General features: G+C 37.9%; 1 long non-coding RNA gene across 1 annotated transcript; it reads right to left on the bottom strand.

The window, feature by feature from the left end:
- Positions 1–112,593: 112,593 nt before the first annotated feature.
- Positions 112,594–287,864, bottom strand: LOC139828223 (uncharacterized). Its single transcript, XR_011739598.1, has 5 exons — positions 287,739–287,864; positions 278,478–278,569; positions 278,101–278,214; positions 177,683–177,798; positions 112,594–112,682 (listed from the first exon to the last, which is right to left on the bottom strand). It is a non-coding gene; the product is annotated as an uncharacterized lncRNA (long non-coding RNA).
- Between the last annotated feature and the right edge of the window lie 494 nt (positions 287,865–288,358).

Genomic DNA, 288,358 nt, shown 5'->3' with positions numbered 1-288,358 from the left:
CAACTTTCATAGGCAACAGGAAATATTCCAGTGAGTTTCATGTATCTAATGAATGCTGATACGTTATTTTTCTGCCCTACTGGATACCTGGAACTAAGCATCAATCTGAGAGCAAAATAACGGACCAAAGTTCATTATATTCAAAGATGTTAGCATTGAAATTCTAGTCCGCAGTTAGAGAGAACTGTACTGTAAGAGTTATTTAAAATTTATATTATTTCTGTTGCAGATATAAGTTTTTCCTTCGAGAATTTCTATGAAGACAGACAAGGCAGAAAAGGTTTCCAAAGCCATGGGTCAATAAACCAAACTCTACTGAAGTTAATTCAAAGCTCCCATTGTTTTACTTGAGCAAGAGAACTTTTTTGAGCCATCAGCACAGTAATGCACACCACCAGTACTTGTGGGGAGGAGCAGAGAGAGTCATTATCTTTCTGACTTCCATTACCTTCGGCTAAAATAATTTCTTTCTTCACACTAGCTGCAAACAGCTGTGGAAGTGAGTTCTGCAGCTGGCAGCGGAGCAGTCCACGGTTCTGCCAGTAGAGCTCCTGCTGGCCACCAGCACCACCAAAGGGGTAACCTAAGTCCATGGGTTGCAGATATCACTGGCATGGTTTTACTTAGGAAAATACAGACATATATGTGCATATGTTCAATTTTAATGTGGATGAGAACTATAAAGGAAGGATATCTAAGAGCTTACTACTTTGCATATCCTTTCACCCACTTTCTGTGGCGGTAGCAAATTCGACGAATCCAGACGCCGGCATAAGCTCTTTGATCGAACGGGCGGGCCGGGCGAGAGTAAGGAGTCTAATTCAATGTGAATTTACCATCCGTACTCTTTAATGAACTCTTAAACAACACTGAATATCAATGTCCCCGAGACCACGTTTTTCCAAGCCTTATATACTCTATACCAAAAGGCCATGCGGCAAGCGCAGGCTACAATTGGTTACACTCACAGTCACTCATCCCCCCCACTATGGTGATTGGCTGCAGGGCACTGTTCACAGACTGTTCATGCGCAGCGGCAACGCCCCTCCTGCAGCCCGGGTCGAGAGCAGAGCGGCTCCTGTTTACTTTCCTTTTGTCTCTGGTGTCTCAGGGAAATCCTTCCGTGTAGCACAGCCGCATCAAGCCCTGGCTTGTTCACAGCACACAGCCAGTAACTCTCCACAATTCCTCCTTTTTTTTTCTTTTTGGACAAGCCAGGATTGATTAGCTGTGTGTTCTAATCCTTTTTTGATATGTGATAAAAAACAACTTATACATAACATATAAATAACAACAACAATCAACGTAAACAGTGCACTTTGCAATAAACCTGAGGTATTCCATTGCCGTTTAAATATCGCAATGGATTGATTAAACAAATTCCAAGAACTTTGGTTTAAAGATACTCAACTTATAACAAACGATGTGCTGGGTGTTGATAAACTTACTCAAGAGGTAGTGGTGTTTAAAGATCTACTTATATAACTATAGTACACATACATGTCACAGCTAAATCAATGCAAAGGTTACACCTCACTCTGTGACCTCCGAAGGTTCTGCTGCAGGGAGTTGACTTGGTTGAGTTTGTTTCAACTCCGGCTTTACTGCTCGGCTTGGAACCCACAATGGACCTTGATCTGTGGAGAGACACATATACCCTCTACCATTAAAAATAACAGGTACTGGTCCCTTCCACAATCCAGTGGTGGGATCACGATATCTCACCATGAATTCCGGTAAAGTGTTTTTCCTTCCTAGTCTGATCTGATAATGATGAATGATCACAGGAGGCTCCTCACGATCTCCAGTTAGACATAAATAATTCAAGGTAAACAACACCTTTGCTAAACGCTGTTGACAATCTAACTCTTCCTGCTTCTGTTTGCTCAAATACCCTTTAATCATTTGATGTGCTCTCTCGATGATTCCTTGGCCTGTTGGGGAATGAGGTATACCTGTAACGTGTTTCACTCCCCATTTCATTAGAAAAGTTCTAACTTTCTGGCTAACATAGGCAGGGCCATTGTCTGTCTTAATCTTTTCTGGGACACCCATTACAGCAAAACAAGCTGTAAGATGTTTACATACATGTAGTGCTTTTTCTCCTGGTAAAGCAGTAGCCCATATCATTTTTGAAAAAGTATCAATTGTGACATGCACATATTTAAGTCTTCCAAATTCTGGCACATGTGTCACATCCATTTGCCATACTTCTAAGGCTTTTAAACCTCGAGGATTGACACCGATTCCTATACCTAACATCTGGCTTCCACACTGAGGACATGCCTGTACAATACTTCTTGCTTCATTTAAAGTTAAATCGAATTGTCTTTGGAGACCTCTGGCATTCTGATGAAAGCTCTCATGACTTTGTCTCGCTTGTTGGAATTTATCTGTTGGAGGCATGTGCTGTACTGAACTTACTAAACTATCTGCAATTTGATTTCCTTCACCTAGACCAAGATTCCATTGATGACTGCGGATGTGAATCACACAGCAGGGTTCTTTTCTTTGATTTAAAATAGCTCTCAATTGTACAAACAATTTTCCTAATCGAGGATTATTCAATTGTCTTAACAGAGCATTTTCCATTCTGGGTATTACACCTGCTACATACAAAGAATCTGTGACAACATTTAAAGCAGATTTCAGCCAATTATTTAAGGCCCATATTACTGCTGTGAGCTCTAAAGTCTGCAATGAATCCTCTTTTGAACCTTCAGTTAAATGCTGTTTCCATTGACTATTCTCTTGCCAGACACATGCTGCCTGGTGTCTTCATTTTCCTGCATCTGTATATACTGTAAGGCCTTCAACAGGTTTTGCTTTTACTTTGCTTCTCTCTAACCACTGATTTGTTCTAAGGAATTGCCATAGTTTACCTTTTGGTTGTCGTGAATGTACCTTGCCTATAAATCCTAATAATGCATTCTGTATAGGCATCGAATGTCTCAGCCACCATTCTAAATCGGCTCCATTTATCGGAATACTGATGTCATCTGGTTCCTGACCGCTAATTTCTAATATTCGAGATCTTCCTTTTCGAATCAATTCTCCAATTGCTTCTGGTCTCGTTTGAATACTGAATTTTGGTTGGACACTGAGAAAAATCCACTCTAATAATCGCAAATCATTTTCTGTTTTCAATCTGACAGTGGCACAAAAGGAAGAATCTGTAGCAACATCTATGGGGAATTCCCCGTTTTTGTTTTGCCACTGGCAGATGATTGCACACGGATGTTCTAGATTGCTAATAAGGAGGGAAATTGGTCAATCAGAAAGTCTTCGGCTAGACCAATTTGTCTGTAATTTTTGTATAATATCAGAAAGACATTTGAGATGCACGGACTCTAAGCTTATTTTCTTAGCTGGATCACCTCCTTTTAGAAGTGAAGTAAGAGGTGCTATATCATTGTTAGTAATGCCTACGCAATTTCTAATCCATTGTATGTCCCCTAACAATTTTTGGACATCATTTAATGTTTGTAAATCAGTATGTAATTCAATTTTTTGTGGACGAATCTGTGCATCACAAATGGACCAACCAAGGTATTTCCAAGGTGCAGACTTTTGAACTTTCTCTGGAGCTATAACCAACCCCTTTTCTTTGAGTTTGATCGTAATTTGGACTATGGAACTTTCTGTGAACTCAGCTTGTTGACAGAACAGAATATCATCCATATAATGATAAATAATTGTTTGTTTCCATGATGCACGAATAGGTTGAAGTGCCCATGCAACATACATTTGGCACAGTGTAGGAGAATTTTTCATACCTTGCGGTAGCACTACCCACTCATACCTTTTAGCTGGTTCCGCTTTGTTTACTGAAGGCAGTGTAAATGCAAAACGCTGTGTATCTTGCTCATGTAAAGGAATGGTAAAGAAACAATCCTTTAAATCTATAATTAGAATATGCCAATTTTCTGGTAACATTACAGGTGATGGTAATCCAGGCTGTAAAGCACCCATGGCTTGCATTTGATCATTTACCTTTCGCAAGTCATGTAATAATCGCCACTTTCCACTCTTTTTTGGTATTACAAAAATTGGGGTATTCCATGGACTAGTAGAAGGCTTGATATGGCCTGCAACTAATTGCTCTTCTACTAATTCACGTGCCTTTTGCAGTCGCTCTTCTGTTAATGGCCACTGGTCAACCCAAACTGGGCTATCTGTCAACCAGGTCAATGGAGGGTTGGGCAACTGCTTTCCAGTGACCACTAAGGAAAAGGTGAAGTAGTTAACACGGCACCAAGTTGCCCCAAGACATCACGGCCAATAAGCGCCTCAAGGCTGCTTGGCAATTCCATTACACACACCCTAAGGGTAACACATTGACCTTCAGGGAAACTAATTGAAATGGGATCAACACTTATATTTGGAGTAGTTTGACCCCCTACTCCAGCTACAGTGGAAGAGATTGATTTTTGAAGTTTCCAATTTCGTGGCCATTTGAATTGACTAATGATGGAGACATCAGCTCCAGTATCAAGCATTGCATTTACCTCTACAACAACAGTAGAATCAGACTGAAATAGTTGCACACGTAACATGGGACGCTGAGTCACTGATGAGGTGAAGCAAACTGCAGGACCTGTCGATCCAAATCCTTTATCACGCCTTTCTGTTGAGGATGATGGAGGAACTCCTGGAAGCATTGGTAGGCAGTTTTCCAGTGCTACTACCTGAGCTATTCTACTCCCAGAAGGAATAAAAATTGGCGGATGCAGAGTGTAGGCCAGAATTTGAACAGTTCCTGTGAAATCTGCATCAATTATACCTGGTATTACTATAAGTCCTTTGATACTAGCAGAAGAACGGCCAATCAATAGGCCTCCAATGAGACTATCTTGTCGAAATAAAGGTCCTTTAGCATTAGTTGGTATTCTATGAATTGCAGTATTGGTCAATGTTATATCTACTGCTGTCTCCACATCAACTCCGAGGCTTCCTGCGGTGCTTGGCTTGTTGAGGTGAAAGAAGCCTGGTTCACAGTTGGTCGCTGATTGGGATACAGGTTCGGAGATGTTCTTTGTGTCCGGTAGCTTCTGAACGTATACCATAGTTCGTGATTGTTTGTTTTGCTTGCTGCAAAATTTTCCAATCGTGTGGTTCCCATACCGTTGTCTGAGTGTTCATATTTTGAATTACCGGTAGGGCTAATTTTGCTGGAGACCAATCACCTTCTAGAATGGCATCTTTGATGACCCCTGACCATCTGCTACGTCGGGGCTGCGGCTGGTCAGTAGAGTCTATAGGCACCTTTGATTGCATTGTTTGTGAAGGGCAAGCTGGTTTTTGAAACTCAATTTGTTCCTTATTTTTCTCTACATTTGACACTCTTAAGTTAAGTTGTTCAAGCTTGTTGGTAATGACTTGCAGTAACTGCTCTACTGCTTGGGGTGAGCCCAATGATGTAGGAGGAGGCTCACAAAAAACTTCCGCGGGTGCTTGCGGAGGCAAAGTTTGAGGCGGCCCCGGCCCTCGCGGCGGCGCCGGCCCGGCCCCCACGCTTTTCTCGGAGGCAGGGGGGGCGTCCGGCTCGGGGCAGGGCAGAGGCGGAGCGGTAGGAGGAGGGCGGCACTCAGGGCCTCCCACATCCGGACAGTCGACTAGTTGCACTTCCGCCTTCTTGGCGCATTGCCCCAGAGACTCGGAGGGGGAAACTTCCGGTTCTTTGTTTACGAGCCGCGCAGTTTCTAATCCGCGTTGCAGATCGGATTGTGAAAGTATTGGCTGAGCCGGGACCCCGCGACCACCCCGAACGGCAGGCAGACCCCACAGAGTAGCCCACAGGCCCCTCTTTTCTTTTGGACGAGTTTTATCAGTCCAGGTTTGTTCTGGGACAAGCGCCTCCGCGGCTCTTAGGGCGGCACGTTGTTCCGATTTCATAACTTCTAATGATTCTAATACGGTTTTCCACAATTCTCTCACAGCTTTAATTTCTTTCTCTTCTTCCCCTCCGATAGTTTTGTCCCACATAGTGTCCCCCACTGATCTCCATTCTGTTGGGGAAAACAAAAGTGGAACTTCTCCAAAGTGTCCCCACTTCTGAGCTAAAAAAATCAATGTGATTAGCTTTTCCTGTGACGATTCAATACCTCTCTTAGAGAGAATAGTCGTCAGCAGTGCCGCGGCTGTTTCAATATCCATTATCTTATCAGCGCGGTCTTAACGTAGGATGCGAGTGGCCAGCTCGACTGGTGCCCGTCTTTTGATACCGGACTAAGCACACTATCCCACACCCCGGCTTGGCTCCGTTTTTATGAACGCTGCTTACCGCAGTAATTTCGATCCGGAGCGATTATGCTTTGCTAACGATCCATCTTTCTGCTACCATATGTAGATCCGAAGCGTTATGCTCTGCTAACGAACCATCCTCTGCTACCAAATGTAGCGGTAGCAAATTCGACGAATCCAGACGCCGGCATAAGCTCTTTGATCGAACGGGCGGGCCGGGCGAGAGTAAGGAGTCTAATTCAATGTGAATTTACCATCCGTACTCTTTAATGAACTCTTAAACAACACTGAATATCAATGTCCCCGAGACCACGTTTTTCCAAGCCTTATATACTCTATACCAAAAGGCCATGCGGCAAGCGCAGGCTACAATTGGTTACACTCACAGTCACTCATCCCCCCCACTATGGTGATTGGCTGCAGGGCACTGTTCACAGACTGTTCATGCGCAGCGGCAACGCCCCTCCTGCAGCCCGGGTCGAGAGCAGAGCGGCTCCTGTTTACTTTCCTTTTGTCTCTGGTGTCTCAGGGAAATCCTTCCGTGTAGCACAGCCGCATCAAGCCCTGGCTTGTTCACAGCACACAGCCAGTAACTCTCCACAACTTTCATTTAACTGAACAATAGAATACAATTTGTTCTCTGCTTTTCAAGTTAGAAATAAATGCTCGATTTAACAAAAGTTATCTGAAAATTTCAGCTAATGTGTTGCAGACTAGCAAACAACCTGTACCTATTTCTGAATACAGGATTTAAACAGTAGTTAAAACAAATCTCCCCATTGTTCAACCAGGTTGTCAAGCATGCATATGAAGAGAAAAAAACCCAAATGTGAACACAGACATTGAATGCAATATAGTGATGGGGTTTTAGTGACAGAGTACAGAATTCTGAGGAGATGAGGTACATTTTCATTTATGTCTACTTCCATTTGTGCAATATATTTCTGCATAAATATTGATTCAAAAGTAAGGTTAGTGAGGCTTTATTCTCATAGAGGATTAACATAACTTCTGGTGAAAATTTGTAATAAGTAAGCCACTCCTCTAGATGACGCGAGTCAGAACAGCACAACTGAAATTAGTGCAGCTATAATGATCACACAAGAAGATGACTCAGATTAAATCCCTTAAGAGAACTGTTGAAGAAAAACTAGTAAAACCTGTATTCTTTTCCTTTTTCTCTCAGAAATTCCAAGGTCAATTGTTATTACCATAAAGTGGAAAAGCTCTGTTGCCAAATTACTAGAAGACAGTATCAGCAAGACAAAGTCTTGCATTAATATAATCTTGATAAAAGATGCCAAACACAATTAAAATAAGCTGTTTGCTACACAACATGTGTCACAACCAGAGCCCAGACTGGAAAAATGTTTCTTCTACAAGGAAGCTATACGCAAGGAGAAAAAATTAATATGAAGAACATGTTGGAAACTACACATTGTACAATACTCCTACGTCCATATCATTTTAATAGCTCTTGGGGTTTATCCTGTTACAATAGCTGAACACTTTCACAAAAAAATCCCAAAACACAGCACTACAGCAAAATTCTCAGAGCTGCTGACATTTTCTCCTTCTCCGAGGAAATGGGTTCTTACCAGCATGTTTTTATCATGAGGGGAATGGACATAAGAGTAGAAGAAAATGTTCCCATAACAAGAACCACCTGAGGCACTACAACTTAAAAAAAAAAGGAAATATTTCTATTACACATAACAGAAAATGCTGCTTTCTTGATGTTTTGGAACAGCACACAAACACAGAGTTGCTGCTCTCTCAAAAACTGAACAAGAGAGAAGAACTAGCTCAAATACATAGTGCACATCAAGAAGAATAAAATATGCAGGATCCCTTAAGTCCACTGTGCCACTTCCTGTTCAAGTCTAAATAATAACAGATGACGCCTATTGACCGTTTCTGATCTGATACACACCCTGGTCAGATGGTGTATTTTCTGCTCCTCAGTAAAGTATTGATGTGATGAATGGCCCAGAAAGACAAAGTCTACTTACCATCATACAACCCCCCTGCTTACCACTGTATACCGAAATACCACTGTATACCAAAATACCACTGTAAGGTCTGCCATTCCTCAATAACACTTCTATTTGAATATTCGAAGATACTTGGCTGATGATATGAACTGCAACTAGCAAGCAGCTACACAAAATTCCAAACAACATTCACAAAATCTTGGTTTTACTTTCTAAAGAGCAGTAAATGAACCCTTATTTATACTGTCTTCTTCAGTTTTTCCTTTTTTTTTAAAAAAAAAAAAGTTTTTGTTAGTATTGTTGCTGGTGTAATTACAATTTCTGTGAGCATAACTGCAGCTGAAGTTGGAGCAGCTGAACAGATAAGTGACAGACTAAATTACATCAATGGGATTTTAGATGCTGTGGACACATATTCCCTTTTTATAGTCATAGAGAATGCACAGGATTGCAAAGTTTATTTGATTGAATAGTCTGGGATATTTTCAATGCAGAAGAATCTAAATCTGAATTCCACTCAGTTCATCTTAGCTATTTTGTCTCCAAGCCACACACATCCGAATCAAAACATTCTGGTTTATGACCCTATAGTACCTCACGGAGATACATATAGCTAGAAAGTCAATATTTTTTAATAAAATTTTTGGTCCTCATGAAAACAAACAAGATGAGCAGAGATCAAAATAGATCTGTGTATCACTTAGATATCCATATTTTTGTTTCAATATGCCACACTTAGCATTTTATTGCCTGTCACTTTTCTTAGTCCTATACAGTTGTCATTCAAAAAGCATATAGATCACTGAAGAACTCCTCTGTACCTTCAGCTTACTTAGGACACCTATCATCAATCATAATTAATGAGTCACTACGAGCAGTACTGTGCCTGCTGACTAGTCTTTTCAGTGCCATAGGCACAGAGTAAGTCTGGATATCGAAAGCCAAGAGCAGAATTTAAGAACAGCAGAATGCAGTGAGAAATAGGAAGAAACAAGGGAAAAAATCTGTTAATTTCAGTGATGTCGAGACATCCAGCCTCAATTAATATTAGGAAATATTACTCTAGTTTTATCCCCTTGAGACTATACAGTGTAAAGATACAAACTTTTTTCAGCCTTATAAACTTCAAGAACATCTGTGAGCTACTTTAGCTGTCTAGCACTACTGATTATAATCTATGGAATTAAAAGGATGATTTGCCAATATTGTAACAAATAATGCTACAGATCACTGTTATTTATTCTTCACCTGTATTTGCCTACTCATTTAGATTTCTATAAGTTATCTAAACATTAGTATAATTTAGGGTGTTAAAAAGTCTAGGAGTGTAAAGATAAAGTATATTTTAATTTCCATAATAAGAAGAAGTCTCAGTTACCTATGAAGGGAACTACGACATAACATAGATGACAAGTCAAGTACCAAAATTAGCAAAAGTGAACAGATTTCACATAATACACAGACTAACACTCCTTCTTTGTAGCACCCTATGGTACTGGAATGAGCTGAAGAAATGCAAACCTGGTAAAAAAAAAAAAAAAGGTGAATTGTTCTACTTGTTTTTCTTTGAAACATGTATATGTATTTTTTGAAACATGATGGCTGTATTCCAAAAGCTAGAATCAGCCTTATACTGCAAGTAAAGTTGGGCAAAAGAGATTTTTCCCTTTGAAAAAATCTAATAGACAAGATAACAATATATATTTTTGAAAGCACCGTGTTTTTCTTGAAAATAGTGCCAAGTATTTGATTCCAGCAATCTGAAGCCAAGTTTCCTGCTCTGATCCCTCCTATTGTCTTATGACCTCACCTTATAAAACCATCACAAATGCAACAGCATTTAGCAAAAAAAAAGAGAAGCTTCTGAATCTGATGTTGAATGTGGGGCCCATTCTTTATCTATGAAGAGATGTGTCCCCAGACACCAGTGACGTGGTTTTGGATGGCAGCAGGAGGCTCAGCCCAGATTCTGGCTTTGTCTGTCTTGCCCCTCCTGTGAGGAAGAGGAAGGGAAAGGACAGCCCTGAAACCCAGGCGAGGGAGAGCAGGTACATGGGGGTGAGTGGAAGGCAGGGATGGTGTAAGAAGAAAGTAGCAGAGATGTTTTTGTATAGAATTATTTGTTTTGACCTCTGATGTTCTATTATAAACTGAGAATCAAAACTCTTTCCTCAGAAAATAAAGCTAACAATGCACCAATGCACCTTTAGCTTCTATCCCAAACAGTGCCAGAACCAATCCAAAAACTGTGCTTTTCAAAAACAGATCTAGAACAATATTTGAGTCTATTTTCAATTTATAGTTATTCACATTGTAAAAATAACTCAGAAAGGAAACTGTAAAGAACCACCACTTCTACTGATCTGAATTTCTTCTCAATCTGTCTCACCTTCTTCATTTCTCCATGAAGAATTTCAATTCCAAATGGAAAAAGATTTAAGGTCATGCAGGAAAGCTCCAGGCTATGCTTAAGAGTTCAGAGTAGAGGTCAGAAAAATAAGACTCCTCTGCATCTTCTGTATACACAGTATATTTATCAGTCAGTGGAATATTTTCACAGTCCTGTGGTCTTGAAACAATACATGAAAGTCAGCTTTTTTTGAAGTGAACTTCAGCTTTGTTCTAGGAGGAACAATTGTCATACATGAGCACATATTCACTAAAGGTATATTGTAGTCACAATTCAATATTGAAATTGATTTATCTTAAATTACTGGAAAGCAAAATAATTAAAAAAAAAAAAAACCCGAAACAAAACAACAAAAAACCACTACAAAACAACAACAGCACCCTCCCAAAACAAAACAAAAACCAAACAAGCAAAAAAAAAACCCGCACACCAAAAGAACAATGATCATCCATAGTGTAGAAAGGGAGGCTCAAAAGTTCAGCCTCTGAAATGCTCCGTTGGAGCCCAGTTCACAATCAGGAGAAAAATAAAGCAAACACAAAACAGACCAAAGGTCCTCAGAGCTGCATCCTCAGTTCTGGTAAATAGACTCTGCTAAATTATTCCGTTCACTGAGCTAGTCTATATTTTGTCATGTTGATATCTGTTACTAAAGCACTACACTGAACTTCAATGAGACATAATGGAGAGTAGGCAACAAAACAAGGAAATAATTTAAGAGCAATTACGAAAAATCTTCTAGAAGGTAGTTCTTCTCTCACTTTTAAAACCAGGTCACCCATCCTTAGCAAGAGTCTCTCCAATGACAAGAAACATGGGCAAAATCTTTCCAGGCACTAAGTAGCAATGTCTTTGATGGTACTGCTTACAAATCTGTAATAGCATTTCTTCCATCTTCTCTGCAGTTTCCATCTAAACATTCAGTTTACAAAATGAAATAAACTGCTTACAAATTTGTTCCAAAGACCTCTTCCAAAGAGGTCTGAGGTCTTCCAGCATATTGACTATTATGGACTCTACTCTAAAAATTGGATAAAAAAATAAAGCGAAGGGCAGAGTTTGTGTGGTGAAAAAAACAGAGAAATAAAAAGACTCTTGAGAAGAACTGATAGGGTTCTCAAGGGAAAATTTTAAAGAAACTCATATCAATTACAACTCAGCCATTGACAATCTCTGCAACACAATGTACAACTACTTAACACAGCTGTTTTGTTTAAAACGTCAATGTAATAAACTAATCAGTTTTCAGAAGAAGAGTTAAGTGGAATTCCACACATTATCTCTGACAATTCTATGGTAAAATAATCAGTGGTTTCTGAAATTAGAGAAAAAAAGATCCCTGTTACTCTAAGAAGGCCACTGCAAAGCAATTGTGAAGCTGATTTCAAGAGGCCCAGATCTTCCATTCCAGCAGCTCAGAATTCTCTCTCTGTTCCATGCGGGTAATGAGTCTTGTCTTGCTCAACGTTCCCCAGATGTGAGCAACTGTTGAAATGATAGCCACAACTAAGACTTTTCATATATAAAGCCTAAATTATACATGAATTGTTTATATTACATCATAACAATTGATTATCATAGAATTATAACTCTCTTTTTCTGATGTAAAAAGGAAATGAGATAACAAGTTTCTTCAGAAAGCAGCTGATGTTGGTGCTGAAACAAATGGCTTTTCTCAAAATGAATGACTTCTCATGTTTGCACACTGGATCACTACTTACGTGTTTCCCTGTTCAATTAACCAAGCATTCACAATGGAACCAGATTAAAATTATTTTTATGGTAAGTAGCTCACTAAAACTCTTTTTAATGCTGTGTATGTGCTTCGTATTTGTTTGAAACATACATAAAGAAGCCACAGATGAGATTTCATTTCTGTTATAAGAAACTACTACCTTTGCTATTACTGTTATTATTGCTCAAGCGTGGCACTTGCTGCCACAGTTATATCTAAAATACCAGTAGCTTTATTATGCACCACTACTATTACTACTAAGAAAGGGCTTAACTCCTCGAAGAGCTCAGTAACTGAGCAAATACTCCAGGCATTGCTGGAATTGAATAACATGGCACTTATGAAGACGGCTCATGTTTTTAGTCCATTTACAAGATGCAGTGAGTCAGAAGAGTAGCACCCAAGTGTGATTGAAAAGAAATGCTTTCTCACAGCCTACTCTGCAGTGAGTAGTGCATATTGAGTCACCATCACCACCCTGGCACTGCATCACTTCTACTTGATATTTGCCATTCCAAAATTAGAACAAACTACATACTTGGGACACGGGAAAAGGTTTTTAGTTAACTTTCTGCTTAAACCCTTTTACAAGGTCTTTACTCTTCCTGCCTCAAAAGGTGAGGTACACATCCATGAACCACACTGCTTCCATTTTAGAGACAGTTCTATTATTATAAAAGCAAATGCCATCCAGCAACTAACATTGGAGACTGATTAACTCTGCAATTGCTGCTTAGTGAAGAGGGTAAGAATCACACTGCTTGTTCCAGCAGCTATCCTAGAAAATGAAGAGCACTCAACATTCAATAATACTTTGTGTTCTTTTGTCTTTTTTTTTTAGATTTTTAATTACAGCTTGGTTTGCTTGTAATTATTATTTAAGTACTCTTTATTGTAAAAGTGTAAAAGGTCTCTGTGGTACCTCTGGTCATGAATCCTTTTGCTAAAAAAATGCTTTTGAAATTCTTTTATTTCATCCTCCAATTCTATTTTTAAAGCTTTGTCTTGTAAAAGCAAGTTCTTGTGTGCAGATCAGCTAGTGAGCTTGGATTTCAATAACTGTACTGAAAACTGACAGCTATATAGATTCATTAACCATATGGTAATGGAAGCAAATCTTTACATCCCAATTATTTAGGCCCAATTTATTAAAAAAAAAAAAAAAAGTTCAGTTTAACTTGCACTTCATGCTCTATACATCTATTTAAATGCAAACATTTTCAGTGTGAGAAAAAAATTTAAAAAGGTGTTAAATAAATATGCAAGCCTTCCAACAAAATAAGACCAAAAAAAAAAAACAATGGCCAAGGCTCACAACACTGAAATATGCATACCTGGAGTGGAAAATATTAGTTACAACAGCATCAATACGAATTTTGCAGTTCAGTTAATTGGCATCAAGATTAATAGCATAAACAAGATGCAAAAAATATCTAATCTGGTGGTAAATGAGCAATGTTTTATGAAACTTCTCACTTTATATGTGTTTCTTTCTGTCTCCAGCAAATACTGGGCAAATTAGCTTCTCTTGATTCTGGTGATCAACCAGCATCAGGGACACCATGAATACAAATATTTTAGATGCTTGGTTCTATGAACACTTTTAAAGACAAGTTTTTTTAGTTGTCTTCCTGACCATTTTTTTTTTTTCATGTCTAATATTGAGAGCTTTTGAAAAACAGGACTGAGGAATGAGTTTCATACAGGACAGAGTTGCTCACAAACAGACCGCAGTCATTGCTGGCTTTGGTGATCCAGTGAAACAGTCTCCTGTTACTGACTGATCTGGTGGCTCGCTGTAAAGAAATTTTTTTTTTTGCTGTTGCTAGGGTTTTTTTTGTTGTTTTGTGCCAGTGATTTTAAGGTATACTATATTACTGTTTTAATAGGACTTGCACGATAGAGAAGAATTGCTAAAATTAGTATCTGCTGCTACTTTTACAGCCTCTAGCTGTAAGGAGCAAGTGGAAACAAAGAAGGGTGTAGAGGATAACGGGGGCAGCCCAACAGCTGGTATTTACCACCAGCATTGCCCTAGCACAACCATCCTGCCAGCAAAACGCAGGAGCTACAAAGCGGCTCACAGTCACTGTTGCCCAACAGAGTCCTGCAAGAAGCACAAAGTGGCTAGTTAGAAATGGTACTCGTTTGCACCTCACACACTTGGTATTATTTAATAAACCACACCAGAGAGATGAACCCACCACGCAAACCTTTGATACAAAAATCAAATTGGAATCATATATTTATTTCCCTTTGTGATATATTGTGTTGGTAACTGATACATTATTTTAGGTAGATTACAGGTTCAAGTTTGACATCCTTCCATGAATTATGTAAATCAGCATATACACACACAAATGGCAACATTAAGCATAGCAGTATGAAAACATTTGCATATGAAATTTTTTTTAAATGCTGTTCCATAAGATATTAAAAAAGGAAAGGTATACCTTACTATAGTAGTAAAGTGTCATTATAGTCATCATCTATTGAAAATTATTTTTTAATGTTCAGAAATATTCAAAAAAATTCAAATTATAGAAATTCCTGATTTAGAGTTGTTCAGGACCAGAATTTTGCTGCATCCTGGAAAATATACTACAGACTCTCTTTAGTGTTGAAATTGGCTGTGAATTAATCCTGTTCAGCCAGTTATTAGCTAGATGAGAAAGAAATGCTTTTTTTTTTCTGGCAGGATACAATTGAAAAATTGTAAGAGTCAAAATGCTTATTTAACTTACAATTAGAATAACTAGATTTTTTCTGTCAGCTTTAACTTTTAGTAAGTAATATAGATCCTTGAGCTAAGTGACAGATTCTATTCCTTCTATATATGGTTTTCCAGGGGCATATTAGGAATACTTGTTAATATACAGGGGGAAGTGTTAGTGTTATCTTATAGGATCAGACCCAGTAAGGAAAAGTAGCTTATTTAATATTTCACTGAAGCATATAAGGAATACTTTACTTATATAGGCACTCAGTGTTCTAGACATCTTTAGGAATTGTTTAGGCTATAAATAAAATTAAGACTGCAATATCTTTGGGGCAGTAATTTCATTACATATTTATGCAGTACCAAATACAACAAAGACTTCATCTAGATTAATATCTGTGGGTACTACAAAATATGTGAATACATGAAAACAAAAAAAAATTAGAAACAAGCTATTATATAAAGAAATTAACTTAAAATAATTTGTTTACTTAGTATAAACTGTGAGTTGTTTTTTTTTTTTCCCATGGAATATCTGTAACATCTATTAATGTAAATCTTATTTATAAGTAAGAAACTCACTTGCTTTCAAGTTTCCCCCCCTACAAACTCTGGTCCCATTTTCTTTTCATCGAACATATGTAAGTCCTATTAATACTAATGGGAGTTCTGCCTGTACATCAAGGCAAGACAAAACCCTTTTATGTTGAACATTTAATTAAAGTTCTTAAAAGAGTTTCATGTGTGTTGTAATGTGCTAATTATTTTTATACCTAACAACTTAAAAATGTGGCTGTGACTAATAGAAATCGTCATTCTGACTAGTAAATAAAAACACTTAGAGTGTGCATGTAAGTTCACAAATAGCCTAGATTCATCTAGCTACAGAATCAGGACACAGTGGGCAATACAATCCTAATTAATTTCTAGAAAGCCTTTTGCATTTAATCAGTGCTACACTCATTGTAGGTTCTCCAGATCGTCAGTTATGTCTCATTTCCGTCTAACAGACAAGCTGTGTTTGGGATTCTATGTTTTCAGCCTATGTCAATGACTTTCAAACACTATATTTTGTGATGGACATCTTTAATTTTTTCTGGTAGAATATTGTATCCTGATGCATGTCACAAACCGGTGTTCTTACCAACAGTGTGTGCATGCTCATTGAGTGTTGTAGCAACCAATGATAAAAATAAAATGACAGTGGAAATAAGTATGTAGGACTGAACGACATCCAGAGGGTAATTGAGAAGGGACAGCCTCGTGATTCAGCAGCAGCTGAGCTGTGCATTGTGTGTTGTTTTTGTGAAGCTAGAATGGCTACCACTAAGGATGCTGAAATCAGCCTGAGAAACAACTCACCTGACTTACATCCCACCTTTTCCTACTGCCTGATTTTTGGGCTGCAAGAGGGTTATAAGACATTTGAGGTTTTCTGGAATCCATGATCATCTTCTTGCTACTTTCTTCCAAAGGACATTAAAGGATCTTCCCAAGCATCTACTCAGATGTCCAGTTGCCACATGATTATGTTCAGGTGTCCCCAGCCATGTTAGAAAAGATGTTGTAGAGTATGTGTTGGTAGACTGGCTGTGCGGTCCTCTATGTAGAGGCAACACCTGGATGGTCTTTAGCAGTACATTACAAATTACAGTGCACTTCACATAATTCATGGGAGGCACTGCTATTTGGATAGTATTAAATCTGGCCGGACAGTTTCTAGGCTAGGAATAAAGCCAACCTGCTAACAAAAGCTCTGATACCTGCATCCACTCAATGATAACATGAGCTAGACTGAAGCATTTTGAAAACTGCGATGTGTGTGAGGAAATGCAAAGTGAGGACTAATTCACTTTGCAGATATGCACTTTATCATGCAGACACGACAAAGCCTCTTACTGGCTGAAACTAATTCATTCTAGGTAACTCCTAGAAGTCTTTCAGGAGTAGCTGATGGAGGTGGGAGAGCAGAGAAGAAAAGATGGCCATGTCCTAACAGCACTGAAGTACAACAGAACGCTGCAGGAAACAATACGAGAATTAGGACTGCCCTATGACTACATGCAAGATCTGATCGCATTAAGTTGTAGCATTGCTCATTGTTGTAGATGATAATATAGCAGATTCTGAAGTTACGGATTATGAAATCACACAGTAAGTAACTGTGTCACTCTATTTTCACTTGGAAATGCCATGATAAGCTGGAATAATTGTTTACTCTTACCATGGGGGTTCCACTACCCGTCTTGCTTACAATGCAAGGGATAAGCTGACAAAAGGATCTCTTCAGTCAGCAGGCTCAACTGATGAGCAGCTCACAGCACTATCTAATCAAATATTTGAGGGTCACAGTCTTAAAATTTGCATAGACTGTGAAGGGCATTCAATATGTTTGTTAAATTGTTTGTATCTACAGCTAGCAATTTTTAGCTCTGGATTTACTCTAGAGAACTTGTCCCTAAAAGTAAAGCCACAGGAAATTTGGATGTTGACATTGGCAGGAACAATACTGGTTCAAAAGCAGGAATCATAAGGATTACACATATTATGGTTATTTGACTCAGTGTTGTGAGACTGAATTCCCATGGGTCTGTTCCAATGGGAAACCTTTTTCCCTCACTTGCAGTGCATTCCCTGTTCCCCAGCTAAGGCTCCAATTATCTATTTTCAGCCCTTTTTGAATCTGTAGCTAATCTAAAAACAAATATATCCTTTAATTTTGTTTCTGTGTGAGAGCAAATCTGGGAAGCTAAATGTTGACCAAATTTCTAACTGCGATAACTAATAACATTTTGAAACATCAACATAATGGAAAGGAATAAGAAACCATCAGGATATATCCCTTAACTACACCGTAAAGTACAGAGGAGAAAGATGAAGTACTTGAGTTCCAGATAACTGATACAAACTCATCTCTTCATGCAGGAAGGGTAAATAAAAGGCATATGTGAATATAGCAAGATCTATGATAGCATGGAAGAAGTTGTTAAAGGGATGCTCAAGCTAATTAGAATTACTAAAATATCTTCAGATCTAAACAGTTAATGATATTTACACCATCACCTTCATAACTACTGTATCCACCACTTGCAAAACAATGCCTTATTGTCTACAGATTAAATGCAGCCCAGAGCTATTTCTTGATAAAGTCGCTAGTCAGTCTGAATTCTGCTACAAAGTCTGCCCAGCCTCCACCATCTGACAATCCTGCAGTTCCTAGACCTCCAGTTTCTATATGGGACTACTGCTATCTCAATCCTCTGGAAGACAGGTATAAAGCAAAATACTCTTCTTTCCCCATCATGCATACGATTTCCACTAACAAGGACAGGGTCTTCTTTTGAAGTTTGATTTACAGGTGCTATAGAGGCATTGTGCTGACTGCATGTTAGTCTCCAAGGAAACTAGTAGCATATATATTCTAGAAGCATTGCTAGATGAAAAGAAGTGTTATTAAAACTATTCTCAGCATAACCTCTGCTATGAGTAGAAGCAGAGTTCAAGGTCTTCTCTTGAATGGCTGAAGGATGCTGTGTTCAAATAAAAGGCTTCTAAGGTAATAACAGCAGATCAAACTGAGAATCTGGCTGTTGTACAGTCTCCAGTTCTGAAAGAGTCAGAAATGGAAAAATAATCTATTTAAAGCTTTAGAAACACTTGATATTCTTCAGCCTAGTTTTAGATTGGCATTTCCTCTATATGTTTAAGTATCAGCAGTTTCTGTAATACATGGTGTCACAGAGGCACCCCGAGGCTAATTTAAGGGACAACAGGGTCCAAAACAACTTTAATTAAACCGGTGAGAAACAGGGTTTTAGCACTCCAAAAGTGACTTAAATATAGGTTCGGCTATCAGTTGAGGAAAATTATTAAGGGGCAGCAACTGGTACAACAGGCGGTCCACAGAGTGCATGCACGTGGCTTCACCATGCCGGAACCACCCCCGAGTCCCAGAGGAGTACACACTTGCCTGAACACGGTGCGGGATTATTCTTAAAGAGATACAGGTAAAGCATACGCTCGCGATTCCGCGAGGGTAAATTTATAATACACTCGCAATTCTGCGAGGGTTAATTTACTTACACGTGCGAATATGCACGGAATACTACATATGCTTATGTGGAAGCACAGGAGGAAAATACACTCGCGATTGTGCGAGGAAATAAAGTTACACTCGCGATTGCGCGAGGAAATAATTTCAAGTACGCGTGCAAATGTGCACGGAATATAAATACGCTCGCGATTGTGCGAGGAAATAAAGTTGTACGTGCTTGTATTAAGCACAGGAAGTTACACGTGCATATGTGCATGGAAAGGATAAATATATTCGCAATCTTGCGAGAAGTTTTACTCACACCCGTGGCGGCAAGGCAAGCAGAGTCTCCATCCCGGGGAGGGAGGGCTCTCGGCGGCAGCATCTTCAGCTCGCCGCTCCAAGAGACCGGAGACAATGGGCCCAGTCTCGACGAAAGAGTCCCATTTTTATACTGGCTGATCAGACCTGACTGTAGGCAAGCTTCTCTGCACCCACACACCGTGTGTGGGGTGCCCCTGAAGCCTCCAAACATCCCCCACACTGGTCACAGGTGCCCAGCGGCTCACTGGCGCCTTGGCAATCCCTTCTCCTAATGGTCCTGGCCAGGGTGCTCTGGGTCAAACAAAAGAAGCTGTTAGCCTCACACAGAGAGGGGGATGTGCCTACTCCTTCCATGATGAAGGAGGGAAGGGGAGAAAGGGGGGTTTGCATTCTGCCACACATGGCCTTTTTGCTATTATTATGCTTCTCAGCCCAATTCGTGTCAGCTTCCACATCTGTATTTTAAAGTCGATGCTCAACGTCTATCTAGATTTTTATATCATTCATTTATAAGACTGAAGAGAAGTACAAGATATTGTATCTCAACCAGTAGGACTGCAGCCATCTCTGCTCCCAGGAGCGAAGTGCTGGGTGCCCACTGCTGGGAGAGGCGAACAGTGCAGGAGAAAGGCTCTGTTCTTGGAAAAGGCATCCCATGAAAGTGTGCACTTCTGTGATCACGAAAAATTGTCTGTGGCATTTTCAGAATATGTGCAGTAAGAGCAATGTCATACTTGAATTTTACATGAGGAATTAAATTCCCCTTCTACCCTAAATTCCCCTATCAATTCCCATGTAAAATATGTTTCCTTTTTTTGTCTTCAACAAGTGAAGTTATTATTTCTTCAATTTTAGCGGAAGCTTTATTCAGGAAGAGCTGAACTAATCCCAAACTAAAGTTTAAGTTACTAAAACACTTTGGGAACATGTGAAATCAAAGCTATTACGTAATATATGAGATCCTCATTATTGCTGCTGTAGTAGTGACTGTTAGAAACATAGCTGTTCAATATTGAAGCTAATTTTCTCTTACAGTGGCACAGTTCAGTATAACCAGACGCAAATAAATGGAACAAAAGACTAAATCAAACAAAACAAATAAAAACAGCAGAAAAGCACTGTCAATAATGTATAGTTTTGTTCCCAGCTTGGATCCAAGTAGGTCATGATAATTCCAAGCATTTTCACAAAGTAGTTTAAATTCACTTATGAAGGCATTTCAGTTTCATAACCCTCTCTGCCTAAGTGTGTATCTGAACCGACACACACAGCTACAAGAAAACATTTGAAGACTGAAAAAGGAAAACTTAGACACTAGCAAAGTTCAAATCTGATACTCAGGAAATTAATGAAACTGTCTTGAAAAAGAAAAGGGTTAAAACAATTTTACAGAGGAACAACAATTAAAGTAAATAAAGATACAGCTTACTTTTTTACAAAATTATTTTTCTACTTTTAAAATCAGAAAAATAGCATGTAATGGAGTTAGTGCTCATTTGCCCCTGTTGTACCGCTTATCTTCACCTTTCATATCTGTGCATCCCTAGGATGCATGTAAACAACAACTTCAGTCATTCTAATGGTTAGAGAAAATGAAGTATGTTGTTGTAATATGGCAACATTGTTAATCTGTAATTTTATACAGCAGTTCTATCAAATCCACAAATGAAACAACTGTAAGATGTAATAGAAGAAGAGTTATAGCAGAAGAAGATTTTTTTTATCAAATAACCATGCATACATCTTAACCTGCCTTATATTTTCTTCTCAGAACTGACAGTAGGACAAAACAGTTTGGACAATACAGTCTTGCCAATACTTGGTCCCAAATGTACTACCCTATGGAACATCATCTGCAGTTATCATTGCATTATTCTCTCATTACAAAATATGATTTAACATGACATTGTGTGACATTAGAATGTTTTCAAGTCCTTACACTATCCTCTCGCAGTTCTCATTGAATTTATCCGGCATTTGCCATACCAATAGACCTTTGTTATTTGATGTTAAAACATTTTATGTAAACACAGATATATTTTCCTATTGATTTCCACATCCCACATGAAATCTAGATTAAATTTACAAGACTCTACCAAATGTTAACACTTCAATATGACTGTACATGCCTAAAAGCATGCATCTGAAACAGGCAGACAGCAAAGACACTCTGTCAGAGACATAATAGCAGAAAAAAAATCAAAAACTGTTTCATCATGCTTTGCAGTGAATTTTCTACTTTCTCTGAAAAATGTTTTGCAACAGAAGAGACAGCAGATGAGAGTTCAATATTCATATACGTAATAGCATCAATGTGTAGTATTTTCCTTGATAGAAAACACAACTCTATCTTAGCACTAGAAAACACAAACAGGGAATCTGACGTGCTTGCTTAGAATCATGTACAAGTGGGGAAAGCATAGAAGATCTGATGTTCATAAAGGCCCATCTGGTAGAATAGCAAATACATTCATAGAATATGCATTTTCCTCCTCTGTCCAAAAGGTGATCAACCCATCAAATATCAAAGAAATAAAAAAGCAATATGCAAATTTACCAAACTCAAATTCTAAGATGTCTGGTGAGGGAGACAAGCAGGGAGCAGAAAGTAATTTTCAGCAGCTGGTAAGGATGCAGATTTAGGTCAATAGAAAAACTACTTTTAACAGTATGAAAAAATAAAGTAGTATTATTAGTAGTATGCTTGTTATAAGGCACTTACCAAAGTGAACAATAAAAGTGATCTACAGATCCCAACAATAGTTAACTTGCAAAGAAATCACAAAAAAGGTATATCAAATTATCCCTCTTAAAACCTTTTAACATTTTAAAATGCTTGATGATTTCATGCAGAGAAGCACAAGAGATGAGCTTATCAAATTGTAGTGATGAAAAAATGAGAACATATTCCCTTTTATGCTATTGTGTTGGAAAACAGCCTGTGCAATACAATACTAGAGGGATAATGACTCTTCCTTCATGCACCTGACCATGTCATATCTACCAGCCAGCCTTTATTTCAAGTGCAAGAGAAAATCCTGTTTGTATTCAAATCTGAAAGATCTGAGAAGAACCCAAATCACTTTTAGGTGAGTTAACTTCTGCTTAAGCCATTTGGTTAATAATTTCAGCCCTTTCCATACACTTGGCAGTTAAAGGAAAAGAAATTTTTGTTACAGTTCTGTTGTTAGTTCAAATAACAAAGCCTTCATGCTTGATCAGGTATTGGGACAGCATTGATGCTGAAAACCTAACAGCAGGGACATTCTCAGCAGATAACTTAATCAAAAGCTTAAAAACACTTTAAAAGCTGCCAATTAAACAAGATATTACAACAAAATAGATTGACTGATGTATCTTGATTAATTATAGATTTATTTTTTTTTAGCTGAAATGAAGGAAGAGACGAGACTTCACAGCTACAACAGTAATTGTGCACAGCAGTAATAAAACATGGATTATAAGGTCATGGATAATTTAAGAAAAATGTGAAATTACTTCAGGAGTTATGCTAGGTTTGATTTTTCTGTTTTAGATCAGGCTATTTAGAGAAGCTTCACACAAGATCCTGACAATGGAGACATGCATATCACTCATATAAAATTCATTCTCTACTTAATAGAATAAAAGACAATGTTCGTGTGTTACCTGAATATTGAGTATTTGTCTTCCTTTTTATCTTAATTGTACAACATATCAAACAATATGTTTAATATTTAAACAGAAGGGAAATAAAAAGATAAATGCTAGGAAAATTGGTGTGGTTGGTGTGAACATCTGCTGGGTTCTATATAGATGCTTAGTTTTACTGACACTTCCTACTATAGTTACTCAAAAACTGACACATTAATTATTTAGGTTAATATTATCATCCTTTTAAATAAATTTATTTTCCTCTTTTCCTGTCTATTTACATAGATTAGACATCCTGACCAAAACAATTTGCTAAGCAAGTAATAGTCATGGCTCCCAGAAAATAGATGTTAATGTGCTGAGTATCTTTCTAGGTTTTAAAAGGTTGAAAGGATTATCATAGGAATTAGCTTTTTATGTTCAAAGTAATCACAATGAAAATCATACCACTGCCTGCTACAAGCACTAATACAATGAGTTCCTCCTCTCTGACTTTGTAAAAGCACCTAATCTGCCAGCTGGGAAGCCCCTACAACTCTCACATCTCATTCATTCAAGTAGGATCAGAGGCACTCTTCCATTGGGAAATACACTCTTGGAAAATGTTACTCCTTTTGGACCCATCAAGCCCATGTAGGAAATAGCCTTTCCATTTGAGCACAAAATGATTCAATCTGAACACAACAACCTCTGAGAACCAACCAAACAGATAACAAAAATGAAGATCAAACCAAATCTGCTGCTACGTTTCCTTTTGTTTCCAACCATTAACCTTCCCTCTTTCCGATTCAGTCTAAAGCATCATCTATGGTGAGAGGAAGATGTCTGATCCTGTCAGTTTCACTACTCCAATTCAGTTGAAGATGACCACATTTCCATTTTTTTCACCCATGAACAAATGTTTTACTGATCAGCAAAGTTAACAAACACTAGACTGTAAGCAGAGGCACAATGTTCCATAGAGTTCAGAAAATACACCTCAGCCCACACTTGTGTTGTAATCCCTTGCCCATATCAGCGGGTATAACAAATTGGATTTCTACAGATGAATGAAGAACAGAAAGGTTGATATCATCAGCATATAATTTCCACTTGTCACCTCTTTGCAATAGGAAACCAGTGTACTAACCATTCAATAAACTGAGTTACCATTCATGAACACTTGAAAAGTAGGTTTCCCATAGTTTATTTTCACTCTCTACTGTCTTCATTTTAATAACTTGAAACAGGCTCCTAATACATGTATATTTTACCTCTGTTCCAGTCTTTTTAAAGTGAACGATTAAAAATATTTCATTCATCAGTTTAAATCTATTTCCTGACAGAAATCATCATATGACATAATACAACTTCTATGTGAAAAGACATAGTAGTTAAATTTACAGTGTTATTATATCTTTGATGTAATATTAAAGCACAATGTTAAGATCTTTCAGATTAACTGTGTTGAAGTTTAGATCTACCCTTAGGCTTTTGAAGAAATTTTAATAGGAGAAACCTGAGCTTGTATAATGCTTTAGTATTCAAAAAGGTTGCTGCTTCTAGGTCACCACTTGTAAGTGATCTAGGGTAGACATATCCCAATTTTTAATTGAAATTCTACTTTGGTATTTTTATAAAATTATTTCTGCTTCGTATTTGCTATTTATTCGGCTTAATTCTTATTGCTTAAATATTTTTCACTGCTCCCTTGATACTACAAGACAGAATAAAAGCTGCCACTATAAAAGCTTCAGTGACCTCTCAATTTACAAACATTCACATCCTCAATTTTACACTTCATTAATGTTCCAGGAGGTGTTAATAGGCATTTCTGACGGGTGCCCAGGTACTGCATGCTTTACTTTATTCCCTGACCTACACGTTTGCAACTGTGACCCAAGAAACATCTAACACAGATTAGGCACAAAAGAGCTTTTGTTCTCAGATCATAAGCACCAGTCATGAAAAAAGGAGTGCTCTAGTCCCGTCCAAGGAATCAGAGCTTTATGTTATTTTTTGTAAGGCTCTGCAGTATCTTCCCTACTTGTGCAGAAAATGGAGATTTTACTTTTCTTTCCTTAGAACAAAAAAAAAAAAAAAAAAGTGATGGTGGCTGTGACAGCTGCGTGACACCTGGGGAGTAGAACAGTTCCAAGAATACCAGTGACTAGTGGGCAGGGTGCTCAGCAAGGACTCCAGGGAATGACACAAGTCACAGAGCATGGGTCTCACCTATGCCCAGTAAGTACCTCAACTGCTCCCTAGCTATGGCTCTGTTCTCTCTGTTGATTTCATTATGGTGCTAGACATTTAAGAGTTAAGTGATGTAATAAATCTTCATGCCAACAGTGTGCTTCGCTTGTTACAAAAAAGCTTCAAAAATCTATTCAGAAATCAAATAAGTTTAGCTAGAAATATGTTAAACTTTTGATGGCATGATTTATCCGTTTTATCAGTATCAAAGCCCAAATACTGTAATTCATTTAATTGCAAGTTATTTAAGTTTGGTTTGTACTTGCACTCTGTTATTATGTCTAACTGGATAATTAAGTATATTTTTTGCAAATAAAGAAACTGAGGCAGAAGTTTTACCTATACAAGATACACATTAGAACTGTGAAAGTCAACACAATTCTTACATACCAACATGTTGTCATTCCTACAGATTTTCAACTCACAAAGTATACTCTTGTATAAGAAATGTATTTGAGATACCATATGACTACATCCTCTCTTGCAACAAATATAACATAGCCTTTCTGCATCATGCATGAAGTACACCTGTCATTTTATTCAAATTAGCACATCATCATCCAAATTGGATCAATCCATCTGTCACTAAAATTTAAGGCTATATTATCAACATCATGTATAAGGAGTCACGCATGCAAATTCCTGCAGATCAAAATGATTCAATACCCATAAGAATATTAAAAGATTAAGAATCACAGTCAATGTGGCACTCTCATGTACCTATGGTTCCACAGACTTCCAGACCTTTTGCTTGAAGTTTGAGAAGTAGGAAAGAAGATACATTTCAGAGAGCAGCCAAACAAATGGAAAAAAATCACAGTTTTTTTTCAGCATGAAACTGTAACTGCCCTCCCATACCCACAACTTCCTAAATTGGGTAATTAATACAAAGGATAATAATTTTTATAAAGGCAGGTACAAAAACATTTGTTTTAAGAGATCAAGTTCTTGCTCTAGACTGTTCTCTTAAAACACTTAAAACTTTTATTTGGCAAGTGCCAATGCACAAGAAAAACACCCTACACTTTCACATATAAAAAAGTGTGTACTCATAGTTATTTTTACACCTGTATGTATCAGAACATGCATAAAGACATTTTAGTCATTCAACATATTTCATTCTAATAAAGCAGCAAACATTTTTAGTGGGTACTGCATAGAGACCACATCTTTTTAACAGCTGTGTGCTTTATTTGAACCAATGCGGTAGAAAAAAGCAAGTAAAAAAACCCACTCCATATTTACTAGTATACATTCAAAGATGTTTTTCTTCTACTTAGAGAAATGTATCTTCCCATAATGGTATTGATATACAGATGGAGAAGTCTGGTTTGAATAAATGAAGGAATGCACCAGGGGAGAATGATATTTTCCAAATGCATATAAATAGCTAGATAGAAGATTTTTTTTATTTATTTATCTTTTGTAAGAAAGAAGTAAATATGAGTTCATTGGTAAATATTTTGGACCTGACCTCTTGCTCGCAGAAGATAATAGGATTAAACCCAGTCATAACAGGTGATGTAAACTAAGTAGTACTGTTCAAAACATAGTTTTCTTTTTCTATTTTTGATGGTATTATCTGATTGTCAGAGACAACAGTGTCCTGGCTACCAAAACACAAGCATCTAGCATCATTTTGGGTGCTGTAGATTAGATCTCCTGCCTTCTGCTCCCTCCCCAGAGGTGCACAGCACCGTCTGTGTCCTGCGTTGCGCTTGCCAGCCCTCTGCAGGTAACATGGATGCTGAAGCCATCTAATGAGGTAGCAGCCCTGAAGTTAAAGCCAATGACTCCTATCTTGGCTGGGTGACTTGTGGAAAGCCACCCATGCTGTCAGGATCCAGAGCCGGCAGAGCCGAGGGTGCAGCCTGGGCCCAAACTCCAGCTGCCCAGGGAGTGCAGCTCTGTGGAAGGGCTGCCCTTCCTGCCCCTTTGTTCCGCCAGAGCTGGTTTAGTAATTGGTCACATGAAATAATACATTTGTTTTAAAGCTTTGTTTTTAAAAAGACTAAATAAGTCTTTTCATTTCAAATTATTGAAAATAACAGCCTAGGAAACTTGCTTAAATTGAGTAGGCAAAGGTGTCTGACATAATGTCCAAGAAATAACTTTCTAAAGGCTGTAATCCTCATTTGGATTAAAATTGGCATTAACCTCTCCACCTTTCTGTCTGGTTGTTCAGTGTTCTGAAATTTGGATGTTACAAAATTCAGTAAAATATGAGTTGGTGAATAAATGCAGGACTTCTTGTTTCTTCCTCAGCATGTCTTAGTCACTGACTGCTGAGAATTGGGTTTTAAACTTCAGCACATTAAGCATCAGTATGACATGGCTTCTGGTTCCCCGCTGAAGTATATTCCCTGCTTCCCAGAAAATCATTAGATGCCATTGTAGCTCACTCTATTATTGTAGGATTTTGCTGTCAACTGTGTAGAAGAAAAAGGAAATGAAAAAGCTCAGAGCCACCTATTGTTTTTCTAATTTCCATCAGTTGATCCCTGATACCAAGTACTTCTGACTGAATGAATCAGACATCTGTAGATCCGGTACATTTTCCAAATTTAGGCCAAGGTTTTAATACTTGTAATGAAATGCGTAACTTCTGCTCTGTTGCAATGAACACTTAATGGACAGTTACTTTCTAAGGCTCCTGTTGTTAGGGATGATTACAACATAGGGATTAAATTATAAATGGTATGGATGGGTAGGCTAGGGACGAGTTTTTTAAAAAGCTCTAAGAGTCTCTCAGCAGGTCCGTATCTTACAATGAAGGACAAATTCAGATTAAAAAAAGGTGTTAAAGACATAGCAGCATGGCTTTTTATGCCAACTGTCTATAACCTGCTGCCCTTTATGCCACACACTGCAAAACCAAACCAAGCCACTGCTTTGATCAGCAGCTCCAGCACGTTTGTGACACAGCCTTCAGCTCATTCATTGCAACTGTACTCTGTTTGCTGCCTGGATGGATCCTTACACGGAGAGTAAGGCATGAGAACACATTGGCCTACCTTATGCTAGACTGCATTTTGCTCTAAAAGTAACCCCAGTGAAATCAGAGCAATATACATGAGATTAAGAGTGTCAACTATGATAGATAGAAACAAGACAAGAGAAGGCATCGGCACTAGAGCAGAGATGTCCACAGCATGCTAGTCCAAATGGCAGAATCTAGTTCACTTAGAGCTGCTTTATAAAGTTTTGAAAGATGCTAGTATTCAACAAGTCATTATAAGGTTTTGCTAGCTCTTTTAAAAATGTAATGAGCAGATAAAATAAAATTACACAATGAGCAATAAAAACAAACCTTGGGGATATATAGGAAAAAAATGCAAAGACAAAGGTTAAAAACAGGAGTTCAGTCACTACTTATACTAAGACTAGAATTAAAATGAAATAATTTAAAGTTAAAATTGTAAAACTATTTATGAATACACAGATAAAGATGTCTGACGTGTGGATTTTAGGAGACTGAGAATTATATTTTTGGCATGCAAAGAAAGCAGAGGAGAGAATTTTGGAAAAGGGATGAAAGGTAGCCATGCACATGAAAGACTATGACCTGTGATTAAAAGAAGCTTTAAAGCTGGCAGACAAATGTGACTGGTTAGAGTAATCACAGATCAAACTTTTCTTACACCTGCACTTTTATAAAGACTTTCTACAGCACAGCAATGTCATCTTGAAACCTCATGTTTCATGTCCTGAGCTTTCTGCTGTAAAGATGGGCTTTAATGACAAGCAGTCTTTCAAAAGAAAGGATGAAATACATATTTGACTCCATAATGTTATTATGCTGTATTTTTTCTTACTAAAAACTGGAAAATTTAAGTATCAACCAAAAAATACCAGAAGTCAGATGAAAGGCTCCTGGTCAGACAGGAAACCAAAGAGCATATCAATATTAGACATTCTTAAAAAAATAAGAATTTGATATTTATATTACATTATAAATGACACACATTGTAGCAAATATAATCTCTCGCCTGTTTCTTTGTCGTCTTCTCTCTCCTGACAGTGTTTTTTCCAGACTATTCAGTTTTGCGAAACAAGGAATTATCTGCATTATACACGTGTATACAATGTGTACCTTCTCTTTTTTCAGTAACACAGACAGAGGCTCCGGCCCACAGCTTGTATCACCCACACTTAGCTATGAAGCCATAGACTTCATGGGATCACTCCATGGTTATACATGAGCAGGTATGTCAGACTGATGGACTGTGTCCATACTACTATTTCTATAGCACAAGACTATAGTGACTTCTTCCCATGATGAGAATTTATTCTGTTATTTTGCCATTTTGTTTTTAACAGAGCTCTCTGAATACTCACTGGATGGGGTTTTTTCTCAAAAAACTTTCAACTGCACATTTTCTAATCAAACCCCGAGAGCTGGCATTGTTTTGTGTATGACACATTTTTTGTATGCACAACTGATCATCTCGAGCTTATAACTGATTTTGTAACACCAGTGTGCAACAGAGGCAATGGCTAATGATGTCATTAGTGAATTGAAGAAAATGGTCATTGCAAACTGCAAAGCATAAAGCCTAAGTAAGGTCTTAAGCAGTGTAAGGTATTTGAAGGGTCCTTTTATTTTCCTCTGTGCATGAAATTTATCTGGTTCTATACACAGAATCTAAATCTGGAAGAAACTGAATGCACAGCTGAAGGATCAGAAAAGACCAGTTACAAGCAGATACACTGCTGTATAGATTGACAGAGCTCCCTGGAAGTCGAGAGAGTTTAGCCCTTATATTATATATTTCCAATATTTAGCCAAATTATTTTCTCAGCACACTGTCAAAGCATTTGTGCACAACACTATCACTTCTGCAGTGCCTGTGGTTTGATCCTCTTTGGCTCATCGGCCTGCCAGAATGCCAGGTAGAGATTTTGAAGACCTCAGAAGTATTTCCTCCTACTTTGCACAGCAGCAAATACCTGCTATTTGCAGCCAGAATTCACTCATTTCCATTTTGTGCTACACCATTATTCATAAATCACTTTCCACAAACAGTATATAGTATTGTATATGGTGTTTGTATATAGCATTGTATACAGGTTTTTTTATTATATAGTGTTTTTCCATTCTTTCAATCCCATTGTAGCAGTGACTTGTGATAAAAATTATAGGAAAAGTGAGGAATAAGATGGCTCTGAGGTTCTCATAGTACTTTAAGACAAAAATTAAAAATATAGTTCTAAAGATTACAAATGGTAGACATCTGGATGAAGATATTTTACTAAGGGAGGTAAAACTTGAAAAGCTCCTCTCACTTCATGCCCTTGGGTAAAGTCAGTACTTGGAAATGACATGTTTAAAGATTATTTTTTTAATAATTTCCTTTCAATGTGTGATAGTATTATCTTTAACAAGTACTCCCACTAGAGTTTTGCTGCTTTTTTTTCCTTTTGATTATGGCATTATTTTTCTTTTTTTTCCCAGAAGTCTTCTTTTTTTTTTTTTTTTCTTCAGACAGTATTTTCTCTGTATCAATTGCATTTTCATCCAATGAGAATGTTAAAAATCAAGTTTAGATTTGAGGCCCTTGACAGCAAGAAAAAATTTCCATCATAACAAACCTGGCAATGTGGAAGATAATAAAACTTGATTCATCCATTCTTATTCTCCCCAATCTATAAGTTAGGCTAAAGCATGACATGAATTCAAGTGCAAAAATTCAATCCTCCTATTTAAATCCCCAAAGAACAGACACCAGATCTGTTGCAGTAACATCTGCAGATTGATAGTACAATAATATTTCCTACCAAAAAACTCCCATCTCTTAGTATTGCAAGGAACACCCGTTTGCCAGCTCACTAGACCCAGACCTATAATGCCATTTCACTACTGGCTGATGTTCAGCCATTTAGCAGAGGCAGTTGAACAGACCTACTGCAGTCTCAAACCCATCATACATCTCGTGTCTCTTCAGCTATAGAATTTTATCCATCAGCTCAAATTTAAAATCTGCAGACTACTTTCACTACAATACTTAAGAAACTAAAGACAAAATATAAAAAGCATCATATAATGCCACTACTGTTTTACAAGATCTAGTAGGGCTAAAACTCTACTTAATAGTGATCTGCCACTTTTGAAAATACTTTGTTTAGAGCTGGTGCAGAATAGCAGCAGAACTAGCAACGGTACTACAAAGCTGTACTATTACCCCTGCTTAGCTACACTTCAAAGCGTCCACCGAAGCCAAAAGAAACAGCACTCCAGTTGACCTCATGATCCCCTCTGTGCACACTTTGCATGGTTTTGAAAAACACATTAATTTTTCTAAATCATCACATTTTAGAGTCTTACCAATTTGTCTAAACATTATGCAAACACTGTAGACTTACTGTATCATAAGTTGATAGGAGGCTAATCTCTACTGAGAAGTACATATTTAGCTGTATACACAAATACACAATTACAGAATATGTAATTCAAGCACTAAATTATGTTGCATACTGAATAGGGAGATTAATTGTTCCTGTACATTTGTTTCATATAGTAAGAATTTTTCATTCTGTGCTAGAGAAAAACATAATGGGGGAAAAAATGAAGTCACAACTGATAATTTACTGAAGATATTCAGTGAAAAAAAAAATTCAAAAAATTGATTGCAATGTTTCAGGTGTACTGAAAATTAGGTCTAGCAGAAGCCAAAACTCAAAATTCAATCTCAAGACCTTTTTGGTATCTTTGCTACTTTATGACAAACAAACAAAGAAAAATAAAAAGGTTAAACCTGTAGAAATTGTATGTCTTGGTTATACATATCCTGTCATCCTTTCAGTGTAGCTCTCCATAGATACCCTAGGTGACACATATCACTTCCCAGAGAGCTGGCTGCCATCTCGCTCTCACCTGCTTTTGTCAGAGTGGAGCAAAGAGCTGGAGTAGGGAAGAGGAGGCACATGAACAGGCTGCCCTGCGGCTCCGGAGCACAGTGATTTATCCCCTGCCCGCCCTCCGGCAACCACAGGTGCCGAACGCTAGTCCCTCTGCTCACTTTTTGTCTGCTGTAGGAGAGAGGATGTATTTTAATCCCCATCAGAATTCTCATCTATCCTCTTCTGTAAATGAAATTTGCTTTCATGGACAACTGCATCAGTAAAGACAGGAGATGTGAGACAGTAAGCAGAATATGGGCAGATGAAAATTTGGTGCTAGGAACACTGTGGGATTTATTACTTATTGGCAAATTTACCTTGCAGCTAATGTATATTTTTGGTCTATATTGAGGGAAATTAAAAAAAAAAAAAGAAAAACACACACCAAAAAACCCCCCAACAATATAAAACAAACAAACAAACCAAAACAAACAAAAAAGCGCCACACTTGATATCTTGAATACTAAATATCATCTACAGGTAGAAAGATGCATTCCAGCTAAAAAATTAGTCACTAGGCTACTTAACAGATGGCTAGTGATTGCTCTCAGCCTGAGTACATACAGAAAGAGAGGCAGGCAGGTGCCAAAAACTCCTTGTCCTCCATCCCCACTTCTTTTTCATATTTTTTCACAGGTTTTTCCTTTTCTCTGTAATCATGCTTCTTCTGTCATGGACCCTTTTAAGTGGAAGGTAACCTAAGTGGTGTTTGAATTAGATGTTTGAATCCACTTTGTTAAACTTACTTGGAAATGAGGCAAAACAAGTTTGACCCACTTCAGTCACTGCTGTTGAACTATTATTTCAGAGTGGACAAGCATAAGAGCAAAGAATATTTACTTGAAATGAAGTAATCACTTTACAGTTTTCTTCTTCTGGCAATAAGGGTTGTGTATAGCTGGGTAGGCAAACGACTATTTAATGGAAAAAAAAAACATAAAAATTACTTCTGAGAAATGGTATCTAGCAAGCTGCCACTGAGAATAGCTGTCCACCAAGATATGCCCACCTCCTTTCCGGCACAAGGATGAATTCCTTCTGCTTTCAGCTGAAGCCGGCTTTCGTTCCAGCCACAAGTCCAGCTTCAGCTCAGGTCTGTTCTCCCCAAGGAAAATGCTCATGCAATTGATGTGGTTTTTCCCTTGTTGCTGGCACCCAGGTGCCCTGCACAGACACATGAATCCCTTTGCCAGTCTGCGACATTCAGCAAAGAAAAGCCACTCAGGTGAGAATCTTTGCACTCGACACATGACATATGCAGGAAGAATTCAGTTACCAACACATTGTAGGATGCCCAAAAATGTTAATCATGAAGAAGCATGCAAATGACAGTAAGCAGACAGAGGAAGCAAAGTGTGCGGCCTTGGCTGAACCCCCAAATGGCAGCAGGGAGGGGATTTAGGGCTCCTCCTTCAGCTTCCAAACCAATCCCTGGCCCTACTGATGCTGAACTCAGAGTCCTGTGCAGGCACCATGTACAGACACCTGCATCAGGCTGCTGTTCTCTGTCAGAGACAACATAATGAAACCACAGGTTAATAACTGTGGTACATGGAATATACCAGTACAACTTTTGAAGTAGCACGCTCCCTGCTCTGCCAGCTCCCAGGTTGAAAGCCCAAAAAGATTACGCTCCGTTACTTTAGGTCCTTGTTATCCAGCAAATGAAAAGGGTGGAAATTAAAGCTACACTCCAATCAGATCTAACAGTAATTCAGATTTATTAAATTATTGCAGACCACACAGTTCTTGTGAAACTACTTCTGAAGAGCGTGTCTTACTAAATCTCTTAAAATATATTGACTTTGCCAGCTTTAGCCCACATGGCAGCTCTTCCATTCAGTAACCAAACTGTTTCATGTAGAGATTAACCCAGTGATCCCACACTTGAAAGAGAATGCTGCAGGACTTCATTCATATTCTAGCACCAGCATTCTGTTGGGAAAGGCTAATTAGTCCACAGTAAGAGCAAAGTGACGAAACCTGAAGCCTCAAGGAAAAGCTGAAAATGACTCTGATAAGGTGCTTCAGCCAAAATAGTAAATTTTATGTATGTGCTATAAATAAATATTACGTTGTCCTACAGAATCAACAAAATTATGGAAAATAGATGGCTAAATCACTAGATGGATATTATATGCATAAGTGGCTGCTAAATGTGCAGCTTTTTTCATGGTGTTTGTGATACAACATTGATCTCTGTGTAAGATGCAACAGTCAGAAACAGCTAGAAAGGATTTTTTATGGTATGTGAAATGGATGAAGACTTTTTTTTTTCTTTATCCTTGAAAGTCAAAAGATTATTTAAAAAAAATTCTAAATTGCAAGAGCCATTTCAAGAGAATGCAGTCCTCATATGAGCTTCTATTTTTGGTTTACAACTCTACAAAGAAGTATGCAAGTTCTGACTGAGCGTAATTGTAAATTTGCTCTTTGAAGTTGTGTAGCAGTAAATAACTGTTGGAACTATTCATTATACTCTGGTTTATGGAATACAGTTTAAAATACACGCACATAGACTTAAAATGGCTATCACAGATCCGGGTGACTAACTTAGAGAGAATTACAAAGGTACCTGATTTTGAAGAAATGAGTAATCTCAGCAAATGAAAATTTCCACTTCAAAAGTTAATTATTCTTAATTTGAGGACCTACAGCAACACAAAATATCTACCTTGTTAATCTTAATATTTTAGAAAATTTATTCTGGCTTTTATTTGCCATTTCTTGCCCTTGATAGTAACTTTAAGACTTAAATAATCTTTGGTAACATTATGTCAAGGCTTGAATGACTCTCAGTGTTGAAATAAGAGCTTTTTGTTTTCTGCCCTGTCAACCAGAATGGACTGCAGTTCAGATTTTCCCTATACCACATTTCTGCCTTGCTAGCATATCGCAGAGAATTAGACCCGAGAGTCATATTCAGACCATCTGCTTTAGACAACCAGTTTACGTGCAGTTCAGAGCACTGTCAGGGAGCCTGATTTCCCAAAATAGTACTGGAAAGAGAGATTTCTCCAGGATACAGTTTGGAGTGCCAAGGGCCACATACCCAAGTAACTTGGGAACTCACTAGCACAGATCTTCTTAAACGGCATTTCTCAAAGTCACTCTTCTATCTGCTTATAAAAAGCAGAAAATTTTAGGAGGCTACAGCCCACACATAGGCACTCAGAAGACATCTGTCCTGAATAGAATCTCCATTCTAGGCTTATGGACAGGTAGGAAAACAACTTTCAAATGCTTTTCTGCATTAAATAAGACCATCTGCAATTTTATTCTGCAGTGGTTAATCCAATATTTGAATAAAATTCATTAGAACTGAGAATTACCACGTTTCTCTGAAATTGTCCACAGGAGAACCAGGACAAACATGATTACACCCCTCACTTCTAGTCAAGAGCTGCTGCAAATAACTGTGTCAGAACTTGTGCCACAAGGCCAGCTTGCAGGAGAAACCTTTGTAGGAAACTGAGTTTTTTAAATTGTGTAAATTACATGTAACTTTCCCATGAGTTACAGTATTTGTCAGAGAAATAGGCTACCTAAAACTCACCTCACCCCTCTTCCCTCTGTCTCACATTTGCTTCCCTGTTCAGGAGAGATTTAGTTTAAGATCTTCGAGTTCAGTCTGAAATGAAATTCTGTGTAAAACTCAGAAAATGAGAATAAATGTGACTGAAGCCAGAGAGACAGTTTACCAAATCAGTGGTTTTCACACAGCTCTGAACAAGCACATACAGCTTGTCCAGTGGCACATACTGTTGTCTTTACTTGAGTGGAAATCATTTGACTGTCTGAAGTAACAGAACAAACCAGATGAAAGAGCTTTCTGTAAATAATTTCAATTTAGACATTCTTCCTTTCACCAGGTCAGACTGCAGAGATTGTTCCAACTCACTCTTGCATTTGAGAAACTAGTGTGAATGATTAGAGGCAGCAGTTAAGTTATCGGATTGGAAGAACTGTACAGGGCCCAAAAATACAAAAGGAGAATGAAGTGAAGAGCAGCAATGTGAAATGGGAATTGATATTCCAAGAACCAAAGAAAACAGCACTTGGAAAACGACACTGTGTACATGCTATAAGCCTGACAAGATTTGAATTTGCACTGGAAAATAATTAAGATTATTTCATTCTTTTAGTTGATTAAAGAAAAGCTAGGAAGCTCAAGCTGCTGACAAGGTTGTAGAAAAAGAGTTTATCAAAATCTTGTCATCTGTAAAATGCTCCAGATCAGCCTGGCCAAGTTCACAGAATTAGGGAACAATAAATAAAAGCCTCAATAAATAGATAATCACCTCACTCCTGTTCTGAGACAGTGCACGTAGCCCTCAGCTACATGTCTTTAAAACAACATTTAAATAATCCTTCAGAACCCCTGAAAATAAACAAATACTATTTATCTCTTCTCCAAAGCAGGAAATTGAACTAATGAGATTAAAATATTTTTCCAAAGCTACTGCTCAAGCCATTTGCAAATAGGATTAGATCTCAAGATCCTGGACCAGCCTTCTGCCCAGTAGAGTATATGAACTCTTGTTAAGCTTTGGGGAATATTTTCTTAAAATAAGAATAAAGAATATTACTTCACTTTTACTAAATCTGCCTGTTACAATGTAAATATAGTAGTAAGAACCATCAATACAGCTTACTGATTAGGAAAGAATTATACATTCTTAAAAAAATCTGATTAGATCGATGCAGGAACTGTGGACCAAACAAATGTTTCATGAAAATGAGAGTGCAGGCACTGGTGCACAGATCATTCTGCATAGCATCAAATGCAGCATTTGGCTATGATTCTGTGGGCAACCTTAAAACAGTACAAAGACGTTTTTTCCTTTCCAGTTCTCCTTGATTTGTAGTTCTGATTCACTGTAATCCAGAAATTAATATTAAATACAGAGAGAAAATGAGAGGAAGAGAGAGATGCTTATCAGGGTGTTCTGAGGCTTAATTAATATTTGCAAAGCTCTTTGTGCTTGTCTGATGAAAGAAGCCATAGAGGGCAAACCGGTATTTTTTTATTATTATTATTAATTAGTTTTCTATTGAATTAATTGTGTCAATATATGAATCGTTGAACCCACATGCTTCATCAATTGTTGTACTGTGCTCTTTACAAGTGCTCTTTGCAAGCTGCATTGTGGTGACTGAGAATACAGAAGGGAATAAAACAGAGGATAAATAAGTCTACTTACAAGTTATAGACACAAGTTTGAAACCAGCATTCTATCCACTGATCTGGAAAAAATTGTTGCCATAGCAATGATTACATCCTATTGTACTGAATACTTCCTTAGATACTGATACATCTGTTCCCTTTAGCACTGAGCTTTTGTATACTTGACCATAATTTACAAAAAAAAAAAAAAAAAATTCTTTTGGAGGTTTACTTATGTATTACAGTTTTTACTCTCTAGCCTCACCATGAAACACCCTAATGGTCAAGCATGCTTAGGTGCTGCATATGGGGTGGTCCAGGAGCACAAGTTCAAGCTCTGGCCAGAGGAACACCCAAAGCAGCATTGCAGGTGGCCTGGCCCAGCATCCCTCTGCACGTCACCACCACTTCTCCCTGCCTGCTTTCATAAGGGGATCTGTGGAGGCAATACAAATTTACTACTAATCACCACCCAAATACCCATGAATCAAACGAATTTGTGAGAAAAAGATCCATAGCTAGAATTCATGTGCAATTCAGTCAGCTTTGACTCCATATTTAAATGTTAGGGTTACTTGTTTGGGTGCCCGAAGACTTCATTTTTAACACTTCTGACACTCTCCCTCTTTTTGTTAAAGACAGAAACATTAATTAAAAATATTCATTCAAAAAATTCTTCCACATTTTTTCTCTTTTTCATTCAAAATATAAAACAGCCTCACCACATCTAAGTTCATTTGGAAGCGTATGGGAAAGAAATACTTTTAGCTCACTGTTATTTTAGGTACTTGCTTTAACTTCAGATAGGAAATTTGAAATTACTATGATTCTTTGTAATTGCAGAGGAACTTCCAACTGTTTTTGCCACATCTGTTGTCTAATGCTGCGGAACTTAGAGTATTGATTGTCAGCTCATGTAGATTAACATAGTTCCAGCACAAGTTCATCTTCCACCAATCAAAAGTCAGGTTTGCAGATTTTTCAACTGTGCATGATTCCCTAGCAAGAGAAAGCTTGTATCTACCATGTATAAGGGCTATTCAAATGCTGAGTTCCCATTTAAAAAAAACGTGGTTATACATTTTAAGAAATGTGCATTGATTTATTTTCTCAGTCAATGGTACTGAAGAGCATGGACTCTAAGGAAGAAAACGGTGCTTTTTCAAGGATCACCACAGCAGCCTCTCTTCTGCCAATCATTCACTACTCCTGCAGTCATTCCTTTATACAAGACAGTTAGCCTCTTAGACATTAAGCTTGCCTCCATCGCACAGATTTGGTTTTAGCTCACACTTTCCCCCCGCTATTTATCCCAGAAACAAACTGCATTGTTCTTCTCTCTGTAAGGACATCATCTAGTTTTCATTCAGCCTTTAACAAGGTTATACTCCCATTAAGAATAAGTGTGTTTTGCCACCAACAGATTTGACCACTGGCACATATTCATTTTTTAATTTAATGCTGTTTTAAAAAAAGGAAGGAAGAGCTAAAATCATCATTATGAAAATTAGACTTGCATTTGGAAGGAAAAGACAAGCTCTTTCACAGCAAACAAAGAGATCTCTAACAACATATCCCAATAGTCAGCCAAGTGCTTTGATTTTTTTTAAGCAGTCATTTTCTTTTATTTATAAATTTTGGATTATAATGAAAGATGGCAACTGGCGACATTACATTTTTTAAAAGAGCTGGCAAGAGGAATGGCAGTGAGAGCAGTGCAAGCTACTATGTAAAATGAATGAACACTGTGGAGAACATCGAGCATCTTTTATGCTTTGGAATTTTGTATAAAACTTGGAAACCAAGGGAATATCTGTCATTGCAGGCTGGGGAGGTGTGTGATGATCTCCAGGCTAGTCCTTCCACAGAGTTCAAGTGGAGAGTCCTATAGAGATCCTGGCTGATGTCCTGCAGTTGACTGCTTGCTTCAGCAAAATGGAGCACCTGACCAAATGGCATGTGTGTCAGTGGGCTGGTCAGCTGCCACGCAGCCATGTGCAGGTACACAGCTCACACCTTCAAGAGCTTTCTTGGCCAATTTTACCTCAGAAATGCTTGCAAGTATCTGCATTGCATTATAGACATGTTAAGAGGCTTAAGGCTGTTACGTGCCCTGTTGACACTGATTTCCTAACTTACTTTGGCTTCCTTGATTATCAAGGCAAATCCATCAGGACCAATCTCATTTGTTTCTTTCCACTGACTACCAAAGGTGCTAAATCATTCTATAAAATACTTCTCAGTTTTATTACGTAGCACGTTTTATGACTGTAATAATTGTGAGAATTAGTTCTTTAATCTTCAACACATCATCTTAATGAATTCACTTCATTAGATATATTGAGGGACTAAACTGCTTTCGTATCAAAAAACCCTGAAAGGTATCTGAATAGACCTGAAATATCAAATGTCATTACATAATTATAGGTAACAATATAACAGCTACATGATTCAAGAGATACAACACATTGGAATGTTTTCATTTGCTAAATGAAGGATGAGAGCAAATGTATATCTTAATTAACCATTTGATCATGTCTTTATAGATCTTATTGCTTTGAAGCCCAACACCAATGTTTCTAACTATTGGAAGCCTGGGCAAATGAGATTCTTGAGACTGCTGATGCTTTTAACCCTTGAAAGCTGGATGGTGCAATCCTGAAATGAAAATAGTGCACTTAGAACTTAAAGAAAATTTTTCACTGAAGTGTAGACTTTCGGCTCCCATACAAGTAATATTCCTTCTCTTCAGCCTACTTCTGTAGCTGTTCTTGGCAACACTAATGATGTCATCTGACTTTTCCCTCTATTCTCACTCTCTGAGGGTATGTTCATATTTGGAATTGAATATACTATTGAACTGGATCTGATATTTAATTCCAAAACAACAGTCTTAAACAAATCTGCACTGACTGGCCTAAAATGCATGACCATGTGTCACTGAAGTGACTTATGTATGAATAAGTACCAAAATCTGTTGAAAACACACAGCCAGGAGGTCAATTACTCTAACTCAAATAATATAATCTTGTACTTCCTGTTCTTTCTTTGTCAGACACATTAAATGCATGTTTAGCTTAATGTACATGAATAATATTTAGGGTGATGGAATTTCTTAGTCCTTAATTGCTTTGCTGAAATAGTTGCAAGCTTAGAGCTTGACATTTCCAGTAATGAAAGAAGCTGACATAAGGGTGAACCCTAGGATTAGGGCAGTTGCTTGCATAGTCTGTCCTGTCCTGGAAGGTGGTCAATAAATCATGTCAGAAGAAAATTTTAAGACCAGAGGAAACCTAGAGGTCACTTTCCTGGGTGTGTCTCCCCAGTTTCAAAATTTGCATCTCAGAGGCTGCCTCAGGCAGAAGTGATATCCCTACATGTAAGAACTAGCTGACGTACTATATCTACTATAGCACATATATTTTGTGTTTTATGTTGTTTGCTGTATTACTATTCAAATTGCTGTAAGGTTTTCTTTCATAGATACTGCTGCTTTTGCAATTACTCACAAAATACTCAGATGGCATAAAAGTAAACATTTCACTCTCCCCCACTGATTCCTGCGTTTTTAAATACTTTGAAACAAGTCTGAGTTCAGTAATAAAAACAAGCACAAAAGAAAATGAAATAACAACTTCATTGTGCAAACTTAAAGCCCTCTATTTTTCTTTTGTTTCTTTCAAATAAGTATTTATACCACTTCCATATTTAGACACTCAAAAACCCCAACTTACTTTCATTGCTCTGCGAGTTTTGTCAGTTATTTGTATCACACCAATCTCAGCTGGCTGGGCCAAATGGAATTTTTTTCACCGCATTTGTTTAACTTGTGTAATTAAAATGCATTTTTTGCTCTCCCCACCCCCCTCTTTCATCTCTCTAATGGGCTGAATAACAGCTTTCTATATACTCTCTAGTAAAAATAACTTCATGGAAATCACATTCCCTAAAGTAGGTCTTATGTTGACAGATTTACTCTTATTTCATTTGGTCTCTAAACACATCATTCCTTTAAAGATGCTCAGCGTATCGTTTCATAGGCCATTTACCTTTATAGTTATGGACATTTTAGGACTACTGAAGTACTAAAAATACTAGATCTTCAGCTTTATGCCTTGTAAGTCTAAAGATAAATAACCTGAATGAATGTGTGCATATACATCTACCTCTCTGCATACTATATAAGGTATGTACTGCAGCATAAGGTGGTATAAAGATTTTACCAGTGCAAATTTAGAACAACCTCTGTCTGTCACACTATGAAGATCTACACAATACCAGTAAACGGTATTATAGGAAAGTTTTGCAGAATTGGCTAAATTCAGAAAATACCGATTTCTTAATAAACCTTTGCACTTGAGGCTGATGCCTTAGAAGTCACAAAAATAACAATGAATTTCATACGTCCCACCTAGATGTGCAGATTTCTGACTACATTGCAAAGTCTGACTTCTTTATTTTTTTAATAACATTTTTATGAATGAGTAAAATTCTAATTTTCTAACAGCAACAATTTACTAAAAAACAGATAAGTATATTCTATGTCTAGGTCACCAAAATTTGGCAGTACTGTTGCAAAGCAGATTTATGAACTATATATTCTGCCTATATATTGTGCACCAAGGAAAACCCAAAAGACAGATCAACCTTACAGTCACTTCTGTGTTTATGACTTACCAGATATATCAGAGCTGCTAGTTGAGATGACACTAGCAACATAGCTGTGGCAGCACAGAAGATGGTCACATCACATAGTGACTTTCATTAAATGTTCTTGTGACAACATAACTTGCTCTAGATGAGTGATTTTAAATCCAGCTTCGAAATACCTACAGAAGTGCAGGGCATCATTTCAGATTTCTTGTCATTCCTGATTGTCCAGAAGGTAACAACTTCATAACCATCTAAAAGTAGAACCATTTCTCTACCACATGATTTCTCACAACCACTCCATGGACAGTGATCTACATTTCTGTTTTCACCATGACAAAACAGATAGGAAATTCTACTTCCACAGAAGCTACAGGAGACCTAGCTGCAAGCCTTTCTAGTAAAAATCACAGCATACCTGTAGTCCAGTTTCTACACAGGGGAGTTAAGAAGGAAAAAAAAAAAAAAGGAAAGAAAAAAATCTAACTGTAAGTTTATAGTAAGGTCAGCCTTCAAACCAGCATGGGTCAAACTATCTCACCGTTCACTTTGGCATCCATTACATTTTCTGGAAGTGGTTATCATCTAAAGTACTACAGTGAGCATTCCCCCAAGAGGCATCCTCAGGAGCAGAGGGCAGGCCACTCTGCATCAGAGCCCATAGCTAGGAAATATACTGCTCTTGCAGAGCACAATGAGCCAAAGCCTTCACTGAAGTCCCAGGGTAAAATAAATCTTTTTAAACAGAAATTTGTCCATTAAATCACAAGCCTGATAGCCCAGCAATGTTTGCTTATAGAAACAAATTACATTAATCCTATTTGAAGGAGCACTGTAAGATTAGTGGAAAAAAAAAAAAAAAGAGAGAGAATGAAATTTCCGTTTTTACTTATGTCATTTTCAATAAAGGCAGAGCTGACAGCAATATCCATAGTTAATATTACAAAGCACTTCTCAATGTAACTATCTTGCCGTTCCTCTCATTATATTACACTTTAAATATTTGAGATTAAATTCTCCCTCCAAATGTCATTTAAAAATAGTTATAGAAAAAGAATTCATCCATTTATTGGGAAAGGGGTATTTTTTGGGAAAGGGGCATTTTTCAAATGTAAAAAATAAATAGGTAATGAGAAGGTTTAACAACTTCATGATTTGCAACAGGATTTTGCAAAGTTCAGTAGCAAATTGATTTTTTGGATACTGTGTTGGAGTAGGATATGTTTTCTAACAAGCAGACCTGACTGGACTGCAAGGTTCTGAATTACTATCTATGCATGCTCTTAAAAAGGGACATAAAATTCCCCTAAAAATTTAATCTGTACTGAGCAACCTCTTTCTTTTAATAAACATGCCTAACTATAATTTCTGCATCTTTTTGTTTAGTATTAAAAGAATTATGATCCCGGTAAGCAGCCACTATATAATAATGTAGGAGAAATAAGGCTTTTAAATCTCTTGTAGCAAGAGAACCTTATATGAATACAAAATGTAACTTATTTAGATTACATTTGTAGTCTAGCTTGTTAAAAACAGATCAGAGATTTTCTCTGATTCAGAGCAAACCAGGTAATAAAAATAGATACTGACACTTTTCACTTACCTAGCAATACAATTTACCTCACCAAATCCTTCAAGCTATTTTCATTATTAACAAACTACCTCAATGTTACTGCAGATGTACAGGTGCTGTATGATTATTTTTTTTTCTTTTACATTCAGCTTCAGATGCAGAGCTTATTTTAAAAATAGAACCAGAATACTAAAACTGAAGATGAATCTGAATTTCTCTCTATTCCCAGGTTTTATGCCTACTGTTTTGATTTAAGTCAGCTACTAGTTTGTTGTGGAAAAAAAAAAATCCCACTGTAACCATAAAATTAAATCTCTATTAATTATATCACGTTTCTTCTTTATTTTGTAGCTGAGAGAAACTCCATCCAGCAGCACAAACCACAGCTCTACTGCCCATGGCAAGATGGATTTTTAAGGGCACTTCTGAGAGATATGAGTATTTGTGTGGATTCTAAGTCTGAGTCACCTGTCCTGGAGAAGGATTTGTGTGGTGGACAGGGCCACCACGGAGCATACCCCCAGTCACCCTTTCCCTCAAAGGAAAGCGAGAGAGTCCAGATCTATTGCAGTTCCTGGGTTGCTCAGGCACAGTGGGGCAAGAGGGGATTCTCCTCCCCATAAACATTTTATTTATTGGCTTGGGAAAAAGGTTTTCCTGTTAGAAATTGATTTAAAAGTGTATCAGGAGATTTTAAAGAGAAGGAGCTGCAAAGAACTCACCGCTGTTGCTAGCTTTATTGTGAGCTATATTGTAGCTCTACAATTCAATAATAGTTTGAGATACTATGCTGGTTTGAGGCATAAATTTCCTGTAGTGGTCTCCTATTCAGTGCTTAGGTCAGGATCATGAAGTCAGACATTCAATAAACAGTTATAAAAGTATTAGCCTTCCTCGGTCCTCCAAAAAAAGAGAAAAGCAAGTCTAAACCATAAGTTATTTTCCCAGCTTAGTAAATCAAAGAGCTGTAGCTCACCAAGATATTCCACATTTAATCTACTCCAATCCTGTCATAACTTGTCCTTTTGTCACTACTTCTATAGAAGTTGCAATAGACACATTTGCTAGCACAGGCATATACAAAGCAATGCCATTTATCTTTAAACACAATAGCATTGATTTACCCCATCAAGAGCAGGCAGCGTAGACTGTAACAGAAGGAAGTACAGTCTCACTTTGGGGAAAGTTTGATGATGTTTTTCCCACTGTTACCTTCAAAACACCACCAAAAAGAACTTCCTTGTACAAGTCAGATCTACATTGGAGGTCGTCCTTTGGTGACCCACTGGGTTGAGGTACTGGGCGTCCCACTGCCTGGTAGATGGGCAGATCAGTCTCTGCCCTGGGGATACGTGCACAGAGACTGAGCCAGCCCCACTGACGTGCTCGCTGGTTCCTGCTGCAGCTGCTGGGCTGGAGCAGGGGCACCTCCTGAGACCCTTCTATAAGGGACAGATGTCTGGAGACAATGAAAGGTTTGTGCCTTCCTGCACCATTTGGGAAGCCAGATGCAGAGTCATGGGAAAGCTGGAAGCCAGGTAACCCTGTCATTGTCATTCTGCCTCCAAGTGAATCCACACACTCTGCCTGAGTGGCTGCTCAGCGCTTCCAGTTTGTACCATGGCTGTCTGGGTCTGCATGTGAGGTGCTAGATGGGGACGGAGAAGCAACAGGTACTTTTCTGGTTCAGCTGACTTGCTCCATGACCTTGGCAGGAGACTTCACTTCCTTTTGCATCTATTTTTCCCCTACATTTTTGTCCATTCGGCCTCTTTAGACTATTAACTCTTTCAGCAGTGGGTATTCCAGAAACCTAATTGTTATTAACATGTGGTACTATGTATAGAAGTCTTCCTTGTGGATTGCTGAATCAATAGATAACCAAGGAACTGATAGCATTAGATCATAATTACTGAAATATGGTAAGGAAATGTCCACAGCTCTTGAATGGCACCTTTTACTATTTCTGAACACTGAGAATGGTTGTTCTGTCCTTGAATGCACTTAAAATCTACACAGAAGGGTAAATATTTCGTCCAGTGCATGGGGATTTAGCTGTGTGATTTCCATTTGCATTAATAAATACAAATATTTACATTATATTTCTCCCAGAACGTTTATGCTGAGATTCGGTGGAATAAGAGAGTCATGGGGAATAAAGTACCAAAATAGCATTCTTCCATCAAGAATATCATCCAATATCTAACACAAATAAATGTCCCACATGAAAGATCTTAGCCTAAGAATACCCAACAGTGCTTTACCACAAAAGCATTTCTCAGTATTAAACCAGTAACATGAGAGCTAATGCAAGGAGGAAAGTAGGACTTTTTGCTGCTTTGGAATCAACACTTTTGTATCATACAACATCCTTATTCTATTCACTTTCAGACCAGACCAAAAATTTGCAGAAACTGCAGTATGACTGATAACTGAGCTCCTGCCCCCTGTGTTGTGGTGTTGGGTTTGGTGCCAGCACATTTATGTCTAGCACTGAGCCAAACAGGACTCAAATTTATGTGGAGTCCTGGTGAGGATGGACCCTCAGTCTCCAAGATAAGAATTGCTCCTGGTTATATTAGTCAGGTGAACTTGCTTAGTTAGCACCACACTGTACATACCAGCAGCACAAGAAGTGTTATTTTGCTTCTTGAGAACCCACCCTTTGAAAAGGTTCCCACCATAGTCTCCCATCAGTACTCAACAAAGTCACCTTCATAGTTGCCCAGATCTGCTTTAACCTTAAATACATTTTCCTTTTAAAGACTTCCCACGACAAAGACCCTTGGGGAATATTTTTTTCCTCCTCCTCAGTGAAATTCATCTATTCAAATATTAAAGGTGGTGAGAGTATTTTCACTCGAAGTCTGAACTAAAATGTTAACAAAACTAAGAATGTTTATGGCAGAATATCAATTCAGTGCTAGAAAAATTAACAGTAAATTAAGAAATTCCCCAAACAACCCCCATTCCTTCCATCAGCTGTAGTTTCACAGTGTCTGCTGTATGTTACCTCTTCTGCATGCTGTCCTGACATCAGATGCACCCAGTGGCCATTTGAACTGCATTTAAAATAAAATGCTCACTTTGCCAGCTGTGAACAAAACTCGCTGTCCAGCATCTCTCCTAATCCACCTCTCTCAACTCTCAATTCTCCACTAGGATCAAGGATCGTATAAAGCCAGCTGTACAGATAACAAAGTTGTAGCCAGCATGAATTCCCACAAGTCTTAAAGCTAAATTTCCATTTAACAGTTTAACAGCAAAAGTCGAGGATTACAAGGATAGAGCTAATAAGCAGCTCCAAAGCACTGTCTGGAAAAGGACCAATACTAGATTAAAACTGAGCCCAGTGATTAAATAGAAATACATATAATAAAATGAACACAGTCAAGCTATTGAACCTGCAGCAGATAGGCAGAACAGCTTTTCTCTGAACAGAGCAGACCTTTTTTCATTGGTCGTCTATGTTCTGTTTCCCCTAAGGAGAAAATTAAAACCAAAAGCTACAACCTTAAACCAACAGATAATTCCCATCTAGATGGTGTTTCAAAATCAAACCCTTCAGGTGTCTGTTCTACTGGGAAATGACATACATGGGCAGACTGCAAATGGCTTAACAGTTTTTGTTTGCATCACTGTAAGAATAAAAACAACACTACTTATACAGATGTCCTTGATTTTGTTTGTTTATCAGCAATCTAGTGTCTCTGACTTCAAAAGAGCCATCACTTCATACAAGAAAAAAGAAATTCCTCCAAAAATAATGAAATAATTTTTCTAGCATCCTTTTTCCTTCAATTTGAGCATAAAATGCACGATTCTCACATTTGCTCACCATCTCCAGTTTTTTTCAGTGTATGAAATTAAATGTGTCTGCAATAAACATAAATAGACCCTCCATAGTACTGTACCCTGGAAGCCAACAATCTCACAGCACACCAGATTTCCTATCATCACAAAACACTTAGGAAAGTGTGATGTTTACAGTTGCTTCTGTACATCAAACCTAGACTTTTTGCACCTCCAACGCATAACACAGTTTTTGTGATTTTTCACATGCTCAGCACCTGGCATACAGCACTGGACATAACAAATCATGGGACTGCCACGTGGGTTAATTAACCCAGAATGACAGTAACCAAGCCAATGAAACGGAAGAGGCTTCAGTTTTGTTTTCTGATAGAATTCTACAAGACAAAAAATAATTTTATTTTCTTTCCAGAGTGTCAAGGAGTCTTGGTGCTAGTACTAAAACCTGCAAACTGCCTACCTTGAGCTTTAGTGCCAGAAATGTTTGTCAACTGGGTCAGTTTGTCAACTGATTATTCTCCTCAATAGTGTTTACTGAGTATTTAGAACCTGAGTCCACGCTAATCTATATATTGTTAGCAATGAAGACTTCCTGTATTTATATGAACTGCCTCCCCAAAGTCTGCAACAATTTACACAGAGAAAAAAGAAAATACATGTATCATGCAGTGTACAAGGACAGATAAAAATCCTGAAGTGAGATAGACCCTTCCATGTCTGACAGTGAGGCTGAGAGTGTCACACAGTGATTCTCTATGAACGTTTCTAATGATGAATGGTCCAAATTCTGTGCATTGATTGCATATGTGCCAGAATTGTACTTTTGATACAAAGAATATACTCAGAATTCAGCTCTAAATGTTTGTAATTATTTTTGTGTGTGTTTTGCTGATAACCTATTACTCTAAACCAAGAGCAGATTGCTGTCAAGTGACATCCCTGAAAATCAGCAAGCATTTTGCATTTGGCAGTGAAGGCCAGGGAGGCAGATTGATGAGTAGTGTACAACACTGTAATAAAAGAGTTTGATTCATATCAGGAAGCATGTATTTGATGGAAAGTGTTGTGTTTCTGTTACACTAACAAGTATGCAGATTGAGTAGATAGCATTAGCAACTTCATCATTTAGTCTTATCCACTCCTATAAACAATGCCATTCTGTGTTCTACCAGACTCTAAAATTACAGTATCTCAAATGAGTATATAAATGTTTATACATATAGCCACAATGCTTTCCTTTGTAAAAGGAAATTAGGTTCAATTCCATTATTTATATGCTTTGAACTTGCCCAAGGTCACTAAAAACGCCTTTGGGAAATCCTGGAAAAGAGCCCAGGTCTATTGCACTTAAATCACCAAAACATTTAACCATCAAAAACTGCTGAGTAGAGCAATATAAAATACAAATAACTTTAAAAGATTTTCCCAATACAAGTGGATAAACAACAGGCTGGCTTTGTCTTAGATTTGGCCTTTTTCAGTATTATATTTGAAACCGCTAAATTTTTCCTTCTAATAAATAGTAAATATGAGTTGAGTGTTTCCTACAGTACTTGGGCAATATACTTTACCTATAACTAGATAAAAGATACACCCCAAATGAGATCAGAATTAGAAAAGAAGACCAAGTGACTTAGGAACTTGATTTCTTTGGATGTGCAAGAGTAGTCTGTTGCCTGTCTGTGTTAGGCCCTACTGAGAATAACTCAGACAAAACACTAAAACAGCTTTCCTCTCCGGTTATGTGTCTACCTTAAAACAAAGGTAGCAGTTCTGCTGTACTTCTCTGCAGTTCCAGACAGGTTGTATCTAGCAGATCTGAAAGTAGCCCTCTATTTGCATAATTTTTTGAACTTCTTTTCACCTTAATCCTAGTGAAAAATAAAACTATTGATGTCTATAAATAGTGGAAATTAATGTAAATAGATCATTTGTGTCAAAAGTAAAAATGCAGAGGTCAGCACTGTTAAGGTTTGAATTTTCCTTTTACAAAGTTTGGGAACCTTCTGTCCAGACCTTCATTTGAAGAGTCAATGACTGTAAGTTGAAGATAAACAGTAAGATTCCACTGTGAATAAATCAGCTAAAAATAAGGTGATCTTGCTATAGTTAAAATGCTCCTAGTTGTTAATTAGGAATAAAAATACCCAAAAGATAAACTGAAGAGAGTGGGGAATCAGACACCAGAGAGACTGGGAGTCAGAAGATATCTTAATAATGGAAGGGTTAAATAGAAGTTTCAAAAGGGTTAATATAAATCACTTTTAAAGAAACTAAAAGACATGCTGCTGGCATCAGCAGAAGTCAACTCTCCAGTAGGATTAATACCTCCCTGCAGGAGATTTTTTTCTGTCTCTGTTTTATGGTGCAAAGTCAGAAATGTTAGCTGAGATCTCCTGTGGAGTGGGACAGAGAGGGGCTCACAGAGGCTTAAAGCTGATGCTTTGTCAACAAAGCCAGTAGTCCTGTGCCAAAGAGATTCCCTTAAATCACGTAAGATTTGGGTAACTGGTTAGATTGGAACAGGATATGAAAGACGGTCTGCAGAGGTGACACTGGCTTTGGTGGCATCTGTGAACCAAGAGGTGTCTCCATCCCCTGCTACACCCCAAGTTCAAACACTTCGTTTTTGGAAAGGTGACATGTCGTGAAATTTGCCTGGCCAAAGCCCAAACCTCAGTCTCACCTTAGGTATTTAGAGAAGAGAGTCTAATCTGGACCGTCTCCTAAGTCACACCCCTACTGCAAATGATTATTTTGTTGATAATTTTGGATGAACAAGGAAATAATATATCAAGTTTTGCATGTAAATAATGGTTCTTACTGCACAAAATTCCTTTTGACACTCTTGGTCTTTATTCGCTACCTAAACTGTAACGATTGTACTTGAGTCTCAGTTGCTGTCATTTGTAGGACTGCATTTAGCCATCAGACTGGGGGCTTTGTTAATTGTTTGTCTGCTCTGGAGTCTACCAGTTGGCAGACCTAGAGGTAGCACATTGTACAGCTCATATTTGAAATTGTCCTATAAAATAAAGCTATGGACATTCATAGCTCCAAGCAAAGTAATGTGTTGCACTTAGAATAAAAAGAAAACATCAACAGCTCCAGAGAAACTAAAATGTATCTCAATGACTTTTGCAAAAGGGAAACTAAATATACATATCAGCCCCACACAGCCAGTTTCTAGTTCATGATGAAAAGAATGACATACAAAATACCTATGAACTACCAAAATATTTATAGATTCCTCAAAGGATCTACAAGGGCAGTAATTTTGAAAATAAGTTAATTATATGCTGACTCCTCCTAATTGCAGTTGGTGATGGCAAATGTTCATTATACAAATTATTTTAAGTATACTTCCTCCAAAGGCACACTGGCTGACTGCCCTGTGGCACCCAAAGCTAAATATTCTAGACTGTTAACAGATAGTGTCTCAGGAAATGAACCAAGAGGAAGACACAAGGGAGCCATTCTCCATTCCACCTTTGTTTGCTGTTTAATTACAGAGAGTTTTCCCCCTATTATATTTTTCATGTTGCTAAAACAAAGCAGGAATTTCTTTTCATCGATGTAAGTACTGGTTAATTTTTAAAACTAAATGTTTCTTTAATAAAAATAGTAGCAAAAAAAAAAATAGAAGAGAGGCAGTTTGTAGGAAAAATGAACAGTGCAATGCAGAAAATGAGGATTGGCAGCAACATATTGAAACTCTGAGCCAATTTTTTTTCACATATAAGATTAAGGAGAACAAATAAATCAATTTTCCTAAACGTATAAAGTGTTAAACTTACCCTGTTTCAAGCAGTTTGTGGCAGCCTCAGAAATCAGGAGAGAAAACCTCAGAAGATCTGCAAAGGGTTGTAGGAGAGTAATACATATCAAAACCAACATCATTGTAAAATATTTCATGATAGGAAGAGGCATTACGATATTATAGCTGTATGATACTATAACTGTGTATGTGACAGCTTCAAAGACTAATGGAATATTGCCCATTTAGAATTGTCCTAGAGGACATACTGAGAGAATGAATGCTCTGTTAATAATGAAAGATTTCAAAGATGATTCCTGGCAAAAGCAAATTTAACATGGCCCAAAGCAGTAGAATTAACAAGAGCAATGGAAACAGCAGAGAAAAAAATACCAGATTTGCTCTTAGAATACAAATAGTGAAACTCAAACAAAATTAGAAGCTGGGTGGAAAGGGTCTAAAAAGTTCATTTTCTTTGACTTTATACATTAAAAATCGTCACATTATATAAATATTTCAAGATCAGATGCTTAGAAGAAAAAATGCAAATATTAAAACCAGTCACTAGCCTTGAAAAAGCAGAATCTCCAAAAGGAGAGGAAAGGAGAGAAATTGCCTTGTAGTCAAAGAATAAAACCAAATATATTGCATCAAAAATGGAAGAAAATGAGACTTTACAACAGTAAGCAATAAGAAGACACACTACTATTTTGGTGTTAGTTTCTCTTATCAATTAATGTATATACCAGCCAGACAAACCCAAAATCATAATATTCAAAACCTTTTCTTCCCTACATCTAGTAATTCAGGAAGCAAAAAAAAAAAAATATTTGCTATGAGAACAAGTGCTTATGTTGGATGAATTGAGCTGTAGCTAATATGAATTAGTTATGATCCTAGCTATATTTCTCAATTAAGATGTAGCAATTGGCAATCATTCTGGAATACCCATCACTCTTATTTAAAGAAAGCTTGGAAATGTTAGAGGAGATAACATCTAGTATTTATAACTGAGGCCAGAAGCAGAAGTCAAATGACATATATGAGTTCTTATGCCCCAAGAGATAAGGCACAATAAGTGTAGTCAAGTAATAGAAGGTGGACATGGTTCCACTATTTTTGGAACACCGCATACTAATGTTAAGGATATCTGCAGGAATTGTAAACCATGGTGAAGCAAGGATTCCTCAGTACAGGTGCGACAAGATGAGCTGAAAGCATAGTAACCAACAATTCCATTTATTCCAGGGTCTCTGTTACCATAGACTCCAGAAAGTGGGGGACTGGTCTTTCATTCATATGAAATAGTATTTTCTGAACCACTGACTCTAGAAAGCCCAGGTCATAAAGGGATGAAAATATAATGAGAATTTTTTTAAACTGTACTCTAATCTCTATGGCTTAGGTTTTAGAAATGAATGAAAGCTTATTACAGTGCAGCTACATACAGGCACATCTGGGCAGCTATCCAGATGTACAGATTGAAGTTTGATTCTGAAACATAAATCTTAAATGCTTAAATGTAGGTAAATGTTTGTTGGTTTTTGCTTTTTTTTTCTTTAAGTTAGTTTCTTATGACTTACAGAATTCTTTAGCTATATTGTTTATACATTATGTATTTGCATTAAGTTAATGAAATATTTTGTAACTGCTGTCCTTACACTGACTCATTAAAAAACAATATATAAAGTAAGAATACACTTGTCAAATATGATGACCTTGCTCCATGCACTCAGAAAAGCACCATATACCCCATGCAGCAGCCAGCAGTTGTCTTCCCTAAAGTCCCCACTATTGATCTTAAATCTGTGGAAATAAGCTCTTTATCAATTCTATCCCACAGTTCCTAATGCATTCCCAAAGAGACTGACGTTTTCTGAGTGTTCAGGTCTGGACATATTGCAATAAAATGAATCAACATTTCAGAAGCAGCCAAAATACTATTGTGATAACATTGTTTGGCTTAAATATATTTCAGTTATTCTTTTATGATTTCTATCATGCACAGCCATGTGTGATAACCAATTACAAAAGATCCTTTATGAAACTGCTTCATGCTGTCTTATGCTTTGTGTTATACGTAACCCAAGGCATTTATCTCCAAAAAGTCAAATCAATTAAAATATGTGATGGTTGGAGGATAATAAGACCTAGTCATACAGCTAACTATTCAATGCTGAAAATGTTAGGCCTAATTTTCAAGGTAAAATGACATGTAATAGATTTTTTTTTTCTTTTGTTTTCTTTTTTTTTTTTTAAGTCAAAGCCCTAGAAAATGAATTGTTAAAAATTTGACAGCGGTGTTAATTACATTCACCTAAATGTAGTCTAGAAGTGGCTAACTCACACACCAGTTATGCAGCAATTCTATGAGGTTTCCTTGAAAAGTGCCCCAATTTAATACATTTGATAGGTTTCTTTTTCATCATATTAACCATTGCTGCTAGCACCACGTATCATGCTGAATTTTGTAACCTGACAGTGTGAAGCCAAAGCAGGGAGAGGAGAGGTCAGAAAGAATCCACTTAAAATTGACATTTCCATTCCTGAGATTAAAGTGCCCCTAAAAATCTCAGCATTTTACCTGAAAAACGCACAAGTTTTCACATTATCCCAGACATTCAAAAACTATAAATTCTAAGTAATGTTTACAGTTCCTCAATTAAAACAAGATAAACATCAAGTGGCTCTAAAGAATATTTGAATACTTCAGGTTATTTTCACGTCTGCTAGAACTGATACATTTCTATGACACCTTCCTGCCTTAGTAAGACAGAAATCAGGAGCTGTCCCATTTGCTTATAGTTTGTGTGGACGACATACCGCCTCCTCAATAAAAGTTTTCCAGGAACAGGCAACAAACCCATGAGAACATTAATTCACAAGTATTTAAGGTCCAGCCCACTTATTCCCACAGGGCTCACAAATATTACTCACAGCATTCTCCCTAACCAAACCTCTGCTGCCATTCAGCTTGAGAGCCCTGTCTTGTAAATAGTGTCTCAAGACTCTCAGCAGTCCTCTACCTCCCAAACTTTTTGTGCAATTCTCTTTTATATACTTAAAACCACAAGATGTTCTTTCACCATCCTCCCATGTAGACAAAGTAACTTCATAATTTGCTCAACATCAATGCTGAACTGCCACTGTTTCCGAGTGGGAAATAATGAATATTGTGTTATAGTTTTCAAAAGCTGTGCACATAATCTGTATAATTATGGAATTATATGTGACATAGAACATGTCAATTTGACATGTTATAGTTTAACATATGAACCTAGCAAGTAGTTATATGGCTAATTAAGAGAAAGTAAATATCTGACATGTCATGATCAACTAAGGTACAACTACTAAAATAATTTCAGTAACCTTAGATTTCTAAGGGCATGAAATACAACTTCAAAGAGAACCAGGTGGCCTTCCAGACTGAGCCTTCCAGAAAATCCATTAAAGGTTCATAGGTTTAATCAAAAAGCTAGTTTTCATTAACCAAGGAAAAAATGTTCTCTTTACAGAAACACAGGAGCAGCACAAGCAGTAATGTAAACTGCTTGCAAATATTTTTCTACTCCAGACCCGAAACAGGCCAATGCAAACAATTCCAAAAGGCACATCCTCCCAACAACTGAATGCATGTACCACAGCCCTGCTGAAGGCCTCTTTTCAAAGGACTAATCATTTAGCACTTTGAAGGGGTTGGTCTCTTTTACTTCAAAATATCCCTTAGAAACCTGTCAGCAATTTGCTGTGGAGATGGGAAAGGAGGAGTGAATCACTAGTATCAGAATATTGCTTGTTGGACACACTGCAAGATGAAGTGTTGAGTGGGCACAGTGTCAGGCAGACCAGCAGCCACTTTCCACCATATGGCTGCATAGGATGCGGGTCCATAAGGGAGCTGTCAGCTCAGCCTGCAGCTGGGACAGCCAAACATGTAACATCCAGTCTCCCAATGGAAAGGTTCATTGGATCAGAACAGGCTGAAAAGTCAGGGAAGAGCTACATGGCAGCTCAGTAACCTGGCTCTGTAACAGCTGAAGAGGCTGGCTAGAAACTATGCAATCTGGCCAGGTTTCCTGCCAGACCTGGTTTCCACCAAATGTTTTGATTTAATCACTGTAATCTTGAGAAATGTTTTGGTATCACAGACTCTTCATTTTCAAGGGAAAGGCCACACAATGGAAGTGAAAGCTACAAGTCCAGAAATGTGGAACAAGAGAAAAATTTAAATCCACTTTACACTGATTAGAATTCCCTGAACACAAAAATCAACACAAGAAATGGACAGAAGTATCACTGTGGACAGCTCAGTGAAAATTTCTCTCCAATGTATAAAAAAGTTATAAACCAAAAAAGCCTTAGGATGACCAAAGAGTAGGACTGAATATTATATCAAAATTTAAGCATGTATTTTAAGGCATTGGTGATTTTGGCAGTGCCTTGAACACTGTTCTGGACACTTTATCTAAGAAAGATGAATACAAAATAGAATGGGCTCACAGAACAATCAAAGGTTTGAAAAGACGTTCACCTAGTCAGACATTCAGTATTGGAAATTATTTCCTATATAAAGCAAAGGAAGCAGAAAAAGCAATAGTCAATGCGTATAAAACACTGAGTTTCATAGAGAATACAGGTAACTTCTGCCTTCCAGGTCTTACCAAAACCATTAATGAAATGAAATTAAACAGTGGTAAATTCTGGTAAAAGCTGATAGGTGGCAGATAAGGGAAAAGCAACCTAAGCAAATACCAGCAGAAGTTCTCTTTGTACTTCCACCCTCTTCAGACTGAAAGTTCTGAGGCTGCTATGAGAGGAATTATTTGAATCTGGAACTCAAATCTAAAATTAGATCTAATCTTAAACAATAAAACAAATAAGCAAGCAAAAATCACCACCAATAGCCATCACATAGAGGCATTTGGGAGTTAAAATTAGGTTTTTCAAAACCTCTAACACTGCTTCTTATTTGATTTATGCCATCCTTTCTTCTTTACATGAGCTGCTGTTTCCAAAAACCTGATTCAATGAAAAATCCGTAACAACTGGACAGGTAACAAAACCTGCATGGTTTCTTGAATGCAATGGAAAATGGAAAAATTCACATGTAATCTTAAACACTCATCCAAATCCAATAAGTTATAAAAATAGAAAAGCTGATAAGAAACTAAACTGGCATTGGCCAGCTAGAAGAACCCCAGATTGAATACTGACATTCACTGCTACTGAAAATGATAGTAAAAGCAGTCTTTTCAAACTTTCAGTCTGGAAGTTTCCTGTTTCACAGCCTATGGATTATAGACAATGCTTCAAAGACCATTGAAACCATATTTTCAGAAGTATTAAGTAGTAAGATTTGTAAAATAACTCCGTGGCAGGGGACAAAGCCCATCTTGAAATATGACCTTCCATTTACATACTGGAATTATGTGTCATTGCTTATGAAAACTTGTTTCTATTAATTTTGCTGAGCAGTTAAAACTTTGAATTCGAGATAGTTTTCCCTTCCTCAATTTTTTACTTTCATTATCTTCAGTGCCAGATCTTTTAACATGACTGCAGTCTGTACATCCAGTATTCTATTTCACTTAAAAAATTAAAAACATACCACAGCCTCTCTTCCTTTTTCTACACCTACATGTCTTTGGAAGCTGATGGTGCTTCAAAGAGGCTAACAGGTCAGAAACAGAGAACTGTAATACCTTAAACACCTGGGTAGCAACAGCCAACACCTAGCTGATGTTCAATTAGTGCTGTGGGAGGTGACCAGGCTGCTGTTCATGTCCTGGCCTGAGGTCACCTAACTGCAAAAATCATGCGAAAAGCACCTGTGTCAGTAATACTGTATGAGATTATCTAGGAAATGGTATTAGAAGCACCGAACTTGGGTATAGATGTAGCAAACTGGGACTAATGGGGAAGAAGTAGTTAAGGGCAGGTTGTTTATATGGGAGGAGATCAGGGCAGATAAAGGGAGGGACAAGGGTGGTGAAAAAAACTGTCAAGAAATAGGAAAAAGCATAACAAGGTACATCAATGATATAAACAGCACAGCCCAGCTGTGCCTGTTGAACCAGGGTTATAACCCCAACCTGGTTTTATGTCTTTAACTCATGGCCAAACCTGTTTCTGTGGCCAGGACAATCAGCAAGAGAGGCATTTTTCTCTTGTGGGCAGGGTTATATCTGGAATGGACAGTTTGAGCACCCAGGTATCAATGTGGTGGCATCCATTCCAGCTCTGGCAGCATCAGGGTCTTCCCAGTCACATCCCAGCATGCTCAGTTTGCTGGAGTTTCTTGTAGAAGACCAATGGTTTTCACCGAAAAGATGAAAAGCCTGTAAAGTGAGAAATACTGAGTTATACCCAAAATATTCTGATGCAGGAAACAAAAATCTGCTGTTGAACCTTGTAGTCTGTGTGATTCCTGTTTTCCTTAGACAACAATTTTCCTCTGAGGAGCAGTAACTGTGTCACATGGAGGAAAACACCTCATAGGAAATATTCCTAAGCTAGTGAACTGAATCTACAGGTGAAAACAGAGACATAAAGCCTGGATTGTCCGATAGAATACAGCATGTTTTCAGGGAAACAGTGATGTTTCCCTGACTTTTTTCTTTATTTTTCCTAATGGATGATGTGAGGGAGGGGAGTGACAAAGAGTAGAAAAATATCCCGTACCCAACACTGTAAATAAATCCCATTTATATGATGACCACTGAAACAGGTAGAAGTGTCAAGCAATAAAGCAGTTGCCAGTGTTATTTGGTTCCTCCTTATGCTTGCACACAGATCTTGGTAGAGGACTTGAGAAAACGAACTGTCTAATAGCAGTGCTGGTATAATTTGAGGGAGCTACAACATGCGGTGTGGTGGGTTGACCTTTGCCGGCTGCCAGATGAATACTCAGTTGCTCTCTCACTCCCCCTCCTCAATGGGACAGAGAGAAAATAAGATGAAAAAGCTCATGGGTCAAGAGAAAGACAGGGAGATTGCTTGCCAGTTACTGTCATGGGCAAAACAGACGCAACTTGGGGAAAATCAATTTGACTTATTGGCAAATAAAATAGATTTGAATGGTGAGAATCAAAGACCAAAATTAAAATGGCATCTCTCTGCCCTGTTTCTCCGTCTCAGCCTTCCTTGTCAATTCCTCTACCACTCAAGGTAGGGTGGATGGGTGTTCATTGTAAGTTCATCACCCTTCCTCTCTTCTTCCCCCTCACACTTCTCCCCTGCTCCAGTGTGGGTCCTCTATGGGCCACAGTTTCTGTCAGGAGAACCTGCTCCCGCGTGGGGTCTCCATGGGCCAACACATGCCTCATGTCTCACCTTCCCCATTCTTTGATCTTGGACTTCACAGAGCTCTTTTCTCATGTGTTCTTCCTCACTCCTCAGTGCCTATGTGGCATTTTGCCCTTCCTTAAATATGTTCTCACAAAGGCACTGCTGTTTTTCATTCTTGGGCTCAGCTATGCCCTGTTGTGGGGCTGTTGTGGAATGATCTGGACTCAGCTCTGCCCTGCATGGAGCAGCCTCTGGTCTCCTCTCACAGAGGCCAGCCCAGCAGCCCTCCTGCTGACACCTGCACCCAATACCTATGGTTATTTTCCTTTAAAATGACTGTGTCATGAATATAACAATTTATACAGGAAGGATAAAAGGGCTGGTTTTAAGGAATGTGGGAGAGACCACTGGACATGTGATGGTAGGGTTGATAGTGGTCCATTTGCTCCAATGCACATGACCACAGAAAGATCAAGAGTGAAACATTGTCACAGGTTTAAGTGAAGCTCTATTAGCCTAAAAACTCCTTACCTCATAAACAGTAACACATTAAACTATTTGCTCCTGAACTGCTCTGTAGTTACTGCTTTTAAGAAGAATTTCCGATTTTGTTTCTAGGTAATGAAGTACCGACTGCTACCACCATCCTGTCAGTCTCTTTACATGACTGGGACTGCCCTCCTTGACACCATTCAATTAACCCATCATCAAAGTATGCAATCAGAGGAGACACATAGCAGTACACTATAAATGGCTCTTATGTATGCTCACTCAACTGTTGTAGAAGTAACAGGCAGACCTCACGTACTAAGGGCTCACATAAGGACTTCATTTTTTATTCTTTTCTCTGTGCTTAAACCCTCTCTGTAATAACATTCATTATGCCCTCTCAGCTCTGGCAATTCCTCTTCAATCAAAACAAGTGACCACAAGAAAGCATATTAGAGTTTTTCACAATAGACAGCAGACACATTTGTTGCTATTGCTTTGAGGAAAACCCTGAAAATGATCCTTCAGTTAAGCTGAATACAAATTATTTATGTGTCCTTTTCTTACTATAAAAAGAATGTTTGCTCCCCATTTTCTTCATATAGCATCATGCAGTTTACACACGGATTTCTAAATATTAAGGGAATTGGATTTACCCACTGTGAGGGTACAATTTACAGTAATAAAACATTGGAACTTAACGATGATCTTGGCATTCATTATCTAAGTTGTAACTATGAAAGGAAAAACTTTATTCAGGTTGGATTTTAGGTCTACCAAGTATCAACATGATTTTCCAGATACAGACAGTTCGAAGAACTGGGGACACAGTTGGCTTCAGGAGTGTTTGTGGGTCAATCTTCTTTGCTCCCCAAGAGTGATATTAGAAACAACTCCATTTAGGCACAATCCCTATGGGTATCTGGAACTAACAAAGCCATTGATTAAGAAGGCATTAATAATCTAATTGCAGAAAACCTCTATACCCTGAATTTGGAGAAACACGCATCTGTTTATCCTACTGAAAGGACCATACCTTTTCTTTCTCCCAAAGGCAACACCCACCTCTTTGTGACAGCAGATATACTATTTAGAAAGTGTCACAGATACCCAGGTAACACAGAAAATAGTGAATTATAGTTAATTAAATTTCTTGGACAGATTATGAAGATTTTCCCATGTAACAGACTAAGATAACTGTCCCTGCCACAAGCCTCCTAATTTTTCTATACCACCCACTCAAAAATACTAAGTTCATCATTCCTTCCATTTAGAAAGTATTTAGACAGAACAACAGAGAAGATAAAACTAAAGATAATGAACTCTAGATTCACTAGTCTTAAATGCCACCACGATTTCCTATTTTGATTATGCTGATCTTTGACTCTGCAATGCTAGATTCACTACTTTCTTCTAAAGATATTATCTACATTCAAATTTCTTAAATATCAGGATATAACAATTGCTTGTCCTTTAGTAGAACATCATACATCTTTCATTTAAGGAGTTACAGTAAGTTTTTCTTACTGATCTTCTATGAAACAACTGGCTGTTCCTAGTTGGATTTTACAGAAAGGGAAGTAAGGCAGAGAGGAAGAGAGAAGAGGTTTAGAAAACGGGATTGCATGGTTAATGGGAACCCCACCTAGCAACTAATATTTCAGAAGACATGACAGTCAGAGCAAGTTTGTACAACTGGCCTGCAAGTCGATGCTTTGTGATTGGGGTCCAAATCCTCCTAAAAGGTTTACAGAAGACTTTATGGTCACAAAACAAAGTTCTGAAAGTCACTGCCTCTCCTCTTTATTTCTCAATGCTAAACAAAAAGAATGTTGAAAACTCTCTTCCCAAAGGGCATGATCAGTTTCGTAGAAGCTGTAGGTTGTTAAAATGATTTAGCCAAAACACCCTTACCAGAACATTCCCCAAAAGTCTTTTCCCAAAGGAGTTACACTCAACAAGCAAGTATGGCCTCCTATGCACTCAGCTGAGACCACTGATTAATGCTAGACTTCCCGTAGCCCGTAGGAGCCACTGCAAACACACAGGAATGTGCGGGGGGTTTCAGTCACACACCCCATCAAAGCCTTAACATGTATCCCACGTCCAGACTTAGAAGCAAAGTTAGCATAGACAGAAAGTAATCACCTACATTAGAACCTGTCCCCTGCCCCTCCACTAGTTTAGGAGATTAAATTAATATAGCACAACAATACTTCAAGATTCCTCTTTTCCCCTCCTTCTAATTTAATGGGTATTACATCACTTATAATTAGGCTAATTTCTAATACAACCAGTTTCATACACATATAGCTCAGTAAAACTGGTGCAGTAGCCATATAAATTTTATATCTACCTATTATATTCAAAAAGTAAGAATGGATGAATTAACAGAATAAATCATAACTTTGTATTAAATAAGTTAGACTCTATTTTAAAAAATGCATTAAAATTCCAGGATTTTAAAGAGTTTATAATTTCTAGTATTCATAATGTACTGTTATGTGGAGCCCACCATCATTTCAGCCAGTAACATCTGCAGACTATAATGGGTGATGCATTGCTGTTTCTTTACTCTGATAGTCAACAGATAATTGTTTCTAGGTTGTAACGGTAGAGCTTAAATGTAAGACTTTATTGTAGTAGTTCATTATTTTCAGTTCTGAGTTTGGGCAAGGTGGTTTCTCTCAGATGATTACATTTAAAATTCATAGATAGGAGAAAAAAATATGTTAAATCTCAAGAATTTTCAGGAATATAGAGCACCTAAATGAGGCAAAAGAGTTCATTCATTAGTGAATGGGAAAAAAAAACCCACACCTTGGATATTTTTTTTCCAATCACCATATCAAAAAAATCACCAGCTACAAAAACAAAGACACTCGAGGACAAAGAGAAGTTTCAGACTAACAGAGCCTGACATACCAACAGAGCACATTCCTATAAAGATTTTTATAATTACCAAGAGAGAGCTATGAGTGTTACTTTGTTCTGGGGCTATCAAGAGATATGGTTTTAATATAAATAATCACAAACATATAATGATCAAAACTAATTTGATACTCCGATTTTTTCTAAAAAAGTAGAACTCTGGTGAAATTTTGTCTAATTTGTAGCACATTTTCTACAAATTAAACATTTTCCTTTGAAATATCTTAATTCTGTCTAGTCAGCACTTTCTGGGAGAGAACAGTCCCATCTATCAGAAATTCCACACGCCATGACATTCCTCCTGAATGCAATACATCACAACTTATCCCATTTGATGCAAAGAGACCAGGAACAAAAATCACCTGCTGAGTTTTTAAAAATGTTTCACATCTGTTATTATTGATGATCACTAAAATATTTCAGCTTAGCAGATTCATAGTTTTGACACAGATCGGCTCACACAATATTACGAAGCTGACATCGTTCAATATGGCCTAAAATATGAGGCCCTATAAAAATCTGGTTTTGAATAACAAAAGGTTATGCAAATGCCTAAATGCATGTGGAAAACACACTATGCTTACTGAAGAATTTTCAAGAAAGTCAGGATGTTAGGAACATTATTAATGTGGTAAGATGGATTCAGAAGTAAAATGTTGATGTCTCTATGATGAAAAGGACATCCTGAGTGAGCCTGCATGCAAAAATGAACAGGATTACCAAGATGACCTGATACTATAGTCACTTTTTTTTTTTTAACAAACAGTTTATTTGCTAAAAATGGACAATTGTGAAAACATTAAAATTATTCACCTAATTCGGCAAACACTTAAATTCACCAAGTTTTATTAGAAAAAGGAAAAATTTGAAAAAAGTCTAGTTTCAAAACATAACATTCTAAAAAGTTACTTTAGATCAAAATTCTAGCAATTTTATGTTTTCAAATATGAAAAAGAGAAAACTCTAGTGCAGAAATTAAACTATTTTATTTCATGGCTAACCCATGAAATCAAACCAAAAATTATTCATAGAGGAATTATTCTATTATTTTACAGGAGAAAGAAAAAACTACGTCAAGAAAAGAGTCCTGAATTCCATGCAAAAGAACCAGAGATAACCCCCTAAAGTAATTCCAGACCTTTAATCTATCATTTAAGGGCCACTGAAAACAGTAAGTCTTGTATCATAGATTGCAATTGAAACAAACTTTGCATCTGATCCATAACTTGTCGAAATTGAATTAGGATCAGAAAAACACTTGATGAAATGGATAGCAGCACCATTTCAGATGCAGGATATTGTAAACTTGTCATTTTTCCTCTAAAATCTGTGAAAACTCCACTTGTTCTGTGCAGCAAGCAACTAACATGAGGGAACAGGGCAGAGAAATTAATGCAAATTAACACCATCTATAGTACAGAATGATCATTCATTAATCTCAGCTGAGGTTAGCCAGAAATTCACATGTTCACCGAAAGTGGAACAAGTCCCCAGGCACAGCAGGGAACCTACTGGCACTGCTGAAACTTTTAACTTCAAGCATTTCAATTAGAAAGTGGTGCCTCTACCATGAATATATAGAAACATTGCACCAGAAATTATTTCCTGCTTAAAAATAAGTACATATTAGTTTTTAGCCTACATTCTTGAAATTTAAATGCCTTCTTTTGACTTTCTGTTCTATAATCCAAGCACTTTTTGTTCTGCATCCAAATTCTCAAATATATAGGGAAAGGTAAAGTTAACTGCAGCTGAAGTTATAATTTTAAATCCAATTTCATGTTGTTTCAAAGAATAATCTTCCCACAGTTTGCATTTGAACTGCATTCGGTTCCTCAGCCTCATGTACTACAACTGCATTAACTAAAGAGCAGCATAGAATTTGTTCCTTTGTCTTTTCCATAGCATGAATAGAGGTAGATGTAATAAAATACCACCAAATCATTGTAAAAAGAGATAAATTTATTTTTTACAGCTTCAATGTACAAATGCAGTTATAGCCCATTACAGCACTAAAGATGAAAAAACCAAACCAAAACAACAACAAAAAAAACCAACAACAAAACACAAAACCCACAGCAGAAAACAGACAAAAAACAACCCAAAACCATGTATATATGAATCAGAAGCACAAGTGCAAATTAAATCCATAAAACACATTTTTACCTTTGCCTGATATTTTATTTTCTAGTCTTTAAGTATTTTCACTGTGGCTGAAGATCATTGGAAAAAATGAACATCAATTCACAACCTCCAGGCTCCAAATGAAAGCAGGTCTCCTGCTATTTGCCTGGATGATTAACAAATTGTCCTATAGGTCTGACAAGGTTTAGGAAGAAACATTAAAATGTGTAGTGTTACAAGTTCATAGATATATAAAATGTATCCATTACAGCTGGGATGTGGGATTGGTCTTCTCTGAAATTTAGGAAAAAGACATTCTTCCTCTATAAAAATTACTACAGGCTAATGGTTGTCAGAAAGTTTTAGACCAACAAACCTGAGCCATCAAAAAAGGTTTAAGACAAGGACTTAGACGGTAAATGGTAACGTGTAAAAAGATGGAGCCGATAGGCACCGCTAAAGGTTTTATGAAGCATCACTAGAACAGCGCAGCCAACAGATGGTTTCCAGTAAGCCGTAACTTCGGATTTCATCAGTCCTGTAGTTTTAATGCATAATATCAGCTGTGATTATGACCCACTTAAGGCATAATCCTCTTTTGCACATACACACACTAGAATACCTGGCATGTGCATTTAATCTTCTGATAAATAAAAATAAAAGCATCTGAGATCACAGTTGTTTCCATATTAGAGCAACAATTTGATGAAAAAATGGATGCATGTTATTTTCTGAAATATGTTCTAAAGTGATGACCTTGTAAGTGGGATACTAGCAGTACCATAAGAGACATGAAGGTTAGGAGATACAGACATGCCATTCCCTCTCTTTTTCTAGCCTCCTAAGTTTTAGGTGGATAGATGGAGGATTATTCTCTTAACTTTCATGTGATGCAATGTCTCCTTATTACATTTCATCTTCCTAGAAAAGACTTCTTGAAGAGCATTGTCTGATCCCATCTTCATAGCAATTTTAAAATGTTAAGATTGGGATTACCCTAATTACTGTCTTTTGAAATAGGTTTCCGCTATGGGATATTTTAGCCCAAAGCAACTACAAGATCTAAAATGCCTAAAAATATTTAACAAGATGATGCTTAAGACTGAATTAAAACTGAATCCATCTGGAAACTGCCAAGTTCTAATGCCTGAAATATGCCAGTGTATTAAACAGTTTGCAGGAAAAAAAAAAAAAAAACAAACCAAAACAAAACAAAAAAACACAACACAAACTATATTTTTATTAAATATCTACTCTTATAAATGACATACTTCCATTTCATTAGAAAAGAAAAAAAGCCTAATAAAAGATTTTTAAAGTTTTTCTAAACGAAGTACTCTACAAAATGTTTAATAAATACAGAATTTATAATAGGGCAGAGAGTGTAACATAGATGTAAATAACCAGCCCAAATACAATCATCATTTAACATAGAGAAAAGGAAAAATATATGGGAGTGCTCCCTCTACTAACAGCACTTGGGTCCCAAGGAACTATTTCTTGTCCTCCTCCTCGTGACTGCGAGACTGAGTATATGAGGCAGCAGATCGTGCTCTTTGCTTTTCTTGCCCAAGGATCTGAGTGCATGTCCACATATAACATGACCATCAGAAACATGCTCCATTTTACTCTAAGCAATATCTGTATTGATTGAATATGTATTGATGCTGCATCCCTACATCATCACAGGGACTGGGAGCATTTGTGTGTGAACCTTCCCCTCCTGCAGAGAGCAAAGCGGATTGGCCTGCCACGTTAAAAGGGGCAAGTCAAAGGCAGATCAAAAAACAAAAGAATGAGAGAGGCTGTGAGTTCCCTCTCCACTGTTTTCAGGACCACAAGGAGCATTTTGAAAAGAGCGTGTAGATTGAGGCTGTGAGATCTTTTGTGTAGTGGTGCAACAGACACAACAGCTGCAGCCACCACTAAGTGATTTCTTTTGTACAACCTCAACAGCAGGATTATTAGCATCAGACTGGCTAACAGATACTTCAGTTAAAAATACCTGTTTTGTGTGGCCCTGGTGTAATTATTTTTGGCTCTTTTCCCCAGTTTTGCTGCAGTTTCTGGGTCTGAGGTAGAGATTTTTTTTTCTTTCCCTTCACACCTCTAAATATGATTTATAATTTGAGATTGTTTTTCGTTCAATGCCACCTGCACATATCTTTCTGTCTCTTACATGTAACATGATCACGCAGTCACTAGTGAGCTAGAGCTGTTTTCAAGACTCACAAACTAATGCCATGGCATATCAGCATGACTCAAAAGAGTGACTGAGGATAAAAAGCTTTAGTGAGAGTATAATGAACATTATGCACAACATAAAATTAACTCTTCATAAGCACAGAATCTCAGAAATATTAAGGGACAGGTTTTATGTCAGAATATCAGTCTTTTGTGCTATGCAGGTTACAACATGAGTTTACCTAAGTTACCTGTATAAAAATTCTTTATGATATAATACACCTTCTTCCTACAGTAGTGTTCTGGGTGAACCACAGCCCTTGTCCTTAAAATCACAGAATCATTTTGGTTGGAAGAGATCCTTAAGGTCATCAAATCAAACTATAACTTAACTCTAGCAACTCTACCCATCCAACAGGATGGACACATATTGCATTTGGGGGAATATCAAGGTCATGGTGATGCAGAGCAGATATACCTGTGTGAGATCAGCTACACTATGGGCACAAATAATAAACTTCGGCAAGGCTGGAGACCGACACGACAAGCAGGGAACCAAAACCAGCTCCATAACAACTCTCATCCTGCAACAGAGAAGAGCAAAAATTTTGGTATTTTATTGAGGAAGAGAATTGATAAACAATTTAAGAAGTCACATATGAAGTTTTCAACCTTATCATTCTGGCATGATGCAGAAGGAATGCAATACAGTAGGAGGAGCATACAGTGTACTAATTTAAAACCTCCCACAGGCTGCTGCTAATCATGCCAGACCACTGCTCATAACTTAAATTATTCATTGGGGAAGAATAAAAGTTTAATCAATAAAACCAGGGTCAAGTCACCCATACTAGAGGTTCAGAAAAAGAATATGCTTTGAAATTCAGCTGTAAAATATTATGTGTTTTGAATGAAATCTTAATATCTTCTCTTGTTCCTATATTCATTAATAATAATAAACCACAACCTCACCTGACCTTTGCCTTCACAGATTTGAAAGACAGTTTATGAAAAACCTTAGCATTACTGGAGTTCTTTACCACTCCTTCAGTACTTAAGGTACCTTCAAGAATATTAATGTTGCAAAGACAGCTCCTGATGTTCCTGCAGAGCTATTTGTAAAACAGCAGCTATAGGAGAAAAGCTTCAGAAGAGAGTAAGGTATGCATAAAGCTGGCCACCATTGTTTACTTTTCTTCTTCTGTATTGATACTTAAATGGTACAGCACCAGACTGCACTATGTATTGATGCACTCCTTCATAATTGACAGGGCCGTAGGCAAGTGTTAAGTTATTCTACTTTTTGTAATTATAGTGCAGACCGATCACTCTCCAAGTCTGCGGGAAAGGCTGGCAGTTAAAGTCACTGCACACAGCAATCATAACAGCACTGACAGGCTGCTGTCACAAAGGCAGGGACATTCTGGAGATAGATAGCAGAAATGCCAAATCTAAGACAAATGCTCCTCGAATATGTAATAAATCATATTAGCTGTCTGATGCTTCTCCTTGGTGTATTGATAGTGATTAAAATAAACTGATCAGAATCGTAATCATGATGCAACAAAACAGGAAACAAAGATGTGAGCTATGCAACATGATCATAAAATGTTTCTTAGCAGTCAAGTCAGACCAAGTCCTGACTTCTCCACCTATTAACCAGTTACAGGAATCAGTATGCGCTGCATCAGGTTACGGAGTTGTCAAACAAAAGCAGGGATATACAGCGCTCATCTGAGGGACTGTACCTAGATGCTATATTAAGATCTACATTTGGGTTGCAGTTCCAGGGAGCTACAGCAGCCATGTTGAGGTGAAGAACACAGATTCTCCCTGCAGCCCTGTTGCGGCACAGGCAGGAGACGTGTACACAGTCCTGGCCTCCCTGAGTCCCACTGGCCAGGAACCAGAGATAGGGATGACCTGTAATCAGCAACCCGCACAGGGAGGCACGGGGCAGTCCTCTGCAGCAGAGGGAATCTACAGGAAGTTATCACCTTGCAAAAGAGGTTTTGCTTCTGTGACTTGAGCAGATATATACCTATACCTCTCTTAATCAACCATACCAAGCTAACCAGGATAAAAAAGCACTGATTATGCAGTTGGATATGCAGGAGCTTGTACTTTCTCACCTTAAAAATCTATTTATTTGTATCTTACTATATTGAGATGCATTTGACAGTTTTGTGACTTCCTGTATCTCTTCACTAAGACCTGAAAGTCTTAACACTTTCCCACGCCATGCCACGCGGGGGACAGTAGAGTGCAGGCATGTTAAATCTCCATGTGTAGTTGGCTAACTAAATACACATATGAGGAATACCATAATAAGTTTAGACAGCCTTTCAGAACTCTTGATATAACTCCTAAGAACAACCAACTCTTTCGAATTTCTAGCACTCAAAGATTTTTCAGTCCCCTGACATGAATATTCAAGATATACAAAACACAAAAATGTCCCAATGGTTGGTTTGAACAGAACCAGAGGAATAACTGGCATCTGGAAGCAGGTACCATGCAACCACTCACAAGAATTTTTGCATTTCACGGGGTTTGTATTTTGCTCTGAACCAGTGGCTCAGTATTACATCTTCATCTTTTTATGTCAGTTTTACACTGACTTAACTCTATTAACATACCCCTTACCCTTAAATGGCTTATTTCAGATGCACATTACATTAGATGAGACAGAAATCAGTCCTTCCTGGGCTTGCTTCCTAAAACATTGTGGTCATGCTGTCACCAACAGCTTAGAATAAATATTCTATTTTTTTTATTTAATCTGACACTTCATTTTATCTACTAAAAGTAGAATATGAAAAACATCAAGATTAACACATGGATTTGTGAAAACTTTCTAGAAGATTCATAATAAATTAAATCTGTGCTAAATGTACATGCAGTGGAATCGTAGTATCAATGTCAATCCATTCACACAGCTTTAGTTATGCAATTCTACAAGAATTTAATGTATGCTAATTTTCCAGCAACTGTAATTGCCCATTTTTAAAAGATTATAGAATTTCATCTCCTGTCTCAACTTAGATCATTGCACCACCAATTAAGACAACATGACTCTGAGATTTTATATGCTTGGCCAAAAAGCTCTAACTCATCTGCCTTCAGGAAGGAAGTTTCTGTCTGCCATCCATATTCAGACACACTGAAAAGATGCTGATTAGTTAAGTGAATAATGTTAATAGTAACTTCTCCAGGTAGCTAAATTGGATCTAAGTGACTAAGGGAAAACATTTGTATTTGAACTGATTTGGCCCAAATCTAACTACAAAGTAATTGAGAACAGACTAGAAGACAGAGGCAACTAAAGAACTGGTATGTGGCAAAATTAAGATGGTGGTGGCATTTCAAATAACTTCTCTTCACATTATGTACACATAAAATTGAACCTTAAGGGTTCGATTACGGATCCCAAGTCTGCATAAGGCCAGGCAGAAGTACAAATAATCCTACTTGATTGGAAGCACAGAAAGAGCCTGACAATACTGAAGAAAGGATGTCTGTCACTATCCTTTCTGTCCACCACTGATCATAGCCTTCCCGGAACACAGCCTGGCAGCCTCACAGCTGCATCCTCACCCGTGTCTCTCTTCACAAGTTCTTGTGGTGCAGCACGTTTATGCTCCCCATGCTAAAAGGTGAGATGCCTTCAAGTGCCAGGGGGAGAATAAAGGAGTTTCCTATGTAAATATAATTTAGCCCTAAGAATAATGACACCAATGCTAATCTTCATGTTTGTTGTGGTTAGTGATCGTTCAACTAACATTAAGCAAATGTGTGGCAAGGGTAATGAGGTCGATTAACTCTGTGGAAAATGAGTCTATATGAGATAAACATGGTTTTATCTATATTGTAGTTCTGCATGTCATAGGAAGCAGCAGCCTAGAAATACTCTCCATGATTTCATAACAGCATAACTAGACATATAACACAAAAATCAGTTCAGTATGGATAACTATTAAGACCATGTAATTAATTTAATTAAGATAAAGACTGACACTTAGACTTTCATCATTTGTACAGTAAATAAAAGAAACCAGGGAGAAAAGAAGAAGAAAATGAAATTAATTGTATATCTGCTTATTTAGAATTTAAAAGTCATATCTTTTACTGGCATGCTTACTTTTTGCAACTGCAAACTTCATATTTGGTAACAGATTTGTAGGTGGCAGAGTTGAGGTCAGAGAAGTTATGCTGGTTTTTACCTATGAGATTTGTCAAGATGGTCACAAGGGCAGAACTATACAAACAGTTAAAATGGAACTTCAACCTTGAACGTTCAAGGTTTGGGATTTTGGTTTGTTTATTTGTTTCCCCTCCTGCCCTACTGAACATATGAAAGACCAATATTCAACTAATTTCAATGAACAGATCAAGTTTCTGGAATACAACAGAAAAATGTTCACAAGTCCAAAAATCTTCCAATCTATTTTGGAAATAGAAGGACTGAAATACAGAAGATTTTTCCTTTAATATAATGAACATCAATTTGGGTTTTCTTCAAGTCACACTTTTTCATAGAAATACAAAGCTGAGAATTTTGCCATCTTCTTTCCTTCCCTTTCTGCTTCATATGGACACAACCTTTTCTGGTAGTAAAGGGAATGCCAAGATCATGTGTTTCTAAAAAAAGAAAGATCCTTTTTCAGATTGTACACCAGCTGCTGAGCAATTCTATTAATACAAACTTTCATTTGAGAATGAATGTTCTTTCTTGAACATGTTCTATAGCTTTTTCTTTGCATAAGAGTCCTTTTAACACGATGAAACGGCAGTTTCAAAGAGTCATCAGGAAGATCTCTACAAACTCTGCTAAGGCTTCCCCAATTACATACTGAAGTAGACTAGAACAGCTCTTGTGGTGAGGAGGACAACATTGCTTTGGAAAAACTCCCATCACTGAAGCTCAGAGATTCTGTATGAAGACTGAAACATTGGCCACTAGAAGAAGCAGAAATATTATGTCAAAATACCCCAAAATGTGTTCTTAAGGATGGTTTACAAGTGCTACAGAAGTTAACTGGCTTTAAAAAAAGGTCTTGGTTGATAGTTTGTTTGTGAGTGCAAAAGCAAACATGTCAGGTGTCAGAAATCAACTGCAAGTTGATTCATATGTACAGCGAAAATATTATTTTAATTTCTCACTTATGTGTGACCTCAATTTCCATTTGTTGAATCGTAAACCTAGTGTCTAATTTTTTGTTTTGTTTTTTTGGAGTGTGTTAAGCACTGATATTATAAGGCAGAGGGTGAATGGATTTCCTTTCAACTCAATCAATATTTCTATCTTGCTCTTTTTTTCCTCTTTTAATCCTTCCCTTCACCTCACACTCTAAAATGGCTTCAACTCCAAAATCACCATGAACTGTATCAGCTGGCTACAGGGACACTCTGCTTCAAAGACTGGAGGTAGGGGAGGAAGAGCAAGCATTTTAAAAAGTAATGATACAAACAGCAGCAAGGTAATACAAAATGTTCATTTCATCTCAAAGATCCTGATAGATTATGTTTCAAAGTATTGGAACATGTGCACAAGCTCTCAGATCACATGTTCCAACTGCATGTGCAGCCCCTAAATCAGATTTATTTAGACATCAGCATTTCCAATTGAAGAAAATATACAGCCATTGTGAGAAGACTAACTAATTACTACTGAATTACTATATAGTGACAATTTAACAAAAGAAATCTGGGTTGCACATGAAGGCTCCCCGCTCCCCTCTCCCTCAGCAGGTATGGGAGTTTTTGGCAGACTAACTGGATCAGTGATCAGATAGTGAATGGGCAAAAACGTAGCCCTACCCTGACTCAGCTTATTGTCTCACTACAAAAAATACGTGCAGTGGGAAAATCTCAGATGTGTGCAACTGCAACCACTGTATTTGGAGGCTTTTTGTCTAGAGTTTTTTTTTTTTCTTGTTCTTTAGTGCACAGGCTAGTGATTATTGCTAATTTATTTTCCAATAGAAAACTGAAGAATTACAAGAATATTTGTTAACAGAATCTATCAGGATCCAGAAAAATGCTCATGAAAATAAAATCTATATGGGAAAACACCCATTTTTGCCCATTAGTGGGCTAATTGTAGAGTCAAGGTAGTAAGTTGTACAGGGCTGTTTCCAATAAAATATTAATGCATTTTCATGAAAGTCCATTCACACCTGAAATAAAACTGCAGCACAGAAGGGAGCTGACAAATGCCCTGCACATATACAATATTTCTCTTTCATCAATGTAGATTTTTACCCAATTTTTCTTTTAAAGCGTTTTAATAACTTTTCAAATAGATAAATTATGGGACAGAACATAGTTTGCATGTAGAGGATGGTTGAGAAGTGGGTCTTGTTCTCTGGCCACTCCCTGACAAAGCCTTGTAGTAATGATAGTTTGCAAGTATAGATAATTACTGATGTAAATTTGCACCAGCAATAATACCTAAATGCCATAAATCATGTATGTGTATCATACACTTTATGTGTGACATAAATTGTGGTCAAAATAGGTACAGATGAAAAATGATGAAAATGACAAGCATAAAAGGGAATGTCTATTGATTTTTAAGCTCATGTTTGTGATGACATGGCATTTGATGGCAGGAATACCTCATTTGAAAAAACTTGCTCTGTCTAACATGGAAATTAGACAACATGGATAAATATTTGGTCTCAAGTAAACTTAATCAACTAAAGTGACTAAATATTTATATCCAAATATTGAATATGGTGCACATAGGAGATCAGCCTCAAAGCATTTCAAAATGACCTAGATTTGCAGATTCCTACACTGTTCCCTTTGACTTAGTAGCATTCTTCTGCATGCAGTTATATTAACATCTATATTAACGTTATTGAAGACAATATTTGCATAAAAAGGAACTAGAGAACCTAGTTTGGCCCCTGGGTGGGATTTTCAAAGGCAAGTGACCAAGTCTCATTGATATTCCTTAGCAGTATTGTCCTGGTTTCAGCTGGAATAAAGTTAATTTTCTTCCTAGTAGCTGGTGTAGTGCTGTGGCTTGGATTTAGAATGAGAATAATGTTGGTAACACACTGATGTTTTTAGCTGTTGCTAAGCAATCAAGGCCTTTTCGGCTCCTCACACCACCACACCAGTGAGCAGGCTGGGGGTGCACAGGAAGCTGGAAGGGGACACAGCTGGGACAGCTGACCCCACATGACCAAAGGGATGTTCCAGACTATATGACACTGTATTCAGCATATAAAGCTGAGGAAAGAAGAACGGAGAGGACATTCAGAGTGATAGTGTTTTCGCTTCCCAAGCAACCATTACACATGATGGAGCCCTGCTACCCTGGAGATGGCTGGACACCTGCCTGCCCATAGGAAGTGGTGAATGAATCCCTTGGTTTGCTTTGCTTGTGTGTGTGGCTTTTGCTTTACCTGTTAAACTGTCTTTATCTCAACCCACAAGTTTTCTGGCTTTTACTCTTCTGATTCTCTCCCCCATCCTAGCAGCAGGGTGAACAAGCAGCTGCATGGGGCTTAGTTACCTGGTAGGGTTAAACCGTGATAAGTATCCAGTTACTCTTTGTGCCTCAAAATGTGAGCAGAAAGTTACTTTTACCAAGAACATATGTATTTATTTTAATAAATACCTGACTGAAAATAATCCTTGAAGATTAAAATGAGCCTGTGAATTATAAATACAGGCTAACAAATTAGTCTGCCTTTTGCAGTCTAATTTACATGTTCACAGCAAAGTAATACTATTTAAAAAGCTTATATGAAAAACTATGATAGAACCAGTCATCTGATGCTTTTGTACATTTCGTACAGTTCTTTCTATCAATGGATCTGGGATCTACTACTTGCTGTGGCTGCAGTGTAACCCCCCTGCCCCTCACCCTCTAAAAGATGGCAAAGCAACAAAAAAAGAAATTAGTAGCACTATTTTACAGTGTTACACTGATTATCTGAATATAATAAAAATAAACTATGATTTTTTTTTCTAGTGATCTCAAAAATACATCATTCTGCAAATTTTGAGAGTGCTGAGAAATGTTAGCTTGCTGCAAATGAAAAGATCTGGCATTTTCACTATGCCATGGAAATGTCATGTGAACAACCAGATAACATACGTTCTGGAAAAAACAAGGCATTATAAATACTTTCTATGTTGCAATATGTCCATAAATAATATACCATGAGTTACTATGGTAACTATTCAGATTTCAGATCATGCAGATTTTTTTTTTGCTAGATAAAAAATATTCACATAAAATATATATTTTTTTTGCATTATCAGGTAAGCCTAATTCCAACCTGACTACTATTTATGTCAGATTCTCACAAATGACATTGGGATAAAACACTTTTGACTCAGCAGCCTTCTCTTAGGACACTTGCTCCACAGTGTAAAAATAAACAGGTGCCATTTAGGGGAAAAAAAAAAAAAAAAAAAAAAAAAAAAACAACAACAAAAAAAGCTGAACTTAGGAATCACTAAAGTACATCCTTCACCTGGAAAATGTTCATGTTGGGCAAGTTTTGTTGAATAAAACCTTCACTCAGGAACAGATCTTGCTTCCATCCACAGTATATTCTGTAAAATTCTGTAAAAACATAACATATTTGGGAGGATGAAATACAAGATGCTTCCTAATGTACCTGTTGAAGAGGCCATAACAATGGTGTTGCAACATCAGTTTGTAAGTGTGCAAAATGTAAACAACATCACGTAACCTATTGCCTTAGTTAAGGACAAAAAGCAAATAAATTGCTAATTTATTTTTGAGCATAAGGAAAGAAAAAGCCATGGCAAAATATTAAAATAAATATTTTCTCAATATAGAATGATGGGTTTGTATGGTCCATAGAATTGAAATTTATTTTTAAAGATCAGCCATAGCAAGGAAAGGAATCTTTAATAATGATTTTTAATAATTATTATTATTCAAAAATTGTATTTTCAAGATAATAGTCAACTGTATTTGAAAAGCTCTCTTAGAACAGTACCTCAGTGAGGCTGTTTCAGTTACACAGTGTCACAAGTGCTGAACATTTCTGAAACTACTTGGGAAGGGCAGAAATAATATGGATGTGAGGAAATAATATTCTAAGGAAACCAATAAAGAAATTGGTCAAAGTTAACAAACAGTACCTGCTCTACACTTGAATGCATTTGCATATGGCAGGTACACACATATGTGTGTACACATAAAATAAAATGAGATGGAAGACAGCGAAACAACCCATGTCACTTAGCAAATATTTTCTCACCTTACTCTTAGACAATTTAATTAAAAACACTGTGTTCAAACATGGGGAAAAAAGCACCCAAATCTAACATTAAAATTAATGTCTTTCTCTATTCTCTGATGAATATACCGTGTTTCACCTGCATCCTTTTAAGTTGACTAAACAAAAACATAAGTCACAGAACAAAAAAAAAAAAATTATTAAAACAGTGTGGTAGATTGAGGGTTCCCATGTGGTTTTAGTCCTTGTAGTCCACACTTTTTTAAAAATAAAGAATATAGTTAAACAGGGACTGGTCTTGTACAAAGCTTACTGGTAATTTTCGTAGTATATTTTTTCTAGCCATGTTTCTCACTCCTCTACAGCAGCCCAGGAACACACAGGCCCAGAAGCCGCAATCATTTGGTGCATAACAGACATACTTTTCAAGGTAAAATTGACCAGGGCTGATGTACGTGAAAATAATAACTCGCAAGTCCACAATTCACAGCGTCGATGATTTAGGATGTAAGTGGTATGTCAAACCACCCATCAGCACAAAGCAGAAATTTGTCCACACAAGATTTAACATATTTTTGCACTAGATACTTCGAGCGGTGGAGTGAACACGCAGGTCGACTCAATATGAGTGATAAAGCATAGTTCGATTTATTAGCCCGAACAGCATATACTTATACAGTTCATGATAATTATGCATACCTGTCACCTACTAATTGGCTTAAGCTCTAATAGTCACATTTGCATGGTCCTCCTACTTGCAGTTGCTAGCTATGCTTATTCTACATTCTTGTGCTCTTGCTTCTCCAAAGCTGTTTATGAGACTCTGCCAAGGTCACAGCGTCCTTGCTGATTTTGCTGAAACGGTCAGCAGTTCCCACTGCGGCCTAGTCTTGCTACTTATGCTAAGGTCTTCAGAACAGGTTCTGCTCGTACAACTGCTCTGCAGACCCACGTCCCTTATTTTTAAGCCATTCTCCAACAAGATACTGTTCAGTGAAACAGCGTGCATTCTGTCTTGTGCAGAATATACAAGATTTTTTTAACTTTTAATTGATCACTGATATGCACAATAGAGAGCAGTTATTTCCAAGATTTTTTTAGAACTACCAGAGGATGCAATGCCTCATTTACTGGATAATAAATGTCCCACAATGGTAATAAATGCAGGCAAGGATAAGTTTCTAAAACATTTTTCTAGCTGGAGAAATGGATTAGAGAGATTACCATTTCATCAAAGTGGCAGAACAGTTGAGAGGAAATATGGAAGGAAATTTTTGTCTAATTTCTGTAGAGGTGTTATTTGTCAAACCTCACTGCTATTAACCATACAATATCTTTTCTTCTGATACAATCACATAAAAAATTGTGAAGTTTATCTTTAATATGCATGTGTTAGAGTCAAAGAAGAGACATAACATGGAAAAAGTAGATGTTTCTTTGAATTGTACTATCGTCTAGATAAAAAAGATGCAGACGATACTATAGTTTTAATTTCAGTTTATAAGCAAGTAGTGTGCGTGTCTTTGCCAACATTAAAATGATTTCTTTACCTTTATTAAATCTTCTACAGCACACTTCTAAGCTGACAGCGTACCATAATTTCCAGAGAGGTGCCTGATCATGTATAGAAATAAGGAACACATTGATTCTTAGACATGAAATTCACATTTAAAAAACTTGAGTAGTCTGACATTCTTGAAAAATAATGGTGATTAACATGCCTGAACTGCATTCGGTCAAGAACCCTGTTAATGGATTTTGGAGAAGACATTCCTATCGACTCATGCAACCCTGTAGTGAAGTCATTAAAGAACAAGATATCCAATAAAAGGATTTGCTGCATGTAAAAAAAAATAGTTACTGAATTAGAACAGGGAAGCATAGAAGCCAGATCATGAGGTTTTTTGATAAGTGTCTTTCCCTATGTTTTATTATATTCTGTTTCTCCTTATCTCCCCTCCCCACAAGTTTCAAACAGAACACTTCATTTTCTTTAGAAATTCACATTCAAAAAATATAGCTACTTGTGGGATGATTTCCATATGTTGTTCAAATGAGATTTGAGAGGCATCCAGAAGCTTAAACTAGTGGAAATGTTGCCTACTCCCAGCGGTGCCGTGCCTATTAGAACATGTAATGTTTGCACTTAGGATATAGGTACGTATAGTGGAGAAGATTAGTATACCAGAGGTGAAAACTGAAAAGAAAGAAAAAATACATTTAAAAATCAAATAGCTTATCACTAAAAGTTTGAAAATCAATATATGTAACATCTTACCTGAATAATCACAGCTCTCATGTGCATTTCGGATTGGCTGTGCAGAAATTTATATTCAGGCTTCTGAAAACTAGACATCAGAGAACAAAGACTGCAGTTCCTTTGAAATTTTCCTGATAGTAAAACGAATTAAAAAAATCATAGCATAAAGGCAAAATCACATCTAAGTAGTGTTTGCCAGAATTTTCTATGAGGTGTCATATGTCTTTAACTCATTGTTAAAATGCTACAGCATGTTTGTGTTTTATTTAGTTATTTGCATAATTAAAAAATATTACCTAGCAATTAACGTATGTAGATTATTTTGTAGTGACACTTCTCTGCAGTGAATTCTGTGTTTCCCTGCAGATATGTTTGTTATTGTGTCTATAATTAGGCAGTTATTCTTCCCCCTGCAAAGTATCTAGGTGTCTCTGTAGACATTGTTTAGACCTATATTCTCTCCTTACAGAGGATGTTTCATATTCTGCACCTGCAGTTTTCCAATTGTCTCTATGACTTGAAACATAGACCTGGAAGAATACAACCCAAACTGACTCTACTACATGTTTAAGATTAAAGATTATGTCCAATACGTGAACAGCATACATTCTCATCCTTAAATCATGCACCCATGCACCACTTTCAATGCCAGACCTGCAGCAGTGATAAAATAGGGCTGGTCTGGAATGCAATATGGTTTTGCCTGCTGATAAAGTCAATCAGATGTTTAATTTGGTTAAATTGATATTTAACCAAAGTATAGATGGTTTACAGCAAAATTCATATCATTGTACCTGATCTCCCCCCCGCCAGCATTACCCAAGGATGCCAGGGATTAACCCCACAAACTTTATGAAGGTTTCTGTATGTCATAAATACATGCTTTCTCATGAAATATTCACTTTGGAAGGACATTAATTCTTTCTTCCTCATACAGGAGACTAGTGTCTTCAGTTATGTCACCATAGTAATTTGATAGTGTGGTTGGCTGTACTATAAAATATACCTGTATTTTTCACTATTTCACTTCCCCTTAAAAAATACCCCAAAATGGGAAATTACATTGTGTTACATTCTTGGAATAGTTTTACAATACTACACCTGACAACTCAAAAACTTTGCATGGGTATGTGCTTGTTTGGTCCCTTTGACCTATGAGACAGGAACGGGAAAGATGAAGCCTTTACCCATGTGTGGAAAATTCAGCCCCAGTTCCTTGGTCAGACTGCTGTTTGGTGTGCAGCAGTCTCAGCTCAGATGACCGAGACCTGGCTATTGAAATAATTGCTGCTTTTGGACTTTCAATGCAGACTTTGAGGTGAAATCAGTTGTAATGTATCAGTGTTTTACATTCTTTTTCTATGCCAGGAACAATGTACCTTGATGGTTCCAGTTTCATTGTCTACATTCTTTTTTTCAAGTTATCTTAAGTTTTTAAACTGCAAAACTCATAAACCATAGTCTGAAATCAGGGAAAAAAAAGATCAGTTGAATACAATGTATCATTCAATATTTTCATGTTCCATGGAACAATTTTTGTAATCTCCTTTTTACACAGCTGTAGTAAGAGCTACCAGGTTTTCAGATCTCTTTAAAAGGGAAATGAGCTCTAAGAAAATTAAGAAAGAGTTATTAGAAAAAGGTAGGTCAGAAATCAAGCTTTTTAGATAGTTTTGAAACTATAATTCTTCATAGCTTTTTAAAAGCATATTTCATTATTTAATTTTCATAACTTGACAATGTTATGTATTTACTATCTTCTCTTCAATTATTCTGATGCCATAGAATTACACAAAAATGCCTACAAAAATTGGCAGGTTTTTTTTCTTAATTGACCAATGCTGGTTTCCATTGGCGTTAATGTTTAGTTGGAAAAGCATATTTCTGTCTCCTTTAACCAGTTATTTGTTCTAATAAAATAAGTTTCACTGTGCTGGGCATGTGTAGAAAGCATTTCTGCACACGTGTAGCTTTTGGCAAGATATCTTTTCTGTTTTGTTGTTGTGTTGGAGTTTGTTTGGTTGTTTTTTGTTTGTTTTGATTGGTTTTTTTTTGATTGGGTGGTGGTGGTGTTTGTTTTGTTTGTTTGTTTTCTCCCTTGTGCTTTGTCTCCTACAACATTATCCAGAAAGCTCAAACTGATTTCAGCTTGCATTCATTTGAAGAACTTCAGGTTCCTGTGCTGAATATGCAGCACCTCTAGACCCCCAGCTGTTTAAAAGTGCAAGAAAGTTATACAGCACAATTGCAATATCATTTTAGCAGCTCACCTGAAGACGAGCTGTCAACAGGTTGGAGTGAGAAGAGTAGAGCACACACCAGGCACTCTTAGCACATCCAAGTCCCTGTCAATCAAATACCTCCACAATCAGTTATGGCTCAAGATATTTCTCCAGGCAATAGAAAAACTCCATTGGAAGAACAGTCATGCAAAAACTGCCAGGCCTTGCCATGAATTCAAGCACTGGTCTTATATTCTAGTATGGTACCTATGCAGTGCAGAAAAAGACATTTACTGTTGCTGTAAATCATTAGTCTATCACTGATCCACTGAGGCATGCAAACACTTTTGAATTCTTTGCCAAGACAACAAAATTGCAATAAATATAACACTTCCAACAGCCCACATGCTAGAAAGAAAAAAAAAAAAAAAAAAGAAAAGAAAAAGAGTAGAGCTTGAAATATTACATTGCATTCCTTGGGAAAAAAGACTCTATTTAGAGAGACCAACAGCACATGTCCTGGAGGTTGCAGCTGTCTGTCAGGAGAGATCTCACCAGCTCCACTTGCTCGCTCTGTGCAGAAAATAAGGCTGAGTTGGGGCCTGGTTTGCCTGCCAGGGAGACAGAGTTTCTAGTTTCTTAATGCAAAGTCACTGTTTGCCATGGAAAATGTTTCACCTTTTTGTGGGTGAAATTTCTGCTCTTTGGTAGGATATTTGCAGGCAGGATGTCATTTAGCAGAGTTGTTCACTCCTTGTACTACGTTTTAGCATCTAATCCTACTTACAGAACCCATTTAGACAATGGCAGCCTCAAAAACACAAATCTTGGTGAATGAAAATATATTGCAAAAAACTTTGCTTCTCAAAATTCAACTCTCTCAGAAGATAATTTTAGTAGATGTTTGCCAAAAGAATGTCACAACCCCTGAGGCCACAACTACTCTGTCAGCGACAGACATTCTGTAAGATGTTAGTACGATCAAATCTTTATTCCTCTCCTCCACCATCAGTGGTGTTAATTGAACTATGCTCATAGCAAAACTTCAAAGGTATGAAATTATACAGTTAAAAGCAATCAAAGCAAAGACAACTTTGTTCATATTAAAGTTATTTTTAAGGCCAGATAACTTTAAGGTTTAGATTGCAGAGTAGCTGAGAAGATTTTATGTTTTCTAAGAAGCTGGGGACTTCTACCTAAATTGGAACTACTGGCAGTGAAGTAGCAATGTGACCTCTTCTAAAATCCTTCAGTTTTGATATTTTGCTTTCTGTCTGTGAAGAGATTTCCAAGCCCTCATTAAAGTTCAACACTACCCTCCTTTAACTGGAGACATAAGCTTGTGGTTTATGGGACCAGTCACAACAAAGCCATATAGAATAACTTGTTGAGTTCATATTTATTGACAGAAAAAGTAAAATTTGATGTGAAAAGTCCTTTGATTATTGCCTCTGTAATTTAGCTTAAAATTCACCATATTTTTAGGGCTAGCAACCACTCAAGAAGGACTGAACACCAGCCAAGATAATAAAAAGAAAGCAAATTTGCCCAAAGAGATTATCAGGACCTCACCCTGTAACAGAAACTATGAATAGGATTAAAGGATTAGTTAAGCAAACTAACAATGGTGGCAACATGGTTGAACCAGCTTTTAAGCAGCACCATAAGGAAAGGTGGGATATATTGGCCAGAAACATCACAGTTCTAAGCCAAGGGCTGAAACTCAGAGCACAGCTGTCTGCCAGAAGAGAGCCCTGAGGAGGTTGTCTAGGGAAGGACAGCTAAAATGTTCCAGTCTTGGTTTTATGCACAAATAAAATGCTTGAATGATCAGTTGAGACTGTTTTAATAATGTGGCAACTGATTGTAATTTCCTGCTGCATACACATACAGATCTAATAAACGGTTAACTACTTGGCTTCTCTCTTCTAAAGCATATCAGGTCATGGATATAACAATGTAAAAGTATCTGTGAAGAACACCTCGACCTCAGTACACGATCAAACACATGGACTTTTCAAAAGAAATCATAACGCACAGTTTTTCCACAGTACAGCCAGGGAGGCACATGCATTGTTGTGAACCTGAGTATTCCCTGGAGTGTCTAGAGACCCAGGAAAATGTAAAAGAGCTTGGTATTATGGCAACTGGAAAAGAAGTCCACAAAAAACACTATCAGAAAACAGAACCTCTCCTTCACAAAAATATTAAAGCACAAACACTACACTGATTTTTAACATATTATTTTATTCTTTTCCTCAATGTTTAATCACTGAGGAAGACACCACCAATTCTGTAATTTTTCTGGTAGGCTTTCCTTTAAGCATTAAAAGCTGAACAATGTTGCCTGTAGTTTCACCCATCTGGATAGTTGCACACCATAATGTGACCCTAAAAAACAGTAATAAAAAGAGCAACCCTAACATACAATACTAGAAGCAGCATTCTAGCAGAAAGCAAGACTTAAAAACAAAACAAAACAAACCCACCTAAAAATATTGTAAATAATACCACCGTTAATGCATCACATGAATTAATGCACTAAACTAGTAATGTGGCTAGTTATACCAAAGGTGTCCTTGTTGTGTCAGCTAATCACACTGTGACCCCGATGCCCTTTGATCCTGTCAGTGGCAGTTCAAAGCCTGTCAGTATATTTTCCATCTGGCTGATAATGGTAGAATTAAATCATGCCCAACATGCTAAAAACAGACACTCTTATGATTTCACCTTCTGGGACCCCAAATGGTACCTTTCTTATCTTCAGATCACAGTCACCCATTGTGTTCCTTTCCTGTTCCTTCTCTTCCTGCCCCAGTTTAATGACAAGGATGCTTCATGATAGCAAGGTTGCAGGACTTCTGTAGAAGCAAAACACAGGCTCTTGAAGGTAACAATGCATTCAGCCAGATTTCCTGACTTTCATTCTGCAACAAAGTTGGAGAGCCACAAATTTTATGGCAATATCATCAAACAAAACAGCTACAAAGCTCCTGTTCAATTTTGCAAAGTACCAAAGCTGAGAAGATTTAAATGAAATATTTTTTTGTTTCCCCGGACATACTATCCACATCTTACAGCATAAGATCTGATCATCTTGCATAATATCTCAAACTACTAGAATAGTGATGAATGACCCTTGAAGTAATCTTACTCTTTTTAAAACAGATATCATGCTGATCTAATTTTCATTTCCCAAAATATTAATAAAAGGAGAATTACAATGCAAATGTATACAGTATGCTCTAACAGTACCTCCAGACCAGCTCACTTCCAGAGGGTTTATGCTCCTGCTCATCTCTGTAATATTTTAACACTTGCCATATATACATGACAAGTATGTGAAACCTAAACTAGGCTGCATGAATGAACTTCCTTTTACAAAAATCTATGAACTCTAATCGCAAAACAAAGAGTGTAATAGGAAAACTTTTTGCTAGGCTGTAACATTGATTTTTCTTAGAGTCAGTTGAATGTCTCCAAAAGTCAAATAAAGCACAGATACAAAGCACATGGCTCCAAAACCTACAGGCCAATGAAAAAAAAAAAAATGAAGCATCTTTATTTAATGCTAATGAGCAGTGGCTCAATATCTCCTTTATAAATAACTAAAATTTCTAAAAGCTGTCTAGAACACTTGACAGACTCCAAACCCACGTATAGGGGATTGTTGTCAGATCCAACTAGTATGAGACTCACTGTCCTGACCTCTGCCCTCTTCTAATACCTTCCAATTTCAGAATTTATTTTCTAAGCAGAGACTAGAAAATTACACTTTTAAAAGAAAAGCTTATGAATTAATATAATTATTTTAGACAATTGGAAGTTATGCTCTGCCTTGATTGGATTATTTGATATTTTCCCATAATTGCATATCCTTAACTTCAAATTTGAATGACAAAAGATTCTGTATGAGAAGAATTCATCTCTCCAAAACTGTTTCAAGATATCTACTTATTACAGGTTGGTCCCTCATTTCTTTAACTTCAGAAAGATTGGAAGCTCACCACTGAAACAAAATAACTTGTGAACTAGAAATACCTCTTTTCCACAGTCATTTGTGCAGCACCTGAGACTTCATATGTCTTTATACTTTCCTGTTTGTGCATAATCACAAAGCAAACCTTTGTCCATTGTACTCTTAGGAATTTGTCATGTTGAATGAAAGATGTAAAAAAAATGATCTGAGGATTTGGGATTTATCAAGTAATGTCTACCTTTGTGGTGCAGCCATAAAGCCACAAGAAAGCACGAACAGAAGATACTTGGATTTACCGTGCACTACTCTTCTGTCAAATGCTGGGGATTTATTGCTCCCATTAGGCTTCAATGGGAGCTCTCCTCGGTTTAATGGAGTTAGCCTACAAAACGGTTTTCAGATGCTGTTCACCTGAACAGCTGTTTCTGTCAGTATTTCAGTCTTCTCTGGAATAGGATGATTAATCCCATTCTGAGAATGTCTAAGGCTGTTACCTTCTCCTCTAAGGCATTTCCTCTCCTCTGATTCACTCAATCCAGGAGTTGCAGCTCTCCTAGGTTTCAAAACAATTTTTGTAATTGTTGGCCAAAGACACTAAAACTAAGTTCACATATTCAAGTTTGTGTGTTGGGGTTCTTTGTTTGGGTTTGGTTTTGGTGCTTGTTTGTTTTTTTCTCTCATTAGCTGTGTGAGTAGAAGACCCTTTCTGACGGTTGCCTTCCTAATTTTGCCATGTTCCCCGTGAAGTCATCTAGTTAGAGATTTCTGAAAGACAAGCCAAGTCTGAGGGACATAGAAGGGCACACAAGCACTTTCTGAAAGGAAGACAGATGGGGACAAATGCACCCCAGTAACAGGAATGGCTCTAATTCCACCTCTTTCCTCAGCCTCTTTCAAAGTGCTTCATGAAAACAAATCAAGTAACATTGGCTGCAATACTGAAGAGTTAAGAAAAACCTCCAATTACGGTCAGTGATATTTAAAGGGAATGTACTTAAATGCACAGAATACAGTCCTAAAGTACTAATATTAATTTCATCATATTGCAGCATAAATAAACTTACCCTCTTTTAGTTTTGTTCAATTTAATACCTGAGTTTTCTCAGTCAAAAAAAAAAAAAAAAAAAAAATTCATTGGTTACTTAGATAATAAACAGGAAAACCACTCTATTATATCCTCCCATGACATAAAATCAAATAAAGATTCTGAAAGGATTTTACAAGTTCTGTTACATGCAAAGTAAGGCCTTAGATCCTAGAAATACTTGTATTGACTATTAAACTTGCAAATGTTCCCACTGATGTTGGAAGGAGAAAGCTAAAGTTCATTTTTGCCTCTACTAAAGCCAGTGCCAGAATTTGAAGTTTTCTACAATGAAAGTAAGATCTGAAAGTAAATAAGTGAAAGTTTTTTGTTTGTTTTTAAATCAAGTATAATAAAAGTTTCTGAGTAGCATGAAAAGAGAAGTGGCTCTGATGGAAAATTTTGAAGCAGTGGAAAAAAAGTATTTAATCTGTCAAATGGTTTGGCTGGAAACACTACTTAAGTCTTTTACAGTGCACTCCCTTTTTCAGTGTTCACCTCTACCCACTAAACATTCATTGTATGGTATTTTCTTCTAGTATCATTTGTCACTGTGGAATTTAAAAAGCATTTGTTACAAAAGTAAGATGAAAAAAGTGCTAGACACTTTTCTTATTGTTTTGATTGGTTCACTAACCAGTGTATTTGTTTTGACATTTTTACTTCTACAGCGCAAGCAGGGATTAGATCCTAAAAAGAATTGCAAAACTTTTGCTGTAAATCTGCCATTGGATTTCAACAATGTTGGATATATTTTGGCCTTTTCTTGCATACCCTGCCATAACCTCCGACTCCATGTACTGATTGCTGAAGTTCGTCTTTATTACAAATGATCTTCCTCCATCCGGTGCAATGTCTCAGCAGAATCCATACCTTGAGAACCTTTCCTGCATTGTAGATCCTCACCAAACCCCTCAGCGCACTGTGTATGTAAACATGTACCATAAAATATACCCTGACTGTCTGAATGAAATTTCTGTTTGCCATCCCCAAACCCAATACAGCAATAAAATTTGCCAAACAGGATGCAGGTATTACTGAAAGTCACACATGCTTCTGCCAGACTGATTTGCACATAGGTGAATTCCACCTGCTTCCTCCCCCCCCACCCCCCGCCTCGCTCTTCATCCTTGATCTTAGCTATAGCCTGTCTAGCCTGCTTATATCTCAGCTTGTACTCAACCAGCCTATTCAAAAAGCCAATGCTAAAATTATCCCTTTCATGCTGCTCAGACCCTGTCAGACATTCATATTCAAATCAAACCCTTCATCCTCTGCTTCAAGTTCACAGCTCTTCTCTTAAATCCAAGGTCCAGAAAAACACAGCACATACCTACAGCTTTGCTGTCAATTTGTTCTGTTCATTTTAAAACTTTCCTTTTCCACATTATGCTCTTCAGACTTTAATGTCTATTTTATTTTCTGTACTGTCTCTGAAGTTTTTGTAGTCTCTCTCACTGTCTGGATATAAAAGTCATCAGTTCCAAATTTAGGTCCTTCCATAAAACACACTTATTTGAAGGGGTGGAAGCAGGCTGGGGAGAAGGGGACTTTAACCATGACGTCTGTTTGACCCTACAACAAAAATCTAGAGAATTAGACACAATTATGCTGTCCCAGACTTCATTACACTTATGAACATTTTAACTTTATAAAAGAGAATTTCACCTTCAATCAGGGTAACAGCCACTCAAATTGCAAGTCAGCTTACTTAAAACAAAAAAAAAGAGAAAAGCCAAGCAACCTCAGTCTAAGACGGTTCTCAAACTATTATTGGGGGGTTGGTCCCTTCCAACCCAAACTATTCTATGATTCTGTGATTTTTCTAAAACACTGCAAATATTTTACAAGGTTTTTTTGTTGTAAAAGCATAACAGGAGAGTGGCCTTTGTCTTGCAGTGTGCGTTCTTTGTTTTATTTTAATTTCTGACTGAAAGAGCTCCTGACTCTGGCAACCCAAAGAAAGTGCTGATAAAAAGTAAAATAAAAGTCCCCATCTTAGGCCTAATTTTATACTGCTCCAATTTCATCTCTTATATCACTGAATTCAATTAGCTTACATCTATTTTTCATTTAATCTATTTAATTTCCCAGCACTCAGCTGAGACTGGCAGAAGGCACTGTTGCCATTACCCTGCAGCTGCCACTTGCTCACCCACGCTTTTTATCACTGAGGGAGTACATCCTTTCCATTTTGTACCCAACGACGGCCCAGGCGCCAAGACAGAGACAGAAAAAAGAGAAAGGTCAATTAGAAAAATCAGTTTCATGCAACTCCCTACTTGCTAATGTTTGTTCTCAGGCACAGACTTGTGTGTCACTCAGGCTCTCACTGTGGCTTCCCAGGGTTACCACGACAGTGCTTAAAGTCCAAAGGTGTTACCCATCATGATTTTCACGCTCAAAGCTGGAAGGATATCTTTTCCTTGACTATGTTTATCAGGTCTCAATTAACACCCTGCCACTATTTTCTGTTTGCTCTGCTTTGCTTCATTTCCAGCAAACTGATTTAAAAAAAAAAAAAAAAAAAAAAACAAAGAGAGAGAGAGAATAAGACTTTGACTTTCAGAACCCTAGTTTATGCAATAATATGATTTTGTATGTGAAAGGGCATTTTCATCTTTTAATTCTTTTCCTGATTAGTTTCTGTGCCCTGCATTCAGCATTTCCCATAATTTGCCTATCAATGACATAAAAAAATTATCTTTTTCATGTTGTTAGCAGAGTCAGACCCCTCAGAGTTAAATCCAATCTCTGAAATTATGCTAAACCTCCATCTCATTGCCCCCACCCTTATTTCTTCCTTTTACTCCCTGATTCCAATTTTTTCTGTGTTACATTGTTGTTATTGAATGCCTAGGCTGAACAGTTAGTTCCAGATATTGAAAGAAGTTTAATACTTAAGTAAAATTATGACATATTATTAGGTTTTTACTGTAGAAAAAGAAAAAAATCCTTATAGATCTTATGTTGAAATCTTTAAAGTATTAACAAATGTTTCATCTAAGGATCAAACATCTTTTGAAGAATGATAGGTAAAGCACAGCAAAAGCTCTGCTGGTTTCAGCTTGTGGAATTTCTCTTAATGTGTCATTTTTTTTCCTCTGTGTAGACTGGCAGCTTACAAACTCTCAAAACCACAGGCACTGGGGCAATTTAATTCACTAAGTTTCTACAGTAGGATTTAGTTTTCGGAATTCTAAAAATCCCTGGGGATTGTTCTGCAATTCTTAGCTTTATAGATCATAGGCAAGACACAACAGTTTGAAGAAGGCTGTTACACAGCAAAAAGTCCACGTTAAAACAAAACAAAATAAAAACAACAGCCCAAATCCAACCAAAATAACCCGCCCAGAGATACACCTCTGTGCATGTACAGTAGATTAAATTAATATTATATATACATGAAAAAATGCTTATTTAATATTAATATAGTCTATCTCTACACAAGAACAGATCCGACATCTAAAATTAGCATGATGCACCTGCTGATTCCCAGTATAGCAAGCCCTATTTCCCAACAAGGCAGGGATTACACCAACGTACAGACAAGGGCACCCTGGTTCACTTCACATCTGTGTGGTCCGTGTCCTGGGAATGGTCTAAAATTTGGTGTAGAATTACTCACCCTAAATACCAAAGCATACAACACTACTTCAAGCAGACAGGAATAGTGCCATCAGGGTAAGAAACAGATATAAGAAGCAAGATGATGCAAGGGGAGCAGGACTGGTTTAGAAGCTTTTTTGGTGTTTGCATGGGTTGGTTTGTTTGTGGGTTTTTTTGTTTTGTTTGGGAGGCAGAGCTGTTTGGGTTTGTTTTGAGTTTTTGTTTGTTTGTTTTAAAGGCTCTGTTTGTAGCACTGAAACAGAAAAGATCTCGTTCAGCTTTCCTTTTTTAGGTCAGTAATTCCTCTCCCGTCACATTTAAAGACCTTATTGGATGTAAATAATCAGCTCAATAACCAAAAACATGGGTGGAAATTTGCACCAATAAAATATACACCTGCCTTGAATATTCTTTCAGAGTTTAATCATCTATACTTATTTAACCATACTTGTAAGATCGAGTTTAATAGCCCTTAGTCTTTCAGCTATGTTAGTGCTAAGCCTGACTGACCAAGGCACAAAGCCAGCAGTTCCCAGCTTTCCACAGGCCAGGGCACTGCTGAGACAGCAGCCTTTGGGCTCAAATGCCCACTCCAGGTTTCTCCCAGTACCCATATCCCTGCTGAAATCCCTTCCTCACCTGTTACACCCCCCAGTTCCCAAAGCTGCTTGCGTAGTGGCATGTCTGCCAGCTCCTCCTGCCCAAGTGTCCTGTCCTTGTTTCCCAGACCTCACAGACCCCAGCCACCCCACAAGGGACATTGCAGGAAGCCCCTCAGGGACCAACTGCACCAGGAGAGGGACTGCATCCCAGGCCTCGTAAAAGCAAAACCTGCATTTTTAAGTCATTCTGGTTTTAAAATCTCAAACTATGGCTACAGTCTGTTCTATGTGGGGGTTCAGACTAAAACCAGTTTGACAGCCCATTATCTGTGCAGCAGAGACATCCCCTGTGACACAAGGTTCCTTGTGTGCATCATTTCTTCGTCTCATCCTTCCTATTCACTCAGAGGTGATTTTTTACACAATTAACATTTTTTAATGTGTTTTTATATACAATTTCATTTGCACAGTATCTTGTGAGAATTCTTGCCATTTAAAGAAAAGGAACTAATCGTGTTTCTTTTGACAAGTCAGATTTTTATGATAATGAATAAAGTGAATAATTACTATACTGTTCCCTTTAGAAATAGCTAAGGGCAAGTTAGATGGCCAGAAGGGACACCAACACTTGTTTTAAGTGTGTGATTCATTCATAGAAGGAGGTGGCAGGAGGGCATCATTTGCAGCTCTAAACTTCATAGAAATTATGGTGAAAGGACCATTAGCATAACAATACTTTTTGTGTTCACTGGCTTCTAGAAATGGGACACTGTCTTACAGGATTAGGGTGACACAACAGAAAGGGTAGCAAGTAATTGCAAAGGTCAGATGAGGACATAGTTTTTTCCATTTCCTCCCTGGGTGAACAGTACACCAAGGTATGACATGGAATTACGGTCATTATTTACAGAAGTGCATCTCAATCAAAACTAATTAAAACCAACTATTGTTTTGAAAAGTATGTTTCACATTGAATCTACACCCCTTAAGAATACATTACACAAGTTATTCAGTTGTTTGGAAAAGCCAGCTATTTTCAGATTTTTAAAAAAGTGAAAATTTCTATAATTACAAAATATGTAATTCTGGAATGGCATCCCACCTTTCCTACTTCAGACTTCATAATTTGAAAAGTAATATATCCATGGATATAGTATATGAACAGTATATGTTCCACATAGATTTGGGACGCAGATTAATAGCCCAGTGTCCAAAGTGATCATGCAGATGTTACTTAGATATACTGGTTTATAACTTCCAGCAGAGGTAACCAAAATATCTGCCTTTTATGCACAAAATGCTTTCCTTTAACACATAATTTTTTTAGTTAGCTTCCTGTGTGGCCTGCTCCTTGCTGCACTGATGAGAAAGGTGGTATCAGAGCACCAGAAACATCACAGTTTGCACTAATTGGGCTAGAAGTTGATACCTTTCCAAGAAGAGTCTTGGAGCACAAGGAAGCAAGAGTGGTCCCAGTCTCCACAAGTCACTGTATTGTAAATTGGAAAACTCCTACTTCACTTGACCATTAGACTTTCACTTCTTCAGATCTCTCTAAATTAGATCACCTTTACTACTGCAATATTCAAGATGCATATTAAACAGCGAAAAAAGCAGGAGTCATAGCTCTGTGTTTGATATGGACTGTAATTTTTGTCACATGTTAGGTGAAATGTGCTACTAGATCATTTAAATTTTGTATTAGAAGTCCTCCTTCAGTAGATTATGATGTTTCTATGGTGAATAGTTTAGGTAAAATTCAGTTTATTTAGTTCATTGTCAAGAATAAGGCTTAGGAGGAAAAAAAAAAAAAGCAACAACCAAACAAAAAACCAACACCACACAGAAACAAACAAACCCCCACAACATTTGTCTATCCTCAACTGAACTTTGGAATAGGGAATTTTCCACTGTCTGGGGAGGTAAAAGGTCTTCCCTTCTGCCTTGAATCCACCTCCTGCCATCTTCATTAACAGCACATCCAACTGCAGCCACAGTACAAGCTTCCAACAGCCATCCCATTTGCAGAGAGCTGCTGCAACTCTGTGCTCCAGCAGAAGTGAGGTTCCTCCTGTCCCTTTCCTCCCATGCAGGCATGGGCAGCTGTGGCACTGCTCTGCGCTCCTCCAGCCACATTACAGATTCACAGCAAGGTAATCAGAGAAAGATGAATCAAACTGCCTCGAATAAGAGGACAAAGGTAATGGAACAGAAACAGAGTAGGAAATATGAGACATTCTAATGTTACTGTAACTGCCTGCTCCAAGTATTTTTTGGCCCCATGACTGTCTCGCCTAAGAATCAGTCCTCTTCTAAATTAACTGAGATGCATAACCCCCTGCATGTTTCAGGGTGTTTGTGTTTGTCTCCTCTGGGGACTACTGTTCTCTTTCTAAGAAAGAGAAAGATCACCTCATGTCAGTACGATAGAAACTTGGGAACTCAGCTGCATCTTAGTCAAATCCCCAGCTGAGATTAGGAACGAGTCTGAACCTCAAAGCAAGGTAAACCTGAATTTGTATCCTCAGCTTATGCTGGAGCTCAGTGTAGGCAGCCAAAAATCAATACACTAAAGCTAAACCCTTCAGCATATGGACTCCCTCAACCAGGTTGCTCCTTATTTCCTCTCATCTTTTCTTTGGCTAGGAGCAGCACTTTTCATTCAGTAGTACACTGGTGTCACAGGAGGCCATATATCCTCATATATCCTCACAAACAACCCTGAGGACCCTCATTAACCTGAGGAATTCATTTTAGATCTTGTCCATTATGCAAATAAGAGGTATAATTTGATCTCTTTTTCTGTGTAGCATTATTGATTTATGCAACTCCAGGTTAGTCTCAACAACACATTTTTTAATTAGCAAAATAATGAGGTTGCAGGGTTAGAAAAAAGAAAAAAGGAAACTGAACCATAGTTTTTAATAAATAAAAAAGTACGTGCAACTGCACCCAAAGGTGTGGTATGGTAATGACATTGACCACACAACTTATATTCAATGCTAATCCCTGAAGTAAACTGTTGGAGTGAATGACAAAGTATTTATTGTCCTAGGACTGATTACATAAGCAAAATATACTTATTTTGGTATCCCTCAAATTGATTGTTCACTGGTGATTTTATTCAATTATAGAGTTTTTAAACACCTTAAACCGTATCCTTTCTAAAAACCATAGCAATAGGTCCTTCCAAACAGATTAGTTCTCAGCAGCCCGTTCACACATCTGGGACCCCTCTGTGACTGCTGCTGTAGGGGAGAGGGCGTGAGGTCTCCAGCCACCCCACCACAGCAGGCTGCCGCTGGCCAGCTCCTGGACTCTACACATACCTCAGTACTCGCTGCAGTGCTACTCTGAGCTTGTCCCATTTTCTTCAGATAACACGATTAATAAGCTGAGGAACATGCTAAAAAACACACAGGTAAAAGTCAGTTTTCCTTGCAGCTCATGGAAAAGCTTGCAGCAAGCCAAGAGCAAAAAGAAATTCCTTGAGATGCAGACACTGGAGCAACGGTAAACATTTGGCACAGGTGCTAGTGCTTCATCGATGGCACATGTACATGAGCTGGGACTTCTCCCAGCTGCTGCCAAAATAGCAGGATGTTCAGGGAGGGACAGGAGGGAGACCAGAAAATACAGTAAGGTAGAGGAGGGAAGAATCCTTGAATATTAAAAAGCTGGGGGGTGTCATCAAGGTGAGGACAGGGCTGAATATTAGCAAGAAATGAGTTTTCACTCCACTGAACACAAAAATATGCATTCAAGCTTCCTCTTTGATTTTTATCCTCATAGAAACGCAGTTCACAAGAGTGTGTTTTGTATTAGTGATTTTTCAGATTTTACTCTACATTTTCATCAAGTTTCTACACTCTGGCTGTTGAGTACAGAATACCCAGGATCACAGTTACCATGAAGTTTCCTCAGAGACTAGATAGCAAAATAAGAAAAATAAGGCCACTAACCAAAACAGACAAAACCCACTGTCACTGAAGAGCCATGGAAGACTTCATATATTTTCCCTAAGTAATAGGAATGATTCCCCCTGAAAAGGCTGGGAAAGTAAGGAGAAGAGACGAATGTTTTGACAATGATGACAGTTAAAACAAAAACCAACAAAAACCAACAACCCTCCCCCCCCCCCCCCAAAAAAAAAAAAACAACAAAAGAAACCAACAAAACCAACCAACCAACAAAAAACTTCCACAAAACTCAACACAACCAAAATAATCTATTAACAAAAAAAGCTAGTAATTTTAAAAAAATCTGTTAGATGAGATCATATTTCAGTCTGAATTTCAAGCACCGTGTGTCTGTTGTCAACATACAGACCTATCTCTCCCCTCCTGCTCCCAGCATCGTTTCTTGCCTCCTCCCTTTCACCACAGCAGGGCAGGGCCAGCACTGGTGCCCAGGGCCAGCAGAGAAGTAGTAAAGGCCACAGCCAGGGCTGCAGCTTGTCCTCAGTGCCAGGTGGGGACCACGGTGAGTCCATGTCAGAGAGGTAGAAGGGTTAAACAGAGAATGGAGTGGGCAAGAATATATCCTATAACAACAGGTACTGTCCTGCCTGACAAACCCTTCTGCTACCAGCAGAAGCAAATGCGGATATCGCTCCTGTGGTCAAACCAGCCGGTTCCTGTCTCCTTTGCTACAGACAGCAGAGATAGTTTTCAACTCAAGCCACTGCCTGCCTTCTTTGATCAGGTTTCCTCTGAAAACCTTAGCTTAATGTTATTTCAGCCTTCCAGGAAAATCATCCAAATGTCTTCATGTCTCTGCAGATCATCCATCAATAACTCAAATGAGTCTGTTGCAAGGGTTAACTCTGTTACCTTGTTGCATACTGTGTATTAATCCACCAAAATTCATAAATCCCAGGTGCATTCAATTTCAGTTTGCCAAAAAGCCTCAAATAGTCATATGAAGAGCAACTGTGGGCACAAAAGTTAGCATTTACTCCTCCCACTTCTGGTTATCTTAAAAAAAATAAGCTTCTCATTCTCCAGATGGGACTTCAGACTCATTTGTAACCTCTGTATCTCACCATACACTTCAGTAAATGTGGGTGGTTTCCTTTTCAAGTATGTTGATTGATGTGGGTACTGAGCTCACACAACTGGCTTGAAGATTATTACACATTCATCAAGAGAAAAACACTCATCATCAGCAAGCCCCTATTTCCAACCAGAAATGAAAATTCTGGAAAAGATGTGTTTCTTGTTTGTTTTGCAATATTAAGTCAAGTTTCCAGGATTTTTAGTAGCTCATAATAAGTCCAAAGGTGTCACATTTTCTAGCAAGGCAAATAACACCATTCTAGGTTTTCATCCCTAGAATCCAGTCTTCCCCTCCCCAAAAGCTGGGTGTTCTCTGTAGACTTAAATACTTCATTTTTGCCCCCTCAGCAGCAAGAAAGGAAACCTTGAATTCTCTAAGACAAAGCACTTTACACAATTAAGCTTTTAAGGAAATCATACATTTTTTTTCTTGTGGTTTATTCTAAACATTATTATTTTACTTAATCATTGCAGAAAGTGTTAGACACTTACCTATATGCTATACGGAATTGTCATGTGGGTATATCAGCCCTCTTACTAGGAAAGAAAACCTGTAATTAACTTCAAGTTATAGACGAAATTTTGAAAAAGCTAAAACTACATAAATCATTTAAGATCTGGTCATATTTCCCATTATGAACTGAGCTATTCTGTACTACTGTACTACCCTGTTCTGGAGTCATCCTATGCTTTCTGACAAAGGCATTGCAGCACTTTAGCAAATAAATGTGCTTGGATTCATTCTGGTCACTGAAATTCAGCTGTTGATATTGTATTGCTTCAATAGAACATTATGCAAATACTGCTGCATGTATACATGTGTAAGTACTTCATTTTTTAATGTGTTTGCCAGATTATTGTCACTAAAAATTTGGCTTTCAAGACAAATTTAGAAAAAAACCATATATATCAAGTCACTAGTACTTATTCAAGATATCTAAAAAGTAATCACTCAAAATCAAATAATTTTGCCTTCTTAAAAACTACTCTCTTTATTTCCTTCCAATGCAGATTTTTTTTTTTTTCTTTATGGAGAATGTAGGAATCTTAATGCATATATGGGATATTCACTTACAGAGACTTAAATAACAAAATGCAAACACCTCATGTGAAGCTACTTGAAATCAGAAATACCCTGTAGTGCAAGATAAAGAAGGTGCATATATGATCTAATATCCTCCTGAGTCCCGGTTACTGGTATGTTACAAGGCTCCTCTAGTTCCTGATAGCTTTCTTGTTTAAATTCTTGGGTGACAGGGAAGTGCACTAGAACAGATATTATATATATGGGAATGTTGCACTTTAGTGATAATGCAACTGCAGTTTAAACTAAATTTTTCACAATAAGGTAAGCCCAAAAAGAAAAGACCAAAGGGGTTGTGAAATATCCATCTTTGGAGATATTCAGAATCTGACTGGAAAATGAACCAGGTTACCACCAGAGATTCTTCCATACGTAATTATTCTGTGATTCTATGAACCTTGAGTTTTACAATCTAATCAGACGGTTGATTGAAAGATTAGTATTTGCCTGTAGCTTTAGACAATTATACTTTAAAACAAGCAAATCTGAATGTGATCAGCCACACTTAATTGGGAGCACCTCTCAGACAGACTCTGGTTGAAGGCAGAAGCCTCTTCACCTGCCAGCAAAAGGACTCCCGCCACCAACAGGAGCTTTGCTGAGGCATCCAGAGCTGCTCTTCAAAGTCTGCCTGCTGCCTGCTCTCCTCCTGCATGTTGTTTCAAGTTCAAACATCTCTTCAAGTGTAATTTTTCACCACAAGAACACAAAAATATCATAGTCCCCTTCAGCATAGCTTTCAAAATGCACAGATTGCTTTTTTAACTCATGGAGGCTCTGAAATATTTTTCAAAGCATTTTCTTTATAATGTCAATGGGAATTCACTCAACCCACCAGTTTAATAGTTCCTCTTCAGGGGGTTCACATGTTAAGCGGTTGCTGTTGGATCAGTTAGCTAATGAGCATGGCAGCCCAGAAGGATGACATGCAAGATGCTGATATCCACCCACCTGGAAATTATTTGGACAAGTAAGACTGCCCTACGTGTGTGGCTCCATCCACACTGGGCACAGAGATGTATGTATCTCCTGGGCTGATCTCCAGCAGGGATCTCAGCAAGCACCAGCTAGAGAGGTGGAAAAGGGCAAAACGCATGAAGCCATTCCTTTTGGCAGCATTCCCAGAAATGTTTTACTGATGCTTCATGCACTGAGATGCTGGCAGGTTTACAAATGGCAGATACTGAAGAACACACCATTGTGATACAGGGTGATAGCAGAGAACTGCACTAATCGGCTCCCAGGCACCATCTGATCACTTTGGCTATCAGTTATTTCCATGTATCACAAGCTCTAAGAATGCAAATCTCAGCTTCTCAAATTGTGCATGTTGAACCAATTTAAGTAAATTAAAAACAAAAACAAAATACAAACAACAAACAAACCAACCCCCAAACACTGAAACCTAGATTTTCCTATAATTGATGAAATAGATGAAGACAGTCTTTGCTGAAGAAGACAGCTTGGCTCTTGAACACTTTGATTATCAATGATGTCAGGAATATTGCTTGCCTATGCTGGAGGTATACTGTTCTCTAACATCTAAATTTCCTATCACAAGATTCTTACTAGGGAAAGCTATTCAATCTCAGCAACAATCTGCTTGTGTTTAAAGAAGGCAGTGGAAAGTTCAAAACCAGTTCCAAGCTACATGAAACACAGCCAATACATTAATCAGTCACTTGCCTTACTCTCTTGAGGGCTGTGAAATATTCAGTTTTATTGCAGGAAGAAAAGACTAGCAATACAATCTTTTCACCTGCCTTTGCCTTCTGTCTGGGATTTAATCCTGCATACAGATATACAATATTATTCCCAACCAAGTTATCTGTTTTGCATCACAAAATGAACCCTTCCCTGTGTGAAGGGGCTGTCAGTTATCTGTGTTTTGTTAAGCATAAAGAAATACTTGCTATTTCAAATCCCAAACTGCTGACAGTCACTTCTTAGGAATCTGAATAAAGTGACTCGAATTATTTAGAATAGCAAGTAGATTTGATTATGCCATTGTTCCATTTCTACAATTAAATCAACAAATGAGCTTTTGGTTAAGTAGATGCTAAAATTTGACCCTGATTGACACTCAGGTAGACTCAACCCTTGCTTCTTTAAGGAATGAAATATGATACTCCAAAATAAGTGAGGTGAAATGTAGGGTAATTTGAAAAACATTTTAGGAACAAGAGATGAGATACTCCAAGCAGATGAGAAATGTTTAAGCACAATATAAAAATTAGTTGAAACAGAGTTTTATTGGTATGGGCCTGCCAGAGAATACATCTCTTGGAAAAAACTGACTGAATGCTAATAACTGATGCTTATGTAGCCCAGAATTAATACAAGTCCTTCCAGAAAGTGATTCAGTTGACTGAAAGATTTACTGTTTCTTTAATCAGGTGCTTACTCTTTTCATTCAGAAGTTGAGACGTATGATATCCCTGTATTCTTCTTCAGAATAATAGGTTATTTCATATTAAATTTCTCATTTCCCCGTAATCAGTGTGGCTGATTCACATCACTATGTGCTCCAAGTACAAGTAATCATGTTTGAGGGTTTTTTCTCCAGCCTTTGAATGTTATTCTTTAAAAGTGCAACATATTGCATTTTTTCAGTGAAAAAAAACTCCTAGAGACACATGCTCGATCACAAATATACAACAGAATTAGTAATTCAATATAAAGAAATTAAGCAAGCTGGAATAAGACCTGCCCATACCTGCCCAGATATACATAGTAACAAATCCTTAAGGGAAAACATTGTGGCACTAGACTAGAAAAATAAACTTCAAAGCAGTTCTGAAATTCGCCATCATAAACTGAGATACTATTTAGAAGGAATGATACTGTGAACAAGAAATCTGTGTAAAACTTGTACTTTATGAAACTGTTGATATTTAAGAAACATTTATCTTTAAAGCACCCCTTTTATTGAAAACGAAAAGCAGTTTTGCTCTATGTGTTACCATCAAAGATGAGGAAAATATGTATCATAACTTTCTCAAAAGCTAGAATACAGATTTGAAAAGCCAAACATGGCACCTGGCGTGAAACATGATGGGCGACTTTCCACTAATTGTTTTGATGTATTCAACCATGACACTGATATATATAGCTTGCTGAAGCCACTTCTACTAAGTAACTTAACTGACTTTTTAAACTGCCTGAGACAATTACATTCTGAGTCAAGACCAGTCTTTAAATTGCTTTTTGCTGTTGTCCATGAGCTACTGTGTGTGGTGTTCCAGCAAAGAACCATGACAACGCCAAACTATCCAAAAGTTGTCACATTTTATCTTGAAAACACCCAAACACAAAACACCACCAAAACACACATTATTTTAAAATAGTCTCTAAAAGCACAAACAATTCTGTAATGTCAGTAATTATGTTTGGTAGTAAAGATTACTTGGGTAGCAAATTAGGTTCCTCAGAGGACAGTAATAGTAGCCCTGGAATGAGTTCCCAGAAGAACCAAGAAAGCAAGCCAGCTCTCTACTCAAAGCCGCTCTTTCTAACACATGCGCAAATCACAAACATTCACAAACATAAACATGTTGCACGGGAAAGCATTGTAATGTTTATAGAAATTTCTTATGGGCAGAACATGACAGAACAAACTATACGTAACGGATTAGTCACACTGCTGAGTGCTCTGCTGGGAAACACTCAGGGCCATTGGTAGAAATAGACGAAACAGTCCAGGTTCAATGCTTAGCTAACAAAACAGAGTCTCCTGACTTTTATAACACAAACCTTTCCTGAATTTACAAAAAAAAAAAAAAAAAAAAAAAAAAGGACATACGACCACCAAAAAAAAAAAAAAAAAAAAAAGACAAAAAATTAGGATATAGAGTACAATAAATATAGTACAATAACAGTCAAGTGAATTAAGCCTTTACCACTAGGGAGTTGAGATGGAAGCTGAATGGAAATGAACACCAAATTTCTCTAACTTACCCCAATTAGGGAGCTAAAAGTAGACTCCACCAGTCTGGAAGACTGCAGTGTGTCCTGAGTTATTTCTTTTTGTACACAGGTGTGACAGTTTAGATACTATGCCCATGTCAACTTCTCAATTCCACAACTCCATTTGATTTAGAAAATATTCTTTAGTATGGATTGGAGCATTCATCCTCTAGCAGCAGCTTGACACTTTGACAGAGACCATGTCTGGGAAACCCTAACAGAGAGATCAGCGCCCACCGTTACTGAATGGCTTAACCCCGCAGAAAGAATGGATTTACTACCAGAAAAGCCATTAGCTTTTCAGTGAGTTTCTTCATAGAAACTTGTTTGAGTAAGAGTCTGAGACTCCTGCTGCACATGCACAATAGAAAACCTGCCATTTCTCTTGCTGCCTGTCCAAAACCGGTACCACAGATTCAGTTTTAAAGGTAATTCCTTTTGAATCACAGAATTCATTTCAATGCTAAAAACAAAAGCCCAGCAGGAAGAAATGTAGAGAGACCAGACCCAGGAACCAGCTTCTGGGACACCTGCAGCTCTCCTGAGAGCAGAGAGAGCAAAGCAGTTCTCAGCACAGCTCGGGACACCATGACCAAGCAGGTGGCTCCTGAGGGAGCTGTCCCAGCCACAAGGAAACACAGACCAAGTCCCAGCAGCCACGTGTCATGGCTGAGGAAGGGACATCAGCCATGAAAGGCTGGTCCGACCATGCAGAGCATATCTAGGAGCACCAGACCTGGCAACAGTGACTGGGCGCTTGTGCCCAGATATAGGATCTGCACATTGCTCTCCAGAGAGTACCATGGCTGCTCTTGTAAAAAACATCCTGGTGGTTATGTTTTGGAAGAAGTGCCTCTTCAGGCACTTGCATAGGAAAGAAGTTCCCTGAAATCCATTTTCATTTGAGCTTTCGCCATCTCCATATGAGTATCTATTTTCATTTGCCTTCATTTTCTCCATCCTCCTCAATGCAAATGATGTCCTACCTAGTGTCACCCAAGGAACTAGAGTCTGCAAAAACAATTAGCTTTTGTCTTGTTGATTAGCCAAAGCTGGAGGTACTGTTTAGTATTTTAATACGAACTCATTTTCTTTTTTTTCAGAGGAGGTTCAAAATGATACTCTTGTATCATTTTGTTCAAAATTGATACTCTTGTGCTCTTTGTGTATTTCAAAACTCTCATTTGAAATGGTATGCAAATCAAGTTTCAGTATCTGGAGTGCTCAGTCTAAGTATTCTATTTTAACAATTTCAGAAGACGATGCTCTATGCTTTATGACATATTAAGTAAATCTGTCTGCTATATATCTCCTATGAAAATTTAAGCTCATGCTCCTGAAAAGTACAAGTGCTAAGAAAACAGGGGACACCCACAGGATAAAAAATGATTAGAGCTATAAGAGTTCAGGCAAACCTTACTCTCTCTTGGCTTTTTCAATTATTCCAGGTTTGGGAGGGAGGGATTCAACCATTCCTCCAGCCATCCACTCTGCATATAAGGCAGACACAGCAAGCCACTAATACTGAGAGGAAGAGATTTTATATCTACAACTCATACACTCAGAAAAGAACCACTTTTGCTTAATATTTAACCTCAGAAATGACTATGCGTTTCTTACAAAAATAAACCCAACTTTAGTCTCAGTGCTGTACAAACGTGAAAAGGTTCATTAAATCCATGGCCATATCCTGGTTTGGATGTTTATTGTGAAAATTACTGTAATAATTATTAAAAATACATATCTAATAACCATGCTTTCCCTTTATCTTAATCTACAAAGTGCAGTTTCCCAGGCAACAGATTAGTTCAGAGAGTCTGTAGACCTCTGAAAATTTTTCACTGAAAATATGAACCATTGTAAAGTGAACTTACATCAGCTGACACAGACTTGTTTTTCTTAGCCACCTGGTGTATACTGCTCAGTAGTAACTCCATTCTGCTGTGACGTACACTTTGTATGTTCACATCCAGTATACTAATTAACTTTGATGTTCCAAGGCAGTAGAGAGTTGTTAAAAAACAGTAAAAAATAGGTACACACAGGTTTGTGAGTCTCTCTCACTCCCTCCCTTCCCCACTGTTTTCCTAAGCACAAACTGAAAAGAACCTTTCAGAAACCCCAGGTTTGACATCTCTCAAGAAAGTTTTAAACTGAATGAACTGAATTGAACTGAATTTTTGAAATTAATCATTTCTTCTGTCCCACAAGGTCAAAGTATAACACTACTGAAAGAAAAAAGTCAGCAAAATGGGTATTCCTGGCACTCGGAATTTTTGTAAGACTTAGGCTTCCCTAAGCATCACAAATATACAACAGAAGCAATTTACTTACTCTAGGGATTACTACATTTAATCAGGACCAATAACGATGTCAACAAGGAAAATGTACCAATTCCGTTAATTGTGCCTTCATTGCTGTAAAGCATACTTGAGGAGAAAGCAATCTGTGACCTGCAAACTCATGCACAAACATTTCTCTACTTCCAGGTTGTCATTTGTGGACAGTCTGAGATGACAAACCAGGTTTACAATACAGAGTTTCACTGCTATATGCCCATTCCTCAGCTGAGGTAAATGTGCATCATAGATAAAAGTATGGAGCAACATAAGTGCCAGTTCTGTCTTCTTTTTCTTGGATTTTTTTTTTAATCTCTCAGGACTGATGTAAACCACACCCCATGAAGCTTGATACATGTCATAACCTGTTTTTTCTTACATTGTTCACGTATCTTCTTCACAGCCTTCCCAATGAGGCAGTGCAAGGAACCAGCATGTCAGACACTCCTCCAGCAGTGAAACTCCCATTTGGCTTCGCAGGCTGCTGCCTGTCTCCATGCACTGCACAAGTGGAAGACAAGCTCACAAATTGAAGACAGATTACCAAGATCTAAGAGTTCAGATGAACACTAAGCATGGATTTCTCTTACAGATCACTCACACATGCAGTCTTTGACATAAAATTTCTCTATGGAAAATTGTCATGCACAGCATGATTGATTACTCACATTTAGATTGTAAGTCACAGATACAAACTCACTTCTGTTTTAGCCACGACTGCCTATTTAAAAATAGTGATTTACAAGAAAACAGAAACCCAGGAAAAGACAATAAGAAAGAAGTATTTTTTTTTCCTCATTTCTTCAGATTGCCATCATAAAAATAAGGGGGTTTATCTTCATGGGTTTTTTTGTTGTTATTGTGGGCACCGGGGGGGTGTGGGGTTTTTTGTTTGTTTGTTTGTTTTTGTGTGTGTGTGTGTGTTTTGTTTGGTGTTTGTTTTTTCATTTTGTGTTGTTGTTGTTGTTGTTTTTGTATTTGTTTGGTTTTCTCCTTCAGATCACTATACATATAAGCTAAGATCTGATACTTGGTGTCGTAACTGCATTCACCATCACCATCCCAGCACAAAACCTTTAAGCCCGGCTTGACAATAAAATTCCTGGAGCTACAATCTGAGGAGAAACTTAGTGTATCTCAAGATAAATCTGTATACTTTCACTGGGTGTAAGTCAGAGCACTATTTATTTCTTTATTTAACAATTCTGATTATGTTGTATGAACTGGAGCATCATCCAGCTAATGTTCTTGCTTTTTTTTTCTGGCAATACAAGGGTAACAGAAATCAAAACTTTCCCTTCTTACCAGCCTGCCATTTAAGTCAGTCACACTGTGTATCTGAAGAAGTCTTGTTTAGAAGGAAAGTATCATAGGGACATTGTCATTTTTTAAAAGTAGTTGCTGTTCAACTAAGCTGAAAATCCAATACAATAGAGATTTTTTTTAAGAAAGCTCAATGACTGTTTTTTCCTGTATAAACAGAGACCAGCAAATAAAAGGCAGTAAAGTGTTTCTCTCATTGCTTTTATATTAAGCAGTGTATTATACCGCTGTAATAGACTCCTCAAAACAAAGTTTGCCAAAGAGTTAAAGGCACAAAAGCAATTAACAGTTCAAATCAGAAGTGTTAACACACCAAGGTGGAAAGAGTGTGAATTTCTGCTGTGCATCCTGAGTTTTTCTTGCTGCAAAGTTGCAGTTTTCCCACTTTCTCTTTTTTCTCACTTTCAGGTTTCCACCACTGGGACTTATAGGGAGATAACATGAAAAATTAAGCATATAATGACACTACACTGTTCCTAATCAGAGCACTTTTGTACTTCACGCCCACCCATGTTTTTTGACAGCCATTTTAATTTTAAGAACACGTATTTGGATTACCAGTAACTGAATTTATTTCAAATTCAGATTACATTGTGGATTTGACTTTATTGTCAAGAGGCACATCACAAAAAAGAAAACAACAAACGATTAAGAATTTGTGGAAGAACTCTCTAGTCTGATAATGTCCTCTACTGAACTGCTCAGTAGTCCAGGAGTATAAAGAAATACTGAAATGAAAGGGGAGAGAATTTTACCTACAGGTGCAATGGTAAATAATACCTATTACTCTCTACAAAAGTAGGTACTACTGACAAACACTCTCTTTGGAGGAAATGGCAGAAAATATGTGCAAAAGCAAAGCTTTTGGGAACTAATGCAGGAATGGCAAGAGGCAACCCTGGAAGGTCACTGAGGTTGAAGAGCTAATTAAGAAAAAATGCTAATCAAGAAACAAACAGTTTATGCAGCCACAAGACCTCAGCATGGCCATATTCTGCTGATCTGTGAACTACAGGAAATGGATCAATGGGAAATATGGAGCAAATCTATTATATGAACAGTTTGACTGCCAAGTACATAAAACCTCTCAATAGCCACAAAGTTCAAAATTCAGCAATTATTCCTCTCTCATTCCTTCTAGCTGCTGTCATCTCATGAGAAGGAGTCTTTGTGGATCTCAGCCATCCTCCAAAGAGGAGGTTAACATACTCATTAAGCCCTAGTCAGATCAGTTTTACTTTCTGCAGTGTGTGAGATCAAGCTAACAGTGGCAATCTCAATATGACACTGAGCTGTCAATGCACCATTCCTGCTTCACCAGGTTCCTGTCCTGCAAACAAATGCTATCATAGCAAATGCAGTCATGATTGCTCAGCATTCTCAGAGCAACTTCATGGGCACCAATGTCCTAAAAATTTGGCAGGCAGGGAGGCAATCTGGTGTTTACTCTACATGACACATGTATGAAACACTTCTACACTGGTGAGGAAGCTAGCAAAAGAAGGTCCCAGCTACTAAGCAAACAAGTATCAGTCATCATACTTATGAAAATCTGCATGCATCTGCAGCTCCTTGGATGAATGTTATAATGCACATTCCACAGGCACCCACAAACTCCAGCAGCTTGTTTACTGTCTTCAGACTTTGTCCCCTCACTCTGTTACATAGCTGACCACTCTTCTGAAGGGAAATAATAATTGTGAACTAGGAACAGGGACCTTAGAAAACAGTTTCATGATTTCAAAACATATGTTCATGATACAATGGCCAATGCATCAGGGACAACCCTGACCCCACTGCCTAGGTACTGCAACCTGTCACCTCCTCCATGCTCTTTCTGCTTCCCATCCATGCTGCACAGACCACATGGTGCCAGTCTGCTTTCAGGATGTCGTTTATTTCAGCAGCATAGTAATGTCAATGGTAACAGCCACATCTGACTGTGAGAAATAAAGCTTTTGTCCATAAATCCTGAAGAATTTTTTTGTTACTCTTCTGTATTTCTCTTCTGTCTTAAATCAGAAGAAATAAATGAATACAAATTTTAGTAAGTCCTTTGAAAATTCTCTGAGGAGTTGTATGTTAGTAGTCACAATTTCTATTTAGGTTTCTAACAAAAATACCAGTAGTGCTACTGGGGACTCCAATTTCTCTCTGAAAAGTATCGAAATCTCAATATTTACCAGGCATGTACACAGAAGATTTCTGATCAAAAGCAGAATATTCCTCAAAAGACCAATAATTACTTTTCATGTTAGTCAGTAGCCCTGTGGCTTCTGTACTCATGTGAGATACAAACAATCTAACTGATTTCTCCAACTCTCAGTCAAATTTCTGGTTCGTTGCCCAATATTAAGCAAAGTTATTACAACAGGATAACTGAAGCACAGCCCAGTGTTGAAGCAAGGTGTACAAAGCCCACCTGGGACACAGAAGAACAGTAGATCAGAGAATTGAACTTGCCTTCACCCATGTCCTAAGAAGCAGCCTTAACCATGTAGCTGAGGTCCGGAAAGCATTGCAACACCAAGCCAGCAAACGGGACACCAACTACAGGAACGTGAATCTTAAACTCCTATAACTTTCCCAATAAGTGCACTACTGGGAAATAATTTGGATTCATTTTCTCCATTTTTATGGAGGAAGAGAGGAAAGGTTCAAATTCAATTTCACAGCAAGGTAGAAAAGAAATATTTTTTATACCTTGAATATTTTTAATAAGAAAACCATTATCATCCATTTACAATAATCAGCATTCCTAAAGCAAATTCATGATAAAAAAAACTAAAAATCACCAAGTTTGCCAAGACCACTTAGCTTTCTTCACATAAATAACCAATCTGAAATATAGGGTAATCTTATTTTGTATTTGCAGTTTATTTACTCTCAATTGGTTAAACTGTTTATGCTATTGCTTCAATACATTTCACTGATGATTCCAAGTGGTCCTTGAAGCTTGTCAATTATCAAATTACTTCAATATTTTCAAATGACTTGAAAGACACCTTCACTCTTCTTCCCCAGTCTCCTTTTGCCCCTTGAAACATGGTCTTCACTCCCCTGGCTCCCTGGTCTTTTTCTCATTCTTCCAAAGTGTTCACTCTTCTAGGGAGTTTGCAAAGTAAAAATAACAAGCTACATTCTGCTAATAGGCTCAGCCACCCAGCTCCTAACAACAGCTCCTGGCTTGCCTCACACTCGCTCTCCCCGCTGCTCCCAAGATCCAGTGAGTCATCGCTGGGAAGCGCAGCCTCTTCCTCCAGCACCGACTGCTCTCAAAATCAACAATCTGCAAACCAGAAATTGTATCATCTCTCTTTCATAGGATGGAACAGTATTTTCTGGCCAGCCCCAGTGTTTTTTTTTTCAGCTCTCTTAGGTTTTCAATCCTCTCCCTTACTCTTGAAAATTACAAACACAATTAAACCTAGTTTTCAACTAAAAGCAAACAAAATTTCATTTCGATAGTATGAACAATAAAGTTTTAAAGTTGGGGCAAAATAAAGCAAAAAATCCAAGAAACCTAATGAGTTTCTCCTAAATCTGTATATTCTCATGAAATTACATACCTTAGAAATCTAAGTTACGTTTCTTAACATTTTGGTAGCAATAATTGGCTCTCCAGTGACAACTTGATAAGTTTCAGGATGCTGCAATATGAGAAGAGAGAGATATGATCTTCCAGATTTAAACCAGAAATACTCCACACAGACCCTTAACTAGTGCAGTGGTACTGAGTGCCACTGCAACACATACTGATAGTAAAAGTTATGTCATCTGAAGTAAAAGACTTCCCCACCCCCTCAATTACTTTAAAAATTATCTGTAACAAAAAATAAAGAGTGAAAAAAAACAAACAAACCAACCTGCTTCTTGCAGTGGTCTTTCTTATTTACACTTAAGTCTGAGGCTTCTTGGATCAGTTTTTTGTGGTGTGTTGGGTTTTTTCTTCTTTTTTTTTTTTTTTTTGTTGTTGTTGTTGTTGTTTTATTTGTTTGTTTTGTTTTTCTTCTCCTTTTCTTTTGTCATCTGTCTCCACCCATGCCTTTCATCCTTATGATATCAAGTACATAAGCAGGTTGCTTAAAAGGGAAGGATTACAGAAAAAATCAATGTGGGTGTGTGTGCATATACATGCACACATATCTGACAGTTCCTAAAGTATGCTTCTAACTGTGTCTAAGCAGAGTATCCACCAAGTTCCCTTTAGCCTGCATAAGGAACCGAGAGAATATGGAACCGTATATGCAGAAATGATGCTTCCTCCATGAAATAAGCTGTCAGTCTCAAAGGGTCCTTGATTGTTTTCAAGGGGTAAAGAGCAGGTAAGAAAATCTTCAGATAAGAGCAAACAGAAAGAGACCTTAAGATAATAATTAGAGGCAGACACATTCAGTTTACATTTGATACACACACAGAAACCCTTGAGATACTTCTCATATACTGCTGTGTAATGGGAATAGCCAGAGGTCTGAGTGTGGGCATAAAACCAGTAAAGAAAACCGTGCAGAGTGGTCTCCATCACAGCGCTGTGCTTGGGTGCGATGTTTCAGCAGAGGGCCTGGGGGCAGCACCCACATGACACTGGTCACTGGTAGAGGTGACTGGTGTGTGCCACCCAGCTGGAGCCACCAGCTTATCCCAGCTGGAGGGTGGATGTGCAGCCTGGTCAGACACCCTGAGCAAGCGACACAAGCAACTGCTGCTGAGTGCACCCAAGTGATGCCAGTTGTGTCACTGAGCCTCCAGTGCTACACAGAACAGAAAGTGTTCTGCCCAGGAAGACAACTGCCAGAGGCAAGGACTCAGAGATGGAATTGTCTTCCAGGGCACAGCACAGATTGGTCTGTGCAACAGGAGGTGCTCTGCATCTCCAAAGGTAGACTTCACACAGTCCAGCAGTAGAAGTGATTCATATTCCACATTGAGCTAGATCAAAAATGCCACAGAAGGTTAATCCCTGTTTCCAGGAGAAGGTCAAGAGATGTGCACAAAGAGATTAGGCAGTAATCACAGTGGATTTCTAAAATAATGTAATGAAACAGACTCAGGTATTGAGGCATGCTGGAGACAAACCTAGGACCAGTGCCCAGTCTAAAAAAAATACGTGGGACAGGAGGAGACACAGAAATGATACAGTGCTCAGCAATTGTGGAAAATGCTGCAAACCTTAAAATCCCAGCTAAGACTCAGAGGAGGCTGAATTAGAGCTGCTGATTTTTAATGCTAGAAATTATATAACAATAACCTGGTTTTACTTTAGTTACTGAGGCAGGGACTATGTGGCTGATCAATTAAATTAATAACATTTTTGTGATAAAAATACCCTTTCATTAAATATCAACCTCCCAAATTTTTCTACAACAAGGTCAATTCTGATGTATTTCACACCTAAACTAATTACTGGATAAAAAAGTTAAAACACCTCAACCAAACTTTTTAATGCTCATTAAATAAACACAAAGATGTCTTTCATTTGGGAAATGCCTGACCCCTTGTTTGACAGATGATGGGATAATATAGAGGTTAAATATGTATGTCTTGTCTTCTGCTTTTTCCTAAATGCCTGTTCCTGATCTCTACTAGAGAAAGAGCTTTGATCTGAGCAAGAATTGACTCAAACATGTTAGTTGGAACATGCCTCTGGAAGTCTTGCAGTCTAACCTCTCACTTGCAGGAAGACCACAAACACTGGACCTAGCCAGTCACAGTTTTATCTAAACAAGTCCCAAAAAATTCCAGGGATGAAGAAATATCCCACAACCTTCTTAAATAACTTCTAGTGCTGGAAGCTTATCCCAATGCCCACCTTGACCCTCCCAGGTTGTCCCTTCTGTCCATTGTCTCTTGTTTTACCAGCTATAACTAGCAAAATTTATTTGCCTTCATCATCTCCTTAACTCTCTTCAAGCTTAGCTCAAGCCTAAGTTGCTGGAGAGGCGTAAGCAATGAGTATGTGCTATATACTGATTATATGAAAAGTATGGTGTACTCATGTTGTGGGAACACTTAGCCTGTCAGAAGCACATCAGGCGGGTATGGCAGCAGCCAGGCACCCCTGCACGGCTCCATGTTCAGACACAGCTCCAGTCCAGCTGACCTGGCTCAAGGGCAAAAGATGCGCATATGCGCTCATCAAATACTTCATGGGGAAATCCTGACAGACAGTCTGCCCTTTGGCTTCTTTGTCAGGAGGAGTTAGGCATAGTTCAGGCCCAGTTTTGGGAGGCCACATGGTTACAATTCCAAGCTATAGCCCAACATATACAAAGAGCACAATGGTAACAAAGAAGGAAATGCAGTCCTTGTACCTTCCCAGTAAAACTGCACCTGCTAAGGGTTATACTGAACAGCGTAAATACTGAACAAGTAAATCTTTGATAACTATATAGCTGTACCAGAAGGTAAAAACTACACCTTGAAAATAACATGCTTAGTATTAGGTTCATGTGCAAGTAAGCCAAGAAAAGGGCTACTCACATTCTTATAGTCAAACACAAAGTCTTGCCTGACCAGATCCCAAGTGCCTCCTTTATGATCTCCAACTCTCAAAATTATTATTACCAATTCAGACTGTTCCATTTTTCCATGCTATTGTATTTCCTGCCATGCCAAATAGGACATTTTTCACATTAATTTTAACAGATGTTTTAATTTATTCTATATATTATATTTTATTAATGCCTATCACATGGAGACCTAGGCAGATGGCCAACTTCAAAACCAAACTTTTATAGAGGAATTAAAAGAACAGTCAGGCAAACGGGTTCTTCACAGCTGGGAAGCTGTTACTGTACAATATATTTATAGTATATAAAAGATACTTGTGAACAGAACAGATGGCAACTTAAGAATTTACCTGAATTTGGATTTTGTTCTGAATTGCAGTAGGTCCTTGCAAATTTGACATTTGGCAGTTTTATTCTTTCAGGTTCTTCATTTTCTCTTCTAACATTGCACATTCACTTTTTCTGAAAAGAGATATATTTATAAACTCTTAAAAAGAAACTTTTAAAGAGGTTAAGAAATAAATCTAAACTGTTAATGAATCCAGCAGGTCAGCAGATTTCTTATAGTCAAAACTGCAGTCTCTCCCACAGATGTGATACAGCACTTCATAAACACATGGCTTCCTAAATATATAAGCGTGACAAACATATCAGCTCTTCACCTATGTGTTTAAAAAACTATTTGAAAGTAAACAATTTGAAATCAGTTCAAGCTTTAAAGTTCAAGTCCGGCTGGGAAACTTTGGAAAATGAGAGCAGCTTTTAGAGCAGTTTCCTTATCAACTGTACCCAAGGTACAGCTTAGTCTTCCTTTCTGAGGTGACTCATAGTTTTCTACAGGAATTCAAAACCTTCTGGGGTTTGCATCATGATTTTTATACATCTATAGTAAGTGCAAGTTCTTTACATCAGATGATGTACTGTACACTTGCAGCATCCAAGTCTATTAGTTGAATTCAAAAAAGAGATTTCCAATCTCCAGATGGGTGTAAGACCCTCATCTCCAGTTGATTTAACCAAAAGAGGTATTGGTACTTAAACCCAAAAATCCGCTTCACAATTAAGCTATGATCTGGTGACAACTCGCTGGAATGCTTTGTGCTGTAAGGTCCTTTTGCTTGGCACAGCATCACTTCCAGGTTGCTATATTACTTTTAACAGTATTTTGAGGGCCACATTGTGGATATTTCAGGTTGATGTAAAGATTTATTACATATAACGTCTAGCAAAGTGTGCTATATTACAGAACACACACACAAAAATAATTAAAAAGTGTTAAGCTCAAAATCAACTTTAAATAACAAAGGTAACATGCTTTTATAAAAATTATCTTGGTTACACGGAAAATTTCTAGTCTGTCATCTTTGGTTGATTCAGTAGTTAAACTTTATGGTTCAATATCCTAAATGAGCCTACCTTAGGCTTTTAGACAAGCATAAATACAGATCAGTGTATTAGAGATCACATAACATTTGTTTGTTCTGGTTTGTGTATAGTTACAATCCTTTGTACTAATAAACTGAAATATTCATTATAAATTTGCTCCAGAGGGATGCACAGGCCTTTACTGTGGAGCCACAGAGTCTGATTAAATGTAAGAAAGTCTATTGTATTTATCTCTCCATTCTCAAATGGCTACAAATCCAGCAGGTTTCCCCTAACAGGATAGCTCTGAACTCCTGTAATTCAGCCTGTGCTTGTTTGGATCAATGACACATCTGTTCAACTCGTTGCATACCTTAATCAGTCAATCCACAAAAGAAAGCTACCATCTATAGACAGACAATTCATGTAATACAAGCTTTCACTAGACTTGGGGTTTTTTTTGGTCACAAAATCTAATTATGTGTTAGGATTTAAGGAAAAACTTATTAGTACTGTTGTCACATAGCTACATGAGTTTACTTTTCTGTAGTGACAAATTCTGTTTTTCTTGTACTGAGGAGCCAGGGCTGGGTTGTATGCCATACACAGCAAGTTCTCCCTGAGAGCTTTACAAGGAGCCTACGTATCTTTGTGTTCATAGTCTCCTGAAGTACATTATCCTTCCAGTTAAATATGTATTTGACCAGGCTTGACTATACTGTATTGCACTTAAAATATATCAAGGCAGTTCCATGAATTTTTGTTCCTGAAAAGTTTTCTTGTATTTCAGATATATTAGATGACCTAGGTACAAACACTGACAGAAGTGCAGACATTTTCTTAATGCCTTTTTTTTTTAACAGATCATTCTAGAGATACCTTGTTTGCTCTATTTAATTATTATTTTACACCACTGCTAAGGTAGCTAGTATCTGTTATTAGTAAAATTTGGTTTAAATACACAGTAGCTAAAGTACTCTCTTTAATTATGAAACATCTCATATATGCGAGCATGGGAGAGAATGAAAAGCAACCAGGAGCATATAACTCGCAAACTTATAGTCACTCCCCAAAAACTAAGCTTTATTTTGCAATGGAGTTGGGATCAGAATGGAGTTGAGACCTGGAACTGAATTCTCCCTTAAGCTTAGCATTATTTATATTCTAAACTAATTTCAAGTTTTTCCTTTTTCTCATAAAGGTTGGCCTTCTTAAATCTTGGTGTTTTCAGAATTAATCAATTCCACTTAACTAAACAGGAAAAACTGTGAAACCATGTCACCCCTTCTCCTCTCCCTTGGCTTACTTACTGAGGGAGTTTTTGGCTTTATAAGCTTCCATGAAAAAAATTTTCATCCCAACACTGATGAAAATGAAACAAACAAAGCAACTCAACAAAAAACTTACAACAAAACACCAAGAACGGTGTGCAGAGAAGCCTCCTGGGGCTTCATCCTCTTGAGCTCAGATGTAACTGGTAGCACAAGCTGCAACCTCTGCCCAGGCCAGGGATGCTCTGGGGTACTCACAGAGGCACAGCTACTGAATACCCCTGAGAACACCACAGCTCAGCCAGGAAAGCTCAGTGAAGTCTGAGGATTTCAGAACAGGGAGCAACTAGGGACTAAATTCCAACTCTGACTCCTGAAAAGCCCCTTTTCAATTACTTTCTCATCTCCAAATTCAGTCCTGACGTGGTTTCTCAGACCTTTGCTGGCACTGGTCCCAAAGGCCAGTATCTAATCACCTTTACTCACCTTGACAATATTTTTCACAAGGGGAGTTCACCAATATGTAGACTATTTGCAGCGATAAGTATACTAAAAGTGGGCATTGGTGGCAGAATCTATTCCAGGGAAGAAAAAAAAAAAAAAGCAATTGCAAACACTGTGGAAAATTTTAGCATTGGAAAATTCTGGAGGCTTCCAGATAAACTCATAATTCAGAAGCATGTGAGAGACAGCAACGCATCAATAATAGATTTTTAGCAGGTTATATCCTTGAAAGAACGTAGATGGTATAGCAGACAAAATAAAGTTGTTGGTGGCCTAACACATTGCAAGTGGTTTGTCACCTACAGCACTGCATTCTTTAAAGATATCTAACACACATACACACACAAAATGTCTCAAGTGAATTTATTGACTAAAACCAGTTCCACAGAACCAATTAGTATCTTACACAGGCTGCCCTGCAAGGCTTATGAGGCCATCCATCACTTGTCCATTTAACTATTTAGCATTTGTTCCAGCAATTTGTCACACTGTCAGAATGGTAGTATTTCAGAATAGGAGTTTTTAGTTGAAAGAAATCTCACTCAGATAGTGCAGGTATTTTTTTTTTAATAAGACTTACACAAGATTTATGTTTCTATTATTTGTAACCTTAAGGTGAGGTTAATTCTTTGTGTTTCAAAGTTCGTACATTTAAATCAATTGTTTAATATGAGAATTTAAAAAGATCCTGCAAAATGGAATGACTTCAAACTTCATCAACAATTCACAGTTTTGATATCATAGAATGTCTTATCCCATAGCTGCGGTGCTTACATTTTTATCACTTTTCCCATCTAGTTATTTACTCTTTCATTCATTTCAGGTGACTTTCTTAATTTCACGGCACCAAATGAATCACAAAAAAATTTCCTTTCCACTGAATGAAAGGCAAAGTTTCAACATAATATTAGCATGCCTGCTCCTAAGGTACTTTAGATTTTTCAGGCTCTATACATGTAAAGGGAAAGAAAAAGGATTGCTGCAGAGCTTCAATTAATCACCTCTGGATATTTATAAATACAAATTAACATGAACATATAAAAAACAAAATGCAAAAGAAATATTTCAAGCTTGACTATCTCTAACAGAGTATTTGATATCTATAATACAGGTACTGGGAACCATTTCAAAAGACTGGCACTTGCTTTAAAACACATCCAGAACATTTTGCCTGAACAACATGTAGGAATTAGACAAACACAATTTCTACATTAAATGAAAACAGTTACAATGAGTATGTCAGGCAACCTGTTAACACCTTGTCAGGAAACTCTTACAGCCCCACTGCACACGGCTGTGTGTCCACACACCTGCTATTTTGCCACTTCACAGATTCCATCAAAATGAATAGGAGTTATTAAACAACCTTTAGGTTTGTTTATTGTTTCAGAAGCAGGACTCAGGTTGTAATGGCGAGAGCACACAGATCAGAAGTCTGCTTTCCTGATACCCTGTAGAGTTTCCTGATTTAGATTTCTTATAAAGCAGCTACAGCAAAGAAGTCTGGGAATCAAATGCCATCTCTGCATCTGAATGCTCTTAAGCGGCTCCCATGGCATTTCTTCTCGACTCTCAGTGTGCATCTGTCACTAAGCTCACTCCCAGAGATAAAACACCAAATGTGAACTCCTGTGGGAAAGAGCATTGAGTAAAAACCTTTCTCGAAGCTCAGAGAATGCTTCAGCTCAGTCAAACATTGGACCTTCAATCAGTGAGCCCATCTCACCTTCTGTACAGAAGGTTTTGCAGTCTATGAGTGTTAGGAATGGATAACCACATGTTTAATATACACAGAGCAAAGTGAATATCTACACGTAAAAGGCTTAGCAAATTTCACTACATAACGCTGAGATTGTCACTGCTCAAAAACCCCAAAACAATCTGCCTTCTGCTTTGCTGAGTGATCTTACTGTTAAATGACTGACAGTTTTGAAGTATGCATTTTCTTTTTCTCCGCCCATTTGTGTCTATAATTAATAGCTTCAGACAATTATAATGATATCTGCTAAATATCACTGCTTTATTAGCTTGTCTGTAGAGGATGCACCTCCTTTAGAGCTATGTTACGCTGCCTACGCAAGAAATATTATTTCCAGTTACAGTCAGAATATCACAGCAAATCTTTTAATACCATAGAAGCAAATGGGTAGAAGGAAGCCAAAGGACGAATCACCAGTTAACAACAGCCAAGGAGTTGGTGCTGTGCAGACACAGCCAAAAGGCCCAGTTAGAAGAGGAGAAGGTGCACACAGTATGTGGGGGCACTGAGCCCAGCAAGAACATCTGCCTGCAGTTCTTGGGTCTTTGGAAGCGGGTTTGCTTGTTTACTGTTTTGAATATATGCCCAACATTGAAAAGCATAAAACAAACATGGAAAATTATTCCAATCACAGACACTGATGGAAAAAAAAAATAACCCAGAAACAAAACTTTACTGGTGCTAAGCACAAGTCTGTGGGGAGAGGTGTGCAGAACCAGCAACCCATCCATTTGTCTAACCTCTGTTTTAGGGAGAACTTGAAAACCCAACAGTAATGGGACTGACAAAGAGAGCCAGCAACAAATACCAAGGGCTGTCTTGGACCTGGAGAGCGTGGCAATTCCTTCTGCCAGAAAACTGAGGAAGCTAAAAATGAACCAGAAGACAGGATATTATAATATTCTCATTCTCCACAAAGGCGCCACAAAAATCCTTGGCAGCTCCTCATTTGCTTTTCTTTCCCTTTTGTAAAGGAAGTTCCAAGTCAGTTCCCAGAAGTTACAGAAAAGCTTTTTTGGGTTTAATAGTCCAGAGTTAATTGCCATTCATTTGGCAGGTTTAGTAGAAGGCCGGTCAGAATTAATTTCTCGCTTAACCAAGGCTGAAATTCGCATTTAAAGTATAAAAAGCTATAGCTGCTACTGAAGTTTCATTCAGAGTGAGATGATCGCAGCAAGAACTCGTCCTGAATATAGAAAGCATCTGGGAACATGTACCACCTCAAACAGAAAGATGAAATTTGAAACAGAAAAATAAGAAATAACCCAAATTCATCATGAAGGGCCAAACCCACCTCTGCCTGACTGTGTGTAGCTGCTGTCAGTGATGCGAGAATTGAGCTCTGAACCGCAGCTTTTCCATCAGCCAGCACACTGGGCGGCGCGGTGCACAGCCAATTGGAATCACATAATCAGGTCAAAAAGGCTTCACAATGGCCCTAAATGTCGTTGCTATCAGAAAGGGGACCTGGAGGTATAAAGATCAATTGCTATTTAAGAAATGTTCAGTGAAATACATTAATACTTCCATCCAGATAGTGAGAGGAAAGTAAGTCTGAGGAAGCAGAGGTAGGATTTCAAATGAGTATAGCACCACTCTCTGCTATAAACATTTGTGGAAAAAGAAAATGCTGGAAATAAAATAAAACATCATCTGTAAATAATTACATTAAGTATTCAACTTTCCTGGAAAAAAAAAAAAAATGGAACTATGAAAGTTTACATAAACAATGCAAAACAAAAATATTGGACACAAAAAGGCCGTGTCCTTGGATGCCACACTTCAATAAAAATATTCTTTTGTACTTTCTTTTTACTGTGCCAACTGCCTGTTTGCCATCTGTTTCTTCTTGTCCGACTGCTACATTTCTAAGGTCACTAAGAGGAAGAGGATGCCTTTTTCATTGTGTGTCAGATAAAAAGATCTTAAAAAATTAAGAAAGTGAAAAGCGTCCAATGTAGACATGTTAATTTGGCACTTCCAATCTAAAAATGCAATTTTAAAAAACATCACTTTCTGCCCAAATCTAAGGATACATGATACAGACATGTTCCTTTTACTTTTGAATTCTCTAGACATTTTCCATTATCTAGCCCTTGTTGGGATTAGGTATTTTGGCATTTCTTTGCCTGTCTTTCCAAGAGGTTCCACTTAACAACATTCTTGGAGTGCACCTGCTACAAGGTTAGGCATAGATGAATTGCCATTTTGTGAATTCAGGGAATGATTCATATTTTCATTCATTTCAGGTATGGAAAAAAAAGTAGAAAAGCTAGTTCTGAAGCCAACAGTGGCACATGTACCTTCAGACACCTCTCATGTACACAGGTCCTCAAGTTTAGGTTCAGAGGAACGTCTAAAAAGGACCGATGTGCAAGAGTGATGCTGCTCATTGTGTGCTTCAAGAATAAAGATTAAAATGCTCTGCTACACCATGCAGACAGGGATGGATGCTTCCATAAAGGAAATGTCAGAGGCCACATTACCATTCTTCTGTTTTCTTCCCCTAATCTTTTCTTCTCACATTTAATCTCTACTACCAAAATACCTATAGCTCATTAACTTATTGAGATAAGATGAAAGGCAAAACTCTGAGTTCAACTGTAAAAGCCACAAAACTAATATTTCAGGTAGCAACAGAAGCAGCTAACTGGAGTTCACACTATTTCCAAGGGCTTTTTAAAGCCATACAGCCCTGCTTGGTGTGGAAGTGGATAAACTGTATGAAAATGTGGCTATAACAGTTGTATTGACCAAGGAAGCAAAATATACTGCTAAAGGCATTCTTTGACTGGTTTCACTGCATCCATACTCAGAATTGTATTGATTAAGTACTTTTATATAGCAATATACCACTGTTTAACCCCAGCCAGCAACTGAGCCCCATGCAGCTGTTCACTTACATCCCTTTTCCTCCCACCCCAGTGGGATAGGAGAGAGAACCAGAAGAGTAAAAGCCAGAAAACTTTTGGGTTGAGATAAAGACAGTTTAACAGGTAAAGCAAAAGCCACACACACAAGCAGAGCAAACCAAGGGATTCATTCACCACTTCTCATGGGCAGACAGGTGTCCAGCCACCTCCAGGATAGCAGGGCTCCATCATGTGTAATGGTTACTTGGAAGATGAAACACCATCACTCTGAATGTACTTCCCTCACCTTTACATACTGAGCATGATGTCATATAGTCTAGAATATTCCGCTGGTCAGTTGGGATCACCTGCCCCAGCTCTGTCACCTCCCAGCTCCTTGTGCAGCCTCAGCCTGCTCACTGGTGGGGCGGTATGAGGAGCAGAAAAGATGTGGGCTCTGTGTAAGCACTGCTCAGTGATAACAGAAACATTCCTGTGTTATCAACCCTATTTCCAGCATAAATCCAAAACACAGCCCCATACCAGCTACTGTCAAGAAAGTTAATTCTATCCCAGCCAAAACCAGTACACTATAGAAAAAATATTTACAGAGAAAGACTCTACTGGCATCACTTCAGAACAAATCAAGGCTCCACATACACATAGTCTATCTGCCACCTCATTGACAGGAAGAAGATTGTCCTTACTGAAGGGTCACTGGATGTCAGCAAAGATCTCAAAACTGCGAAGTCCAGCGTTACCATTTCTCCACACACTGTTCTCTTATTCTCAGTGTACCAGTGGCACTTCTACTACCAGACTGATCTGGCTCAATCTACTACAGAATTTTCTGAGCTTTAATGCTTGCCTTCACAACAGAGGATGAGGGATTTTGCAAAATAATACTAGAACACATAATTTATTCTAACACGAATAAAAATGTCATACACACACATGCAGTAAATGGAGTCAGTTTAGAGACCATTAGAAAAGTCCCAAACATGCATATATAGAAGTCAAGTGAGATTCTGAGCTCAAAGTTTGCCTTACAAATTGAATTACAATTCCAATGAAATAAGTGTCATTATTCCAAAACGATCATAGTTTATCAGATAAGCAGATGGTTATCCAACAAAACATGGGATGAGAAATTTACTGAAGATGTGTAGTGGTCTCAAACAAAGACTTGGGGGAAGTACAAAAACCTATAAAATGCTTTTCCTTTTGAAGTAGTTTTTTCTTTTACAGTTATTCTGGCAGACAAAAGTGGATGAAGCTGTGTGATGGGGCAGCTATATCTTTTATTATATCAGAAAAATTATTCTTCTCTCTTCTGCTTTTTCCTAGAAAACTCAAGAGAGATAGTCAAATTATAACATCCAGCATAACAAGAGATTGGTTAGAATTTCAAAATTGTGTTGAAATTGTTGAAAGTGCTTGGATTTGTATTCAACAGTTCTTTATCTGAAAATCAAACATGTTATTCAAAGAAAAACTCTGTTAAAAAGAAAAGATTAATCATACTTGTTTCTCATTTGAAGTCTGGGGATGTAGCCAATCTTTTCTGTGTTCTCAAAGGGAGATTTTTAATATTAAAAGGAAATAACAAAATTGTTCTCGTCTTCTTTACACTTTGTCATGGAAGACAAGTCATCATGAGAAAAAATTTAATGTTTCACATTTCTTTGGGTCACCTCTTAGCAATAGCAGTAACACTAAAATTTTTCTGGATCTAACACAGAGTCTGATCTCTTGACCATTTATCCACAGAAAATGCTATTAAACCTACAAAGGTGTTCTTCTAACACTGCTTCGGCAGAAGAAGCAATTAAAAAGGAATTGTACAGCAAATGGGCAAATAAATACAACTATTTTGTTACTCCTGTATTTTCTGATTTCACTTGCAACTTAGTATTTCTAATTAAACTCACTGCAGGTTTAGAAGCCTAGTAAATCCAGGAACTTGCCTGTAAAAGTGGCATACCAAAGCTCCTGTTCCATGGCTCTGGACTTAGTAATTTCCCTTAATAGCCTGTAAAACTAGAAGCAATTTTACCAATATGATTGATTTAATACTAGCCTCAGAACCTTTGTCCAGCTAATGGTAACTAGATTTGAAAAATTAAAGAAAAACAATTTAAAAAAAAAAATTAATTGGATAAAGATCCTCATGGTTTAAGGACAGACGCACTGCTCATTGCAAGTGTTGCCTGACGTACTTCATTCCTTTGTAGATGGACTGCAGGAATACATTTAGGTTGTGAAAGAACAACAAACAAAAGCAGTGGATTCCTTAAAATATGTCCATTATTTGTTGACGTATTTGCTAAAACTGTGGAAAGATTATAGGTATTTCCAAAAAGGACTTTCTTCTTGCCATACATCTGTACAGTGCCTAGTTCAAAGGAGTGCTGATCAATGACTGGCATGACACTAGTGCACAAATATTTGTATTGCTTCTGTTTCCTTGACTGTGTTAGAAACTCTGATAAAGACGATGGTAGAACAATTGTCTTAGCAGTCAAGGGCTTTTTTGTGAAGTTAAGAACAGTTGTTTGGGGTGGAGAGATGTGGAGAAAGAAAATTCCTCAGAAAACCTTATTGAATAAAGTGTTGTCTACAGTCTGAGTTATTTTTCCACCCATGGCAAGATCTTCTGTCTTAAATTTAGTTTTCACTAATTACTTTCACATGAACCATACACATGCGCTGCCAAGTATGCCACCAAATTGTTCTATTTAAAAGCCTCTGTACCCAGGCTCTAGAAGGAATTTTGCAGGTTCCTTGACAGGAAAGAGACAATAATCCAATAGCTTCATCTCTTTGAACTAAATGACTAGGGATTTGGGAAAATCCCATATTAGAGCTTAAAAATGAAGTACGAAGACTGCAAGTTAATAATACATTTACCAACAGTACTGCTCTCCATCCAGTGTATTTTCCCAAAATACTGTAAATTAATAGTACCTTTGCGCATCTCCCTGGCAAGCCCTGCTTTGAAAAGACTCTTGAAAATGATGACACTTTGGTCTTACGTCACAAGTCTGCCGATTCCTTTTTGTCTCAAAGCTGTGCTTCGAAACCAGAGCTTGCAATGAGGAATAGATAGGAGTGAGGAGGGAGAGGAAGCTAAGCACCAGCTGCATGTGCACTTACAGCTCATTTGTCCAGAGGAGCAAAGGAAAGACCTGGCCAAAATAGCTCCATTTGTCATCCCAGCCTACCACTTCTGCCAGTTCACAGTACCATGCTGGGTTGCTTCATTAGCCTACTTTGCATAACATAACTGGGGAGATCAATCTCTCATCAGCACCCTATCAAATACTCCTGCCACTCTTCGTAGGCTGAGCTGAGCTGTCTCTCGGCAGTGCTTTGGCTGGGGAGCCAGTGAGCACACACACAGGCTGGGGAGGGATGATGGTGACTGGGCTGTCCTCCTCCAGCTTCTGGTAGCTGTAGAATGCAATTTTCTTTCCTTCTATTCCTGTGGCCTGTCCACAACTTGAAATAAGGCCCATAATAAAAGGATCCAGAATTGATTTATTGTTTTTGAAAGATTTTTCTCTACAGCTGAGATCTTGTTCTAAAAAAAAAAAAAAAAAGAAAAAAAAAGGCACATGCATCAAATAAGTAGTATAGCAAAAAATACAAATCTAGACATCTACACAAATACATTTTTCTACTCTGAAATACACTTACCTTCTCCACCAGTATTTAATAATTTTAGCAAGTACTCAATTATGCATTAACTAGCAATATTGAAGGGCAGGACCAGTTACTGAATTGCCAGCTAGCTTTAGTATCTAGGGGCACAGCTATGAAATCAGCCAGGGGACAGAAAAAGTCAACCTCAGCTGACCAGGACAGATAAGAATGATAATCATTCTTACCCTCATAAAACACACCTGGTTTTGCCAAGATTTTCCTCTTCCTATAACATGTCAGAGAAATCCCTAAGGGAAGCTGAGCTGCCAGCACCCATGTGAAGACTTGCAGCTAATTTTTTCCCTCTCCTTCTGACAAACATGGAACCATACCCTACTGAGAAACTCCCCAGGTCTGTCCCTGCTCACAAAGGGATCTGCTGCGCATGTGAACCAAGAGCTGCTTCATTTCTGCAGAAAACAGAGGAAATACCATAACAATATTGTCCCAGTTTCAAAAACTTCATGCTACATGCTGAAACACCTTTCTTCACGTAATGTGTAAAACACACTCTAATCCTTGCAAAATGCCAGTAAGGCTGCTGAGAGGCCTAAACTCTCATCTGGTGAAGAGTTGTCCTGTTTATCTGCTTCTCCTCTCTCTTCGCTCTTTTACCTTTTCCATTCCTTTTCCTGTTTCCCCTTCATTCTTTGTAAAAATTTGTCTTTCTTCACCAAACCCACAGATGAAACTCAAAGACAGTTTGTTGCAGTCCTTTCTGTTAACAAGGTTTTACTGTGAGTGAGAAGTATTTCTACAAATATTCACATGAACTAAACCTTCACTTCCTACCTGTATTTATGTGCACACATATAGGCCACTTTAAATGCAGATAGTAATTCGCCAAATCATTTTTTTTCAGCACTATCATAGGTGCATTTCAAAAACTGAAAGAAACCCGAGAAGAAAATATGAGATCATAAAAGATTTAAAAAGCAATTATAACTTTAGCAGCCATGTGGCACAGGAAGAAAAGGGAGTACGAAAGACTCCCTTCTAAGAAGCACAAATACAATTTAAGAGAAACTTACACCGCATACTTACATAAGCAAAGTTAAAAATCTTGAGCATATTTTTAAAATGAAATAACATTTCTATAAAATGAAGACTATTTACTATAGTAGTAAATGCACAATTAAACTGACTCTCCATTAAATGTGATTAACCAATAAAGGACATGCTTGACTACTATATTTCTCCACCCAAACCAAATGTAGGACACCAGTCCTCAAAAAAAAAAGAAAAAGAGGATGATACCCTTGTTATTTAATTCTGTAAACATTTATGCATATCAGGAACTTTATTAATATTAGTAGCACCTCTGAGGCAAGAGGAACTTTCAATTTGCTGTTACTAAAACAGGCTTTTACAATACAGAGACCTCCAAAAACTGTTGTCTAATAGCACTCAGTAGACACTTTGATAATTTATCTTTCAAGTTTCCCAGGTGTGGAACCAGGAATATGACATGTATCTCAGTCTCCTCCTATCCCCACAACCTGGCAGGCTCCAACATTTTTCCAAGAATCTATGCCAGCCAGCATACTGCTTTTAAAAACAATACTCAAGTCAAAGAAAGACAATCAAATAAATTGTTCCTTAAACAGAATGTCTCTTCTTCCTTTGGCCATGTAAAGGATGCAATCCATCCTTGTCTGCCAAAAGCCTAAAAAGTAAATATCCTTCCCTATGTAGACCCCAGAGTTAAAGAACAAGCTGGCTGATTAAATGGATATGGTTGGCTGCTGGCTTCCTCCTCAAGATCCCAAAAGTCTAAACATGCTTGGCTCTACTGTTTTTCTAGGATTTGAGAAATACAGACAGAAAACAGACTCCTTTAAAACAAACAAAATAAACCCCAAACAAACAAATGAACCAAAAACACACAGAAAAAAAACAACCAAACTGAACAAACACAAAAAAAACCACCACACACCAAAACGCCAAACAATACTAGTGACTTGTTATGCTGTTTAAAGAGGTTTTACATATTATAATTTAATCCAAACTTCTTTGATGCACCTCCTCCTTGCCAGCATCCTTTTCTTGGCATTGATTTCCTCTGACTGTATTTGAGAATCTATGCCAAGCACACATACCAATTCACGTGTGAAAGTTTTAAAACAGCTTTCCATTGATTTTTAGCCATTCCTCCTTATTGCAGAAGTCATCACACACAGCCAAGAGTCAAAGAAATAGAAGAGGGTAGATTCACATTGAGAACTGCACAAGACATCAAGTTTTCTATTAGGCAGCAGTTCAGCATCTTGGAGCAAGCAGGTGTTCTGCACCAGGTAATTCTAACTTGTTCCTACCTATACAGACAAAGGAAAGCTCATGGCCAGGAGAGACATCCAGACATAAGCACAAAAAAATATTCATTGTCTGTGGGGAAAAAGAACTACTTACTGTCTTCCTTTTCTCCTAAGCAAGCAGATCTCCAAAGAAAAAGAAACCATGAAAAAAAAAAAAAAAGCCTGTTCACTTGGCTGACTGATTCCTGTACTTTCTTCTGACACAATTTTATAATACTTTTAAAATTCAGTTCCTTTAATAATTAGAATTATTTGCTCATCACCATCCCACCAGGACTTCATTTCCCTTTGGTAGCTTCCCTTTTCATACAATTTCTCAGGGTGGCCTTCAACCAGTAACTTCATGCTCTCGGGAAGTCTGAGCTTAGACCTCAGCTAGAGTGAAGAGTTGTTTAACAAAATCTGGATATCTGCAAGGGCAACCTGAAAAGAAAACATTAAAAATTCAAGCTGATTGTCAACGGGGCTTTAAGTCACTATACTTCCATGGAAAAGGTTGAGATGTTCCTAGATCAAAAAAGGTTGAAAAGTACAAACATACAGAGTAAAATACAAGAAGGTTGAAGTGACTTGATAATTTTACACCCAGATCTAAATACATCTTTCTAGCTGCAAACACAACAAGCTTCTCTCTCACTTTCCCTCGTTGAGCTTTACAAACAGCTACCCTACAGCAAAGGAGTGCCTGCAGTGCATACACAACCAACCACTGCCTATAATGACTTGGGCCAGGAGCACCACCATTTGGTTCCCTCTCCTGACAGGGTTACCAAACCTGTCAGCACGCCTTTGATTTTGCATTGTCTTGTTGTGTTTGTCTAGAAACAGAAATAATGTGTGAGAAGCAGAAACCCACTATTTTCTCTCTTTCAGAATGAACTCTTGATGCCACAAGGACAGTCTCAGCAAAACATCCTCTCCAATTACTATGCTAATTAATATATCAAGAAGGGAAGCTCACCTCACCCACTCAGGCCCCCACAAGCCGCACATAAACCTCTGGTTCACCTGTTCTAGGAAACACAATACTTACAGCCCAGGTGTGCACCATTTCTCTCCAGACAACTAGTTCCCAACCATGTAGTAATATTTCTGTGTATTAAATCATGCGTGGGGGCAGGGGAAAAATAGCAAGTTGGGGAAAAACAATGTATTTCACCATTAAAATGAAAACACCCTTCCTCTTATTAACAACATCCATTAAAGGCACCCTCTGCCCATTTCACTGCTGTGTTTATCTCCTTCCCCTGCTGGCACGGATGCTGAATCACAATGAGCCATCAGGGTTCATGCCCAGTCCCAGGCTGTCATCTGGATTTAAGTGACAGGATCCTAGTACCAAACTCTACACTGCAGACATAAATGGCACCAACAGTCAGGCGACATTTGCGGACCAGTGTGTAGCTATGGGGACTGCAGTGTCAGGTATGGACTTCAATAAACACAGAAAGAAATGGAAACTTTCCCTGCCAACAGAAAACAGAAGGTTTGGGGAAAATTTAAAGAAAACACAAGAAGCCTACAAAGAATCAGAACCTAAAAATTACACATGTTAATATATTTGAAAGATATATTACAGAAGTTTATAGAAAGCAATTCACAGATATCCCTGATAACATTATTGTTCTCTATAATCCAAATGCCTTCTTTTTCTTTTTCTCTTTTTTTATGATGCAGGACTGCGCAGCACAGTCTGTGGAGAAAACATGCTGCTGGAATGATGTTTTGCATCACTATATTCAACTTAGAGAACCTCAAATTGCAATAAATATTGAAGCGAGTTTTCAACATATAGGGAAGTGAGCCTGTATCATGAGCTATAAGGCATTTCTCTAATATGAAGATACAACAGAGATTTAAAAGATGTTTCCCTGCCCCCAACCCCTCCCCCCTTACCTGGAAATTGTGAAGTATTTTGTTTTCTTACTACTTTTTTAAGGTTGTTTTTAGTGCTAATTATATATGCATATATATATATATATATATAAATCTGCTTTCTAAAGCATTTTGCAACTGCTCCCCCCACTCTCCCTTTTAATACACCAAGGAAACAATAACAAGAGCCACTAAAGAATTGTGCTATAGAGATTGCACCATGCAGCGATCTGGCACTGTCCCCTCCCTGGGTCACCACCTTTCTTCTAGTGACTGGCATATCTGATCCAGCACAGCTCTGCTCATCTCCTCGCCAGGCACTTCCCTCCATCTGACCTCCCAAAGGCAAACCCCAGGACTCTGTGCTTTGTCCGACACTCGCGCTGCTCAGGAGCAGCTAAGCATTTTCATGAGGAGAGGACAGAGAGGTGAGAGAAAACGTCAGTCACCACTAGAAATAATGCAGTCCCAGCTGCACTGGTGATGAAGGAAGAATATCATTTATGTGACTTCTACATAAATACTTTTATATTCAGCTTGCAATTTTCCAGGGGAATAAAATAAATGCAGAAGGGTTTGGACATCTCTGACCATTATATGCACCAAGTTTATTCATTGCTCCAGTGATCCAATTTTCCAGTATTTAATGGATTGGGAATTAAAACAAACAAACAAACAAACAAACAAACAACAACAAAACAAAACACCCGAACAAGAATTCTCAAAAACAATATAACACACATGGAACAAACATACACAACGTCTTATCAAGTCACTTAGAAAAACATACTTCACACTCTGCACATTATCATCTCGTCTTTACATTTTTAAGCCTTCAAGAAAAACCTCAAGAAATTCTTTTGACGTACAAATCATTTTCCCCTGAACCCAAGGTATATAGTATCCAGTATATTCTCTGGTAGTCAAACCAAACAAAGGAGCATTCTCATGAGACCACAGGGAGCAATGGCAGAGCTTTTCTGAGAGGGATATTTCAGTTAAAAAGAGAGGAGAGATGCAGAGATCTCTTCCCACACTGTGTCCTTTGCATACCAGTAGACACGACAGAGAAAAAATGCTCCAAGCAACTGGATGTTTCCAGTAAAATGACATATACAAAACTTCTCTCCCCTTTCTCTGACCATGTGGTTCTTCTGTCAAAAGGAGATCCTGTAAACAAGTAATGGACAGGAAAGAATTTGCCACTTAAGCCCCCTGTTAAGCCTTTTGAATGTTAATGTTATCCACCAGAAATGACTAGAGATCTCTCTGCACACAGGAGAAAATTTAATTCTTCCATGGTACAGCAATCAGCTCTATAAGCACCAATCTGCAATGACAGTGACATTTGTTCTGCCACACCATTGTCTGTTAGAAGCTTGGTGTGTTTTATGAAATGGTTTCAAGGCCTAGACTAACTCTGGCCATGCTATGAAATACCTTTATTTTTTAATCAATGTTCTCAAAATTAAGAAGCAGCAACTCAGGAAAGAGAAGGAAAACCGTTGTTACATTAGTTGCATGTATTTCTCAATGTTGTTGCTTTTCTGTGTTATTTTGAGCATTATCTATTTAAAGAAGTTTTATGATATATCGAAGACAGCAGGTAAAGTGATTGACTGGAGGAGTCAGATGTTAAGTTGCCATATAGCTGTGGAAAGGATAAAAATATTTCTCTACCTCAATTCATTCCATAGGAAAAAATTCTCTCAGATCTTGCATCCTGGATCATTTTTACACTTAAAGATTTCAAAGTGAAAAGAAAGTTTAAAGGCTAGCATTTCAAAATAAAAATACACATTTTCACAGCTTTGTTTTATTTTTCTTTTTTTAAGAAGTGTATAATATTGGAGGAGAAAAAGCCTGGTTGCTCTCAGTTAGGTTTACTAAATCAGTCATGAAGGCAGCTGATCTAAAATGCATCAGCTGTCACCTGCTCAGTCTCAGTTTGACAGTTCAATACCTCCTCATCTTCTGAGAATGGCAGTGCTGAGACCTGAGTAAACCACGTCTGTATGCAAACTGTCACAGAGCTCTTGGCATATCATTAGGCCTGACCTCAATGGCTGCAGTGACAACAGGGAACATTACAGCCAATTGTCATCAGAGTTAAAATTAATGTGTGGGTCTCCAAATTCAGCAGTGGCCAAGGCAAGCCCCACAAGCAGTGGCCAGTTGATGAACTACATAATTACAGCAAGATATCTTATCCCTTTGGAGAACGCAAAGGTATGTCACAAATTCAAGACACGTCTCTCTACGCATCTGTAGGTATATTTTTCACCTCAGCATTTATCTGGACCCAATATGACATATAAATGTCAGCATATCCTAGTTATCAGCTTTGAGTAGGAAAAGGAACCATTATTCAGGGCCGTGAAAGGACAATCTAAGACACATTCCCAGTCAGTGACAGTCAGGGTCACACTCAAAGTGGTTAGAAAAATTGTACCTGATCATTTCAGTGGCCCAGGCACACAGACCGACTCGACATCTCTTCTCACTTTGAGAGGCCATTTCTGCTCCACTGCAGCCAGTGGCAGGAGCCTGCATGACCACAGCATGATGCTTCCAGCAGTAAAGCAACCCCAAAAGAGCTGAAGGCAGTGGCAACATGCCCCTCAGTCCCCAGGCCTAACTTGGCTAGGTAGGCATCTTCAGAACTGCTGGACACCTAACAAAACTTATTCTGAATAAACACAAAATGGGAAGCACAAAATGGGCTTTAAAAGGATCCAAATTCAGAGTCAGAACCCTTCTTAATTTTTGTGATATGAGTTACAAGATAAACCCTATTTCTGAGCTCTAGCAGAGCTCGTCTGGTTTGCATTAGCCAGTGAATCTCACATCACTTCTGCATGACTTTATTCAGATTGCAAGCTCTTTATTTGTTTTAAATTACCAAGTGTAAAAACGCAAAAGACCCCGATTCTCCACTGCTATTGAAATGTCTATAACGTTTCACTAACACATCAATATTCACTTCAGGTGTCAGATGTAAATAACTTGATGGAACACACTAATTTTAGAGTTTCTTTGGCTAAAGTAATCATGAAAAGGATCATAACATCAAAACCTGACAAACCAGAAAATCTACTAGGCGTATTTCCATTCTGGAAGAACTTGGGCTGAGGAACACTATCTGTAACAACATCTCCTGAATACTCAAGAGGCATCAACAAGATGTTGGATATTCAACAGGAGGACCATTACACATTACTCGCTTTTTTCAGTTATCTTTTTACCATGATCATAAAACCAGTGAGACGGTGTAAAGAGTTATACAGCCTTTGCCATTCTTTTCCTATTGTCTCCAGCCACCCATGGCATTGGCATTGCCTGGTCTGGCAGTGCTTTTGATCTCTTATCTTAGCAAACATTGCTGGTGCTTATCTGACAGTCTAGATTGAGGTTTCCAAGAAAGAAATGTGCACCTTATAAAGTTATCCTAGAGAGCAAATATCTTCAAATAAAACACTGCACACTTCTAGACTAAATGTCAAGGTGCTTTCATTGTCTTCATCACGAGGGGAAAGTTAGAGTTATGTAAGAGTTTTCCTTTACACTGTATCACTGGATACTTCTCTGGTAAAAATAAAATTTTGCTCTGAAAATACTGCAGTTCTCTAGTCTACATGGAGAGACTTGTAGAAGTATGTCAGACAAAGTACATCAGAGTCTGCTGCCAGCTTTAAATTAAGCAAGTTTTGCTTACCTTCCTTTCCACAGTGGAGGTATTTTTCTAGAAAGTGACAAATTCATATCTGGTCTTTGCATTTCCACAGCTTTTTGAATGACGCTCAAAATTTCTCCTTCAGACTGACTAATTGTATGAGAATCAATAAGAATCACAGGTAACAAATCCACCTTATGTCATCCATGAGGAAAAGAATAATAATAAATGTCAGGTTTTGTGAAATCACTTCCTTTAAATAAGCAGTTTGAAGGTACCTGCATTCATGTCAGCATAAAAACCCTGTATCAGAGATCTGACAGAACTGCAAAAGTGTTGTACTCTCCACAAAGCTCACCCCAGAAGATAAACTATTGCAGATTATCTAAGCAAAGTTCTCACTGACTAATAATTTTTTATATTTTATTTCCACTAGTCATGTGTCTTGTATGTAAACAGCCCTTAAAGGCCTCTTTCAGAAGCTAAACCTCAGTTAAGTAATTGTTTAGCTAAAAATCTTACACATTTCTTAACAATGATTGAGGTATGGCTCCCTATTCACTTAATCAGGTTTATGAAAATATAATTTAAAAAAAATCAACATGATTAAATATAGATTAAAACTCCCAAGCTTTATCTGCAAGAAATGAACATATGTTTTAGAGCAGTTTATGATCTAAAGTTACAGCATGGACAAAGTGTGAACGGTCAGGAGCATTGCCTTAACATTTGAATGCCATGGTGGTATTCAACCCCATTGCCAGACATCACTACTAAATAAATAAAGCAGCCTGTACCTCCACCTATAGAAGCTCCCTCCCTTTTTGTCTTTGTGTGATGAATTGCAATATGAAATGCATTTCTTCTAAAGCTTAGAAATTCTGTAGTGGGTATAATTTAATCAAAACCAACTCCTACTCATTAGGATGTCCTCACATAATTCATTCTTAGTTCCACTTCATACTGCCATTCACAAATTCCGAGGTCATATATAACTGAAAGAATATTTCACCTCATGTCATCTCACTGTCATATTTCTCTATACCAGACTTCTCCACCAGTCAATCAATAGTAAAAGCAGACACAAAGTCCAGCATTTCAGCAGATATTTCAGCTTTTCTAAATCTCCAATTCCCTTATGAGTTTGGTCATTTTCTATTAAAGACAATGTAAGAAATAGCCCTGTGAGAGGCTTGCACAGTCTGCAGTGTAAAAATCCCACACCGCCAGCGGAGGGCACTTCAAGCCCCTTCAGAAGCTTCTACTCATCTAGAAACACATCTCCCCTACGACCCAACCTGCCCTAGTTCACATATCATTTCCACTGATTTTCTGACCACATTTCCCCAGGCTTGACACTTTTTTATTGATACACCACCACATAGGAGGCTACAGAAGCCAAACAATCAAAGAAAGAGACTCAGGACAGTAGAAAGCATTTTTTTAAGAGAAAATGAATATTGACATTGCATGTGTCCTAAAAGAGCTGGATTAAGATAAGGCAGGTTATTCTTTTAATTTTGGTTTGATTTGCAATGAAGTGGGTTGTGAAAATGCAAACTGGTTAAAACACCTATTCGTAACTGTCTGCATTTAGGGAATGGTGTGTTTATCCCATTCCTGAGAAAAATAATTGCCAAGGCGAATGCTCTTTGAGAGCAACAATATCTGTTTCTGGTTTAGTTCCAACCCTTCGGCTGTTAGCTCTTTCAATTTCTGTAACCAAACACTGGTGAGTCTTCTCTCTTTCCTTATCTTTTGCTCAAAGAAGAAACACGTTTTCTCAGTAATGCAGTAAGACAATTGGCAGAGCACACAAAGTGTTAAAACTTCATATAATAATGACCACAAAAAGAGTCAAACATGCATAACTACTTAGAATTTTCTCCTTTCTCTGTTGAGGTATCCCTTCTCAACATTTGAGAAGGGGAAAGAAGAAAATCTCCAGAAACATACTACAAATCTTGTTTAACATCAGAATAAGGAGACTTAGACATATTTTACATTAATGCCACATGTAGTTATTAAAAGTTTAATGATTTCTTAATATCTAGTTTACTAAAAAGCAAATCAGTGGACTGTTTAACGGATTGCTTACTGGCCCAGTAGGTCTAAATGATTTTAACACTTTTTACTGGCACTGATGAGCACTATTTACTGTGCAATACTCCTGTATGGCTGTAATGTATGTATATCTGTTAATCATTTATAATCCTTTCAGCAAGCTGTATCTTTTCATAATAACATACAGTTTTTACAAAATTTGAACTCATCTCACATTTCACTAAAGTTGTCTGAGGGTTTTTTCCACATTTTACCCACTCTTCTGGTTCCTACTACTGTTTACTTTGCTGAGTGTGTCTGTATTTATTTAGTCTCCTTCAAATGAACAAATACTTTAACATTAAAGTGTTACCATTTTCTCATCTCCTTAAAGAACATTGAAAACAACAGACCCAGAACATGACTTCACCTTTTGTTTTCCATAATAGGTACAACAATCACAAATTCAACACCTGCATACAGAGAAGATAACCTATACATTTCACTATTAGAATAAAAATAAAAATTCACAGCCATTGACTCTTATCAGACCTAAGGTACTGTCCTTTCTTGTCACCATAATGTTTTGGATAACTTGTGGTGACTGATCAACTGCATCGATAGTTGTTATAACTGTGAATATTTACCAGATCTAAGAAGTTTAGGTCTCTGAAGGGAGACTGTTCCAAGTATGTCATGACTTCACTTAATTTTCTGACATAAACATTGTCAATATCACTGCATGCCCTCAACTGAACGCAAACATTTATGTTGTTATTATTGCCAATAACAAAATTTCACCCTAGAACTGTTAACAACCAGATCTATTTCATTGTAATTATGTGCTGTCATTTTCTGTCTTGTTTTAGATTTTCCGTAGAAGTAGTAGCAGTATTCAAATAATTCTTGAACAACTGCATACATTATTTACAGACATGTATCCAATTGTAAAATTTTGATCTGAATTATATTTTTAAAACAGCTTATTAAACAGCTGATAACTACTAGGAAATCCAAAGATTTATTATAAGCTCTTCTCCAAACAGAAAAGCACATGGTGTTTGGAGACACGGCTCAAGTGACTGTGTGGGAGTGGACACAGCTCTAGCTGAGACCCTACTAGCAATGAGTGGATTTATTGCTTTCATGGTTCTTACCACATATATTTCCATTTGTACATAGCAGGAGGAGATCAGCTTTTTTCACAAGATCATGACACTTGATGCTCACCAAGAAAACAGGAAACCCAAAATGACCCACTGTGCACCCATGTGCTCCCAGCCCATGAGGAGCAGCAGTACAGCAGAACTTTGTTTTAAGGAGCTACTGCAATATCAGAAGTCTTTAATGCTACCATTAATTGAAAAAACTTGTGACACTAGGATGAGTTGCATTTCTTTATCCCGAACCATCTTCTCCCTAATTTCACATAATAAATTAAGACTATACCTCCAGTGTTTTTGTTCATCTATCACCATGTCCATGATTATTACAGCATTACAAAACGAACAAAAAAAGCTTAATTTCAAGGAAGATTTATGGGGAGTGAAACACATTCAGACTTGATTAGATGAGAGTAACCAAATAAATATAATGTTTGCTCTAACAAAAAATTTTTACAAAAATATACAGGTTTAAAATATCAGTGCTGAAGCATTGAAATATAATTGTCAGCACAGGAAGGAATAAACACCGGTTAATAAAATTAGAACCAGATACATTAGTTAGATAAAAAGATTATCATGCAGACTATCCAACTCTCTTTATAGGTTAATTCTCTATAGTGTGACCTTCAATACTATCCAAGCTAATTCTACATGCCTGCAACATCTTAAATGCTCTGCAATTTAAAAGCAATAGGCTTAAAATAACCTGCAGTTTAAGAATAGTGTGCAGGGGAGGAAAAAAAAAAAGTCACAGTAAAAAGAATCTGAAGGCTGATGTTGAATCAGGAGGGGTCACTGTCCCCTGCAGACAGAAAAACTGTGACAACAAAAGTATTTTTTAAAATTTGTCTGAGGTTTCTGGCTTATCCTTTTTTTGTTTTGATACTTAACCGAAATGAACTATTTTATATAATACCAACATGGTGATGAAAGGGAGACAAACATATAGAAATGCCCAAAACAGGAATCTGTGCTCTTACAGTGCTGAGGGTATCCACCTCACAGCCACAGTTCAGTATCCCTGTGTGTTTTAGCCCACTCTCATATGGAGCTTGGTCATTCCTGCAGCCCCATCGGCATCCTCTCTGCATTCCAGCAAGAACACTGACAACGTCATGTGAGTGCTGAGTGATTTGGGTTTTGCGCGGTTTTTGTTTTGTGGTTTGTTTGTGGTTTTGTTGATTGGTTGGGTTCTTTTTTTTTGTTTTGTTGTGGGTTTGTTTGTTTGTTTGTTTGGGGTGTTTGTTTTTTTAAGCAGTTTTCTGTAATTTCTTCTTGCGGGAGAAATACACTCTCCCACAATCAAGTAGCACGACAGGAGCAGGAAGAGGCTCTGGGCACACAGGACGACCACTGCACCACTGAGAGTTCACAAGAGAGGATGCACACCTGGCATGGGCCACCCATGAAATCAGATCCAGCTCTCAGTCATGACAGCAACTACCAAGCAAATATATGTCATTGGGAGCATAATGCAATGACAATACAGACCAAGTTGTAGCAGGATTAATTAATATGTTATCAGCCACACAAATCAGATTTTCCGAACTACAGAGTTACAGAGATGGTAGTCACAGAAACACTTCCTGTAGTACAAAATGTATTTAAGTGATCTGAGATTTAATGCTGCTTTATAAAAATTAGCTCAGCTGTCTACTTTGCTTTTCTTTGTCACCAAAGTGACGTCAAAGGGACAGCAGAGCAAGACAAGCTATCTTCTACATAGTAAAAAGCCACTTCTGAAAGTGAAAGCATATACTTTTTTGTCAGCAGCATGACTGCAATGGTCTGAAGGTTGTGAAAAGATGGCAAATTATTCCTCCCAGGACCTACGTCCCCTGAGTGCAGGAAAGAGAAAGGTGCTGTTTGAAGAGCTAAGCCCCTAATTGAGAGTCATTCATCCATATTTAAATTATGGCAAATATACAGATTGTAAGACAGACAGAAAAGCTTTAGGAAACTGGGAAAAAAATAAAAATCAAGCATGCACGGGTTGTCCAAGTACAGTGACCTGTGCACCACACATTCATTTGTGTTAGAATCCAACTGCAGCATCTCTTCAGTTTAATAATTTGTCAAATTGTCATAACTGAACAATATCTTAGTTGGGATCCTAAAGCCCTTACAGACTAAGTAACATCAAAAATTCCTTTTCACAGGGACAAAGCCAAGATCGTGTCGTCTCTGCAATGGGTTAACCTGCACAGTTCACCATTCTATTGTAGTGGATCCTAAATCTAAGTGCAATTGCCCTTGAGCAGGAAATCTCCATGGGCTGAGGAACAAAGGTAAACAGAGTTTACCTTTGTAAGCTCTCCATGCCATACGTTTTGCAAGTTTTCTGTACTGTAAGATGAAATGCAGAGAAGATGAGTGGGAGAAGCACATAAGACAACTATGTTACTTTAGTTTCTTCGGTACCATTCAGACACCGACCTGCATCAGGCACACGGTGCAATGGAAAAACACAGAAAAAGCTGGGGACTGTAAGAGGTCCAGCATGGCTTCAGCAGGACTGACACTGACATGGTTCTAAATACAGCCGAATAATTTTAAATTCACATATAAAAACTGTAGAAAACACTCTTATCTATTGTTCTCTATTATACGGGCATGAAAGGAACAGCCTTGATCTTGCTCTGTTTTGAAAATGCATTACTGTTCGCAGGACATTGTAGGGTCTGTGTTAACTCTATGTACATCTTTCCTGACTGCAGTGAGGTTGAGAGGTGTAAGAAATGCTCCATCTAGAACACCATCAGTCATTTTGAAAAAATAATTACTCAAATTTTTAAAGATTAAATCATCTGCGTTTACTTAATAGACTGTCAGAGAGCTTTGAAGGGCAATGATCCATGAACTATAACTTTAAAACCTTAACATATTATAAGATAATGAATCCAAAGTTACAATAATGGACCATTGAGCAGATAATTACACATTCATAACGGGCAGTAGTGGGAATTATGATCTATGTTATGGACTATTATGTCTATTCTGAAATTTAAATAACAGAGTTTAATAAAGAATACAACAGATCCCATGCTACATTCGGCTACCACAAGGAAGCAAGACAACACAGTGGACGCATATGACACCACGACCCTCACAGAAGTTCGCTTTTCTCCAACATCCACAATGGCCCTTTCAGAGGTCACAAATGGGAGCAGATCTGAAGATAAGGCATCAGTACCCAAGACCATAGATCCCTAATCTTCCCATGAGTAACTAAATAATGATGCATCATGTAATATGCTACACTCAAATAGGACCCTACTTTGAGAAAACATCTTGAGAATCGTAAGGTTCAAAAGTTTCCACTTATGACATATTACTTATGACTTTAGAACCTGGAAACACCACAGGTACATTTTCAGAGACTTCATTTCAGGAGGTCACTATGTTTAATAAAGCCAGCCTTGCTTTTCCCTCCAAATACAGTAATAAATCAAATAAACGTTTCAAACATATGAAATAATACTCCACCCTCATCAGAGAACTGATCTCAGTGTTTAACTTTTATGTTTCATTTAAGCCCCACTCTATTTCATTCCAAAAAGTGGAAAAATACACATGTATAAGAAAATACAGCAATTTCATATTAATATAATCTGCCATTCTTTGAAACTGTCTTCCTTTACTTGTCTGTTTTGCAATAGGAACAATAGGAAATTCATAGACAAGACCCAACATAGAGCAATACAGGCATCTTCTCAACTTTAAAAAACCAGCCACAGGAAAAACATAGTAGAGGGGGGAAAATACCCATATTAAACAAGGTTAGTTGATAGGACAAACTCAAACAAGTAATGTTATAAGACAGTTGCTGCATGTGTTTTTTTTTCCACATAATACATTCATTAGTGAGAAAGTAAAGACAGACAAGATTTTAAAATCTGAATTATTTTGTTTGTGAGAAGAGGATCAATCACCATCTTAGAATTAATCACAATGCTATACAAATCCTCTGTATTTGAAGAACTCAGTGTGATTTCAAAAAAAAAAAGTTAAATAATATATTAAATCGAAGAATGTCAATCTTTTAATATATTTCTCCATGTGGAAAAAAAAAAAAAAAAAAAAATTGCAATTACAACTACAAAACATGATTGTAATCTCTTTTTAAAGCATTAAAGAAGTAATCGTTCAGTTAACCAATTCAGATTCAGCAAACGTGACCTACCATATCCTGAGGGAGAGACCTATTGTAGCAGTAAGCAATATATCTCCACACACTTGTAATTCAAAGGCACTGAGGCAAAAACTGTCAAAACATTACTAGAGTCGACAAGGATGTATGGTTCATTAGTCTAGGAACTGATGTGTTATGGACCTGTTTGTGATCAGCCTGGTAATTTAAATCGAGTTACAAGTTTATGTAGACCTACTAGAACATTATTATTTAATTTCAGATCATGCCTTCAACTAAGACACTTGTAATTGTAGACATTTATCACAAGGCCATAACTAGCCCCCTATCATGCTAACTTAATCAATAATCAATTTATAAAATATCCTTACTTTAATTTAAAATCTCTAGCTGTTTCCCTTGTATTGACTTTGAGGGCCAAACCGCAGCATAACATCAGCAAGCCAGTCTTCATTCATTAGCTCAGAATTAGATTGTAAATGATTCAATATCTACAAGTGGTTACATGTGCAGAGAAGAGTGATGTGCAGCAGCAAATCCCAGGGCTCTGCTGGAGGGTGCTGCCTGTGCCTTGGGTCTCTGCCTCCCCCATGGCTTTATACCCCTCAGAGCCATGTTTGAGAAATGAAGCCATCCCACACATATCACTGGCCTACAGCCCCTCCTGTTGTTGATAGAAGACAAAGATATTGGTGCAACTAGCTCAAAGAGAAGATGAGGAGTGGCAGAGCTGGATTTGTGATTGATGTCTCAGCATTTCATTTGTTGCGACAGGTCACAGCAAAACAGGACGAGTTCAGCTCCAGTGGAAGTATCAGAATGCTTGATTTCAAGCGTTAAAGATTTTCCCTGAAACAAAAATGTCCTTTCTTTGAAGAAATTGCATATTGATACCTGTTTTTACATGGTGAGCTTTCCATCTGAAGAAAAAGAAACCTGAGAAGATGACTTGCTGGAGGACTGTAACCAACCAACACTATCAAACATAAACAATTAATAAGATACACTTGATCCACAGGATAAAATTGTGGTTGTCCTATAGTTAATTGCTTGATAATTATTTGATATTAAGTTTTTCTGCATATCAAGGATTATTCTACTAATATTGTGTCCTGTATTTTGGGCATAGAGGACCATAATGTCAAAATTTGGTTTATCAAGTTTGCCCATGATAGTGTAAGAAGTCATTGCTGCTATTCTGCAGCACCAAGGAAATAAAAAGAAGTTGCTAAGTATCAAACCTGTAAAAGTCTGCCCATTTCATGTCTCCCTTACCATGATATACTAGAGCTGATTTTATTAATCACAAGTTTATGGTTTTGTACATGTTTTTATCCATTTATGAAAATTACTGCATGAAGATGGGAAGAAAGGTTAACCCAAAAAAATATTTACCTTTCAAAAGAATATTTTCAGGCAGTTTATATTGAAGTACTGTATGAAGTCACACTAGATTTAGCTATTTTACATTTGTGTGATCTTTCCAAATCGTCATTAATTTAAACATGGTTCCTAAAAGTGCCAGAATAAACATTTTGCAAGAACTGCCATCCCATATTACTCAGTAACCTAATACTCTCTATCGCAAAACCAATTTTTGCAGATCAGAGCATGCCTAATTACAGAGTGCATGTCAGGTGTGTGCTACTTCTGCCAAAGGACTGAAGTCTTCTCTCGTTCCATTCAACTACACAGAGCTTCTGGGAGCCTTTTTTGCAACAAATTCAGAACCTGACAAACCTGAAAAAACAATTGGTTTAAATAGCTCAGCTAGATTTCACCATTGCTGTAAGTGCGGAGGGGTGAAGAACCTGACCTGGGTGGATGCTAACCTCTGTGGGCAGGGGAGGGGACAGAGCAAGGACACCACAGAGACAGAAACAAGAAATTAAGAACTGGCAGCATGCTCCAGCCTTTCAGAACAAAGAACTTGCTTCAGGAAATATACTTGTCAGACTACAACTCTAAAGGGCTATCAGTCATCAACACAAGATGTCCTAAATTCCAAAAGGCTTATTTCTACTGCATGTAATGTCAACTATCAATTAATAAATAAAAACTAAGAACTCCCACAAAAACACAAGAGAAAACAAAAACTATCTTCCTACTCAATAACAAAATACTGCAATTATGACTTAGCCGTAATGAGAAAAGCTCAGGGTTCAAGTTGCTTCTGCAGGTGCAAAGTTCATTAACCACAGCTCAGACACCGCTGATATCAGAGAGGTTGTCAGATTGCCCCAAAATATGCCCTGGGAGCAAATCAGATATTGTCTGTAACACCTCATTCTGCTGAGGGATAAAATTCTCTCCTTCTAACTGCACCACTTCACAGTACTATTGCACAAATTGCAAAAAGGGTGTTTCCCTGGAGGTCATGATCAGAAATCACTGATGCAGAAGGATTTCCAGAAGTCCTTCTGAAGAACGCAAGAAAGTAAAAGACCTTTCTCCAAAGGGTTTTTCATCTATTAACAGCACTTCTGTCCCTTTCTAGCAAAGTATATTATTATTCCTGAACAGCATTAATGCCCGCATCTTTTCTTCTGTCAGAGATACTCCTTTGAATGCCATTTATTGTGAAAAATAGACATACATGCACACAGCAGGAGACTAACTAGGATTTGTTTTGAGAGGTGTCATCATTTACGAAGATAATGAAAAAAAGCTTGGTTTCTTTAAAGTTGTTCTATAGTCTGTACCCATATTCCTCTTTGATGTCAATCCCTAGAAGCAGTGTATAAGTAAACACTAAAAATAATACTGAAAGAGTTGATAGCATGCCTAACCCTTTTCCATGACACAGTGACAAGGCTACAATGACACAGGCTCAAGTAGAACGCATACCTGCTCTGAAGCACAACAATAGAGGGAAAGTATTATTTAATGACAGCTCCAGAAAAAAAAAATATATATATATATATATCTATTTATGAGGATTTTCACATCCATTAACGGATGGAAGTTTTAAACTTGAAATTTCATGAGAAAATCTCTTGTAACATGTAGCTACAAGCTTTTTTATCAGGTTTTTATTTGAGCTCAGGGTAAAAACACAATCCGCTCTCAAAGCAGAACAGTTTAAGTTTCTTCTCTCTCTCTCAAAACCAGATGACACAACGAAGGGTGAAAGGAAGCTTCTCTTGGTTTCCCCCAAAAAATTGTGTGATTTCTTGCACACACTTCTGGTTTTCAAAAAGAGAGTCAATATCATAGTGGTGGCAATGCAACATACTTGCTGAATTTCACTTGATTACTGCTTTTGAAGCAGAAATTTCACATGGATCAAACATCATATATATTTTCACACAAATGTTGGTAAGGAAAGAATAAAGGAGTTAATATTATATTATTAAACATGTCACATTGCAAGGTATCTTAATAATTAAACAACGTAACTTTTTTGATGGAGAGAATTTCTGGCTGAAATTTAAATGTAGGTACTCCAAACAGAAATATACATGAGTAAATGTTTGCTGCAATTAACTGAAGACCACAAAATCACCAGTAAAATTTTCTCACAGACCAATATAAAACAGAATAGTGGAGAAAAGAAATCTTAACAACAAGCAATGCATAACTTTGGTTTTAAACTGCACATTTCCACTTTTTAATCCAGGTCCATTCTCCTCTTTCTGCCTCCCCCTTCAAAGAACAATGCATTTTAAAGAAGATGGAGATGATCATTTTCATAAGATTTCATTTGAAACTAGATAGGTTCCTTTTGCTCAGAATCACCCTCCTATGACTTCCTGTTAATTTAATTATTTGCATTACCTCTCTTGCATGAACTTCAATATAGTGAATATGTATACAGCAATTAAAATTGCCTACCTGCCTGCTGTATGTAATTATAATTGTAAAAAGTCAAGAGTCATATTTTTCTCTCCGGCAAGAAGACTCATGCTAGAAATAAGTAAATCCAAATTAGTGTAATTCACCAACTCAATGAAGTCATCACAATTGTTATACAAAATGCAAAGAAAAGCAGCCGTCAATTATCATAGGATAGTATACTATCAGGAAGACAAGCACATGTGCTATTCTATTCTTTTTGGAGCCTTGGTCTTCAATTGGTAGGTTTAATTCCTAAAGATACCTCAAAGGCCATGAACCTTAAAGTGAGTTTAAATTAGAAAATAGTTTGTGTTCCAATACACCACTAACACACCAGTTGGAATACTGGCATTGAGACCGTACTTAAGTATCTCCTATACCTAATTTATCTCAGTTGGCACCTTCATTTCTAACCGTCATGCTGCCTGGCTTGTCTGAGAGTAGAAATAATCACCAGGCAAAGGTGTTTGTGGGAAACTGAATGGCAGAGTCGCACCTCCTGGGTGAACGCCACCATCACTGAACTATTTATAGGAAGGGGTCTTTGAAGAGCTTCACGCACTCCTTCTATGCTTATGCAGGAACCAGTCCCACAGCAAGAAGCAGCAGAAGGATCACGCCCAGTCAGTCAACTCTCGGGTGCCCCAGTTTTACCTGCACAGAAACCACTCAGAGCTTAGGAAAGCAGAAACTCAGACTTTAAAAGAGCATTAGTTTTGGAAACTGAGAAATATCCTAGTCTGGGTATAAGCCAAGTTGAGGAAAAAGGAATCCAGTTTTAGATTTAAATACTCAAAGTGGCTGACAAGGAGACTGAAACCTGTGAGGAATTAAGGTCTACATCTTTAGCACAGAGTTAGTTTATGCTATTTTCACTTGACAGATACCACTAAATACAGCATAGTTATAGTGAGAGTCACAGAGAGAAATAGTACTTGAACTGGACAAAAGGTGTTGTGCATTTTAAGGCTCTTTTCAAGGACATAATTAGCATCAGAGATTTTTATTTGCAACACTGAGGCATACAACAAAATGATGCTTGTTCCGGGCTGTAGATCAATGCAACAGGGGCTCCCCAGAGCCCTGACACATAGCCAGTCAGGGGGAGACTGAATTAAGAAAGTGCAACAAAATGTTGCAAGCTTTCACACTAAGCTGTCACGTGCAGTTTTTATATCAAACTTCTTTCGACAAGGAAAAGGTAGCGACACCACTTCTCACCTGCCTCTCACCAATGTTCCTAATACCAACAGAGAACTGTAGTTCACAGCCCTGGAAAGGGTGACCAGGAACAACCTGGAATCTTCAAGCCTAGTCAAAGATCTCAGTTGAGTCTAGTTGTTGCAGAAAAAGATGTTATTGTAACACCACCATCTCCCACCTGGTAGGGGTAATGTAGCCAATACCACCTGTAACCCAGCTCCTCAGTGCAAGAAGTGTGACATTGACAACGATCTCTCTAGGCTGTAAGTTGAGGTCTTTTTTACGTATCTTCTAATACTCTTTAAACCTTGCTCTTTTTAAGGGGTTCAGATTTACTGTATATAGCAGATTTTGCATACAAGCTACATGTGCTTTACTCTCTTTGCTGCCCCAACACAGTTTTTACCAAACTTCTAAGTCTGCATTTCTCTAACTGAGCATTGGTGAGTCATTTAAAGCCATGGGGTCTCTGGTGCCCACTTGTGTGGCACCTCCCATCATCCCACGCTTGGACTCTTCCACAAGGCATCCTGTATCCCCACCTTCAAAGCCTAGCTGTCCCACCAGGCTGTGTTTCTCTACACGTTATGTTAGAATCATGAATATCTTGTCCTATACAGAATTACTACTTGTCACCACTGTTGTTAAAACTGTTGTTGTACAATACAGACATTAGCAAAATTAAATTTAGGCTACTAGAAAAAGAGCTGTTACAGCAAATCCAAGCATAAAAAATGCTCATGACAGGTCTTGACAAGCTGATTCAAAGTAAGTACGACAAGCCTCAGGTCAAAGGCCTTATAAACTCAGTATAAAGCCCAGTGCCCCTTGTTACACTGCATGCAACAACACGCCTGCTGGGCTAGAGAGCTCTATGCTCCCTCCCTTCCCATACAGCCCCTCCGAGCAGCTCTGCAGAAGCTGATCCCAGATTCCCAATCCAGCTCATTGCCACAAAACTACTCTGGCAGGATCCATACAGTCAGGCTCAGACACAGACACAGCCTTCCATACAGCTTCTTTATATTAATCTTGATTTGAATGGAGTGCTCGTTTACTTCAAAGTTATATCCATCATGCAACATACATACTAAATATTTGTATAACAGTTCAAATGAATGAACTTGTGTTCATATATGAGAGTTTTTCTTCTATAGACACTTAACCACATACTGTCCCCAAATTATCCTTCAGACTACACCTTAGAGAAAACAGAATATAGACGAAGCCTTCGTTTTTTTCTTAAAAGTTTCATATATGCTAGATGGGACAAACATTTAAATACCTTCGTACACTTAAAGACACTGAGGTACTTTTACGAGCCACTTCAAAGAGCCACTTAGGTTTTGATTTACAAAAGAAAAAAAACAACAACAATGCCAAACAATCAAAATAAAACTCACAAAAAAAAAAAAATCCATCCCACTTGATTACTTAATACTGAATATTTTCTGATACAATTCATAGGAGATGGGAAAAAAGATGGAACAGTGGGTTCACTTGTAAAAGACCTATTGGGCAATAACAGCTTCAAATGGGAGTGTTTAGGGGGAAAACCTACACTGAAGACCATTATTTTAATATCTTAGTTTCATGAAATGATTATTTGATATTTTAAAATTTTTGCCTTAATAGCAGCATTTCTAAAAACTAATTATATAAGTGCAGTTAGATATAAGCCACAGTGTTTCAGATGGGTTTATTCATTTAACCTGCTTCATCAGAGAAAAAGAGGAAAAATAAAGGAATGTATCTGTAACTAAGAAGGCTTATGAGGTGTTCAAGTTTTCTGTGTAAATTTTCAACTGCTTGTTGGTTTTTACAGAAAACATGTGTTTACTGGTTAGGGTTGTGCTGTAGTGTTTGCAAGGGTAATGAGCTATTCAGTGTCTATTCTGACTGAGCTATTTGTGTCTAGTTAATGCATTTCAAATGTAATTGACAAATTAATATCTCTAACTTTTCCCATTAGCAGTATTAAATGAGGAAATTGCTGTTCCAGAATTGTAACCTTTTTATTTATTATACTGAACTTCTCTTGTAACATACTAGTTGGTCTAAGTTTTCTTCCAATAAATCAAAGCAAAACAAAGAAAAACTTTTTCCTCTATTCATGATGTTCCATTTCTGCATATTTCTTAAGCTAGACAATAAAAATTAATAAAATTAATTTCACCATTTCTATCCAGGTTCTCAATATTGCAGTGCTCAGTTTATCGCTAGTAAATGTCAATTATATATTTCTAAAAAAAGTGTGAATCATTAAAACATAACAGAATGTGAAACACTTGTGTTTGTCTTGTTGATTTCAATACTGACTTCCCTTATTAAAGGACCAGGGCCACATCGGAAAATAAATAAATAAATAAACTGAAGCTTTTCCATACACATACATACACAGAAACAAAAATAAACAACCAACCACACACAAACTAAAACCCAACACATACCATCACAAACACACAACATGCAACCCAGAAAAGCCTCTAAACTACTGTCACTAAGGCATCTGCTGTAACGACTGAGTTAACCGAGAAGGGGTCAGTTTTCCTTCCATTTTCAGTGCTTGAGTATCTCAATAACAAACAGTGAGCAAAAATTAGATCCTCCCTCTGGCTCCACTACCTATACTCCTTCACAAAGACCACAGATCAGCCATTTTGCTATTTCTGTTGGACACACATTTGCACACGGCTGTGGCTGCTGATGAGCTGCTCCACTCAAAGGGTGGCAAAATGAGGTTTTTAGCATCCCTTTACAGATTAGGTATGCAAGGCTACTTATTTTCAAGGCGCAAGAGAACTACAAGACTGGAATCTTAGCAGTGCACTACCAAAAATGTTATTAGTATTTCTCTACTGTAAATCTTGGGGTATTAGGAATATGTTTAAGACTCATTCATATTTTATAGTACTGAAATAAAACAAATCCTAGTCTGTGCTTCTAGCAGAGAAATTAACTTCAGGTTTCCCCTGAGCTGACAACAAAGTACTTCTCACAACACTTTTGGTCCTTACTAGGACTTCAGAGCCAAGAACTACATCATTTTATGATAGCATTTACACCCATAGATATTTAGTGCCAATAAACAAACAAATGAGCTGTCTAAATAACCTAGAAGTCAGCTGGATAACAAGAACTCTGATAAAAATAAACATGTCACTATCATTTTGGAAACAATCTACCTTAAAAAAAATCAGTTGTATTTATCACTTACAGTTAAGATCATTTATACATAGTATTTATAATGTGACTAATTTCATAGAGAAGAAAAAAAAACCCTACAGTTCACCAAAATACAGCTGGAAATTAATTTTAAAGATTTGAATTACACATCATGCAGCTAAATTAAAATGGTTGATTTCAGAAGAGTTGATTTCCTCTACAAAAATATATTGCATATACAAAAACGTTTGTTAGATGAAAGGTAAGCAATGTTATGGGATGTAACTTTTGATCATGCTCTTCAGGTAAAAGGAGAGCAGAGTGGCATTTAAGAACCAAGGAGCATATATGTTTTATCTACTGTATAGCCGTGCTCAAAGACACTCACAGAAAGCCAAAAGTATCTATGGTACATTTAATTCTTGTTAATAAGGAAGTTTTAGCTTGCTGGGCAACAGTCCACTAGAACTGGAAGAAACCTGTGCTCTAGGTAAGTGAACTTTCCCATGAATAAAATATAACTTCTTAACCTGGAAAGGCTCATCTTCTAATCCTACAGATCAGCAAATGCAATATGACAGAGCTACTGGAGTAATTCCTATGAATTCCCAGTCAAGCATACAGAGAGAGGAATGCAAACACACCCTCACCTCTGCAGATAAAACACACATAAAAGACTTTTCACTGTGATTCCTATATTCTTTGTGCTGAGAAGGGGCTGTGTGGGACATCTTAGCTCTATAAGCAAAACTGTAGTTTGCATCCCATTGCCCAAAGCCACCAAAACACCTTTTCATGTACCAGACGGACATGCTGGAAATGCAGACATGAACATGATCAAACAAGCCCAAAAGGCAGCACAATCTCATCCTGTGACACAGATGCTGCTTTGTTAAGTGATAGCTGAGTATCTCTGCTTTAAAATGCTTGAACCAGCACAAGTGCCACTTCATTCCTATGTGATGCTTTCATTTGTCAGGACAGGTGCTCTTGCCGCAGAATATCCCAAAAAAGAACATCTAAAATATGTATTCACCAACATCTGTCTTCTTTTGACTTAAATGCATACTTGAGTAGCTTCTTTAAGTATGAGCAAAAAGTTTTTCACTTACTTTAACCTTCTAAAGAAGCATCATGAGGCCATATGCCAGAAGACACTTTTCTATAAAAGTAACCTTGACTACATGAAATGTGGGCATTGAAACTTGAGTTGGGAAGGGGGGGTGGAACACAACAAAACCTGTAACAAAAAACCTCTCAATTGTCTCAAAAAAATAAAGAGCTTAAAGCAATATATTTTTCAACTGTGACAACATTTTGGAAGCTTTTTTAAAAAGGAGGTATCACCAATCTATTTAATATAGTAATTTTTTTCAGTTGTAGGTATTTACACATGAGGTTTGCATTTTATTTTAGGTTTCATCAGAAATATCAATAGCTTCATTTGAGAAAACTAATTTGATTTGGGGGTTTGAAGGTTTGTTTCTGTGTTTCTCTTTCCTGTGCATCTAGTACAGCTTAACCTGGGTAGCAGCATTTCAGATGCTATATAAAAGCTGCTATTGGAGGCAAGGAAATAATTTGCTTACTTATCTCTCAAATTTTGCTGTCACATACGACAATATCAAGCCCAAAACCTTTTATAAGTAACAAACAAAATCACCAATTAATGAAAAGAACTGCATATGGACACATATCACAATCACAAAACATGGTGACAGAGCACTGGGACAGGCTGTCCAGGGGGGTTGTGGAGTCTCCTTCTCTGGAGACATTCAAAACCTGCCTGGACACCTTCCTGTGTAACCTCATCTGAGTGTTCCTGCTCTGGCAGGGGGATTGGACTAGATGATCTTTTGAGGTCCCTTCCAATCCCTAACATTCTGTGATTCTGTGATAGAAAATGAGGAAAGGTTGGTTGAAACTGAAGTGGGAGTTAGTCCCATAGATAGTTGTATACTAAAATTACATTTCTAAACTTGGATTTAAATAGTTTCTTTCAACCCTTAAGAGCATGTTAGTATCAAAGAATCACAAGTGCAGTACAAATTCCTGCATTCTACTATACTTGTTCTTGGAAGACTTTATTTACATATCCGTACAGTGAGACAGAACCACAGAAATACATGCTTGAAGAGAACCGCACACCCAGCCCAGCCTCACACGGTGTCTTCAGTCTGGAAGGATCACAGCAGTTGATGGTATAGCAACATCATTACATGGCTGGTGATGCCAAGAATCAAAGAGGAGAATCCCTAGAAATCAGATTTATTTTCTCCAGAGTAAACTGGAGTTTACTGGAGTAAACTTTCTGATGCTAAGTTAAAATAAGAGTATTTCTCAACTTCCATGTTTTTTTCAGTTGTTTTACTAAGGCAAGTGATGAAAACGGGTGTTGAAGAGCTATTAATTTCTAATGTAGGATGAATTTTATATTGCTGTTTATTCATAAACCTAAACATTGGCTTGAGAAAGGGATGCAATACATCCAAGTATCAATGTGAGGCAACTGTTGAGGTAAGAGCAATTCGAAGTGCTAAAAAGAAAACTTAAAAATAAATATTTTACCATTAATTTTTCAATAATTCCCCACAATTTACTTAAAGGTCTGCAAAAATACCACACCATCATACCACAAATACAATGAAACAGAGTCATGAAGCAGAAGAATTAAAGTAATGCCAAACTGATAATACTAAATTTAAGTTAAAAAAAGATTTCATCAGCTACAACAGCCTTTTGCAATACATTAATGTGATGTATAGAAAGTTTTTAGTGGTAGGATATTGTAATGCAGAATGGAAATGAAACTGCTGATGCTACCAACCTTTGGATAAAGAAATGTAAATGTAAGGACCCTGCTCTCTCTCAGGGTGCTTGCTGGAAGATACAACTTTGTTTCGATTATTTGATTATTCATCCCACTTTACAGTGGGAATGAGGATTAATTTATCAGTGAAATTGCTGCATTTTTTGTAGTAAAAATTAGCATGAAAAAAACTTCTGACTTTTCTCAGAATGCAACAATAAAATTTAGACTGAGAGTTGTCAGAGACATGTAAAAATATCCACAGCTAAGCAGCTTTCCCCCAAAATACTATTAGATACCAGCATTCGATCAGCCTAGCTTAAATGTACCTCAGAATGACATATAAAAGGGATTACATAACATACTTAATGAACCTGAAGGTTATTTGCCTTGTTCTAAATTCTTAATTAAATTGGAGCTATTGTAACAAATCTGTTAATTAAGTTTGGAAATATTTTAATATTAAAAAGTGATTACAGAAATAATAGAATCATAGAATCATTTTGATTAATGATGTGCAATGGTGACTGATTTCTGTCCCTGATGACGAATAAGGAATAAAATAGAAATTTAGAAATGTGGACAGACAATAACAGGTGGCATTCAATGAGGAAAAATGTGAGCTAGAACATTGAATAGAAAACCAGGTATACAATGTGAAAGAAATTATATAGGTAATTTAGTAAGAAGATGTTTAGATGTTCTATCCAATAATGGATAGAAAGCAGACATGATCACAATGAAATGTGGCAATAACGAAGTGTATACAAAACTGCGTGTGATTTTTAAAATTACATTGAAGTATACATATCTGCATAACTGAAAATGTTCAAAAAGAGGGGAAATACTTTCATTCTTAAAGACTATTCTGCAGAACGTATTTCCATTATTTCTGCAGAAAAAAAAAAAAGGTAGATTAAGTATTAGGAATGGCTGGTATTAGCTAGATCTCTTATTCTACTCAATCTTTCAAAGAATTGGTAGGAATTTCATAACTGGGATAATTTTAAATTAGATTAGGCAGAGCACTAGAATTTATATATTATTGTAAAACCCTATTTTGGAAGGAGAAGAATCAGAAAGCCTAAGCAGTCTTTATCCCTCACTAAATTTTAAATAAATTATTCAAACATGACAATCAATGCTACATGAAAAAAGCAGCTATCTAAACAAGTACTTCACTTTACTTAATCAGTTTTTTAAAATTTACCTTCTACAAAAAAAAAATAAAAAGCAAGTATTGGTATGCAGTATATAGATTAATTTTTAATACTGCTGTAGATGTTTGAATATTTAAGGAGAACATTTTCATTAATGACTACAACAATAAAACGATTTCTTACAGATCAATCCTTGAACATCTCATCCTGTTACTTGATCCCTCAAACTACAATTCGAATGAAAATAGATATTACATAACGGGCTTTCTCACTGAAATTATTTTCTGACCTGCTCATATGCATTATCATCAATTCCTTAAGCCAGTGGGTTATCATGGGAAAGAGACAATGGCTTTTGTAACATGAATATGGTAATATCTGTTGTTGGTTTCACTTTCATGTCCCATTTTACCTATTTCCACTACCGGGGATAAACAGCACTGCTTTAGGATCACTGCAATTTGGTGAGCCTTGTTCACAATCGCAATTAGATTTGTTACCAGTAGGGCAAGCACGTCTCCAGTCTTGACTTTTTTGGTACCAGTCAAAATTTCCCTTGTGACTGGTACAGCCCAGCTGGTACAGAGATGAGAGGCAGCTGCCCTGTCCTGGTGGTTGTTTATTAATGAGTCACAGGGACTAGTTCTCTCTAATACCTAGAGAAGAGCTTTAATTCAGAAACTCTAACATTTTTCTAGGCTGCTTCAGAACCAGGAGTGGATAATTTGCACCGAACCTCCTATCAATACGTAAAGACACTCCTCTCTAAAATGTTAATACAGCATAGGCATAATTTTTTTAAAAGTCTGTAGAAGCATAAGAAATATATGGAGTGAATTATTATAAAGTGTTAAGTCACAAGCCTGGAATAAGATGACATGAATTATAACCCAAATTCTGCTACTTCACTTTTTTTTTTTCTTTTTAAATCATAAATTGTTAAGGCAAGGACCATTGCGGATGTGTCTACACAGTACCTATTAAATAGGCCTCTCACAGGACACAGAATCTGCAGCACTTACGTAGTATATATACACATCTTAACACAAAATTTACATAACTGAATCACCACTTAATAAAGAGACAGGTCTTTTTGCAAAGACCTTAAAATTTTCAAGAAAAGATCAACAATAAATATATATTTGGGAAGCATTTTTTTTTTAAATCAGAATGACTTGAAACACTGAAAGCAATTTCAGCTAATATTTTACTCTTCTCAGTGTTTTCCAAAATGAGGGTTTTTTTCTTTTTAATGGAAGCAACCCAGTTTTCTATGATTCCAGTGCACTTTGAATCAGCCCCATAAGAAGCACTTGATATTTGCAATCTTACTCATACCACATACTCACTACCTTTTAACAGTCGTTTATGAGTAAAACCACAAACAATTCACACAGCAATCATAACCAAGATAATAAACATTTTGAATCCAAAAGCAATACTCTTAGGAGATGGCATTTCTCTGAACTAAACCAGCCTTGTACTATAAATCAAAAGGTCCCATCCTAGATTTGTTTTGAAAGTCCTGATAGCAGTAGGCTTACTAGATGTTATTAACCACTAGGACTTCCTTTGCTTCCCTCTTGCCTTCAGGAAAGATGCTTTTTGGAAATGCTCGGACAGCAGAATTTGAACGCTCTTATCCCTATCCTGAAAGTTGTTGTGTGAGGAAGGGGCAAGTCCTCATGTCGCTTGACTGCCAGTCTCTCCAGAAGTCTTCTGACTACATCAATCTTTCAATCACCATCTGGGCATGAGCCAGTTGATGATTTGGTGGTGAGCAGCTTACCACCCATTTGTTCTTCTCATGGCAACTGAGCTGGTATGAAAAACACAATTGCTACCAGAAAATGGAAGAGGTTCTGAGGAACATCGACTTTACAAGACAAAGGACTTTTAGAGGTCTCATATAAAGACATAATAAATGAGACTGATTAGATATTATCTATAATGTACTACCATATATATATAGTGTGCCAATACCCTCTAGTGGATGAACTTGCCTGTGTTCATACCACACTGTATTAGCTGGCATACGAAGTCCTAGAGACCTAAAAGCCTTCTTATAAAAGATTCCTCTGTTTGTGTGGCAAATGATGGCAGTTTGAGAGCAAAGGTCTCCTTAATTTGTATTCTGCACTGTAGTGTGCATGAGGTTTCATTAACATGGTCCCTACAACAGCTTCTCCCTCTTCCAACACATGTAACTTGATTAAAATCTTGGTGGAGTTTTATGAAATACTGTGTGCATTCATATGGGATAATAAATAGATATAACTGAAGGCAGCTTGACAATTCTGTATTTATTCCTTCCTGTTCACCAGCATAACGATATCTCCTGTTACCATAAAGTGACTTATACAACTATGTCAGGCTCAGAACGTGTTGAAGAGGCAGCCAGCACAAGCCAGAGTGGGGGTGAGACAGAAGCTTCCATTAGCAGCAGAGAGGGAGACTTTAAATTGATTGCCTTACACAGAGAGCTTTCTGAATTGGTAATGCTTCTTTCAGCTGCAAGACAAAGTCCTTGTGACTAAATGGATATCCCTACAGCTTATCTGTAATCATTTGCTATCACACAGCAGAGAGGAAAATGCCACCCATCTTACTGGCTTGCAAGCAGGTACTCACTCGTCAGTTAATGTTGTAAAGCAAGGATTCTATGTAGCAGTTCTTAGAACTGTTGTATATATTTCTAAATTTAGCAAATATGCCTGCATGAAGGCAAGACACTGTTTTTTGTTTGAGGAACTTAAAAATTAAGTATAAAAAAATTAATTCTAAATTAAAGATAAGATTTGCAAGTTATTTATTTATATGAAAACATTACTAGAAGAAGAAATAAATTGTGCCATTGTACTAGATGTTTTTCAAAGGTGTGATTAAAAAACACAGCCATGCTCACAATTAACACACCATTGAAATGACATCTAAGACTCCACTATCATCATCTTGCAAAATGCACTGATGAAGATGTTTTGTGTTTACACTGATTGGTATTCATAAAGCACCTCAATTTCTCAAGAAAATGGACCTTAAATTTGCATCTTATAAAGCCATTGTTGCATGAACAGAGCTAAAACTGTTATTTATATTGCAATCAGGTTTTCCACAGCAAATAAAAACCAGTAGCCTTTTTCTGATTACTTTGTAGCCTAACTAGACAGAGCTCCGATAAAGGTTGGGTTATCATGGGGAGTATGGGGTGAGGAATATTAAAGCATTGAACAGTAAATTTAAATACTCTACTATACACTCTAAATGTTGCCAGACCTAAGCAAACAAGCTGTAATTTGGAATTGCTCATGTCTCTCTGCTGTGAGGGATTAACACCCTGCACAGACAAGCAAGGATATTTCGTGGTGATTCAACCCAATACTGTGCCAGATAATTTTCCATTTTGGGGTTAAAGTCAAGCCAGAGAGAACTTCAGTAAGTCCTAGAGGGAGAGCAAAGGAAAAAAGAATCAGGTAAGGCCTTGACTTCTACTTTGTTTTAGAAAGGGTGGGAAAACACAGTACTTGGACAGAATTTGTTAATATTAAATGGCTTTTTACTTATTAATCACCATTTTACTCTTAAATACATAGGGAGTCTGCACGAAGTTCTAATTAATCACTACTAATACAGCAAAATTAAAAACATTTATAATTTACGAAGTCATATTATTCTGGATTGGGGTTTTGTTTTCTTGATATATATAATTGCTTTCTCAATCAGATATGTGGCCAAAACCAAAGTAGGAGAGAGTGTAAATAAAGCAGCAGCAAATAAACTTTCAGGACACAAACAGCTGCCCGTACCACAAGACAACACAAAATTTAGAGTGCTAACAGAACTGACTGCAATCAATGCCGAGATTTAATCTGGTGTTTCAATGATCAAAACTAATTTGTTTTAAAATTATCCATAATTAAAGGGCCAAATTCCCAAAAGAATGTTTTCATTTTATCCCCTTGGAAACAAGCAGTGTTCAGATCTGCCCTCCATAGTAATAATCTCCTTTCACACAAATAGCAGAATAACATTTAAGTAGGGTTCAGAACATGGAAAAAAAAAAAGGTTAGGACATAGACGAGCTGGGATGAAATAGCATGTGATACCTAACTAATCTATTACAGTTAAACAGCACTGTTCTATTTTAGCACTTGCTTCTCTAAGAATTCAGCAGGCTCAGTTTTCTATGCGTGGGTATTTAAATTTTAAAGAAAAGGCCTCCCTCTCTAAGTGTTTATTATACATGCAACAGAATGAAGAAAAACATATTTCTATCAGATTTCTCTCTGAAAGGAGTATATTAATAACTGTATACCTGGAGCTAGCTTAAGTCCAGAAGAAGGATCTTATATGATTTACGACCAGATCAGTCTCTGTACAAATATTACAAGCAAACGGTAGATCATTATTTTTCACACAAGCTTTTCTCTTGCCAGGAATTCCTTTTTGCCAAGCAAACTCTGAGGAAGGAGGGAAATAAACCCACTGCAAACACATTAAATTGACCAGATATAAATACATAAGTGAAACTAGTACTGACATATCTCCATTGCAGGAGGAGGAAGCCCTTCTAGGTTGCCACTTCTAGTGAGACCCAAGACCTTGAGCTACTACCAGTCCTGATAGTTGCTTCATGGCTCATTCTTAGCCCCTAATCAGTTCTCCCTAGAACAGAAATCACAGAAATACTACTAACAGCTTTACTTGGCAGCATCTGGATCAGAAGGAGGCTCAAAGCTGCACTGTCATGAGAATTGTTCCTGGCTCCTGCCAGGAACCCCACAGTACTCAGAGTGACCCAGGAAGATCTGCAGCCCTCGCAGTTTTGGCAACTGTTGGTGCTTGTGGGCAAGCAGGGGGCTGTCAGTTTGGGCAATGAGAAGCACTGACAAGTCACTCAATATTACTTCAGAGAGACTTAAAAAAGAGTTTTCTATACATGATGCTTCCAGCCATCACCATGTGTGTTCTATCATTCATTTTGCCTTTTAGAGTGGTCTTACAGGAGACATGAGAAGGGAGATGAGCAAAGACAAGTCAAGAAGTCTGAAGAGCAATTCAAAGGAATCATTTTGTTCCCCCCATAAAGTTAGAGTTGTGACAGCACACAGCCATTCCCTGCCCTACATCGAGCTGCAGGCACACTGCTTTGCAGCCAGGAATATGGACATAGAAAATTAAAAAGAAAATAAATAAAGAAGAAGAAAAAAAAAAAAATCTTCTCCTTCTTACATCCTGGCAGCAGACCAAAAATCAATACCAGTTGCCTAAGTAAAATCTCAGCCTGACAGGGTCTCCCTGCTGGCTACGCAGCAATACTAATGGTCTTGTAGTGGTCTTTAGACAACACAGGGATGTCAATACGATTTTGTTCCACTTTTCTTGCTTGCCAGCTCCCATCTGCAACCAATTCATAACCTTAGTTACTCATACCTTTGCACAAATGGACCGACTCTCCACCTACACATTTAGCTGTCCCTTTCCTCACTCCAGTGCTTCTCTGATCACCGTGACAGCCTTTGCAGTGTGTCCCTCCAAATCTGCTTTGCCTTTAATATTTCACTAAAATGCCAATGAAAACTGCCTTCGCCTCTTGGGAGCACAAAAATCTTCTTTTCTTCTTCAAGCGCAGCAGACAAAGCCTATTCCCATCAGACTAAACAAATAAGCAATAGAGTCAGAAAATCAGGGATATATATTGAAGACTTCTCAAATCTTAACCTCGGAATGCTTCAGAGATATTAGTTAACTCCTGAGGGAAAATATTCTACCTCATAGAAAAACAAAAAAATATATATATGCATTTACCAAAAGTGCTAGAAAAATACAGCACATATCTTTTGGTTAACAAGAACATGAACATTCTAAAACCTTGTATCTAAAATATTTACCTTTTCTAAGCAGGCAACTGGCTGTAGCAAAACACAAACAGGAACATAGCCACATACAGACAGATGATGTATAACTGGATGCTAAACACACCTGTGAGGAAGGCTGATCCCCTTTCGATCAGCCCAGCAGTCCCATCTGTCAGGAGCACTGGGGTTTGGGAGCCATTGATCCTGGGCCAGGGTCTGCACCCCAATCTGGCTGGTCCAGATCCTGTAAAACCACTTTAGCTAATGCAGATAAGCGTGCAAGAGAAATCAAGCAGTAAGACATAATTCATATAGCCTCACAAGGCTGCTGTGAGAGTTAAATGGGCTGGGAGTGAGGCATGAATAAAAACATTCTGTTGCTTTCATAGGGCTTTCTCATGGTTCCCAAGCAGGTGCAGTGCCAGTGAGCCAGGCCCCCCCAGCCACAATGTCCCTGATCGCCATCTGACACGTTAAGCACAAGTGGAAGTGGTAACAAATCTATTGCATTCTGACCTCATATAAATGTTGTCCTTAAAAAGAGAAAAGCACCACATCACAGATGACAGTTCCAGAAGAGAGTCCAGCAGATCTGGTCCCTACCATCATTGTCAACACTCTGCTAGATCTCCCTCCCTCAGCTTGAAAGGCAAATGCGAACTTTGTAACAGAATATTTCCTCTGGTACAACACCAACACACACCACAGTACAGCGTTAGTTTTTTATAAGCACAGTAAATAAACAAAGAACATGTTATCAGATAACGCTTTCTTAGCCAAAATTCAAAGTTAAACCATCTTATTTTGGTAGGCAACCACAACAATATGCAAGACCAACAGTGGTCCATGGCATAAAAGTTTGGGAGCAGACGCTTTGAAGATTCAGAATAACAGGTTCAGTTCCTCATCCCCATTCCTCCAGCCTTCTCTTTTCCCTCCCTGCCTCTATGCACCCACCTGATCTCCAGCTGTTCCAGCTGCTCAGAGCTCTGCTCAGACTCTCAGGCCTTCACGTGCAGCCACTGGCCCACAGTGAATCAACGCCTCCCTCTACTGCAGAATTCATCATGAAAACTGTAACTGCATTGGATGGAAACCTAATGCAAGTCCAGTTGCATTCAAAAGTTGTAGGAATTGGATCCCTTGTTCTGGAACTATTGCTAACTACTGTTTTGGATCAGATGAAGTACACCAGAGTAAAAAAATCCAATTACTGGTATTCCTTTCAAGGACATTACCCTGTATTTACAATGCAGTGAGAATCAATCTGGTAGAAAGCAAGCCCCTCACTAGAAGTCTTTTTTTGATATTCCTTAAATTATCTTGAACATTTCTTGCAAGACTTATTGTTTGTGATAGATGAGGATTTAGCCATGGTACCCAGAAATCTGCAGCAGTTGCCTGTACCTTCAGACACAGTATAGAAGAGTGGTTCACAGCCCCTTCACGTTTTATTGCCTTTTTGCTTTCTACAACGCATTTTGACAACAAATGTATTAACAATTTCAGAATACCATTGCTACATAAATATATGGATTTTTTTTAAAGCATTTTAAGAAATCAAGGAAAGTGAAAATTAGCATGTAAACGTCTTATGTGAAATAGAAGCACAGGGAAAGATTAACACCTTGCAGGGAAGAAGTGGGAGGCAAATGCATTATAAGAGATGAGAAGACTTTCAAGAAGATCGCAAAAGGAGCTAGAAATACTGGGAATCATGAACAAGAGCCAGGAAAAAAATGTGGCAGATGACAGCCTTTGAGAATTCTTATTCCGTGGATGGAAATGACACACCACTCAAGAGAAATTCAAAATTAAAACATGTGTTTGTTTTGTTAGGATGCACCATCTTATTTTGCTACTTTACATTATTCATAGAGACCTTAACTTTCAAATCAAAGTTCCTGCTAATAACGTTCATTGCATGACTCCTAACAAAACTGATGATAAAACCATTTACATACAGTACGGCTTTTAACATGTCAGCATACTGTTACATAATTTTTAATTTTTTTTTTTCCCAGTACAAAGGTTATTTATCTTTAAATAGGACACTTCAGAGCAATTAGTAGACATACCATTACATTCATGTAGGATGACAGGATTTTAAAAAAATTGTTTATTTCATTTAAGCTTGATGCTATGAAATACAATGAACTGTGAATTACCATCAAGATAAATGCTAAATATTTCACATTTGGCTAATTTAGAACAAACATTAGCTTTCTTCCTCATAGCCAAAATAACTGGGTCAAATCCCTGGCAGGTACATGTTACTCAAGTCTGTTTACTCAAGCCTACACTGTCTGCAGTTCAGATCTTAGATTATGACCTGATCAAGGACTTGAATTCACAGCAAGCCCTATCAACAACCGATAGTATCAACTTCCTATCAAAAATTCTTGTGTCATCTCTTAAGATTAATTTTTGACAAAAAGAAAAAAAAAAAGCAAAAGAGGGAAACATCATCAATAAACCAGAGCTAATAGACAGAAAAAGGCAAGTGGGGGGGGTGAGGGGAGGAGAGGGAGATCGGGAAGAGAGAAATTACCCTACTTAGAAACATTAAGAAATATTTGCAGAAAACCAAAACTTTTTCTGCTGTATTTTCACTAGTTTGGCTACAAAAGTAAAATATTTGCAATGACTGAGAACTGCTTTTTCACAAGATAATAAACCAAGCACAATTCACACTGAAAATACGGACATCTTTTAGTGAAAATAGTATTAAATTCTCACTGGGACAAATTTGCTCAAAATTTCTTATTTTGCCTAGGGCAAAAATGTCACATCGAATCCATACCATGTTAAAACTGTAACCTCTGTCAGATTTGGACAAACTGTCCTCAAAAACCCATGTGTAAAAACACTTTGAAAAATAGCTTTCACATACCTATGGATAAAATAAAACATAAAACCTTCAAATATGCTGTAATTAATATGGCCAACTTCATTACTGAAAAGCCACCCTTTCTAGAATGCTTATGAAAGACTAAATGAAAAGCACTGTGAGCTCCTCCTTGTACTTAACCTACAACCAACATGTGAAGCACATGTTCTTCAGTTAAACTCTCTCCCTCCAAACACACATATATAGAGATACGAAATAGGAAAGGTGACAAAATATTTATACTGTGCATTTGCATTATAGGCAATTCTTCAGGAAAATTGTGTGTTTTGTTAGAAGCCAAGCACCTGAGTTCAAAAACAATAACGGGGTGCAGGTATAAATGAATAGTATAAAGCATGGTAGTCAGCTCAGAACAATCCAAAGCATGGGACTGCCAGCAGAGGGAAAGAGGTTTTCCTCCACAAACCAGTAAACAGCAGTAGATAGGAGGTCTAATTCAGTACATTAGCACCTGGCCTGTCTCAGAGACAGCAATGTGCAACAAGCTCTCAGCTCAAAGCCTGGAAAAATCCAGTTCCTCTTCACTAGGAACTCAAAAATCCAGGATATACAATAACAGGCCTGGGGAATTCCATTAACAAGAATGCAGATTTCAAATTTGCATTTTTAAATTATCTGGATACTATATAAAAAGAAAACAACGTGATTTGTATCAACTACAGTTCAGGTAAAGATGTATTTAATCTTCTGTAGAGTCCATCTGCTGCTAGTACAAACTCCTTAGCCAGGAATGTGCATGGTCTAAGGAAGGCCAAAAAACCCTCAGCTTCCCAGTAACAAGCAAATAAAGGAGTCACATATGTAGCTACCAGCTCTGCATTCCTAAGCATGTCACTAAGGTGCCCCTACTTAATATCTCAACACCCGTTACAGAGCTTAGAACTGCTGCTAGTATAATGCTTGAAGCAAGAATGTTAGAACAGATGGGATTTCCCCAGTTTAATATTCAGTCACAACTTAATTCATTTATGTTGTAACTCCTACAATGAAAAAAGTCAGACTATCAAATGTAATGACACTTATACATTCCCACTACCCTTACAGTTAAATCAGGATTCAAAACTTACCAGCCCTTATGTACAGTAGTGATCATCAGTATTATGATACTATTTCTTAGTGTGCTGTATTCTTAAATTGTTTTAATTTTAGGAAACTAAAAGTTTGAAAATTTCCCATCACTTCCACTATTTATATTATGCCCTTATAATTCTTCACAAAACCAAATATTTTATAGAATAATCACATGTAGAAGGTTTTATTATCTAGTATGTTAATTTAGTTTTAAGTTACTGCAGTATCAGGTACAATCTCCTGAGTATGAGGCTTTCAGTCTACCCACTGAATAAGTCAGTAGCTTCCATTCAGTGGTTTCAATCAAAACACAAAGGAAGAACTTTCTATTACAACTTGATCCCTATCATTTTTTTTATTTCAAAATCATTGCATTGAAAAGACAGACTACTATGAATTTTAAGTCTTAAAACCAGTCCAAATGAAAAGCAAATGCAAGAACTTCTGTTTCAGCTTTGCTCCATATAGAAACACAGAGACTCATACAATAAAAACACGATAAGATGTAAAGCAGAAAAAAGCAACGCAGAAAAGTAACCAAAATGAAGTAAAACTTTAACTTCAAAAGCTTCAAGGGATTTTTTTTCCCCAACTGAATTTTAATGGAGTAGGATGGGAGCGAAACATCAGCTATCTGGCCCACAGTCAAGATGATGCTTTCAGCAGGATCAAATACTATAATAACTTTACCCCAGAAGCAGTTAGGGTCTGTTGCTGCTGGGATTAGGGATCTTGCTTAAAGCTCACCCAAAAGTCTTTCCCCACGAAGAGAAGAGAGCAGCCTGTGTGCCTCACATCAGGTACCAGTGCAGCACTTGCCCAACAGCTGACACAGCAGAACAGTCACATAAGAGTTAAAACAAAAAAAGACATGAAAATGTGGATCTGCCTAGATAAAGTAAACAGAATATCAACTCACCATAATCCTGGGTGAGGGATCACAGAGAAAGCAGTACTCAGGCAGAACCTAGTCTTGTCTGCCTCCAAATGGTATTATCCAATACTCCTTATTTTAACATTGTAAGGAAGATCCACATTTTCTATTAGAAAGCATTGTCTTGCTCTTTTCCTGGTTGTTATCCACCACCAAGACTTAAATCAGCCATTGCAGAGGCAGAAATAACATCTAACAAAGAATCATTAGAGGCTATTTCCTCAGTTTTCCTATTAAAAGATACTTTACTATCTCAGGAGTGACTATCTGGTGCCTGATCATCAAAAAAGAAAGCATTACATATGACTCACATGGCAGAGAATCTGAAGCTGAACTGAAAAAAAAAAAAAGAAAAAAGTGAGTGAAATGTGAAAAAAACTGTCTTGACTTTCTAGTGTATTTGGAGTTAAATGTTTCTGTTTCACTTGAACAAAGATTTAAGTTCATCAGCCTAGCTCGGGGTACATGGATATCCAGGAATAACTGCCCTGTTAAGCCAACACCTGCACAAGCAGCTCAGCTGCTTTCTTTTTAATCCAGTCTTCTGATGAAAATAGAACATTTTTTTCCTATCTCCTCCTTCCTCCATACCAAATGTTTAACAATGTAAAGCTAGGAGAAGAAGAATCGGTTAAAACTACATGGAACTGCTCTTTTGGAGGTCCTGGGCAACAAGAAGGTCTGCAGCAAGTGGTGGCAATCCCCAAGGCAGGACTTGCAGCCTCCCTGCAGGGCAGACAACGTGCCTGAGGCAGCTGCGATGGTCAGGACACATGACACTGATTAACCTGGGTCAAAGATGGTCTTGTAAGAGTAAAGGCAAATCAAACAATCAGCCAAATTTGTTTTTCTAACTGTGGTACAGCAGCAGCAGCCTGCCCTGACTCCCTCTCTCCAACAGTAAAAAAAGACAAAAAGAATTACAATTAGCTCAAACCCTGTAATACTTCTAACTCTTGTGGCTTCTGGTCCAATCTCACTCTTTTTTGCTCATTCAGCTGACAATTTTTTGCATTCTCTGAAACGGTTCCAACTCTGAATTTATGTCAGTTGGATCAATATCTACAGGCATGAACAGGGCCTTGAAACTCTACAGCTTTTTATATTCATGTGAAGGGTTGAGAAAAACACTAGGGCAGGGTGAGAAGCTACAGGGCCACACCATGTCCTGCCCCCAGAGGCTCAAGCCCCATCCCCATGCTGCTGGGGCATGTTACCACCGCCAAAGCAGAGCAAAAGGCAGCTGCCCCGAGCCTCGTTCCGCTGCTACACCACTGCTGAGTGGTGGCAAAAGGCTCCGATAGACAATAATTTTTCCTGGATTTGCCTCAGAAACTATTTCATATCAAAGAAACTACTGATGTACGAATCTTTAAAGGTTCAGAAGTTGCTCATTTTGGATAAGCCCTGAAGCATTCATGATTTTATTCAAATCAGTATGGCCAGCATCTCATGGCAAGGACAGACTTCCTTAGGAGATTTTTTGGAATTGCAACTTTCTCCTCTGGTTTGGAGTGTTATGATATGCTTCTAACCTGGAAATTGAAAAAATGAAAAAATTGAACATTTCAGGGCATGTAAAAATATATAGATATTAAAAAAAAGTCTGTGTTGTCAAAATTTGTGCTATGTAAGGGGCAGCCCTAGTTTCAAGTTTCTTTGATCACTTTTAGTTATCAAAGTTTCAAGGATATATTTTTTTCTGTATTTTTTTAACAGCTGTTTTCCCTCCAGAATTAGAATTTCTCAAATTTCTCTAGTTCCATCAGAAACAAGGTTTATACTTTTTTTTTTTTGCCTGAGTAACAAATAAAAGCCAAAAAGCTCACTGCTTCAAGAAAAACCTGATTAAAGTCAGTAAAGTCTTAAGGCTTCATTTTATATTTCACTGTGAGGGGTCAAAACAGCTATTTTAAGAATTTTGAGTCTCCCTCTTCCATTCTCTCTACATTTGCAATCTTGCATTGCTTAAGAATGCCTTCCTTCCTTTAAAGACCACACTACTTTCATTTCCCTGAGAGATATAATACACAACACACAATCACAAAACATGCTTGGCATGAGCTCAGGCAGCAGCGTCCTACCCAGGTCTCTCAAACTATACTTCATTTTACTGGGTCTTGCAGGTTGCTTGAAGTAACAAGAGGTAAATTCAGACATTCTGATTTTCACAAGTGCATAATTGCTTGCATTTCCCTAGGCACAGATTGTCTTTATTATTATTTGTGTGTTCTGCAAGTGTTTAAGTATGAACGGGAATAGCTATGTACTTACATCACATTGTCCATGCTTACTGTGTTAAGCACAACAAACAGAACTCACCAAAAAACCCTCCTAAACCAAAAAGAAATTCATGACTCAATGAATTATCCTTGGATTTTCTCTATCACCACTTGTTTAAATTCCACATATAAATTCAATAACTGGATTTTGCTATTTCAGATATTATGAAGTTCCTGCAGATCTATTATAAACACAGCATATCAAAACATTTAAAGAGGCCAGGATTGGAAACATTTAATTCCTACTCAGAATACAATTGAGGTAAAGTCACCAGAATTGTTGTTCTTGCACTTAGAACTCTTTATTCATCAGGTCCTGTGGGTTCCCAGTTTATATCACTCCCATGATAGATCACAACTCCAAAATACAGTGCAGCAATTTGTGCAGAAGAGGAAAATCACAGGCTATTTCAGGAAACAGGGGCTGTGTTGTCTGGGTGGACTACAAGAAAAAAAAAAAAAAAAAAAAACACCAAAAAACAACAAAGCCTAAAAGCGTGGGAACTTTGTTTTCACATAAATGTGATTTTTTTAAAAAAGATATTTTGACAGATGATTCTCAAAAATATTTATGGCACAGCTTGAAGGAAACAATATAGATATCATCTTATTATACACACACTGTAAAAAGCAGTCTTTTATTTGTAAGAGTTCACAAACTGAAACAATGGGACGGATAAGAGGAGAGAAGAAGGGCCATTATCCCCACAGGTGCGAGTAGTTACAAGATCCCTACAGAGATTCGCAGAGACCAAGTGACATGCTATAAGGCACAAAAAATATTTGACCAAGTCTTTATTCCCTCCCTCTGCTCCCCCCCCACCAGTCTTAGCCACAAGAACATCCATCTTTTCAAAATAAGGCTGGGCATCATTTTATGATTTCCCAGTTCCAGATACATAGACAGATTTGGAGAAGTTGAAAAACTAATTTTGAATAGCCTTGTAATATCAGCAAGTGTTTGACAACCACAGCAAGATCTGAAAACACTCAGGTATTTGCAAAATGAGAGCCAGTTAGTATTACTAGACAGTTCTGTACAGTAGCATTATATTGTCCTAAGAAGCCTTGTGATAATTTGGATATGAAAGGAAACCCAGAAGGCAAGGCAATTAATCTTGTTAGTAGTCAACCCCCAAGGAGAAAGATGGGAAAATACACATAGGGAGTTTTGGTTTTGTTTTCCTCACAGGGAAGAAAAAAAAAAGTATTTAAGAGTATTTCCACTTCCCCCAAATAAATTTTCAAGATCACATATACATCGATAACTTTAGTCAATTAAGAAATCCCAGGCTGTTTGCCTGATGTTCCCAATGTCTCTGACCTGCTGTTTGCAGGTGCAGGTCTAACTTAAACCAGAGCTAATTTCAAGTTCCTTTGTAGTTTAATTCTAGCAGCCAGCACAGCTGTAGCAATGGCCTCATTATGTATATTACCTACTGGTTTCACACTTGAATCCATTTTGAAGTCCTCCATGCACCCTTCTATTAGCTTAATAATGAAGAGTGTATCCATGAGTATGTTGCTAAGTTGACTGAAAAATTCAAAGCGCTCCCAGCGAGACAGAGCTGCTAAAAGCACGAAATAACAGAGGTCACTGGATTCCGTTCTCACTGTGATATTGCTAGTAATTATATTCATGACCAAAACCCAAACATCTGAGACAGGCAGAAAAGGACAAGTTTTTGCATCTTTGGTGACGACAGATTGCCATTGAATTCAAGAATCAAAAACTTAATCTAGGCAATTAGCTGGCCAAACACCATTAGTCTCAGCCATTTTGTACTTGATCCTAAAATTTGATAAGTGCTCATTGCACATTAATTTAAAGAATTCACCTATGAATAAGGGAGATGAGTATCTAGAGATCAGAGCATAGTCCCTGGACTATTACTGTTGCAGCTACAAAGCAAAATTTCATTATTGCATGCGCTTGGCATGCAAAGAATCTCTGTTTCATTACCACTTGTAAAAATAGTTGTGTTTTTTTTTTTTAAATAAATAAATTTTTAAAAAATAATTAAAAAAAGTAGTCCAGACTTCTGTCAAAATGAAAAAAAATAATAGTGTCCGAATAAGACTTAAAATTACTATACCAAAGTGCAAACATGGGTGGATAGAGTAGTTTCTGCCTAGAGTTCTGGCTGCTGCTTATCTTCAGTATTGCTCTTACCCCAATTAGCTAGATGATGCTGGCAAAGCTTGATTTTCCACTGTTCATCTTCCCTCATTTTCTAGTTTCCTCTGTCTTTTAGTGATACTTGTTTTATAAGAAACACAGCAAGTTAGAAATTAATGTAAGAGCAATGAGAGAGCACTGAGCAAAGGAGATTAGGTAGTCTAAATAATTTCAACAAACATTTATGTAAATGGTCGAAGAATTGCACTCCAAGAGAAAGCCACAGGCTGATTTTGTTTTAGAATTCACATTTTCATCACTTATTGGTTCTGAAAAATCAGAGGCAGCACAAGTTCAGGGTAGATACATAACCAGAATTGGAAGTATACAGTAGGAAACTGTTGTTTTGCAAAGGGCCTCAGATGCCAGGGTGAACATACCAAGACTGAAAGAGGAACTGCTGAAAGATGACACTTCAGAGAAGCACATGGTCCAAGAGATGAAATAAAGCTACAGGAGTTTGGATGAGTTGTACAGAAGCTGGCAGACCAGTAAGAAGGCTATTTCATTGTGGTGGTTCCTCTAAGCTACTCTCAATACAGATATGAGACTGACACTAAAAAGATCCAATTCAGGTCATGCAAAAATAAAAATAAAATTAAAAACAAAACAATATAAACAAACAAACAAAAAACAACAAAGAAACCACACCAGAATTAGTTCATCTTTATAGCTGCCTCAAGTTTTGTCATCCTGATGGGGCTTGTGGAACTCAGTGCTTAAGATTCAAAAGTATATGAATTTGCCAACAGATGAATACCTAATCAATTAGCCTCCCACCTTCCATTATCCCACTTGCTATCCTTGGCTCAGCATCATGCCCCAGTCAAGGCTGTCCCTTGCACGCAAAGAGAAATGTAAGTAAGAGGTCCTCACCACTCTTGTTGCTTTGAGAGAGGTGATGAGATGAATACTGATGTTATTTTTAAAGAACAACTGTGCACAGCTTAGAGTCAACACAATTGGGTATGGCTAAAGGGAATCATAATATAGCAAGAATGTACAGATAATACAGTATCTCATTTAAAGGAATTTATACAATCAGTTATGTAAGATCTTTAGGCAAGAAAATGACATGTCCTACTGCCAGCATCCTAACAGTAAAAACTGAAGTGTAATCATTGGGAACACATGTGTTATTGTCATTCATAAACTTTGCACCAGAGAATTTGGTTGATGATATCTACATACCCTCTAAGTTCCCACATGATGTGCAGGCACAGAAAGAATTTTGTTTTAGTGTCTCATGACTTGGATTTTGATTAAAAAAAAAGCACCACTACATCTGCAACAACTCACAAGAACCACTGGGCTGCATACAGATGGAACTGTTGTGTAGCATATGAAGACAGTTGGCATCTGTTTGCCATGGGAACTCAGACTCTCCAGTTTTGGGAAGAAACGAACAGAAAGTAAGTAGAAAAAAAAAAAAAGATTTAGCAGTAAGCAAGTGTCTGATGTGGAACATTAAAGAAAGCATAGTTTAACACAGTTTTAGGGAATACATCATCTGCTGAGGGAATTATCACATCTCACAATTAGTCATGCAAATAGCCAAGGCTGGCGAAAGTAACAGAATAAAAGCACTGACAAATATACTTAATCTCTTACCATAACAAATGGGACATCTCCCAGGTGAAACAATATCATTCCACTCCCCTTACTGAGGCAGATATAAGGCAGGAATGTCTCAGAGTTTCTTTTAGGGAAAAAAAAAAACCTGAAAGATTTCAATGCATAATGTACAGTAGCAGGAAGAATTCTGAGACCAGAATAATACCTCTTTTATTACTACTGATGATGTGTTCCTGCCCAGTACTTGCTGCTTATAAAGCTCTGTTTTCATCACCAGGTCTCCCTGCCTCCTTGGAATAGCAGGTTCAAGAAGGAACTGGGGAGGTCACTGTGCAAACAGGAAGAAACTATTTCCAAGATACAACAGCTCAGAGAGAAATGGCTGTCCCTGTACTGCCAATGACATATTCTTTTACTTAATTTGTTATTTTTAAATACCTAAGTTCTTATGGTCTATGGCTATGGGGAGAAGCTTTAATTCAGTACACTCCAAAGATTCAAAACACAGGAGATGACAGAATAATCATAATTTTAAAATATTTAAGACTTAATTTCCTCCATTTCAGATTTTAGTTGGTGATATTGCTTGTTTCAGCTGCCCTGAAATGGTGAATCCCTCCAGAATCCACAAAGAACCCAAACCATTGCAACAAGGAAGTGTGAACAGATATCTGATATTTGCCCATATAAAAAGGGAAAAATATTAAAATTGGCATAATTATTGTGCCAAAGACTGAATTTCAGCGACAGTCAATGTTTCCCAATTAGAGACAAAGGGGCAGGAGAAAAGAATTATTGGTTGGAGAAATACAAATGGGAAAGCTTTAGTGGATGAGACCAATACACGTAACTTGAGATTCTAAAGGAGATGAAAATATTTTTAAGAACATGCACACACAAGTTCCCGATGATGTTTCCCAACAAGTGGTTAATAGAGTCATGTTTTCTTTTCCTGTATATTATAGAAACAGTAAAATATAAATTGCATCATCTTCTTAAGAAAGCAACATTTAATGTGTAATTCCCATAGTCATGAGGTGGCTTGTAAATATTTTTGTATACTTTAATAGCATCCGATTATAATTTTGTACTAATTGCTTTAATTGGCCCAACATGAAGTGTTATAGTATTTTTCCATAATTAAGCAATACCACATGACAAGCAGTACTTTTCAGCATTATTATAGTACTTTCTAATGCTATAATAAACAAAGATCATGCATCTTAATTATAACCAATAAAAATTCCATATACATTTAATTATATGCTACAGTGAAATTCCCATAACTTTAAAAAAAGCTCTGTCATGATTATTAAGATGTTGCTAATATGAGCGCACACTAATGGCTTGTGCCCACTATTAATGTCATTGCAAATAGTTTACATCAGGAATCTGTATCTCCAATTTAAATGTTAATGGACTGAGTCTTTTTCATTTATTGTGCAAGAAAAAGAAGTCATTGAAGTCAATGAGATTATGTAAAACTGCTAACTAGAATGTTACTGGCTCAATCTCCAAATGCATAGTATGGAGCATAACAAATTCTCTCACACTTTTAACCCTAGGTCCTTGTCAATACAAAGAAAAAAAGACTAACAAAAAACCAAAACAAAACAAAAAATCAAAACCAAACAACAAAAAAACACACACAAAAAAATAGCAAAAACCACCACCACCCTAATACCACCAGTGCATATTGCATTTGAATCAGACAGAGTAAAATTATAGGGCTTCTGTGTGAATGAGGCTGATGAAAGACCATAGGTATCTTAACTTCATTACCTGTAGGTAAAAAGTTAGCAAGGCATGTTCCAGTTTAGCATGTGAAATGTGACCAGACCCCAAGGTGGAAGTGCCATCCTACTCATCTGTCCTGCAGCTCCCAAAGCAGTAGCTCTCTCTCCAAGGTGTCTCTATGGAGGAAGAGGAGTGATGTACAAGCTTTTTGAGCCATCAGGGTTCAGTCTGGAGGTCACTAGCAAATACCTCCACAATAACAAAGCTAAAAGTTTTAACAGATATCACTCTTGCTTTTAAAAGATGACTTTGAATGTTATTGCATGAACAAACTCCATTTCTAAAGTTTGTCGTCCCCTCCCAATGTGCATGCAACACAACACCTACTGAATAAATGCCTTGAAGTCCTTGGTTTACAAGGGTTACACATCAGTTCTACCATTATTCAAACAAATCAGAGACTATTCTCTTACACTTGTTAATGTACCTAGATAAGCTCACGCCAATGAATTAGATGATATAAAAACAAACCATGGAAAAATAAATCTATCTGTACAACTATGCCTAGAAAAATAATCTATAATATTATCGATTCTAACTAAAATTTGAATAATCCTCTAGTGCACAAATCCTGAAATAGTACTAAAATAATTTCTCCCAGAAATTGGATAGTTTTGCATAAAAACAATGGCTAGCTGAACAGTGAACAGCTGTTCCATTTCAGGTACTTCCTATTCCACTTCAGTCCTGAATCTCCACATAGCCAGAGAAACCCAGCTCCACACTCCTTTCTCCTCAGCGAAACCCAGACATTGGCATGTTCTCTTGAAGCCAGCTCCTACAACTTAGATCAGCTTCTGATAAAACCAAAACAAGACCACCATGGGACAAATCTCAAGAAAATGCAAAGATATTCTGTCTTACCCCAGCACTGTTGGACCCCAATTTACCACCACTGTTGTCATGCAGCTGTAGTTTGCATTTGCAGTCTCTGTTTACAAGTTCCTACCATCTTAAGCGGGATTTAGACCATCTCGAGGGACATTATTGTGTTGCATTTCCTGCACTTCTCTTCCATCATCACATTCTTCCTCTCCTTGTCTCTTTGTTTCTTACTAACAGTTTTAATCCAAGTCTGTAGTATTAAGTGGCAAATAACAGTAATTAATTAGGCCCACTCCTTCCTTACCACTAAGAATTTAAAGAATATTATCTCTTTTTTTTTCCTCCATTGCCTTTTTTCCTCATTGCCTCCTGTCCCATTTTTCTTTCCTAGCATTTAAATTTTAACACAGATTTTTGCAATATCACTTCATTAGAACTGCAAGAACTTAGAAAAATATCTGTATGAAATTCTCTATTATTTTATTTAAGAGTCCTCAAGACTGAAGAAAGCATTATTAAACTCATGGGAGAAATATCTGAGTCCCAGTCAGCAAAGTTAAGAGCAAAGTTCTGGGCTTGAATTTCAATGTTGAGTAAGGAGAAGCAGTCAACATCTCTCCTGTTTGGGTTACGCACTTAAACAACTCCACTGTAAACTGCAATACTTTAGTGATTTCTTTACTAATCAGTGTTAATGCCCTAGGGAGATTATAGTATTTAAAACATCACCTTGGACTACTTCGTATTCATGCCACTTATTAGAGCAGACCTACTTTCCTGGCCAGCAGTGCTCTCAAACTCTCAGCCACAAGTCATTTTCCCTCGTGTGACCATCCTACTGTGTTATGCATCAAAGTAGGACAGTTCTGAAGAGAAAAGATGTAATGAATTCTGCTATGTTTGGTTATGTGTATGAAATTGTAATATTTACTTCTTTCTGCCTACAGAAGCTTACGAGTCCCATATCACTCTCTTTCTTAGCAGCTACTTCAAACTTTCCCAGTCCATTTTGAAATTCAAGCTGTCCTTTGCAGTCTCATTTCCCCTCTTTCCATTTCAGAATGGTAAAGGTCAAATTTCCTGCAAAAGTTATCAGAAAAGAAAGACATTACGGTGCAGGACAGCCAAGTGCTCAATATGTTTATTTTAACCAGCAAGATGAAAAAGATGAAAATAGTTTCTGAAGGTTCTGTAAGTCCCTAAAACAACTAGCAAGGCCTGATTTTCTGAAGATTATTGGATTCTTCCCTAATCCCCTTTATAACAGACGGACCACCATGGACTATCGGTGGTCCATGAACCACAGCTGGCCCGTCTCATTGTAGAAAATCAGGGATTAATACTGTCAAATTATCAGACTGCTAAGAGACTGCAACTTACTATGAAAGAATGAGCTTTCACCATGGCATTATTTAAGTGTTACTAACCTGTTCTTAGGGTTTTCTGGGAAAAGAGCTTTTCCCACTTCATTACATTCAGCCACCATTTCAACTGCAACTGCCTAATTTTGCCCCTACAAACTTACCTGTAGTTTTGATTGCCTTCAGTGAGAGTTGACTTCAAGTACACATGTAACGAAGTGGAGTTAGTGACAGTTTTAATCACGCTGAGAGAATCATATTAACAATAGGTGTTGAATGCATTAATTGAACACTGCGCTGGTCCAAACATCAAGCAGTTAAGAATCCAAGGTGCTTTAACAGAGAGCAGAAAGCAGATCATTTTCTTCCTCATAAGCTAAATCACAAAGAGTGGTTCTGCTCCCCCTACAATAGCTGAACACATCACTCTTCATTAAAGGCTTTCAACTCAGAAATCCTCCAAACTATAATGAGATCATATCAGATACCTTTAGGTTGGTGCACAGAGTTTTTGGGGGGCCTCATAAGCAAGTCAGCAGTTCCTGCTCTCAGCAGGGATTTGTCGGAGAGCAAAACACAGTGTCTCATTTCTCACTGGCTCCTGAATACTGACATTGCCCCAATGTGGGCAATCATCCTAGTGCTCTTACTTCAACCTAATTTCTCTTTTTTGGTCCCAGTGCCCAGCCCCAGACACCAGCAGACAACCATAATCTACTTGCAATAAATCAAAATTTGAATAATAAATTGCAGGTGTAAGAGTAGTTAAAGAAAAAAAAACAGGACTGAGTTATATCACTGAATATATGGCAGTCCTGAGATACATTATCGGCATAAGAACAGGTGAGGATTTTATAACAGGCAAAGAGAGGCCTCGCTTTCCCTCCTTCTTATTTTAATATCTTACTCTGCATTGCACTCAGACTGCTTGTTTATTTAAAGGACTAGCATCAGAGAGGAAGTGTGGTAGAATTTGTACCTGATCAAGAATTGTACCACAAGGGCCACAACTGATTTCCCTGTCCTTGTAAAAAATATTCTGCTGCTGACCTCCAATACTTCTTATTTGAGTATCTGTCAGCAGAGTTGTTATAAACTTTTTACAGAGTTTGTAACTGTCATTTCAGTTGCTTTGGAATGAAACGTGACCCATTTTTATCAGAGGAGAAGTCTTTCAGACTGTCTTTGGGAAACAAACCAGAAACACAAGTGTCTTCTTTATTGCAGATGCAGTTTCTCACACCAATCCTAATTTAAACAAGAAGTATCACAAACAAATCTAAAAGGTGCAGACTTCAAGTCCAGATTAGTAGTTTTACACTTGTCAATTAGATGCTGAGTTTATATTCTCTATTACTTCCCAGCTGCATTTTAAAAGGAATGTTACATGACAATTTGCTGCAAGTTTTCGAATCTTTGTCAGCCTGTATGCAAGGCACAAATTCCAATTCTTTCTGAAAGATGCAGTTTGGTTGTAAATATCTAGTTAGTAACTAACCAGAAACACTTTAAAATAAGTAGAATTACTACAACAAAATGTGTTCAAATAACTTATCGCATTCCTACTTAGACCAAGAGTATTAACCATGCCTCCTGCTGACACAATGAACACCAAAATGTTGTAAATCAGTATCTTGAATTTTAGCAAGAAGTACACTGCTGGATCATTAGGCAGTCATCAAAGAAGACTTTTTTGCAACATTCCTCTTTTCTTGCTCTTAACACTTCAGCCTATGGTGACAAACAGAGCATATTGGAGCAACCTCACTCTATGTTCCCTTTCCATCACTCAGCAAATTACGGGTTACGTGCTTCCAGGCTTCTGCAAAGTCTATATTTGTGCCACTTACTCATACAAGCAGCAACACTTTTCAGTGTGAATACCAGTGCCAGGAACTCATAAGATGAGGTGGTTAAACAGGGAAAGATGAATAGAAGCTACTATTATCGTATTTTAATGTGACCTAGAAACTGGGAATTGAAACAGTTGCCGACAGTGGGAACTCAGGATTTTGCAATCAAAGGTTTGTACCAGGCTCTGAATGTCAGGCAAATAGTAATTGGTAATTTTGTAGGATAGAAGCAGTTGCAATATTTTTTTTGTAGAGAAAAAGATTTGGAAACACAATAGAAGAACCATTTTAGTAAGCTTTGGACCAAGCTTTCTTAGATAAATATAATAATCAGAAAATATTTCAATGAATTAATTAGAGTCTGGAAATTACACATTATTCTGTGACAAGGAAGAAGTAGCACAGGTTATATGAACATACTTCAGCACTTTTAACATCGGTGTTTCTTCACTGTACATAAAATATAGCCTGGCTGGACCACTTAGTATACTGATATACAAATAGGTACTCCTTGTGTTTGATTTTTAAGGAGACTTACCAGGGCAAGACTGGACTCTCAGTTTTAAACTGCTCCTCCCAGCACTTGTATGGAATATATAAAGGTTTAAAAGTATTTTAAAAGTTGTGGGGCTTTTGGGGTGGTTTTTTTGGTGGGTTTTTGTTTGTTTGTTTGTTGTAAATTAGTAGGACTGAAGTATTATTTTCAGGTCATCGGAAAATCATTTAGAACACGGACCTCAGAAACGTCCAAAGCTTGATAAATTTAATTAATTAAAATGAAGCTATTTATTTCTTTTTCCATGCCTGAAAACACTGATATCCCAAATTCTGTCAGAGGAACAAAAACAAAAACTAAAACAAACACCACCACTCCCCTCTCCCCCCCCAAAAAAAAAAAAAATCCACAGGCTCCATATCCCACTAATTCACCTTAAACAGCTCTCACAACATCATGGTGAGGTGAGCCATGAACAGTCACCTTTTATTGCCTCTTCTCTGCACAACCCATATCAGCTAAAGGGATTTGAGCAGCAGCCAGTCCGGAAGTGCAGTATGTGAAAGAGTTTCAGAATCAAACCACAAAAAGCTTTGGAAATAATTTCCATATTCTGAGCTTAATTTCAAAGATCAGTTCTACTTTGACTGTAATTTAAGACGATTGGGGAAAAAAAATGTTTAGGGAAACATCAGTACTTAAACTTACTGTTGACAGCTTGGTCAATAGCGAATAGACTGGTCTGTTTGATTAGGCAGTGATTTTATAACACAGAAGTAATCCAGAGTTTGGGGTGGATATATCCTTAGTCAAAAATGATTCTAACAAATGCAGCTTCAATACTCTCCATGGATAGTTAATACAAGCAATGTTTAGCTATCAGCACTAAATTCTTGATCAATCCATACTCACACGACCTTTTAGTAAAACTGAATAATGAGTACATTGAATGAGTTTGAGTCAGCTCTTGGACAATGCAAAAATATGCTAAGAAGAAGAAATTTTGATCTGAATTGTTCAGAAAGTTATTAACCACCTAATCAGAGACTACAATCATTTATAATTGGCCTTCAAAACCACTTAATAATAGCAATGAACAGATTTACAGTCCACCCTTGTTTTAGGTAGAAATTTCGCTGCACGCGTCTGAGACAGTCTCTTAAATGATGTATATTTTGTGTCTGTCATGTGTTTCACATGTGGTAACTTCTGCTAAGAGAATCTACACAATTTTGGTTACAGCGGAAGAGAAAGAGTTCTCATTTCAGGAACTCATAAGTTGGACATTTTCTGGATAAGTCATCTCTTGCGTTAGAGATACTATTTTCTTTTCAGAAACCAGCACCCCAAGAATTTTACTTCTCACCTTGTTTTGTCTCCAAATCAGACACCCACTAGTTGAAGAGCTAGGGTCAGTCACTTTCTATCACCACGGAAGAGTTCTATTTCATAGTATTAAAGCTCACCACTTCACAGCAACAGTTTTGATGACACACACGGAAGCCTGTATAATATACAACAGAGGATACCAGGAATGAATACTCTTCTGAGGTCAAGGGAATTGAATTGCATAGAAAAATAAGACCTCAAAAAGAGTATAATAAATGTATTTGAGATAAGTGTTCAATAAAATACAGCTTTAGATATTTTTATACTGATGAAATAAAAAATTTAAAGAATCACTCACAACTTGATAAAGGAAGAATAGCAAAACATACGCAGAACTATTAAGCCTGGCAGTTAAAACGTAATATGGTGCTTGTTTCATTTATTTTCACAAGAAATGTAAGCATACACACTACAACTATCTAAGTAGAGACTCCAGAAGACGACTCCCTGAATGGCTCAGCTAGCCAATATTACATTTCCTCAAGGCAGAATTTTGTGTGTTTAAAATTAGGTAGTAAAGCTTCACTGAACTTATTGCAGTTACAGAGATCATCAGGGAGGATGTGACCCTCCTATAGCAACAGAGTTACGCCACCTCCATCAGGCAGTGCGCTGCTTTGGCATGCTTAAATCTGTCATTATCTTTTCTGATTAATATCAAACTACATGCTTGCTTACCACTTCAGCAAAGGGGCTTTGTGGTTGTGGAAAGGACTGAGAAAGATCTGACACTAAGGTACAGCGAAATAAAAAGACACATACCAGAGAGTTCCATTTTCAAGAGAACACCCTTTCAAGACATCTTCCCCCAGGGCCACTGTAACAGAATGCTGTATTTGAATCAGCAGGTCATGCACCAGAAGATGGTTTAACTGCTAATTAACACTAGATGATATACTGAAAATTACACGCTAATTAATTCTCTGTAGATCTAAGTGCCCTTCCTTCTATGTCATTTTCGATGAACATATTAACATGAGGAATAGAACAGCATTAATTACTAATTCATTTGACAAACATGCGAAGCTGTATTAAATAGTTGATGGAGGTTAACTAAAAAGGAAGATGTGAGTCAATGTTGTCAACCACAGGCCACAGTATCATAAAGATACCACACATTAAAAAGAATTCAATCTTCCTGTCAGTTTGATGTTGTTCTCTTATATTAATTTTTTTTTGCAAGATGATCATTATTCAGAACATAGGATTCAGCTGTTCAGAATACAATAGTGAAAATCCCACAAAATGAGAGCAAGTGAATTGAAAGGCAATAATCTCATTATTTTAGAAAGTGACACTGATTACAGTTTTTTCTAAATTAACTGTTAATTATCCACTCATCAAAACAGTTTGGAAATGGCAAAAAAAAATGGGCAGTCTTAAGCTACAGAGGTAGCTAAAGAATCAATATTCCAAATATTGGTTCTGCACCATTGCCACTCTAGAATAAGAGAAGCCTTTTAACTTACATATGTGCAACATCCGTACTGAGACCTACTGGTTGAATGTCTTTTAATTCTGAGGTCTGGAACTACTTTGAGTAAAGAAAAATCCAGTCACTAAAAAGAAATATCAAGCTATTAAACTCCAGACATTGCCCACGCTTCTAAAGGATCTCAGATTCCACGTGGTGACTATAAGTCAGCCCAACTGGGGCTTTCAAAAAGTGTACAAAAGTGGTTATTACGTTAAAATTACATTTTGTGTTTGTAATATACATATACACCTACGTATATGGCTATGTCTGTAGTTTAAAAAGCTGAGTTTCTTTCTTCTGTTACTTTCCAGCAGAAGTACTGGTAAGTTGTCATTAGAGAAACATTAGCTGCCAAGGTCTATCCAGTAATATTTTTTTATTATTATTATATTTTACACAGACTTCATGTGTGCTTATGGTCTATATAATCTTACGTACACACAGAGAGACATACTTAAATGCTTTTATACAAGGGATCACGGAAGCATATTGATAAGCTACATTCCAACTTCCTTTTTGATTCCAGAACCACTGTAGTCTTCTAACACGAGGGAAGAAGCTGACTGTACTAGATTGCAGGGGCAGAAGGGACAAGCAGCTTCACTGAAAAGGGTGAACATAGCTTTCATAAAGGACACATGAAACGGAATGTAAGACAGTTCACAGATGATGGTGCTAGAGCAACAGGAAGATCATCCCAGTTGTCTCTAATGCCTTCCCCATTTAGCAAGGAAACAGTTTAGTTTTTCTGTGCCTCCAGTTAACTTTACCTCCCCCACAACAGTAAGACGTAGTTAGACTTTGCTCCTGTATTTTGCTTAGTATTTGCAACACCACTGACAGTTTCCTACTTCAAGCCAAGTAGCCAGTTCCCCAACTTAAGTTCAGAAAAGATGTTTTGTTTTTTAAATAAGCTAATCTTTATTTTTAAAGTTCTACTTCAGATCTATTTATTATTTCCATGCATTATTCACTTGGTGACCAACACCTAAATTTTAAATATCTAAGTCAACAGAATATATCTGAAAGCATTTATGAAAAGGACCTTCTAGAAGAATGTCCTTTATTTGATTCAGCACTGTTAGAAATGTATATAAGTAGTATCTTTTTCAATAAAAAGTCACCTCTTCAGTAAACATCATGCCTTTGAACTAAAAGAGACCAGTGTGCAAATCACCCTAAAAATGAAAATCATTCCTTCGTAATACATATTTTTCTATTGAATTGAGAATTCCTCCTTTATACATACATAGTAATAAAGTCTTTTGGGGCACCTGCATTAGAAATAATGCTCATTTGTAGGCAAGAGATACAGGAAAGAGGAACATTAAAGGATTTTTGTTTTATTTTAATAGCTGGATAAATAGCAGAGAAGCAGGGAATTTGGTACAAGAAGACCAGTGACCAAGCCTTGTGCCTTGGGGAACTGGAGTTAAACTTTTATTTGCTTATGGTCTCCAGTGAAAATAGTGGACTTTCAGTCATCTTATAGAACTCACACTGAGCAACAGAACTTGTCTATGTGTGTAGGCAGTTCACTATCTAAAATGTCCAGGACAATCTTTCATGAGAGATGCATGGAATATACCTTTTCTGCCTAGCACAGAAAGGTACCAGAACTTCAGAAAACATTCAAAATCACACTTTAGCACTGCAATATGACATAGGATACAAAACTGTAAAAACAATACAGCCAGAGTTTTCCACCTTGCTAGAGATGACTGTAGAACACATGCTAAACAGTTTCAGGCAGATACAGAGAAAGCAGAAATGAGATGACTTTTCACATCTTCTCGAAGCTTTACAGTTCTATGACCAAAGTAAGTGTCCAATGTTGAAAACCTTTTTCCAAAGACATTATCATGTGCCTGCAACTTTCAGGACTGAATAATCCTTATAGCTGGAAGGAAAACACCGGACAGCGTAGTAAGATACTGAATGAACGGAGCAAAAGAGAGGAAAGGGTTGGTAGGGTGGGATTCACCTGAATCCAATTTAGGCTGACCATCCACCTCTGATTCAGCCCTAGCCTCTGCACCTGATCTCGCTTGAGAAGTACCTACTACATTAACTTCATTTTACCTTTCCTGTCCAAGAAATTCTGAGCAAAAAGGAAAAATATATTGTAGGTAGTATCACACTGGCTCTAAGTCCGTGCAGTCAGAAAAACTTTTGTAGATTGCTTATCTTGACAGGGTAGTCCTCTAGAGCACAGATGGACTTTGAATGAAGCCTTTCAACATTCAGGCTGCACTAGTTTTTAGGGATGAGTAGCTCTAGCAAGGATCTACTGTTTCTTGAACAGACTTTATTATCGAAGAAGGACCTACTGAGATACTTGAGTGAGATTTCTCTAGCTTTTTTAGCAATTAAAATAATTCCTAATGTCAGTGAAGTCCTTTTAACCATGAGTGAGCCAGTTTATAATTCAGAACTCAATCAAGTCAGGAAGGTTTAATTCTGCTACAGATTTTTAATAGATTTTGTGTGAATGTCCATTTATCACTTCAAAAGAGATGTGGCTTAAGTTCTGTTAAGAAATATTTTATTAGGGAATGGAGGGAGAAATCCAGTGCCCCTACTGCAAACAGGGATTTAAGTTAGGAATCATTAATACAAACATAACATATATCATAACTGATTACACAGGGGAATCATTTGAGACCCCAACTCCTCTACCTGATAGGATGACTACAGATCATCATACATGATTTCTCTTAAATACACATTTTCTGAACCAAAACGTGCAAGATTCTTCAGTATCTCACCACACTTTTTAAGCTTAAACTCTTCACAGGAACAGAGGTCACAAAAATCAGCATCTACAAACATGTTTTGTATCAGTTAAGGAGTGCAGAGTTAGCCTTGAATAGGTAACGTTACTCTGTTAGGGGTTTTTTAATGCAGTTTCACTTGTATAAGATTTTGATCTTCTTTTCACCCTAACCTTTTTTTTTTCTTAAAGTAATGCGGTCTCTGAGAACACATCTATATGGAAATTAGTTCTAAAGATTGTTCCAATAAATACCTGCCAAATATATACTACTGGTAGAATTTATATTTCTTAAAGATGAAGACATGGAAAATTACAAACTATTTCACATTTTGCACTTTTATACTGCAAAGCAGAGTACCAACATGCTTTCTTAATCAAAATTACTATTGAAACATCAAATAAGCAAGATGGTTCACCCACAGTACACAAAGTGTTTAATATATTCAGTACCTTTTAACAGTAAGTAATTACTGTTCACCACAAAACAAGTACTCAACGAAGCTAGGATTCCCATGAGATGCTTATGTACATATTATTTAAACATATTATTTTACACTGATTGTTTCTCAAATACTTACAGTTATCTTCTCAGATCAAATTAGAGAAGCTCTCAAGTTTCTGTTAGTGTCTTAGCCCATCAACACTGCAACAGGCTGTAGTGGTTTTTCAGATCATGGAGTTTTCCTGAGAAGTTCTGTAAATGAGACAGTTAAAAGCAGGGATTAGTTTCTGGACTTGAAGACTAACAAAAAGATATTCAGATATATATGAATATTATCTAAAACATGTAAACATATAGACTGCTGAACTAAATATTAAAAATTGAAGTTACTGAGTCTACTCTAAGATAATGTTAGTACATAAAATGAAGTTGAACCAGCACAGTTACAGTCATATCCAATAGTTTTGTTTTGCCAGATTAAGAGCCAACATCTAAGAAACACAGTGTTCATTCTAACCAAGAAAATCAGATTTCCTAACAAAATCAGTTAAGTTCACATTTCTTTCTGAACTTTAAGATGTAAGGAAAACTTTTAAACACTCAAAGAAGCAGCACCACAGGATACACTTAGCTGTGAGGGCAGGCAGCAGTTCTCCAAGTAGAGCCTATGTGGCTAGGCCTTATGCATCCATCCTTCTACCACAGTCACTGTGCAACACACAGGCTGGCTCTCCTTCCCACAGGTCCAGGGATGCGCAGAGCCCTTTGTAGCCCTGCTGCTTTCCAGGCCTGACCAGGGCTGGGGAGGAACTAAACACTCCAGTGTTCCTTCCTGGCAAGGAAAGGCTTTTACAAAACCCACTGCTCCTCTGAATCACCTCCTGCAGTTACTAATACCAACACGATGGTTTTCTCTCTCCCATCACCTCCCTGCTCTTGCTCCAACCCTTGCCAGGCCATAGTGAGCGGCTGATCTCCAGCCCGTACGTGGGTGCAGTGGGGGCTCCTGCCCCTCGCAGGGTTCTGCTGCCTTTCCAGGGCCAGCCCTGGAGCTTGGTGAGGCAGACACGGGCTTGTGACTCCTCAACTTGCAGAAAATCTGAAAAACTGCAGAAATATCAAAGCTATCAGTGTAACACAGGACGAAGCTTTTGTGCTCTTTAACTGAGCAGACCTCTCAGCATGAGCAGCAAGAGTTTTGCTAACCTAAGGGCTAAAGAATTTGGCTTGGAATATATAAAACTTAAAGTGCCTTATGAAAAAAAGACATTTATGAATTTATGCTATAGTGCCAAATTAGAGGGTTCTTATATACCAGCAATTATTTCAGGGTATTTGGCTGTTTCTTCTCCTTCAATTTTTGCCCTGGAGCATGGAGACACACTTTCCATTGCAGGACAACAGAAATAAGGACCATAATCTCAACAGTCTCATTTTTTTTGCATGAAAACTAGAGGCATAGCTGTCACTAAGCTGTTTATTCAGGCCAAATCCCCAGGGGGCTGCAGCAGCCTCCCCCAGGTGGTTTCTCTGGGCATGGTCGCACCCCAGCAGAGACTGTCTCCCCTGTGCAGTGTTTGATCTCCTCTGCTGAGTTTCTTTCCATCTCTACTATAACTTCTTAAACTTTGATTCCTGCAGGAATCAAATTTAATCTGTTTCAGTATATTTTATGCTCCGCTGATTTATTCAAAGCTGAATAAAAGCATTGCAGTACTTACATTTCCTATTTTATTTCCGGAACTGTATTATTAGTAGCCCCATTCAGGAACTAGAATAACTTGAGTCAAGCAGATTAAAAACCCAAGCTACACCTGTGGTATTCAGCTTGCACTTTAATCTTATCCACTAAATTAAAAAAGGTCTGGATAAAAATGAGACAGATTAACCTATCACTTGTCTCATAGACGGGTCTTTATGGTAAAAGAAGATTCAGTTCTCATGCAAGTCTGGTAAATTTTCCCCTTCTTTGCTGGAAAATACTACCTCTGTATGAAACTATTCCAGTTCACTGAACAACAAAAAAAATATAGCCCGTTAGAGTTGTACATGCAAAAAAACTCAGTTTAAATTTATATCTAAATGAAACGAAAAACATTGTATTTCTTATTTTTGATTAATAGTATAAGAAACATTAGAATGTTTTCTCTTTTTGCTTAATATTTATTATATAACCAGTAGGTTATTGTTTGATACTCATTTTTTTAATGAGATCCCTCTGTTTCTTTTCCTAGTCACACCCTGGTGTTATGTGAGAGCTTTCTGTTTTTCATACAAACTAAAACTGAGTAAAGGATGAAAAAAGTATATATAAGAATTATTTTAATATAACATGTATTTGTATATATACATATAGGAGATGATCAGCTAGTAAATATTTTATTTTGCTCTGTACAGTGTAGAATGTATCTAGATGAGCTCAGACAGATTGAACAATAAAACGAACATGACAAAATGGGTTTTAAGCCAGGAAACAGAACAGTAAAGCAATTTCCTGAGTTATTTAAATGCTTTCATTGGAGAAATGTCATTACATACTTGAATTACACTGGAATATAATTATATAAACACCACAAATAACAATGTTTTACCAAGAAAAACAGAAGTTGAGAGGGGAATTATTTCCTGCCATATTTCTTCATTTTAAAATCAGGTTCTGGTAGCTATAAGAAATAAATCAAAAGAAGGGTTCTAAATTTATTTCAGGAGCCCGTGTCCTTTACACTTATGCACATACTTAAAGAATCCGATATGTGAGTAGCTCTGTATATGTAGTCCCCTGCATGTTAAAGATGCAGCCCTTACTCAAAAGTCTTCCCTTTGAATTAATTTGGTGACCTTAATCAGAATTTTATAATAGCTTCAAAATTTAGCATCAGTGAGCATGCTTGTGAAAAGACTGCTTATAAGCAATTGATTCTAATCTCTTCTTTCCACAGGCAAAGTCGGAGGAGGCTTATTTTTTCTCTCATGTGTTGTTCTTAGTTTTGGTATTATACGTACAAATTCATTGCAAATATCTGCCTGGTGTGTCTAGCTGAAAGATTGCAGAACAGTACTATCCAAAAATAGAGACCAAATAAACAATCTGAAAAGCTGTGTTTACTTAAAAATTTGAAAGTTAAGGAAATTTTTATAGCCTGTGAGTGGTCAGATGAGAAAAGAATCGTAAAATGTGTATTGAGGAATGCTTGTTAATGTTGAAGTTGTTGTAGTTGAGCACAAACTTACACAAAATACTGTTCATCTAACCTCACTGATTTTATGAATTCTCATAAAAACATCTATTATTAGAATCTGAGCCTTATCCAGCCCCAAAATTTCCATTAAAATTTGAAAGCCAGTTATAGCTCTCTACTTGCTTTCTCATCAACTCAAACAACCCTGATTGAAACCAGCTGTACACATTACAGTTAAAAGTCACTTTCCTACTCCTAGTGACAGTGTTTTTCTAGAAGGACTTTAAGCTACAGTCTATCACATTGTGAATTAAAAAGGAGGCTTGTATGGAGATAGTTCCAGTTTAAATACATGTACTTCTTCAATAATTGTTCCATAAAACAATATGGTAAAAGCAAGCAGCTCACCTCCTCAAAACAATATTTGTCTTAAAATTACCTTTTGGAAAGATTAATTGTAAGTAATTGGTAAAGAACCCTCCCCATATGAATATGGCAACAAACCGAAACAGATGCACTTCTCCTCTCCCTCCCTCCTCAGTCCTTACTGAAAATGTTTATATCCAGGGAATGAGCTGGAGACAAGAAAGACTAAATCACAGCAGATTCCTTTTTCGCTACAGCTCATTACAAAGTCCCACATAAATTAGTCACTTATGCTTTTTTCCAGAGGCAGCAAACATTGTTTGCCACAGTGTTCAACTGAACCCACAACTCATCAGCAGCTTTACAAGGCAAATTCTTGCCTTTGTCTGTGCCTCAGTTTCCTCATTTTCAGAAAGAAGTAATGATATAACACCCATCTGTTTTAAATATTATTTTTTCAACAATGTTTGAACGACTATTCAAAATGGGCAACTCCTTAAAGCTAATGCAACAGAATAATGTGGGCAATTGCAATGGATAAGTTATTTGTATCATTGTAACACAGGCAGTAAGGGAATTAACTCTTACCTGTAATAGTCAGACTGAGAACAGACAACAGCTGTTAAGAGTTAAAATATTTAAAGTATTTATGAGGTTTTTTAATCCAAATTTTTAACAGTATAATCTTTTAAAATAATCAACAATTGTTTAGAGAAGTGGTCTTGTTTTATTCATTAGCAGAAAGTTGCTGGACAGCAAAACCCAATACTTTTCCAAGCAATACATAAGCAAGCTGAAATTTCTACTTTTTAGGAATGATTTATTGCTTATTAGATATGTTGTTCTTACATTTAGGAGGTCTTCCAGCACCACAGGACCATGCCTAATAGCTTTGTTCTTATATTCCGACATCTGTCTGAATTTGATGCTTATCTTGCTTCTGGGACCATTTTTTGTAAACTTACTGGAAGTTGATAGTGACATTCTATGCATGAAATATCACACCAGCTCTGCGGAGCTGGTATATTTTGATTTTGGAAAATAAAAGAGGAAACAAGTCTCTATTTGTGTTCAAAATTTTTGTTAATAAAAAAATGACTTCTTTAAACATTACGTTGAGTATTTAAAATGCTGTTAATCTAGCAAAAGTCTTCAAGAGCTTTATTCCTCCTTACACAAACATGAAACACTGACATTAAAAGAAACTAAAAGAAAGACAAGTTAGGCTACTATAATCCCTCAGGATAGGGAGAATTGCTGTCGAAGATAAATAAACCAAGGGGAAGTGAGGTGAAGTATAGTAGCATTCAGGGAAAAAAATTAAGGCAATAGTATTCTTTCCCAAGCAGTGACATATACTTTTGACCATCAATAGAACGAGCTTTTCCTTCCCAGCACATTTATTTATATCCTAGTATGAAAGCTACGCATGCACAGCAGAGAACAGAAAGATCCGATGTATTTCTATTATGAAGAGGATCTATCTGTACTATTGTATCAGATTAAGATTGTGCCTGTTTTAAAATACAGCTTGTCCTAAAACAAACCATTCCACTCAATCAATAAATGTTAATGTTACATGTTAAATTAAGTAAAGAATTTTTTCAAAAATCACAATGTGGACTTTGAAGGTAATTTGTTTAGCATCAACAATATGCATGTTGCTGTAGCATGTTCCAGCTACAATGTGAGTCATGAGCAATGACGTTCCCACGTAGGGTCCCTGCACAAACACTAAGAAAACTGTTCATCTGAACCAGTGTACAGAAGGAGAACCTAAATGATACAGAAAGACTTGGAAGAAAGAGCTTAGACACACAGTGTACTTTTAATTAATTTTGTATCCTGTTTGCAACAAGAAATATCCTGTCAGAAGAGGTAAGGACCTGGCATGCAAAAACAGTGCAGCAGACAAAATTCATAGTCATAGGAGTACACAAAGAAACTACAGGAATTTTTATGTTTGAGGTTACTGGAAGATGGAGATTTGGATTAAAAAGAAAAATATTTCTTCTTTCTGTACAGTCTGTTAAAGTAATATGACATGTTTCCATAGTAATAGGATTGGAAGATACACAGTTCTTCATGTGTGGGGACTGTTTTCACTAAACGGCAGTGGAACACTGCCATTTTATTATTATTTTAATAGATTAATAACAGTGTTTTTCATTTCTAATTCTTACATGGCCTTGGTTTAGTACAGTCTGTCCATAAGTTCCCCAGAGGTTTTTGCTGGCCACACTGAAGCAACTGCAAGTGGACCCATTTGACAATGGATTGGGAAAGGCGAGTAGGAAAGCCACATAAAGACAGAAAAAAAGGTAGTGAAAAATCACATCAGACTCAGGGAGTTAAGGACAAGTCTTGTCCTTGAGCACTGCAGAGTTGATTACAGTAGGGCATATTCATAATTGCAGCTTTTGGTCAAATTGAAGGCTGTAAACATTCAGGTTTCCTCAGGATTTTCCTCAGAAGGAAAGGAGAAGAGAGCTAAAGTCACCCCGGCAGTGTGTCTGCATGTGGCTCCAAAAGTATATTTCAACCACTTAGAGAAAAGTCTCCCTAATCTGCTATTCTTATATATTCACTCCTACCTACCTTCAAGGAATGAACTGGTTTTATTTATTTGTTCAGACTAACACCATTTAGTGCTATAACGTAATCTCTCTTCTCCAGAGGGAACACGCTCAAGGCCTTGTATTTCAGACAAAACAAATTACTCCATATTACACTTGTCATCAAAGTGAGAGGGATTTTTTTTTCCAAAAAAAATCCTATTTTTTTTCCTTCCTGCTTTCTTTAGTTCACAAAACGTTACACGGAAAGCCAATTAAAGGAGACAAAAACAGAAATAGAAGAAGAGCACGATAACTTTGTTTAGATCACTTTTTGTACACATTCTGATTTTTGTTAACAGATTCTGATGACCAGAGATATAATCAGATTATAAAGAAAATGGCAGAAATATCATATAGTGAATGAATGTGCTGGCAGATTTGCTGAACTTGCATTTCAGGCAGAGAACTTAAGACTCTACCTCCTCCTCTCAGCTACATTCACAAATTGCAAAATGACAGCGTACAATATCATGCAAAAATGCCTTGCCTATGCATTTCAGAGATATGGCATGTAACACATGTACAAAAAAAAGAAAAAAAAGGTTATCCCTAGCTTATAATACCCATTGCTTATGCTGTTAATAGAAAATAGGGCATTTTCACAAGATCTAACAACAGAAGAATATGCCCACTTGTCTTTCAACCATGGTAACAGCATTAACATTATCCACACCATTTTCAAAAGCTCTTGGCTTCAAGGGATGTCCCTCTCCAGTTGTTGGTACCCAGGTAAGAGGTTGTAGTCCTGTATAGCTTTTAACACAAAGCTAAGGGAAGATGGTAAAATAAGTGCTTCTCTAAGCCCCTTTTAAGCACTCCTTACACTAAATATCAAGTAGAATATTTTCAGTCAACAGCAGTGGCTCACACTGCTGTCAGGCACTATAGTTTACAGCACATGTAGTTCAGGATTACAGGATTGTTATTAACTGTGGATAAAACGTGTAGAGCTCCCCAGATGACACCGTTGTTGGAGACAACATCTTGTAGAGATTCACTAGGAGGCAGATTACACCCATATTACTGAAGAAAGGATGGTGAGGGACCCTACAAGGTGAAGTCCCCGTGGCCATAAACAAACAATAGAATGGACAGAATTTTTTTATACCAACTCAGCACACCCTTTAAGTCTTTCACTCATTCTGAGTATGCTGATAATCACATTAATATGTTTGAAGCAAGTCAAAGTACCTGTCTCCAAACCTGTATCGCTTCCAGGGAAGCAGTATTTTTTCTCGATGATCTCAAGAAAGCATAAATACCAGTAAGAGCATAACCATGGCATCATAGGCTGACCTGAGACCATTTTCTTTGAATTTATATGATGACCCTGTAAACGCTTTAACTGTCAGCTTTGTTTTTCCTTTCCCTCAGATCCGCTTCCTTCACAAAACTCTGTCTTGAGTTGGCTGGGCTAACAATGTAGGGCACTGTTGAAGTCTCATGCTTATCCACTAACAAGGATACAACAGTTTTAACTCTTTGCCAATGCTAAACCAAAATTTAATTTTTCAAGAGGAGATTCAATCACATTAGCAAGCTGAAGCAGAGTAACTCAATATACTAATTCTAGACACCTGCTTTTTTAAGGATGGTCTTATACTATGGCTGTGTCTTCTCCTCCTACCTGCAAAGCTCCTTCTGACCTCCTCTATCCCTGTTTGTCCCTGTCTCCAGAACTGCTCCTTCACTGTTCAACTGCCTGTTGCTGTGTTTACCCTTCCCTACGCAGTTAAAGGAGAAAGGAGGAAAAAATCTACAATTAAATTGCTCTTTTAGTTGTTCCTCCCTCTTGGCAACTACTGGTTGTAATTCAGTGGTTTACAACTCTCCCTCATCACTTCAGAAAGAATAAATAATGTAGGGTCTTACATTTGTAATTGCAGCAGAAAAGAAATGCTGGGAGTTACAAATTGCTGCTGAAAAGACAGCCACATTCAACGGGGCAAAGGCTGGAAAGTTAAATCTCTCAAAGGGGTCTCTAAGTCAAGAAACACTACAGTATCAAGTCTGTAATGGCTTGAATAGACTGAATTCCAGTATGGTGAGTTTAGAAGAAGTTTGCATGTCTGTCTAAAGACGTAAGTAGACATGCAAATTTATGTTGCAGAATTGTGAAGACCAGCTTCAGGACACACCTATAAGGAATTTCTCTCCAGTAAACATCTTGCAAAACTTCCAGCTTCTGACCTGCATGAAGGGTTAATTTTGGTACCCTTTTATCAGCCCAGGGTTATATGAGTCTTCAGCAAACACTTGCCCATTAGGGTATTTTGCATGTCTTATTCTATAGATAAACAAAACAAAAGTAAAGCAACTCAGCAAACAAACTTGAAAGCACAACTGTCTTCAGGTCTAGTGACTGAGGAGTCTGATGGGTGAGCTTCGGAATCACAGACTTTCAGACCAGCTGAGGTGGGAAGGTGTCTCTGGAGATCATCTAGTTCAACCACTTGGTCAGAGCAGGGCCAGACAGAGCAGGTTGCTCAGCACCATGTGCAGTCAGGTTTTTAATATCTCTAAGGACAGTGACTTCACAACCTCTATGGGCAATCCGTTCTTGTGTTTTGTCATCCTTACTGCAAAAACTTTTTTCCCTATATTTAAATGAAATTTCCTGTATTTCAGTTGTACTCATTGCCTCTTGTCATGTCACTGGGCACTGCTGAAAAATGGCTGGATCCATTTTCTTTACTCCCTCCCTTTGGTGCCTACACAAACTGATAAGATTCCCCTAAGCCTTCTCTTCTCTGGGGTAAACAACCTCAGCTGTCTCAGTCTCTCGCATATGACAGACATTCAAGTCTCTTGATCCTGATGGCGCTTCACTGAATTCACTCCAGCAGGTCCATGTATCTTTTGTCCCAGGGAGCACAGAACTGGACACACAACTAGATGTGCTTCACCAGTGCTGATCTGAGGCAGACAATCACGTCCCTGGACCCACTGGCAATGTTCTTGTCCACCAGGACACCAAGGTTGTTCACTGCAGAGTTGCTTTCCAGCTGTTTGGCCCCCAGCATGTACTGCCACATAGAATTACTCATCCCCAGGTACAGCACTTTGCTTTTCCCTTTGTTGAACTTCATGAGACTTTTGTGAGCCTCTTTCTCCCAGGGTCCCTCTGCACGACCCCCTACTGTATCCAACACTCTTCCCAGTTTTCTATCAACTGCAAAGCTGCACAGGGAGCTTTTTCCCCCATTGTCCACAACATTAAGGAAGATGTAACACAGTAGTGAACTCACTATTCCTGAAGAATGGTCTTTTCAGTAAAGACTGAGGTAAAAAAGGCATCGAGTATTTTGGCCTTTCCCATGTCCTTCACCAGATCCCTCTCCCCACTCAGCAGAAAGTCCACATTCCTCAAACATCTAGCTGTTGTTATTCAAAGTGCTCCCTCTACCCAGCTCTATCCCAGTACCATAAAATGGGATGCATGTTCACAGCTTGGAGTTCTACCTTCATCAGCAGTTTAAGCTATGCCACTGAACTATGAGCTACGTAGTGCACCCAGTCTGCTGCCTCTGCTCTTCAGGTAGTTACTTCCAGCTGAGAGGCAAGGTGTAAAGGGTTAGCTTTCCATCTCTGCATCTGAATCTGCCAAAGCTAATCTGTCAGAGCACTGACTTACATTTATAAAATGCCCAGCTGGTGAGTACCTCCAATATGCAGTAGCTCCTCTCCAGAGGACAAAGGGTGGAATATTGTATCAAACAGGTGCAAAATCTATGCTTACTGGACTAGAATTAACCAGTACAGAAAGCAACCAGCAAGTGGGAGTCTCTTCTCTTTTTTCCTTTAATACAGTTACCTCCCTACCCTTTCACCATTCACTGTGCAAACATGGAGCAAACTGTTTTTCCAGCACCTGAGATGCTTTCAGTGCTACAGGACATATTCTGTGCATGACAGTGAGGTGAGTGACCGCATATCACTCACCATGCCACTTAGGATGTGTCATGTTATAAAATGGCAGTAGCATATCACAAAAAAGATATGTGACGTGATAGTTACTTTAATGATAGGCATGCAGATTACTCCAAAAATCTGCAGTCTTTGCTTGCTTGGTCTCAGTTCCTCCTCACCTTGAACAAATGCTTATGCCAAATGTAAAACGTTTTTAAAACAGTGTTTGCAATAGTTGATTATACAATAACTTTTCAGGATAATTTATCTGGATTAATTTTTTAGCACAATTATAAGTATTGTCCAGAGAACACGATCTCCATCTACTATGACAATGTCAGACTCAGAGATCACTACTCAGAGGACAGACTTGTGCTGTTCATATGGTTAGAATACTGGAAAAGTAGGAATTCACAGTCCCTCTTACTTAGTTGACAAGATCTAGCAGATCTAACATGTAGAAAAGATTCCAGAGGAAAAAAAAAAAAAAGGATAGACTGGTCATTTTCCACCAAAGTTAGCAGTCACTGAAAATGCACATTACCACAGGCTGCCGTGTCTACTTACAGCTGTCTTCTTCTTCCCAGCACAGGAAAGATGTTGCAAAATGGGAAGATCCCTTTCCTGCAGGGAAGAGAGCATGAAGATGACCTTTTGGAGGGGAAGAATCTGACTGAATAAGGTGAAGGCTTTGTTTGGCATGTTCAAACACCTGTTCAAGTCTGGGAGTTGAAACACAATGTCATTCGGGAGAAACAGCATTGACCTAAAATCCCTTCCTATGGTTACAGAAAGCAAGATGCCTATCATAGACAAAGGATAGTTTGGAATGATTTTTCCAGCTCTAATGCAAAGACTCAGAGGCAGCGAGGGGAGTACCTTCCACAGGTCACTGACTGCAGATTTTTCAAATCCATTTTCAAGGAAAGAGTATTATATAGTTTTTGTATTAAAAACAAACAAACAAACAAACAACAAATCAAAACAAAAGGTGTATGAATGTTTTTAGGGCATATAATAACAGAATTGAAATAGATAATTAAAGAGTAAATGCACCCATTTGTACCTCCCATAAACTGACACCTGCTTAGATGCTGACCAAAAAATGGTGAAAAGGAAAAATAATGTTTCATCAATGAGTTTGGACAGTGAAAACTAACTAAACAGTGCAAATAATGACAAATACACAAGATTAAAAATTTTTTTATGTCTAAATCCCATAAGAAGTTATTAGAAACAAAAGTGAAACAATGAAGCCTGAAATAAATGCAGCTTGGTTTCCTGTGGATTTGTATCTCATGATTTAAGCTCTGTTTTGATCTTTTCCTCTGTTACGGGAATTTATAACCTTTCTCACAAAACATGAGCTCTCTCTGCTGTCTCCCTCAGTCAAAATGGTTATGGGGTCTTATTTTTACAATATTACAGAGAACTCAATTATCTTTGATACTTCTGCCTTCTGTCAGATTTGGTTGACACCAGCCATTGGGTTCAAAATGATATTTAGACAGTCACACACAGACCAAATAAATGCAAAAATATTATTTCGATTTAAAAAAGGCTAAAATAGATTTATATTAATTTTTTATCTTTTTATGTTTTGTCTCATGCACAGGGAAATACATGACACCTGGATCCTGATAATAAGCAAATCCTGATAAACAAGTCAGATCGTTATTTAAGATTACAGAACTTGAGAGGAAGGCATAACAATACAAGATTTCCTAGTAGCTGAAATTGTTTTGGCAAACACTGGCCCTTGTAAATCTCTACAAAATTACACCAAATTTTACTCATGCTAATGAAAATCAGCTTCTTGCTAAAATAAATGGGAAGTGAAGGTAGCAAGGTGAGCTCACAAGATCACATAAGTACTACACGGCTCAGCCCAGCAGTATCTAAACTGATCTCCACTTTCAAGACATCAGTAATCTGTCCAACTCTCTATCTTTTTTTTCCCCCGCCTATTTAGGTCAGACAGAATAACGTGTAATGTGTAATTTTTTATTAAAGTACAAGTGCAGATAAGCTCTTTTTACATCTACACAACCTGGAAGTATCCAGAGTTCACATTTGGCTAAATAACGCACTTTAAGTAAGATTTTTGCAATTAATCTTGTGATTTTTAATGCATAGGTTAGTCTCTTATTAGAAAAATAGACTACCATGATATTTAGAGACACAAGGGTTAGTTTTGTAACACAAACAATGTCTTCCTATGTATTCATTTATGGAAAAACACAAATGAAAATATTAACCTGAATGCTGAGGATACATTTAATGTAAGCCTACCTCAGGCTCACCATTACACGTACAGCTGACCTTGAAAAGCTTTAATGTTAAACAGAAAAGATGGTATAGACCTAGGACACAGAACTCAAGAAGATTCATTGCCATCCAGACTGTATTCATCACTTTGGGATGTAATAATTATCACATATTTCTGCCTGAAAATTACATTTTTGGTTTTGCTCTCAATAATTAATTTATTCAGTAGTCTTAATAAGAACAAATAAACAGAACACTTATATGAATTCCAGGAGACCTATGACAAGAGCAGCAGAGATAAAAATACCACAGTACCTGACCTCTTGCGACTGGGAAAGTGAAAGACAGAAGGGCACCTTCTAGCACCCATTTCTGAAGAGAAGTTATTCCAGTAGAAACAGTCTGCAAAAGGAGGCTCTGTGGAACAATCATGAAGGGACAGGTTGAGGCTCCCATCACCAGCAAGGGGTAGGGGGGGGCTGTTTCAGCATGGGACACCTGTGATGCCACAGTGCCAAATCTATGTGGTGCAGGAGCCGGTCATGTGAGAAATCAGCACCTGCAAGAGGGAAGCAGCCTTCTGACAGGAGAGTTTCCATGCTTCTGAAAACTCTTATAGCTGAATTACTTCACAAACTTCTGGGTACAGGTCAAGGTCTCACTTTTCATTAAGCTGCCTGAGTAAGAACTAGAGCACTTTTAGCAGTAGAATGAATCCATTTTATAAGTCTCTTTAATATCACAGAGACAAAAATCTGATGGTTTTTATTATTTTGTGGGTTAAAAGTGGTTTCAGTGCTGTGGCAGTGGGTACCATTAAAAATCAATCCATAAAATTCTTACCACAACATCTGTAAAATTTTGTTTACTTAACTAAGGACAAGGCTCCGCTTCCATTGCATCACTAGGTCATACAGTGTGGCTTGCGCCTCTGAAAACCTGCCTTCTAGAGAACAAAACCATTAGCAAGATAAATAGGAAATGCAAAATAAAATAAACATAGATTGCACAGAAAGACAATTTTAATCAGATGACTAAGCAAACTCAGCAAAATCAAGCATAACTTGTCAGTAGCTAGCATTTCTTCGTGATCTTCATGCTTCATTTTTCTTGTACAACAACAATCATAAGACATCTCATTTTTTTATTTAAAGGTCATTATTCATGTGCCTTCATTTCTACTATGTTGTTTGAATTTATTTCACCCTGGTTAAAATGGAAGGGTATGCTTTCTAAAGACCAGCAAAATTTGCACTTTTCCTTCTAAAACTCTCCTTTTAACTGTGTCCACAATACCTTGGGATGCCCGAGACCTGAGGCCGCAGTTAATTCTGCAATTCAAATACCAAAAAGCAGAAATATTTGGAAATTCTTTCTCCAACCTCACTACGACAAGACAACATAAACGTATTCTCCCTGGAAGTAGGGGAGGGAAAAATGATCACATAAAAGTTTTTTGTTTTGTTCTGTTTTTTGTTTTTTTTTTTAATCAGTCTTTAAGCTGTGAAATATACAACAACAACAACAACAACGAGCACTAAATGACAGAAAAGGCAAAAGTGGCAGTGCATGTGGCACTCTCCCAGGGCACTTTTATCACAGAGCTGCATGAGCTGGGCTCTTCACAGCAGCCTGCAGCTACCCTCAGTTCATGCTGGTCAGGTCTCTTACCAAGAGAGTTTTTCTTTCAGTATTTGTGTAGTGCAGCAGGCAACTGTTTACCTCAGAGGCATAAAAGTAAATCCGGATGTGTTTGATCCATAGTGTCACCACGGCTCTGTTGCCTATGGAAACAAAGGCTCCTTTTGAGGGAGTTCACACAACAGGCCTTGCAATGCCAGAGAGAGACATCCATTTCAGCCGCTGTATTATTTGCAGGTATTTTGCTGATATATATGTATACACACTCATACATACAACAAAATATTGTCTCTGTAATATTCCAATATGATCAAATGAGACAGCTCCTGAGTCTCATATTACTTATCTGTTACTTTATTTAAATAACATAATCCCCTTTTAAACAAATTGGTAGTTGAAATCTAATAAATGTTCAAGCTATAACCATTTCTTTTGTTCCTCCACCATTCACTGTGTAAGTTGTTAAGGACTTTGTGGACAGCAGCTTGACAAATCCGTTTCATGCCTACTCACAAATTCAGCTTTTGAAGATGACCTGGAGCATAGAGTTTTAAGATGCTGCAGAGAATGGATAACATACCTAGAGCACCCTTGTTAAACGTTTTCTTTGAAAATCACTTATTTGTGAATATGCTATAAGTTTCTAAGTGCCATTTATGTGTGGAGCTCTGTACATTTTACAGATAAATGATCAAGTATGGCACATTTTGACAAATCTCAGTGCACTGTGTTTTTACAGCCATTTTCCAAAGGAGAACCTGAGGTGATACAGATGGAAATTGGTCAGATCCAGGACATGAATGCAAAGTGCATGATATCTTGACTCCGTGTACAATGCGATGGTGGGGCAAATCTTCAGCTGCAGCTCCAGAGGTGTAAAGAATGTAACTCAATGTCTCCTCCCTCTTAATGACGTCAGTCATTAAAGAATATCTTCACAAAATTTATACCTTATGTGACTTTGCTTAAAGACATCTTGTATGAAACTTCAGATTTCAATTTAAGAAGGCATCTAGCAGCTAAGAGCAACTTATTTAAACCACTTCCATTTAGAATTCACCAATTTTTTTTTAACTTGCATATGATTACTTTACTTGATATAAAAAAGAACCAACAATTCCCAAAATGTCCAGCTAAAATGAATATCCTCAATTTTACATTTTTGTGTAAGTATTAGTTTATACAGAGTGATAATATGTCATAATAAGTTAAAATAAAACAATTTAAACTCATTTAAATGGTATATTACTCTCCATTAAGAATCTAGGGCCAAAGAAGCCTTGAAAATGTCATCTATATAAATATTCATGTACCTGTGAACAGATAACTTTAGAAGCAGATTTGACAGTGGAGACAAAGAATAGCTTCTCCACTTTGCAGTAGATGACTAAGATCGTTTGAATGATTTATTGATAAGCCAATGTACAGAATGAGTACAAAGAGGATGGGCTGCACTTCTTGTTACAAAAAAAAATTGATTACAAGACTGGCTAGCATATGAATTAATAAATATAAGAGTACTATGGGTAGGTTGGCTTCGCAAAAGGTCCTGCATGATAAGAGAAAGATATCGATGATCTTGAATTCCATTACTTTTCTACTTTTTTATTGTTTGAGGATTTTTACTTGCTTAGGGTTTTAGATATTTACTTTTTTTTTTTTTTAAATAACTGGAAGGATGTTGGAATTCAAACAAAAGCAAAGGATGGGTTTTTTTGGTTTTGTTTTTTCTTGTTGTTGTTGGGGTTTGTTTTGTTTTGTTGTTGTTTTGGTTTAGTTTTTTGTTTTCTTTTGAAAATCTTTCTATTGACCCTGAATTATGCCACCATTTGCAACAATATAGTTGTGAGCAAATAAAAAACAATGAACTTTAATGTCATAACAATCAGGTTACGGGCGATTTAGATACTCTTGCTGTCACCTTTCTTATATAAGGTGGTACTCAGATGAGTAACCCTATGGAAAACAGAAGGAAGACTTGTGCACAAAATGCTATTTAGTGGAAGGGTAGCAGGTTCAAGGCAGACAAAGAACAACTTACTAGTTGATACACCCATTACTTCCTGGAGAAGGTCAAGGGGAACTTCTGGGTAGAATTTAACCTCATTTCCCAGAGGTATCAACAACCTCCAACTCTAAAAAGTTAAATACTCCAGAAGTCACATGAACAGTCAAAAGCTACACAGGATCATCATCAGCTGCTCAAGATATTGTAGGATCAGCACTAAGAAATATATGTCAAAACTTATGTTCCAGCTCTTCTGAGACATTTTGAGAGCTTTTTCTTTCTGGGCTCTGCCTGTAGCTATGTCATCTCCAAACCTGCCCTGAAGTTGGGTTCCCGGTCAGTGTAGAACACACAGAGGCATACTGCAGTGAAGAAGAGTAAACACACAATGGTACATCAAGAAGAGACATTTTTTTTCCTAAAGCCTGTGCACAGGACTATGCTGATTTCTTTTCTTAGCATAGTATAATTTGGGATACCTTTTCTGTTCCATGACCCAGCAAGACCTGGGTTCAGCAGCAGAATCTTGTTGATCTCCAGAGTTCGATATACTTGACAAAACCACTCCTTTAACCCTCTTCCATCCCACATACACAATAAGCAAAAACATAATCTGGCCACCAAGTATTCGTGCTGACTAGCAGCTGGCAAGGATTGAACCTTCTAGTAGATACTTAGTAAAGCAAGGAAGACTAAAATTCTGGATTAAATCCCAACCTATTTTCTCATAAAGTATAGCTCCTAGATTGTTAGTCTACTTAAACACTTGGGATTTTTGTCACTATGTAGGCAACAGAGCAAAAGACAGAATGTTGCCTTCAAATGCCACAAACTATGTCCTATACTTTATTGCAACTGCTACAGCTGTTCTTAACATTGTAATTCATATTATGTTCAGGATACCTGGCACGGCAATAATTGTGTAATAAATGTATCATCCTATAGACCTAGGAAACAGGAGATATAATAGCAGCCATATAAAATAAACATCAGATGAACACTTTCAAAAGATGGAAGCACTAAACACCTGGATTACAAACTTGAAAAGAGTCAGAATAAGAGAAGAATGTTAAAAGAAAAGCCAGCATTAGCTTCAAAACTAAATATTATTCGATGTTGTGGGGATTTTTTATACTTTTTTTCCTCTAATTTCAGACTTAAGAGGTAGATGAAAAGAGCAAAAATTCAGGTGCAAAAGCAGGCACAGGTAACAAGTTTGGTAATACATGAATAGAGCTTGAAGTATTATATGTGGCTTAAAAGATTAAAACACAAAAAAATAAAGGTGGTATTTTTAATTAGAGAACCCATATGCTCCATGAAATAAATCCTGGTAGCAGGATACTTTGTGATTACAACCGTATTTTTAAACAGATCCTGTTAATTCTGTATTCCACATTTATTTAGTAAAACATGAAGATCACGAAGTCATTATGAAAAAGTGCACTTCACAGATGAAAGACTATGATTTTGCTACCTCTCATCCTACAAACAGGAGATAATAAACAGGCTTTTCATGTTAAAGATTATTTTCTTATCTACAGCAAAAAACTAAGAAAACAAAACTAAGAAGGAATTCAAAAAAAAAAAAAAAGAAACAAAGAAAGAACTGCCATAGTGAGTTTGTCGTGCCCAGTATACTGCCTGTAGGGGTACGATATTTAACAGTGTTCAAATGAAAATAAGCTTACAGTACTGCCTACACATTCTCAATCCAAAATGGTCATATGGGGCATCTAATCCAAGTATCTGTCCCAACTTAATCTTAGGGCTGCTCTGAATATTTTTTTCAAGTGGGAATGGAACTTTTTTTTTTGTAACTGTGTTTATCCGAATGTTATAAACTTTTGACTTATGTTTTTTAGAATAAATTTCTGTTCAGTATAATTTACCCATATTTCTCCTTTTTAAATTGAAATATATTTAATACAACATTCATCCAGAGACTCCAGAAGATCACTGCCATCCTTGTAACTTCTATCAGGAAAACTCAAAAGAAGGTGGTTTCATACAGGAGCTATCTGTCAGTTTCAGATGTATGCATGTGTGGTTTTGTAACTATATAATAGGTATAATTCCCAAGCAGGCATCACAGTTTTTCTAGGTGCCAGACTTCCAACACAATGAAGATCAGTCTGCCTATATAAAAACATGAATCAGCCCATACGCATCAGAGACAAAGACAGTAGTTCAAGATAGCAATTTGACTATTTTCAGTCCTGTGAGGCCCAGGTCCCCTACTTACTAACCTCTCAGATTAGGATTCCATATTTGCATGGCTCATTGGTGCTGGCAGTTACCTGTATTCACTGCCACCATCCTACAGGCACGCACGTTGTGCAGCTCACTTCCCTTCAACATCAACATCAAGCAGCTGAAACAGCCTTACGCCAGTTCTGCTGTTCTGATTGCTGAGCAAAAAGGACAGGAAATCATTATAGTCAAAACATTTCTAAAAAAAGGTCACTTTAATACAGAATTACATCAATCACTTTGAAGAAAAAAAGTACGTTTCAATTGATGTCATTCGTTCATGGGCTAATATAATATCAGTTTTAGTTTTAAAAAGTTAGGCTGGTTCTGGAGCAAAAAATCATTAAAAATTAACTATGCCTTTCAAGACAGATTTAAGTCTTGTGTGAGACGGTAAAATTGCATGAGCTGTTTCTTATGATAATCCAAATGGTGGTTTGAAAACCTTTTTCCGAAGACATTACTGTGAAAGTAGTATTAATGCAGAAGAATCAGCTAGAGAAGATGACTATGGATAAAGCATTTTTCAGTATTTACCACAGTCTGGTTACGTACCTCATATAATCCAGGTCTTTAGCCCACATACACAGCATTATACAAAAGATGTAAGCCAGCAATATTATACCTATATTTCACAATATATACACATATTCACAACTATTAGACACACTAGATGAGGTATTTGACTCTGTATGAAACTTCAGGAGTTGATTTTGACATGGCCATATTTTAAAAATGCTATTTGGAACTGCAGACAAAGCTTTATACATCTAAAACTTTTTACTGGGAAAGACTAAATGAATTTGCAGCTATAAATGAGGTTCCAGCTTTCGGTCATTAATACTCACGTGATTAAAGTTTCAGTGACTTTAGTGGTAGAGGATCACCTCATAACTTAATTCAGGCTATAAACCACTCTTATCTATATAAGCATGTGCTTAGAAGTATGCATTTAAATGGAACTGAAGGACTTAGCTATGTGTTAAGTGATTTGCTGAAGAAGGACGTATGGATAGTTTGGAGACAGTGACATTGCCTATGGTATCATGGATTTGGATTCCACACACACACAAATCTCCCATTTAAATGCCATCTATTTAATCTTTATATACATGGAATTCACAGACATGTAAAAACATGGAAAACCAATAGAGATGTACATAATTTTACAACAAGGGTAAACATCCAGTCTCAGCAATTTTGTCTTATGTATCATAATAAGGTTCACATTCTGCAACCTTACAAATTATCTAGTATCTGCAGGGTATCTGTTATTTGGGTTAGTCAACAGCACAGTTTTAAGTCCAGTGAAGGTTTTTTCAAGGCTAAGGGCTATCTTTGTAAATTCGTATGTATGCTGCAATTTGAAAAACAATTCCTCAAGTGTTTTAATCTTGATTTATCTGCAACACATCTGTGTATGGATTTGTAAACAGTATATTCAAGCAGCTTAATTTCAAATCAGCCGGAACACAGTTTTGAAAAGGTTGGTACAAAACTGAATGTCACTTGATTGTTATTCTGCTTGGGAGAGACTACAAATGAAGGATCAGTAAGGGAGCAGAGAGAAACTCCAGTAAGAAATAGGATGAAAACGGAGCTGCGAATGTGAAGAACAAACAACTGAGTGTGAAAAAGAGGCACAGAGGGAGAACAAAAAAAGCTCATACATTGGCATTTAAGGGACAAGAAGCTTACACAGGCCACTGAGCTGTGCCATTGTCACGTTTTGAGGGCTGGTGCTTGCACTTGCTTCAGGAGAAGGTTCACTCAATAAAAGTTTACTACATTGAAACAATAATTCAAATAGCATAACTAATATCTAAAATACAATTTTGCTGGCTCTGCAACCACCCCCCACTCCCATCCTTCCGTAACCTCTTGTCAAGTGTACACAACCTTGTATGTGTGAATAAACCAGAGATTTCAGTTCCTTTTCAAAGCAGTTCTTTCTCACTAGCAGCTCTCCACAGAAGAGGCACCTGAAATATGAAGCTTGCAGCTTTGTGAGCCGAGGCTCATGAGCTCTGCCATGCTGTGCTGGGGTCATTCTCCTTGGAGATCCAGAGCCATCCTGAAGAGCTACAGACAGGCTGCACACACCGCCACAGACCTGCAATGGCAGGCTCTGAATTGTTCTCTTCCCAGTTTTCCAAGCCATGGTTTCCAAAGACAGTGGTAATTAGTCTTAAATGCTTTATGTGACATAGAGAAATGTAGGAGAATATGTCCAGCAGGCAAGGTTTTTTTAAAAGCCTCTGCCAACACTTTGATCACAGGATGAATTGTCTGGAATACTGTGAACTCTTTACTTATTAAAAATGAAACTGGGGTGTTGCATCAATGAAGCATATTTTATTGTGTTCTGTCAATGAGACATATGCTATTATATTACCAAGGTACAGATTCAGACTATAAAATCAGCTCTCCATTCCTCTTAATGAGAGGCTGTACCAAAAGTAAATTACATGAGTTTTCATCACTATATTCTTAATAAGAAAAAAGACATTTTTGTTCTTTTGTCAAGAGGAAGCTAATATAGTATTTATAATAAAGTCCGTGCACTGAACAGTTAAGGACTAATACTGAATATCCAAAATGCTACAATATCTTTAGTCAAAATAGAGCATGACAGTATAAAACACAAGGCGTTTTTCCAAGAAAAAGAAAAAAAGAGTAACAGAGAAAGAGGAGTGTTTAGTATTGAAAGAAGAGAAGGATAAAGATGGGGAAAGACAACTAGTGTTTCCAGAAATTAAAATAGGGTGTATTTTTTTTTAAAAAAAAAAAGAAGATGCCTTCTAGATTTTAGTTGTATTTTCAGGAGATGAAAGAAACAAACTTGTAACTCTCCAAAGACACTGCAAATGTAGACACTGAAAAATCACCACAGCATTTGAAAAGAAATGGGATCTTCTTTTATAACCATAAAACTATGGGCTGTTTCTTTTATTATTTAAGGGGTCTTGCTTTCCCATTCTATCAAGAAGACTTCAAGGTCAAAATGTCTGTGTGCTTAATGCCACTTTAGATGCCAATGAAAGGAGATTACAAGAAAAATGAGAACCCTGGGGCTTGTCAGGCCTTTCTGGGATAAATGCACCTGGTAAAGGCAAGGTTATATAAATGAAGAGAATCCATCATCTGATATTGTTGTACGGGATTTATTTACATTTAAAGAAAAAAAAATAAATTAATAATATAAAATAGCAAAATGTTTGAAAATGTCTCTATGAAAAAGACAATTAGATAGTATAATTCTGTAACAAGAAGTCACAAATTCTTTTATGTCAAGTGAGGGGAAAAGCAAGTTAGGAGAAGAGAAGGCGGCATAGCTTGATAAAGAACTTCAAACGAGGTTAAGCCCTTTTCAAATTAGCATAGTCTGTTCCCTGGAAACATAAGGACCTGCTGAAGGCATACCAAGATTGAAGGAACTCAGTAGGAATCCAAGAATATAAGAGAAACTCGCCTGCATCTGAAAAACATAAAGTTAAATCTATTAACATCAGAAAAATATACTTAAGTGTACAACCCAAGGAAGTGTTTTGAGGGTGATATTTCAAATGTTTACCATCAAGACAGACACAGATGTGGAGAGAAGTTTCCCTGACAAGGAGGTTCAGCATTCTGTAACAGTTGTGATCAGAAATCTTGTCTATAAAGACACAGTAAGAGTTGATTCTCTTGCCTTGCTGTAGAATGACAAAATGGATTTTCAAGGTCTTCACAAGGTCCATTTTCCTCAAGGGTAGAGGGATCTTCCTCTCCACCCCCGCTCAGTCCTAGCACATTGTTGAAGATGTGATTTCATGTCTTATTGGTTATTGTCCTGTCTTATTATAATCAGAAGCTCAACATCCTGCACAGATGATTTATTCTGTTAGGCATAAATGCTGCATTAAACTCAGCAACTATAGTTCAGTAAAGAGAGTGCTGATGTTAAGCTATTAAATTTCCTTTTCCCAATACCCTGATGGAAGTAAACTAGAGTTTCCTGGGAAGTTCAAGGTCTCGAGGGCATTCCTTTCATCCAATTTAGTATCCTCAGTGTTCAGATTTGGAGCAACATCGCTCTTTGGTACACAGACTTAACTGATGCTAACACCAAGTACATTAAAGAGGGAACTACTCCTTTAGAATTTACAGCAAATTTCACTGTTAATTGAAAAGATGATGCCTTTGCATAGAGACTATATGCTGCTGTACTAGAGGCCATACATTTAGCAATGCAAAGAAAGGGCTGATGCAAGTACAGAAAACAGTTTGCGTACAGCTTTCAGGAGTAAAAGTTGTCTGAAAAGGGAAAAGAGGAAGGAAGAGCCCTTTACAAGAAGGCTAAGTAAGGAAAGAGACTGAGAGCAGCAAGGAGAAAGATAAGCAGTGGAGAGAGATTGGGGCTGGGCAGAAGGTTAAAGGACCAGAGTTTGCTGGTTCAGGCTTTAGAGTTACAAAACTTTCTCTGCCAGGGGAGAAACCCTTCCCCTCCACTAGTGGAAAATGAGGCCTTTGCGAAAACATGCACAAAGAAATGAAACGATGCCAATTTCTCATATGGTCCTGTAGCATTCATCTTCCACTACAGGAATATAGCAGTTCTCTTGTCCACAAAACCACCTGTGAAATCTTTTGACCTTTGTGCATCTTTCATGGAAGACAAAATGCAGGCAGAGTAGTTCCTGACAGAATATTATCCTCTGGTGTTTGCTGTCTTAACCATGGAGCATCAGAAAAGCAGAATCATCAGCTGCAGGTCTTAAAGCACACATTTTAGGAAAAGAATGCTACATATAGGCAAGGAAACATCCATCACTTCAAAAAGGTATCTTGTCATTAGACAGGGATTCTAGCATAGCACTGCAAGCACCTACTTTGGCCCCAGTCTCACTCCTCTCCATTATGCAGTTTGTAGATTATCCTGTTCTTTACTGATCTCTTGGACTGAGTAACTTCAATAATGACAAAATGCTGCTCTGCAGCACCCAGAGGAGCCAATATTCACCCCTGTTTGCAGAATCAGCATAAGGCCTATAACTAACTTAAGTTGCACGCAAATTCTGTGAGTTTCCCAGCTACAGTCTTATTTGTTGAAGCTTAGTAAGTGCTTTCTTACAGAAGGGCTGGAGGATCAAGCTGGTATTTTGATTTCAAAGCGCTCCAGAAATGTGGACGTCCCAAGGCATAAAAGTAGCCAGAGAAGTAAGTACCAGCAACATGCTGAGACAGAGCCCACCAAAGACAATGAAAAGACTTTCTTTAAAACCACAGGATTTTGGATCGAACTTTAAATCACATTTGCTGATTTAGCCCTGAGGATGCCTGATGAGATTCATTATAAACAAGCAAACGTGGAACACAATTGTTGTACAAGTTTGCAGGATAAGGAGGAAGATACAACAGAAAGCTGCTGTCTTACTGTCATCTCCGAGGAAACTAAACCAGCAGAGCCTATGGTTCCCCATCTTGTCTATGGTTTGTTTTTTTGCTCTATCTTGATTTATATCAGCACTCTTGAAGCATTATTAATGTCACAAGAGGCAGACCTGTCTACTGGAATAAGACTCTTGGCAAATTTGCTCCCCTTTCTCGGGGTGGTGTTGAGCATTGATAAGGATCATGGCTGAAAACATTGTGACTAGTTCAGCCAGAAGAAGACACATTCAGAGTAGGAGGCACTGCGATCTGCACATCGACGATGTGCTAACAAGCCACAGATCAGGTCGGCTGACCAACAGGAGATGGAGGATGTGCTGGAGGGCACATAGCCCCATCTCCTGATATGCCCAGCTTGGCAAACAAAGGGGAAAAGTTGAGACCCCTTTATCATGGCCCAGGACTTGTCCAGACTTGTCCCTTTTTCACAATCACAGCTTTCGCCTGCGCCCCGCCCCCCCCTGCTTCCCTCTACTCTGGGAGTTATAAAAATCTCAGCTAAAACAGCATGGTGGTGAGGGGGAATACCAGTCTCACCAAGGGAACATCAGCTTCACCAGGGCCTACCAGTCTTCACCAAGGGAATACCAGCTCGGCCTCACCAAGAGAATACCAGCACCCTGAGGACCCTCTCTCTGAACTAGACATTGGAGGACGCTGTGCTCCTGACCCCAGCATCCTCGCCGTGGAACACCAAGGCCACACATCATCGTACAAGTTCTGTCATCCAACACTGTGGGGCCGTAAGAGACTGGATCCCTCACTCTTCTTTCTTCTAATCTTCCTTTCTCTGTGCTCTTTCCTTCTCTCCTTTTTTCTATACTCACATCTCTTTGCCTCTCCTTCCGTGTGTATATATATATAACTCTCTTTCTCTCTCCCTTATACCTTAGTTTTTTTACTTCTCTACCACTCTCTTTCTCTCTTTCCCTTTTGAACATATAAGGATAACACCATATTTAAGCTCTGCTGTTGATTTCTGGTTAAATTTCATATTATAGCTACTGATGGTTGCCAATATATCGCTCGTAGTAGGACTTTCGCTGTTAATGTGTTGATAAGTTCTGTTATGTTTTTGCCAAGTCACCAATATTCCAACAAGTACTTTTAGTAAAACTCATAACTGAATTGGACCCCGGAGGCGATTGTCTGTCATTCACTTCACATAACCGCACAGAATTAACCCAGAGTTAACTCACACCTGGTCTCATCTGTTCAGCCAGAGCGTGTGTCGTGTCTAGAGTTAACTCATCCCTCATCCCATCTGTTGGGACGGGACAACAAGTTTGCAGGATAAGGAGGAAGATACTCACAACAGAAAGCTGCCGTCTTACTGTCAGCTCCGAGGAAACTAAACCAGCAGAGCCTATGGTTCCCCATCTTGTCTATGGCTTGTTTTTTGCTCTATCTTGATTTATATCAACACTCTTGAAGCATTATTAATGTCACAAGGGGCAGACCTGTCTACTAGAATAAGACTCTTGGCAAATTTGCTCCCATCTACTTTCACTTGCAGGTTCATCAGATACAGCATTTTTTTCTGCCATTGCCCAACTGTAGCTCTAAAACATGAGAAAAACACATTGCCATTTATTGCAAAGGAAAAATAGTATCTAAACAGAAAGAGCTTGGGTAAAAGAGCAATACTTTTGTACAAGCCCACTGTAGTCATTTTTTAACTCCAATTACAGGTGAAACAGTTTGCAGTGCTTTTGTATCACACTGAAAAGGCAAAATAATTAGCAGAATGTGATTTATATCCTAAAATTATTGCCTCTGCAAAACCAATACTCCCATATATGGTTTCAGAAAGTATCCAAGGGAGAGGCAGGGAGTCCCACAGGGCAAGCCTGACACATGAAATAACGTTTGCAAGGTCAAGACCCTGTTCTTTTAATAGTAACATATTCTGCCAAGGTTAATGTGCTCTCGTACAAGATCCAGGACAAGGCCTACAAATCACTGGAGTCCTTCCCAAACCCCAGCTGCACAGAAAAGAACATTTAAGGCCATAGATACACAAACTGATTATGACAGTGTATCATTTCACACAAGAAATGGAAATGTTCAGGTTAAAAGCTCAAACCCATAAACATACCTCCAAGTAAGCCACAAGTACTGCATTTGTGAAAAAGCTAGAAGATCTGTACTTACATTGAATATTAGTGATAAAATATCTAAGGTATTTTTAGAAACAAAGCCACTTGCTGAAACATTGATGTCTCTGCCACCTTGAGCTTCTGTAAACCTGTTTTCTGGGGATGTTTTATCATAGCAGAGATAGTGCTTTTCCATTCTTGTAGTTGCCTCCCTATCAAAACCTTAAAGACAAATTAGTCAATTGACTCTAAAAGCCCTGCAATTAGGTATTGATCTATTGGCATTCAAAGGTAGTTACAAACCTGATATTTGGAAAATGTCCTTCCATGCAATTCCATGCAAGTAAATTGAAGCTGAAAGACTATGAGCTAGAAATAATCCAGATCCCATGGCATGGAAAACTATGCTCTAACCTGTTTAGGTTTAGACAGCAATGAGACAGAGGTTCTAGATCATTATTACTATTATTATTATTACTTTGGTATAGAGAGGCATTAGATCCTGTTTCCTCCAAGAGGAAAAAAAAAAAGGCATGATTTGGTTTGGACGAGGTCATGTAAAATTACTACCCTAGGTTGCACAAAGCTAAAATTTAACTATCATAGCTGTGAGCATTAGATTTAAAAAGGATGAATGGGTGAGAGAGCTCAGGAGGGGGTTTCTTTCATTTTCTCTGCTTTTGGGAAGAGGAAAATGTGAGAAGAATACAAATCAACTGATTCATACCTATCTATTAGTCATAACTCTGTTGTGCTAGTTGCTTATTCTGTAGACGTTCTCTGTTGTATAAATAAGGTGAACTGCCTCAGGGCTTAATATAGTATATGTCTTTATACCTTTGTTTTCTAGTTTTCTTTCTAACTCCTGATCATTCTGCACTTTCCTTCACATATTTTGTAACTCAGCTAAAGAATTTTGTAACACAAAAAGTTTGTACTATTCACTAGTACTTTCCGATTAAGAGTTGCTGGATGATGGCCATCCACTTCCTAAAGAAAAATATTTGTTTCTTTTGCTGTTTTTAGGGAAAAAATATTTCACTGAATGTAACAATAAAAGATTGCTGTATGTCTGTTTCTTCTAAAAAATATGTTATGAGGACAGATGTTTATTTCCAAAACTACTTCACCAAAGAGTCATTTGAGTACATTTGAAATTTCTCAATGTACACACACTGGGTTGATTTTCTTAGGGGGAAAAAAAGTCATCGTGCACCTTAACTAAAATGAAGCTGTATGCTTTTAAACAACAAATTTTAACATTTTTTTCCCCTTTGAACAACCAGTTTAAGGAAAAGTATTGGCTTGACTACAGTTTTTGATGTAAAAAACCCACTTTGAATTAGACTAAAAGATATGCCATGCTATAAATTTGAGCAAGCTTCAAAGAAAATATATGGGAGAGGCATATAGGACAAAATTCAAAGCTTCTTTGCCAAGGATTTCTAATCTCTCTGCATATATTATTCAAAGCTTTGCAAAAGACTAGTCTGCAGTGCTGAATAATTATTTTGCATGTACTCGTTCAAATATTTTATCTGCTGTTTACTTGAGTTTTCTTTTTTGTTTTACTAACAGTTATTTTTTGTAAAAAGGAAAACTAGTCATTTATTTAACCTAAAGTTTAAAAGTTACCGTAACATTGGTATTTTTTTCCCCAATATCTGTTCATATGGTATGAATGCACAAGAAATCTGGCAACTTACATAGCCAAACTTGCAGTCAAAAACTCATTAGCGACACATGATTTGACAAGGAAGAGTTTCAAGATTCTTAAGTGACTGTTTCTGCATTAACCTTTACATTTCAAGTCAAGGGTACAACAACCTTAACTGATATGATTTTGAACTTCTTAGTAGTGATTGGTGCAGAAATGTAGTGCTGGTGTACTTTACTCATGCCACCGCTAAGGTTTCCTATCTCCAATATGCTCTCTTCTTTTATCCTTGACATGAAAATAGGTAAACAAAAGAGCTACCATGATTATTTGCTTCTGGAAACCACAGCATTTTTTTCTACTAAAAACATGGGGTACAGGCACTGCTTTGTTTTTCTTAGCTTTTAATGAAACCTCAAAATAGTCTGTGTATAAATATTGCCATATCAATATTTCTTCAAAGCAAACCAGACCAAATTCAGAAGTAGTTATTCAAAGGAAGTATGCCCTAGCTTCATTTCAAGATTTGTCCAAGTACAACTCAGCAAGCATTCTTTAGGATTTAGCCCTGTGAACATTCACCCATGCAAGAGTTTCCCAATGAACAGACAGACCAGTTTCATGTACCAGGTTTATGGAGCACACCACTTATAAACACACCGAGAATAGCATAGTCATGTTCTTGGTTCTACCTAGTTAAAAGGAAAAATTAATACAGTACTAATCTGGAAGTGAGTTCCCTGGCTGGGAGACACATAGGTAAATCCTCCTCGCTGCAATGAATGCTGCACAGTTTCAGTGTCCTGGACCTGGAAGCAAGAGTAACCATCTAAACATGGGTGGCATTCAACACACACCCTTATAGTGACTAACTGATTTCAGATGGATTAGATCTGAACCTAACTAGACTGCCAACATTATTCCTCATATAGATGGATGTCACAAATTTGATCAGGCCATTACTGTATCAGCAGCATTCAAGTCAAGGGGAGTTTTTCCACTTATTTCAATAGACACTGAATCAATTATACAGAAAGACACTGAGTGGAAGCCAAAATCTTAGACTTAAAGAAAGCATCTTCTCTCTTCTTCTGGTCACTTTTTGCTTTGACAGTTTGCCAGTCACCAAGCTGCTCTTTTTCAGATGCTCTTTCTAAAAAAAAAGAGACATCTCTATTGTGCTTGCCTGGCTTCTTTGATGTGTTTAATTATTGCTGCAGAAATTGCTTTGCATTCATACTTCATGTCTCAGTCTGGTTACGTCCATTGTATGTAAACCCTGTCATCTTTTACTGCAGTTCCCATTCTTGAGGGAGAGGGGAAAGTGTCATTTGTGGTTTAGTTTTCCTGGGTTTATTTATATTTTTTTTCCCCAAATAAATTCCTCTCCCTCATGGCAAGAGCACCTGCTCTTTGGGTCTAGCCTAAGGAATGTTCTTTGATATTAATTGTCTTGGCTAGATGTATTCAACTCCCTGCCTGTTTTGTGTCCTTAGTTTAAAGAGAAAAGGTTTGCCTATTCTTTTAATTCCCTTAACATTAATTCAAGGCTGTGTAAAACATGAATCATTGACAGATTAAAGCAAATCTGTCACAGTGAGATTACCATGAGTATAAAAAGTTGCTCAGCATGTGCCGTTTTCCTGTGCTAGGGGCTCAGATGAAAGTATAGGAATCATGAAGATAGGTTTGGCTTGATACAAGAAGCAGGGCCTCTTTTATTTATCTACACAAACTAATGGTGGAAAAAAACCCTGAAGTTTATTTAGTGTTTTCTATAATTCATTTAAATTCTATTTAAAATCCTGTGTCTTTGTCAAAGCTAGAGATGTTTAGTTTGAGAAGGGTGCAGGGGAAGAATGCTTAAGGAGGGTTTCTGTAATACTACTGAAACTGAAGAACACCAATCCCATCTGAACTGGGAAGGCTCCCAGAAAACCTTTTAGCCTAATGAAAGCAAGTAGCAATATTTTATATTTATCTGATAGAATACAATTAAAAAAAAAAATAAAATAAAATAAAAATGTGACTAGTATTAAGTAATATTTAACAAGGCATTAAATACTAAGAACATTCTGAGTTTGACTCTTTCAGCAGAAAAGTTATTAAATAAATATTGAACCAAGAAGAGAGAACAATGATGAAACACCGTACCATAATTTTGATTTAATAAACATTGAGGTTTCCTTTTCAGTATTTTCAAATAATATGCTCTCTTCTTTGTGCAGGTTTATTTGGGTTTCTTTGGTTGGTTTTTGTTTGGTTTGTGTTTGGTTGGTTTGTTGTTTGGTTTTTCACTTTTATTTTTTTAATGATTTTTTGTGAAATTATTGAAATTAGCGGAAATGGTCCCAATAATTACAATGAGCATGGAATTAATTTGATCAGCTGGGATTTCAAAGTAGTTAAACTAATCAAGAAAGTTCTGAAACTGGTAGTCTAGAGCACTGGAACAGCCATTTAACATCTATGCTCAAACTGCCTCTGACAAAATCACTTTAATTCAAAGGAATTATTCATACATTTAAAGCATGAAACCTCATAGACAAACAGTAATCTTCAACCTCAGCTGATCTTATTTCATACTGCCAGCAACATGTCAGGTCCTTTTGACACTAACTGTAAAATACTAGTCCAAGGATAAGAGCTATTAACACTGGAGCTATGAGTGAGGATGAAGAGACTTTTGGTGTCTCTCATTTGCTTCTGCACTTTACTCTGTGGTACCTTCTTTCCACAGAGAAAACTGTACTGGATACATTTAACCGCCCTCCATTCCTAATGCACAGAAAAGAAATTAGACACACATTATAATTTAATCTGGCTCTGATCTATACAAAATGGAGAGAAAAAAAAATCCATTACAGTTACAACCTATACAAGTTGGCTTTCACTGCTCTGAATTTGCAGGGTATAATATGATAATATAATATGATTGTCTGCATAGTTACACTCAAAGAGTTGCAGTCAGTGGCTCCATGTCCTAGTGGAGATCAGTAACAAGTGACATTCCTCAGGAGCTGGTGTTAGGACCAGCACTGTTTAACATCTTAACTGACAACATGGGCAGTGGGATTGAGTTTGCTGACAACACCAAGCTGCGTAGTGCGGTTGACACACTGGAGGAAAAGGACGCCATCCAGAGGAATTTTGACTGGCTTTAGAGGTGGGCCTGTGCAAACCTCATGAAGTTCAAAAAGGCCAAGTGCATGGTCCTGCACATGCACCGGGGCAATCCCAAGCACAAATACAGGTTGGACAGAGAATGGATTGAAAGCAGCCCTGAGGAGGAGGATTTGAGGGTGTTGGTTGATGAGAAGCTCAGCATGACCCAGCATTGTGTGCTTGCAATCCAAAAAGCCAACCATATCCTGGGCTGCATCAAAAGAAGTGTGACCAGCAGGTTGAGCAAGGTGATTCTCTGCTGTCGTGATACCCCTCCTGGAGTACTGCATTCATCTCTGGGGCCCCCAGTTTAAGAGAGACATGGACCTGTTGGAGCAAGTCTGGAGAAGCGCCACAGAGGACTGGAGAACATCTCCTACAAAGATGGGCTGAGAGAGCTGGGGTTGATGGAGAAGAGAAAGCTCCAGGGAAACCTTACAGCCGCATCCAGTTCTTAAAGGGGACCTGCAAGAAAGCTGGAGAAGGACTTTTGACAAGGGCATGTCATGATGGGTCAAGGGGTAACCGTTTTAAACTGAAAGAGAGTAGATTTAGATTAGATATAAGAAGGAAATTCTCCCCCTTGAGGGTGGGGAGGCATTGGAATAGGCTGCCCAGAGAAGTTGTGAATGCCCCATCCCTGAGAATGTTCCAGGCCAGGTTGAATTGGGCTTTGAGCAACCTGGTCTAGTGGAAGGTGTCCCTGCTGATGGCAGGGGGGTTGGAATTAGATTATTTTTAAAGTCCCTTAGAAGACAAGCCATTCTATTATTCTATGATTCTACAATAAACAACTCCTAGCATCTTCAAACCACACACTGGTAAGAAATGTGCCATTAGATAGAGGATTACCTGTAACTCTGGACTTTGACATTTACATGATTAAGTTTCCTTGTAGTTTTATATGTCAGCAAAATGCCTACACCTTGGAAAGAAAGCATTTCAGAACACAAAAGCACACTGAGAACTAAGATTAAAGTTTGCATGTGGCAAAGCCTTTCATGGAAAGGAGACACTGAGTAACCCCATACTGTGATTTGGCAGGTTGATGGGAGGAATTTGAAAATATCCCCAGGCCATCCATGGGAAACAACAGAAAAGTATGATTGTAAGAATTTGTTCTCTCTCTTTCCATTTTGGATCAAATTCTCCCTCAGTACAACAACTTCTCTGACTCTGCAAAAGTCTACATTGCTTACATGAGAGGCTTTAGGCAAATTTTGGTCATTATATGATGTTGTTCCGTACTTCAGAGAAGCATTTAATGAAAAATGACTGGAGATGTTGCAATCTTTGTGCCTCACTTTTATTCTTCAAAGTTTTTCTGAATTTGCCTTAGGACAGGACAAGATGGGTCTTCAGAAGGAATAACCTCATGTCACAAGGGACTGTGACTGCTCATTAACTGCTTAGGTCATTATGGAGGATTCCCTATGCTGCTAAAACAAATCTACATAGACTGATCTGTTTTTTTCAGCTAAGTATATGAAAGACAAGTTCAACTTCACAACTAGTTTTTAAAAATTATTCTTGTTTGAAAATGTTTTTTCCCCTATTTTGTTTGTACTTCAGAATGAAGAACACTTTCCATTTAAGTTTATTAGAAAAAATATTGAAAAGGCAGTTATGTTTTACAGCTTCCTAACACATATGGGATGGTAATATATTGTACTCCTGATACCACTTAAGACCAAGGGGATTAAAAGAATTACTAAGAGCACCAAAAGATAAACCATAATCATTGGCTATAAATAGAGGCAATTCCTTCATGCCCTTAGAGACTATTCTAGTTTTGTGTGTTTTTTCTTTTCATTCACTCACATGTCCATAATTTTTTACTTCTCTAAGTATATATAAATTTTCAAAGATGTCAAGTCTCAGCATGGCACCTTTCAAAACACAGAAGTTTTGTGGAAAGTATCAGGCAGGGAGCAAAGGTCTTATTTTTTTCTGATCAAACTCAGTGGCAAACCTCTCTCTGACTTTCTTGTTAGTCAATCTGAGTGGTAGACTGATCCAAGCAGTAAAGATGTTAGTACCATATAGTTCCCTGAATAATACAGCACATTCACTTTAAAGTTTTTTCTTTTCAGCCACACCTTTAGACCCAAATTCTTAAGCAAATAGGCTGTGCTCACCCTATCATTGTGTCTATTTTCTCACTTATTCTTCCACTAGGTTCTTTGTAACATAAGTTTTTGCCAGATTTATTTCTCTAGATAAAAATCTGAATCAGTTAAACACCAGGTTTTTGGGACTTGGGATTCTGAATTTATGAGAATGAGTTTTGATGAAAAGAATAATATGCTGAGTTACACTCCTAAGAGTGGGAAACAGAAACATATCAACTGACCTCTACGCTTAATAAAAATAGCCATATTTTGGTTTCTAAATGCCAAATGCTGATAATATTCATTACTGCACTTTATTTTATTGCCATTCCATCCCATATTAAACTAAAATTCTGTACTTGAAGTATTGTACAATCTGAACAGAGGATATACAATGGAAGATGAGAGCATTACCACATTCAGTAGTTTTTCTTGCACAATATTTGATTAAATACCATTTTCTGTGATGATTTTGATTTTTTAAATCACTTAACATACTCTGAGCTATGCCCTTGTTCCAACACTGAAGTATCTAGAAACTTTCCGAGAATAAAAGCAACATACTACATAAATCATCACACAGTGAGGTTTGCAAACTTGATTTGTCTTAATAACATTTCTCCAAGTTTGGAGAAAGGCTGGACTTTCATGAGGCAATTGCCTTAAAAGAGAACATGTTTCAATAAGGTAGCAAGGAAAGGGTAGATATCCCTTGGATATCATCATTTGATCAAACCTATGTTTCGGTGACCCTGGTAGAGCTCTGCATAAATGTGAAGGTCTGTCACCTGGTTGGACCAGAGCTGTACTGCCATAGTGAACACTGTCATAGTCAAAGAAACTCAAAATAAACCAGGAAATTCCACATTAATCTGGTCTTATTTTACACTACTGGGGAGAGGAAAAAAAAAAAAAAAAAAAAAAAAATCACCCAAAGGAACATTCTTCTATCTACATACAAATCAGTTCTGTTTGAAAAGACAGAAGACACAAAAGGTCAAACAAAGGTGACAAAGTGTGCATATATGTTTATTACAGAATTCTCTGCTTGCTTAGTCTTATTTAAGATCAAATACTGAATATTACCTTTAAATAAACATGAAATATTACAGGCGACAACAAATACAGAAGCATTATCATATGGTCTAATAATATTTGTCATTATTTCAACTGGCCAAGTAGCTCATTTAAAGTTTGGATGTAGTCAAAACACAATCTTCACCTGAGGTGAGTATAAGAGCCCTGGCTCTGTGTTGATTCACACGAATGAAGCCTTATTCCTGGATGATTTCTTCATCTACCTTAAATCAATTATAGCAGACCTAGGGCCCCCTCGGGTTGTATAGCATAAGAAGGGGACTGGTTAGTGAAGAATAAGCGGACCACACAGCTTCCTTAGATGGAAAAAGAGCACTGCAAGTCTGACTGACAGCAACTCCACACCAACAAGGGCTATTTCTTTTGTAATGAAAAGTTTTGAAGGAAAGTAGATGATAACAAATTCATAGGAATTAATAATTTTAAACCTAGGATGCTGTGAATTCTCTTCTTCAGTTTCTGAATGTTATAGCTTTCTGTACACTCAGAGCAATTCTTTTAAATTCAGATTACATATTTTGACTAGGGTCTGGATTCTGAAGTGCTTATTCAATAATTGGTTTAGGTAAAAGTCCTACTGAAGCTGCTGGGAATTTTATTTCAGAAATACTGAGTGCAGATTTCTAGATTTCACCCCCTAGAGTAATAGACTGTGTAAACTAGAATGAATGATTGGAAGGTCCAATAAGCAACCAGGCTCTTTTAAGTCATTAATATTATCCTTAGGAAAACACTTATCACTGTGCTTCCTATGGCAATTATTGTCAGGGGAAAATAAAAGAGAATATCTTTTAAATTTCTAAATACCTTGAAATTGAAATCTTAACTCATGAGACTGACTTGCTGTTGAACCAATAGCTTCTTATTTTATAGTCTCTTCCTATTACATTTGTGGGTAATTTAATTTAGGATTCTCACACTTCTGTAATTCAAATACAGTCACTGATTAACTACATTACTAAAAGTTTTAAATTCGGACACATATGCAAACCATTTCACTAATGATGAAGTCTAGTGTACAAAGTCCATCGTGTTTCCTTGGAAAACAACCTTTAAAAAAATCTGTGGCCAAGACAGGACCAAACCCAAATTTGTTGATCCCTGCTGCGTGTTCATCACTATAACACACAGATAGATGTGGATTTGAAAATTAGTTAAGTTGCCTACAAGCTGACTTACAGTACCAGTAGATACGCATGGATAGTGACCTCTTAGGTATTAGTTCAGCAGAAAAAGCCTATAAATTATGAGTGTTTATCCCATTTACCCCTTTGCGATAAAGCAAGGGGAAACCAAAATGCCTTCGACAATTTCCCATCAGTCTGCACCCAGCAAGTAGAATCATTTAGGTTCCAAATACCTTTAACATCATTGAGTGCAATCAACTGTCACACATCCATGAGCAGGTGTGAACTGCAAGGCACTGCTGCAGCCATCCCCTCCCCAGGTCACCAGAAGGAATCAAGAGTTCTAGGTTCTCTTCTCAGCTCTGCCAGATTCCTGTCTGACTTTGGGCAAGTCACAGAGGGCTAACTCCTGGATGCTGGCACAATATAACTTTTCCACATATCTCCATATATTCCCCTATCTATAAAGCTCAAACAATACTAGGTACCACAGACAAGGGTTGTGAGGCTTCACCTACTTGATCTTTGTAAAACCTCTTCAAGTTTTCATTTGTTCTTTCAAGAAGTATTATAGAAATACACACGATGGAGTAATGGGTTCCTATGAATTAACATTCACAGTAATGTCTTTCAAAAACACTAATATGACTGGTACTTTGACATATTCCATGCTAACTGTAGAAGTTTTAGCAAAAGGCCATGTCATACAAAAGTTATTTACACAGATAGCAACTGCAACCACAAGGTCTTTGGTAGGGTTATTAGTATGAGCTATTTATCAAGGCTAGTAAATAACATTCTGACCCTCTTCATGTGCTATTAATAGTACACAGTAAGGTATGTTATGGTGTATTCTCATAAAGCATAGTAGCTTGGGCCAACAGTTAGGCAGTAAGTGGGAGGATGATTGCTCTAGATAGATGAAACGTATGAAATACAGGGATGTATGTTGCCCCATGCTTCCATAAAACATGACAAAATCAGTACTTTATAGAATGAGACCTTGAATGTGAACATTTCTCCATGTTCAAAATTCTCATCACAAAATTTTTATCCATTCCGTTTTTTCATTATAAATTACCATTTTGTCCCTCTTCATAGAAATTTTTAAAATGCATCTACAGACATAGAAAATTGAGATTAACATAAAAAGGGAAGCTTATTCTCATGTATTTCCACAATGCAATGCTGACATTCTTTTCAAATTCACTTATTTAAATTTATTTGCTTATCAACTACAGAAATGTTGTTGAAATTTATAAACTGGCTTTATATTAAACCACTTCAATGCTTTAATAATGGAATTATATATGCTACCTCTATAAAAGCTGTATAAAAATTAAGATAAATTCCTTTTTTCATCTGCTTCCCTGATTATAGCTTCAGGATTCCCAAAATGAGTTTTCCCAACTTCAAGGAAAATTATTTGGTGAGAACCATCTGACACCACAGATCATGAATTTTCTTTGCTTTCCTTGAATTCCTTCTTCCTATGGAAACATTTGCCTCGAGAAAGATAGGGGAAAGCATGGACAAGAATCCCTTAGGTTTTTCCTGGAACCTCTTAGTTCACTGATGGTCATCTTCTCACCTGCTCCATTACTTTATATGCAATCTATGTACTGTCTATTCTGTCTTGTGTCTGTCCAATCTATGGCAGAGAAGTAGCATTTACCCATCTCAAAGTGGATTTTTATTCTGCCAGAAACCTGTTGCTGCTGTTGGCTAAGCCATGTCTGATGGAAGTTGTGTTTGAATTAAACAATTCTGCTTTCCATAAGCAAAACTTAACTGCCTCTTACACATGCTCACTTCTTAACTGTTAAATCAAGGCATATGATCCAAAGACATTGCAAGGTTTTGTTGGTTCCCCTCCTCCTCCACATAGTTTGTCCTGAAATTTAGTCAAAATGTAAATAAATGTCAGCAGGACGCCAGAGATGTAAACGTTTGTAGGGCAACAATCATCATGTCTTCTCTCAGCAGTTGCCCAACTGCCTGCAGTCACTAATCAGCCTGAGCTGAGGAGGGTGAAAGCTCTGAAAATCTTGGTGTGATTGTTCAAAAAGTTATGAAACTTGTCAAACAGTACTACAACATTAGGGGGGGGAAAAAAAAAAAAAAAAGCAAGCACTCAGTGCGACCTTACAGGGCAAAAACCATCATTCCCAGATCTTTGTTGAAAGAATGGGTCTCTCTTATTTTTCTTTATCATTTGGGAGTATAGACAATAATAGATTTTGAATGTTATCTCAATAACACATTTAAATCTGGGATCAGACATCAACAAGAGGATTGCTACATATAAATCTTTAAACTAAACTAGTCTTTTTTCCTCACATCCAAATACTATGAAGTTTTCAAACTCTTTCATCAACATATCACATGACTTGCTGGCATGCTACTACATATAATATTTTAAAGCTTATTTCACAGCCATAACAAGAAAAATGAAAAGTGTTCCTTTGTTTGTTTTTTTTTTTGGTTTTTTTTTTTCTGGAAAGGATGAGCTTGAAAAAACTTCTCTGCTCTAAATACAATAGTCATAATTTTTTCTGTAGCTTTCATTGATCCATGAGTATGAGTAAAAGAAAGCTATTTTAAAAGGGTAGTGTGAACAAACATGTATTTGCTTTTCTTAATTTGTCAATAAATCAGAATTGTAATTACAATAATTTTCATTAACAAGAAATGCCTACCTTCCAGCAGGAAAGTACTTTTACAATTTAGGTTGCTCAACTCTGACAACTGCTTATTTTTCAGACCTTTATATTCATTCACAGATATGCTTACCAAAGCAGTACTGAGCTTACGTGTGCATGCATATTTGAGACCGAAGCCACCATAACTATCTCATACTTAAGAATACTTTGTTGGAACATTTTTGTCAGGTCTTTATAAAGGATTTATGTGGTAAAACAATAGCCAAACAATTTCAACCCAGCTGCCAATATGACTCTTTAAAACTTACTCAAAAATATTATCATGCAAGTAACTGCTTAGTGAAACAATTCTCCTCAGTGTTGAGATTATTTTAACATAGAAAGTAGGAAAGCCACCACAAACATGTTCACAATTACATCAGCTATGACCTCTAAGTTGTGGTCTGTAAGGACCTGGGTACAGCCTGGAGCACCAGAACACTTTCTTGTCCAATCATTCCTTCTCTGCTCCTCCCAGTTCACCATACTCTGGGTTACTGTAGGATTTGATATAATTTTGGTAACATGAAATAATTCATACCGATACCTATATCTTCAGAAATATCAGCAGATTTGGCACCAAGTCCTCTAAGTGCTGATCTAGAGCTGACCCATCTGAACTGTATTAAGAGACAGTCCCAAAATTTACTGCAGAATCAAAGTGATAGTAAAAGTCTTTCATAGTAATATACTTTTTCCCATATAATTCAGTTTACAGTGCATCCACATATGCTTTCCAGAAAAAGACTAATCTTTTTATCCTTCAAATAAAGCTAGTCGTTGCCATCTAATTGCAATAATAAATTTTAAATTACTTTTTATATTATATGTCTGTAATGTAACTATGCTGAAGATTTCAGAGCAGATCAAACCAGAGAGGTGGATGATTTTTTGTGCTGTATATTTTCAAACATTACTAGTATCATTTGCATGCTAAAGAAATGAAATTTTGATTTTACAGAGGCCACTAAGGATTAATTTAATGATTTGGGTAGAGTTTAGACTGCTTCCCAGAGGAGTGAAGGTTAAAAAGTACATCTTTCTAAATATTTAAAATATTCAACCTTTTCTGTATAGAGCCAACTGATTTGAAGTCCACTGTTCCGTTACTTACATAGCAAAGTTTTAACTGTCTTCAAATTTACACTTCTGATCTATAAATCCTGAGGTGTTGTACATGACTGACTTCTTATCTAGCAATTTATAATAACATTTTAAACCTTCACTTGATGCATTTTCAACAACCCTAGCAAATTTCCTGAGACTTTCTGTTCCCATTGACAAGAGACAAGACTTCTCTCTCCAGTAGTACCTTCTCCCTTTCAGTTCAAGACACAGTCCCAGTCATAACCAAGCAAATGTAGTTGTTGAATAGCTCATTCTAGCAGCTCACAAAGGAAAAAAGGAGGGGGAGAAAAGAAAAAAAGGGTAACTTCTTATCAGTAAATATGCGTTCTTGGAGCTTCTGTATACATCTGTTCATTGACATCTAATATTCTTCTCGTGTACTGTCAAAACACAGAGCCAGCCCATATGCATGAAGGTTTTGGCAGCAAAGCACACTTTGTAGAGCATCAGGTTTCTTTTTCTATCATATGAATTCTCCTTGCACTAGACAAAATCTGTCAAAAATACAACCAAACTGAGTCACTTTTTGTAAATACCTTCATAGGACATCTTTAGATTAGTTTATAAGGAACATACAAGTAACTTATATGGACAAGCAAGAAATTATTTTTCTTGAATATATGCAATGATCCCATAAAACAAGTAGTAAGAATATTTGGTCATTCAGGAAAAACACTGAAAGGACAAAAACCAAGAGAAAAGCTGCCCGCTACAGCTCATTTGCACCACAGAAAGGTATTACCATGTAACACCTAGTATTGATGCTCACATAATCCAGGTGCATGGATCTGCCGTTTGCTTAGTAAGTCTTAGCTCTTTCCAAGTGGTACCTTTCTTCACCCTTAATGGCTGAGACACAGCCAGTTTTTCAGACTTTGAGGCTTTCATACCTTCTTATTTAGAGGGTTTTTTTGATAATAATTTAAAAAGTCTACAATTTAGTCTATTACACTTTAATCTTTGTGCAGTTTCAAGATAATTCCCTTCTGACAACCTGTAGCTCTGAGAAGTTCTTGGGAGTTACACATCTGGAACTCAGCGGGTGAACATCACACAACACCATGCTGCAGGAGCTGCAGAGGAGCTGTTTGTAGACAAAGGTGCCCCTTCAGCATTAACAACAAAACCAGAATCTGTCCCTTGGAACATATCATCATATGTGATATAAAACATATAAAGATATCCCCTGCAAGAGTTCCAATATCAGGAAGATTTGGCACAGTGCAAAGGTAAGACTTTGCTCTTTTTCAGATGCTTTAGAAAGTCCAACTGGGTGCATACCTACTTCTTCTAAAGTTAGTTCTTGGGTCTTACACACCCAAAGTACATAAAAATGTACTGTCATGTGAAACTGAAGTCCCAGTACATGAGATTGTATATATTAAAATGAATATCCTATGTTTAATATTATGTATTTAATACATAATAACAACATAATTCTAATGCGCTGATCTTAAATACTGATCAGAACTAACAATACTTGAAATACACACATTGTTATTGAATACTATGGCAAAACGAGTCCATGTAAGTTCCCAAATACTGATTTCCACACATTTCTGCTCATGGAAGCGGCCAAAGACAAAGGTGAGGAACCATCTTTCTATGGCTGAAAAACACAAGGAGCCAGGTCTTTGGCATAAGCTTAACAGGAACAGTCATAATGCTTTTGAATCATCTTTAGAATCTGCCAGAAACTAAGATAATTGAACTTTAATATTTTCCTTCTTACTAAGACTTCGTTCTTACTTCTGGAAATATATTCTGGGAGTGACTTTCATGAAAAAAAGATTGTGATATTGGAGTTTATCACATCAAAGAAATTCAGGACAGTTGCAGTAACTAATTAGTAGTAATTAATTTTAAATAGTTTAAGGTTCTTTAGTAAAGAGATACTGTTATACAATATGCTTACTCCTAATGCAATAGATTTTCTCTTTGTCTTGTCATTAAAATGCATATTTCTATAATTATTAAAAGAAAAAAGAAAAATCAAGTTTCTTTTCCTTTAAAAGGAAAAGCACATTCTGAATGCCAGAATTTGAGTCAGCTACAATATGCTGTATGTTATACTTTGATAAAGTTCCTGAGCCATGAACTGCAACAAACAGAATCACAAGTTGAGTCACGAGAGATGGCTGAGGTAAGTGGTTTACGAATCTTTTACTTTCAAAAAAGTAGTAGCTTTTAGTTTCCTGACTAAAGTCATTGTGATTCGTAGATAGATAGCAGATCTAGTTTGATATTAAATACATCAGGGAGGAAATTAGGTTAGAAAAGTCAACGGCTGCTTATGGGTACCAAAATCAAAATAAAACTTTGGGGGAATAGAGGCATGAGACAACCTTCCAAACCTGCCCTATTAAGGACTTCTGGACCAAGCGTTGCCTTTATTTCAACAGCCAGAGAAATGTGCCTGCTTCTGTCTTTGGTAGAGGCAACAGCAACATCCACTGGCCATCTAAATTAATCCAACTGTACATTTCTTTTAAAATATAAAATCACTTTAAAGAACAAATGAATATAAACAAACTAGATCTGATTGTTTCTCTATTTACAGCAACAGAAACTAGGAGTAGTTTTGTTAAATGCAGGTAGATGAATACCAGATGGAAGCCTGACACAGTCAAACTTACTATCCGATTAGTAACACTGGAAAAAAAATATGAAAACACAGAACTCAAAAATACCCACCAAACAACTTCATGTGCACAAAAGCAAAGTAGTATTGCATTGTGTTGAGACTGCCAGAAATACTTCCGCAAACTTATAATACTTTCATAATAGGCACTCTAATCTAAATTTCATTATCAGTGGTTTTTGATTCTTTAAAGTGCTGCCTGCAGCCAGCAGCTGGTAGAAACACATTCACCTGTTCCTAAGAGGTACACAGAGTAACACAGAGTCTGCACTCTATGAGCTAGGCCTGTGCCTGGCTCCAGGAGGGTGATCCCGGCTTCATTCCGAATCGTCCTTGCCTGCCTTAGAAAATGGTAACAAATTGCAGGGAATGAATACCTGGGACATGAGAGTGTGAATAAGCTCCAGCAGCAAACTAGACTCAGGATTAGTGGGGAAAAGCCCTCCCCTTTTGCCCTCTCCAAGTGTCTTCAACAGAAACTGAAGCTTTTCTGCCTTTTAAACTCTGTCTCTCTGGACATGTATTCCCTTATTCTAATTTTATAGTTCCCCCTGCTCCAGATCTACTGAATAGAGAGAACCCCAAATTTAATCTACTTCTGATCACTTCCAATATTTAAAGAATACAAAACGGATCAAGAAACCAATTCTCAATTCTGTGCTACTCAACTTCTCTAAATGCAGAAGCACATTGCAGAAACTGTGTGTTCCGTGACAAGGATTCAGAATTGCTGAGAGGTCGGCCACACATGGCAACTCATAACAATAATGTTAGCAACTGAGAATGGAAAGCGTAATCTGTCGTATACAAAATATTATGTCTATATTCAGAATTTGCATTTCATTTTGGTTGCAAAATAATGTTTTACAAATTTGTTTTTAAATGACTTTATACTGTGGCTATTTCTGTTAAAATATGTCCAAAATTCTCTCTCATTTATGATGAATGCATTACTGCCTCCATGAGAACATAGAAGCATGCATGTTGTGATTGAATAAAAATACAAAATAATATTTAGCAAACTGAAATTAAATGTTGATTTGAAAAGCATGAGGGAATAAAATATCATAAAGATCAAGACCTGCTGATTTTCTGAAATAAACCTTCTATTAAAAATTTGATTTACTGTCCTGCAAGACACAGATTTATCAGTGTCTTCATACCAGTTAACAGCTGCGCATTTAACATCACTTGTTTGTCTAAAAAGACTTTGTCAAGCTTTTGAATTCATTTAACAGACACTGTTCAACGATGTACTCCAACTGAAATTGATTAGCAAATATATCAGATTCATATGATCAATCAGCTCAAATTGTCAGTCTTTTCCACAGCCTTCTATTGTATTTCCACAGCCTTCTATCATAATATATAAGCCTGTTGCTAAGCTAGAACTGGACTAGAGACAGGAGAATAGAAGTGACTTTTAGAAACTCCAAATCTTAAAAACCCTAAATAGATATGTATAAATCCCAGGCCCTTAAGCTGCACAATGGTTAATATCCCAAATAGGATGTGGCAAGTTCTGCTTACTCTACTCTCAAGTCTGCTTGTTCAATTGGATCAGCCTTTCAGAAAAACTCATTTAGGAGTTTGCTGTGGTGGCTGAAAATTATCTTCGCAAAATATCATCACTCCTTTAGCGCACATTCTGGAGTTTTTTTGTTTGCTTGAGAGGACCAGATTGTTTCTACTGTGAAAGGTAAGAACCATTCTGGAGATCACAGACTTTCATTGCTTGGCTGTTTTCATTCAAACTACCTCCAACTTTGATAGTAATAATTCAGAACTTATCCAGCAGGTAAAATCAAGTCTACAAATGTATGTCTCTCTGAATCTTTCTTCCCTCTTATAAAGTAAAAGAAGAGACACTATCTGATTCAAAGAATCTGATAGGTTTGTACCCTACTATACTCCTTTTCCCAGCTCAGCCTCGCCCTGATCACACCATCACATGCCTTGTGATGACTCCATCCACTGCTCACCAAAATCTTCACCCTGATCTTCCCAGTCTGGCAATTCATAGTCAACACCCAACCCAACAGTGCTCACATTGTTCTTCTCTTCAGCTGTCACACAAAGATCACTTCCACAGGTTTTTTGCCCTCCTTTTTCTCTGCCTTAGGACATACGCATAGTTGCTACACAGAGCAATGCCCCTTTCCTTGCGGGCTTCTCTTTTTTTTTTTTCTTCAAGGAAGAAATTAGCTCCTCATACATTAGTATACCTGTCACATAAATTCTTCCATAAAACCAAATAATCTCTACAAAGACATCAAAGGTAATCTGAAGACTGACCTGCTATTGTTCTCTGTTTCTTCCTTGTGCTTGTCAAAAAACATGTAAAACTTACAAATTTTAGTCCCAGTCCATGGCAATGCCACTTGCAGATTCTTATCATTCTCCTCCCATAGGTCCCAGTTTGAAGCCCTGCACTCAGATGAAGCAGCTCATGAGCACTGGTGTAATTTCCAAGCTGAACCAAGGGATGGTGCTCCAGCAGAAGAGCAAACAAAAATAAGGATTTAAGATGAAGCACTATCGCTTTACCTGGTTATTCACCATCTGCTACTTCTTTCTGCTTTATCACACCTAACATATGAATGAAAGAAAAATGCAATAACACACAGAAATGAGAGAAAACTATAAGCAACTCGATGGTCACAACCCCCTAGTCTCACATGCATTATAGGATTACATTAAAAGTTACAGCAGCATGACATTATTTACATCACTTCTACATTTAGTTAAACACCATAAGACACACATAAACACACAAGGCTTATAGTATTCATTTTCAAATTCATTAAATTCCTTTTCTTCTTGAAAACAGAGGAAGAAAAACTTTATGGTCAGGAAATATTTTGCAAAAAGCATGTATAGATATTTATTAGATATTGGTTTATTGACTAAAAAATGAGGTGTTCATACGTGAGGCATATTAAAAGATTTATTGACACTAAGTAGTTAGGACAAAAATATTGATTCTGTACACCACAAGTAAGTTTAACCTCCTACTACATTATACTTCCACAATACCTTTGAAGGCATATATGACAATCTCTGTGCCCAAATTCTTCTCCCATTCCTTCTGTTGGGCTTTTTAAAGGAAAGATCGTAGAGGAATAATTATGTTATTGGTTGAAACAACACTTTCACCTAATTCAGAGACTCCACAGTTGGTGCCAAGGTTGAAGTCAGACTTTTAATATAAAGTCATGGACAGAAAACACCATTTTAAAAGGCCGCAAGCAGAAACTCCTCTTCTTTTCAGAAACTGTGAAGTTCAAGACAGGAGTACCACCCCCACACATATTTCCAGATCTCAAAAACATCAAAATAAGCTGATGCGTCAGCCTTCAAATCTTGCAACAGAAAATCTTTAAAGTAAAACTCTTGGCTTTCATTGACTTGAATCAAAGAAGTTTTGAAGAGCCACAGCGTATTTAAATTTAGCCTCTGCCATACAAAATTCTCTACTATATTTCCAAGTCCATTAATGCTATGGGAGGAAATCAACTACATGCAAAAACACAGTAAAACAAACACCATTTAAGATGAAGGTGCAGATGCAAACAAGAATAATGCTTTTATAGTAAAACCACTCAAAGTCTAACACAGGCAGGGCAAACAGTAAAGCAGGCAGAACTTCCTCTGTACTTCTATTTCCATTCAAGTCAGAGACTTTTTTTTTTCTTTTATTGGGTCAGCATTACTTTATATATTGCTTGTTCCTTATACAGGAAACTAGCCTGGGGCTGACAGGGACGTCACTTATGCATGAGGTTGAAGAGAGAAGTCACCAGCCCCCCCATGAGGCCCCCTTGGACAGGCCCTCCCTGGCGCTGACACCCGACCTGGCTGGCAGGAACATCTCCCAGGGCCCCCAGAGCAGCCCCAGCTCTGAGCCCTCCTCACTGCAGGGCTCTGCGCTGCGCAAAATCACATTGAGACGTTCTAAAATTCAGTTTCTTACGGAATTATAATCGCTTGACAACCACGAGAGAACACAACCACCATCACCCTTTTGTGTGATATTTTTTTTTTCAGGTAATCATATTGAAAACAAGAAAAAGTGTCATTTAACAAACAAACAAAACAACCCTTATTACAGTGACCACTCTGCAGCTACAGAGCACAAAGAGTCCACATTAGTTTTCTAGTTCTTGTCCTGCTTTAAAAGCTACAACCACTAAATCTGATGATGAAAATCAGAGTAAACCAACACTGCTTGCTTAACATAATTAAGTCAGCCTAATTTTGATCAACTGAGGTTATAGCCTAAATTTTTATTCCTTTAAACTAGCAGAGAAGTAACTCATTTATATCCGTGTATTTATCACCTACTTTGTCTGTTTCCCGTGACCTCAGGCTATTTCATGAAATCCAATTTTTTTATACTATTCTGGCACCATCACTAACAAGGAAAACTATGATCACTGTTTCCCTATCTGCTTAAAAGCTCATTTAGAGCAGGTAGTTCCCCCAAGTCGAAAAATCGTTTATCTAGTTAAACAATTAACTTCTTTTCATCTTGATCTACCTATGAAAGACACTGTGAATCACATGTACACATGTACACAGTCACAGCTGTTATTGTGCTACTTTAACCACACCCCTCATGGGGTAGAGTTGTTTCCCAGCATGCTAGCATAAAACAAAATAAGATTACGTTACGGAAATAAGTTTCTGTAAAACAGAAAACATTTTGTATTTCAGTGATCTGAAGAGCATGGCAGTTCATGAATACTACAGCCTGCTGTGGCTTGCTCTATCACTTCTTCAAAATTACAAATTCAACATAGAAATCTGCAGGAGCCCAGGATCTCTACAGTGCCTTCATTTGAAGCACTTTACATAGCACTTTGCAGTGTTTTGCATTCGATGTTTTCCAAGTCAGGTGCTTGTGTTGGTAGTTTTCCCTTTTAATTACTCATCATTTCCCTTACCTGGGCAGCTCACCAGGAGCTGGTGGCTTTGTCTGACTCCATCACAGGGCCAGATATAGATCCAGAAAACTGAGGCAGAATGACCTTTACAAGAAACCTTGGTATTTTACAATGAGAAGTGGATTTCTCCAGTTTAGAAACACAGAGTACTATCTAGAAGAGAACTAGAAAGAAGTATCTAGTATCTAGAAGAAAACTAGAAAGAAGTCATTCTTTCCGAGTTTGACAGACAACCTTCTTTCTTAATTTCCTACTACTGCAGCAGGGTGACTTGTTTTCCTGTCACCGGGATGCTCCACTGTTTCACCTTTTCTGTCTTAAAAACATAGCATGTCACCCGTGCTTCCAACAGTATCTCTGGTGTCCCCACAACAGTCAGTCATCCTTCGGTACATGATGCACTCTGGCACAAGCCACAAGGAGAGGACACTGCAAAGGAAGGAGGTGAGAGTTCTTCTCAAAGACAGGGAGAACTGAGGAGCCCACATGCAGAGAGTCACACTGCAGCTGACAAAAGAAACACCTGAAACCTCTGCAAATCACTAAATGGAGGAACCAAGGAAAATGAAGCAATGTTTAAACAAAAGGTGACATTCAGAAAGAATTCTGTGGCAGTTCTTAGGTACAAGATATCTGTTCCTTGTCAGTAACAACATATCAAACTATTAGATGGGGCAAATCATACTCTTCATCTCTGAATTTGTCACTTCCTTTTCCCTTTACTTCAGTGCCCTCTTTCTGCTTTACCTTATTTGCCCTGAATTCCTATGGATTTCCAGCTAATATTGCCTAGTCTCTTGGTTTTACTATATTTGGTATTTCCTAACTCTGAGTAAAGTTTTAAATGCTAGAATCTGCTGATTTTGCGAGAAGGTAGATTTTTAGTTTAAAGGAAAAATCCTCATAACTACAGAGAGAAGATGAAAAAAAATAAATAAAAAGCTCAAAAACTCCATTTAAAAGAATATGAAGTTCCTTAAACATCCTGTAAGTTACAGGTTCAATTTTGAGTTCTTTATTCATTTTTTATGTTTGTCAGTGGCTGCATTTTCCCTGCATAGTTTTCTGCTTCATTTCTAGCTCACCCAGCTGCATTCCAAAAGGCAGATTAAAAGCAGTAAAAACTCAAGTTGTTTGCAGTTTCCTGTCCTAACCTCTTCTCTATTATTCAGGTTTGACTGCTTCAAATGCAAGCTCATGTGATACTTTTGCACACTCTCCTAGTGCTATGAAAATAATGTGTTGTAATGTAAGTCAGAAATAATTGTGACATTGATAAGAAACAAGCAAAATCCAGTTGTGCCCCCATTTTCTTCCAAAGATGTGAGGGCAGGGAGAGGCAGCAGACTTTGCAAACATAATAATTGTTATGAAGTTTCTGTGATGACAGCAAATTTCACTGGACAGCAGAGGGTAACTCCCACAAGCCAGGATGCCACACCAGCTGGACTGCCTCTGTCAGCTGTCAGTTCATGAGCTTTGCAGAGCATCGGTTCACGAGTGTTACTGTAACTAGGTTTCAGGTACTGAAACTACAGAACTTTTTTTTGCATCCCCCTTTAGATACAACCATAAAGCAATTATACAGCTTGTTAGAGCCACTGAAATCCTCTTTGTATGAGAAATGTTAATTCTTCTCAAAATTATACTTTATATGCAGATGAATTTTCACAGCAGAGTTCATTAATGAGGATGCCTTTTTATTTAAGCAGTAACTATCAATTGTAAAGTTTCTGACACTACAGTTGACAATTTTGCACTTTTATTCCTAACACTTTTTATTGGCTGTACACTGTTTTTGAAGTCATAAAACACATTTCATAATCTCTTTGTAATCACCGACTATGAAAGTCATGATGGTTATATTCAAAACAAGTTTATCCACGTGTGCACTGAGTGCATGATTCTGCAAACACTATCCATTGATACATTTGGGGAGAGTAGTGTTGGTCCAGCTTTGTGTAGAATAACCACTGCTTCCAGAAGAGATGTGCTCAGTTTTGCAAAAATGTTATCACCCTGTAATGATTTGGATGGTCAGCCCTGTGCACCCTGGTACATCACAGTGCTAATGGGTTCCACATAACAATTGTTGAGTCTTCAGGCTGAAAACTACTTATCATTTTTCTTTCAGCTCATTCCCTTCTTATGCCAGGATCCACCTTTGTAGAGGACGGGATCTTTTGTGTTTGGGCTCATTCCCCTTTGTTTTATCACCTACATTGGTAGCACCTGGGTCCTTCTTGGTGCTATACAAATGAGATAATAATGCATCATATTCCCATTCTTTGGTGGAAGGTATGATTCATCCCCCTCATCCCAGATGCAATGATGTGTCCCTGAACAGATGAAATCATGTGGTTTTGGTTAGGTAAATTCTATTAGAGAAAGCCAATTAGTTCTAAATATATTTGCAGGAAGCGGGCTTTTAATCACAGCTTTTAGAAGCCTAAACTATGGTGTTAAATAATAGAGACAAAACAGTATTGATTGCGCAGGCTGATGTTAAAAAAAAAATCCATTTGAGAATCTGAAGGTCATTTTACATTGTTATATATAATACTCTTACATTCATGTTGTTTCATATGTTTAAAATTTCCCAGTATCTCTCAATAGCTGTTCTTCCTTCAGTCAGTGGAATGATATAAGTATAACTCAGATTGTCTACACTATGTATAGAATTTACATACATCTTTCTTTCATAATCTGATAAGGTCTTACCAGAATCATAGAATCATTTCAGTTGGAAAAGACCCTCAGGATCGTCGAGTCCAACCATAACCTAACTGTAGCACTAAACCACGTCCCTAAGAACCTCATCTAAACACCTTTTAAACACCTTCAGTGATGGTGTAATACATGGGTTTTCAATAACAGCAAAACAGAGGACGAAAAAAAAAAAACAAACAAAACCAAGAAACCAGAAGTATTTCTTTCATAGGATGAAAATTAGCAGCAACTCTGAGTCAGTGAAGTTCAGCGGTGCTGCTATAAAGCTGCACTAGGAAAGGTCAGGAGAATAGTTACATGTGATCTAAGTTGAAGTCTTTTGAAAATACATATATTTTACTGACTAATCTTTATAAATTCTGTCTCGAGTAAATACAACTTTAGCTGAAATTTTCTCCAGGTCCTAACTAGGAGGTTTGGGTCTGCAATCAACTGATGCATGAAGATATTAGGTCTGTGTCATTTTACCTCTTTCAAAACATTTAATTTAGATGTGGCCATTTTGATATTTATTTAAAAGTAAATAAATAAAGCTGAAAGAAACCTAAAGAAGTCATCCCATCTACGCCCCAGAACGTGACACAAGGTCATGTATAACTATGCTGTTCATGAAAGATATTTGTTTAACCTATAATTAAGTATCTGCAGTAAAGGACATTTCACAGTCTCCAGATGTTGCCTACTTTGGTTCTTGAATATCTGTATAATTAACGCTTTTTTACTTAATCTAAATCTGCTTTTTTAAAAATTAAGGTAATTATTCCCTTTTTCATAGCCTATTAATTTTTAGAAACTATTGAAACTTCTCCATTCAGCCTCTCTTTTCTGAGTTAAACAAATACAATATCTTAACTCTTTTCAAGCATTTTGTAAATCTTGCATATATTGTATGGTATGTTTTATATATCTATTTAGTATCAACCCTGAAACTATAGCAGTGCAATAAAGTGTTTTGAACTTGCTGAAACAAAACAATTGTATAATATCCCATGAAAAATTTTATTACTAGTTATATTCCTGTGAAAACCTGCAAACAGTTGACACTTTTAAGTCAGTATTTTCCAAACGAAAAATAAAGCACCACAAGAAAATAGAATCCACAGTACCTGCTTTCTATTGGTGACATTTCAAAGGCCCAAGCATATCCTCAGATACAGATTATTTACTAAAACTAGGTATTATTTGTTGCAAACATTAAAAGTTTGGGCTTGCATCAGGCAATAATCATTTCAGATTCATACATTAGCTAAACTGTTTGTAGTAACAGTCCCATATCCTGGTTCCACTAGAGCTAAATCACATAGCTCTTACTAAAGGAAATTACCTTTTCTTCCTAAACCAGCCTTTCTTTTAAAAGAGGCAGCTTTGCTTAAAAAAGAGTTTGTGGGAATGACCTCAGATTCAAATTAGTCATTTCTTTCACCAAAATCCAAGTGTTTTGACTAAAACAAAACCCTGCCTCTGAACAGTTTTCTTTCACAAACCTGAACTCTGGCTAATAGAATTTTATCAAGACAAAAACCATCACTACTCCAAAAGTTCTGGTCTATTATGCCATAAATCGAACATTTATATAATGACTGTCTTTTTTTGTGCATTTAAAGAGGAAAACAGAGGAACTCAGCAATTTTAGATTAACTAGCTTAACATCAATGTACAGAATAAATCTGGAACTTTTATTAAAAAGTATTTCTAAGCAATTGGACAGTAACAAGGAGGTTAAAGCAGCCAGTGTGTTTGCCAAGAACAAATGTCAAATCAGTCCACTTTCCTTTTAAGATAGACCGCATGAACAGCTAAGAAGAAGTAGGTGTCACATACCCTGTTTTTAGTAAAGCTTTTGACACAGTTTTGCATGGCATGCTCATAGGGAAGTTTTAGAGATATGATGCAAGTGAAAATACTATTAGATGGATGCAAAATTAACTAGATAACTGACAGAGTCAAGAAGGATTACAGGTAACGTTGACAAGCAAGATTACAGTTTGAAATAATCTCGACAGAGAAAATCATCTTAAAAAGATGAAAAAATTCCAAAGTGACAAGAACAAACTGCTGTATGAAGGCAAGAAAGATGAGCTGCAAGGATGGAAGTGCCTGCCCAGGGACTTGTAATGCAGGGAAGGGTCTGGGAGCTGTTGCAAGTTCATAGACCAAAGAGGAGTCAATAGCACCACAAATTGTGTTTCAGAATGTGTCAGGATAAAACCCATGAAACACAAAACATGGGATTTCCCACACCTAACCCAACATAATTAATAGTTGGCTGTTTACACTATTCACACAGGTTCTCATCATTTTGAATATTCTAAAGAGATCATATTAAAAAAAAAAAAAAAAAAAAAGACAGTCCATTTCTTTTTTACCTGCAGTTGGCAGTTCCAATGGGACAATCCTCTCTTCAAAGTCACAGAAGAGAAACAGAGTACTGCAACGACTTGGAAATATACCACTTGTATGAATGACTGAAACCCTTTCAATATTTATTCATGTGCCTTCATTCTATTATTGCTATCAAGTCCAGAGCAATAAGAAATTGATCATAGAACTAATAGTATTTTTATTTTATGTGTCGTTTGTCTAAATTGATCATAAAATATGACCAAGGGGATTAGGCCCCAGATGTGGAGTAATTAAGTAAAAAATGGGTACCCTATTTGACATTATAATTAAGTGAGCAAGGTACAAAGGAAAGCTTGTGGTTTGTGTCAGGTTAGGGGAAAAGGTTAAAATTCAAGCTTTTCTTGGAAAGATTATGTAGGTCCTTTGAACTATTATGTGAAGTGAACTGATTTAAGTGAAAAAGCACTATAAAATTAAGTATAGGTCAGACTCGCGGCTCATTTTTTTTCCTCCCATGACATCAGTCATCTTCCTTTTAAATGTGATTTTTTCAAGTAGGTCAGATAAAGTATATCTGCTGCACTCAAGTTCTTGTGAGCTGATTCAACCTGACCCTAAATCAACAAGTCTGAGTCACTGCCTATGCAATCCTTTATATTACATGGCCAGCCTCATTGAAGCTGGTACAGAAAGCTAAAAACTGAGACTCCAGAATCTACAGGTTGCATTTCTATTCTCACCCTCACCAGGAAGGCTTCTTCTGGGGCAGAAAGTGGTATCCCCTCTTTGGTGTGCTCAGGAGGGTGTGCATATGGGTCTGAGGACATTTGCCTGCAGCCACCAAAATCTGCTGCTGAGCTGTGCTCTGTGTCTGCTGCAAGAGCTCTGACTCAGCTTCCCTGCGTGTTCCCTTCTAGATACCTGATTTATTGTTGCCAGACATAAACTTGGCTGTCCGCTAAGGCAGAAAGGAGGAACAGTTTAAGAGGTGAGACTCAAATACATGTGGTCCCTTAAGAGAGAGGAAAAATAAATAAATAAATAAATAAATAGATCACATCTGAAGAGTGGGGTTCAGCAGAACAATCATTTCATACCCTTCAAGCTGGACTGACCAGAGTTTCAGTATGTGCCAACGCACAAACGTCCTTGCCTCAGGCACCATGGGCTGTTTGAGTAAAACACCTGAACAGCGAGTTTGTCACTTTCTGGTCATCTTAACACACCTTTGCAGCTTACTTGGGTTTTTGAATATGCTTCCAAGGATCAGTTGGCTCCTTGCTGAATAGTCCCAACACTAAAAAAATTTGAAATATGCTTTTTTCTTTTCTTATTAATGATATCTTGATTTTCCCTGATATGGAGATTAAATTGGCTCATATTATATAGCATGACTCTACTATCTTTTTAACAATATGTAATGTCTCACTCTTTAAACAAACACTGTTTAACTCCTGTTATTAGTACTCTTTAACATGGGTAAAGCAGCAGAATTTAGTTTTTAGGCAAGATACTTTCAAAAAACATCAGACCAAAAATCAACCCCAGCATAGACAGTGGTTAAGTACTTTCCCATTCACAGCTACTCTGCTCCTTGGAAGTCACATGAATTGTCAGGTCATATAATTTGAATAAATAATTATTTAAGATTGACTTGGTCTAAAATACAAATGATACTCAGCAGCCCCACAGTCATTCTCAGCTGCTGAAAAAGCCAAGAGTCGATGACAGTTGTCTTACTCTACTTCATCTGAATGGAGATCTTGCACAGCAGGGCGGGGGGAAAGGGCAAAAAACCCAAACCCTATACCGCATTATTTCCTCTGGAAAGCTCTGGAGTTTTAAAGTTTGCTGATGCTATACATTTAATTGAATAGAATTTGATGATAGAAAAGATTAAATATTTCGTAACCTGTGTTGACATTTTGCAGTTGATGGGGAGGATACTTCAATAAAACAGGATTCGAGCACTGGAAAATCAATAAGGAATGTGAGCAGAATGAAAATTCTACATTGCAGAGAAGTGCTTCTGATTTCCATTGAAACTTGAAGAGGGATCATTATTCTGAGCATGATACAGTTATACTGCAACTTCATCCACCACAGTCTCCTCAAGGTGGCCTTTGACTTGCTTTTAGTTTGTGAAGGTAAAAGATTCCCCTGCAAGGACCAAATAAATATCATAAAAGACCTCACAAATGCAGAGTGGAAATATATTGTAGGTAAGAACAGAATATTGAAAGAAAGTAAAAGAACTTTCCAAAAAAAGTGCTGGTACTTAACACAAAAACAGAGAATACCTTTCTGGAAGTGAAAAAAATCTTTATGCTGTGGTACTCTTGCTGTCTCCATAGGGAAGCTGGGCCTTCTGCGCCCTGGGAGAATAAAGAGGTGTCATATCTGGGATAGCGTCACATACACTTGGTTATAATGGGGGAAGCATGAAAATTCCACAGCCCCAACATACTTCCTGATGCTCAGTCTGCAAGAACTTCTGCTCTCTTTGCAAGAGGAGGGCAGGGGTACCTCTGGGGCAATAGCTGTTACTACCAGAATAAACATAGAGTGGCACAAAAAAAAGAATATGTTAAATAAATAAAAATATTTACATCAGACAAAAAATGAGGCAGGAAAAAAAAAGACCTCCTACTACTTTACAAAGTCCCTGTCTGTCAAAGTGCATAGCTCTCCATGCCACAAGAGAATGTATATGCAACAAAAGCCAGCTTGGAAATATGAACCATCAGCAAAAATAAGTTTCCTGTTAAAATTGGCAGCAAGGACGAATTTACTCCTTTTAGTATTTCACATGGAAAAAAGTTAACAAAAGAATCTAAACAATTTCATCTTGTTTATTCTGTAAAATAGACTACAGCCAGCAATGTTTTGCTGTGCTCTAATGCTCTGCTCCCCTTTCTTTAAAAGGTATATTTTAGTGAAATGATAATTCAAATAGAAATACTAGTAATACCTATCCCAATATACTATACAAGGAGAAACAGGTTTCCTTGGTACTTTAGCATTTCTAATAGGACATATGTGAGGTTTGTAGAAGGATCTCTGTCATTTTGCACTCCTTTTAAAGCTGGGCTGTGTTTGAGGTGTCATAGCTTGGTCCAGCGAGCTAAATAAGTGTCTAACAACACAAAGTTTCAGCTACTCAGAATAAAGAGATTAAACTCACCACAACACATCAAACAACAAATTTAGTAGTCATGGATAAACTAAAATGTGGACCCAAAGACTGGTGAAATCTTCCTTTGTTTCAAGCATGCAAGAACTTGAATTCAAACCATCATATTTCACCCTTTTACCTAAAAGAAAGGGTTCCCAGGGATATTCAATTGCTATTTGATCCACTGGAATGATAAAAAACCTAACAGTGGTATCACACAGTCAAATATAAAGGAACAAGCGGAACACACACAATGAAATAGCAAAAAAAAAATCTTCTGCAAAGTTTATTTTTTCGATGAAGCCTTTGAAGAGTCTTTTTTCCATTTTTAAATGTTTTCACCAGTGAAATACAACTTTTGACCTTTATGTGTACATTGCCTATGTTTTAAGGCATAAAGTAGTATTAAAAACATGAATAACTTCAAGCTCATTTTCAGCAAAGCACACACGTTTCTATGAGCAAGATTAAGCACAGCTACTAAATTCTACAAATTACGCATGCATCAGCATGTCTTGCTAAAGCAGAGCCTTTGTGCATACTAAAATTCACATGTTAAGGTTTTGATACAACCCATGTAATACCAATTTAACCTGGACTTTATTGAAGTGAACACCACCAAATCAAGTCTACTTGTAATTATGTGGGATATAGAAAGTATTACCTTAGACTTTCCATTTCCAGACTGAGATTACAGTGATAACCACGAGGAAAAGTCTTTTTATTTTATGAGATAGCTTAGTAAGAGAATGGGGGAGACTAACAAACATGGAAATCCAGGCTACAGTTTTTAAACAACAATTTGCACTGAACTTTTAGTTGTTCAAATACTCTCTGTATCTGAGTACACTTCTCACTTTCCAGCACCACGGGCCTTTGGTTGTTGACATCCATGTATGTTAACACCTGCAGAAAGGGGTCTGGCCTCTTCTGTCACCGAACCTCTGGGCTTGTCTCGCCTTCTCTGCAGACTGCTAATGACTATTCCCCAAATCCACTAAACCTTTAAGAGTTTATTAACTCATTGGGAAGTTTAATGCCTCTTCTTACTAAGGAAATATAACTCTCTGTTATATGAACTCCTATTTTTCATGGGAAAACTTAAAGTGGCAATCATACTTAATCAGCTACAGAACACGTGCTCATGTGATCAGTCCTGACACAGCCAGCGACTTTGTGGTGATAATGGTCTCAAGTAAATGAGCTTCCCAGTCCCAGGCTCACATACCAAATAGCAGTTAAATGGTGTTCATTGCAAGTACAGTAGTACATAATACTCTTCTTATGACTAAAGAGAGGTTTAAAACATAAGAAGGGTTATACAGTTTTCATTTCACTGGAATCCAGCTATTACCAAAATAACAGTAATAAACCTTCCTTGTTGAAACTGCGCTCTCCTTCAAACAGTCTTACATAAGAACCTCTGAAAACCATTCACTGAAGCATGAGTCACGCCCCGGTGCCATGTGATCTCCCCCACTTCTACTGCCTTTTCAGTTTACATCAATGAGGAAACGCTAAGTTTGATATCAGTCATTTATAAAATACACATCACTTGGTAACACTTGATTGAGTCAGGTTCTTCTATCAGTAAATTTTGTGCAAGTCCACATAGACTTCACTGGCTGAAGTAGTTATTCTGGATTTCTAACAGTTCAGCTGAGAGCTAAATTTGACCAAATTCTCAGCAGGACTCCTTCTGAGTCAGAATTGGGCCCTTTCTGCTAGATGGAGGATCAAGAACAAATGTGTCAGAACATAACCCTGTAGGTTAAAAAGCTTTCTCTTTCCCATCAAAATTAAGCAAATATTATAGTATTTGCCCTGTATCTACCATGAATCATGAATACTTCAGATCTTTTTAAAAAGATTGGATAGATTCAAGTCTGCTAACAGTGTATCAGATACCATTCTAACCATATCCTTGTTCTCAAAGGACCTGTCAAATGATTCTTAGATAATATTTTCTGAAGCCAAATTTACCTCAGAGATTATGGTTTTCTGTCAACACATTATATAATTTGTTTTCAAAACTGTCCTATTCAAGGGCAGAACCAGAGCATATGCTGTAGCATACCTCCCCCATACACCACTTCTACTGCTCCTTCCAGTTGGTGGATTTCATAGAGATTAATTTAGCAAGTGTATAGTAAAAATCTGAATAAAATAAGATTTTACTGGATTTGGGCCAAATATTATAACTAGAGATAGCATGACTTCATCCCTATTCAGTAACTAATATACATTTGACAATCAATCAGATATTTAGTCCCATCTAGAATTTATAAATGCCAAACCTTTAAAAATGTGAAGTATCTGAGGTCTGCCTGATTTCTAACCCGAATACCTGGCAACAGTACCTTTCTTAATATAAGAGTTACTAATATCAGTCTGGTAGGTCATCTGAAAGAAAAAACTTTTAAAATTATAATTTTTTTTTCTTACTGCCTAGCAAACCAATACACAAATTTTGGTTTGCTCACAAGTGCTAGTTGTTTTGATACTGACAATTCAAAGCTATAAATACAAGAGGACTGTAGTACAAAAGAAAAATTAAAATATTAATTAAATCTTAATCAAGTTCTAGTACATAAGTATTTAGAAAATAACAACAAAATGTCTATGGAAATAGAGTTCCCATATTGTAACAAGTTATGACATATTTCAACTTGACACACCTAAAAAATTATTTCAGCAAATTTAAGAAAGTGCTGCTGGGACTCACTATCCTTCTGTTGATAGCTGTCCTCTCTCTAGAATCATTGCATTCCCCAATCAGTTTTGGATAGAATTTGTTCCATTCAATTTCCAATTACTGTGACACCCTTTTCTTTTTTCATCCTACTCACAGAGACAGAATTCTCCAGTGAAAATAATTCCATGCCTAGTACTGTACTCATTGCTCTCTGCACAATAGTAACTATCTATTCATTCAGAAATGTATTTGAAAACAACATATCTGATGAGGCTGTATGACTCATTTAGTGCCCAAGTTCTATTAAGTAAGCATAATTTAAAGTGATACATCACATATATAACACAGCAATATCTAACTAGCAGGTACCCAAACCTGTAAAAGTGCAGGTCTTCCCATCCACCCCTCCATCTGTCATCTCAGACATAGCAGTTAGGCATTTCTTCTTTTGGGACTCTTCCACAAGATGACATGAATTAGCTTTATCAGGGTTGGCTGGTCACCCCTTGGCTAAACCTACCTTCCTGGGCTCTAAGAGACAGCTCCAGATTTAATAGTCCCCAGGAGATCTTTAATTACATGAATTTGCTTCATCATATTTAGCACCCAAAATATCCTATAGATAGAGTTCAAGGGCTTAATTTCCTTCATAATGTTTTTTTTTTTTTTAACTGCCACTTGATAGAGGCCCATGGCTATTCAGCAATATGACAATCAGTAGCTCAAACAAGAAAGCACAGTTTACATAGTAGGGTCTGTCCAACCAACAGCTCAGCACCAATATCTGTGACATAAAGCTCATCTTTATATATACTGTAATACATACGGTACGCTTTTCTCTTAGTTATTTCTTGTATGTTGATCAGCCTTTTCTTGATAATAAGTATGTACAAGTTAAAGGCACATTCAATTTCCGGTTTCTGTCCATGTCATCAGATAGTTTGTGTGTTATCATGTATTTTAACATTCTTATATCCACGCATTCTCATTGTGCAATACCTTGTTCATGCAGACACACAGCAAGGTCACAAATGTCCAGTCCTGGGCATGTCTGTAAGTCCAACAGAAGCCTTGGTGCATGTGATGGTGTATCCCGATTAATGTATACCCAGCTACCTGTTTCCATTCTTCCCTCAACATTTCCATCATGTAGATAAAACCCTGTAATTCCTGTACTTCAGTCAAACCTATTGCAGTACAACAACTCTCATTCTGATACAGTCAGTTACCAGCTTGCAATAGTGATGCCTCATTTGAAGAATACACCAAAACATTCAAAGTACTGCTGGACATTTTCCCTCATGTAATTCCTTTAGACTAAACTCCATTTCTTCCTCTTTGCAAAGACTTTTCTGTATCAAGCATCCCACCAGGTGTCCCAGGTGATCAAGGCCATGCCCCTGGATCCCTTCACATGGAAAGCGACTGACATGAGTTCCTGCTCCACTCAGGGAGCCAGGGGCTGCCAAGGGCCTTCATACTGCTCCCTCCCTGAAAGCTTGCTCACTGCCTTCTACCACCCTGGTGCATTTCTCCCCACCACATAACTTTGTGCAAAATGAGCCATTGCAATCAGACACATTGCATAGTTAAGCTATGAACCATAGAAATCAGTCATGGCATTTCCAGTAATACTTTGGATCTCCCTACATTGGTTGCTACTGAAGTTTTTACCTGCTTAATGCCACTCAAGTTTATTTTGTGAGCTTATTATTAAGATGATATCACAAGTTTCTTACCGTAACCTATGCAACAAGTTTATTACCCCTCTCTAATGTTTACAGCTGGTTGCAGAGCCAATGCTTCTGTCAGAAGCAGATTCTTGATTAGAAAAAAAAAAAAAAACAACACCTCTTTGTTCAGTCTTTCTTCCCAAATGAGATCACTTCATATCCTGTTCATTCTGTCTCCTCACTGAGAGAGCCTTGGGAAAGTACTTGTAAACATTACTCGCATATGGAAACTATGGTATCTGTTTTGGGGATTTTTGTTTTGTTTTAGATAGGGGTTTTGTTTGTTTGTTATGGAGGGATTTATGTTTGGGGTTTATGTGCTTTTTTTTTGTTTGTTTTGTTCTTTTTAGGCTAATAGTCTTCAACACTGCATTTAATACTTAAATGTTTCATTTGATGATAGTAATATGAAAATATAGTGAGTTACAGCTGAGTGAATTCACCTTGAACTTTCACTTCCCATTTGTAGCATGGCAGTGAGCATGAGGACTTCTTTCCATCTCTAAACTGAAATTTGTTTTGAGCATGTCTTAGTCCCACTATAAGAAGTTGTTCATAAACCACTGAACATTTGTAATTATTGAGATTTTACTTGGGTTTTTCTGTGAAACAGTCCTTTTGAGATAACAGGATGCTCAAAAAGAATTTAATTCTCTGCAGCTCAATAGGTGCAGCAGAAGGATCATCTCTCTGCTTTGCTTTTACTTTGTATTTTAAACCACACAGTGTGAAGCAGACTTAATTACCACCCTACATGCCCTCTTCCTGGAATTCTTTTACAGAAGGAGAAAGGTTGGAGGACAGTTGTCCTTGCAATCCCATGAGGAGGGAGGAGGGGGGTGGGGGGGAAGCAAGCAATTTCTCAGTTCACTTTTTAGAAACTGAAGTTTAGTTACTCTTAACCTTTTAGTTTTCTATTCTCCCCTTCCCAAGATATGAAATTTGGCATAATATGAAAAAACACCTTCAGACATGTCATGTACTTTATTTACTTAGTTAAAAAAACCTCACACTTTAATTTTAGGAAATAATAAAAAAATATACCTTCCTTTTTACTAACAGAGTGACTTCAAATAATTTAATTTTCACCAAGCTCTCATCTCCCTTCTTAACATATCTAAGAGAGTTTTTAAAATATTAAGTTACATTCATATAGATCATTACCTCACTCTCCTTCAGACCCTTGATCCATTAAAGCTCCCACTGCTTGAGCACACTCATAGCTTGATTCCCTCATTTATGTGCCCATAGTACTTTCTAATTCTTTACTCCCAGTCCCATTTGGTGTGTCTATCATGGTCAGGTGCTGCTAATGAAACCTGAATCTGAGTGGGTATAAGGCACTATTTCCTTCTCTTAAATTCCCTTGGGGTAATTCTGTCCACATTCAATTAACAAATATTGACTTGTATTATCACAACATTTATGCATCAGAAAGGCAAAACAGAATACAACAAAAACATACCAGCTACTTCATGTCAAATTCTAACATGGAAACATTTTGCACTGGTGGCTTACTCTGCATTTCTCAACTCTGTGACCACTAATACCGGTTAGAATTCCAGTCATACTGCTAGTTCACCTTAGTATCACATTACTACCCTTCTTTCTGTTTCTAGAATAATTTTTAGTGCTTGAAATGGGGGCTTTGCTTTGGTTTGGTTTGGTGTGTGTGTTTTTTCTGTCTGTTTGGGTTTTGTGGGTTTTTTTTCAATTTATACACAACAGCAAAGTCTTTCACAGAGCCATCCCTTTTTATTCTCACTTAGAGACACTGTAGCTCTGAGTCCTGTTTTTAGTTTGGGGTAGAAAGGTTTTTTTTAAATTTTCTCTGTTTCTGACTAATTTTGCCACATCTCTTACTCTGTTAATCTTTGCATAATTAAATCTGCAGAGTCACATATTGGCTATTGCCATACCCATCAATCTCGGAATTCCCAGACCCACTGAGAGTGTTAGTTATTTATTCCACACAAATTCGTTTTCAGGTCTTACTGAGAATTTTTATCAGTCCTAGGAAATGCAAGATAATTCCAGGAAAGTGGCATAAACATGGCATCCTAGATATTGGGTTGGCTATAAATATTATGAGACTAACTTGTACACATTTCATAGACTGAAGAATTTATAATTTTGATTTTTCTTCTGCAAGCATTAATTTTCAATGGTGGGGTTATGATAGGGCTTTTGAAAAAAGAAAAAGTGGTGGGCCATTTACTTTTGGAAGAATCCAAAACAGTCAATACAAAAAAGAAATGAGAAAGTAGTAGTGTCAGAGTCTTATGTGTGAAAGACAGGGAAAAAGTAGTAGGACTACATCTCTGATGGGATACAGGACATACTGTATGCTCCACAATAAAAGACTATAAAATTACTATAATGTATCTAAAGGAGAGCAACAAAAATGATGAAAAGACTAAAAGGCATGACTTATGAAGAGCAGCTGAGGATACGGGGTTTGTCTAGAGCTCAGAGAAGATGGAGAGTGACCTCATTGATGTGTACAACTTCCTGATGAGGGGAATGGAGAGGCATCATCTCTACCCTCTGGCATCCAGTGACAGGATACAAGGGAATAAATTAAAGCTGCATCAGGGCATATTGAGTTTACAAGGCAAGGTTTTAGTACCAGGGGGCTACAGGGATGGCTTCTGTGAGAAGATGCCAGAAGCTTCTCCTATGTCAAACAGACCCAGTGCCAGCTGGCTCCAAGACAGACCAGCTGCTGACCAAGGTTGAGTCCATCAGCAACAGTGGTAACGCTTCTGAGATAAGGTATTTAAGAAGTAGAAAAACAAACAACCCTGCACAGCAGAAACTGCAGCCAGAGAGAGGAGTGAGAACAGGTGAGAGAAACAACTCTGCAGACACCAAGGTCAGTGAAGAAGGAGGGCAGGAGGTACTCCAGGCACTAGAGCAGTGATTCCCCTGCAGCCCATGGTACACACCACGGTGAGGCTGGCTGTCCCTCTGCAGCCCATGGAGGTTAATGGTGGAGCACAGATCCAACTTCAGCTCATGGAGGACCCCACACTGGAGCAAGTGGGTGCCCAAAGGAGGCTGTGACCCCATGGGAAGCCTGTGCTGGAGCAGGCTCCTGCCAGGACCTGTGGACCCTATGCAGGAAGAAGTTTGCTGGTAGGACTTGTGATCCTGTGGGGGACCCAGGCTGGAGGAGTCTGTTCCTGAAGGACTGCACCCTGTGCAAAGGACCCACACTGGAGCAGTTCATTAACTACAGCCCATGGTAAGGATACAGATTGGACAAGTTAATGGAGGACTGTGTCCCTCAGGAGGGACCCCGCACTGAAGCAGGGGACTTGTGAGTGAGTCCTCCCGCAGAGGAGGATGGAGTAGCAGAGACAGCATGTGATGAACTGACCACAACCCCCATTTCCCATCCTCATGCACCATTCAGAGGGGAGAAGGCAGAGAAATCAGAAGTTAAGCCTGAGAAGAAGGGAGGGGTGAGGGGGAAGTGTTTTCAGGATTTCATTTCTGATTATCCTACTCTGATCTGATTGGTAATAAATTAGATTATTTTTTTGTTCCCCTAAGTCAAGTCTGATTTGCCCATGATGGTAATCGCTGATAGACCTCCTTTGTCCTTATCTCAACCCATAACCCTTTTTTTTTTTATTATTATTTTTTTTTTTCTTCCCTGTCTAGCTGAGGAAGGGAGTGACAGAGCAGCACTGGTGGGCACCTGCCACCCAGCGAGGGTCAACCCACCACACCGGGGAAGTCCAGGTTGGATACTGGAAAAAAAGTTCCTCTCTGAGACAGTGGTCAAGTACTGAAACTAGCTCCTTGGGAAGTGGTCATGGGCCCAAGCCTATGGGTGCTCAAGAAGCATTTAGGCAATGCTCCTAATTATATGGTTTAACGTGTTGCTCTGTGTGGAGACAAGAGATGGAATCAATGATCCTCATGAGTTCTTTACAGCTCAAGATATTCTACTATTCTATGGGCAGACCACTTCCAGTTTGGGCTTCATATGCAAATAAGGTACCATAAGCACAGATTTCATAGTCCATTTCCTGACAACTAGTCAGACTGCACAAACACAAACTACACACACAAAAACCTCACACCACCAACACAGAAAATGTAAGAAAGAAGTGTAAATTACTAGTTGGGAGATTTTCTTAAGCGATTAAATAGCAAATCTCTAACTAGCCTAGGTAAGCAGTGTTTACGGCAGAAGTACCTCAGCATGTCCCAAAGATGTCATCCAAAGTGGCTATCAACATATGGCAGTGGTGGTTTTGTCAGGGTTGGAGGGAGGTGCTGTTTGTGCATTTGTTTGCCTTTTTTTGCTGTTTGTTTGGAGTTTGTTTGTTTGTTTTTCTTTCCTTGTGGTGTGTTTTGTTTTGTTTGTTTTTGTTGGGTTTTGGTTGGTTGGGCTTTGTTTGCTTGATGGGTTTTTTTGTTTTTAAATCCTTTCTGAAGGGTTTTGTTTCCTGTTTCAAACCCAGTTCATTATTTTGAAATTCAGTTTACAGATAGGAGCCAAATAACTAGGCTCAGCTAGGAAGTTTTTTGTCCTATGTCTGAACACCACAACTAGAGAAAAAGTTTCAATGACATAGATGTGACACGTGACATAAGTAAAAGCTGGATCAAATTAAGAATATGATAAAAATAGATGAATACCTGGCAAATTGTTCTGACACAGAGGAAAATAGGTCATCTAGACCCCCTGCATAAAACTAGACAGACTCAAGAAAAACCTAGGAATAGCAGAGAAGGGAAAGAAATAACTGATTGACTTCTTACACCCTCTCTTTTCCCCTTGAATATTTTTAATTCAGTATTTTCCACAGAAACATATTCTGAAAACAGGTGTCTTGTTTCCAATCGGTTGTAGTCATTTGACTATACTGTATTTCTATTTAAATGACCTGCTTGGAGTAGAGATCATGTAAAGCCAGTCAGAATCAGGATGGGATTCCTACAGCTGTGATTTGTAATGATTTATGTCTCCCTTCATGCCAAATTTCAAGATTCATGACTTTGGTTCAAAAAAAAAAGAAAAAATCTCTGAATATTTGAAGGCAAATGAAAGCACTCCCATTAGCTTTAAAAACTTCTTAAGCTACTCAATAATTCCTTTATGGAGTTCTCTTAAGGCTAGAGCTAGACAGAAGAGCAATAATGCACTACAGCATGGGAGAAATGCCTTAGTTAGGAGTGATTTGAAACAGTTCAAATTCTATTCATTGAAGGAAGATTCAGGGATGGAATGCACAAATGTATACACGTTTGGTGGAGAACTATTTAATATGGGTACTTCCTTATATGCGCATACCGATGAAGAACATTGAAAAAGTTCCCAAAAAAGCTTTTTTTCCATAGTTGAGGGGAAAAAAATATTCTGTGATTGCATAGGCATATCTCAAAGTCTTTTTGAATGCAATCACTCATCATCCTTCCAAGGCATGGTTTTCAGTAAAAGATAAGCAATCAATAATAGTTACTGCCAGTGACTTTCTGGAAGCCCCAACTTTGAAATTCACTGGGAGTTATGTGATAGTGCCAGAAATTCTAACAATCTGGAAAGAAAACCTAATTAGTAGAGCAGTATCACACTTGTTCATAGTGCTATAGTTCGATTTGGCTAACCACATACTGTACGAAGGGAAGAATTCAAAATGGATCTGGGTAGGAGTAAGCAGCAACTTTTTGTTAACACATTAGATTTCAAAAGGGTAGGTGTAAAAATATATATCCTGCGTTAAGTGTTCTTGAGTGGCAATACCATATAGAAAAATCCGTATTTTAATGCTATAAATTGAAAATACCTGTATTTTATGAGTAAAGATTTTTAATTATAAACATTATATATTTTACAGTCCTTAAACATGTAATAAATGTGCTTTTACACTTCTAGAATTTTTACTTTGACTAAACAACTCTGATTATTAATAGCATGGCCTACATCTAACACTCACCAAGCTCTTACATTTATTGCTTTAGAGAGAATTTTAAATACAGGTTATGTGGTGTCTGCTTTGTTCGTGTGTAATGCCCTTGTACTGCAGGGAATTTCATTAGCATGCGCCCTGATCTTGTCCTCCAAACCCTCATTGCTTTAGACAAGCATGGATTTAATTGAGAGAAAACCAAGCTGTGACTGTGGCTCAGGTGTGAAGGCTGTTTCCCTCAGCAAATTAAATCCAATGTAATGAATGAGCTTTCTTTTCCTTACTATCCAGTTATGGAGAGATTTAATACTGCATAGTAATTATTATTATGGGCTGTCTTACTATGATGTTGTTTTTCCCACCATTTTGTGGGAGATTGATGCACAGATAAAGTGACTGTTTAATGTACTGTGAGGATGATTAACACCTTGAGAACGGATCACAAGGTTATTATATGTCACCAGCTTTTATGACTTCTACTTTAAATCATGAAACTCAACAAAGGGTAGCCCCTGCTGATGCAACGTTGTATTTGGCTGAGCCCTATAGCCTTTGCATCAGAGGTTTCTGCAGAAAGGCCTGGCTATCTCTTGTCCTCCATGCTCATGGGGAGCATTCCAAGTGCCATGAACTCCTATGTTCATGTCCAGCAACTAATCTTGATTTGTCAGCAGTACCAGTCCAAATACTCAGGGGTAGCAGCCTCAATCAAACCTCAATGTATAGTACCTCCAAACCCCATAATAAACTATACTGGTACAAACCAACTGTCCATCTTTTGGAAAATAAAAAAAAAAACAAAACAACATGCAGCCCACTGGAGATATTGCCCCAGCAGAATGGAAATGAGAATTCTGAAAAACAGGAGTCTGCTGTCTGTATGGAAAGTGTTTCAGTACCATGAATCTGAACTGCCAGGCCTGTTCTACCCAAGATATGCATTTCAGTCACTAAATGTGAATGAAAGAGCTAAACATCTTTAATATACCATATGGCCAGTATATTACATGCATGCACATATGTATGGACACACACCAAATTAATGAATCTAAAAGGTGGAGCACTGTTTCTCACTTCCAATCATCTGAAGTGAAGCAATAAAATCTTTCTGCTGGGAATGTAAGCAGTAGCTATACCTGCATGCAAATCCTGTTTATCACTATTGCCATCAAGTTTCATCAGAGATCAATAAGAAACTAGTAGCAAATCACCAAAAAAATGAAATCATATAACTGACTTGTTATATTACATTCAGGAAATCATTTTAAGTAGTCTCCTATACAGCATGCAAAGTCTCTAGTTCTAAGGAATTTAGTAAATCACAGGAATTTAAGGAAGATCAACTGTAGTAGATCTACTGAGCCTTTTATCTCTAAGGATTGAACCCAAACACATTATTTATTTTACATTGTAAGATCTTTGGTCCATTCACCGTATTGTTAAGCAAATTAGAGTCAAGCAGATAGAGCCAGCTATTGATAAGGTTATGATAAATTAAATGGGTTTATAATCCTATAAATTATACCCCAGTACAGAGATTTGTACTTAAGTGGCTAAAAAAAAAAAAAAAACAAAGGAACTTCATTAGGCAGCCTATCCCCATGGAGTCACAGTCTTTAGGCACATGGCATTTTTCTATCCACTGGGTGAAAACTTACAGTCTAAGGGACTTCGTGTTAACTGTCAACTGGAAAGATGCTCCTACTCTGTCTTGCATGCCCACTCAGCATCAACCATTAATAAACAGCCAGAAGTGTTTAAAAGACTACAGCGTATTTCACACATTTTGTGAAGAGTAGCCCTAGAAAAAGAGGTGGGACTCAAAAGCACCAAGATGTAGAGAGAGTGGGACAGGCATCTTGGAAAAGCCCCCGGCTGAGTTGTTTCAAGCCAGGTCTTCATAAAAACATTTGTACCTTGATCTCAGCCACTCAGAGAATAACCTACACTGGGCAAAGACGTGCTGCTACAGGTGGAAGCTTAGATGTACCCAACCAGTTTTAATGCAAGTCTTCCAGTTCTTTGTTTTGTAGGGTCAATTTAAGATGAAACTTACATTTAAAAGGTTACACATTTTTGGTCCAAAAAGCTGTATTAAAATAGAAGCCTTCCAAAGGAAACAGAAAGAAGATGAAAATGAAGTAAATGGCTCTAGAATACCAAATAAAATACCATATCTTCACTCCTGAACCCAACACTAAGAGGTAAATATAAAACATATACTCCTAAGTGCCTGAATTGATTAAAAAAATCTGATCATAACCAGAAAGACTGTTATAAACTTGTGTTCCTTCCCCACCCCTTTCTTCCAAACTTCTCCTATGCTTCTTTCCATTTCATGTTTTCTATTTGTATTCTGTGCTTGTTATTTTGTAACTCAGTTCTTCAAAAAAGCAGGTATTGATCACATGGTTTAGGAAAAAAAGAAGTCTTTCAGTGTTTGATTTGCCACATTTTTCTCAATTCCAAAAGCTGTGTTTATATACACCAAATGACACGTTCCTAAAAAGCTCAGCAAGAGCTACAGCTCTGACTGACCTCAGTGAATAAAATCATCAAGGAGTAGAAGTGTTCTGGGAGAGAAAACAAAAACAAAATCCGAACGAACAAACAAAACCACAACACACCACAAACAAACCAAAAAAACACTACACACACCACACCACCAACTAAGACTCCAGCTGCCATGGGGCAGCAGCAGCCATACGAATCTGGTATTTCTTCATAAAAAATTGACTTGGATTACTCAGTTAACACAAGTGGCACAGCCCATTGCTTTCAGGAGAAAAGAGACCAATTCACCTTAGCTGACAATCTAGATTTATGCTTTAGGCAAACTTTCTATGAAGTCCCCACAAAATGACAGAATCTTGCACATTGCAAGTGCTCCTCCTTTCAGGTTAATCCCCTAAACTACAAAAAAATGCTATTTGTAGTCCTACTAACAAGAACAGCACAGAAGTTGCCAGGGTGAACTTAACCACACACCTCTGTCATCCAGAATTCTCTGGTTTCATTGGCATTCAGCCTTGACAGTTGATTTGACAGCCTTTTAAACTTTGTGAGTATACTGCAGGTTGGTTTTGTGTTGTTTTTTGGTTTTGTTTCTTTTTTTTTTTAATATATATTTAAATACATGTAAGTACACAAAATCACACAGTATATATACACAACATGCATATGATATTCTTTTAGTGTTCTTCATCCTGAAATTACTTCTGTACTCTCAAACTTCTTAGCACTTTAACAAGGTATTCTGACTGGGAACAAGAAATTGCAAAGCAAGAGATCAGATATTTCCTCTTTGAGATTTCCTGAAAAGCCCCAAATGGCTGAACTGAAGGACAACAGAGGAAACTAAAGACAAGGAAAGCAAGAAAGCCTGTTGAATCAATAAGTGGCTATTTCACTCAGAAGTACTCTGAAAGGATTGCTCTTGGGTCATGAGTCTGGGAAGGTTTTTGAACACCCTCCTCTTCGAAGGATTTAGCCTTTTGGCTTTCCTTGTTCAGTGTAAAAGTCATCTAGCTGCCAAGACTGTAAGATGGTATCTCAATCAATATCTGCTTTAAATATTTCTGGCAGGCACTCTGCTCTAGTTGACAACAATCTAATATTTTTTCTTTGTGCTGATTTCAGCCAGAATTTTCTTGCTATCGAATGTTTCACAGGGAAAAGGTATTTATAGAAGGCTAGTATTCTGGTATGAAGCTTATTTTTATTATAAAAACTTTCAAAACATTTTCATAGCATCTAGAAACGAGTTCAGAACTTTTTCTTTCACCACTGTCAGTAAGAATTAGTAGCTTTTCAAATGCAAGTTTTATTTATGTATAAAATGTAGTAAACCATTTTACAACAAATAAGAATAACATATCTTTGAGAAATAGAATAATTAGTTATTATTAATAGCCCAGAACAGGTATCAGTCCTTGTTCAGGCTGGAAAAATGCAAAATTTAGGCTGGCTTTAAATAAGGATCCAACCTTTTGTTTCCCAGAGTGGAAGAACACTTTTGTGCTTATAAAAGGCAAAGGGAGGTATCCAAGATCATCACATGCCATTCAGAAGCACAGGTTTACTCTTCATCTGGAAGAGGTGAGTAATAACCAAAGTTCATTGAATTCCTCCTGGATTAATGCCTGAATGGGCAAGGTAAGTGGCCTTTCACTAATCCCAGGAACACATCCAGCATCATTGTTGTTTTTATTCTTTTAAAATATTTTTCTTATTAAATGCACTTCTTATTTTCAGTCTTGTCCCCAGGTAGTTGGAGAGCTTTAGGTCATAATTTGGTAAAGTGTTTAAATGCGTGTGCAAGTCCTAAGATATTTAGTGAGAATGCTTAAACATACTTAAAACTAAGTATATACTTCCTTGTACCAGAATGTTTTCCTGTGTTCATTCTTCAGTGCTCTTTACAGATTGAGTGGCTGTTTTGCAATATTTTCAAGTAATCTATAGCAGTTATTAATGACGACTTGTTTAATTGGCGTGTTGTATAGTAATAGCCAATGTGGGATGCATAAATGTTTACATCTATAGATATTTTCAATCTATCCTCCCTTTTTTGTCAATATTATTTCTGTGCACCATTTTCATGGCAGAGAATTGCTGAGCTACAGGAAAATAATGGAAACAAATAACAACTACATGAAAACTACAGGTAAGTGGCTAAATTAGGGCTACTGTAAACATTTGCAGTTTTAATATAGCTAGTAACACTTCAAAAATATTTGTCAATATATGAAGCTTGGTGTCCTGCACTGCCCAAGAAAAGCGAGCTGCCCTGGGGAGTCTGGGACCAGTCATTTATTTCAGGCCACAGTCAACTCCCTTCCCCAAAAACACCCTTTCTGCAGAATCATTGCATCAATTTAAAACTTCAGTCACAAAAGTATCAAGTACAAGTCATGTTTACATCTTTAAGAAGGAACTAAAGCAGGACAGTTTCAGATAATGCCACTAAAGATGAAACCACACAGGACCTACATTTTGCTGGTTTATTGCACTTCATTATCACCAAGAACTGAATATGAGCTATCTGACCTAGACTCCAGTCAGGTGGAATTTCTCCTCCTTTATTATAAGCCTGACTTTATCATCCTGTTTAACCATTGCTCCCAACCCACTGCTTATTGCTCAAATTCAGAAGTTTATGCAACCTCAGGGTGCTGGTTAAAAACCAGTTCTACAAAAGGTTTAGATATTATGCCAGTAGTTCCAGAATCATCTTCTCATTTGAGCTCGTTAGTGAAAGGAATGACAATCTCACTGTGCTAACAGGGGAGAAAAAAATAAATAAATAAATAAATAAATAAATAAACATGTTACTTAGAATACAGGATTAGATTGTCTGGGCAGTCATCAATCCCTCTTTTTAGGTCCAAAAATCACAATTATCCTGCAGTGTCTCCATCACAGAAGGGAGGCCAACACCACCAGGAAAGGACAGTGCTGGTACAGAAGCAGATGGCTTCTGTTTGACCAAGAGAGATATGATTCAGCACCTGTCCCTGGGCAGAGGAGACTCATTTGGCAGAGTGCTGCAGTGGAGCCTTGAACAGGCTTGTAAAGCCACCCGCCCGTCAGAGAGCAGCTCCTCTGCAATGCAGCTGCTCTCCAAGGGTGCAAACTGGTGCCAAATTGCCTAAGGCCAGATTCATAGCTAAGATTCAGTGTGCATTTGTTTGATTTATTTTCCTTACCACTACAATCTTGCTGCTCTTTTCCAGACAGCAACCTATGATTTTAATAGACGATGCCTTGTTAAATGCTGTTTAACAGTATGAATGCATCCATGGGATCTATTTTGCCTATTTTAAAGTTGTGCTATAAAGCTTGTAAGTTTATATTTTGACTATTAAAAAAAATACTTTAGTTACTTAATAGACTACAGGTGAACTAGTCAGTTCAGGTTCCTGAAATAACTATAGGGAAATAGTGGATATCCTTCTATAAACTTTTTCTACAAATGAGTTGTTATATCTATACAGTCACATGTCTCACACATTGAAGTGCCTAAATGAAAGAAGTTCAAGAGCCTTCATACTGCTGGAGCACTTGAGGAACCAGTTTGAGAGAGACCATTTCACAAGCCATCGCACATTGCACTCATTAGCACACTGCATAGAACAGAGCACGTAGACGTGACAGGGATGCATATCTATTAACAGTATAAGTTGCACAGTAATCACCTGTGGAGATACATCCTATCTAATGTTATTGGAGGATATCTGTAGTTCTTGTTTAGCTCACTGGAGGACATATCTCCTAGGCAAAAGCACTTTGTGTGGCTGCTGATTTTGAGTATATGAGAAATACTGAATGTTGCTGCAGGTGTTCACAGAGTTCCTAATTCCACAAGCCTGCTCCCCAGGAAGGGAATAACTGCAGACAGCCTTTTTTTTTTTCCCTCACCTTTTTTTTGCCAAAGTGAAATCAAATCAAGACACACTTGCCTTAAGCATTTGACAGTGTTATCTGAAATTGTTAAGTTGAAACTTAATTTGCTGCAAAATTTTCATGTAATAACACCAATGGCTATTTTCTTTTTAACCAACTCAAATAACATTATAATAATGCTATAAGTCAAATAAAACATACTCTAAAAGTCATAGCAGATATTTACCAAGCTAATTGTAACCACTTAGAAAAAAAGATTGGGAATAGTATAGAATACAAGAGTAAAACATTAACTTCCCGTGGGAGTATCCTTTGAAAAGATACCCAGAATTACTGCACAAAGAACAATAAATTATTATAGTAACATTTTGACTGCAGGCGTCAAAATCTTATGTGAAGGCAGTGGCAGAGAAAACTTATGTTGTGCATTTCAAACGAAACACCATAACGAGCAAAGCAGGCCTTGGGATTAGATCCTCTCATTTACAAGGCTGATTATGAATGAAATCACGTGTTTGTTTCTTGCCTGTCAGAAATACTTTTCTTTCTCTTTTGATTCCTGTTTTGGTTTCCTTCACTTCTTGTTTTCTCTTTTTGAAATGACACCACATGTACTTATTACTTATTCTGTGCTAGGTCAGTAAAAGCCTGAATCCACACTGCACTGCAGAAATTTCACCACCTTCTACAAGTGCCCCTGGGTTATGTCAACATTAAACCCACAATATGATCTCAATCTCTTATCATCGTGAAACACCAAATCCAAACTACTATTTTTATTTGTCTTTCTTCACATTTTACTGCCTACAAACTAACATAACATCTCTCCCTATCCTTCTACAAAAATCACAATGGCATTTTTGAAAATACTACCCAGTAATAACAATCTATATTGAAAAAAAACAAAACAAAACAAACCTTTCAAATATTAATCTACTTAGAAAGATTAATCCGAGGCCTAGAAATGTAGAAAATGCAGACAAGCATAAAACTCCATGGGATTTCTTGGAAGAGGTCATTTTTCAATCACTTACAGCAAAACTGAGGCATCCAAGCATCAGAAGTTGGTTTTGATTTTTTGTGTTGTGGGGGTTTTTGTTTGTTTTGTTTTGTTTTTTTTAAAAAAAGTCATAACTTACCTCTGTCTCTCATATCCTTGCATGTAAAATACATGCATACACTGACCAGTGTTTGTAAAGGGTATGAGATTGAGAGAAAAAGCTCTCTCCAGGCACCAGGCAGGAAAATGCATACTGCTAAGTAACCCATTCACCCACCTTTCACTGCACATTCTTTTTGTGAGAGGTGGGACAGTACAGTTACTCCACAAGTCTTTCCTCTTCAGTAAAGAATTACAGAAATGGGGAACAGCATTATTTCTATTCTCTACCACAGGAACAATTCACAAACCAGGAAAGACTATACATAATTTTCAGACAATATAGGCTATCCATGGGATGTACAGAAGTTAGAGATGAACGGTATCTATCACACAGCAACACAGGTTATGAGTCAAAGGGGTCTCAAAAAGAAGCAGCCTTTGGATTTAATGGATGGCAGGTTATCACTGGTTAAGCTGAGTGACCTAATCTTTGAATCCCTGGCATCAAGAGGAATGAGTAATTATTTATCAGACAGATGTCATGCTCTCAATACTCCTGTTTCTCCAGGTATTAAACGGTTCACCACAGGACTAGTTTAAGATGTTCCCTTAAGTTAATGAATACCCACAGATAAAAAAATGTGATCATTTTAATGTACTTCTGCATAGGGAGGATGATATTCTCCATTAGGGTACATCCAGTGAGGTCAAAGCTGTGCCAGAAGAGAGTGTTTATCTTGCTGCAAATTGGAGATAGCATAACATAAAGATCTGCTCAGCTACTGTACTGCCTATATTCAGAAAAATTATTCAACAGTGCAATAGAAACCGAGAAGTAATGCACACCATCTAAGCCATATGTGACAGTTTACATCTAAATTGTTTATCAACACAATCATAAGAATCTATAGAACAAAATTAAAAGATTTTAAATATTACAGCCATCATTAAAGTATATATCAAAAGTGTGTTATGGTTTGCAATGAATCAAAGCACCATTTTAGCAAAACCACAAATTATTTATAACATTGGGTAAAGTGTATCATTAATAATAACCACAGTTCCATATATGGGTTGAACTCTTTCAGCCAGAGGATCACTGAGTATTTTACTGTCTGTATTCATGGCACAAACCCACTGTCTGCATAAGTGGGCTTTCATTCTGGAAAACATTGAAGAAATAATTGATTACAAGACATCCTCATTCTTGAGTGCACTGATAACAGTTGTGCACAACATTTGCTGAGCTATTAGCTTGCCTTCTTTCTCCCCAGTGCAGGCTAGTGCTCTCAGGATGCCCTTGCAACATCCCAGAACTTTTGTGTTGTTACAAAGGAAGTAACAAAATAAGCCAAATATAAGTGGTCGGGTAAAGGCAGACCACAGTCTGCCACAGAGAGCCCTTGGGCCCTGCAGTGACTTCCTGATCTGACGAGGCTAAAAGGGAGTTTTGAGCAGAGCTCTTTTATCAACATCACCAGGAAGTAAAGCCAAGGGCTGGTGTGGAAATGCTCTCAGACACAGTCTACTTGTAACTATTTCTTTAACTTACTTCTCTGAAGTTAGATAAAGTGAAAATTGTAGAACAACCACTGTCTTAGTAAATACTGCTGCACTAACAATGAACGAAGTTTTTCCCAGCATTTAAATAAACTGTATTATTTGCTGTGAAAAAGATACATGCTTCAAACAAAACAGAAAATGATGCAAAATACACCAAAGAGATTTGCAATAGCGTGTTAACAGATTAATAATAATTTTCTTACTCCCCCAAATATATTTATGTTTTTAACACACACAGCGTAATTACAAAATGAGATAACCAATTCTAAATAAATTCAACAAAGAATGCAAATCTGCACAGCAAGAGCTCACTCCCAACACTTCCAGATCAAACAGATGCAGGACCAGGCTTTCATAAGAGCTCAGGGGGTTATTTTCAAGGGCTCAGCACCCTCATTTGTGGACAGATTTTCAAGATTTCAAGGTCATATTTAGACACTTTCATGATTGCTAGATCCACAGAAGCAACTTCTCCCTCTCTGTTGCCCCAGCAGTGCCACAGAGATCAGAACTCTACACACACCCCCCTCCACTGAGCTCTTTGATTTAATGTGGTCACTTTGTTTTGGTGCCTAAACTAGGGATAAGCTTTTGAAGGAAGTCTGGCTTGCATTGCAGATAATGACTTTTCTTTTAAAAATCTAGTCCATAGAGCATTCTTTGGATTACTGACAAGAAACTCCTTTCTCATCTAAATCCAGATAGACCAACCGGGTGACTTGCTGTGCATAGTTACACAGAAACTGAAAGCATATTGCTTTATCTGAAGAGTGTACTGGCCAAGCATCCTAACTATAAATGAATACAAGTTGTAGTTTTTCCTCTTCAGTTTATTTGTAAAATCCTTCTAGAAAAGGTTATGTGGTGCTACAGTAACATCTGACAGCCTTTACAAATGAGTTCTGTGATATTGTATTACTGTATCACTACCACAGTCAACTATTCCAACTGATACTGAGTCCTAACGTGCTAATTGTAACACAAAGGATGTTGAGAGAGGCCCACATGCACAAAGATTTATTAGTAGAGTCCATAGCTAATGGCATACATTGACTCCAATGGATAAAATTAGTTTGGTGAAAAAAAGTGCAACAAAAGGACAAAGAGAAAAGGGAAATCAAATCTCTGCCCAGTATCCAGCAGAGGGGAGATGAGCATCCTACCCTGGGCATCCTTTCTAGTGCAGCAGTTTGCCTACCCCCAATACATGTCCCACAGTAGCTATCCTCTTTTCATCAGGACCTGATTGAACTCCCAACAGGTTGCTCCTGCTCATGATGCTGCTTGCACTGACTGGAGCACATGGTAATCAGGGGCAGGTGTTGCACACCAGATAGTTTGTAATCTTTACAGTTGTGTGTCATTCAATCCCCTGCATTAAACCAAGAGCTACAGCCACCTGTCAGGAAAAAGCAGGTGGGCAGTGAGAGACAAGTCTCATGTTGGTAGTGATCAGTTCCCATGAGAACTGTCAGTCCCCAGTATGTGGTTTGCAGTTGTGCAGCCAGGAGAAAGGCAGCACATGAGCCAGGGGCAAAGCCAGCCGCAACTCGGGGGGAGGCTGCAGAGATGGGGCAGGCTGCAGCAGTGCAGGAGGGCTGTGGCAGGACAAGGGCTGAGCCACAAAAAGCCCAGTGTGGCACAGTCACTGCCTGGTCCCTAAGAGGCAGATTGTTCCTTGGAATAGGTAAGGTTCTTGTTATGACGATGCCTTTATAGGGTTAGAAGGAAACAGGAAGGTACAACATCTTGCCCAAAATTTCACCACTGTTCAAGCAAGGGTAAGTGAACCAAAGCAACATTATCTCAGCTGAGCAGCACAGCCGAAACAGAGCATTTTCTTGTGCCTTCTAGGTCATTCCAAATCTGTGCCACTTACATAGCAGTGACTTTATACAAATGTTTTCCACACTCTCACCAATGCACTCATTCTGCCTGCACTCAAAAATTAGCAGAAGCCTAGGAGTGTGGGGTGGAGTGGAAAGGAGCAAGTGAGAACACATCTGTACTGATGCTAAGGAAAATTCAACCTTCAGAGGTATTGGTATATCTATATTTCAAGGTAATATAATTTGTACACTTTTATCCTTCAGCATCAGGATGAGGATACACACTCAGAAGATGCCAAATAGTAAAAGACATGATGTTTTCAACTACATGAAGTCATGCTTTCTCCTTAGAGATTAAAAAAAAAAAACCCACACACACACAAAAAAAAAAACCAAAACAAAAAAAACTACACACACACCACAAACCTAGAAGACAGTGAAATTCCTGATTGGCCAATAAAACAATGAACACCTTATCAAGTAGGTATTCCCAGCTGCTGAATATAAGGATCTTTCAAGAGCTGATATTCTGTGAAGTCACTTCCTAATAGGTACTGCAAAACTGTATCCACCAAAGCCCTCATATTTAGGAAATGGGCTGTGAAAGAAGCAGTTAACCGTTCCCAAACTATACTAGGAAGCAGGACTATAACCACTAAAGCAATGTGGGTGTTCTGCTCTCTAAGCTCATAAGTACTATCCACACCAATTCAAACACCTTTGTTGGATCTTCGCAAAGTCCCCAACAAAAATCACTCATGGAAGTCCCATAGGACAAATCAACACCATATAGCAATAAAAAAACTCAGACAACAATTACACCACTACCAAAACTGGCAGGTACCAGCTGCACAGTGCTAAGAGGAACATATCGCTTTTGAGACATGAAGAACCATTTCCACATGATGCCCTGCTCATTGTGGATGGCTCACTGTACTTCAAATGGCACAGGGAATTGTACATTGTGTTATTCTGTAGGGTGTAGACACACCTAAAATGTCATTCAGAGCAAAGATTAGATTAAATGGACCCTACATTCATCTCTTCTTTGTACCAGAAGCTATGGGAAAGACAACAATGAATTACTATTGCTGTATTATGAGAACAGTGTATACTAATGTCTTGTGCACCAAGAACCTTCACCATTTTTAATAACTGTTGATAAATCTAGGGATCTGTAACAAGTTGTAAAAACTTCTGATTCTTCAGGATGATTTGCTCGGTTATTTGCTGTAAATCCACAGAAACCTCAGATAAGCGCAATGGGTAAATCACTGTGGAAAAAGCAGCTGAGCCCCCTGGGCGCACACACAGTGCACACATTTACAGAGGATGTGGCAAGACAAGCACTACTTACAACACACTTGAAACAGTCACCTGTTTCTGATTTTTATGGAAACTGCAGGAAAGCCAGCTTGCCAGAGCACAAAAGGAGTCTACACTCCGCCGTTTACATAGACAGCTCCCATCCCCAGGCGTTTACAGGGGTTTTGCTGTGTTTGTACAGTACTTGGCCACAACAGAGCACAAGTCAATAACTGGTGCTCTTTAACAATGTCGCAGTATAAAGAAGAGTACATTTCTCTGCCATGTTACAGGGCATATCACAATGTACTTTTGTCACTCCTCCACTCCTCTCTCCTGAGAGAGTGGTAAAACTCTGAGATTAAACAGTATTCCCTCCCACTCTCCTGTTAAGGATGCTTTAAGCTTTAACTTTTTGACAGGCTGCTCCTGTTTCTCCTTTCCCACTGCTCCTTGTGTAGGTGTGAGAAGGTTTTTGCAGACCCACACTCCCCTGGCTTATGCATCTGCTCCCTCATGGGCAGATGGTGTCCAAGGTGTCAGCCTCCTTCAAGGGCTCCGGTGATTGGCCTGCTAAATGGGATGAGCAAAGCCAACACCTTTGTCCTCCTAGAGACAGCCATGGGTTGGGAGCTTGAGCCTGTTCTCTAAATTAAATCCTACATGCAGAGAGACACTGGTACCAGCCCAGAAGCAGGCATTCACAAGGGAGGAACATTGGTCAGGAAGCTTTGGCTCAGGAACAGCTCACTTCCTGGGGACATCCCCTGCAAATCTCCAAAGCCCTTACCCAGATTTTTTGGCCAATGGCCCCTTTCTGCTATCCCTGATGCATGGTTGCCCACATCACACCCTTCTGGAAAATGGGGTCAATGCAGAGGTGGCTTCACAAACAACCCTTGAGGCAAGTCACTTGGTCTAAAAGCACATGTAAACTGATTAGACTTTGTGGTTCAATGACTTCTGTGATGAGGTCTCCTTGTTTCCTGGGGAGGAAAACAAGCATCGTGAGGGAGCCTCATTCTTCCTCAGCAAAGCTCCTGGCTGAGGGCATGGCCCCATATGCCATCTCAACATTCCAGGGCAATCCCACAGCAACCTCTCCTCTCAGCCAGTTCCAGCCCTTCTCCTGTACCTGCTATGCTCATTAAAGTCACTAAAACATTGAAGGTGAAAAAGTAACATTTTCTTCTTTTCATCTCAAGAGAATCACAACTTTCTGCCCACACTGAGATGGGAGGGAGGAGGGCCAGGCAAGAGGAACAGGGCACAAAATGGTAGAGGACACTGCCTTGCCCAGGGTGCAGGCTAGAAGCACCTCAGTAGCATTACATGTCCCAGGCTCTTGATGAGAGGAAAAACAAACAAACAAAACATACAAACCCAAAAACAACAGCAAAAGCACCACACACAAACACCTTTCAAACTCTAGCACAGACTCTCGCATGATTTTTGACAAAATATCCTTAGGTTCTTTGCCTTTAGTTCTCTTCAATAAAAGGATGCAGCGCATTGCTGTGCAGCTCAAAATAGATCAGGCTCTGGTCTCAGCAGTAGGGGCTCAGACAGAAGTGTCCCAAAACCAGAAGTTATAATAGGTGATATTCTTGGTTTTAAGTTTCTCAATCTTCTTTCAAAGAGCCTCTCATATTTTATTTGTAAAATAGTGAGGCAGTGTAACTGCAGGCCTGTTACACTAACAGTAATGAAAATCCAGGTTTCCTGCTGGTCAAGCAGCCATGATCAGCATAAAGGATTTCTTTTTTTTCATCTTGTAATGTTTTCAAATCACTTTAACACACTGACTGGCATGACAATTTTCTAAAATTGCCATAACTGTTACTATAAAAATGTTAAAAGATATTACTACTCTTTCTGATCTTTCTTTTCACAATTCAAATAGGAAGCTGTAAGAAATAGTGTTACAGGAAAAGGACAAACAAACAACTGGAAGTTGACAAAAAAAATCTTAATATCTTACAAAAATTACTAAATTCCACTTTTATTTCTCTCAGCTTGTTAAATACTCATTTCTTCTATTTGATACTAAGTTCTTAACAAATATGATCTATATATTGTGCCTGGGAGAGCCCTATTTGCAGTACAGAGAAAAACATTTTGATCTTGATTCGCCCATACAAAACTATAACAACAACTGACTTCTGTGATGCTCCTCTACATTCATCCTAGCGTAACTGAGTCTAGATCTTGGCCCTCAGATTGTTCCCTAAGAATCAAATGCAGCCCTTATTACTCGAGAACAGTCGTGCTAGTAAAGTGGGTACTTGAAATCACACTGAGTGTCTCTTCAGTAATGCTGTTTATGAAGCTACGTTGTGTTTGGTTCATGAGGGATAGTTTCAACCCTGTTCGGGCACTGAGAAAGAGTTCTTAGAGAATGCAACAAAGGAGATCCATACGATATTTATGTTACTGAAATAAATGAAATCACTTTGAAGAAGAGAAAGTATCCAGATGGACAAAATAACATGGCAACAATTAGACAGTGACCAGCAGTTTTGTGACAGATACACAAAACAGAACAAGATATCTACAGAACAGAATGAACTTATGTTGACAACACTTTTAAGAAAACCTTTCAAAAGATATCTTTTGTTCTAGGACCAAAATGTTTTCCAGAACCATTACATCTTCCAGGCTCCTCATCCCCTTCATTTTTAATTAGCTTTTTTCTTAGCTCTGCCTGGTTCCATTTCCACTGTAATTGCTGCCTTTACTGCTATCCTGGTACCTGAAACATTAGCAGGCAATCAGTGCTCTTGGAACAGGGACTTGGATTACAAAGGCACAGAGAATCACATTTATGGGCCAGGCTTCTCCTGCCTTTGGGCAGTAAGCTGGTCTGAGTATGGGGCTCTAGTCAAAATGGACAAGACACACCTGGCTGTACCTAGATATCTATAGGTAGAAGCAGAACTGGTTCCAAGAAATCATGAGTCAAACACTTGAACATGTATTGTTTAAAGCGTAAACATAACTCCATAAGCAGAACTCAAGTCATCACAGCTACAAGGTGAGATTTTTAGTCATACTTCGTAAAATGTATGGTATTCCAGAGGTGATTCCTGGCTTCTATCACTGCATCTTAGATCAGAACCTAACCTCTAGCTTTCTCTAATAGGAATAAATAAATCAACCCTCTTTTGCACTATCTCACTTCCATTATGCTCGAAAACTGTTAAGCCTCTCAAGGAGTTGATTCCATAATGCTGTAATTTTATCTCCCCAGCTACAATTGTCAGCTCTCTCCCAAATGGATTTTTTGCCAGCAGCAAGAAGTCTGTTGTAACTAAGAACAGTATGCTGATAAGGTACAAGTAGGTACCATTAACATCCAGCAGCTGGGTTTGCTCCTGTCATTGGACTCAGTCACAAACTCAGTAGAAGTCACAGGTTTTGTGGTCCGCATTGTCAGAGATCACTCACTTCTGCTGTCAGTTCTGGTAAGAAGTGTGCCAGAGGGAATTGAGAACCATCACCTTTTTTTACCACTGACAAAGTACATTACAAAGTGCACCATTCCCAAAGGCAGCCAGGTTCACAAACAACTGCAGGCATTTCTTTCTGCAGGAGCTGATACCGGGATGCCCTTCTTCCATACCGTTTCCTACCACAGCTGTTCGTACATCCTACAGCAGACAAGACCATGACAAAAAGCGCATTGCACACAGAAAGCTCTCTGCAAACAGTCTTGGGGGGTGGGAAGGAACTCTCCAAAAACCCAAGCACACACACAACTGAGTATCTAAACTACACACGCAGAAGCAAAAAGAGAAGATAAAAAACCCCTAAGACCACAAAAATAAATGTCAAATCCCAAATCACTAAGGCTAGATCTCTAGAACTTTTCCCTCTCCAGAATTACCTTATTTATGCGCATTTCCATGCTTTTTAGTCCCTACTAACCCCAGGAGATACAGAGATATGCAAAAATTATTATCAGTTTCTCAAGTCTCCAGTATATTTGAATATTAACTATTAGTTCAGTTTAATTCTATTTTTGTCTGAACTACTCTGCCCAAATCTAATAGCTGGCTTATATTCAGAAAAAAAAAAACCAACCAAAACAAAACAACAAACACACACCACACAACACCAAAACACAAAACAAAACCAAACAACCAAAAAACAAAAAAAACCAACCAAACAAAAAAACCCTCTTTCTAATTTTAGAAAAGAGATCGTAATTCACTTCTCACTTATAAATGTTTTAAGGTCTCTTTACTCCAGGTTTTTCCTCCTTTCTGTGTTAACAACAAAAGGTGTAGTTCTTGTTTTAAACTGCTTAATTGATACACAGTCATTTTGTAAGATATTCAGCAGTAGCAACTTCCCCAAAATGATGATCTTGCAATTACACACGTTGAGTTGTAATGGCAAAAGACTAATTCAGTTGCTGCAAAATTAACATGTGCAAAGAGCTGTCTCCCTGAGCCTGTTTACTCTTATATACTGATCCTTTAGAATTCTAATCAAAACCATGATAAATTATTAAGATGGATGACAAAGACTCCTCCCTGAATTATACTACAAAGACATTCTTCTAATGCTAAAATTCTGCTCATTACCAAAGAAATCGAAGGACACAGGAAGATGAAGGAAGGTCCTGTATAAGATTCATTTCAGGAAGATGTTTGCTTAAGGCCCTCTAAGGAAAGACTCTAAAGGCAAAGTACAGTCACTATCATTTATTTTATCATCATAATAGCCCTTGGCAGGCTATCCTTCCCAGCAATACAACAAACATTTTAAATGCCTTTTTAGTGAAGCAGTTTGGAGAACTGTGCAAAAATAAACCACAAGTAAGCAGTTTCAACCCAAGCAACAGTAATTCTTATTTAATTCCTACTCACTTGTAGCTCCTGTTGGGGCAGCACAAAGGAAGTAGCTAGTGGGGATTCACTGCTCAGGCACATGTGACACACAGAAGTGATGAGCTGCTCAGTTGTCAACCAAGATGATCAACAAATTTTCACAGAATCACAAAATGTTAGGGATTGGAAGGGACGTCAAAAGATCATCCAGTCAAATCCCCCCGATGAAGCAGGAATACCAAGATGAGCTTACACAGGAAGGCATGCAGGTGGGTTTTGAATGTCTCCAGAGAAGGAGACTCCACAGCCTCCCTGGGCAGCCTGTTCCAGTGCTCTGTCACCCTCACTCTGAAGAATTTTCCTCTCATATTTAAGTGGAACTTCATCTTCACTGAAGGGATGCATTTATTTAGTGGAATAGAGTTGATAAGCCTTTGGGATGAGGAGACCATGACTGACAATGAATACTAACTGACTAATGAAACAACCTGCAGATCACAAGTCAATTCAGACCAACTACTGTGTACTGCACTTGAATCAGCAAGATTTCACCCCACAAGTTTTTCTTAACTTTCATTTTATAATTAAAACTCCAATCTTCTTCTAGAATACTGTGCATCATTTTTTCTACATGTTAAAATCATACCTTTTTCAGCAACATTCTCAAATCACTTACATTGAGGAGATATACCTTGCTGCTGACTGCAGTAAAAGAGTGTTTTCATGGAGAGGGATAAAGGAGAGAGGAGAGAGTGAAGTGCTCAGCTATAGGAAACAGTAGCTTGGAGTGGAAGCAATATTTTTTTTCCTAGCATTGCACTCAGATCTTGGACCAGTCTCAGCTTCAGTCTTTCTGTTCCTCTGAGTCTCAGCCTCTAGCATTTGATATGCCTTCAAGACCCTGAAAAGCAATATTTTCTCCAGATCAAGATGTTACTGTCTTTCATCTGTAGTCTTCCTTTTGTTTTAATGGAGCTGTGATTCAGCTATAAATGCATGTGACCTCCATAAGCAGCAAAGGAAGCCAAATCTAGAGTTAGTCAGTTCCCCTGCTAGGTACTAAGTAGATGTACAAGCCTAGACCCAACTGCTCCACAACACAAACTCTCCAAATGATACACTCTAGTGCCACAGTGAGTGCCACAGTGAGCTATACTGATTACAGATTTTGCCCTTCAAAGTGTGACTAAATGCACTCACCAGACATATAATAATTCTAAGACAGAATGTGGCCTTCAGAATACAATACGTAAGTCAGTATAGAACTGACTCACTGGACACCCAGTGTAGTCCCAGACCTGACTTACATTATTGTCTCACTAGCTGCCTAATCTCCAGTTTAAAAGCAAGTCTACCTTAATTTTAGTATGAAGGTGACTGTCCACCTGCTGCACCCTCCAACAGGAAAGCAGAGGCACAGCCAAGCCTGGCTGCTTTGCTCTTTCTAGTGGAAGTCAGAGGAAAGATCTTTCAGCCCCTCTCTGTTTTCCCCTGCAGCCATATGGCTCAACTTCCCACTTACTAGTCTTGCTGGAAGGACGCTCCAGGTCCTTACTCCAGGAATATTAGAAAGCTATTTCTAAATCAAGCTAAACATTCTCAATTTATCCATTTTTTTCTTCTCTTGACGTTAAATTAAACATGAATGATGTTTCCAGTCCTCATGTATTTGTGATTCTCCATTGTATTTCCCTCAAGATTTTTTTAAATAATAGCCTTCCAAATACTTCCCTGCTAACCAAAATGATGAAATATATAGTGTATAGTGTATTGCCTTTGTCAGTCATCTTATCAATGTACAATACCAGTTTAAGCTACCATTAGTCACCTAATTCTGATTGTATACTATTTATTTTCTTCTGTCACGTATTATTATTTTTTTCCTTTCAAAATTTCTTAGAGAATTGTAAGCTATTTCAGGGTCAGACAAAAAAAGGCTGTACTAGTTAAGCGGCTAAATACCGTACTTTTCTAAAATGATTGAATTTATTTCACTGACGTTAAGTACCTGTTCTGTGCTGCAGTTAACCAGCCTGAATGACAATCTGGTTATCAGAGTTAAAAGTCTTTAAAATTTCACTCCCAAAAATCACTTTTCTCATCCTACCTGTAAAAGAGAAAGAGCTAGAGGAATGATTGGATTGCTTGAGAACATGCCTCACAAGCCTGATCTTGCAAGGTGATGAGTCATTAATTCTGACTGAATTTAGTGAGAGTTCAGGTTCTCAGCATGTTTCGAGTTCAGAACCAACCACTGGTGAGATGTTTTCAGTGAACATCCACTGTACAGAGCAGCCACAGAAAGTGGGAAGATTGAAGAGTTTACAGAAGAATAGGCAAAAGGACAGGAAAACTGGAGAAAGATAATTTGAACATAAATCTTTAAACATCTAAAAACACAGACTAGCAGCCAATGCATATGTTGAATAAATGAGCTATTTTTCTTACTCAAATAATTACAGCAGCATGCATTTTGGTGCCTGTTTGAAGAGATTAGAGAAGTGATAATAATATTAAAGTCAGTAAACAACTAGCGTACATATATTTGTATTCCACACCTTTTATTACTTAACCCTTTGGAATAACAATTAGTCTTCAGTTTAATCGACCAAATAAAGTTGGTAGAAAATTTAAAATGTCTTCTAAATGACAAAACTGAGGCATTTTATTGATTATAAGGGTTTTTAATGCAAACTGAGGACTGCTGAGGTAGCAGAACTGTCTGCAATAGGTTACAGCGTACAGCGATAAACTTCCCATCTCCTAGCAAGCCTTCAGTGTGCTGTTCACTATGCAGTCTTTATCTTCACATGCTGACACATGTAATCTAACATTCTCACTTTGCCACAGTAGGAGCAATTGCTTGACAATTTGATTACGGTTTCCTGTCAGCTCATACACAGAATATTCTTTGAGCTTTCAGGAATTGCAAAATATTTTGATTTTACAATGATAATAATCTTCTGGGGAAAACACCATTTAAAATATTGATTTCTGATAGCAAACCTACTCCAGATATGCGTGCAGAAACTCCTCTGAACATCTAGAGACTGATACGCAGCACATGAGAAGCAAGGCAGAAATGACACTAATACGCAAACGACAGAGGGAGAGGATTGGTGAATGAAAGCAGTTACTATCTGACAGCTGCTCTACACCCTTTGTGAAGTACATGGATGGTCCCAGTCTGGGCTGTGAGAGACAGGTATCCTTCCCACAAAATTCCAGACAACAGGCTGAACACAGAGGCCAAATCCTGACAGGGCATGTGGACACCTTTTATGTCTAAAAATGACTTTGCCAAATCCCAGGTGAGGTTCATCAGCACAGGGAACAGTGGAAGACATGGCTGGTTGCTGCCTTTCTGGTTGCTTCACTGAGGCATTTGAGCACTCCACAGCAATTACTCCCAGTCTAGCACATTTGGTTTGTTTTACAGGACAATGTCATATAGCTCTTTCTATGGCGGCTGCAGCTATTGCCTAAGTCAGAGGTTGCGGACAAAACTGAACCGACACCACCTTCGCATTCCCTCTGCCCTGTGTTGGCGTGATATTAAATTGCACCCCCCATAGCTTGTTCCATTTTACACTATATGTCAAAACCCACAGTGGGTCAGGGTGATATCTGACACCATGCAGCAAAGTCTCAGTCAAACTCTTTAGCTCTGGCCATGTTCTTTAAGCCCAGCGTCCACTAAGATCTCTTGGTGTGAGCCAGAGGTGCCAGGTGGGCTATGGGTGCCATCAAGACAGCCAGCACAGCTGCAACACACTTGGTAAACTAAGCCCATGCAGTAATGTTCACTGCCTTCAAACAAATTCTCAAGTGTTTTTGTAACAAAAGAACACAAGTTTCACTGAATGTTAAGGGACATAGAGATCTACATCCTGAGGAGCAAATTGTGCAAACAGTTTAGAGACCAGTTTCTTTCACCATATAGTCTGGACTCCTATCTCTAAGAGAAGCAAACAGAAGGCAGACATCTAAATAGTTTTACCTATGTGGCTGTTGAACATTTGTGAAAACATTATCCTAAAAGCCCAATTGCCTGTCACAACAAAGTCAAAGTAGACATTTTACTCACTTAAAATGTAAAGGTGATGGGGTTTTGTTGTTGTTGTTTGGGTTTGTTTTGTGTAAACTGATATTTCATCGAGACATCAAAATAAATTTTCTTTTCATTCTTGTTGTCATCATTCTTGAGTTATGACAGTTACACGAAAGAGAACAAGGGAATAACTACAAAGGGAGTGATGCAAGATGCTTGGATGTCTAGAATCTGACTGAAAAGTGAAGACATTAAAATGGAAGAGACATCACTGAAAATAACCCTATTACCAAAACTGCATGACTAACAATAATTTATATGCACCCAGGAACATATGTGCACCCTCAGAACACACTCCATCACTTCACCTGGAATTTAGCCACTCAGCATTATAATATTCATACATACAAGCTGTTAGGTACCATTAATCAAAAAGCTTTTAACTACTTAAACTTTTAAACAACAATTTCATGGATTTATACTAAATTAGTAAATTATCATAACTTATTTTAATAGGTATTCAGCTAATATCTTGCATTCTGCCAAATGCTAGAGACAATCTAGGTATGTCATGAGAGGCAAATATGTCAAACTGACAGCCAGTACCATGGAAAACCTTTGCAAGTCTGAAAAGTTGTGACATGCTGTAAGATAGAGAAGCCTCAGCAGAGACCAAGAGCCGCATGGACCTCAGTAGACTTGGAGTTTAGCTCCTTTACATCTAAGGGGATCACAGGAAACCTCCAGATGCAAAATATCCAAAAGAAAGTCATCATCTTCACTCACACTACAGCATACCACAATCCACTTTGTTAATTGCTGAGCAGGAGGTAGAGCTTGGGAAATAGCCTCTTTACACTAGATGGTTTCTGTCTTCCACTGAACATGGAAAAGGACAAAAAGCTTCTCTCAACCTTGTTAGATGAGACTGTCTAACCTACTGAACTGTAGTGTGAAGAGGAACAATTTCGTTATAACCAGTTGATTCTGCTGTTGCGCTGTAGCCAGTCTTGCCAAGAGTGGTAATACCATTACTCTTTCAAGACAGATTTTTTGGTAAGAAAAAAGAAATAGGACAGCCTGCATGAGAAAGGAGTATAAAATACTCAAGTGGAGCACTTTGACAAATGGAGTTTCAAATTATATTAATTGCAATTATTGTATTTTTTTTATACATTCTATAAGTAATGCTGACTTACACATACAAATGGAATGAAAAATGGAAAGCATTACTCAGCAAAATGTAGCTCAGCTTTTTGGATTCATATAAAACTTCCCATCTTTAAAGTGATCCAAAATTTAAACTCAAGTGCTTTTCTAGATGGTGTCTAAATGGCTGAAGGGGCTTCCTTTTCTGTTTGTTCTAGCTTAACTTTTTAGTGACTAACATAGCTTTTCTCACCAAACTGCTCTTTTCAGAAGAGGTACAATGTCTGTGAGGCTGCACTGCCTAACAGTGTAGATATGAGGCTGTGATAAAACACTTCTGGAGTGTTTTTCTTCTACAATTTTTTTTTTTTTCAATACTGTGCAGATATCTTTCTCAGAAACTGCACAGAAGCCATGAATTCAGTGGCATCAAAACCACATTGTTGGTCCTTTGTGGTCAGATCTAATAAATGTTGAAAATATATAGAGATTACCAAAAAGAGCTGCCTCTCATCTCTCTGGTTGACTCCCTGAAGCACATATTCTGTTTTATAAATGAAGAAAATATATTTTTATAATTGCAGCAGGTGTGGAATATAGATGCCTCTTTATTTATGCTAATAATTAAAAATAAATGTCAGGCCTACCACATCCCTGATCATTTAAGTCACTTTAATGTTACATGAAATATAAAACACAACTTCACTAAAGGTCTCTAAAGAGAAAAGGGCAACATCACTAAATAAAGAAAGATTATTGTGCTGGGGCAAATATGAAAGATGATGGTATTCATCCAAAATGCAATTTACTTTGACAGTAATTTTTTGTATTTCCCCTGCTACTATTGAAGATACATGTGTTTGAATAAGAGCTTTTTTCTTTGAGAACCAAACTGTTCATTCTCCTTGGTCTACAGTTAAGTCATATAGTCCTATGTTAATGGCTTCTCCATTTATTACATAAGAAAAACTATTATGTCATCAATTTGTCATTTAGAGCCCTACTGCAGGATCAAGTAACTGAAGTGTCTTGAGAAACTGAACTGCAGTGTGTCTTGAGAAAAGTCATTCCTTTCAGAATTTTGAGGTAGGTTTATTTTCTTTAAATGGTGAACAAAAAAATGTGAGGAAAGGCATGAACAATTCCTCAGGGCATATGCTTTTATGTGGATGCTACAGAGACTTATTCCAAATCCCCATTTTCAGTCTCTCTGCATTGATATTCTTGGATACACTGTCTACCTTTAAATCAGAGAACTTTTTTTCCTACCTCTTTATTCAGAGTGGTCAAGTATGATTATGACATTGTCAAGAAAAGAACCACACATCTCTAATTGAGTTTTTGTTTGCCATCATTTAAATTCTGAAACTGATTTCAGATATGCAGTCTTAAAAGTGAAAAGAGTTAACCCCATTAACTGCATTATCTTTGGATTCTATATTTTCCCAGAGCAGATAAGGCTTCAACTTAAACTTCTACCCAAAATAAGACACCATGCAAACATAAGCAATTAAAACTCACATAGAGTTTAAATGTGAATGATGGATGTACAACAATTTCAGAAATCTTATTCTACCTCAAAAATGAATGTGGTGAAGGCAGATAATTAACAAATCGATTTCCAGAGTTTGTTCCTGAATTATGAGAAATGATTACACATTGTTTTAGTTCCTGTACTTTGATCCTCAGGGACCTCAAAAATCACTCCAAAAGGAGAAGTCTAGGGACAAAACACAAGTGTAATGAGGTACCATTGTGAACCATTCCCAACAAAAACAGGCATTGTAGAGTGACATCATTGACAGCACTGTAGGAAGACAGACCTCAATGTCCACTGAAGCTTTAACCTGAAACCCTTGGATATATTCAATAGAAGTCAGCATAGCCTAAAAGAAACCAATTACTGTATCTTCATCTCTGATTTACAGAGTTGTCACACAACAGTTAGAGGAGAGAAGGCAGTGTGAATCATTATGGTCCTGCCTTATACCACCCTCAGAGGAAAGGCAGAAGTGTCACTCTTTCCCTTGGTCTGCACAGACCAAGGTTAGATGTGTCACCACCTCCTTGCCCACCCCAATAAGACCAGTCCCCTCGCACAGCTCCCAGCTCCACAGCCCTCTGCCAGCAGTAGTCTCTGGCCTTCACTCACACTAGTGCTCTGCATTCTCTTCTGTGCACCCTGTCTTCAGACTCTAAACCCTGTTAGTGCAGTCTTCTGGAATAAGTTTGTCTTCATTATTTTTTCCCCTCGCTGTTGTCATTGACAAACCATATAGATGTAGAACAGCCCTTGTGGGGAGTTCTCTTTTAGCAACTACATTGGTTCACCACGTGCATATGTTGAAAAAAAAAAAAAAGAAAAACCACAAGAAGCAGGAACATGTCTATATTTTAACATTGTTATTATTCTCTGCATAGCTTTTATAAATTACTTCCCTCTATTGGCAACCATTTATGTCCAAAAAAAAAAACCATCTCAAACTATAGCAATGTTGACTTTTTTTGCTTTACCACTGTGCTCTCCTACTTATGTTCTTACAAGGTAAAATTAGTATAAGTGGCAGCATGTTTCCACAAGGCACGGCAATGAAGCTGTCATATCAGGAAAGCTGGTTTGTCTCACTAAAAAAATTACAGAGAACACAAGCCACAGAAGGCTTTTTGCTGAGAAACCATCTGCTTTAACTATCAGACCATTTCCTGCTCGCTATCTTATGCTATTGTGGGGTAAGGACTACAAAGAATTTCTCCCCCTGTCAAGCAGTCTCCTTGCACAAGAGCCTGAGCTCCAGACAGCTTAGATATGACTCTTATGACATTCGTGTTTAAAAAAAAAAAAACACAACTATCTTGAAGACTGAAAAGTGTCAGAGAACTAGTGAGGAGATACCTTCTCCTTGGCAGTGAGAGCAGGAGTAGCTACAGGGGGGCAGGGACCAAGTTTCATCACTTGAGGACAGAGTCATCTCTGCATTCAGGAGTCCAGAATTTCTCACAATTTCTCCAGCCTTACAGTACTCCAGCTTTCAGGGGACTACCTATGCTGAAGTAGTTATTAAGCTACTATTCACACTTAGTCAAAGTGGAAAAAAGGTAGACAAGCAAGCAATGGCAGTAGTTGCTATTTAATAGTCACACACCTATTTAGGACTGTTCATCTACACTTTCCACCCTCTCCCTCCTGCTGAGCATCTCCCCACCGTCTCTGAAGTCTGTTGCAGTAACTGTTCTCCTGTAAGAAATTCCCTTGGGGTATTGCACTGTCCTGCACTAGTCTTCTTCAGTGGCCAGTATTTCATTTATGCTTTGTTTCTCAATGGTGCTTTTTTCTAATGTGTCTTAAATCCCAAAACAAGTTCATGTCATTCTATCCAGTTAGTGTCTGTCCAGTCGCCTATGTGAAATGAGTTTGTGACCATTTTCCAATTTTGCATCAATAAATCCATTATCCCAGCCAGCACGTGTGCTTGTCCCACGAGACTGAGTATTTCATCTGAAGTCCTGCAAGTGCCAGACCTCAGGTGCTGCTCTGTGACGTGGTTGTGACAAGCAAGACCTGCTCAACCAAACCATGCTTGTTGTCTGAATGCAGCATCTGCTTCTACCATACAGACTTCAGTTTGCCTGGAGATATCCAGAGATGGGTGGAAGAAGGGATGCCTGATCATCTATCAACTACACCTTGTCTGCAGAAACCGCTAGTGTAAAGCCAGTGACACCAGCAATCTTGCACACTTATCAGAATAGCTAGGATTGCCCATCAGTGCTGCTCTTAGCTTATCTGTGGTAAAGCAGCCAGGCCAAAGACGCATTCAAAATAAGGATGCACTGTGAGGGTACTGGTATTTCCCTGCTGGGGCAGGGTTCCCAATGCAAAGAGAGCTAAACCACATGTGTCTGTCCAACCCTGCCATGCTGTCACTTCCACCAGTGGTATCAGCCCTCCTACTGCCAGATTTCCCCTTTGCACACAGGGAGCAAGGAAAGGGCATTCATGCTGTTCCCATTAAATGTGAAAGCTCAGGAGTAACTCAGACTGTCAGGATTTATTCTGAATCACCTTTGCCCATAATAAATAGAAGTCCAGTTCTCTCATGGTTAAACAAAATGAAATGCATGTAGTGAAAAAAATTAAAGCTGCTGAGCCATTAGATGACTCATAATTACATGCATAAATGTTCCGATTTTAATGGTGAAAGGTGTGAGTGTTAGTAATTAATATTAGATGTTGCCAGTAAAGATTAAGCTTAGTTATCAGAACACTGGGTGACCTCTCTAAACTCCAGATCACTGCAAATGAAATCCTTTTTTTCATTACACAGTTAAGTGTTCACATACAGCATCCTATTTCTGATGAATATAGCAAGCAGAAGGGGTATTTCTTACAGTGATTTCCCTACAGGTTTGAGAAGCCTGGAGTGGAGAAGAAGGAATTTAAACAACTAGCTGCTGACAAGTTGGTTATACTATAATTACTATCATAAATTATTTTTACCTGAATTTTCCGTTCTATATTCCGGTTGTGAAGGGGTGAGGTTTTTTATTTTTTTGGACTGAGCATTTTAACTACACAAAATATAATTTACATACCAGGAAGTGTAATTCCAGGTCTAGTTTTCAACAGTAATTCTAGAGAATTAGAGAAAAATACTTAACAGCTGTTCCCCAAGTGACAATTTTTGACTGCTGAGCATTCAGCCCGCCGCAGCAGACCATGTGCTGGACAGTCTATGGGGAAAAAGAGAAAAGTATCCTCTGCTAAAAACTGATGCTAAAAGTAGCCACCGCATTATTCACTTGCTTACTGTTTATTTCTGTTTCCAGCAGAGAGCAGGAGACCCATTTTACATAACGTTCAGTTCAACCCAGCTGCTGGTGGGTGGGTGGCCATGTCCTTCCTTCCTTGTCTCTTTAGTGACATGATCTGCCCTGGAGCCCTTCAGGCACATAAGGGAGGGTCACCTGCTGACAGCCACAACAGCACACATTGACCCTCCACAGCCTCCTTGGCACTGACTGGAGCAGCCATAGACTTTCCGTTTTTTATGCAGCTGATAGGATCAGCACACAGGGAAGGAGTACTGTTTGGGAAGAGGGCAAGGGCAGCAGGCCAGGAGAACCCAGCAAGAGCTCCAGGTGCCTCTCCCTGTCAGTGCTCTCACACCTGGCAGCACCCCAGCACCACACCACATGCACAGCAGCAAAGGAGAGGATCCCAGCCCATGAAACACTCCAGTTCTGCTGTGTCTGGTGGGAACAGCACAGTAAAAGCAGGCTTCCCCAGCTGTCCTCATATCCCACCGCTACTTCCAGAGCAAGCTCACCCAGACCTACCTATCACCTGTTTTTACATGGCACTGTCACCAAGTTTTTTTCAGTTACACTTTATAGTGATATGCAAAGTACTTAAAGATGTAAGCTGTGAAAAGCAATTAATTTTCATTGGCCATTCAAACTTGACAGCTATGCTGGAATAACCTGGCTGCTCAAGCCTCTCCCCAGCCTATTTTGCTGCAGCATTAGATCATCCCTAAGTAGGGGAAAATGGGATTCACTTCATGAAAACCTGAATAGAAGTGATTTTTCTTTTACATACCAGAAAAACATTGACGTGAAAGAGGAGAAAATTGCATTAAACAGACTCAACTCTATTTGCTAAATTATTAATCCAACAAAAGCCAAGCAAAGAACACACATTCTAGAAATATTGGTGGTTTTTTTTTTATTAATTAGCCAAAAAGAAAGAAGCCTCCCAGTAGCTTGCTCTAAGACTCACTTTTGCTTCATAAAGAGGATTTCTAAACAAGAAAGTTAAATTGGTTTGCAATTAGCATAACTTGTAATTCATCATGTGTGTGAACTAACAGGTATATTAATATCACCATTTTTACAATTACTCCTTGTAAAAGCCCACCCATTGTACATCATACAAAGGAATCATGCTGGGCTTTATGGCACACAAAATGGTCCCCATGGCTGAAGCAGCTACTGAGGTTCAGAAAACTTAGAGGTTATACTTGGGAGTGCAATAGGTCCTCTTCACCTGATAGCTTTCAAAGGCTGGTTCTAACCACTCTTCCCAACTACTTGCCTCAAACACAGTGCCAGGATAAAACTTTCTATATCTTCAGATATCTGAACAAGGCAATGGTTTCACTAGGTGATGGGTGGTCACTCAGCACGCAACACTGCACAGCAGCCACCACCAGCCTCCAGCCCGGCTCAGGCTCCCAAACTGGCCAAAAGACTTGGCTCTTTCTCCCCTCAGCTCTCCCCTCTCCCAAGAGGATTTACCTGGGGAGGCAGGCAAAGTCTTTACCAGGTGAGGCAATACTCAGCAGGATGTATCACAGGGACAAGAGTTGTCTTGCTACTACAGAGTTGCTAGATAAAGCAAGCATGAAACCAAATGGAAAGCCATCCACCTTATAGGCTTTCCAACTATTCCTCTGACTTCTACCATAAAGCCACAGATAGGAGCTAGGTTTATCAGTCTGTCCTATTCCTGGTTTAGGAAGAGATTTACTTCAGTTTCTCAGATAGCTTCCTACCCAATATTGCTGCCTAAACAATTTTAAAAGCAAAAATTCTTCTCCTATTCCTGTTCCCAATTAAAATACATGTTACAGAGTCCTTGAACACAGGTATTCCTTTTCAGTTTTGGTTGCTTGGTTGGGGGGTTTTTGTGTTGGATTTTTTTTATTTGAAAGAAAGTGTGACTGAAGTTTATTTAGTTTCTGTAACACATAGATATATACCACCATCATTCAAGTTCCTCTTGGAGAGGGACCTCCAGTTGGCCCTGCTTTGAGCTAGCAGATGGAACAGCAATGTAGTGTTTGCAGCATTACTTACAGATACCTTATTAAATGCACAGTGTGCCCTGCAATACTCTTAGGAGCAGTTATCTGGCAACAGCACAGTATTACCAAGTCAGTTACTAGATGTCAGTCAAAAAAAAAAAGGCAACAAAAACATCCATAGCATTACATGCCTTGGTAAACTGTGATTAAAGAAATAGGTAATTATTTGTACATTAAAGTACCCAGGCAGTAGATCACCTGATTCTCCTGTAACATTCTCCTTGCTGCAGAAGTTGTCTACTAGAAGTTTTATTTAGCATTTTTTGCTTCTTCACTTTTCGTCTTTAGCAAAACCTTTTCCATCTCAATAGCACAAGCAGGATTTTTTGATAGATACAGAGCTGCTGATGGCAGCACAGACATCTAGTATGGTTCATACCCAGCCCACTCCAAGCAGGCAGGCACGGCAGAAGCTCCACATAACTTGGGACAAACAGGCAACAGCATTCCTTCCGCAGTTGTTTTGCACTTGTGTGCATAACTAGGAACCAGATTGCCAGTGTCCATGTCACTACAGCCTTATTCCACCCAACCACTAGAGAGGAGCAAGAGCTGATGCTATGACTGGGATGATGAGCTGTGTTTCCTCTGCAGCAGATGGAAGTAGCCCTGTCCTTTCAACATCAATATTGCTGCACTGATTTGTACTGGTCAGAGCTGGACACTGCCTTCATTACCACAGAAATACTTCAGATAAATTATTTATAAAATGCTTCACTGCCTGTGCTGTATTAAAATAACATACACTTCTCCCTGATCAATGCCTCTATGGTGTATGCAAGTGTATCTATTCATCTAAAACACAAAATAAATCAAATATTACTAGCTGAAGACCAAATTTCTCATTAGTTAAGAGAGGAAAAGAGCAAGTTTGACATTAGCTTTTAGAATTAATACCAGTCTTGAAGTACCACTCAGCAAGACATACCTCTCCTCCAGATCTACTGTCAACTCTCCTTCTATAATACTTATGTGTGCAAGGGTATAACCTTAACTTCTATGCCTGAACTTGGAAGTGTCCATATGTTCAGTTTTTTTTTTCTTTTCCTGACTGTTATAGGCATAACTACATAAGTGATATAATAGTAGTCTCCATTTTAAAAGCTTTTTCTCATTAGTGTCTGCTCTCAGTTCTATAAATCACTGATCTGTACATGTGATTGTGCCCTGCCATACAATTCCAAGCACCAAAGTAGACAAATGAAGCTGTTACCAACCAATGCTGTTTGACATTTTCAACCCATATATTTTGAGAACTTTTTAATTACATACTTACTATGATTTCTGATTAAACCAAAGTTGTTTTAAATGGCACCTAATAAATCACACCACAGAATTATTCATATTGTTCTGAAATACAGTGAAATTATTTGTTTGCCACGTTTGTGACTTAAGCCCATCTTCCATTAAGAAAAAGTAAAGTAAAAGATAGTACATCTAGATACTTTGGTAATTCCAGATCTCTATTACTTGTTCTGCCCTGTCTTGCTTACCCACCAAATGAGGATTTCTACATCTTCTTTAGGTAAAAGAAGACTTTGCAGCAGGTATGCGCACGGCATTGCCTGCCAGTGAAGGTGGTTGTATATACTGCTTTGTACCAGGGCATCTGTACATCTAGAAGCACAATGGTTTGTGGTCAATTTTCATCCTCACAAAAGTATTACAACAAAGATTCAGGAATTATCCTGCTAAAAAGCACAGATTCTCCACAGCTAAACATTTTACTGAGAAATAAAGCAACTAGTAACCTATTTTCTTCATCTGTTCAGGCCTTGTTTCTGTAAAGGGTGACTTTTAGACTTTTTTTTCTACCATCTCAAGCCATACAGCCCTTATTTCCCCCTCATTTACAATAAACAGCTCAATAAAGCTGCAGCCAGTTTCTAGAAATACCTACCCATGAAGGAAGAGTGCTTGACTTCCAAGTATTTTATGTAAAATCCAGAATTAATGACCACAATATCAAAAAGCCACTTATACTGATCTAAAAGAAGTCTCATTTGATCCTTCTGTCATCTGGAATATGCAAATACCTGTATTAAATACAGTTACAATCACTTTTATCCTCATAGGTCTGTATGCTTATATTTCATTGCAGTGAAAAATATGACCATTGCCAGCTGAAGAATAGGACCTATTAATTCATGGGGAAAAAAGTAAACTTTTTTTTAGTGCTCTCTATATATGCAACAGCTCTTTCTCCTGCGAGGATCTCATAGTCATATCTCAGTACTTTGGAACATAACACCACTCAACTGTTGTGTGATTCTTCAAGATACAATCTAGAGTTATTACTAGGAAGAGGTTTGTTTACTTACAGGAGATTAAAATATGTACAATACAGACTAGCAAAGGATAGACACTTGTGCTTGCTCAGCATTAATTTATGCTTTAAAAGCCCTCTTCATATGAAACATTTGGGATTTTACTACCCGTGACAGCCCAGTTAGTATAATACTTCAGGAGAAAGGAAGGCTAGGAAACAGTTACTGTAATTCTTTTTTTGAGTAACACAGGAAGAGACATCCACAATATAGAGGATATTTGGCTTACAGAGAATATTGCACACAAAATTACTAGCAGTCCAGTACACAACAGGAGCAGCCGCAACAAGGCTGAGCTATAGCACACAGACTTGTTGGAATGGGAGAGTTTTCAGTGTTCATTAGCATGACACAAATGCTGCTGTTCACACAACTGCTATGATAGAAATAGCTGTCTTCCTATATCACAGGCTATACCCTTCAGCCAGCTACGACAATTAATCTGCCTTCTACTCCTGAGTTCATGGGTCAAATTCTGGCAAAGAAAAGGAGCGATCGACAATTCAAATTCACCTCAACAAAAACTAAGTAAATTTCTTGGTTTGTTTTGCTCTTTATCTTGAGAGAAGGTCAGGTTTATCACTGTTTTCCCCTGGCAAGTTGTCCTTGGAAAATACAAAGCCATTAGCCAAAAGCCAAACCAAAGGCACTGGCACTTGCTTGCCTTGAAACTTCACAGGGCAGCTACATTGAAGGACAAAACCCCAAAATCAGGTTTCCAAATTGACCACGCAAAACACATACTTTAAAATCCTGGAACACAGAATTTTTAAAGTTTCCTGCTATCTCAGTTGCTGGTTTCATGCCTTTCTCAGGGAATCACACCGCAGAGGAATTTTAATTAGACACTTCTTTACTGGACCACCTACCTTCAACCTGAATAGCAGGAAACAATCAACGCCTTGAAGAATAAACTGTCAATCAAAGCATATCCCTACATTTGTTTACCATGAACTTCCTCAGCCAGAAGAGCACCGTGAAAGCATACTCCTGTTATTAACCCTATCCACACTGCAGTGTCAAGAATGGGACAATTAATCCATTTTTCATCTACCCTTAGCACCATCATCAAATAAATTCTCCCAACAATAATATTTTGTTTTATTCCCTTACTCTGCCACTTAAAACACCCCGACAAAAGCATTTTTCAGCAGCCATTTCGACCATTATAAGTGTTAATACTATTGATTCATTTTGCAATATAAAATATTCAATTAAACTGCACACAACACTAATGGTGATCACCAGAGATCAAATTGAAGGGCAGCCAGAAGTCACTTATCTATCCTCAAGTCTGGTCACCCCCTCATTCCTTGCTAAGGAATGTGAAGGAACAGATTAATCAAACACAGTGGCCATATGTTTACTTTTTTCTTTTTGGTAAGCAATCAGGTTTCCACAGTCAGAAAACCACAGACAAGTTGATGCCTGATTTTCTCAGCACTCATGGCTCACAAAATCTTGTGTTTGTAATCAATCTGCAGCAAATAGCTGTGGTTCTACCAGTCACCACAGCACAAAAGGGAAGACAGGAGCACTGTGCAGGATGTATCCTCTGGTGCTGGAAAGCCTTCTGACTGAGCCATGCTGGTTTAGGGTTGCTGGATGCTGAGTGGGACAGAAAGGCAGATGTGCAAGCAAGACATCAGAGAACTACTTTAAGACCATCAACATCTGGCCTACATTTTCATATAAAGAGCCACTAAGTGTAAGAGTTTTGACTGAAATACCTCTACCATTTATTATAATATTTATACCTTGAAAATTATTCCTCCCCCCCTACATCCCAGGCTTCATTAAGGGAGAGATAGGGAAGAATAAACATGTGGATCAGAAAAATCTTAAATTAATGGACTGACAGTTTTGTGGATGATGATACAACTGAACTTATTCACTTTTTATCATAATGTCTTAACCTGTGGTAGAGAAGGCCAAGGTCAGCAATGTATTTAAGGAAGTCTTTACAACAAAGCAGACAAACAACCACACTACTGGCTACTACCATCGGATCATTAAGATGCTTAGAATTAAGCACAGGCTTAACTTATTGTTAGATTGTGGCCTTAACACTGGTAGAGCAGAAAAAGTGGGAGATCCTGAACATTTAACTCATATCTTACAAATACATTCCATGACTGCAGGATTTTGAACCATTCAGAAAAAAAGAGGTTCCTGTATTCCTCTGGAGTGAAGGCTGTGGGTTTAAATTTAGGAATTTCACTTGTAGTGAGTGACATTTGAGTAGGATGGTCAGTGTGGTTTACAGAAATTACATGCCAGCCTGAGTGGCTGCTGTTGTGTCCCAGCAGGTTACGTAGAACAAGTATTTTGACCCAATTCTGGCATGACTGTTGTTTAAAGCTCAGCCTGCAGCTGACTGGCTCTCCTGCTTTTACCTCTTTCTCTTTCCAATGTTTGTTTGTTGTTTTGTTTTTTGTTTTTTGTTTTTTTTTTAAATAGGACTTTCTGCTCTAGGCATGCTACAATGGACACTTCCTGATGAAGCAGATCTTTTCACCAACACCTGGAGCATCTTAAACCCTGGAACAGCCAGATGGTGCAGAGACCATCTCTCTGCAAATGCCATTATAGCAATGAAAGCAGTGTCCCTGCAGACAGAAACTGTCCCTTGGGAAGGGAAAGGAGGAGAGAGGACAGGTTATTTGGGCACAGCTTTCCTAAGGGTCATTTCCTTATGCTGCTAGAAGTCTAGCACACTGTGCCGTGCAGAGTGGAAACCACAGGCACACAAATAAGTGAGCCTATTCAGAACCCTACAGCTAAACTGGTGAAGCATTGCTCAAGGGCCATATTACACAGGGGCCCAAACAGCAGTTGGTTTTGTGGAGCTTTAGGATTACCCACTTAATCTTCTTAAAGAATGAAATAGAACAGCCATAGAAGGCTCTTACAGAGGAAGATCGCAAAGTTCATCAGCTGAGATGTGATTGTAAGAGAGCTAATCAGTTTATCCACAAAGTAGATGATAGTATTTGTTCTTTGGAAAGCTCCTCAGCTTCCTTGGAGATAGTCTTTTCTCCCCTTTCCCTGTCCTTGTCCCCCTTCTGTTTACTCCCCTTTGTCCATGTACACAAATTAACACTTTAAGTTAAATATTTCATTTTAACCAAGGGAAAACAAATACATATCAAAACTTTTTCCTACATACCAGTGGTATTCCCACGGATTACAGTAACAGTTTTAAAAATCTAGGGAAGGATCACTCCAAAATTATCATTTCCATTTGTACTTCTCACATCTATTTGTATTTGTGTTCACTGTACTACTGTGCTCAGTTTTCAACGGAAACCAGCTCCTGGGTTTACACGGCAAGCAGTGGTATGAAACTCTGAGGTGCCATACATCTGCATGGCTAGCCCTGCCAGAAATCAGTCAGTCCACAGAAAACACATATGGTACTTATATTGTAGCAAGGCAAGAGCACTGTTAACATGTCCTCTCTATGTCCAGGGCTCTCCAGAAGCTTCAGTTTCCTGACAGGGAATAATTATTCCTGTGCCTAGATGCTCATTTAAATAAGACCGTTCAGTCCATGCACTAGCATGCTCCTCCACAGAAAGTCAAGCCTTTTGTTTTATTATGAGCTACCATTAGCTACAAATAGAAATAGCACCTAGCAGACAAATGAAAGTGGAAACCTTCTTGACAGTGTGATCATTGCCCCCTACTTTCTGTGTTCCAACCTCTGTCCTAAACTACAATTCCAGGGAGCTTTCTTTTAAGATTACCAGAACACAAGCAATAACAGCTGCAGGACTTACTATTTGAACACACAGTTGTGGGACTTGGATTAAAAACACAAGTTTGTTTCACTTACCAGTCACTAAACAATCAGCTTTCAGCAACTCTTCCAGCTGTTCAGGCTTCATAGCTACACCCAGAAACAACATAACTCCTCTACCTTTTTCAAATGCTTACTTTTCTAAAGCTTGTTCTTAAAATCTCTTACTTAGCAACACTTGCCTTGAGGGCTTCCTGATATCACTTAGGAAATGGCCTGATTGGCCACAGCAAAATCATTCCCATCTGCAGATTTATAAGGATCAGGTGAGTCAATCAGGTACCAGAATTTGGGTCTGGTTTTGTCATCTCAGCAGCTAAAGGGCCTTTACCACCTGGGATTATTTTCATGTCAGAGTACTTACATACCTTAAGATTCTCCTTTGGGTGAAATCCCAATAGTTCATTTTTGCCATATTCTTATTTTCTCTTCTTTTCACACTTGCACTCATTGAATCAATATAATGAAGATCTGTAAGAGAGCTGTAAAAATCGTGGCATATGTTCATTAGTCTCTATGGGTCAAAGAAAGAAAATTGAGCAGAGCCTAACAGGAAACATAAATTGATGTAACTTGCATAATAGTATTTCAGCTTCCATTTATTTTTATTTGATTTTTAACCATCTCTGAATTTAGTTTAAAGTTGCAGAAGGCTTCTCTGTTTGCTAATTTACAAAAGTCATATTAACTCTAAAATAGTTAATAATGTTTAATCATTGGGACCAACTTAAATGGATTTACAGACCTGCTCAGCTGCTTTTCCAGGATCCATGTACTTCTTTCCCAGCATCTGTCCCAGTTTCCTGTGCACGTGTAGCTAGTCCAGGTCACCTCCACCTGTAGCAGAGGCAGAGAAGGGCAGAAGTAGCTTGTCACCTGCTTCCAGGGTCATGAACCACATCAGCATCACTGTACTCTGTGTGCAGTCAGATTTTGCATGTATTTTTAGGTGCCATGTTAAGAAATTATCTGATAGATGCCTTAGGAACACTTCTACACACAAGAGAAGATTTGTGTGGGAACCACTTCTGTAATAACTGAGAGGAATTTCTTCAAGTGCAACATTTATGGCTATTCTTATCTTTAGGGGATTCTGTAAACAGAGTGCTTTATCTAAACCTTTCACAGAATACTGATTGAAGAAACATCAAATCAGTTCTCTACTTTTGTGGTCTTACTCCTTAGCTGGTACTATTTATTGCATAGAACTAGCAACACCTTGACTCTGGACCACTACACTGCAACATTTACGTCTGGTGCTTTTTTTTCAAGGTTTCCTATTTTTTCCAGTTCTAGGAAGACTTACAAAGAGTACTACATGCATTTTCTTTGATCTTACTTCAAGAAAGAACTTCTGTATGTTCTACAGCCCACCTCCTCTCAAGGAAGCATGTAAACACACGCATTATGTTTAAGTGCTCTCCTAAGGATATTTCCTGAGTCAGGACTTAAACTGACATCCACAGCATGTGGTTTTCAATCCTATATTTCTTGTACATGCATTTCTTTGTGACTGATGACATAACCTGACATAAGCTCTTGTGAACATGCTGTTCACAATGTCATCTCAGAGGAGCGGAATAAGCCTGAGAAAACTCGCAGTATCAAGCCATCCTCCTAAGGTCACTGGGAAATTCAAGAGAATTCTGAATATGAGAATATTGTTTATGTACCTATGTAGAGCATTCTACTTGCTGGATATTATTTCTGAGATTAAATTAAAACCATAAAAAACTTTGTCATGCATTCCTATAGTCTCTTCAGGCAGGGCTTTATGATCAACTCCAATGGCATTTTACTTGCATAGAAAGAATGCAAATAAACTTGCCCAACTAGGCAGCCAGACCCATGCTAAAACGCTTTTTTTTCAGTGAGCTGTTAAATAAAAAGAACCGAGAGAAACTGAATCTGTAGTCTTTATTGAAAAACAAAACCAGTACTTGTCTAAAAATGTTCTGTGTTACAGGAATTGTATGAAGGAAACCAAAATCTGGATCCAAAAGTACCCTTTAATATACACCATACTCGAGATTGCCTGTCAAGCTGGGGAACACTGCAGATACAAATGCAGCCAGTGCATATGCTGGCTTTCTAAATAAAACCTGTCAGCTTCATATTCAAGAGTCTGTTTTCCATGTCTGTCTTCTCAAACTAACCTCTCTCAGCACTCTAATGTAAATTAAAAAATGAACTTCCCAAGATTGTGGCTGTTGCTCAAGAGCAGTGAGAACACTATGGATTTTTGATCGCTTCCACTGTCTTGGGTGTGGACTTACGTGGGCAGTTCAGAAGAGCTGTGGGGACGCTGGGGCTTTGCCCTCTCTGCTGCTCCCAGGGCTGTGGCAGTGCGTCCTGCACCGCTCCCCCATAAACCAGCTACCCACAGTGGAGCTATTCCAGTTCCCCCTGCTGATCTGGAACTGCATTTCCAGGATGGCCTCTACTATAAATTATTGATTATGGCTGAAATTGTGGCCTCTGAAACCAATGACAAAAATCTCAATGACTTTTCAGGATTTTTGCCACTAGGCTAGAAAGGGTCACTTTGTGCTTGTGAGACATATTTTTTTAGCAGTTAATGGAAAAGTCTCTTCTCACATTCTGTAGAGACTTGTAAAGGCAGGTCTTGATTAGGCAAAGTAGTTGGCTACTACTTAAAGTAGCAGGTTCTTTTATTTCAAAGCCCATTTGAGTTCCTACTGTCCGCAGACTGTTGCACATATGAATTGGTACAGCCTCAGTATTTCTCTGATTTCCTCCACCTAACTTCATTGCCTCCTGACTGATTTAGTTTCAGAAATTGCTTAGGAAAAGGTTTGTCTTTCTGCTCCATGTGTACCTAACACATGGGGTCCCCTCTGTGCCTGCAGCAGCGGCTACAGTAATAATTCAGCTTGGAACTAATGACTCTGAAAGTGAACAAGTCCACAGGTCATTTCTAGCTCAGGTGTGTGAGATCCACGAGCTTGGTGCCAATAAGGCACCATATATGCCATCCTCTGCTGGGTGATGTGTTCTCGGTTCAGTGCATTAGAGTGACAGTCTTGCAAGTAACTGCAAATTTTTGTAGAGGGCTTTGGATCTGAGGCAGAAGTCATGAACTGGACCTTACTCAACAGAGACTCTGGCAGACAGGCAGCGCAAGGGCATGTGTTGATGGTAATCTGCATTACTAAGCCGGTAAGTGACTTGCAGCAGTTAGAGGGTTTTCACAGTATTTATCTTAAGACCTTGATGTAATGAATTGCAATACTGAAAGTTAATAAGCTTATGTACGTGGATCATGATTTCTAGACCTTTCTAAGAAAAGGAGGTTCAATCTTCAATCTGATCAGTGGCAAACAGAAATAGGTGTGCTTGAAATACAACAGTATAACATCAAGATAAACCTGCTGATCATTCCCCCATTCCCCTTACAGAGACACTGTGGAAAAAAAGGCCTAAATTCATATTTTGAGAAGCCAAATAGCTAAATTACAGTATTATCTTCTTAAATGAAATACTTTGTTGAAGTAATAAAACAGGATAGAATCAATTTTTATTGTTCTATCATGCCTCTAAACTGATTGCAGCTGTAATAAAATTAGGGATCCCATTTCACCTAGAGCAAGGAAAGTAATTTTATTTACTTTTTTCTGTCACGCCCCCACACAAACGCACGCATGCACAGAGCACTTGTTAGCTCGCTGATTAAATACTTTGTCACTTAACTCTGAACTAATTAAAGAGAATTGAAGCTGCCTGTATGTCAGCCAACATAGCATTAACTGAAATTCCTGTGCTTCACTCATTCCTCATCTGCAGAACTGGGGGAGGGAGATCCTTTTCACTTCTTTCAGCCAGCAGTTCTACCAATAGATCCATCCTCGGCTGCTGAGATTTCTTTGGTCAATAACTTTTGATAGCTGCACTAAACGAATAAAATTTCCCAGTATCTGCAGTTTTGTCAGCTTTGTGACCCACAAACGCCCAGCGTGTGCTCAGTGGAAGTGCAGTAGGGAAAGATGACTGAGAGTTCAATGCTGCTGTTCTAGCTGGTGTCTGACACATGCTCCTGGTGTCAGAGGGCACACAGACCCTGATTATCCAACCGCTGAAAATGTCTGTTTGTCAAACTAATCACCAATTGTTAGTACAAAGTTCCAACCCCAGGATGTCTACTAATTTGTAAAAATCATAGCTGTGTTTATAAGAGTTTTTGTTTGTTTGTTTTGAGTTCGAGACACAAATCCTAAAGCCTCAAAGTCTAGGGACTAATTAAAAAGTTTTCCAAGTCTTTACATTTGAAAAGTCGTGATTTCTAAGCCTACATCAAGGTTCCTGAGAGCTTGACTTGCAAACTTCAAATTTTGTCACCAAAGCAGAATTATAGCCCAGGGAAAACATATCCGCAGGAAAAGCCATCTCTTTCCAAAGTTAACTACTTTAAACAAATGCGTTTGTCCTCTACCCTCCAAATGAAACACACTGTACTGACAAATGAAGTATAGATCGGTTAGCTGCTTAGGTACTTGTCTGTGTTTGTAGTTTATGGAGCTGATAAATTAATCTAAACCGACACTTTAACTATACGTGTTTCACCATCACGTTTTTTGGAATATAATCAAGCAGATGGTGCAAGAACATCACAATATATTTTTGGGTTCCCAGAAGGAGTTAATATTTTTTTTTTAGAGTGGCAGCTCATGATATATCATAACTAAGGTTGTGTCACCCTTTTCCCAATGAACTATGATTTTCAAAGGTTTATGATGTAACCATAAAAATTCATTCAAGATAGAAAAATAGCCTGAAACCAAGAGCTCAGTTTTTGTTGATAAATGTCAACCAAGCCATCCTATCATTACAAAGTTTTCATTTTATAAATTTTCCCCATGCATTCATATAAATTGTTGGGGGAGAAGTGAAAGGGAGGGGTCCTAAAAATAAATAAGTTATTTAAAGAAGGTAAATACTTTGTGGTTTTATGTCAAATTTTAAAGAGGTTTAGTACCTGCCAAACATTTTTTTTTAATTATAGTTGTGCATGTTATAAGTCAACAAAAGCACAGAAGCTCAAAAGAAAGAACAACAGTCTTACTTGGCCAAAGCAATTTTTAACATCTAAATTGGAAAGAAATCAGGCTTTTAAAATTTCCATATTTGTACATCCCAAAATTTGTTTCCTTCATTTCATCTGCCAGTTGTAAATAATCTCTGCCTTTAGGATATTTAAAAGCAGCAGTAAAAAACAAAACACCCCCAAAAAATAAAAATAAAATTAAATTAAATTAAAAAACAAACAAACAAACAAACAAAACCAAACAAAAACAAAACAAAACAAAACAAAAAATCCCAAATGCACACACAAAAACATCAAAACCAAACAAACAAACCACAGTTCATAATATCGGGCTTAGCTAGGGCTGTCAGGCTGTAGAAGCATCATCTTACTCCCACTACGAGATGGGTTGACTCCACTTGTGTTTCACTTTCCGTTCACAGGTGAAAACAGAAGCAGGATAAGGTTTGGAGAAGGAAAGTATCAGTCTTTTCTTGAGCTTCTATGATTGGAAAAATTTGGTTATTTTTATTTTGGATACATTCAGGTATGTGTATACAGACACATGCACACATGCCTTTTGCTACTGTACTTCATTTTAAATATATCAAGCTTGCCCTGCTTAGTATCTCTTGTTGCCTGTGTTTCATTACACTTTGTCACCCTATGGCTTATACTACATTCTAAGATTTTGGGGGCCCTGTGCAAAGTAAAGATGTACAGGGCTATATCCACTTCAAAACTTAATTCCACAAACTAAGCTGTGCATTATTTCTTTTTGGAAGTACTGCAGATTAGACAGCAGATGAGATGAGAGAAAACAAAAGCATGTAGCATTTCAGGGCTCCCTCCCTCCCTCCCCTATCATTGCACTCCCTGCTCTCTCTCCAGTTTCCATCTCCTTCGTGTTTCTTGTCATTTTTTCTTATGGTTCTGTTTTAGGGTTTTTTTTGTCCTGAGCCTTTAAAATAGACCTTCTCTGTAAAATTCCTCAGACACTCATATGAATAATTCCCCGTGCACGTTGTATAAATGTGGCTTTGGTAGAAAGGCACACAATGGCATGCAATGGTCTCTGGGAAGCAGAGCACAAACCAACCCCCAAAGCTGCTGGTGAGCAGGACAGCAAGTGCCACCAGACAGCAGCAAGGGGCAGTGAGCTGGGGCAGTGGAGGGAAATTACTAAGGGGTGAGTGAATTGTAGCAAATTCTCTTGACTGCAGAACAAAATTACCTGCAGTGGGAGGCCGGGGACACGTCACCAGCTCTGAGACACAGCTCAGTGCTGCGTGCAGGCTATAGCTGACTCACTTTGCTTTGCCTGGCTAAAACACGGGCTCATCCCAAACAGCCTCTCTGCAAGCACCTGTCAGGGACACACATGGCATAAAAGCCACAGGAATACACAGGCAGAACTGACTGGCCCATCAATGGACAAAAGCGAGGAAAAAATAATAATCAAAGTTTTATGCCCTTGGCCTCCGACTGTCCTAAGAGCTGAATTAGTGCAGCAGAAGCCAGTGACCGGCTGTGACCTGGGTGCTGTGTTACATACTCCAGGGCAGATCCGCGACCCAGCTCCGTCCCTGGAATGCTGCTGTCCACTCTGACTTTTGCACATCTGAACATGAGGGTGATCCTCAGCTATTCTTTTATGGCAAGTTCTGGTTGGGCTGCACCAAAACAGACAACAAAAATAAGATTCAGAGGACATGATTAATACAAGATAAAAGTTATATGCACACAAGACTAGAAAAAATGTTTAGCATCTACTGTGAAACAGCATTGATTAGGTATTACTTCAGATGACAAATCTTGTCCTACTCCCATGTGAACGGCTGGCAAATGTACTGTTATGATCAGGTAGAATTTGGCAGGTTAGGGGTGCTGGGGTTTTTTTGATCAAGATACTTCATTACAATCACAGGCTATTAAAAATTCTTTATTAGTTTATCAAGACTATTGTCTGCATGAGTGCCAGTGAGTGTCTCATGTCCCCCTAAATAGTACTATTATTTGATACAAAAACAATAACATTACAGGTTAAAAAGTTGCCAACATACATTAATAAAGCCTTTTGAAAGTGCAGGCTTAATTTGCACTGTTTGTGATCATTTAACTGAAGAAAGATTTTTGTCCACATTTTTGTTTATCCAAATAGTTGATTGCTTCATGACCACGATTTCTTTTGTTGAGACCATCATCAGCAAATTTGCTGATGACACCAAGTTGGGGGGCAGCGTCGACCTGCTGGAAGGCAGGAGGCTCTGCAAAGAGATCTGGATAGACTGGAAAAATGGGCTGATTCCAATGGGATGAAGTTCAACAAGGCCAAGTGCTGGGTCCTGCACTTTGGCCACAACAACCCCCTGCAGCGCTACAGGCTGGGCACAGAGTGGCTGGAGAGCAGCCAGGCAGAAAGGGACCTGGGGGTACTGATTGACAGGAAGCTCCACATGAGCCAACAGTGTGCCCAGGTGGCCAAGAAGGCCAATGGTATCCTGGCCTGTATCAAAAATAGTGTGGTCAGCAGGACAAGGGAAGTGATCCTTCCCCTGTACTCTGCATTGGTGAGGCCACACCTGGAGTATTGTGTTCAGTTCTGGGCCCCTCAGTCCAGGAAAGATATTGAGGTGCTGGAGCGGGTCCAGAGAAGAGCAACAAGACTGGTGAAGGGACTTGAGCACATGACCTATGGGGAGAGGCTGAGGGAGCTGGGGTTGTTCAGTCTGGAGAAGAGGAGGCTTAGAGGTGACCTCATCGCTCTCTATAACTACCTGAAGGGAAGTTATAGCCAGGTGAGAACTGGTCTCTTCTCCCAGGCAGTTAGCAATAGGACAAGGGGACATGGGCTTAAACTCTGCCAGGGGAAGTTTAGGCTGGATATTAGGAAGAAGTTCTTTACGGAGAGAGTGATCAGGCATTGGAATGGCCTGCCCAGGGAGGTGGTGGACTCACCGTCCCTGGAGGTTTTTAAACTGAGATTGGACATGGCTCTTAGTGCCATGATCTAGTAAATGGGCTGAAGTTGGACCAAGGGTTGGACTTGATGATCTCTGAGGTCTTTTCCAACCTAGCCAATTCTGTGATTCTGTGATCATTCAGCGTATGTTCCATGCCTTTTAAACTCCATACCTGTAAGGAGCACCCTCTCTTGTTTAGATCAGAGAGATTCATACATATTGTGCTCTTTTTCTGAACAGATTTGCCTGGAACACTTTCAGGCTGACATTAACAAGATAAGGAAATATGCAATAGAGATGTGCTGTACTACTTAGAATCATCTTTGAGCTTAATGTTGTGCAAGTCTGGCTTGTTTTGTTGTGGGTTTTTTTTGTATTTTTTTCATTCAATGGAGGCCCACACCTATCAGTGTGGCCAGTGATATTTTTACTAACAAATTTCAACCAAAGTTTTCCCTCGACGTTTCCCATGCCAAAGAAAATGAAATCTGTTGCCTTGACATTCTGAGGGAAAAACTTGGTTCAGCAGTTCCTAAATTCTAATATTGTAAGGATACTGCAGTTCATGCTGGTTCCTTGTGTACATTCTTCTCCCAAGTAGCAAGTGATAGGATAAGAGGAGATAGTCTCAAGTTGCACCAGGAGAGGTTTAGATTGGATATTAGGAAAAAAATTTTCATGGAAAGGTTTGTCAAGTGCTGGAACAGGTTGCTCAGGGAAGTAGCTGAGTCACCATCCCTGGAGGTGTTTAAAAGTCATATGGATGAGGCTCTTATGGACATGGTTTAGTCCCAGAGTTAGGTTAATGATTGGACTCGATGATCTTGAGGGTCTCTTCAAAATGATTCTATGATTCTACAACTGTGGGATAGAATAAGACAATTTAGGGTTAAATGCTTCCAAAACCTGATTAAAAATAGATCACTTTATATGCTCAGTGCTAATTCAGTGAAATCAAGAGAAACTATTTACACCATTGGTGGCAGAATTTTTTCTTAACTATAATATTACAGGAAAAAAAAAAATCCAAGATTCAAAGTGAGATTGGCTTTGATGACAAACTTTTTGAGGCAACCACTGTCTTCTGGCACAGTACCCAGGACACACAGAACCCAAGTCATGACTCCAACTTGAGGAACCGGCATAAAGAGATGATGCTCATTAAGCACATTAGGTGACATTCTGTGGTGTCTCTGCTGACACATTGCATGTGGACTATATTGCCAGAACCCTTTAGACAAGGCGAAACACCAAGATACCTGTTTTCACCAGCCTACCATGCACATCATTTAATATTTTTAAGATACTTACTAAGACAATTTCAACTTGCCACTGCGTAAAATATGGGAAATGTCACTTATTTTAAAAGGCTATATTTAACACACACAGAAACTGCATTCAAATGCAGTTAAGGTTGTGACAAGTCATGAAATACGTAAAATTGCAAATAATGCAAAATGGGCTTCTTAGTCAGAGAAATTAAAGGTTTCAAAGTGCATGAAACATTTGCCTCCTTCCCATGCAATGCAGCAGTGTGAGAGGGTGGCAGGCTGAACAGCTGGTAGTTTGCTATGCCATCGCTGAAGAAAAAAATGTTTCTTTTTACTCTCTCTATGGAAAATTATCTTCAATTTTATTATAATGCATTGCAAGTGTCAAGTTTATTCTTAGCAACATATCTTTCAGTCACATTGTAAAAGTAATTCTAAGCAAGGGGATATGAAAAGTATTGCTAGTAAGAATAATATCTTACTTTTCCACAGATAATTTTGTCCAGAAGGGATTCAAGTCACTCTTGCAAACTGCAGGCAGAACCCTGTTCTCAGACCCTTGCAGAAGCGCTCAGTCCCAGTGCTCGGCTGTGGCTGGACATGCACAACCCAGGCAGGAAGGTCCTGGAGGCTCAGCACACATGAAGAACTCACAATGATGAAAGTTACAGCCTCTCTGTAAATCCAAAATCTGAAATTTGCTCTTATCTTTACCACTGTAAAATGCTTACATCTTGCTGCACCCATCTCCCAATGGCTTCTGGAAAAATATCTCAAGTCCTTGGAATTTCTGCTGAAATCTTAGGTCTTCTTGTGGAACTGCAGCCAAGATGCTTTCATCCTCTGCACACTTCTTGTCTGCGTGTGTCTGATAAACCTGTGAAAAGGACACTGTAAGTATTGCAAGATAGATGTACAACTGGCTCAGAGAAAGCAAGCATTCTGAGGACAGTTCATACTCAAAGGTCATGGATCCTTTTCCTGATTTAAGAGTGAAATACATCTGTATCACTTGCTCTTTCAACAGCAGAGGGAAATTTGGGCAGACTGGCGTGGCAATAAGACTCCCTCAGGAACATTCCTTTAGACTTTAGCAGTTCTGTTTTATGCAATTATTGTCTACTAAAGTGCCTTCTTATCTCTGTTGGCTGCGATAACCATACATCCTAATAAAATGCAGTATTATGAGACAATTTTGCTAACTTCCACAAAGTATTATACCACGCTAAATTTTTTGCTGCAGTCACAAATGGAGCATTGTAATTACCTGCTTAGAATCTCTGAGAAGGAAAAAATATAAATTAGTGAATCATCATGTAGTTATAATTTTCAGTCCCTTCTAAACAATGGT

The sequence above is a fragment of the Patagioenas fasciata genome, chromosome 6, assembly GCF_037038585.1.
Source record: "Patagioenas fasciata isolate bPatFas1 chromosome 6, bPatFas1.hap1, whole genome shotgun sequence".
Classification (NCBI taxonomy): Eukaryota; Metazoa; Chordata; class Aves; order Columbiformes; family Columbidae; genus Patagioenas; species Patagioenas fasciata.
Note: the sequence above shows the minus strand (reverse complement) of the source record. Positions and strands in the feature narration are given on the sequence as shown.